Here is a 267,510-nt window from a genome sequence, read left to right as displayed (position 1 = left end):
CCAATGGTATTGAAGACAGGTATTCGAAGGTGAAGGGTCATAGTAGCATTATTCACAATGGCCCCCAAAGTGGAAACATCTTTGGGGGTACCACCCAGATGACCTCATCCCATGGGTCAGGGTCCCAACTAGGGCCCTTGACCATAGTCAAGCCTTGACCATAGCCTTGCTTAGGAGCTTAACTGCCTTTGAAGTTCGATCCCTCTCAGTCCTGGGCTTGGTCTGCCCTCCTGCCAGCTTCTTTGTCTGCAACCAAAGAGGTTTCTTGGCTTTCACTTCTAGAGCAAGGGTCTGTTACTTGTCCTTGGCTGATGAGTATCCTTCTGTAGAGCATCAAAGCCTTGTAGCAACAGCCATCCAACCTAGTTATGCTCAGGGGTACTGTATTCTCTGTTCATCGACTGCCTGATACATGGCCTCTCCTACAGCATTCCCTGCCCCCCAGTACATCCTCCCAGTTCAGTCCATCGAGTTACAACCACCTTGTGCCAGGGCCTGTCTGGGTTCTACCCACCACTACCAATTGCCAGCATAGAGGGAAGCCATCCTGCCCCTAAGCTCTGCCTTGTTGCCTGCTTCTTCAGACCACTCCCAGTATCAGTGGTTCTAGACTGGGTTTTCTGGTAGCAGTTGCTGAAACAGAGTTTGGCATAGAGGTCATTTATTAGGAACCAATACCTGTGAGAGGAAAGCAGAGGAACAAGTGGACCTGAGATGTGACCTGGTGAATTATCAGCCAGCCTGGCAGGGAGATCCAGGAGAAATATTGACATCGGAGCAGACCACATGGGGCTGAGATGGCCAGGCCATTCAGTCAGTGACACAGGTTTCCCCAGAAAGGATGTTACTTCTCCGGGGCTGATGCTGACCCTGAAGGAGCTAACAGCTAAGAGCTCTTTGCCCTCTTCCCCCGGAGGGGGATCTGAGTGGGGCAGCTCCATGTTACCACAACTGGAATCACAAAGACATAAGTTCAAAGCACCTGGGTGGCTCAGTCTGTTAAGCATCCAACTCTTGATTTCAGCTCAGGTCATGATATCAGGGTCATGGGATCGAGCCCTAAGTTGGGCTCTGTGCTGAGCGTGGAGCCTACTTAGGATTCTCTCTCTCTCTCTCTTCTCCCTTAGCCCCTCCTCCCTTCTTTCAAATAATAAATAAAATATATCTTTAAAAAAAAGACATAGATTCAAATCCCACCATTTCCACTTACCATGTGACCCCATTTAAGTGACTTAACCTCTCTGAGTGTCAGTTTTCTCCTTGGAAAAATGGAGATGCATTCCCCTCCAGCTCTGACTGTGATTTATCAGGAAGCTCTGGGTAACGAGGAGCTCTCCATAGGTGACTTTTCCTGAAAACTAAAACTCATTCCCCAAGCATCACAACTAACTCTTTTTTTTTCCTACTTTGAATAGGAATCTTCTAAACAGTGTTATACATTTCCCTGCTTCCCTAAACAGATGATATTCAACAAGATTAGTCTTTTCTTGATGATTCAGGGTCATGTGCGCTTCATCTACTTCAGGTATTTTTGTCGCCTGTCATCATATCTGGGTGTCAGTGTGCCAGTCTCTGACAGCCCACAGAATCTCCCATCTTTTCTAGACTGTTGCTGCTGAGATGCTGTGGGCAGGGAAGCCAGGCAACCAAGCCTGAGAATAACCCATGAGAGAGAAAGTGAGAGAGAGAGGGTGGGGGGAAAGCAGGGGAGATAGATAAGTGATGGATGCATGGATGGATGGATGGGCAGATGGGTGGGTGGATGGATGGATGGATAGATGGGCAGATGGATGAATGGATGGACGGGTGGATAGGTGGAAGGATGGGTGGATGCATGCATGAATGCATGCATGGATGGAATGGATGGGTAGATGGATGGGTGGATAGATGGGCAGATAGATGAATGGATGGATGGGTAGATGGGTGGATGCATGCATGAATGCATGGATGGATGGATGGATGGGTAGATGGATGGGTAGATAGACGGGCAGATAGATGGATGGATGCATGCATGCATGGAAGAAAGGGTGGAAACAATCAAGAGATATTTTTAGAGAGACCTAGACGTGGATAGATGGGGAGACAGACAGGGAGGCTGGCGCTCAAGATAATAAATATATATCACCCATAGGATCATCGTAAGTGAAGCATACAGTCCCAGCATGCGGACATATCAAAATGTATTTAACATTCCTTCTATTGTTAATCTTTTAGCTGCATCTAATTTTTCCCTATTACAGATAACACAGTGATAAGCATCTCTGTATATACATCCTCAATTATTTTCCTGGGGATATATTCCTAGAAGTGGAATTACCAGTTCAAAGTGTATGCACATTTAAGAAATAGGATTACTTTTTATTACAAAAATGTGCATGCAGACTGCAAAAACATATGCAGCGTGCCTCATGTGTATCTCCCATAATCCCACCAGCCAGAGTTAGCCACTATTGACCTTTTGATAGTGTTTTCTGGGCATATGTACTGTGAGCACCATGAGAATTCACCTTGAGGGCCTCCTACTCCCAGGGAAATAATTGACTGAGGGCCCTGGCTTTTGTGGCTGAAATCCATGTTTTGTTTTCCCCGAGGCTTTACTTCCTATAGGCTGCTCCCAGGCAATGACTGAGCAGCCCTGTTCCTGGGGAGGGAGGGGGCAGCATTCCTTTGTTGGTGGACTTTGGCTCAGGGACGCCAGATGGCCTTGCTGAACTTCCCTTAGACCACAGGCCAGTCTAGGACACCTCTACCCTCTGTCCTTCCCTGGGGGGCCAGACTTGCATCACAGGCTGACACCTCTCCCAGCCTTCCCTGGCTCTCTTCGTATTTTGTTTCACAAAGTCATTTCCTCCAATAAAATCCTTGCACAGTTAATCCATCCTGGTGCCTGCTTCTCAGAGGACCCAGATTAACACATACACCTCAAATACAATGAGACACCCCCCCCGCCAAAAGTCCGTTCTAATTTATATTCATACCTGCAGTGTATAGAGTCCCTCTTTACCTGCACTTTTGCCAACACATTGGCCCACCTTCAGACTGAGCCCCCAGTTAGCAGATGGATGCTCCTTTTGCTCCCTTGCCAGTCCTCAGAGGCAAGTGCATCACTGAGACTGTTTTGATTGTTGGTGACAGAAAACCCAACCCAAACGGCATTAAACACAAGAAGACTTTGATTTACTCATTAAGCTGAAAAGCCCAGAGTATCTAGCTTCAGTCGCAGCTCGATCCAGGGGCTTAAATGATATTGTCAAAGATATTTGTCTCCCTGTTCTGCCGCCATGGTGTTGGCTTGATCCTGAAGCTCCAGTCTCTCCACTTGGGAAAACAAAAATGGCCAGTTTAATTCTACAGCTCATATCCTTCAAGAGAAGGAGGGGTGTCTCTCAGAAGCCCTGGCAACCATCTCTTATCATATCATTGGCTGTACCTGGGTTGTTTGGCCAATTCAACCCATCATCATGGCCAGGAGGAGAAAAGATTGATTGCTTAAGTCAATCAGTCTTGCAGGATCCATGCAATCAAGCCTGAGAGTTGAAGACATGTGGCTTTCCAAAAGGAATTGGAGGTATGTTTTGTCAAAAAAGAGCTGATGGAAGCCATATTGAAAACAACAACAACAAAAATATCTCTAGTACCAGAAGGCAGTGAGGAACCAACTCTAAATTTCAAACTGGTGGGCAGCCCAGGTGGCTCAGTGGTTTAGCACTGCCTTCAGCCCAGGGCCTGATCCTGGAGACCCGGGATGGAGTCCCACATCCGGCTTCCTGTGTGGAGCCTGTTTCTCCCTCTGCCTGTGTCTCTGCCTCTCTCCCTCTGTGTCTCTCGTGAATAAATACATAAAATCTTTTAAAAAAATAAAAAAATAAAAAATATTTCAAATTGGGAAGGAAGATGAGAACACAGAAAGCTAACTGCAGCCTCAGGGCAGTCTTCCCAGAGAAGGACAAGACCACATCTCACACCCGTGAAAAGTCTTTGGAGGGAGTGTTTTTTCTTCCTATTCTCAGCTCGTAACAAGTAGCATATTCTCTGTAGGGCTGCAAAAGAGAATCAGGAGCTGTTATTAGCTGTCAAAATAAACACAAGGGGCATAGTTAAGTGGTTTACCCAATTCAAAGGATAACAATAATATATTAAAAAAAAAAACAAAACAACAACAACAGAGAAATCAAACCTGTTATTTTGAAGTGAATTTCAGAGCCAACAGCCAGGCATCCATCCTTTTAAGGAGGCTCGGACCAGCTGGGGAATTCTCTTGAGGAAGCCAGTCCTCACAAATATGCCATGTTAGAAGAATCCAGGGCTTTCTTTTCTATCCAGGTTAGGCTGCAACAGCACTTCTTCCCAAAATCTACTGACTGAAAAAACAAAAAACAAAAAAACAAAATCTACTGACTGTCAGGGACCTTAGCCATGGAAGCTGCTGCAGTCCTCTCAACAAGCCCACTACAGGGGCTCTGCTGAGCCTCAAGGTGAGGATCGTGAGCTTGGAGTCAGAGTCGTGGCTGAGATCCCAGCCGCTGCACTTGCAAGGTCTAACCCGGGGCAAGCTGCTTCACCTCGCCAGGCTTCCACTTGGAAATGCAAATGGGAATGAGGCTGTGAGGACAGAGTGAGATGCTCAATGAAAAGTGCTTACACAGTGGCTGGCACATAGTAGACACTCAGTAAACATCTCCTGTCATTATGCTGATTGGTACTCCCATGCCCACTTCATCAGCTAGGCCAAGGACAGGACACCGCCCATTTAGTATTGAACCAGGATGACTCGGCACCTGTTGCGTGTACTTAAGAATGTCCTCGTTGCCACAGATCCTTCTTTCTGTGACACTTCAATATCCCTGGGTGATGTTCATTCCAGTTTATCTCCTTAAAGGAAGAAACCTTTCAACCCACGTGGGCAGCACCCAGGTCCTGGTCCTCTTGGCTCGTGTACTGCCGCAACACAAGCAATCCTGAGTCATCCTCCTTCCCCACTGCCAGACCACCGGTGGGGACGCAGGTGCACACCTCTGCTGAAACCTGGCATCAGGATAGCAGTCTGCTCACCTGAGACAGAGCCCCCTGTGCAGGCACTTGGTGCAGTGAATGACACGGAGCACTTTGCCCACGTGGGGCCCACTCAGTCATGCCTGAGTTACTGCAGCTCTGCATTTCAACTTGGGACACGTGCCAAAGTGGTTGGATCCTAACAGGTTCATCAGTCTTGGCCACCTCCTGTGCCCAGATCACCCCTTCTCCTCTCCCTTGATGTACAGACATCAAAAGCAGAATTATGCCTCATTCCCTCCTCCTATGGCTTCCAGGAGCTAGGATGGGCCACTGGAAAAGCTGTTTTTTCCTCTATACTGAGAGAGCCTACAGTCTTACATTCGAATAACCAAGTGGCCTGTTATGTAAGGAAGCATTCAGTTTCATGGTGGGAGGAGAGGTTTTTCTCCCTTTCCAACTAACTGGGACTAAGGAAGCATATGGAGACCAGTTGTGAGGTGTCCCAAAGTATTTGATAGTCATAATAATTAAAAGGGAAGGTGTGACAGGGATTTACTCATTTTTTAAGACTGAGTTCAAGATTATACCCCAGTTCTAGCCACACTCACCCTTGGCTTTCATTCCAATATGCATTCTTCAAAATGGAAAGGAAGAGACAGAGTGAGGGCAGAGGTTCCCAGGCTATTACATATTACTGTGCATTTCTGGAACAATGTGTTATAAATGTGAACATTTTCCATTATCTATGGCATGGGAGATGGGGGATAAACAGGGTTGAGAATTATTGCCCTAAAAGAAATCATCAGTTAAATAAACTATGGCACATGTCAGTGGAACATTGTGCAGCCTCTGTGTACAGACACAAAATATGTGTAAGGCATATTGTTGGGTGCTAAAAGCAAGTTGTAGAAATATGGATGAAATATATAATTTAGGGGTTCCTGGGTGGCACAATAGGTTAAGCATCTGACTCTTGGTTTCTGCTCAGGTCGTGATTCCAGCCACACATCAGGTTCTGCGCTGGGTGTGGAGCCTGCTTAAGATTCTCTTTCTCCCTCTTCCTCTGCCCATCCCTGACACTCATTCTCTCTCCCTCAAATAAGTAAATCTTTTAAAAAATATATATAGCTACTTTAATTTTTTTTATTTTTGTAAGATTTTATTTATTTATTCATGAAAGGCAGAAAGAGAGAGAGAGAGAGAGAGATTGGCAGAGGGAGAAGCAGGCTCCATGCAGGGAGCCTGATGTGGGACTCGATCCAGGGACTCCAGGATCACACCCTGGGCTGAAGGTGGCGCTAAACCGCTGAGCCACCCAGGGATCCCTATATAGCTACTTTTAAAATATGATGAATTCAGCCCATTCTCTCTCATAACCCCTAAGGCTAGGTTCGACTTGGCCAAGCACCCAGGACCAACCGCAGTGACCAGGACAAAATGCTAATATGTTTAATATATTTATTGCCAAATCCTTTCAAGAAGGGAATACCAATTTCCACCCTAATCTATGCAAAGATGACAAAAATAACATTCATTGCTGGTACTGATTTTAAACAATAATTGGGCTTTTTAAAGATTTTATTTATCTGACAGAGAGAGAGAGCACAAGCAGGGGGAGCGGTAGGCAGAGGTAGAGGAAGAAACAGGCTCTGCACAGAGCAGGGAGCCTGATGTGGGGCTCGATCCCAGGACCCTGGGATCATGACCTGAGCTGAAAGCAGACACTTAACCAACTGAGCCACTCGGATGCCCCCAAACAATAATTCTTTGGTTACCACTGAGGATGAGCATTTATTTATAGTGGTCTTGGCCATCTTGAATTGGGAGGAGAACTGCCAGTTTCTAGAGTCTTCCTCAGCTGGGAGATGTCCCCTCCCAGCACCCAGGGACTATTTAATTAACACCTACCCCCCATGGAACCAAATAACAACCAAGCTTCCAGTGAACTTGCCCTCAGCAGGAGTCATGCTGCTCCCCACGCCCACTGGAGTCAATGCTATTTGTCTTACAATAGAAAGTCTCCAGTGGTAACACTGGGCTGTCAGAGCCAAGTCATCTAGGGAGCTCTGGTTCCTACTATAATGATACCACAGGAATGAGTCCCCAGCTGTGCCATAAGCATGGGTGCAAGGGGTAGATGGGGGAGATGCGGGCGAAGCCCTGAAGGAGCCCTCAGAGGCTCTACACGCCCTGCTGGCCTCCACGTGGGCCCTGGCAGCTTGACGTTCACTGGTCGCTCATTGCCAAGCCCCGCTGTGCATTTGCCACTATCAGTATCATTAACTCATTATCTCTCATCCATGCAGGCCAGCCCATTGCCAGCCCCAGCCATTGGCTCCTTGAAGGAGGGCGTGGTTGCAAAAAGGGCCTCATAGTAATAATAGAGGGATGGGGGAAAATTGTAGGCATCAGAATTTCTTGTAGGGACAGACTTGACTTTTTTTAGAAAAATATCTTGATAAAGTACTCGGAGAAGAGAGGAGCCCAGCTAACAAAAGAGATAACCCAACTATTCCACATTCGAAATGAATTGGAAATACATGGTGAACATGTGTCAAAGATGTATTTAAGGGCACCTGGGTGCCTCAGTGGTTGAGCGTCTGCCTTTGGCTTGGGTCATGATCCCGGGGTTCTGGGATCGAGTCTCTCATCAGGCTTCCTGTAGGGAACCTGCTTCTCCTTCTGCCTATGTCTCTGCCTCTCTCTGTGTGCCTCTCATGAATAAATAAATAAATACATCTTTAAAAACAAAAAACAAAAAACCAAAGATGTATTTAATTCATTAATGAAGGAACCAGCTAGATGGCAAAAATGGTTCAGAGGATAGAAGAAACTAATATATACGCACTGCCACCACATATACACCCACAATACAGTTTGTAGGAAAAAGGAATGCCAGGTGAAACGTGTGACTCTTGATCTCAGAGTTGTGAGTTTGAGCCCCACACTGGGTGTAGGGATTACTTAAAAAAATAAAATCTTAAAAAAAAAAAGAATGTTGAAATATATTTCTAAGTTAAATAGGAAACTAGTTAATGACCAGCAGCACAATAAAACCTTTAGGCCAAGAGTTAGCAAACTATGACCTGGTGAGCAAACCCACCACCTTTATTTGTATGTTTTTTTACATTTTTACACAGCTGGAAAAAGAAAGAACAATATTCCGTAACATGAAAATGACATACAATTCAAATTTCCAGGTTCATAAATAAAGTTTTATTGGAATGCAGCCGTGCTTGTTCACAGCAGTCCATGGAGGCTTTCACGCCCCAATGGCAGACTGGAATAGTTGCAACAGAGGATATATGGCCCGCAAAGCCTGAAATATTTCTCTCCTGACCCTTTACGGAAGAAGTTTGCTGACCCCTGCTATAAGATAATAACTTGTCAATAATCTTTGAGATTACCATCTCTACTGGGCAAAAATCAGTTGCATCTCCACGGGACAAAAATCATTTGCAACTTGTCAATTTTCTACCAGTTAACACCTTTATAGAATTGGAGCCCAATCAATAACAGAGTCAGTTACATCCCCTCAAAAATCAGATAACCTTTAAGAAGATGGTGTCAAATTTAATTTTTAAAAGTTATACAGCGGTCTTTTTACTTTTCTTCCAAATGTGTGGATAATTGTTCTTAACACTTGGAACCAAAAGATCATTAATAATAGGGACTCGGTGATTTATAATGATCAACAACTCACTTCCTTCTCAGGAGTTCTCAGAATTGAAGATCCGAAAGCCCTTTCACAAAGCCCAGGGAATGAGGAGGTCCCTCTGAGCAGAGAGCAGACAACCACCAGAAGATAGGAGGAACTGGGAGAAAGCTGGCCTGCTGGTCTACCTTGTAGGTTGCTGTATGTCAGCCTAGATGGAACAGGGTGTGGGAGGGGGCCGGGGGGGGTAGATAGGGGCAAAGCCCAAAGTAGCAGCCAAGATGGCTTGGGACTATGTTGGAAATTCGGTGGCATTTTGATTATTGTTGGTAAAAGTGACTTCCCTAGACTTAGGAGCCATTCTCCAATAGATTGAGGACACATTGTGCTCCTCATCATTTACTCCTGGCTGTGAACCCCACACACTCAAGGGTATGGGACCCACACTGCACACCAGCACTGCTGCCACCACTGGAGTGTGCCAGAAATAAATCTGGGTGGCTTTCTTCTTCAAAAAGCTTTCTGAGATACAATTCACATTCTGTCTTAGTTTCTGTTGCTGTAACAGAGTAGCATAGGCCAGGTAGTGTATAAACAAAAGCAGTTTCTTTCTCATACCCCTGGAGGTGAAATCTAAGATCAAGGCACCAGCAGACTTAGTGTCTGGTGAGAACCTGCTTCCCGGTCCACAGATGGCCAGCTTCCCATGATGTCTTTACATGATGGAAAGGGCGAGAAAACTCTCAGGGGTCTCTGTTATGTGTACTAATTCCATTCATGAGAGTTCCACCTCATGACCTAATCACCTCCCAAAGACCCCACCTCCAAATACCATTACACTGGAGATAAATTTCAACATATGAGTTGGGGGTGAGGGTGGAGACAAAACATTCAGTCTGTAGCACACACCATAAAATTCATTCATTTAAAGTGTGTAGCGGCTTTTAGAACATTCACAGATTTGTACACTCATCATCATAATCACTTTAAGAATATTTTAATTACTCCCAAAAGGAAACACATACTCCTTAGCCATCACCCCCAAGCCCCTATCCCTAGGCAAGTGGACTGTTGTTTTTTTTTTAACTGTGGGTAAGTCAGGGACTTAAACGTATCAATATACACAGACAGGGATCCCTGGGTGGCGCAGGGGTTTAGCGCCTGCCTTTGGCCCAGGGCGCGATCCTGGAGACCCAGGATCGAGTCCCACGTCGGGCTCCCGGTGCATGGAGCCTGCTTCTCCCTCTGCCTGTGTCTCTGCCTCTCTCTCTCTCTCTCTGTGTGACTATCATAAATAAATAAAAAATTAAAAAAAAATTAAGGGGATCCTGGGTGGCTCAGAAGTTTAGCACCTGCCTTTGGCCTAGGGCGCAATCCTGGAGTCCTGGGATCTAGTCCCACATCAGGCTCCCGGCATGGAGCCTGCTTCTCCCTCCTCCTGTGTCTCTGCCTCTCTCTATCATAAATAAATAATAAATAAATAAATAAATAAATAAATAAATAAATAAATAAATCTTAATAAAAACTTTTTTAAAAACCCCAAAAACTAAGGATACTCTTACCATACATTACCCAAAAGGTTTGAAAACTTATGTCCACACAAAAACCTCACATGGATGTTTGTAACAACTTTATTCATAGTTGGAAGCAACTGAGAGGTTAAGTAACTTGCCCAAGGTCACACAGTCAGTAAATAGGAAAACTGGGATTAGGATCCATCTTTGTCTGATTCCAGAACCTGCACACAGAATTGCTGAGGGTGGCCAGCTTGACCAAGTTAGACTGTGACTCTCAGGAAGAAATACCTTTGACATAGTGACCCAATACATACCCATGTGCCCACACATGCACATCTGAGAAAAAACAAGATCTCACAAAATAAAACTTACCCTTATTATATGGGATGCACTTTGATATTTTCTATTCTCTTCTATTTTAATTTTTTTTTAATTTATTTGTTAAGTAATCTCTATGCCCACCATGGGGCTCGAACTCACAAACCTGAGATCAAGACTTCCATGCTCTACTGACTGAGCCAACCAGGCACCCCCTAATTATTTTTCTAAATAGTTAAAACCCACTAAATTTATTTCCCCACCTACTAATGGATTGCAAACTGCACTTTGAAAACTCACCGTACTAAGCTGTGTTAAGTCTTTGGCACTTAAAAACTTACTGAGCATGACTACAAGCCAGGTGCTAGACTTGACTAGAGACCTCAAGAGAAATGAGACATGGCCCCTCTCTTCAAAGATTTTGCATTCTAGGGCAGAAGGGACAGAGAAAGAAATGACTCATGTTATTGAACATCTGTAATATATCAAGCTGTTTGCCAGGCACGTACACACCGGATATCACTGATTTTCAGGCCAAGTATATGAACTAGGCCAGTGCTTCTCAAATTCAAAGGTGCATATGAATCACCTGGGGGGCTTGTTCCCATGCATATCCTGTTTCAGTAGATCTGGAGCAGGGCCCCGAGATGCTGTATTTCTTTCTTTCTTTCTTTTTTTTTTTTTAAGATTTTATCCATTTATTCATAGACAGAGAGAGAGGCAGAGACACAGGCAGAGGGAGAAGCAGGCTCCATGCAGGGAGCCCGATGTGGGACTCCATCCCGGGTCTCCAGGATCACACCCCAGGCTGCAGGCAGCGCCAAACCACTGTGCCAACAGGGCTGCCCTTGAGATGCTGTATTTCTAAGAGGCTCCAAGGCAATGCCTTTGCCACGGATCCAGGGACCATATACTCTGAGGGGTAAGGAATCATTTATTTTTAAGCTAATGATTGAGTTCTTCTTACACCCCCGGCATCGTGCTCAGCACTCAGGATATGATGGTGAAACCAGTGCTTGAATGCAGAGGTCTCTGATTTCAAACTTTGTGCTCAGAGCCAAGGAATTGGAGACACTTGTGCTCAAGATGCAGGGAATGGAAACAACAGTAGATGGGACTGGATGGAGGAGAGGGTGGAAAGGAAGGAGGGACCAGACTCCAGGGCCCGTTTCCAGGGCCAGAGGGCCAGGCTCAGGGACAAGTGGGCAATCTTATGGGCTGTTTGGCTGTCGCGAAGGGCATGACGTGGAGGCTGGTGATCAGGGGAGGCTCATGTTGGTCCCTCTGGATTCCTTGCAGCCAAGAAGCCTCTGACTCACAGGGCAGGTCACATCCAACACACTCCCCCCCGGAGGCAGCGCTTCCTGCAGTAGCCTTGGACTATTCACTGTGTAGCTTCCAAATGAATCTTTGGGGACAGACTTGCCAAATAGCACAGCGGGTCTAGCCCACAAAGGGCTCCACAGCCTGTGATCTGTCAATCTCCATACCTGCCCCTCAGCAAGACTCTCAGCTTAACAATCAAAGCCACCATAGCTCTGAAATGCTCAAATATTTATTCCACTCACTCTCTACAATTTGTTCTTGTATGATTTCTTGAGCTGGAGGGTTTCTAACCCCAGGGAACAGCTTAGTTAGACCATTGCCGACTGCAAAAAGATTCAGTGCCCTTCAACAGTCACACATGAATGCCAGCCTTGTCCCATACCCTGTGGTAGGCTTTGGGAGCACAGAGATTTGAAAACATGGAAAAGGGGTCCCAGTGTGGTCATCCGAGCTACATGTCCCCCACTGCTGAAAGGTGTCTCATAGAAAACCACATGTCCAGTAACCGTATGAAATAATGCAGACTCCATCATAAAGAGAACCAAAACAGCAGCAAAATGCCACGTTTCATCCTTCAGATAGGCAAAAAGCTAAAAAACAGGAAAGATTCAATGTCGGGGATGTTATGGTGAAATGGACACCCTCACACACTGTTGGGTAGTTTAGACTGTAATGCTTTGGTGCAGGCAATTTGGCAGTTTCTGTCGAGAGTTGGGATGTTGTTCAATGGCTTTTGATCCAGTCATTTCCTTCCAAGAGCCCATCACTAAAGAAAGAGGCAAATGGAGGAAGGGGCATAAAAATCCAGAGGTCTGTGTTCTGAGCACACGCGCCTTGGGCCTCCCAGTACAAGTCATGAAGGAGTTGATAATCTGGATCTTCTATAGCACGAGATGGGACAGATCTTGAGAAATGTTGTTTGCTGTTTTATCACCCTCCTCTTGTCCCTGCCAGGTATGCCTCAGAAAACACTGGAATCTACCCAGCCTCCACCCTTGAGGGACTTATCAACCAGTATGAAAGACAAGTGCTTACCCAAAAATAAGGGACTCGCAGCAGAGTGGGACACATACTGTAATAGGGGGATGACACCAGGAGCCAGTGTTTATTGAGGTCGCACTGCGTGCCCAGCATTCCGTTTGCATGATCTCAGCTAAGCCTTCTAAGAATAACTCAGGGGGTTAAGTGATATTATTCCCATCCTACTGATATGAAAACTGAGCTATGAAGAACTTAAGTAGCTCGGTCAGAGTCTCATGACTCGTGTTTGGCCGAGTCAAGATTCTGGTCACACGTTGGCTGCCTCCCAAACCAGCCCCCTTCCCATGATAACATCGCTGTTCTCAGGGGCTTTCTCACCAAGGTGCGCAAATTCTGAGAACTTCCTGAGAGCAACCCCGAGAAGCCACCATCTGGAGGCAGAGCCCTCCCTATTTTATGTGTTTGTACATCACTCAAAATGCAAAGGCATCCTACGGAGAGCAAGCACACGAGGAATCCCTGTTTATTTATTCCTTCCTTCAGAATGATGGAAAGGGAGATGACGTGGTGGTTAAGCATATAGGCTCCAGGGCCAGCCTGCCAGGGTTTGAATCTCAGCTCCCATTTACTAGCTGGGAGACCTTGGGCATGTTACTTAACCTCTCTGTGCCTTAGTTACCAAGAAATAGCAAGTTTTGGCGAACTAAATGAGTTAATGTTTGTGAAGCACTTAGAATGGTGTCTGGCATGGTGGCGGGGGATGGGGCTCTTTGTTAAAGCCTCAGGAGCTGGTGGGAAATTTCATCTTTATTTTCCTGTATTTATATTGGAAAGAGATTCATTTTGATAAAATTTGACTATATTTAGGTAAAACACAGTGATGTTTTGGGAGGAGACCACACCACGCCCTTTCCTCAAAGGTCATGATCAAATAATGAGACAGGCCCCACTAAGGTACCTTTCAAAGCGAGGGGTCTTATCCACCAAGGAGCCTCTGTTTTGTTTTAAGATTTTATTTATTTATTCATGAGAGACACAGAGAGAGAGAGAGGCAGAGACACAGGGAGAGGGAGAAGCAGGCTCCATCCAGGGAGCCTGATGTGGGACTCGATCCCGGGTCTCCAGGATTACACCCTGGGCCAAAGGCTGGCGTACAACCACTGAGCCACACAGGGATCCCCTCTCTGTTCTGTTTAGTCATCATGGATATTTGATTCTACTGCCTTGACCTCTGCGCCCTCCCAACAAAGTGGCTACAGGATCCAGAGCTCCAGATACCCTTACCCATCCCCAAGGCCACAGGCATCCACACCCCTGAGAACTGCCCAGCTGAGCTCAAGTTGATGGGTCATGTGTACCCAGGAAGAGCTACACCTGGCCAAGAGTCCTCCCATGCAGTTAGCCTCTCCAGTAGCCAAGAGCCAAAAGGGCAGAGCCTCAGAGTGAGAAGTCAGCTTCTGCACTGACCTGTGTCTCCTCAACCTAGACCCAGGAGCCCCCGGGAATGGTACCTCCTCTCAGAATTTGACTCAGCAATGATTTCTCTCTCCTTTTTCTCTTTTTCTCTCACTCTTCCCTATCACCCTCTCCTTTGGCCACTCACAGATTCCCATCTTGGAAAGTGAGGCAGAAACTTCTAGCTGCCTACGCAACATCAATTCACCCCTTTTTCCTTCCAAAAGAACTCTGATAATGCCAGGAGAGCCACTATGCCTGGCTACAAAACTATATTTCCCAGATTCCCTTTCAGGGAGAATTCTGGCCAATGAGATGGAAGTAGAAGTAGAAGTTGCCAGATAAGGTTTCTGGTAAAGCTCTCTGAAAAGAGGCTGGCTCAGGTGAAAGTCTTGCTTCTGCTCCAATCTCTTCCTTCCTACCACTTGGCATGTGGGTGGGAGAGCAGTTGACCAGTCGTAACCATGAGATGACCTTGAGATTGAAAGGCATCTGCTGATGAGGGTGGGGCACAAAGCCAGAGGAACCTGGATCTCTGCTGAAAATGCCAAGTTGTCTTTCCAACTCGGGACACCTGCCTCCAGATTTTTTTCATGGGAGAGACCATGCTTTATCTTTATAAAGCACTATTAGTTGGATTCTCAAGCAGGGACAGTTTGGTCTCCAAGGGGACTTTGGGTAATGTCTGGACATATAATATTTGGGTCATCACAACGTGGAGGAGGAGGACTACTGGCATCTAGTGGGTAGAGCCCAGGAACATTGCTAACCACCCTATAACATAGAGGCTAGCCGCCCCAAGCCGCCCCACTTGGCCCAAGTGTCAATGGCCCAAGCATCAATGGCACCAAGGCTGGGGAACCAAGCTCTACAGGTACACTGTCCCAATTTTTAGCTGGACATAGGGCTGCCTGGAATAATGACCACGTGTGACCAAGTTCTGGCCAATGTACTATGAGGGACTTCTGCATCATGCCCTTAAAGGAAGAAGTATGCCCTCCTCTTCCTCTTCCCCCCACTCCCTGATGTCTGGAATTTGGACATGGTGGTGGCTATCTTGGAACTGAGAGATGGGATAGCATCTGGAGGAAGGCAGGCCAACGGGATGGGAGGCCCCTGCACCCCCTATGATGTCACAGACTGAGCCACCACACTAGCTGGGACTTTCACCTGAGAGGGAAAGACAAACCTTCATCTTGTTAGAGCCATGATTATTTTGACTTTGGGTTACAGCTGTCAAACCCTCGTACTAGCCAACACAACGTAATACCTCCCTCTCTCTTCCGCATTCAGAGAACTTCTGGTTCTGGTCGAGTATCAGCTTTGTTTTGGTAGCAGACTCCGAAGGTCGGGAAAGCGCTTTTGAACTGCAGTGTCATCACCACCCAATGGCATTTGCTCGGTTAGTTTATGCCCACAAGTCCTCTCTATCCGAGGACGTCAGTTCATCACATTCCCAGACTTTGACTCAGCTCCATTAAGTCTTTGCTTACAGGGCCTCAAGTGGTCTCTCTATGCACAAAAACAATCTCTGGAATACAGAACAGGTGCACATTTCTGGAATTTTGATCTGTCATCCTGGGGGGCCCTGAAATGCAGGGGTAGATGCCCAGCCTCTGCTGCTGGGTTTGCTGTCCTTGCTGAGCACATCTCCCGTCAAGCCGCGTTGCAAGGCTGTGGCCGATCACCCAGATGTCCTCATGATCTCCACGGAGTTAGGTCACCCACACTGTGTCTCACAGTCCAGGGGCCACATGGCATGTGTCTGGGACACATTGAACACATTCAGAGGTGCAGTGGAGAAAAAAAAGCCTGGCCTGGATATTGAGATGCTTGGTTTCTTAGTCCCTAACCTGCATTCAACTAGCTGTGTGATTCTGTTTGCAAGTGACAACACTTCAACTGGCTTCGGCAAAAGAATAGGGAATGTATTGGCTCTTGTGACAAAGTCCAAATCAAGACATGGCTGGAGCCAGGGACTAGATTCACTGTGTTTCTGTATCTCGTAAATTTGTTGCTTTACTGTCTGTCTGCACTGCATTGCTGGACACACCTTGTTCTAGACAATCGGATAATAGGCCTCAGCTCTGAGTCACCTTGCCTTGGCCTCCTGCCTCTTTGGTCACCCTCACTCCTCAGGAGAACTCCTCCAGATTGCCTTGCAGGTACAAACCACCCTAATACCTCCCTTATCAGGCTCTCACACCCGGGGGCCACCATAAACCTACTCTGATCACTCCATGGCCACGTAACAGAGAGAGGCCCAGTGGCCCAGCGTCCATTGCAGTTATTCGAACCTGCTTACCCTGCCTCACCTGTTCCTTCCTGCAGAAACCACAATAAGGCTTTTATCCACAGACCCTCTCCCAGCCCTGCCTGGTGACTGACCCTGGTGCTTCCCCATCCAGGGTGTCCCCCATCATGTGACATGTACTCTCAAGATCTGTGAGCATAACAAGTTATCTTTTTAATGGCACTCATCTCATCTGCGGACCTTGCCACATCCAAATAATACTAAAGTCTATAAAACAGGGATGCAGGGAATACCTGGGTGGCTCAGTGGTTTGGTGCCTGCCTTTGACAGGGTGTGGTCCTGGGGTCCTGGGATCGAGTCACGCGTCGGGCTCCCAGCATGGAGCCTGCTTCTCCCTCCTCCTGTGTCTCTGCCTCTCTCTCTCTCTCTCTATGTCTATCATGAATCAATCAATCAATCAATCAATCAATCTAAAAAAAAAGAACAGGGATGCAGTCAGTGTCATCAGAAAGTCTCTCTCTCTCCTCTCTCTCTTTCCTTGGTGCTGGCTTCATTCATAGACAAGAAAAGGTGACAGAGGTCTGCTGGCAGCCCCACTGCTCTCTTCGTAGAGTTCAATGACCCCCATGGAAGGAGGGCTTCTCTTGCCACCAGTAGTAGTCTTCTACTGATTTCTATTAGCCTAGCTTTGAGTGACACGCTAAGATTCTATCACCAGCCACAGTTCTGGTCAATTCTGACACCGTCTACCTGGAGACAGCATCACCTCTCACCGGTTAAGGGCTCAGTCATTCAAGACTGACCCTCCACCTCCTCACCTGACTGCAGATGCCAATTGCAAATCCAGGTTCTCACCTGTACTTCTAACCAATCAGCTCTAAATTGCAGGTTTCCGTGACTCCCTTTGCAGGTTTGATGAACTTGCTAGAGAGGCTCACTGAATTCAGGAAAACATGTGTTAGATCACTGGTTTATTATAAAAGCTCCTCCTTCCACCAGGAGCAACCAGATGGAAGAGATGCCTAGGGCAAGGCAGGTAGGAAGGGGAGTGGAGTTTCCATGCTTTCTGAGCACCCCACTCTCCCCAAATCGCCACATGTTCACCAACCTGGGAGCTCTCTGAACCCCATCCTTTGGGGTTTGTTCGGAGGCTTCATTACATAGGCACGATTGATGAAATCATTGGCCTTGGTCATTGAGCTCAGTCTCCAGCCTCGCTCTCCCCTCCCCAGAGACAGGGTGAGACTTCAATGGGGGAATCACTGAAAATTTAAACTCTCTATTCCCAAGGTGGCTCCACTGGCAGCCTGCCTCCATCCTTAGGTGCTTGCCAAAGTCCCTCATTAGCATAACAATCGATCCCATCACAGGAAAGTCCAAGGGTTTTAGCAGCTGTGAGCTGGGAACCTGTGGATGAAGAACACATTTATTTCTTATTATAAATCACAATATCAAATATGCCCAGCCTTGAACCAATCACTGTAGTCAGACAGACGGGGTATTCTGACTGTGTGATATATGAGGCTTCCAATCCTCAGAGCTGGGGAGTGGGATCTATCCCATCCAAGCCATGGAGTGGGAGCAGATGGCTGCTTCCTGGAACAGAAAGAAGGTATAGGATGAGAGAACCCCCTAAGTGGTCCCTACCTTATTTTGGGTTCTCTAGAAGCATATCCCAGAAACAAGAATTTGATGCAAGTAGTTTATGTGAGAGGTGACCCCAGGAAGCACCAGCAAGGCATGGGAAGTGAGACAGGGAAGGGGAAGAAGCCAGTACAGGGTGCATTCATGAGTGGGTTACTGCTTAGAACAATTGGGACCCAATCCAGCGGGGGACTTCTGAGCGACTGTGTAAAACTCACCGAAGGTGTGAGGGAGTTGGGGCATTTATCCACCAGCCTCTGTCACTGCCGGAAGCTGCTTGGCTGGAGTGATTAGAGAACAGATTCTTGAGGCCACAGAGTGGCCCAGACAGAAAGTCACTTCACAGTAAGAAGCTGTGAGTCTGTACAGGGTGCTGAGAGCCCAGGGCCACACCAGCATCTGTTATAATCGGAGGCAGGGTATTTCCTCATGCAGCACCTCCTAAGGTATTCTCATTTGTGAAATGAGATAATTAGACTATAGAGTCTCTCTCATTTCCCTCTTCATGGGGAATCCTAAAGCTTCCTCTCTGGGTTAAGGCAATGTCAGGTGGTGGCTGAGTGTTCAAGTTCTGAGGCTGGATTACCTGGTGTCTCAGCCAGAAAAGCATATGGCACATGCTACAGTGTTTACTTTAAAAAGAATTTAAAGACTCAGTGGTACAGCAGGCAGGACTAGCAGACACAGGGAGCTGTACCCACCTCCATCTGTACAAGAAGAGAGGATGTGTCACCAGAGCCAGAGGAGAGCCAGGATCGGGGAAGAAGAGCCACTTGACAGAGCCATGGCCGTGGTTGTACAGAACAGCAGCCAGGGTGGGGGGTGGGGGAGCAGGAAGGCGAGAAACAGCCAGATCTCTTCCTGTCCCCCAAACTTCCCACTGGCTCAGCCCAACTGGAAACCAGAGAACAGGGAAACCGGTCATGGAGGTCAGAGTCCGGGAGCACAGAGTAAAGCAAGGAAGGCAGCCATTGGATGGAAGGAGACAAATGGAGAAAAATCTGCCCTCCTGGATTCAACACCCAGCTCCTCTATTTACTAGCTGTGCAACTTTGGGTGTGTTGCTTAGCCTGTCTGTGCTTCAGTTTCCTCATCTATAATTTGATATCAGTATTAGCATCTACCTCCTAGGGTTGTTGTGAAGATTAACACCCTTTGGGGCACCTGGGTGGCTCAGTTGGTTACATCCTATTCTTGGTTTCGGCTCAGGTCACGATCTCAGGGTCCTGAGATTGAGCCCAGCGTCGGGCTCCACGCTCAGTGAGGAGTCTGTTTGGGGATTCTCTCCCTCTTCCCCTCCCTCCACTGGCACCCAAGCATCTGCTCTCTCTCTCTCTCATTTCTCTTTCAAATAAATAAATCTTTAAAAAAAAAAAAGCAATATTCATACCCATAAAAGCACTTAAAACAGTGCCAGGCATTTTGTAAATGATCAACAAATATTAGCCATTATTAATATTGTCACTTATATCACTTATCACAAATATTATCCAGCCAGCTATTAGCATGTCATAGCTCTGCGCTAAGTGCTAAATCGCTGTGAAGTTAAAATGGGGTAGGATGTGAAGAGATCTGAAAATTCGAGTGTTTTCCCAGATGCTAAAAGAGTATTATTATTTGGCCTAAGAAGACTTAAAGAAAGAAAGAGAGTACAGACAGAGAGAAAAGAGAAGAAGACAAAGTGATCGGGGATGGGGTGGGGAGAGCTCCGGATTTTCCTTTCTCTGGGGCATTCCTTCCCCCTCCTGCGAAAAACCATCTCCTGCCTGCACTCCGCCAAGGGCAGATGTTAAAGGAGCATAATTTGCTCTTCATTGTAGCTAAGTCTAGATAGATCTTTCCAGATGAATAGATAGTTATATCTGGGAAGTGGCTGAGAGGAGTCTGGCTCTCATGAAGTTCTGCCGAAAGCTTTTAAGACCGTGGGATCCCTTCCATGTTATTGTGGAGACAGCAAGGGGGCATGACAAGCACACCAGACTCGGCGGGCGGGGGTGGGGTGGGTGCGGATCGGAACCCCTTCCCTGATTGCTGGCGGAGGGGCTGGCACTGCTGCGCACATACAAGTATTAGCTCATTAATCCTTCCTGCAAAGTGTTACTAGATCCCCCATTTTACAGATGAGGAAACTGAGGCTCAGAGGGCTTATAGGAATTTCCCCAGATCATGTGCAGCTAGTGCATGGTTGGAACCTATGTCCTCCAAACTCCAAAGCTCATGCTCTTTCCAGGACACCTAGATCTCATGCCCGCTCAACCATGAACTTACGCTGTACGTGTATTCCTCTGTGATCTCAGGGAAGGCACCTCCCCACTCTGTGCAAACACGACAGGGGTGGAGCCGGTCTAGGTGCTAATCTCTCCTTCCAGCTCCATGTTCACGGCAGGGGCCACAGTGTAAGTTCAGCTGAAGCTCCTACCCAAGTAGAACCAAACCATAACATGAACACCGTGTGGCGGGCTATCTCAGGGCAGCCTCCTTTATGTCAGCAATAAATATAAAAAAACATTTATATATTTAAAAATATATATGTGGGACGTCTGGGTGGCTCAGTGGTTGAGCATCTGCCGTTGGCTCAGGTCGTGATCCCAAGATCCTGGGATCGAGTCCCACATCAGGGTCCCCACAGGGAGCCTGCTTCTCCCTCTGTCATGTCTCTGCGTCTCTCTCTGTCTCTCATAGATAAATAAATAAAATCTTTTTTAAAAAAAGAATCTCTTTAAAATATATATATATCTGCATATATATTTTAAAGTTTGCAAAGTAGATGTGTCAGCTGGAACTGAAAATGATGCAAATGTCTATCAACGGTAGAATGGGTAAATATCTTAATTCCATAACGGTTCAGGGTCTCACCTGGCCGAGGCCAAGGTGCCAACTGGGGCCGAGGTCTCCCCTGAGGCTGGGGTCCTCTTCCAGGCCTCACTGGCTGTTGACAGAGGTCAGAGCCTCCTAGCTTTGCGCCCAGCCCCGTGGTCCTCTCCACACACACACACTGCTGTTTGCTTCTTCGAGGCCACCTGGAGAGCATCGCCCAGGCTTTGCATTTCCTCATTTCTTCTGTCTCTGACCTCTAGACCCAGATTCCAAGAGTTCCTGTGATTAAATCAGGCTCACTCAGGATAATCTCTTTTGGTAAACTGAACTTATTAGAGACCTTAATTACATCTGCAACATCCTTTCACTTTGCCGAATAATGTAACCTAATCAGCAAGCAGAGTGATGCCTCACCGTCTGCCCAGGTCCAGGCCACACTCCAGGGAAGGGGAGGGGGGGTGCACACCGGGGTGCCACCTGGAGTCCTGCCCACAACTCACTGAGTGCTTCCTATGTACCAGGCTCTCTCCTAACTGCTTTCTATGGATGCATTTAATTTCCACACACCCAGGACACCTGGGTGGCTCAGTGGTTGAGAGGCTGCCTTCGGCCCAGGGCCCCGGGATCGAGTCCCACATCAGGCTCCCGCATGGAGCCTGCTTCTCCCTCTGCCTGTGACTGTGCCTCTCTCTCTCTCTCTCTCTCTCTGTCTCTGTCTCTCATGAATAAATAAAATCTTAAAAAAAAATTTTCCACACACTCCTACAAAGGAGGCGCCAGGGCTGTCCCTGTTGTACTGATGAGCAGGGTGAGGCACCAAGGTGTTGAGTGAATATGGTCACACAGCTAGTGAGTGGCAGAGCCAGACTTTGGTCCCCTCCCCCATTTCTCTTTCTTCGTGTGTGTGTGTGTGTGTGTGTGTGTGTATGTCCATGTGTGTGTGTCTAGCTCTCTCTTTTTCCTTTCCTCTCTCTCTTACACATATTCACACACATATGCACACTCACTCACAACACCTCCCCCAGCCCTTTCCTTCTCTATCCTTTTGGTGAATGTTTGCCTTCAGAGAGTCCATTTTGAAGGGTCCAAAGGGATGGGAATGTTTGAAGAAAAAAAGAGACAGGGAAGAGATCCCTGGGTGGCTCAGAGGTTTAGCACCTGCCTTCAGCCCAGGGCGTGATCCTGGAGGCCCGGGATCGAGTCCCACGTCGGGCTCCCTGCATGGAGCCTGCTTCTGCCTCTGCCTGTGTCTCTGCCTCTCTCTCTCTCTGTGTCTCTCGTCTCTCATGAATAAATAAAATCTTTTTAAAAAATAATAAAATAAAAAAAGAAACAGACAAGGAATATATAAAGCCCAACCTTAGTGATGGGTGTGATGACTGAGCATTTACCGTGTGCTGTGCTAAAGCTATGCTCTTTACATCCATGATCTCACTCATCCTCCCAGCAACCCCAGTTGCTATTATTATACCTGCCTGACTGACAAGGAGCTGGGGGCTCAGAAAGGTTAAGTCACTTACCAAGGTCACACAGTAAGGAACCAGGATGGGGGCCCACTCACATTAGTCCAACCAACTGCTAGCTTTCCTCTGTACCCCAATGCCTCTTCTCAGGGAGAGCAGGGCCCTGTGGTTTCTCTGCCATCGTAGTGAGCTGCCAAGACAGCCCTGCTGCCGGAAACCTCAGCTCACCTAGAAGGGGATCAAGAAGCAAACAGAAAGCCCTGGCTCTCCCTGCCTCCCAGCAACCTCACCCTGCTTTGCATTCACGACAACATCAATCTTGTTCAAACCCTAGAGCCCACGAGCCCCACCACGCTGGCAGCCTCTGAGTCACCGCACACCGGCAGACGGTACTAAACTAATTTCCCAGCATCTTTGGGAAGGATTTGGTTTCTGTCTCCCCAGCTAAGGGCCATGCAGACAGTGGCAGGAGGCCGGCAGGACCCAGGGGCTCCCTTCCTGGTCTGGGAGAGCCCAGACTGAGATGTGATAAGATCCTGATTAGCAAAGTGGCTGGGGCTTGGAGAGGGTCCAGAGGGTCCAAACTGAATTAAGGGATGGGACAGTAGGTGCCAAATCATGGTGCTAATACATCCCTGGAAATTTAACCAGAGAGAGAAAATTGTCATTATCTTTTAGAATGACTCACAGGGCTCTTACATGTATACAGATGACTTCATTACAACCCTACGAGGCAGGTGCAATTTATTGTTGCTGTCATACAGATGGGAAAACTGAGGCACAGAGCTCCAAAGTAACTTGCTCAAGGTCACAAACCTGGTAGGTGATGGGGCCAGATTTTTAAGCCTGACCACCTGACTCAACAGGACACCACATCATTTTCCCATTCAGGTGCTCACACGTCTTGGTCAGTCCAACCCTGGTGATAGCATCCACAGAAGGAAAAAAAAAAAAAAAAAAACAGTAAGTCAGTTTACATCTTTTCCTCTCTGGAATCAGATTTGAATTGGTCCCCAAGTAGGTAGTGATGCTGGGCTTCAAACCAGGTCCACCCATCTTCCTGGTTCCCTTAGAGGGCTCCAGGTGCTTCTTTCCACTTGCTAATTCCATCAACAGAGGCAGCATAGAGTAACAGAAAAAGCCAGAGCAGAGGAGCCAAGTTCAAATACTGACTTTGCCAATGCCTATGATCTTGGGCACTTCTCTCTCTCTCTCTCTTTTTTAAATTTTGTTTATTTATTCATGAGAGACACACAGAGAGAGGCAGAGACACAGGCAGAGGGAGAAGCAGGGTCCCTGTGGGGAGCCTGATGTGGGACTCGATCCCAGGACCCCAGGATCGCACCCTGAGCCGAAGGCAGATGCTTAACCACTGAGCCACCCAGGTGGGTGACCAACCCCCCTCTCTACACACACACACACACACACACACACACACACACACCATATATATTAAGGCACACAGTCAGGGGCACCTGGGTGGCTCAATCAGCTAAGCATCTGCCTCATGGGATGCCTGGGTGGCTCAGTGGTTAAGCGTCTGCCTTTGGCTCAGGGCATGATCCTAGAGCCCCGGGATGAAGTCCCACATCAGGCTCCTTGCGTGGAGCCTGCTTCTGTCTCTGCCTCTCTCTCTGTGTGTCTCTCATGAATAGATAAATAAAATCTTAAAAAAAAAAAATCTGCCTCTTGGTTTTGACTCAGATCATGATCTCAGGATCATGAGATCGAGCCCTGCTGCTCAGTGGGGAGTCTGCTGGAGATTCCCTCTCCCTCTGTCCCTCCTCACTTGCTCTAATTAATTAATTAATTAATTAAAAGGCACACAGTCAATCCTCAATCAATGACACTGCCAGAAGTGACACAGCAGTAATTGCTGCCAATTTTGCCTACGGGTTAAGCACCCAGACTCTAGAGCCTGTCTGGGTTTAAGGCTGTATAGTCCTTCAGATTTGTTAGTTAACCTCTGAGATCTCATCTCTGTAAAGGGGGATACTGATAATACCCACATTTTAATTTGTTAACATATATAAAGGTTTATATATGCACACTAAATACTCATAATATTTAAAATTGTAATAACAGAGAGGCTGCATGTCCATTTCGACCTTCACCTTGGCTTGGGTAGCTGGAAATTAAGATTCTGCTAAATGAATTACTTTTAACCAAATCCTATGCTACAGAGCAATTGGTAATACAGTGGATATTTTGAGTATAATCCAGTGGCATTGAGTATAAAATGGCAAATTCTATGTTGCATGATTTACCACAATAAAAAAAAAAGTATCCATTTGTTCATCCTAACAGTGGCACGAAGTCTGAACTATTTTGGACAGATGAGAAGTGATCTGTGAGTCCCGTATTATTATTTTATTCAAAGGCTATTGCTGTCCATAGAGAGGTTTTTGAACAAGCAAAGAAGAGAGCAGTTGTCTCAGGCCGCACTCTGGTGAAATTGCCCTATTAGCCTGACATGGGAGCCGTAAGGAAATACAGCCAGGGAGAGCTCAGCTCTGCTCAGAACCAGAGCAAACCAAAAACGGTGCGACTGTTCACAACCCCCACCCAAGCACCATCAACGACCTGTGTCAGCAGCCGTGGGAGTGGCCCTTTAGAAGCCGCCTGAATACATTTTTGAAATGATTTCTCCATGGTTCATGATGCATCATAAATTTATAAAGTTAGACACGCCTCCTCCAAAATGTCAGGCTGGAAAGAATATGACAGGCACCAGCATTTTAACACCCAGTTATCCAAAATGACCAAAATAAAGGCTTTGGAAGAATGCCACTTGTCCCATGTGCTTTCTCTCCAGGTTAAGAGCTGCCGTATGGCTTTTGGAACTGAAAACCTCAAGGCCTCTGGTATTAGAAAGGTGGCCGCTGCGACTAAAAGCCAAGTGCCCTCTGCTCATCTTACTTGGCATCATTATATTTTGGCAAGGCTTCTGCGTGACTGCTCGGAAAGGCACTGGCAGTCCATGGGTCTGGGCATTCAGGTGGTAGCAGGTGGGGACCAAACGTGCCCACTGGCACCACCTGACATTCCCAAAGCCCTTGCTGAAGCACATATGGCTTGCAGGTGCTTTGAATGTGATGCTGGGTTTCAGTATAAAAGCTAGAGTCAAGATCCACGCAGGAAAATCTTAACATTTATCTAAATTAAAAAAAAAAAAAAAAAAAAAGCTTACAGATAGCAAAGAACTGCATCTGTGATTGCCTGAGATTTTGTTTAGTTTTTATTTTCAGAACCAACCAAAGATTTTATTCCTTCCATGTGGAGAAGGCCAAATCCCAGCTGAGCCCTGTTGATCCCTATCTTGCTTTTGGATCACATCCTCTTTGGATAATTGGCATCAGTGAGCTCAAATTCCAGCCTTCCTCCTAGGAGAGTGGAATATGTAGCTGTAATAGTACTTTCTTGATTCTGTGGGGAATGCAGCCAGGCTTCTCCCTGAGACACAGATCTTGGCCTTACCAGGTCACCCCCTTTCAAATCCAGTTCTCAGCATCACTGGGAACAGCAGGGCTCCCCAGGAGCAAAGAAGCTATATTTTCAAATGGAACCCAACTGATCTGCAGTTTGAAGTAACTTGAGTTATTATTATTTTAACCATATCACTGGTACCTCCAATCTATAATACAACCAAGTCTTCTGGGCTCATTCTTTCCTTTATTTTTTTAAAGGATTTTTAGGGATCCCTGGGTGGCTCAGAGGTTGACCATCTGCCTTTGGCTCAGGGTGTGATCCCAGAGTCCTGGGATCGAGTCCCACATCAGGTTTCCTGCATGGGGCCTGCTTCTCCCCCTGCCTGTGTCTCTGCCTCTCTCTGTGTGTCTCTCATGAATAAATAAATAAAATCTTTAAAAAAAAATAAAGGATTTTAAAATTTATTCATTTGAGAGAGAGAAAGAGAGAACACAAGAAGGGAGAGAGGCAGAAGGAAAGGGAGAAGCAGACTCCCTACTAAGTTGGGAGGCCAACGTGGGGCTTGAGGCGGCCCTCAATATTTCCTTTAATAATAGTGTTAGCTACAGTGCTTTCAGCTGGAAGCATCAAAGCTTGCAGAAAACCCAATTTAACTAGGTTAAGCAATGATAAAGGTGTAATCTCATATAACAGGATGAAATCCTAAACAAGGCAAGAATGCTTATTCTCACTTCTTTTCAACATTGTACTAGCAGTTCTTGACACTGCAGTAAGACAAGAAAAATAAATAAAAGAATAAAGATCAAAAGGGAGGGGCACCTGCTTGGCTCAGTCGGTTAGGCATATGTTTTGGCTCAGGTCATGATCCTAGAGTCCTGGGATAGAGTCCCAAATCAGGCTCTCTGCTCAGCAGGGAGCCTGCATCTCCCTTTCCCTCTGCTCCTTCCCCTGTTCATGCTCTCTCTCTGTCTCTCTCTCTCCCTCAAATAAATAAAATCTTAAAAAGAGAGAGAGAGAGACCAGAAGAGAAGTAAAACAATCTCTCTTTGTAGATAACATAATTATTTACCCAGAAGAGCCTAAAGCATCCACACAACAACTACTAGAACAAATGAGTTTAACGAGGTTGCAGAATAGGATCAATATACAAAATAATCCAAAAATATATATATATACAAAATAATTCTGTAACAAGATGCCTGAAGAGGGGAGATGTCCCTAATTGTTCAACAATATCATCAAATACCTAAGTTCTTGAGAGCTTTCCACATTGCCAAATACAGCATTGTCTCTTATGGATGCACAATGACTGACACAGGTCCAGAAATCACATCTCCACAAGGCAACATCCGAAGGACAGAGAAAGAAAAGAGGACATACTTCCTCCTTGTGTCCACTGATAAGATGTGGAAACTTTCACAAAGTCCCACCCCCTCCCCAAGTCTTTCCTTCATTGGCCAGAATGGTGTCACATGTGCATTTATGAACCATCACTGGCCAAGGGAGAGAATTACTATGATTGCCTTGAAATATTCAGGATTTACTCTCCCCATTCAATGGGACTGGGGAGGTGACCAGCATTCCTTAAAGCTCATGACTGCAGAATATCTGAACAAAACCAGAATATGGTTTATAAGAAGGGAAATTGTCTCCCAGGTAAGTAGCTAAGAGTATCTACCATGATATCCTACACACAATTTCCAGTATCAGGCCATTGGGAGACTCCAAGCTGGTCATGAATAAGATCTTAGCTCCTGTCAACATGGATGTCTGCTGCCTCTGGGTGGCCCCCAGGACCCTGGCTTTCAACGTAACCAGCAAAATCCATTCAGCTCTTTATTTATATATTCTTGAATGATTTAAAATTTTAAAAAAAAAGATCTGTTTTTTAAGCACATTTTAATCTTTTTTTAAGATTTTATTGATTTATTTATTCATGAAATACACAGAGAGAGGGAGAGAAAGAGAGAGAGAGGCAGAGATACAGACAGAGGGAGAAGCAGGCTCCATGCAGGGAGCTGGACGCAGGACTCGATCCCGGGCCTCCAGGATCATGCCCTGGGCTGAAGGTGATGCTAAACCACTGAGCCACCCAGGGATACCAGTACTTTTTTAACGTTCAAGGCAATTTCCCATCCTTTGTTTTTTTTTTTTAATTTTTTTTTTTTAATTTATGATAGTCACACAGAGAGAGAGAGAGGCAGAGACACAGGCAGAGGGAGAAGCAGGCTCCATGCACCGGGAGGCTGACGTGGGATTCCATCCTGGGTCTCCAGGATCGCGCCCCAGGCCAAAGGCAGGCGCCAAACCGCTGCGCCACCCAGGGATCCCCAATTTCCCATCCTTTGTATCAATCTCTCCACACAACCAAATCCAGAAGCCCCAAGAGATTAAATAATGTCACTAGAGTCACCAGGAACAGACAAACCATGGTGTATTGATGACCTCCTATGCCCCAGAATCTGTACTAGGTGTTTTACATGCATCGTCTCATCTAATTCTCACTACATCTCAATAAGGTAGATTTTATTACTATTCCCATTTTAGTGAAGAAGTACTGAGGCCCAGAGAAGTTGAGTAACTTGCCACACAGCTAGTGAATAGAAGATCCAGGAGAGACCTCAGGTCTATCTGAACCCCTAGTGCTGTGCTTTTTAACCCCCAAATTAGATTTTTAAATCATCTTGCCCCAAATACCTATATTCAGCTTGACTTATTTAGAGATTAACTCATTTAATATTTCCCTTGAAGTGTCTATCCATGTCAGCACAAATAAGAATAGCCTTGAGGGGATCCCTGGGTGGCGCAGCGGTTTAGCGTCTGCCTTTGGCCCAGGGCGCGATCCTGGAGACCCGGGATCGAATCCCATATCGGGCTCCCAGTGCATGGAGCCTGCTCCTCCCTCTGCCTGTGTCTCTGCCTCTCTCTCTCTCTCTGTGTGACTATCATAAATCAATTAATTAAAAAAAAAAAAGAATAGTCTTGAAAGTCAAAAACAATGGAATGGGAAAAAGGGAGGCTATCTTTCATTTCTTTAATCTAGCAAGCCTCCTCCCAACCCCCCACCTCCACCCCGCCTCAAGCCCCACAGTCTGCAGTTCACTCACAGCCCTCCCATATCCACATATCCTACACAGTCTTTTGATCCTACACTCATTGTTCCAACTTGTCTACCAATCCCAAAGGATAAATTCTAGGCCTCCCTAAATTTTATTTTTTCCAGCCACACGTCACTCCTTGAACACCCGATTCTTCGTGCCCTTTTTCTGGTCCAGCACTCTGGGAACCTGGCTGTGTTGCCTTTCTTTCTGTGGGCAGAGATCCTGCCCAGGTCAGCCAAACCCCTAAGATCCCACTTCCAATAAGAATTCTCTCCCTGTCAGAGTGGAGAAACCAGCTGTATTATATCCTATTCTTTTTTTTTTTTTTTTTAAGATTGTACTTATTTCAGAGAAAGAGAGAAAGCCAGAGCACAAGCATGGGAAACAGCAGACAGAGGGAGAGAGAAGCAGGTTCCCTCCTGAGCAGGGAGCCCAATGCGGGGCTCAATCCTGGGACCCCAGGATCATGACCTGAGCCAAAGGCAGATGCTTAACTGACTGAGCCACCCAGGCGCCCCTATTATATCCCATTCCTTAACATTCCCTGCTTAAAGCGTTAGCCTGGGGCTCAGAGCCTCTGGTGCATCTATGAAAGACACAGAAGGGGGTGCAGTTTTCAGATAACAAAAGACTGCATGCAGTCCAAACATCCCTCCCTCTCCCCACGTGAACCCTCCTCCTTTCTTCACTCCTTTCTTCCCTCCTCTCCCAGCCCTGACTCTCCCTTTAGCCAGTCACACGTAACCATCCCCACACCCCTGGGCAGACCAGAGGCCAGGCCCCTGTAGCACCCGCTTTATACAGAACACTTCCTATCCTCAATTTCATTCTAAAAAGATAATATAAAAATATCATTCCACGTGTACTGTCTCCTATCTCTCCAAGCACAGTTTGAATTTAATTTTTCTAGGAGACGAGGAAGAACTCTCAATATCCCTCTTTTATTCTCTGATTTCATTATAAATTGTGAGAATTAAAGCAACATAATTGTATCACTTAGGGAAGGTTTTCAGGAAATTGACATTACGAGGAAATTGAAGAAAAAGAAAAACCTGTTCATTTTTTATCTATTCAGTAAAAATTTGGAAAGAATACTACTCTGTACCTACACCTGCCTGTTCTCTCCAGTTGATGCTTTCCAACAGTGTTTAGAAAGTAAATGACACCTGAGGCGCCTGGGTGGCTCCAGATCGAGTCCCACGCTGGGCTCCTTGCATGGAGCCTGCTTCTCCCTCTGCCTGTGTCTCTGCCTCTTTCTCTGCATCTCTCATGAATTAATTAATTAATTAATTAATTGTAAATGACATCAATATCAAAAGTGGGAATGTATAAATATAAATATCCCCACTATTTTAATCAAAAGAAATGTAGTTTAGTAAGAAGTTTACTTTTTTTAAAATTCTTATTGATTTATGATAGTCACACAGAGAGAGAGAGAGGCAGAGGGAGAAGCAGGCTCCATGCACTGGGAGCCCGACATGGGATTTGATCCTGGGTCTCCAGTATCGTGCCCTGGGCCAAAGACAGGCGCCAAACCGCTGCGCCACCCAGGGATCCCTAGCAAGAAGTTTAAAGCAGTAAAGGCAAATTGGTGGCTCTCAGGCTGGATGTGGTCCATAGACACTCTGTGTGGTGGGATTTAAAAAAAAATAATTGCTTTATAGTTTTCTACCCCAATAACTATTTCCAACTCCTTTCTCACCAGTCATTGACTCTAGAGATTGAAAAAAGCCAGATACTTGTATTAATGTGTCATTTCCTGAATTTGATTATTCTACTGTGGTTATGTGTAAGAAGAAACTTGTACTTGGGAAATACACTCTGGAATGTGTAGAGATGAAGGGCATTCTTTTTGCAACTTTTTTTTTTAACTTTTTTATTTTTTAAGTGAGCTCTAGGCTCAATGTGGGGCTTGAGCTCATGACCCTGAGATCAAGAGTCACATGCTCTACCAACTGAGCCAGCCAGGTGCCCCTGCATCTTATTTTTAAATAATTCAGAAAAAAAATTCGATATGAAAAAATACAGAATTATAAAGCAAAGGTGGCAAAAAGTTAAATGTTGGGGGATGTGGGTGAAAGATATTTGGAAGCTCTTTATATTATTCTTGCAAATTTACTATTTGAAATTATTTCAAAATAAGGTTACCAAAATTAATAAAAATAGTGGAAAATTTTTTAAAAGAAAAGAAAAGGGCAGCCCAGGTGGCTCAGCAGTTTAGCACCGGCTTCAGCCCAGGGTGTGATCCTGGAGACCCGAGATCGAGTCCCTCGTCAGGCTCCCTGCATGGAGCCTGCTTCTCCCTCTGCCTGTGTCTCTGCTTCTCTCTCTGTGTCTCTCATGAATGAATAAATAAAACCTTAAAAAAGAAAGAAAAAGAAAAGAAAAAAGTCAGATACTGTGTTACCCTATCTTGAAGCCAAAGGTGATCATGTGACCAAACTCTGATAAAAGGCACAGCCTGAGTGAGGAGCACTCAGGAATGCCATCCCATCCTCTTATTCCCAGCTGGAATGGAGATGTGATGCTGGAGCTATCGTGGCAATTTTATTGTCAGGAGACAAGACAAAGGGGGGGAAAAAAGCCAGTATGGGAAGGATGACTACAGAGAGAAAAAACCTGGTCCTTGCTGGACACTGGAATTACTGGGTCAGCTCCGTGACTGCCAGTCATTGGTTTCTTGTGTTTTTATGTTTTAAGTTATTCATAGAAACTTGCAGCACAAAGCATTCCTAATATAGTTACTGTGCTCAATCTTTGTTTAACCTCCCAGCATTTAAACTCTCAAAAATAGGACTCTCCAATAGGTCCTTCTTCCATTTCAAGGAAGTCAGAGTGAAAGATACTTCCTCCTTCAGTTCCTGGGACATGTGACCCAGGTGCACCACTTGAAGCGCACACTTAGTATTATGAATGGGGGAAGCAGTTGGAAGATGTCAAAAGTAATGTGTGTGTTGGGGGGCGCCTGGGTGGGTCAGTTGGTTAAGTGTCTGCCTTTGGCTCAGATCATGATCCCAGGACCCTGGGATCAAGCTCTGTGTCAGGCTCCCTGCTCCCTCTCCCTCGGTTCCTCTCTGCTGCTTGTACTCTTTCTCTCTATCTCAACTAAATTAATAAATAAAATCTAAAAAAAAAAAAAAAAAGCCAGTGGGACTGATGGGCTGGGGCAGCGGGGGCATTGCCCAATGTCTCACAGCAGTGGTACCAATGTTAGCTTTTTACCAGCCACCTCTGTTGGCACAAACTGGCTATGTCCCCAGCTACTGGGCCTCTCATGGTTCTTGCCCATTTCCATTTTCCATTGCTCCCCACCTTCAGGTCAATTTTCTGAGCTAACTGGTATACCTTTCCCATGAAGTCTCCTTTAGCTTAAGCCAACCAGAGAGAATTCTATTCACAGTTGATAAACCCTACTGCTATAATTACACACATCTAAAAATCAGAAAATTCACATCAAATCCCACATTTCCGACTTGTTTTGAAAAGTCAGAAGATTATTCAGTAGTGGGGCTTACTTCCCATGCAGGAACAATAGACTGGTGCTGATAGCAGCTGCTTCCCACCTTTAAATGATATATTTTGAACCAAAAATAAATAAGTAAGTAAGTAAATAAATAAATAAATAAATAAATAAATAAATAAATGATATATTTTGGTTTTTGGGCTTGTGTCTTCCAGTCATGGCTATCCATATTAAATGTTTTCTTTCCTTCATTTAAATCTTATCAAAAATACTCAAAACTTCGACGCCTGGGTGGCTCAGTGGTTGAGCATCTGCCTTCGACTCAGGTCATGATCCTGGGGTCCTGGGATCAAGTCCTGCATCAGGCTCCCCGCAGGGAGCCTGCTTCTTCCTCTGCCTGTGTCTCTGCCTCTCTCTGTGTCTCTCATGAATAAATAAATAAAACCTTTTTAAAAGGGAGAGAGATACTCAAAACTATAACACCCAGCTAACCCATTTAAACTCCATGTCAAAATTTACCAGAGATAGGTCAAGTTCAGTGACTGGATGTAGTAAGCACCACTAAAAATACACTAAACGTGGGTGAATAAATGAATATAAAGAATGATTGTAGCATCTGGAGGTATCCAGCCTGAAGAAAAGGACACTAAGTCTGTAAATAACCAAAGAGATAATAGGTGAAAGAAGAATATGTGTGTTTTGGATTGACCCAAAAGTCAGAGCTAGAATCATAGTGTGGAATTTATACAAAAGCGAATTTCCATTTAGACTAAGAAAAACTGCAAATAATTTGAACTGCTCATCATGGAAGCATCTGGCTCCTGAAGTACAGAATAAGACCCGAGGCTGGAGGCATTCATGCAAAAACTGAATCAGTATTGGGTAAGGATGTAGGAATCTCTGAGCTCCGTGGAGGACAAAGTAGGATTGCACAAAGTTGAATGTGCTGAGAAACCTCCCGGGAATCTTGTTAATGTGTAGACGGTGGTTTAATAGGTTTGGAATGCAGCTGGAGGATTTGCATTTTTTTAAATTGAAGAATAGTTGACGCACAACATTACGTTAGTTTCAGGTGGAAGAGGTTCTGCATTCTTAAAATATTTATTTGTTTGAGAGAAGAGCAGCATAAGAGGGAGAGGGAGAGGGAATCTGAAGCCGACTCCACTCGGCACAGAAACCTTACAACCCTGAGATCCTGACCTGAGCCAAAACCAAGAGTAGGATGCTTGACTGTCTACACCACCCAGGCATCCCAAGAGGTTCTGCATTTTTAACAAGTTCTCAGGGAATGCTGATGTCCCTGGATCCAAGAGCACACTTGGAGTAGCTAAGAGGTTCTCTCCGGACCCCCTGAGGCCCCTAATGTTCTATGAACCTACTGAGAATGTCCGTAAGCTCCAAACCAAAAAAAACCACACCTGTCTTGTATTTTGTTATATCCCAATACCTAGCATGGAGCATGGCACATAGTAGGTGCTCAAAAAAAATCTGGGGATCCTTGGGTGGCTCAGCAGTTTGGCACCTGCCTTCGGCCCAGGGCATATTCCTGAGGTCCCAGGATCGAGTACCGTATCGGGCTCCCTGCGTGGAGCCTGCTTCTCCCTTTGCCTCTCTCTCTCTCCCTTTGTGTCTCTCATGGATAAATAAATAAAATCTTTAAATAAAAAAAAACACACAACAATGTCATTGAGGAATACTACTCAGCAAAAACAAAACAAAAAAAATAAAAACAACAAAAACCCATAATTGAATGACAAGAATCAGTCTCAGAATATTATCTAATGTTGTGTACTCACATCTATATGACATTCTTGAGAAGATAAAGCTGATAGCTTATCAGCATCTGCCAGGAGTTAGGGATGTGGGGTTAGAATGTAATTATAAAGGGAAAACACAGCAGAGTTTGTGATGGGACTGTTTTGCACTCTGATGGTGGTGGCAGCTATAGAGATCTACACTTATGTTAAATTTCATTGATCTGCACATCAATCAAGGCCATATATACGGTATGATGATTTTAAAATAGATATTTTTCAAAAATGACTTTTATTATTGAACACAACATGTTCGGAATCACATTAATTGGATACTTACCCTGGGCCAAGCCAGAGCCAGGTACTGAGGATTCAAAGACAAAGAAGACAAAAACCCCTGCCCCCAACCTGGTTCCTGGTTGTTACTAAAACAACTCTAGGACAACAATGATCCAAGAGCCGTGTGACCCGTGGAGGTGGAGAAACCATCGATGCTTCCATCAAGTCGTAATCATCATTGGAGACGCTGGGAATTAGGACAAGTGCTGATGACATTCTGCATGTTTGATGGGCTTGGAAAAAAAAAATCCAGGAATGCTGTTCAAATTGCCTTATTTATTAGCCTGGTCCCACTTGACAAGTACACATGCTTGCCTCCGGACTCCACCTCGTAGATTGTCAAATCCATCCAAGGGGGGAAGCCAATTCGCATAATCCAGTCTAGCTGCCAACTGACAGATGAAACAGATCCAGCCCAGAGCAGAGGAGATCTTGACTCAGAACTTGTAAAAATTCAAATATAGAAATCTAAAATGTAGAGACAGCCACTGCTGACAGTTTGGTATATATTCCTCCAGAGATTTTGTTTGTGTGTTTTTTTTTCCTATGCACATACTAGCATCGGTACAGAAATTATTTGTTCTACATCATGTGATCACACTGAGAGCACTGTTTCACAACTTGCTTATTTTTTGCACCTACAACAATATGAACAGTTTTCCATCTCAGTTTTAGAGATGGATTTTTGTTTGTTTTGGCAAGAGCTGCACTAAAAGACTGTTCTGGAAATATACCATCATTTATTGACTCAGTCCCCTAATGACAGATACTCGAATCTCTTCCAGTTTTCACTGTTACAAACTCTGTTGGTCGGGATGGGCCGGGTTAGGCTGCTGTAATTAGTACCTCAAACTGTAGTAACTGAAGACAAGGAAGGTTTATTTCTCGTTCGTGATGTATTCCCAATATTTCCACAGCTCTGCCCTATGTCGTGCCTGCTCCAGGATCCAGCCTGATGGAGGAGCCATTATCTGAAATGTGCAGCCACAGTGTAGCATGGAGAAAAGAGAAGGTGACAAGACACACACTGGCTTAAAGCTTCTGACAGGAAGTGACACGTGTGACTTGCTCACTTTGGGGGGGGAAGGGGGTGTGCAAACAAGTCACATGACCAAGCCATTGGTCATTCTTTGCAAATGGCAAAGAAGTATAATTCTCCTACAGGGAAGGGAGCCAGTTGGGGTAAAAAGTCAATCTACCAGTGGACATCCTCCCACATGTATCTATATGTTCCTGGGTAGCTTTTCAGTAAGACAGATTCCTACACGTTGAATTGTTAGTCAAAACAAAGGCACACACTATATGTGTTTACTTGAACCATTGAGTAATAGATAGCAAAGGTGGAAACCAAGGTTTTCATTGTTGGAGTGGGAGATTATAAATAAGCAAGCAGAGGGGTGCCTGAGTGGCACAGTCGGCTGAGCAATGGATTCTTGGTTTTGGCTCAGGCCATGATCCCAGGGTCTTGAGATCGAGCCCCACATCAGGCTCCTCAGTCAGCACAGAGTCTGCTTGTGTTTCTCTTCCCCTCTCTCTCTCTGTCCTTTCCCCTGTCCATTCTCTCTCTCTCTCTCTTTCTAAAATAAATAAAATAAATACTAATAAGTAAAAAAAAATAAACAACCAGAGAAGGCTAGAATGACCTGTGCAGTAATGGTCTACAGTTGGAAAGATCAGTGGAACTCACGTGGAGTTTAATATAATTCAGATGGTTCCATATAGAAATATTTACTATTATATAGTATATAGACAGGTTAGAGTACAGATACTTTGCTTTACACTATTCTCTGAGAGGACCAAGAGGCAGGGACACCTCAGTAGCAACAAGCACATTTAACTCTCAGATCCAGGTTTGGTTGCTTTTTTAAAAGATTTTATTTATTTATTTGAGAGACAGAGAGAGCGTAAGCAGAGGGAGAGGGAGCAGCAGGCCCTTTGCTGAGCGGGGAGCCCAACATGGGGCTCGATCCCAGGATCCAGAGATCATGACCTGAGCTGAAAGCAGACGCTTTGTATGAAGAAGAGCAGTGGGAGGCACCTGGGTGGCTCAGTGATTGAGCATCTGCCTTCAGCTCAGGTTGTGACCCCGATGTCCCGGGATGGGGTCCCACATCAGGCCCCCCCGTAGGGAGCCTGTTTCATCTTCTGCCTATGTCTCTGTCTCTCTCTGTGTCTCTCATGAATAAGTAAATAAAATCTTTAAAAAAAAAAAAAGAAAAGAAAAGAAAATGGAACCAACTGAAAGAGTCCCAGTAGCCAAAGCTGAAATAACTTGAGATTCAAAATAAATAAAATAACATTGGATTATAGCCTAAAGTTTAAAAAGAAGAAGAAAAGAAAAAAGACTCAAGAGCACATACTGATGTAAATAAATAAATAAATAGGGAGATTTGACAAGAGATTCTCAAGGTGAGAGAATTCTAAATAATTTAGATAAATAAATAAATAAATAAATAAATAAATAAATAAATAAATAATTTCGATAGATACTTTGCCCGGAAGGAGGCAGAGCAAAATGCTGTACTCGTCAAATGGGAATTGCACATCCTGACTTCCTCCCAGAGAGCACAGTATGAAAAGGGGAGCAGGCTCGTGTAAGCCACTCTGATTATCATCTTTTACTAAATGAACCCCTTCCTGCACTCAGAACAGGGGAGGCAGCCTCCTTGGAGGGGCAGGGACGTACAGATCAGACATTTCCTAGCTGTGTGACCCTGAGCACTTTGTTTCTCTGAGCCTAAAAATGCTTATACAGTGCTGGGAGCCAAGTAGACGTTCCATAAGTGCTCCATTCTAGTATACGTGAGTAGGGCAGCCTAGAGCACCCCAAGGGTGGGTATCTGTGGTTTAAGCCATCAGTTCCACTCTGGTCTTGAGACAAACTATAACCGATGGGGAAAAATAAAGACCAAAACTAGGGATCCCTGGGTGGCGCAGCGGTTTAGCGCCTGCCTTTGGCCCAGGGCGCGATCCTGGAGACCCGGGATCGAATCCCACATCGGGCTCCCTGTATGGAGCCTGCTTCTCCCTCTGCCTGTGTCTCTGCCTCTCTCTCTCTGTGTGACTATCATAAATAAAAAAAAAAAAAAAAAAAAAAAAAAAGACCAAAACTAGTATGTGTGAATCAGTTGGGGGGCCGTCCATCAGCAAGTGAGAGGAAACCCAACTGCCTGTGCCTTAAATCTAAGCATTCCAGGGGCATCCCAGTCAGTTAAGCATCTGCCTTTGGCTCAGGTCATGATCCCAGGGTCCTGGAATCAAGTCCCATATGGGGCTCCTCTCCATCTGCCACTCCCCCTGCTTGAACTCTCTCTGTCAAATAAATAAATAAAATCTTAAAAAACAAACAAACATAAGAATTTGAGCAGCAGAGAGCATCCAGGGCCAGTCAGTTCCGTGGCTCAACAAAATCATCCAGTCCTTCTGTCTTCCTGCTCTGCCACCTGCGTCTCCTCCTCTGATTGACCTGTGTTGTCACAAGACGGGTGCTTCAGTTCCAAGCATCGTGGGCAGGCAGGAGCATGTTCGGGGGGTGGGGAGTGTGGGGAGGAACAGGAGACTTTTTCTTCTTTGTGTAGATCTTTGGAAAGCAAAGACCCTTTCCCAGAAGCCCCCAGCAGACGCCCCTCATGTGCCATTGGGCCGAAAGCACATAAGGAAGGCTGGGCAGTGGGTGAAATTCAGGACTTAGACAGAAGAGCAAACGTGGTCTTCTCCAGCATAGCCTTGTGCATACAAGCAAGAATGAAGAGGATGCTTCCTTGTGTAATTAGAAAACCGAGTGAAGGGGTCCCTGGGTGGCTTAATCAGCTAAGCCCTGGACTCTTGGTCTCAGCTCAGGTCTTGATCTGAGGGTCCTGAGTTCAAGCCCTGAGTTAAGCCTACATTAAAACAGGGGATCCCTGGGTGGCGCAGCGGTTTGGCACCTGCCTTTGGCCCAGGGCGCGATCCTGGAGACCCGGGATCGAATCCCACATCGGGCTCCCGGTGCATGGAGCCTGCTTCTCCCTCTGCCTATGTCTCTGCCTCTCTCTCTCTCTCTCTCACTGTGTGCTTATCATGAATAAATAAAATTTAAAAAAAAAATAAGTAAATAAAACAACAAAACAAAACAAAACAAAAAACCCAAGTTAATAACCATGTTCCCATGACCACCACATACACCTCCAAAGCTAGATTTTCTCTAGAAGTCAGGCTACCTATGGTCCTACCCAAATGCAGAGAGATGAAAAAGATTATCATTTGAAGAAGACCTTTCTAATCTAAAGAGGCTAAGATTCTAAAACCTCATCTGTCTCTTTGACCTTGGACAAGTACCTGCCTTCCCTCTGAACTCCAATGTCTTTGATTATACGATAAAGGTGATACTATGTCTAATTCCTCACTTTTTTTTTAAGATTTTTAAAAATTCATTTATTCATGAGAGACAGAGAAGGGAAAGAATAGGCAGAGGGAGAAGCAGTCTCAGGGAGCCCGATGCGGGACTCGATCCCAGGACCCCAGGATCACGACCTGAGCCAAAGGCAGACGCTCAGCCACTGAGCCACCCAGATGCCCCTAATTCCTCACTTCTTTTTTTTTTTTAATTCCTCACTTCTTGAACTCAATCCTCACAGAGATTCCTTTTAAATGGCCAAGTGTAGTCTTCTAATTAATATTTTGTCATCAACATTATTACATTTTTTTTTATTTTTTTATTTTTGTCTAAATGTTTTTATTTGAAACAAATAGTTGCACCGAGCAAGAGCTTACTTCCCCACTCCAAATTAAAACAGAGTGTAATAGGGGCAAACGTCAGGATAGTTCCAGTACGTGAACATCCTTCTACTCACTGGGCCATTATTACATTTATTAAATAGGCACACAGCCAATTGATTAAGCATGCAGACTGTAGGACGATAAATCCGCAATTTACAGCAAATCCATTATCAGTGGCAGCGTGACATTAACTAGGTTAATCACTCACTTTGAACTTCTATTTCCTTGGCTGTAAAATATTACCATTTGCCTCCTAGAAGAATCATATGAGATGAGGCCTATGAGGTGCCTGAGATGTGTCTGGCACATAAACACTCGATAAACGGGACTCCTTGTATTCACGTTGAATCCATACTGGTGTCCATGCTCCCATTTGTATCTTCTCTTCTGCCATCATGTGGACACAAATTAGAATGATCAGGTGAGGGGTGCAGGGTGCATGTGACAGTGAGAATGATGGCCGCCCCAAATATGCCCACATCCTAATTCCCTGGAACTTGTGACTATGTTACCTTACGTGAGGGAAGGGCCTTTGCTGAGTAGCCTGGATCATCCAGGTGGGCCCAATCTAATCCCTCAAAGATGGTGGAGGAGGGAAGAGAGTCAGCCAGAGGAGTTAGATGTGAGAGATTCAACTCCACGACAACACTGGCTTTCTGGACAGAGAAAGGGAACCAAGGAAGGCACCGGCTTCTAGAAGCTGAGAACAGCCCTCTGCTGACAACCAACAAGAAAACAGGGGCTTTGGCCCCATAATCACAAGGAACTTAATTTTGCCAAGTCAAACAGCAGGGAAGGGAATCTCCCTCAGAACCTTGGCAGAGAGGCAGCCCTGCTGAGCCTTGATGTGAGCCCAGTGAGACCTATTTTGGGACTTCGGACCTACAGACTGGTAAGATAATAAATTTGTGGGGTCTTCTTAAAATTACCGTGTGGTAAACAAATAAACAAACAGGCAAAAACTCATAACAAAATTTACCATCTTAACCACTTTTAAGTGTACTGTAATGTTAACTACATACACGTTGTGCATCAGATCTCTTGAGCTTTCTCATTTCACAAAACTGAAACTCTGCCCTTGGAACAAACAAGGCCTCATTTCCCCTCCTTCCTCCCCCAGGCTCTGGCAACCACTGTTCTACTTTCTTTCTCTCTCTCTCTCATTTTTAAAATTTTATTTATTTATTTATTCATGAGAGACAGAGAGAGAGGCAGAGACACAGGCAGAGGGAGAAGCAGGCTCCATGCAGGAAGCCCGATGTGGGACTCGATCCTGGGACCCTGGGAACATGGACATGAGCAGAAGGCAGACACTCAACCACTGAGCCACCCAGATGCCCCTTACTTGGTTTCTAAAAGGGCGACTACTTAAGGGGCACCTGTCGAGAGCATGCGATTCTTGATCTTGGGGTCGTGAGTTGAAGTTCCACGTTAGGTGTGGAATTTACTTAAAAATAAAATCTTTAAATATAAAAAATAAGGGGTGTCTGGGTGGAACAGTTGGTTAAATGTCCGACTCTTGATTTCGGCTCTGGGCATGATCTCAGGGTGGTGGAATCGAGGTCCAAGTGGGGCTCTGCACACAGTGGGGGTGTCTTCTTGAGGATTTTGTCTTTCTCCTTCTGCCCCTCCCCCTGCTCATACCCTCTCTCTCTCTCAAATAAATACATTTATTTTTAAGGATTTTATTTATTTATTAATGAGACACACACACACACACACACACACACACACACACAGAGAGAGGCAGAGACACAGGCAGAGGGAGAAGTAGGCTCCATGCTGGGAGCCCAAGGTAGGACTCGATCCCAGGGCCCCAGGATCACACCCTGAGCCGAAGGCAGACAATCAACCGCCGAGCCACCCAGGCGTCCCACAAATAAATACATTTCTTAAAAATAAATAAATAAAAAGCTGACTACTTTAGATACCTCATATAAGCAGAATCACACAGTATTTGTCCTTTTGTGACTGCCTTATTTCACCTAGCATAATGTCCCCAAGGCTCATCCCTGGTGCAGCGTATGACAGGATCGCCTTCCTTTTTAAGACTGAATAATATTCCATTGCATGTGTACAGCACATTTTGCTTATCCATTCATCAGTTCATGGACATTTAGGTTGCTTCCACTCTTCAGCTATTGTGACTAATGCTGCAGTGAACATGGGTATACAAATACCTCTTCAAGATCCTGTTTTTAATAATAATAATAATAAAAAAAGATCCTGTTTTTAACTATTTTGAACACATACCCACAATTGGGATTGCTGGATCATATGGTAATACTATTTATAATTTTTTTTAAGGAAACTACATAGTGTTTTCCATAGCAACTGTACCATAAATTCGTGTTATTTTAAGCCACTAAATTTGTGATAATCTGTTATGGCAGTGATTGGAAACTAATATGGAGACTTTATTGATTTTCCTTTTTTTTTTTTAACCTCTTGATGTATAACACACACACAGAAAAGTACACCTACTGCAAGCACACAGCTTTATAAATTTTCACAATCTGAGCACACCTGTATAACCAGTATCCTGATCTAGAAACGGAATTTTTCAACCTTCCACCCCCACCCAGGACTTCCTTCTTGCCTAGAGGGAGTCCGGAAACCATCTCTTCTGACTCCATTCTACAGAAGGAAAAACCAAGGCCCGAGAAGGTTGCAGGCAGTACCACCATATATTTATTTTTACACTTGATCTTAGTCAAAAGGCTGAGAAGTAACATTTATTTCTTAATTATGCAAGTTTCATGGGGCACCTGGCCGGCTTATCAGTGGAGCATGTGACTCTTGATCTCGAGGCTGGGAGTTCAAGCTCCACGCTGGGTGTAAAGATTACTTAAAGAAAAAATCTTTTTTAAAAATTAAAATATCCACATTTCAAATACAGAGTGTTCTTCAAAAATATTTAATACATGAGATTGTTGGGGGCACCTGGGTGGCTCAGTCAGTTAAGCATCCACCTCTTGGCTTCCCGTTCAGGTTGTGATCAAGCCCCAGTCAGGCCCCATACTCAGCATGGAGACTGCTTAAGATTCTCTCTCCCTCTCCTTCTGCCCATCCCTTTTCCCTTTTTCTTTCTCTCTTTCAAATAAATAAATAAGTCTTTAAAAGAAAATAGATGAAATTGTTGGAGGAAAGAAAATCTTTCCTCCTCTAGGGAAATTCATTTAAGATACCCATCTTTAAATGAGTTTTAAAAGATCCCCGAGAGGACTTTTAATGTGCCATGAACAGAAATCGTTCCACAAATTTGTGGAAAATTTGTATAAACCATTTCTATAAATGCAAACCCACACATGATCTAAATGAATGTGAACACAGGTGTTTTTTGTGTTTTGTTTTTTGTTTTTTTACTTTTCAACTATGGCCTAGCCTCTTGCGCCACCTGCTGGTGTGTTGTGGGAACCTCGTCACCGCATCCTGCTGTAGGCAGCGGTTTATTTTTTCAATAAATGCGTCTTGAGCACACAATATCTTGCAGAGGAGACAGACGCTCATATACATGTAATCAATGTAAAACTACGAGTTTAGTAAATTCAATGATAGCAAGTGATTCTCTAATCTGGCTGTTCATCATATTCCCTGTAAAAATGTTAGAATAAACTTTCACCAAAAAACCCACTCCCAGAGATTTGTGTCCACTGGTCTGGAGTAGAGTCCAGGAAATTGGTGTTTTCTACCAACACCCAGTAAGACTTTTGATGCACAGACACATGTGGACAAAGTAGATGTGTCCCACATCGGGCGCCCACAGGGAGCCTGCTTCTCCCTCTGCCTATGTCTCTGCCTCTCTCTCTGTGTCTCTCATGAATAAATTAATAAAATCAATAAGAAAGAAGAAAGAAAGAAAGAAGAAAGAAAGAAAGAAAGAAAGAAAGAAAGAAAGAAAGAAAGAAAGAAAGAGAAAGAAAGAAGAAAGAAAAAGAAAGAAAGGGGATCCCTGGGTGGCTCAACGGTTTAGCGCCTGCCTTTGGCCCAGGGCGCGATCCTGGAGACCCGGGATCGAGTCCCACATCGGGCTCCTGGCATGGAGCCTGCTTCTCCCTCTGCCTGTGTCTCTGCCCTCTCTCTCTCTCTATCATAAATAAATAAGTCTTTAAAAAAAAAGAAAAAGAAAAGAAAAAGAAAGAAAGAAGAAAGAAAGAAAGAAAGAAAGAAAGAAAAAAAAAAGAAAGAAGAGAGAGAAAGAAATCCTTAAAAAAAAAAAAAAAAGAAAAGAAAAGGGGATCCCTGGATGGCGCAGCGGTTTAGCGCCTGCCTTTGGCCCAGGGCGTGATCCTGGAGACCCGGAATCGAATCCCACGTCGGGCTCCGGGTGCATGGAGCCTGCTTCTCTCTCTGCCTGTGTCTCTGCCTGCCTCTCTCTCTCTCTCTCTCTCTCTGTGTGTGTGTCTATCATAAATAAATAAAAATTAAAAATAAAAATAAATAAATATAAAGAAAGAAAGAAAAAAAGAAAGGAAGGAAAGAAGGAAAAGAAAAGAAAAGAAACCCATTGAATGGCTGTAGAGCATACAATAATGTGCTCTGAGGTCAGGTTGCACGGTCATCCCTTGTCACAGGGACAAACACCTGAGCACAATGGAACCAAACTGCTGTACTTCAACTTTCTGACACATTGATTGATCCAAGATGTGGTCATGTGACCCCAAATGGGCCAATCAGCATCCTTCCTTAGTCTTTTGGACACTAAGTTCCTCCTAAGAGGAACTTACCCTTGAAGCTTTCCTTCCAGCTTCACCAGTCTGTAAAACTAAAAACAAGTCCATTTTGACCTGCCTTTGGCCTGGGACGTGATCCTGGAGTCCCGGGATCGAGTCCCACGTTGGGCTCCCCGCGTAGAGCCTGCTTCTCCCTCTGTCTATGTCTCTGCCTCTCTCTCTCTCTCTCTGTCTCTCATGAATACGTAAAATCTTTAAAATTTTTTTTTTTATTTTTATTCAGAGACAGGCAGAGACATAGGCAGGAGAAGAAGGCTCCCCACGGGAAGCCTGATGAAGAACTCAATCCCAGGACCCGGGGATCACCACCTGAGCCAAAGGCGGGTGCTCAACCACTGAGCCACCCGGGTAACCCAAGAACAAGCATTTGTTAAGCACTTTTTAAAAAGATTTATTTATTTATTTATTTATTTATTTATTTATTTATTTATTTATGAGACAGAGAGTTTGAGAGAGAGCATAAGCAGGGGGAGGGGCACAGGAAGAGAGAGAATCCCAAGCAACTCCCTGCTGAGTGTGGAGCCTGAGACAGGACTCGATTCCAGGACCCTGAGATCATGACCTGAGCCAAAATCAAGAGTGGGCCACCTAACTGACTGAGCCACTCAGACACCCCTAAGCACTTTTTGTATGCCAAGGAATATGCTGTATGTAGTATTATGTCTCAACAATCTTAGAAGATAGGTAATTTCTTGTCTCCAATTTTCAAATGAAAAAAACTAAGGTTTATCAAAAATGAAGCAATTTGCCCAAGGTCAAACTGCCAGGAAGTGCCCAAGTTTGGAATCAAGCTTAGATTTCTTTGACTCCAGAGTTTAAGCTGGTACTTAATGGCTGAACTAACCTCATCTACATGATTTTCTCTAAACACATCCCTAGTTCATTATGATTTCTTTGAAAACGCCATTTCTAATGACTACATTATTTTCACATTATGGATGTAGTATAATTTAATTCCCAAGTGTTGAATATTTCAGATATTCTCAATATATGCCATTATGAATGACATTTTGTTCTAAATCTAAATCAGCAAACTATAGCTTTGCAAGCCAAATCTGGCCCACCATCTATTTTTGTAAATAAAGTTTTATTGGAACACGGCCACATGCATTCATTTACATATTGCCTAAGGCTACTCTCTGCAGAGTTGAGTAGTTGTGACAGAGACTGTATGTCCTACAGAGCCACAAATATGTACAATCTGGTTCTTTACAGAAAACGTTGAGGGCACTTGGGTGGCTCAGTTGGTTAAGCGTCTGCCTTCAGCTGAGCACAGGATCCCAGGGTACTGGGGTTGAGCCCCACCTCGGGCTCCCTGCTCAGCAGAAAGCCAGCTTCTCCCCCTACTTGCTTATGCCTTCTCTCTTTCTCTGTCTCTGTGTCAAATAAACAAAATCTTTTAAAAAAGAGAAGGTTTGACAACCCATATTCTAAATATTTGTGTCACTGATTATATTTTAAGATAAACATATAGAATAAGAGTCGGGCTAAATTGCTTTCCAGAAAATTGGTCCTGAACAACTTTGCCACTAGCAGTTTATCTGAAGGGTCCATTTCCCATACCTTCCACCTTTGCCAGCACTGGCCTTTATGCAAAGAGATGCAAGGTATTCCACTGTTCTAGGCACCAGAGAGAGCAGTGACCAGAACGTGCAAGTCGGTGCCCTCATGGAGCTTGCAATATTCTAAAGGGGTGAGGACATATAAAAAAAAAAAACACCTGCCAAGTAAACCTATTATTTGTCAGACTGTAAATAAGGTGCTGCGCTGAAGACAAAAGTGGTAAAGAGAACAGTGACTCTGAGGAGGTTGACGTGGGGGGGCGGGGGGGGGGGCTCAAGGGGAGATCAACCACTTGTCACTGATAAGATGATATTGAGGCAGGGAATCCCTGGGTGGCTCAGCGGTTTAGCGCCTGCCTTTGGCCCAGGGCGTGATCCTGGAGTCCTGGGATTGAGTCCCTGCGTGGAGTCTGCTTCTCCCTCTGCCTGTGCCTCTGCCTCTCTCTGTTTCATGAATAAATAGATAAATAAAATATATTAAAAAAAAAAAAAAAGATGATATTGAGGCAGAGTGGAAGGAAGGGTATCCCGGATAGAGAAGAAAAATATACTGAACGTGGTGTTTTCAGAATTTACAGAGGAAGCTTTTCTTTTTCCTCCCCTCTACTCCCCTTCCCTCTTTCCTTTCCTTTCCTTTTTTCTCTTTTCTTTTTTCTTTTCTTTCTTTCCTCTTTCCTTTCCTTTCTTTTCTTTCTTTTTTTTTTTCTTTTTGGAAGTATATATATATTTTTTGGAAGTATTTTTAACTCCACAGTAGCATTGTGCAGTGGCATAACTTCATGGAGCCCGTAAGTCAGAAGTCATTTCTATTTCACTCTGAAGTCCCTCATTCTTGGGCAGCAGCAGCTGATTTGCTTCGAGATTAGGTTATGCTAAAGCTAAAACCGAAATTAGTTTTCATCTCCTAAGTAAACAGCAGCTGGCAGTACATTTGGGGGTGGAGAGCAGCCCGAATGAGCTGGGTAAAAGAAAAGAACCACCAGGGATTTTGTATTTTCTGGGGGAAGGACAGGCAGGGATCGGTGGCTGCAGGAGATACTGCACAAAACACGCTGGGGTGGGGTGTTTCCCTAAAGCACAAGAAACCCTGCTGTCATCTAAGCTACTTCCCCTTTTCTCATCCCTCTCATTCATTCAATCACCAAATCCTGTTACGTCCGCCTCAAGGAGAGCTCTTGATTTTGGAGCCTCATCTCGCTCCCCCTTATCGCTGCTGATCCGGGAGGGCTACTCGCCCCTTATAACTCCTCTCCAGCCTTCTTCCTTCCTGACCACATGGTCATCCAAAAGAAAGACTACATTTCCCGGCCTCCTTTGCCGCCGGCGTGGTCACGTGACCACGTCCCGACCTATCATATGTGACCAGATGATTGCGCGCAGTTTCCAGGTTGGGATCGTAAAGTGGCCGCTGTGGTGGAGAATTCGAAATAGGAAGGTCGAAGAGCACTGGGTTCTCAAACCTCTCGCGCACGATTCTAACCCCAGACTTCCAAAAAAAAAAAAAAAAAGATAGAAATGAACATCTTATTCTAGCACCGTCCTCAATGGCCACTTTATCATTTACATAGCAATGTGCCCAGATGGGGGCCTGCAAAAACATGTAAATATACAAGGATATTTGCTGCTGCACTATTGTAATTAAAAAGAAATAGCAGGGGCACCGGTCTGGCTCTTGATCTCCATATCCTTAGTGCAAGCCCCAACTTGGGCAAAGAGCTTCCGTTAAAAAAAATAGCAGGGGCACCTGGGTGGCTCAGTGCTTGAGCATCTGCCTTTGGCTCAGGTCATGATCCCAGGGTCCTGGGATCGAGGCCTGCATCGGGCTCCCTGCATGGAGCCTGCTCCTTCCTCTGCCTATGTCTCTGCCTCTCTCTGTGTGTCTCTCATGAATAAATAAATAAAATCTTTTAAAAAGGGGGAGGGGGGCTTGAGGAAGAAGCAAAGTGCCAAGCCGCACATAAAATTGTGATCCCAATTGGGGGAGGGGGAGATGGTGACATGCTTGTATATGCATATAGGAAAATGGAAAATTCTGGAATTTTATGAAATACCCAAGCGATCCCACCTAGGATGTGCGAAAGCACGTGGGGGGAAACTGACTTTTCCTACTCAGATAATTCAGAACTACTTGAGAGTGTAACCATAATCATAATTAATTTATTTTTTTTTCATAATTAATTTATAATGACCATGTTTAACGTGGGATGACCTAGACAGCCCTCCCTGCACCCCAAGTGGCACATGCTGAGATAGACTTTCCGGTTTGAGTGTGAATGAATTTGCACACCTACCTTGTGCAACTGAAATGGACCGTTCCTGCTTGTGATAGGGAACAGGAGGGCAATTGTCCGTCCTTCCGCACGTGGCCAGGAGAGGGCGCGCCAGAGTAGCCCAACCCGCCGAGGACCCGGGAGGCCCCCAGGGAACTATTCCTGAGCAAAAAAACCATTTGTTTTCAAAAGGCTGATAGGGGTCCCCACAGGGTGTTCACACTCGGTCTCCTCATAAGTAAACGACGTAATTGCAATTTAATTTCTTCCAAATTGCATGAACAATTAAAGAGAAATTACTCCCTTCGCTCTTTCTTTCTTTTTTTTTTTGCAATAGGCTCCTGGTAATTTCAGCAATTTAATGAAGTCCTCTGTGGGGGAAACAATTGGATTCCAATGACTTTCTCCCTGGAGCTCGACCCCTGGGTAGGATCTGCCTTCTCCATCTATTTTTGATTTACTGTGAATCTCCCAACATCTTAATGCATCGTTTTGCCTTTGTTGTCAGTTAATAAATAACCTCCTTCCTGACAATTAGGCATATAAATGTCTCTCTGTGGCCATCATGATTCATTTCTTCAAGTTCAAAAGGCAGAAAATAGAAAGCTTTTCTCTGGTTCCTCCCTTCCTCCCTTACAGTGCCTTCTACCATAATTGCTTCTCTGGTCATTCATTCTTTTGATCTCAGATCTACAAGTCTTTTAGCAATGCCTATTAGTATCAGGGAGGATGGAAATTAGTAACACCTGGCCCACCTTTCCTTCCTCCATTCTAGGCCCTGGGAAAAAAGGGGGGGGAGGGGTAGACAAAAACAAAAAACAAAAACCCTGCCCTATTTCCCAGACACCAAAAGATAGGAACACCCAAATGTCCGCAAATGAATGGATAAATAAAATGTGGCTAATCCATACCATGGAATATTATTCACCCATAAAAAGAACTGAAGTACTGATCCATACAACAGAGTGGTTAATCTCAAAAACATGTTAAGAGGCCAGACACATGTGGGAGGACTTCGTTTGTATGAAGTGTTCAGAATAGCCAAACCCACGAGACAGAACATAGATGAGTGATTGCCAGGTGTGAGCTAGAGGGGATAATGGGAAGGATTGCTTCCCCGGTACCCGAGTCTCCTTTTGGTGATGAAAATGTCTTAGAACTAGAGAGGGATGATGCTTGGAAAACATGAATGGCCCTAATGCCGCTGAGTTGTACGCTTTACAGTGGTTCACTAATGTGAATTTCACATCAGTTAGAAAAAAGCCTTGCCCTCAAAAGACTTTGCATCCTATTGGGAGTCGCTGAAAATAAAGAATATGTCACATGAGTTGAAGTCATGTAGGAGAGACAGACAAGTCAAGAAGTCATTTTATTCTAGTATAGGCAGTGTCCTGGCAGACACATGCTAAGCGAAGGAAGACATTCCAGATAACAATACTGTGCTGCAGAAGTTTCCAGCAGGCTCAGCTGGCATCCTAGTGTTGAGCCCCAGACCTAGCTAATGGCTACATGGCCTTGGGCAAGTCATGTATCTATGTATCTTTATTCATTTATTTTCATGAAATACATCGAATCTGCAGGGATGCTGGATGCTTCTGAGTCATTCTGTTCTATCTGCAGGTGTCCGTCTTCTCTGTCCATTTTCAAAGTCTTACATGCTATTTTAACCAGTCACAATTGGACAACTGTGTTGAGTGATGTTCCTCTGGGGACTCGGAGTGCACTCGGGTTTCTAAGTAGTAGGGCCTTCTTACCTGCAGGATATAAAGAGAGAAAATAGGAGGGAGATTTACTTGAGATTCTCACCTTCCTGATTTCTGCTGCTTTATGGGAGTCGGGGGCATTGGTTTGAGTGACCTGACCAGGAATCTCGAGCCACAGAGTAGACACTCAGAAGCCAATAAATAATCTTGGTCAGGATCCTCTGGAATGCCAACTCCCAATATTTAGTGACTCTGATGATATGGAAGCCTGTCCCCTACCCACCCTGGTGTTTATTCCTGGTTTATTCCAGGGGATCAAGGTGACACAATAAACAGTGGCTGCTTCTGGGGAAATTTTGTGGCTATTGGGGACACAGAGGTAGTTTATATTTACATACAAACAATATAAATTATATATAAATTTAATAAGGGCCCACCCTTTTTTAAAAAAGATTTTATTTAGGATCCCTGGGTGGCTCAGCGGTTTGGCGCCTGCCTTTGGCCCAGGGTGCGATCCTGTAGTCCCGGGATCGACTCCCACATCACGCTCCCGGCATGGAGCCTGCTTCTCCCTCCTCCTGTGTCTCTGCCTCTCTCTATATATAGATATAGATATAGAGATATAGATATCTATATCTATATATAGATCTATATATAGAGAGAGATATAGATCTATATATAGAGAGAGATCTATATATAGAGAGAGAGATATCATAAATAAAATAATAAATAAATAAATAAATCTTTTTTTAAAAAGATTTTATTTATTTATTTTACAGAGAGAAAGAGAGAGCAAGAGAGCGAAAGCATAGGGAGAGCTCCACCCCAGGATGCTGAGATCATGACCTGAGTTCAGTTAACTGACTGAGCCACACAGATGCCCCTAATTAGGGCCTATCCTAATGATTTCATTTTACTTAATTACCTCTTAAAAGGCCCTCTCTCCAAATACCATCACATTCTAAGGCACTAGGGGTTAGGGCTTCAACATATGAATTTTGAAGGGACATAATTCAGCCCACAGTACTCTTTAACATACATAAGCATCTGGTATTATAGAGTCCTCCGCCAACTCAAAAAGATTTCTGACTCACCCTCCTCACCTCTTTCTGGTCCTGAGTCAGTCAGACAGTCTGGTCCCTGAATACAGCTGTCCCCAGAAAGTGACCATCAACTCTTGGCTGCTTCCTGAGTAACAATCAGAATGAAAGGGGGAGTGGCTTGACTTATTTTGAAAATTCAGAATTCCATCTTGACCATTTCTGTGCTATTGGTAGCCCAGACTATCCCTTCCTAGAGTGTAGTCTGAGTTCTCTGGAGAAACAGAAACAATAGGAAATAGAAATCCTATATGTATAATTATGAAAGCTAAGAATTCTAAGATGTTGTAGGCAAGCTGGAGACCCAGAAGACCTGATGGTATAAGTTCCATTCCAAGTCCAAAGGGAGGAGAAGACTGGTGTCCCAGCTTGAAGACAGTCAAGCAGAGAGAAAGAATTCTTACTTGCTTAGTCATTTATTCTATTAAGATCTTCAGTGGGTTGGATGAGGCCCACCCACACTGGGGCAAGCCATCAGCTTCACTCATTCTACTGCTTCAGATGTTCAAATCATCTGGAAACACCTGAGACACACACGGAATAATGTTTGACCAAATGTCTGGGCCCTTTGGGGCCCAGTCAGTTGACACATAAAATCAACCATCATAGGGTAGAAACCTGGCCAAAGAGAGCCAAAAAGAATCCAACTTCATTCTACCTCAGCCACCCGGACTCTCTTTTTGGATTAACATGGTCCTAGATCACAAAGAGAATGAACATTTCACTGGGTCCCCTGCTCGCTGAGTCCCCCTTGAGTAGCACCCTAAAGTGGGGCCTGTGGTGGTTCTCTAATAAGTTTTATAAAAATGCCCTAGTCCCCGCGCCAGCCTTTCAGACAAGAGGGCTTTGTGTGAGCAGGAGATGATTTGAAAAGGTGAAGTCACTGGAATGGACACACTGATTTTGTGGCCGTTGAGGAAGAGCAAAGGGAAATGCCCTCATTTCCAAGCTGCCGCAAATGCCTTAGATCTGTCTACTGGGTTAACCACCCCTCCCCCGCCTCCCCCTCCAGGAGAAGCCTTTGATAATGATTTCATGAGCACTGTTCTCTTTAACCTTACTGAGAAATCTGTTGGGAACACCAGGCTTGGCCCCAGCTCCTGTGCCTCCCACACAAAACACCTGTCAACCTCTTTCCAATTCCATTCCCACAGTCACTGCTCAGTCATTTGTGGGGGGGCGGGGGGAGGGGTGTGAGGATGGTGCAGGGAGAAATGCCCCAGCTGGTGGCCTGACAGACAGCACAGGACTCACTGCTCTCTGGTTATTCCTCAACAATTCAAACTGTATTGGTGCCTTTGGGTCTACTCACTGGCCAGGAGATGTCTGAGACAGTGTCATCCTCTACCCTCTGACTGGTGTAGGTTCCATGTGGGACAATTGTGGGAGGCCCCAACAATTGTAAGCAATGCTCTCTTTCCACAAGGGTCATGTGCACTTCTTGTGTGGAAGCCAGGCATTAATTTGTCTCTCTCCTGAAAACACCATGACTTACACCATAGGGGTGGTCATAAGATATCTTCAGGTGTTAAGGAAGTATCACAAGTAGATCCTGTAGCCTCCATAGATCAGCAGAGATCTCTCCCAAATGAGGTACCCTACCACTCCCAGAGCCATAGCTGGCTCCTTCTTTTTCACACCCTGTGGGCAGTTATCCCTGCAATGGAAGTCATCCAATTAGAACAGGTGGTATAAAACTTGTCCCTGACTTTAGCTGGTGATCAAATGATACCACCTCATCCTTGGAAGACTTTCAGGTCAGCCTCAACTCACTGGCCAGAGTTGTTATGGATGATGTAAGTGCCCTAGGCTTCCTTTCTGCAGGCCACAGGGGGATCTGCGCAATTGCTAGTACATCCTGCTATATCTGGATCAATGCCTTGGGCCAAGAGGAAAGGTCAGTACAAAAATTTAAGGAGAAAGCCACCTGGCTTTCCAAGGTAGATCCAGATGGTTTATGGGATTTGTTCAGCTAGCTGAGTCCAGGACCAGGGGTGGGAGGATTGCCAAGGCCAATACTTTTGCTTAGAGTCCTGTGAACAGTAACCTTAATTAAATGTTGTTGAGGCAAAGTAAATAGATTTGGTTCTACCTTCTGTGGGTCAGATGAATCAAAATGGCCAATGGAATGGCATACTCATGGGAGAATTTGCCAAAAGCCATGACAGTGTAGAAATAACAGGCGTTGTTAGGAGACAATTCTCTATGCGTCTCAGGTGTTTCTGCTTGCTTTATGAACGGAGCTTTTCCACATTGTAAGATGGTATAGCAAACAGCCCTGGAAGATAGAGATAGTATCTCCTTCCAAAACAAAGGGCAAATTTGTTTACTGTCCAATGTAGAATCCTAATGTCTCCCTCTGGGCAAAAGCCAGGCAGTTTTATTTGGGGCCTAAACTTAAGCTTCTTTTTCTGTAATGCATCCCATTACATGCAGGCATCCCTTGTTCCTTTTGCCCTGCCCTTTGGATATGGGGCTCGGGAAACTGGCACAAATGCTGGTACACCAGTCATTGCTCTTGCAGTGAATACTTGTCTTTTGGTCTCTGATGTAGGAGACTTGTGCTATCTGCTAGCATTCATGAAGATGTGGCAGGCTATCTTATTCTTTATTTTTATTTTTAAGATTTTGTTATTTCAGAAAGAGCGAAAGTGAGAGTGGATAGAGAAGCAGATGAGGAGGGAGAGAGAGAGGGGGAAAGAATTTCAAGCAGACTCTGTGCTGAGCACAGAGCCCAAATGGGGGTTCAGTCTCATGACCCTGACATCATAACCTAAGCTGAAACCAAGAGTTGGACACTCAACCGACTGAGCCACCCAGGTGCCCCCCTTTTTTAAAGATTTAATTTTTATTGAGAGAGAGAGAGAAAGAGAGAGCACATGAGTAGGGGGTGGGGCAGAGGGAAAGAATCCCTGACTGCGGAGCCTCCTGTGGGTGAGGCTCAATCTCCACCTCAGGACCCTGAGATCATGACCTGAGCCAAAATCAAGAGTCTGCTGCTTAAGCAAATGAGCCACCCAGGCGCCCCTGGCGGGCCATCTTATTAACTTGCACGTAGAAGAAGATCTCAGACCCTCCAAAGTTCTTGACAAACCCACCTAGAATGTTTTTATTGAGAATCTATTTCCTAAGTACTTCTGTAAATGTTGTGTCTACAGAAATGAACACAGCAAAGTCTCTATCTTCATGAAGCTTATATTCCAATGGGACAGAATGTGGGAGGGTAAATTAGGGCATCCTTTATGCAGAGCAGTTTGGCAAAGCATACTTAAAACCTTAAACACGGGGTGCCTTGGTAGCTCAGTGGGTTAAGTGTCTGCCTTTGGCTCAGGTCATGATCTCAGGGTCCTGGGATCAAGCCTCATATTGGGCTCCCTGCTCAGCAGCAAGTCTGCTTCTTCCTCTCCCTTTGCCCCTCCCCCCTGCTCATTCTCTCTCTCTCTCTCTCTCTTTCAAAGAAATAAATAAAATCTTAAAAAAAAATAAAACCTTAAAAATGTGCCTACTTCTTGAGACTTTTTTTTTTAAAGATTTTATTTATTTATTCATAGAGACAGAGAGGGAGAGAGGCAGAGACACAGGCAGAGGGAGAAGCAGGCATCATACAGAGAGCCGGACGTGGGACTTGATCCAGGGTCTCCAGGATCAAGCCCTGGGCTGCAGGCGGCGCTAAACCGCTGCGCCACCAGGGCTGCCCACTTCTTGAGATTTTATAAGGTTTCATCTCAAATGAATTCTTATAAGAATTCATCATGGCAAAAAAATAAAATAAAAAAGAATTCATCATGGCTCAGGCAGTGGGGCATGTGACTCTTAATCTTGGGGTTGTGAGTTTGAGATTACCTGAAAGTAAAATCTTCAAAAAATATTCATCCCAGGACGCCTGGGTGGCTCAGTGGTTGAGCGTCTGCCTTTGGCTCAGGTTGTGATCCTGGGGTCCTGGGATCGAGTCCCACATCTGGCTCCATGTAAGGAGCTTGCATCTCCCTCTGCCTGTGTCTCTGCCTCTCCCTGTGTCCCTCATGAATAAAATAATAAAATCTTTAAAAAACAAAACAAAAACAAAACAAAGATTAATAAGCTGAAGAAAGCTTCTGGGAAAACTTTTGCCTTGTGAAATCAGGCCCTGTCCCTTTCTGCTTCCTATTAGTTCCTACTGGCAATACAGATATAGGGCTGCAAGTGGAGCAGCCATGTCACAATCATGGAAATTTATTCATGAAGGCAAATCCAGCATGCTGAAGATGGCAGAAAGGAAAGAGGAAAGGCCTGGGTTAGCATTATTATTGAATACTTCCCCAGGCATGGGCCACCTGCCTGCTTTCAGACTCCCTGTTTGAAAAGAAACAAACCAAAAAAAAAAAAAAAAAGAAAAGAAACAAACCAACCAGAAATGGCTATTTGACTAAGCCACACAGGTATATCGGAAGATCAGTTCCAATTATTTCCTGCCCTGTATTAGAATTATCCATCTATATTAGCCTCATGGAGGGTGTCCCTCCCCATGTCTTGACTTTGGTCTTCGTCATGTGATTTGCATTGTATAATGGGATATTGACTGATGAAATGTAAGCAGGGCCTTAAAATATATATGCTTGTGAAGCTTGTGTTGCCCTTTTGCTTTCGCCATCTCCATGAAAAGAACATGCCTTGAGAAACCTATGGGTCTCAGAAGGAGATGTGGGAAACAGGACTTAAATTCATGGCCTGGCACTAACCCAACCTACAATAGTCACCTTCAGCCAATCCACACATGTATGAGTCAGAAAAAAATGTTGGCTATCATATGCCACAGAGATTTGGGTATTGTTTGTTTTCCAGCAATAGCTAATGAATACATCCATTATAGTCACATATCGTTACTTGTACTCAAAAGCATTCTTAACAAATATAAACAAGTTAACACACGAAGAGTGCCTGGTACCTATTAGATATTTAATAAACATCAATCACTTTCTTTTTACCCTCCCACACAGGATCATTTCTGGAAAAGGAGGATATTTCTTTGAGTGTTAGTTGGCCTTTGGTTTTAGTGTATGGCTCTTTCAATGGATTTTCACCTGGGATTCAATCATTCCCATTGGGTCTATCTTTCCACTATAACATTATTCCAGACTTCAAGGAAGAAATTAAAACCAGCCCTCAGAAGCATGGGCTATGGACATAAAATTGAAAGAACTGAGGTTTCTTGGCATGGGATTAATAATTATAACCAAAAGATCTATGGAAAGTATCAGCATACTGACTTTGTGCTCAGTCATAAGAAATAGTAACTTAAATCACTCTGTGAACTTTCCCTTTATTTTATTTTATTTGTACATTTTATGTGTGTGCTGAGGCTATAATACAAGGCGACTGCTGTGTAATGGTCTCTTGCTGCTAGTAAATGCTCAGGCCAAGCCACAGAGATTGTTTGCATAGCAGGAGACATTGATCTCATGACACTGTCCAATTACAGTGACTGTGTGTATTATTCTGAGCCACTGAGGGGCTCAAGTGCATTTGACTTCAGAGTTCTGTTCTTGGGCAGCTGCCCTTTCAGGAGCTCAGGGGACAGAGCTGTTGGCTGTGTAAAGTGAACTGCTAAATCAAGAGCAGGCTACCGCCTGGACTTGCCACTTAGTATGCTCCAAGACCATCAACGTCCGCATAACCCAGGAATAGGTTAGAAATGCAGAATCTGAGGTCCAGCCCCAGACCTAATGACTCAGAATCTGCATTTTTAACAAGATCTCCAGATGAGTCTTTTTTCAGTTTAAAAAAAAATTTGAGAGGGATCCCTGGGTGGCTCAGCGGTCAGGGGGCGCCTGCCTTCGGCCCAGGGCATGATCCTGGAGTCCCAGGATCAAGTCCCACGTCAGGCTCCCTGCATGGAGCCTGCTTCTCCCTCTGCCTATGTCTCTGCCTCTCCCTCTGTGTGTTTCTCATGAATAAATAAATTAAAAATCTTTTAAAAAATTGAGATATAATTTGCATACTGTACATTCACCTTTTTAAAATGTACAGTTCTGTGGTTTTTAGCTTATTCACAAAGACGTGCATCCATCACTGTCTAATTCCAGAACATTTTCATTAGCCCAAAACAAACACATCCTCATTAGTAATCATTCCCCATTGCCCCCTCGCCCAGCCCCTGGCAACTACTAGTCTACTTCCCATTTCTATAGAGTTGCCTTTTTTTGGACACATCACATACGTAGAATTTAGCAGCCTAGGGCCTTTTGTGTCCAGCTTCTCTTCCTTTTTTTTTTTTTTTTTTAAGATTTTATTTATTCATGAGAGACACACAGAGAGTCAGAGACACAGGCAGAGGGAGAAGCAGGATCCCCGCAAGGAGCCCCATGCGGTACTTGATCCCGGATTCCGGGATCACGACCTGAGCCAAAGGCAGATGCTCAAGGGCGTCCCTGGTTTTTCTTCCTTAACAAAATGTTTCAAGTTTCATTCATACTATAGCATGTGTCAGTACTTCATTCTTTTTTATGGATGAATATTATTTTGTTGTATGGATATATCACATTTCATTTGCCTATTAATCAGTTGATGAACATTGGACTTGTTCCATATTTGGCTATTATTAATAATGCTGCAATGAACAGGTAAGTACAAGTTTTTATGTGGGCATATATACCCATTTCTCTTGGGTATATACATGTAGGAATTTGCTGGGTCAAATGGTAACTCTATGTTCACCCTTTAGCGGCACTGTTCCTAAACTGGTGACACCATTTTGCAATCTCATCAGCAGTGTTTGAGGGTTTCAATTTCTCCATATCTTCATCAACACGTGTTATTGTCCTACTTTGTTGTTGTTAATTATGGTAAGATATATATTAACTAACCATTTGAGGGGTGTCTGGGTGGCTCAATTGGTTAAGTGTCTGCTTTTGGCTCAGGTCATCATCCCAGGATCCTGGGATGGAGCCCTGCATTGGGCTCCCCGCTTGACAGGGAGCCTGCTTCTCCCTCTCCTTCTGCCTGCTGCTCCCCCTGCTTGTGTTCTCTCTCTGTAAAATAAATGAATAAAATCATTTTTAAAACATTGACCATTTGAACCATTTTTAAGTGGATAGTTCAGTGGCATTAATATTCATATTGTTGTGCGACCCTCACTACCATCCATCTCTAGATGTCTTTTTTGTTGTTGTTGTTGTTGTTGTTGAAGATTTTATTTATTTATTCATGAGAGACACAGAAAGAGAAAGGCAGAGACAGGCAGAAGGAGAAGCAGGCCCCATGCAGGGAGCCCGACGTGGGATTCGATCCCAGGTCTCCAGGATCACACCCTGGGCCGAAGGCAGGCGCCAAACTGCTGAGCCACCCAGGGATCCCCTACATTTAGATCTTTAATTCACTTTATTTTAATTTGCATATGGTGCTAAATTAAGACCAACTTGATTCTTTTGCATGGGAATATTCAGTTTTCAGAACCAGTGTAGTTTCAAGTACTTTGTTCTTTTTTTTTTTTCAAGTACTCTATTCTTATCTTTTACCTTTGCCCCTCACCCTTCACAGCTTTTCCTCCATGCATCCCACTCTTTTACTATCTTCATACTCTCTCTCTTGTTTTTTTTTCTTAAGATTGTATTTGTTTATTCGTGTCTCTCACAGAGAGACACACAGAGACACAGGCAGAGGGAGAAGCAGGCCCCAGGCAGGGAGCCTGATGTGGGACTGGATCCCAGAGCCCCGGGATGGCACCCTGAGCAAAAGGCAGATGCTCAACCACTGAGCCACGCAAGCGTCCCCCTTTTTTTATTTTTAAGAAAGCTCAAGCCCAGTGTGGGGCTTGAACTCACAACCCCAAGATCAAGATTACATGTCTACCAACTGAACCACCAGGCACCCATCTTCTTCATACTCTTAAAAAACAAAAGTCAATCAAGTAAACATGAAAGAGCAAACTGGTATCATTCAATGATTCATGAATCCAGCAGCATCCCCACAAACAAATAGGAAGAAGGTCCAATGAGTCATACAAAATGGGAGGTTCTTATAGGCGAAGAGGGCAGAAAAGCTAAGTTTTCTAACAAAGAATGAATTGGCAGGCAAGGTCATCTTCTTTAGGGGAAAGGGGGCTTCCACCAAGCAAATTACCTCACTAGCACTAACCAGTTGATTTCATGTTGATGGTTGAAGGTTACATTCCTGGGTGAGGCTGAAGTTGCAATTAAGTTAGATATTAAATCTTGGTTTGCTGACATGGGGCTTTGCACAAATGAGTCCATTTCGGGCCTATTGTCTCTCTCTTTTTTTTTTCCTTCTTTAACAATACCACTGATTAAAATGAATTGTAATTGCCTATTTACTTATCTGTCTCCTCCACTAAACTACAATCTCAGTGAAGGGAAGAACCATGTATTTCTTGTCCTCCCCTGCAACCCTCCATTCTATCTCCAGCACTTGTCATAGAGTAGATAATCAGAAAATATGTACCAGTGTGTGATATAATAAAAAATATATATTTTTTTAAGATTATATTTATTTATTCATGAGAAACACACAAGAGAGAGAAAGAGAGGCAGAGACAGAGGCAGAGGGAAAAGGAGGCTCCACGCAGGGAGCCCGATGTGGGACTCAATCCCAGGACCCCGGGATCACTCCCTGAGCCAAAGGCAGACACTCAACCGCTGAGCCACCCAGGCATCCCAATAAAAATTATATTTGATCTTTGTCTCTGGTTCCTGGCACAGAGCTCCAAATTCTCTTGTAGTCTCCAGAGTGATGGGAGCATCCTTTGTTATTCCTAACAAGCCCCTTTCATCAAGTCTGAGTTTATGCTAATAAAGTGATTATGGGTGGGACCCTTCAATAGCCTCAGGATGGGGCAGGTTGCCACAAAGACCAAGCTTGTGCTTAAAGGTGGAAATTTTCAGCCCCCCTGCTGACCTACAGGGAGGGAAGAGGAGCAGGGAGCTAGAGATCAAGCTGTGTAAAAACACTGGAACATGCAGTGGTGGTGCGATAGGTGAACTTTTGAGTTGGTGAACATATCAAGATGCTGGGAGGGTGGCACACCTGAGGAGAGCATGGACACTCCATGCACTTCTCCTTCCATACTTTGCCTGTGCATCTCTTCTACCGGTCTGTTCCTGACTTTTATCCTTTGTAATAAATTAATATAAATAAGTGACACATATTCCTGAATTCTCTAAAACATCTAGCAAATTATTAAACTTGAGGAGGAAGTTGTAAGAACCCCTGAATTTATAGCCAGTTGGTCAGAAGTTGTGGGTGAACCGGGACTTGTGCCTGGTGTCTAAAGTGGGGGCAGGGGCGCCCGGGTGGTGCAGTTGGTTTCAGTGTCTGACTCTAGATTTCCACTCAGGTCATGATTTTATGCTCATAATTTCAGGGTCATGAGATAGAGCCCCATGTCAGGCTCCGTGCTGAGTGGGGAGTCTGCTTCTCTCCCTCTCTCTTTGCCCCTCCCCCCGCTTTCTCTCTTGCTAAAATAAATAAATAAATCTTTTAAAAATAAATAAATAGAGGCAGCTGGGTGGCTCAGTCAGTTAAGCCTCTGCCTTCAGCTCAGGTACATGATCCCAGGGTCTTGGGATCGAGTGCTCAGTGGGGAGCCTGCTTCTCCATCTTCCTCTACCTCTTCCGCAGTTTGTGTTCTCTCTCTCTCTTGCTCACCCTCTTAAATAAATAAATAAAATCTTTAAAAATAAATAAATAGAGTGGGGGCAGTCCTGAGGCACTTGGCTGGCTTAGTTAGTGGAGTGTGTGACTCTTGATCCCAGGGTTGTAGGCTTGAGTCCCATCTTGGGTGTAGAGATTATTTAAAAATAACATCTTTAAAAAAAGTGGGAAAAAAAAAAGTGGGGGCAATCTTATGGGGACATAGCTTTTTAACTTGTGGGATCTGACACTAACTCCAGGTAGCATTAGAACTGAATTGTTGGACAGCCAATTGGTGTTGGAGAATCAGAGAACTGCTGGAAAAAACTTCATGCAGCCAGATATATGGCAGGTGTCCAGTGAATAGCAGCTATTTTTATAATCATTATTACCAGCCCCCTACTCCAGCCTTTTCCAACTCACACAGAGATACGAGTATTTTCCATTTGTGTTTCCTTCTGTATAGAATGTAAGCTAATTTAGACATCTATGTTTCTGATTAATGAGCTAGAGATAATGCTTAAATCTGGTGCTAGATCTCAAGATGGCTCTTTGAACTTTTCTGAAATTGTCTACTTTAACACCTTTGGAAGGAAAATGCATCCAGAATGATAACATCAAAGTAAAGAACTTCATATCCATTTAGTGATCAAAAAAAAAATAAAGGATAAAAACACATCTTGAGATTAAAGCAGTCTTCTGAATATGAGAGAGAGAGGCAGGGGATGGTAAGGGGGCATTTGCAGTTAATTGAATTGAATATTTCCTTTTCATCCTTGGCTGCTAAGATTAATGTTGGTTTTGAAGGCAGGATACAGTGGCTGGGAGAAAATTCGGCATGAAGTTTGCTGGAAACAATTACAGAAACTGTAGAGATATCAACTTGGAGACCTTTGGTGTGTGGGACTAGCAGGGCAGAGATTTCATTCAACTCAAGACTGGATTAAGTCCTTTGGGAACCTTAAATCCTTTATTTTATTTTTTTTCTTAAACCCTTAAAATATTGCAGCCTATAATGCCTTCTTACCTTTCTGATAAGGGACGAATCATCTAAGAAGTGTTCTTACCCCCAGACAGCCTGAATCCTATTAAGCCTATAGAACTAACTCCCAAAAAAAAAAAAAAAAAAAAAAAGAACTAACTCCCAGTTTGTCCAAAGGACAGGCAAGAGAGTTAACACCTGATTCTTTGAAAAGTTAATATTATTCATTTCAGAAAGCTCCTTGTTAGTGTAAAGAAACACTGCTGATGCCTGGGTGGCTCAGCGGTTTAGCTTCGCCTTCGGCCCAGGGCCTGATCCTGGAGCCCTGGGATTGAGTCCCACATCAAGTTCCCTGCATGGAGCCTGCTTCTCCTGCTGCCTGTGTCTCTGCCTCTTTCTCTCTCTCTGTCTCTCATGAATAAATAAATAAAATCTTTAAGAAAAGAAACACTGCTGAATTTTCCTATGTTGGTTTTCTATCCTCCAACTTTAATGAATTTGTTAGTTCTAATCTGTGTGTGTATATGTATGTATGTGCAGGGTTTTCTTCCTATAGCATCAGGTCATCTGAAAACAGAGATAATTTTACTTCTTCCTTTCCATTTAGATGTCTTTTATTTCTTTTTCATGTCTATGCTCTGGCTAGAACTTGCAGTACTGTTTGAATAGGAATGGTGAGAGTAGGTATTCTTATTTTATTCCTGCTCTTAGAAGAAAAGTTTTAGTTTTTTACCAATGAGTAAGATGTTACCTGTGGGCTGTTCCTATGTGGTCTTTATTGTGTCAGAGTAAATTCCTTAAATATCTAATTTGTTCAGATTTTTTTTTAAAGATTTTATTTATTTATTCATGAGAGACACACAGATAGAGAGGCAGAGACACAGAGGAGAAGCTGGCTCCATGCAGGAAGCCCAATGTGGGACTCGATCCCGGGACTTCAGGATCACTCCTTGGGCCGAAGGCAGGAACCAAACCACTGAGCCACCCAGGGATCCCCAGATATGTTTTATCATGAAAAGATATATTGAATTTTATCAGATGCTTTTTCTGCATCAATTGAGATGATCATGTGATTTTTATCCTTCATTCTATAATTGTGGTGTTATCTCACTGATTGGTTTGGGTGTGTTAAACTATCCTTATATCCCAGGGATAAATCCATCTTGTCAAGGTGTATGATTCTTATAATGTGGGTTTTTTTAAGATTTTGTTTACTGGGGCACCTGGGTGGCTCAGGGGTTGAGCGTTTGCCTTCGGCTCAGGGCATGATCCCAGGGTTCTGGGGTCGAGTCCCACATCAGGCTCCCCACAGGGAGCCTGCTTCTCCCTCTGCCTATGTCTCTGCCTCTCTCTCTCAAAATTTTATTTTAATAAAAAAATATTAAAATAAGATTTTGTTTATTCATGAGAGATACAGAGAGAGTGGCAGAGACACAGGAAAAGGGAAAAGCAGGCTCCCCTAGGGAAGCCCGATGCAGGACTTGATCCCAGGCCCCTGGGATCACAACCTGAGCCAAAGACAGATACTCAACTACTGAGCTACCCAAGTGCCCCTCTTATAATGTGTTGTTGAATTCAATTTGCTAATACCATGATGAGGAGTTTAGCACCTAAATTCATCAGGGAATATTGGCCTATAGTTTTCTTATCATAGCTTTGTCCAAAAAAAAAAAAAAAAATCTTTGTCCGGCTTTGATATCACAGTGATGCTGGCCTCATAAAATGAGTTTGGGAGTGTTCCCTCTTCTATTTTTTGGAAGGGTTTAAAAAGGATTGATATCAATTCTATAACATAGATGAACTTGAAGGACATTATGCTAAGTGAAATAAGCCAGATACAGAAGAACAAATACTAAAGGTTTCCACTCATATCGGGAATCTAAAAGAGTCAAACTCAGAAGCAGGGTGGAATGGTGGTTTCCAGGGGCTAGAAAGAAGGGGAATCCAGGAGGTTGTTGATCTAAGGGAACAGAGTTTCAGGCATGCAAGACAGAAAAGTCCTAGAAATCTACTGTACAGCATGTAGTGCTCATACATATAGTTAATGATACCGTATTCTTAAAAATTTGTTAAGAGGGTTGATCTTATGTTAAATATTTTTATCACTAAGTCGGGTCACCTGGGTGGCATAGTCAGTCAGTTAAGCATGGGATTCTTGGTTTTGGCTCTGGTTGTGATCTCAGGGTCATGAGATCAAGCCCCAAATTGGGCTCTGCACTCAGCAAGGAATCTGCTTAAGATTCTCTCTCCCTCTGCCCCTCTGGCTTATGTGCTCTCTCTGTGTCTGTCTGTCTCTGTCTCTGTCTCTGTCTCTTTAAAATAAATAAATCTTGGGACACCCAGGTGGTTCAGTGGTTGAGCAACTGCCGTTGGCCCAGAGTGTGATCCTGGAGTCCCAGGATCAGGTCCCACATCAGGCTCCCTGCATGGAGCCTGCTTCTTTTTCTGTCTGTCTGTCTGTCTCTCTCTCTCTGTCTTTCATGAATGAATAAATAAATAAATAACATCTTTTAAAAAATAAAATAACATTAAATAAAATTAAAAATCTTTAAAAAATATTATTTTCACCGAATAAAAGGAGAGAGAAAACTTTTAGAAGCAATGGTCATGGTTACGTCACTGTTAACTGTGACAGTTTCACAGATGTAAACTTAACTTCAAACTCAAGATACATACATTAAATATGTACAGCCTTTTTTGTATCAAAAAAAAGTCCATGTCATTGAGAAAGTAAGTAGATCAGTGGTTGCCAGGGGCTGGGAGGAGGAAAACAGGAAGTTAATGTGTAACAGATGCCAAGTTTCAGTTCTGTGAGATGAAAAGTTCTGGAGATGGAGGGTGGTGATAGCTGCACAATAATGTGAAGAACTTAACGCTGTTCAACTGTACACTTAAAAATGGTTAAAATGGCAAATCTTATGTGTGCTTTTTACATTTTTTTACATTAATATGAAAAAGGGAAAGATGGAAAGAGATGAGAGGAGTGTTCTGGATAAAAAGAAATTCAAGAGACCATAATACCTGGCACACTTGAGTTTTAACGGCATCCTGGTTTGAGAAAATGAAGTAGTCTCAAAGGTATTCTAAAGACAACTGGGGAGATTCGGATGTGGACTGCATAGGAGACACAGTCCAGAATTATCATTAATTCCCTTGTGCTGGATAGTGCCCAGAGATCGTGTAGGAGAATGTCTTTATTCCTATAACACACATGCTGACGTATTTACGGATCAAGTGTCCACAATGCCTGCAATTTCCTTTCAGTTGGGTCTCAAAAATGAAGAATTAAGTCCAATAAAAACAAAAATAAATAAATAACAGAGAGCAAAAAATGACGAATGTTAACAATTGTTCAATCCAGGTGGAAGGTACATGGCTACTCATTGTATCCTCTTCCTGAATTTTAGAGGTCTCTGAAAGTTTTCATAAGAGGATGATAGGATAAGATGATTATGATTCCTCTTCGTCCTTAGGCAGTTCAAGATAGAAACAAAAGCAACAGCAAGATGGTGGGAGGAGGGATGAATAGTTGAAGCATGGGGGATTTTTTGGGGGCGGTGAAACTATTCTGTGCAATACTGAAAGGGTGTGTACATGACATTTTTTGCATTTGTTAAAACCCATAGAACTGCACACCACAAGGAGTGAAACATAATATAAATAACTAACTTTAGTTAACAATAACATGCCAATTTTGGCTCCTCAACTTTAACAAAGGTACCACACCAATATAAGTTGTTAGTAACAGAGGACATTTAAGGGAAGAGAGAATTATTGAGCAGAATGTACAGAGCAGAGAGTACAATTTTTCTCTAAACCTGCTCTTTAGTGTAAAGCTGCTCTGAAAAATAAAGTCTAGGGACACCCAGGTGGCTCAGCAGTTGGGTGCCTGCCTTCGGCTGGGGTCGTGATCCAGGGATGGGGTCCTACATTGGGCTCCTCATGAGGAGCCTGCTTCTCCCTCTGCCTATGTCTCTGCTTCTCTCTCTCAGTCTGTGTCTCTCATGAATAAATAAATAAATATTAAAGAAAAAAAAGTCTAGGGATACCTGGCTGGCTCAGTCAGAAGAGCACATGACTCTGTTTTTAATTTTAATTTAATATTTTTTATTTTTAAAGATTTTTTAAAATTTATTTATTCATGAGAGACACAGAGAGAGAGGCAGAGACACAGCAGAGGAAGAAGCAGGCTCCCCACGAGGAGCCCGATGTGGGTCTCTATCCCAGGATCATGACCTAAGGCAGATGCTCAATGGCTGAGCCATTCAGGCATCCTGAGTACACAACTCTTGATCTCGGGGCTGTGAGTTTGAGCCCCATATTGGGTATAGAGATTACTTTAATAAACTTAAAAAGGAAGACAAGACAAGAAAAGAAAGACTATCAATTAAAACAACAACCATAATACAGTTAATCTTGAAAAATAAAGATAAAGAAATCAAGAAGAAAAACAAAGGTGTAATAATAATCCTAAAAGGTAGTAGTCAGAAATGCATGTGCTAGGGTACTATACAATAATAAAATACGGACCACAAGTGTGGCTCTGACCTTCACAGAAACCAGGCAAAGAGGGAAACACATGAAAAACATTTACTTAATAGAGGGTAAGAGGTTTTTTTGGAAGGAAGGGAAGAAATAGGAAAGAAGTCTCTCCCATGGGTCCAAAAAAATCTAATAAAAGGTTCTATTATTGTTCATCCTTGATATTCCTAAAATGTACTCAAAACCAAGCTTCGTATGTCAATTATTACAAATAATATTGGGAACATAATAATGGAGAGGAAACCCTCTGGATAGCAAAAGGAGTGTAAGGAAGTGCACAAAATTTTCCTTTCTTCTATTTTCTCAGAATAACAACTTCACATTGCTTTGATCCAACTATCAAATATCAAATTCTTTGGGGGGGGTTCCCCTCTTTGGCTCTTGGTCCTAAACTCAGTTGGGTAATCCAGCCCCAATACAGCTCTTTCCTTTAGCAAACATTCACTCAGCAAATATTGACATTTTGATATTTGTCAAGTCCCAGGCATTAGATTTGGTTCCGAGAGCACAAAGGTGAAAAACAAAAATTCCTGCCTTCAAGGAATTGATATACCGCAGGGAAAGAAGGGGACTAACCAGCAAATCTCACTGTATTGTAATAAGCCCAGAATGATCTGGTGTCAGGATGACTGTGGCAGCAGCAAGGCAGCTCACTATTGAGAAAGTGAGTCATCAGAGCTTGAAAAAGAGGAGCCACCTGCCAAGGCAAGGGGAGGGAGAGGCACCGGTGCAGCGGTCAGGGCAGGCAGTGCTGCGGACTATACCGGAGTTGAAGCTGGAACAGTGGGCAGGGACCAGGTCTGGGGGCTCCAGAAAGCCTCTTTCTAGAGTTCAGACTTTCACATGATGGTGACTGGGAGGCTGCTATGCAGAGAAGTCTCCTAGGCAGAAGTAGGTTGTTTGGGAAAATGTCCCCTGGCTATTTTGGAGGAGCCCAAACTGAAGGTAGCTAGACCAGTTCTGAGCTATTGCTGCACTGAAGAAATCACCCAGGAATGGAGCCAGAGGAAGGGGCGGATTCACTGGGCATTCTGGAATAGAACCAATAGGACTTATAGATGGATTATATGCTGGGGAGAGTGAGAGGGAGGAGAGGTAGGCTGACTCCTACACTCCAGGCAGGGCCCTGCGGTGATACTGGGTGTGGAAACCAGGTGAAGAGCTGCAAAAGGAACAGAGGAGGTAACCTGTAGGTCTGGGACACCTTGAGTCCCAGGGGACTTGTGGGTTCCAGGTAGACATGGTGAGCTGGCCACTGTGGGCAGGTGTGATGTTCTAGAGAGACCGTGGCTGGGCTAAGAGCAGAGAGTGTGCTGTGGGCCCAAGTGTCCCAGCAGGGGTCTGTGGAAGGACCACACAGGCCCCCCCTCAGCAATAAGTGTTCACACCGTCAATGGTCTGTGTGCCCGCCCGGACCTGCCCAGAGGATGGAGGTTGTGAAAATAAACAAAGACTATCCAAAGGAGAACAAACCAATGCTATTTACTCAGAGCTGGCTATGGCAAGGGAATTGGCCTCCATTATTTGTGTTTTGGCAGAGTCTCAAAGGCAGACAGAGGAGTGGGAAAGCTTTATTGTTAAAAAAAAAAAAAAAAAGTAGGGGGAGGGGGCACTTGGCTGGTTCAGTTGGTAGAGCAATCGACTCTTGATCTCAGGGTTGTGAGTTTAAATCCCACATTGGGGGCAGCCTGAGTGGCTCAGCGGTTTAGCGCTGCTTTCAGCCCAGGGGGTGATCCTGGAGACCCAGGATCGAGCCCCATGTCAGACTCTCTTCGTGGAGCCTGCTTCTCCTCTGCCTGTGTCTGTGCTTCTCTCTCTCTCTCTCTCTCTCTCTCTCTCTGTGTCTCTCATGAATAAATAAATAAAATCTTTAAAAAAAAAAAATCCCACTTTGGGTGTGAAACCTATTCAAAAGATGAAAGTGAAAAAATTATTAAAACTTTATTAAAAATAAATAAATAATGGGACTCCTGGGTGGCTCAGCGGTTGAGCATCTGCCTTTAGCTCAGGGCCTGATCCTCAGGCCTGGGGATCAAGTTACACATCGGGCTCCCTGCATGGAGCTGCCTCTCCCTCTGCCTGTGTCTCTGCCTCTCTCTCTGTGTCTCTCATAAATAAATAAATAAAATCTTAATAAATAAATAAATAAATAAATAAATAAATAAATAAATAAATAAGGGATCCAGGTGTGTTCCCATTGGAGGCTGTTGGCATGATGACTTCAGAAGTGGGCTAACTTAAAAAAAAAAAAAAAGTGGGCTAACTAGAAGCAGAGCATCTTATGGGATTGGTGAGTCTTTCTCAACATTTGGCTTTCTCTGGTTGGTTCTGAGATAGAAGCAGGGACAAAACTCAAGGAAGCCGTCAGTTACTAATCAAATCCTGGCCTTTTGGGGCCAATTGTTACAGGAACTGTTGTTTGGTTCCCAAGCTGGTTACTATAGAAAATGGGTTGGTTTCCAGAGCTGCAGACTGAGGGTCAGAGTTCTATTTTTATATAAGGTCTGGCCATTGTCTGCTCATCTATTCAGTCTAACAAGTTTTAACAGAATCTACTATCTCCAGCTCTGGCCCTCAAGGAGGGTCCAAGAAGGTGAGACAAGCATGAAGCAGGCACATGAATCCATTATCAAGACCCTTCCATCCAGGTCTCAGTCCTTTCACTGTCCTTTTCAACTGGTTCGTTTTTTTTTCTTTTCTTTTCTTTTTTTAAGATTATTTATTTATTTATTTATTCATTCATTCATGAGAGACACAGAGAGAGTGTCAGAGACACAGGCAGAGGGAGAAGCAGGCTCCATGCAGCCCGACGCGGGACTCGATCCCAGGTCTCCAGGATCAGGCCCTGGGCTGAAGGCAGCGCTAAACTGCTGAGCCACCCAGGGTGCCCTGGTTCATTTTGTTCAAAGAAACACAGCAAGATCTCAAAGGATCTTCATACTAGAACTCTGGCAGGTTTTCAAAGAAAAATGTGTACATAAATGTTCATCACTGAGCTGTTTGTAAGAGCTCCAAAGTGGAAGCAACCCAGATGTCCATGAGTAGATGAATGAATAAGCAAAATGTGGTATATCCATACAATTAAATATTATTCAGCCTCTGCAAAGGAGTGAAGTGCTGATCAAGAAGACAACCTTGAAAAAAAAAAAAAAAAAAAAAGAAGACAACCTTGAAAACATTATGCTTAGTGAAAGAAGCCAGACACAAAATACCATATACTCCACTTAAATGAACCTTCCAGAACAGGCAAATTCCTAGATACAGAAAGCAGATTAGCTATTGCCAGGGGCTGGAGTGAAGTGGAAGCATGGAAATTGACTGCTTAATGGGTACCAGGTTTCTTTTGGGGATAATAAAAAAGTTCTGGAACGAGGTAGTGGTAATGACTGTACTACATTGTGAAAGTCCTTCATGCCACACAATCATACATTGTAGGGGCGCCTGGTGGCTCAGTGGTTGAGCATCTGCATCTGGCTCAGGTCATGATCCCTGGGTCCTGGGATCAAGTCCTGCATCAGGCTCCCCAGCAGGGAGCCTGCTTCTCCTTCTGCCTATGTCTCTGCCTCTATCTCCCTGTCTCTCTCATGAATGAATGAATAAATAAATAAATAACATTTTTTATTATTTTTTATTTTATTTATTTTTTTTAAATTTTATTTATTTATGATAGTCACAGAGAGAGAGAGAGAGAGACAGACAGACAGACAGACAGGCAGAGGGAGAAGCAGGCTCCATGCACCGGGAGCCTGACGTGGGATTCGATCCCGGGTCTCCAGGATCGTGCCCTGGGCCAAAGGCAGGCGCCAAACCGCTGCACCACCCAGGGATCCCAACATTTTTTTTTTTAAATCATACTCTTTAAAATGGTTAAAATGGCAAGTGCAGTTCTGTGTATTTTATTTTATTTATTTATTTTTTTTTTAATTTTTATTTATTTATGATAGTTACAGAGAGAGAGAGAGGCAGAGACACAGGCAGAGGGAGAAGCAGGCTCCATGCACCGGGAGCCCGATGTGGGATTCGATCCTGGGTCTCCAGGATCGCGCCCTGGGCCAAAGGCAGGCGCCAAACCGCTGCGCCACCCAGGGATCCCAGTTCTGTGTATTTTATATGCAGGGTCAGTTCTGGAGATTTAATTAGATTAAAAATATTTACAGCCAAATATTTTATTTGGTCAACTTTGATCAAGCAGAAGAAAGTTAAATTTTTTAATGAAATATCAGTTCCTGGATAATTAATGAATTTCAAATATAAAAATCACAGTGATATCGTAGAAAAGACAGCTTTCGCTCAGTATGGACAGTTCACTTTCTCAACAAACTCAATTATTATTTATGCCGAATGGGTTATGATTTCTAAGGCTTTTATGTGATAACAAAGCCAATAGTTAATAATGATGAGTAAAAAGGTGATTGTGTATTTGATAAATATCACAGTGTTCACATTTAACAGATATCTTATGTAGAACAATAACTCAGTTTGAATAACTGCAAAATGACTTTAATGACATAATAATGTAACCACTTTAAGGCAATAGCAATGAACATTTTTTCTTTTGAGTCAAATGATTCTACTTCTTTGTCGTTTTTTTTGAGAGAGAGAGAGAACGCATGTGTAAGCAGGGAGCCGGGGGTGAGGGGCAGAGGAAAGGAGAGAGAGAATCTTTAGCAGACTCCACACTGAGAGTGGAGCCTAAGGCAAGGCTTGATCTCATGACCCCGAGATTATGACCTGCGCTGAAACCCAGAGGTAGATGCTTAACTGACTGAGTCACCCAGGCACCCCTGGGTTTTTTGTTGTTGTTGTTGTTGTTGTTATTCATGGAAAAACCCTATCAATCTCACAAAGTGATTCCCAGTCTCACTTTCCTATTGGTACAATTTATCCTTCACTTTCTGGGCACTCAGTTGTGGGCTGTACATAGCCACGTAGTTTACATTATCACAGTTCCCTTGACAGGTAGGATTTCTTTTCTGGATTTTACAGAGAGGTGATGTCCTTTGCCCAAATTCTCTCTGATAGTTAGCTTTCTTTAATCCTAATCCTATTCTTTCTCTCTCTTTTTTAGAGATTTATTTATTTTAGAGAGAGCATGCATGAGCAGGGGGAGGGGCAGAGGGAGAGGGAGAGAGGGAATCCTCAAGCAGACTCCCCCCTGAGCATGGAACCTGCTGCAGGGACCCTGCGATCATAATCTGAGCAAAAATCAAGAGTCATCTGCTTAACCGATGGATCCATCCAGGTGCCCCAATCCTAGTCTCTTAATCAACAAATTTACTCCGGAAAGGGATAGATAGTAAATATTTTAAGGCTTTGCAGCCCATGTGGTCTCTGTTGCAGCTACTTAACTGCCTGGTAGCACAAAACTAGCTGCAGACAACACACAAAGAAGCATCATATTCCGAGCTGTGATAAGAGCACCAAAATTCTATTAATTTTCTATGTATTATGCAATATCATTCTTTCACCTTTTTTTCCAAGCAATTTCAAAATGTAAAAACCATTCTTGGCTTGCAGACCACACAAAAATAGACAGCAAACCAGATATGGACCAACAGCTATGGTTTGCTGACCCCTGCTCCTGATCTCTGCAAGGTCCCCAAATCCAGCATGTACAGTGGACAGCGAGATGATTAAGGTGAATGCAACGGGCCAGGCGGTACATTCGTGGTTAGTGGAAACTGTGACTAACAGAGGAGCCCAGGACTTCCTAAGGGAAGCTCTCCATCAGCTCTTAACTCTCATGCCCTGTGTGCATACAATGCATTATTGCCCATCCTCACAGGTTCTCAAAGGACAGAAACTAGAAATTCATGTTTGTATTTACAATCTCTCACTTGTAATATTTTTTAAATATTTTATTTATTTATTTTTAAAAGATTTTATTTATTTATTCATGAGAGACACACTCACAGAGGGGGGGGGGTGCAGAGACACAGGCAGAGGGAGAAGCAGGCTCCATGCAGGGAGCCCGATGTGGGACTTGATCCCAGGACTCCAGGATCAGGCCCTGGGCTGAAGGCAGCACTAAACTGCTGAGCCACCCGGGCTGCCCAAGATTTTATTTGAGGGAGAGACAGCACGAGCAGTGGGGAGGAGGAGAGGGGGAGGAAGGAATAGGCCCCTGTTGAGCAGGGAGCCTGACATGGGACTCGATCCCAGGACCCTGAGATCATGTACTGAGCCCCAGGCAGATGTTTAACCCACTGAGCATTTAGGCGCCCTCTCTGTTGCAATATTAGCAGTGTTCAAATTACTGAACGAGGGGTTCCCAGGCTCAGTTGGTCGGGTGGTGGGCTCTTGGTTTCTGCTCTGGTCATGGTCTCAGAGGCCTGGGATCAGGCCCTGCATGGGGCTCTGTGCTCAGCCCAGGGTCTGTTTGAGATACTCCCCTTCTCTCTCTCTCTCTCCATCAGCCCCTCCCACCCCAAAACAAGTGAATACCTTTAAATTTTTTCCTTAAATTTCTGAAAGAAAATACTGCCTATCAAAAATAAAATCTATGATATTCCAAGCACATCTTGAATCAGACATGGCCCACAGGTCCCCTTGTCTGCAACCTCCTTACACTGGTTGCATGGGTTCTCGACTCTGGCTATTCTTGGGAATCACTTTGGACTAAAAAAAGCCTCGGAGAAATCACTTTGGACTAAAAAAAGCCCTACCCCCAGAGATCAGATTTACATGGTCTGCAGTGGAGCATCTGTATATTTTTAAAGTGCCCCAGTTGATTCTGAAGTGTAGCCACTACTCCCGGCTTCAGCCAATTACACATACTAATCCCCGGAGCCCCGTACAATACACACCGAAGGAGGGCAGACTTCAGTGGCTCTTGGTCCAAAAGTCAATTCATTTAACCTGTTCTGTGCTCGCCTCAAAGGTGTTGCCTATAAATACTGTCATAAAGGACTGGAGTCTCTGGCTCATTAATCCTTCTACCTGTGAGAGAAAAGCACCTCTTCTTGTCAGGACCACTTGCCAGTGAAGTCAGAAGGCAGAGGGAACTAGCTTGGGGCAGATTTGGGAAATAGTCTGACAGCAGCTCTCTCTGCATGGTGCCCTAGTCCATTTAGGATCCTGGGGTACTTGAATCCTGGCCATAATCCAAAGAGCCCCACCCACAGATGGAGACCAGTTGCCTGGTTCAGGGGCCTTTGACAGCTTCCCTTCCTCTACCTTGGCTTCCATGGTCTGGTCCATTGTATCAGTCAGGGTTCAACTCAGAAACACTGTAGGTTATGGGATGAGAGATTTATTCTAGGAATTAGACTTTACAGAGCTGAAGGAGGAGCTGAGAAAGGGACCATCCAGGAAGGAAGCTAGAGGATCAAAGGAAGTCCTGACCAGTGCATCTGAGCAGCCAAGCACGTTTGACTGCCAAAATAGAACAGCCGAGGGAAAGCCCTGTGGCAGGCGGTGCTTCCATGCAGCTACTGCCGCCGAGCATCTGGTGGTGGGACAGGGACTGCTCTTGGTCAGCAGGGTCAGCAGTCAGAAGAGCCGGATGCAGAGCAGAGGAGAGAAGAGACAAGTAGAACCTGCGGGCATCTCTGCTTCTCGTCATCCCTCACTGGGTCTGACCACAGTGACTTTCAGGCATGGCTGCTGCCTCACCTGCGCTTGCCTCTCTCGGCCACATTGAACAGGGAAACAGATTTCCAACTTAATCAAGTTGACCCGGTACAAACCACACATGCCTGCATTCCTCTGTTGCCTCTTCTGGCCATTACTCTCTGTGATGGCTAATTTATGTGGTATCTGGAGCTGGGCCATGGGATGTCCAGACAGACACCTCATTAAACATTGCTCTGGGTGACTCTGTGGGGGTGTTTTGGGAGGAGATTAGTATTTGAATCAGTAGACCCAGTAAAGCAGATTGCAGTCCCCAGTGTGGGTGGGCTTCAGCCCAATTGCTGAAGACCTGAAGGAAGAGAGAATTCTCTAGCCCGGCCTGAATGTAGAGCTGTCACATTTGTTTCCTCCTGCCTTCAGATGGGCACTCATGCCACCAGCGCTCCTGGTTCATGAGCCTTCAGACTTGGAATTTACACACCACTGGATCCATTGGTTCTCAGAACTTTGGGGTTATTACTTATTTTTTTAAAATTTTTATTTATTCATTCATGAGAGACACAGAGAGAGAGAGAGGCAGAGACACAGGCAGAGGGAGAAGCAGGCTCCCTGGTGGGGAACCCGACATGGGACTTGATCTCAGGACCCTGGGATCACGACCTGAGCCAAGGCAGACACTCAACCACTGAGCCACAGGCGTCCCAAACATTCGGGTTTATTTTTTTTTTATTTTTTATTTTTTTTATTTTTATTTTTTTAAATTTATTTATGATAGTCACAGAGAGAGAGAGAGAGAGGCAGAGACACAGGCAGAGGGAGAAGCAGGCTCCATGCACCAGGAGCCCGACGTGGGATTCGATCCCGAGTCTCCAGGATCGCGCCCTGGGCCAAAGGCAGGCGCCAAACCGCTGCGCCACCCAGGGATCCCTTAGTAAACATTCGGGTTTAGACTGCAACTACGCCACTGGCTCTCCTGGGCTCCCAGCAGATTGTGGGATTTAGCCTCCAGAATCCTGTGAGCCAATTCCTTTCTCTCTCTCTTTCTCTTTCCAATGGGTTTTCTTTCCCTGGAGAATCCTGAAGAAGACACTCTCTCTCCTACACACTCTTTAATTTCTCAGAAGTTCCCAAATTCTTTCCCACCTGAAAGACCTTTCTCTTGAAGCTGAAATGTATTTCCTCCCCACCAACCCCTCACCGGGCTCTTCTTTTCTCATCCTCTCTGGCATAGTTGAAGTCACTTTCCCTGGACTTCCAATATAAGTTATCTGCCTGTTATTCTTGTTTCCTATGTACAACTTGGGGTTGTATATATACAACAAAGAGGGGGGCACCTGGGTAACTCAGTCAGTTGGGTGTCCAGTTACTGGTTTTGGCTTAGGTCACGATGTCAAGGTCCTGGGATCGAACCCTGCATGGGGCTTCTCACTCAGTGTGGGGTCTGCCTGTGGATTCTATCCCTCCTTCAGCCCCTCCCTCCACTCACGCTCACTCTCTCTCTCTAAAATAAATAAATCTTAAAAAACAAACCAACAAATAAAGAGAAAAGGATCAATACAGAGCTTGGGGTTGTATATTTACTTATAGCATCTCTTTCTTCTACTAGCTCTGGAGTTCTTTGAGGTCAGGGATTGTGTATATTTTGTTCACCATTATAAACCTAGTGCCTGGCACACAGTAGGTTCAAAACAGACCTACTAAATGAACAAACATAGTCATTTTCTCTCTCTCTCTCTCTCTTTTTTAAGTAATCTCCATACCCAGCATGGGGCTTGGACTCACCATCCTGAGATTAAGGGTCCCATGCTCCACCGCCTGAGCCAGCCAGGTACTCCCAAACAGTCATTTTCAAGGCCAATGTTTGATACAGTGTTTTAGAGGAAAAAAAGATGGTCCCTTGTGTAATATGTGGCTTTATTTTGCTTTATAATTTATGATGTACATATGTCAAAACAAACCAAAGCAAAAATACTTAGTCTCTGTCAGCAGGCAAAAATTAACCTTACTACCCACTAACCCTGCTGGGATCCCCCACTGGCCTGGTAAAACCATTAGAAGCAATAGCTAAAACTTTGTTTGTGATGTAATTTAATAACTAGCTCTCAGCAGGAGTTTTAATAGTCACCATGCAAGGTCTAGAAAGTTTTTATGGCTTAATGGCCCACATACATTCACAGCTCTACATATTTCAGCATCTACATTATTTTCTCTGTGAGAATGCTTTATCCAAATAGACTACTTTGCTTAAGAACATGTTTTTCCAAAAAAAATTCCAGACAATTATAATCCCAGTGCAAATAATCCCACCACAATACATGAACTAATGAACAGTACATGAGCAAAGAAGTTTATGGCATCCCTGAGACATCCCTTAATAAATATTAAGTTTCCCACATCTCCAGGGTTATTTTTCTGTAAGGATTCAACAAATTGGCAACAGGTAGTAAATTAGTCCTAGAGATGTAATGCATAGTAATAGTGAATACTATTATCTAATGCATAGTAATAGTGAATATAGACCATAGTATTGTATCACAATCATCAAACTTGTGAAGACAAGATTCTCTTTTTTTTTAAGATTTTATTCTTTTTAAGATTTTATTTATTCATGAGAGACACAGAGGAGAGAGAGAGAGACAGAGAGAGACACAGGCAGAGGGAGAAGCAGGCTCCATGCAGAGAGCCTGACGTGGGATTTGATCCTCGGTCTCCAGGATCACACCCTGGGCTGAAGGCAGTGCTAAACCGCTGAGCCACCAGGGCTGCCCTTAGGATTTTATTCTTAAGTAATCTCCACACCCAACATGGGTCTCAAATTTATAAGCCCGAGTTCAAAAGTCACTTGCTTCACTGACTGAGACAACCAGGTGCCCCAACAAAGAGGCTAGATCTTAATTATTTCAACTACTAAAAGGAAATAATTATGTGATGTAATAGAGGTGCTAATTATCAGTACAGCAGCAATCATATGACAATACATAAACATATCAAATCAACATGTTGTACACCTGAAAATTTTATTTTATTTTTTTATTTATTTATGATAGTCACAGAGAGAGAGAGAGGGGCAGAGACACAGGCAGAGGGAGAAGCAGGCTCCATGCACTGGGAGCCCGACGTGGGATTCGATCCCGGGTCTCCAGGATCGCGCCCTGGGCCAAAGGCAGGCGCTAAACCGCTGCGCCACCCAGGGATCCCTACACCTGAAATTTATACAGTGTTATTTATCAAATTTATTTCAGTTTTAAAAATGCTACTGAGGGCAGTCTGGGTGGCTCAGCAGTTTAGTGCCGCCTTCAGCCCAGGGCCTGATCCTGGAGACCTGGGATCGAGTCCCACATTGGGCTCCCTGCATGGAGCCTGCTTCTCCCTCTGCCTGTGTCTCTGCCTCTCTCTCTCTCTCATGAATAAATAAATAAAATCTGTAAAAAAAAAGAAATGCTACTGAACTCAATAACTGATTATGCAAATGTCCATGAAAGAAAATGAGTAAGTAAGTAAAGGACTTTTCTTTAGGGAAGGTAAAAATGAATATTTAAAAAGAACTGCTGGGCCTTACCTCTGCTTTGTCTTGATGCTTAGCTGTCAATCTGTAGCATGCTTTTTTCTTTTTTTGTAATGTAAAAATAAAGAATTAAAAGCTGGCAGAAACATTGCATAGACTTGGAAAATAACTCTTTGGAGTAAAGAGTTCAGTATTTTCAGGAACTTAGGTTGAAAATTCTTCCATCTGGTTTCCATAAGAGAATTCTTACTCCTTCCACCACTTCTCAGTGTCCCTGTGGTTACAGCTGAGCTCTTCTCTGCTTTGCTTAAGAAGCAAGGATGCGAAAGTACCTCTGGAGTGGAATCAGAGGCTTCACTGAAGCAAGCGTGGATGTTCTGCTACCAAACAGACTTGGTGGGAAATCTCCAGCTTGCCCAGGGCCAGGCATTCACTCTCACCATCAGCACCACCTCTCTGGGGACGAGGAGGCCACCAGCTTCTATTCTAGAAGGGCTACAACTGTCCTGAACCATCACAAAGCGGGTTGTCCACAAGGAATGGACAGGCTGGAGAATGACAAGGCTTGTGGCATAAAGCAGGTTCATGCACTGCCTGTAGATGGTGGACGGTCCTCTCCGGGTGGCAAGGCAAGGACAGCCAGCATAGCTTCCAAGCACTGGAAACTTATGCTTATATAAGTGCTAAAGTGAAGATCAATGTCTCCTCAGGACACACCTCTGTGTTCTCTCTTTCCTAGCCCACAGGCAATGGTTCTGCAAGCGTGTTCCCCAGACCAGCAGAATCAGCAGCAGCACTTTGTGGGAAATGCAAATTCTCAGGCCTCACCCAGACCAACAAAAACCCTGCAAGGTGGGGCCCATTGGTGTGTGTGTCTTCACAAACCCTTCTGATGATGCTGAGATACACTAAAGCTTGCAAATGGCTGCTTTCGTCTGGGGCAGTGTTTCTCAAACTGCATTGTAGTAGAATCTCCTGGGAAGCTTTGGAAAATCCTAATGCCTGGGCTTCACCCACGTAAATTAGGTCAAAATCTGGCGAGGAGAAGATCAGTAGTTCTTCTAGATTTCCCACATGACTCAAATGGACAGTTTGAGAACAAGTGGTCTATTCTAGGGCCTTGAGGCCCAAGAGTCTCTGGACCTGCAGCTTCTGCGTGGTTAGAAATGCAGAGTCTCAGGCCCCAGCCCAGACTTGCTAAAGCAGTCTGCACTTTCATAGGATCCCCAGTGATTGGTAAAGCACATGAAAACTTGACGAGCACTGCGGTGACTGGGTGGCTCAGTCTATTAAACATCTGCCTTTGGCTCAGGTCATGATCTCCAGGTTCTGGGGTCCAGTTCCCTGCTCTATGGGGAGTCTGCTTCTCCTTTTTCCTTCCTCTCTCTCTCTCTCTGCTCCTCCTCCCCCCACCCCCACTCATGCTCTCTCTCTGTCTCTCTCTTTCTCTCAAATAAATAAAATCTTTTTTTTTTTTTTTTCAAATAAATAAAATCTTAAAAAAAAAATGTGATGAGGCACCTGGGTGGCTCAGTGGTTGAGCAGCTGCCTTTGGCTCAGGGCGTGATCCCGGGGTCCTGGGATGGAGTCCCACATCAGGCTTCCTACATGCTGCATGGAGCCTGATTCTCCCTCTGCCTGTGTCTCTGCTTCTCTTTCTCTCTGTCTGTGCCTCTCATGAAAAAATAAATAAAATCTTTAAAAAAAAAAACCTTTTATATTTATGGTGAATATAATGAATAAATAAAACCAGAGGCAGAGGGAGAAACAGGCTCCATGCAGGGAGCCTGATGTGGGACTCGATGCTGGGACTCCAAGATAATGTCCTGGGCTGAAGGCAGGTGCTAAACCACTGAGCCACCCAGGGATCCCCTAAAAGGTTTTATATTTATTCATAAATATATTCATATATATATTTATTCATATATATATTCATATACGTATATATAAATGTGACAATCACTGACCTTTGGGGCACAAAAAACACATCTGAAGTTTCTTACTTACAGATCAATGATTTACTGAGTTGAGTCCAGAGGTTGTTTCTTTTGTTTTTGCTGATTCTCTGGTGACACTCCTGGCCCATCAAAGGATGCTCTGGTTGGGGGAGGGTAGAACAACAGAAAAAGAGGAATTAAATTCAGTGAGCACCTCAAGGGGGCCCTACAGAATGAGGAAGGAAGGAAGAAACATTTTAATTAACATTTGGACACATTCTGGAGGTACCTGTTCACCAGATTATTAAGCACTACATTATATATTAACTATTCTCGGGAGGCCTCCCCATAAACCAACTGGTTCTTGCTCTCCCACCTCCAATTTCCAATTTCATTTCTCACCATCTCACCAGATCACTACTGAGTGATTTAGAAAGTGAAACCAAGGCTGGCTCAGAATTGGAGTAAATATTAACCAGGATTTATTATTTCTTTAAAGAATATGAAGAGTTCCAGATTAGAATAGACCAACTGTGGGGCGCCTGGCCGTCTCAGTAGAGAATGTGACTCTTGATCTCTGGGTCATGAGTTTGAGCCCCATGTTGGGTGTAGAGATTACTTAAAAAACAAAAACAAAAAAGGCTGACTTTGTGACCAAGGGCGATAGAAATTTTATTTTGATTTATTTTCAATTACAAGGTTTTTGAAAATTATCTCAGTCTACATTTTTAGTTTTTCCCTCATCTTGAAAATGAGATGTGGCTATACACTCATCTCTGTATGTGTGTATTTATGCAGTCATGACAGACATGGATTTTTACCATGTCGCATATCCTGGGCAGCAGAGTGTGGGGAAAGGCTGGAAGTGAACTTCTCTGGATCCCTTATAGCAAGTCACTATACTACACAGGGCCTCCATATTCTCACTTCTATAACAAGGGAGTTTGACAGTTGAGGTTGCAAATTTAAATGTCTTCAGGAGCTTAGATGGAAATCTCTTTTTTTTTTTAAGAGTTTATTTATTTATTCATGAGAGACACACAGAGAGAGGCAGAGACATAGGCAGAGGGAGAAGCAGACTCCCTGAAGGGAGCCAAATGCGGGACTCGATCCCAGGATCCCGGGATCACAACCTGAGCCAAAGGCAGATGTTTAATTGACTGAGCCACTCAGATGTCCTTTTGTATTTTGGTGTTTTGTTTTGTTTTGTTTTGTTTTGTTTTGTTTTACAGAATTTGAAAACCGCTCACAACACTCCTGAGGCCTAGCACTACCTGGGGCCAGCCAGGTAATGATCTCTACACTAAGTGATATCCCAGGATTCCTAGAATTCCATGCTGTTCCTTAAATGAAACTTTTTTCTGTGGTCATATCTGCGTCTCTCACTTATTCTTTCAATAAATATTTGAGCACCTACTATAAGCTAGATCAGTCTATTTAAAAAAACAAAAGAAAAAAAATGACATAGGGTTTCTCCTTTGGTGAGCAAATGAAAGAGCCAAGTGAAATGCAGTGATATAGAATAAGGCTTCCCAAATAATTAGGCTTGTTGAAAAGGCCTACAGAAAGGCAGACTTGGTTCTTTAGCCAGACACACAATTTTTCTGAGGCTTGATATTTTTATCTATAAAATGGGGGAGAATAATAGCTCTCCATCAAGACTGTGTGAATGTTAGAATTCTGTCTATAAAGTGCCTGGCATGTGGTAGATGCTTAATAAATAATGCTAATCAGCACTACTACTGTTATTATTACATTCTAAACTCCTTGGAGGGGCACCTAGGTGGCTCAGTGATTGAGCATCTGCCTTTGGCTCAGGTTGTGATCCGAGAGTCCTGGGATGGAGAACTGCATCAGGCTCCCCACAAGGAGCCTGCTTCTCCCTCTGCCTATGTCTCTGCCTCTCTCTGTGTGTCTCTCATTAATAAATAAAAAAATTTTAAATGAAAAATAAATAAATAAACTCCTTGGAGTTAGAGGTTGGGTCTGGTTAAAATCATGCAGTGGCATTTCTTAACCTGCAAGCAGCAGGTTGCTTTCACAAAGGACATACTTTGTTTCCCCTTGGAGACGGCATCAACTGGTATTTCCTAAGACAAATCTGGAAATGCCTATCTAAACTATAGGGTAGCCTAAATATTGCACAATTGTTATTTTTCTAAAAACCAGAAAGCAAGTCTGATGTGATGCAAATGCATTAGAGAAGATTTTTTCGGTCTTTTTCACCAACAATGAGAAGAGGCTTTTTCCTTCTTGTGAGTGGTGCTTGAGATTCTAAGGCAGGTTTAATTAGAATACCAAGAGCAAGAGTTGCATACTTGGTGATTTTGAAGGGGGCTTCTAGAGATGTGTAAGGGCCATTAGGTTGGATGATTCATTGTTGTTTTTTTAATTTTTCTAATTGCTCTTGAAAATGTATAACTTTCCTTTTTCTTGAGACACTTATTTCTAACATTGATTTCACACTTACCCTTAAAGCACCATCTCTAAGCTGATGACTCTTGAATTTGCTCCTTCAGGCCATGTTCTCATACATCCAGCTCCCAGCTTGCGTCTCTCCTTGAAGATCTCATACACATCTTGGATTTGGTCAAAACAGAACTTTTTGCCCAAATTTGCCTCCTCTCAAGCCTTTCCTATGCCAATAAATGGTATCATCATACACTGGTTGCTCAGGTCAAATGTTGGGAAATATCTTAATTTTTTTATATTACACTCCACATCCTATCCCACACATAAGCCTTTGTGCTTTGACTCCAATATCCCATAGTGTTATATGGAAAGTGTGATCACTTCCTACCACGTGTATTTGATAGGTCATTTCAAAGCTACTATTATCTCTACTCCAAAAGCCTGCTAACCAGAGTCTCTACCTCTTCTACTTCCACGCTTACACAGCAGCCTGAGTGATCTGAAAGCATAGATGGCGTTTGTCCCTTCCTCACAATCCTCCAAAGGCTTTCCCTTGCAGGTGGAATAACACCCAGACCTGTTATGATGCCCCACAAAGCTCTGTGTGATTTTGCCTCTGCCTCTTTTCCCCTAGACTGGCCCTACTTGTGTATGTCAAATGTGCCAGGCTTTTAGCAACACAGGGCCCTTACCAGAAAGTTCTTCTCATGGCCTCTCTCTCTTCTCATCTTTATCTCTTCCTCAGAAAGATCTTCCTTGACCCTCTTGGCAGAGACTTCTGGTTGTCCACCCTGTCCATAGAAATGGAACCTCTTATTTTTAGTTGGACCCATAATTGCCCTGCTTCCCTTAACTAGTTATGACCACATGACTAAGTTCCAGCCAATGCAACATAAGCAGAAATATAATGTGGCCATTTCTTTTTAAAAGATTTTATTTATTATTTATCTGAGAGAGAGAAGGAGAGAGAGAGAGAGAGAGAGAGAGAACATGAGTAGGCAGAGGGAAAGGGAGGAACAGGCCCAATGGAGGGCTCAATCCAAGGACCCTGAGATTATGACCCGAGCAAAAGGCAGACCTCCAACTGACTCAGCCACCCAGACGCCCCAGGAACCATCCTTAAAAAAATCATTGGCACATACCCTTCTTTACCTTTCTTTCGAAATCTTCTATTCATTCTGCTGCCTGGAATATGACATGATGGAGGCCTTTATGGAGCAAGACCACCATAACAGACCTGGATGACTTGTTCCTACTTGAGAGAGAAACAAACATTTATTTCATTTAACCCACTGTTATTTTGGATCCTACTACCAACCTAATTCTAATTGATAGATTAGAATCTTTGGCTAAGGCAGCCTTATTTCATGTTCATCTGTACTCTCTTCTTTAAAGCACTTAGGACCTGAAGTTACCCCATATATTTATTTATGCTTCTATTATATTTTTATTGTCTGTCTTCCTCCCTTCTGGATTGTAAACTCCTTAAGGCCTGCTATATCCCCTCCCCTTGGAAGAGTGCCATAATAGGTGCTTAGTAAATATTTGTGGAATGAATCACTGAATGAAGATCTACTACGTGCCAAGGAATGGGGATACAGAAATGATTCACAAGTGTTTCCTGAGTCCCTTACCTGCGAAGCTCACCACGTAACAGGAACTCTCTAGTTTGAAGTGGCAGTCATTCTCTTAAGAAGCATCTGAAACAGTGGTTCTTGTCCAGGGGCACTTTTGCCCCCAAGGGACATTTGTCAATATCTGGAAATATTTGGATTACAAGTTGGGGACTGCTACCAGCATCCAGTAAGTAGAGTCAAAGAATGCTGCTACCCACCCTATGAGGTGCAGGACAACCCCCACAACAGATAATTTTCTTGCCTCAACTGCCAGGAGTGCTGAGATTGATAAACCATGACCTGGCAAAGGTCAATGCCAGTTAGATTTTTCAGGGAGAAAGTTGTGTGGGCTGCATGAGAGTAGAAGCTATGGAGTGTAGGAAACACATGCCATGTGGCCTCTTTGGTGTCATTAGTAAGCATGTGGGATTAAGCCCCAAGTAGAAGTTGGCTGAGTTGTCAAATTCTGCAAAGCTCTCCATTGAGAGGCCAGCCCCAACTGTCAACATTCTTGACTTGTCACAGGGCCCACATTGTGAGGACAATGTCAACTCAGAACAGGTGAAATTATGTCCAGAACTCTAGAAACCATGCCAGAGAAGCTCTTGGAACATAACATCATTATGATGATAACAGTATCTTCATAAGAAGTCCAACATGAATTTTCACTTTGCCCGGTTTTCTCAGGAAGGCTGAGAGACCTCTGAGGATCTATTGTTCTTTGTCGTCGTACATCTCTTCTCTAACAGGTGATAGAAGTGTATCCACATTCATGGCCCTCCTGCAAAATGTAATTATCTGTTGCAGGTAGATAAACAAATGATAGATGAGAGTAGACTAAAGGCCAGGAGACTATTGAAGTGATAGTTTATGTTTTAATTTTTTTTTTTAAGCTTTCCAATTTGTTAGTCACCGATGTACTTGGTGACCTTGGGCAGTGTACATAATCTTCCTGAGCTCCAGTGCCCTCATCAGCAGACTCAGGTTGGGATCAAACCATGGCTTAGTTGTCTTCCATTCTAAGGAATCATAATCATATCTACCACCTGTTACTATCAGATAATCAAAGGCAACAAATTTTGTCTGGGTTTGAAGAAATAAATTTTTTTACTTCTATTTTTTTAAAGATTTTATTTATTAATGGGAGACACACAGAGAGAGGCAGGGACATAGGTAGAGGGAGAAGCAGGCTCCCTGAGGGGAACCCGATGCAGAACTTGATCCCAGGACCCTGGGATCACGACCTGAGACAAAGGCAGATGCTCAACCATTGAGCCACCCAGGTGCCCCAAGGAAATACATTTTGAAGTAAAGAAAAGACTGTAGTGATTACTAGCATCAGTGTTCACCACCACCGTCACCACTAACACTTTCAAAAATAAAAAATCAGCATTAATCTTTGGAACAGTATTTCCTAAAATATGTTTATTAGAACATAGATACTTAAGATATGAAAATGGGACTCTATGTCAGAAAAACTGGGAAGGGTACAGTGAGTCATTTTAAGTTTTGTAAACCCAGTCTTTTCACTTATTTGACTAGAGAATTCACTTTTCCTTGAATAATGATTAGCATCCTACAGAACTGGTGTTTCTTGAAAGACTTTTGGAGACTCTGCCTTGGTATGTAATGACATTATCTTTTGCTCTGTACCTACTGGGGGAGGGAATGATAATACTAGAAGAGAATGCCAAGGAAAATAAGCAACATGCTTCCAGACATCCCTGGCCTGCAACGAAAACTTGAGAATTCCCATATACCTGATATCAGGCAACAATAACATACTTGGACACAGTATTAATAAAATCATTTATTGACCTAATTCTGTTAAATAGCCTGTGATGCAAAGAGAGAGAGAAATTTGATCTTGTGCATGCATGAGTGGAATGAGGGAGCAGAGGGAGAGGGACAAGCAGACTACAATGAGCGCTGGAGCCTGACATGGGGCTCAGTCTCACAATGCTGAGGTCACCACCAGAGCTGAAATCAAGAGTCTGACATTTAATCAGTTGAGACACCCAGGCATCCTATTTTATTTTATTTTATTATTTTTATTTATTTTTATTTTTTTAATTAAAGATTTTAAGTAATCTCTACACCCAACATGGGGCTTGAACTCACAATCCCAAGATTAAGAGTTACACACCCTGTTGACTGAGCCAGCCAGGTACCCCAAAGATTTTTTATTTTTAAGTAATCTCTACACCAACACGGGCTTGAACTTAACAACCCTGAGATCAAGAGTCATGTGCTCTGACTAGCTCAGTCAGGTGCCCCCCAAATCAGAAACTTCTTATAAACTACTCACTTTGGTTTAATTGGAGAATTAAGACTTAATGTATTAACACGTCAAACTGAGTGGTTAAGATAATTCTATAGGGTCCGAAAAGGGAGATTTCCTTTAGGTCTTAGGATAAAGATAGATTTTAAGTAAGAGGTGATTTCCAGAGGTGGAGGCCGCCTGGAGGCTCAGTCAGTTTAGTTTCAGACTCTTGATTTCGGCTGAGGTCATGATCCAAAGGTCATGACATCTAGCCCAAGTCAGGCTCCATGCTGGGTGTGAGCCTGCTTAAGATTCTTTCTCTCTTGGGATCCCTAAGTAGCTCAGTGGTTTAGCACCTGCCTTCTGCCCAGGGCACAATCCTGGAGTCCCAGGATTGAGTCCCAGGATCGAGTCCCAGGATCGTGTCCCATATCGAGCTCCCTGCATGGAGCCTGCTTCTCCCTCTGCCTCTCTCTCTACGTGTCTCTCGTAAATAAATAAAATATTTAAAAAAAAAAAAAAAGATTCTTTCTCTCCCTCTCACTCTGCTCCTCCTGTCGCCTCTCTCTTAAAAATAAAAAAATAAAAAAATAAATTAAAGAATTGATTTGGGCCTTGAAGGGTAGAAAGATAAGGTCTTGTGAGGAGACCTGGGGAGATGATTCTTGGCAGAGACTATGATGAACTAACCAATGCCCCTGGGATAGATTGTATCTCTAGAGCCATCCAGATACAGTATCAGCATCCTTTAGACAGTGCTCAATAAAGGATACATTCTTATCCTTTATCTACCCCAGCGTTGTCCAACAGAAACATAGTTTGAGCCACATATACAATTTTAAACTTGCTACTGGCCACCTTTAAAAAACGAAAGTGAAATAAGTGACATTAATTTTATTTTATTTTTACTTTTATTTTTTTTAGTGACATTAATTTTAATAGAATACTTGACCTAACCCAATGTAGGTACAATATTATCGGTTCATATAATCAATATAAGAATTATTAATAGGGGGATCCCTGGATGGCGCAGCGGTTTGGCGCCTGCCTTTGGCCCAGGGCGCGATCCTGGAGACCCAGGATCGAATCCCACATCGGGCTTCCTGCATGGAGCCTGCTTCTCCCTCTGCCTGTGTCTCTGCCTCTCTCTCTCTCTGTGACTATCATAAATAAATAAATAAATACCTTAAAAAAATAAAAAAAAAAAAAGAATTATTAATAGGATATTTTATACTCTATTTTTACATAATAAGTCTTTGAAAGCTGGTGTGTATTTTACTTACGGCATGTCTCAGTGAAAACCAGCCACATTCCAAGTGCTCAATAGCTACAAGTGGCCAGTGGCTTCCATATTGAATAATACCAATCTAAACTACCACTTTTTTTTTAAAAATAAGTTCTAGGCCCAATGTGGGGCCTACAGAGATTGCTTAAAAATAAAATTAAAAAATTTTTTTATCTGTATTGTAGCCTATGTCAGAATTTCCTTCCTTGTTCTCATTTTTCTTTCTTTCCTTCCTTTTTAAGTCTGGTTAATATTCCACTCTATGTATATACTATTTGGCTTATCCATTCATCCATCAAAGGACACTTGGGTTGCTTCTAGCTTTTGCCTATTGTGAGCAATGCTGCTCTGCACGTGGGTATATATATAATCTGTGTGAGTCCCTGCTTTCCATTCTTTTGGGTACATATGCAGTTGAATTGCTAAATCATATGATACTTCTATTTCTTAATTTGTTGAGGAGCTTCTGTACTGTTTTCCATAGCGGCTGCACCATTTTATACACTCACCAACAAAGTGCAAGGGTTCTGTCCTCACCAACACTTGTTATTTTCTGCTTGTTTGTTATTTACTTATAATAGCCATTCTAATGGGTATAAAGTGCTATCTTACTGTGTTTTGTTTTGTTTTTTAAGTGGGCTCCACACCCAACATGGGACTAGAATTCATGACCCTGGGATCGAAGTCACATGTTCTACTTCCTGAGCCAGCCAGGTGCTCCTGTGGTTTTCTTTTGAATTTCTCTAATGATTAGTGATGATGAACATCTTTCCGTGTGCTTTTTAGCCATTTCTATATATTCTTTAGAGAAATGTCTAATCGAATCCTTTGCTCATTTTTTCAACTGAGTTGTTTGTTCTTTTGTCATTGTTAAGATGTAGGAGTCCTTCATATATTCTGGATATTGACTCCTTTTCAGATATATGATTAGCAAATATTTTCTCCCATTCTATGGGTTTCCCTTTCACTCTGTTAACAGTGTCCTTAGATGCAGAAAAGTTTCTAAATTTTGTGGTAGTCCAACTTAATCTACTTTTGTTTTTTTTTTGTTTGTTTGTTTGGTTTTTTTTGTTTTTTTTTACTTTTGTTTTAATTGCCTCTACTTCTGGTGTCATATTAAATTGGTATCTTTTTTTAACTTTTTATTTTTTTATTATTTTGTAAAAGATTTTATTTATTCATGATAGAGAGAGAGAGAGGCAGAGACACAGGCAGAGGGAGAAGCAGGCTCCATGCAGGGAGCCCAATGTGGGACTTGATCCCTGGTCTCCAGGATCACATCCTGGGCCAAAGGCAGGTGCTAAACCGCTGCGCCACCCAGGGATTCCCTTTTAACTTTTTAAAAAAGATTTTATTTATTCATGAGAGACACACAGAGAGAGGCAGAGACATAGAGGGAGAAGCAGAACCCCTGTGGGGACCCCAATGCGGGACTTGATCCCAGGATCCCGGGATCACAACCTGAACCAAAGGCAGATGCTTAATTGACTGAGTCACTCAGGTGCCCTTTTGTATTTTGGGTTGTTGTTGTTGTTTTAAGATTTTATTTATTTATTCATGAGAGACACAGAGCAAGAGAGAGAGAGGCAGAGACACAGGCAGAGGGAGAAGCAGGCTTCACGCAGGGAGCCCGACATGGGACTCGATCCTGGGACTCCAGGATCACGCCCTGGGCTGAAGGCGGTGCTAAACCACTGAGCCACCCAGGTGTCCCAAACTGGTATATTTAGATACAGAAATCAATGTCTTCCTAGTCAATGAACTCTGCCACATAGTCTAAAAGTTAAACAGAGAGACCCTTAACATTTTAATCTATTGGGACACCTGGGTGGTTCAGCAGTTGAGTATCTGCTTTCAGCTCAGGGCATGATCCTCAAGTCCCAGAATCGAATCTCATATCAGGCTCCCTGCACGGAGCCTGCTTCTCCCTCTGCCTGTGTCTCTGCCTCTCTCTCTGTGTGTCTCTCATGAATAAATAAAATCTTTAAAAAATATATTTTAATCTACTGACCCTTTTCATGAATTCTGTTTGTTTTTTTTTTTTTTCCTTCTGGAAAACATTGTGAAATCTTTTGAATGCATGTACTCAATACTACTTCCAAATAGGCTTTCAGAAGTTGGCTTATTTATGGGTACAACCTCTCCTTCCTGTGCGGAGCCTGGGCCTGTTTGTCCCCAGAGCCATTGCCCACCTGCCCTGCTCTGTCACATAGACATTGATCTTTGAAGGCTGCAATTTCCAGGCTCTCGTGTGAGCTGACTCCTAGCTGGGTTCAACCAGTAACAATCACTGGCATGAGACTGGAGGCCAAGAGGATGGCATAAGCCAGGGCATTTATCTTCTTCTCTGCCTCTGCCTCTGCCTCTGAATTACCTTTATGGCTCCATCGCGAAATGGAAAGACCTGGCCCACATCTATCAGGTGAGATCCGGCCTGCGTTCTCTGGCAGCATCACCTTTTGTCTTTCCAGCTCCAGGAGCGGTAGTGGCTCCTGCTGATGTGACTCCTGGATTGCCTCACTCTATCAGTCAGGGGCTTTCAAGAAACAGAGGGTATAACCGACCAAGGAAATAATAACAAAATTTACAGAACTATTTACAGAGGGATGGGCAAAGTTCCGATACACTAACAAAGGAGACACCTTAACCCAGCAAGGGGCCTCTACCACCCTTAGACCCTGGGACAAGTAGCTGGATGAAGACAGCTGTAGGGCAGGATGTGTGGCCTTCGGTGGTAGGATGCAGACACTTCCCGGTGAGCTGCAGGGATGAGGCCGGAGGAATAAGCATCCAGACATCGCTCTCCTCTCACTCTTCCATCCAGGGAAGCCTCCGATTGGCAGAACTCAAGCAGAGGATGGGGACAAGGACCCTGCCAATGCAGTCTGTACAGGTCAACCTCTGGGGCCCCCAGCAGAGTGGAGAAGCCAAACAGCAGATCTGGACGGACAAATGGAATGTAGCAGGGACACCCACCTACACGTTGTGCCTGTTTGGCTTCTCAGCAGCCAAGGAACACATTACCATGGCCCATGTGTGGAAAATGGACAGCGTTATGATTATCATCCTTATTACTTTGCAATGACAGGCCTTTGTGAAAGATTGTGCTCTACCAGGGATGGGCCAGCTATAGCCTGTAGGCCAAATATAGCCAGCTGCCTGTTTTTGTGATTTGATTTTTTTTAAACATTTTATTTTTTTGTTTATTTATTTATTTATTTATTTATTTATTTTTAAGATTTTATTTATTCATGAGAGACACACACAGAGAGAGAGAGAGATAGGCAGAGACACAGGCAGAGGGAGAAGCAGGCTCCATGCAGGGAGCCCGATGTGGGATTCGATCCCAGGACTCCAGGATTGGGCCCTGGGCCAAAGGCAGGTTCCAAACCGCTGAGCCACCCAGGGATCCCCTGTGATTCAATTTTTTTACTGAATCACCACCATTCGTTGACATGGGCTGTGGCTGCTTTTCCACAACTGTGCCAGAGTTGAGTAGTTTCAACGGATATCACACAGCCCGCACGGCCTAAAATATTTACTCCCTGGCCTTTTACAGAAAAAGTTTGCTGACGCCTGTGCTATAGCCGTTATACCAGGTAGAACAGTTACATAATTCATAGGTCTTATTGAAAAATGAAAATGCAGGGCCCCTTCTTCAAAATCCATTAGATATTTCAAGATGGTAGCAGCAGAGCATGAAGGAGAATTTAAGGCTTTTCTAAGTGTGGGATTATATGGAGCTGCACAGATTATACCCCTATGCGTGGACACGTATAGAATGCTTTCTAGCCAAATGCCACGGCTGCCTGGCAATGCAGTTATTCCGCTATTTTTTTTTTAAGATTTAATTTATTTATTCATGACAGACACACAGAGAGAGAGAGGGAGAGAGAGAGAGAGAAAGGCAGAGACACAGGCAGAGGGAGAAGCAGGCTCCATGCAGGGCACCCGACGTCCCGATATGGGACTCGATGCCAGGTCTTCAGGATCACACCCTGGGCTGAAGGCGGTGCTATACCGCTGAGCCACCCGGGCTGCCCCACTACGTTTTATTCTTTTTTTTTTTTTTTTAAAGATTTTATTTATTCATTCATGAGAGACACAGAGAGAAGGTAGAGACATAGGCAGGCTCCTTGCAGAGATCCTGATGTGGGACTCGACCCCAGAACTCTGGAATCACACCCTGGGTCAAAGGCAGACGCTCAACCACTGAGCCACCCAGGCAGACCCGTTTTATTAAGATTGTATTAATTTATTCATGAGAGACACCAAGACATAGGCAGAGACACAGACTCCCTGCAGGGACCCTGATGCTGGACTCAATCCCAGGACGCCACCGGGATCATGACCTGAGCCAAAGGCAGACACTCAACCACTGAGCCACCCAGGTGCCCCAGTTATTCCATTATTGATGGGAGTTTGAGGAACAGGAGATACAGAATTTGCTATAATAGGCAGCCAGGAGGGATCCCCGGGTGGCTCAGTGGTTGAGCGCCTGCCTTCGGCCCAGGGCATGACCCTGGAGACCCGGGATCATTCCCGCATCAGGCTTCCTGTGTGAAGCCTGCTTCTCCCTCTGCATATGTCTCTGTCTCTGTCTCTGTGTGTGTGTGTCTCTCATGAATAAATAAATGAAATCTTAAAAAAAAAAATAGGCAGCCAGGAGGCATCATGTGTTCTAGGGGTGCAGAGATCTACCAATTCAGGAGGATTGTTTGAAGGAGAATTTTCACAATGTAACATTTTTTCAATTAGAGAAAACTTAGAGACTAGAACAAAGAGACCAAGAGACATTAACAGTCCCAATATTTTAATATATAACCGCTACTATCCTTCTGGGGTACCTCCCACCACTTTCTCTAGATGAACATTTATCGAGAAAAAAAATTAAAGCTGGTGGGATGCCTGAGTGGCTCAGCAGTGGAGCATCTGCCTTCAGCTCAGGGTGTGATCCCAGGATCCAGGATCGAATCCCACATCGGGCTCCCTGCATGGAGCCTGCTTCTACTCCCTCTGCCTGTGTCTCTGCCTCTCTCTCGGTTTCTCTCATGAATAAATAAATCTTAAAAAAAAGCAAACCTGGTTCTCCAAAACCTATCTCACTGGTAAGAATGACTAGGTGTTTAGAATTCTACGCATCATTTTGGTACATTATAAGATGGTCAGAAAAATGGTCCTCCTTATATGCCCCTCAGGTGGTTTTCAGGTAGGGAGTGACTTTGGCATTAGGTACCCAGTTTCTGTCACTTATCTAGCTGTGTGGCCTGGGGCAGTTAACTCACCACATTTTCTGAGTGCAGTTTCTTCTGATGGAGGAGGAAAAAGGATTTGATAATATTTACCTCCTTGAGTTTGAGAAATAGTGATGGTTATAAACAAATATAATTAAGATGAATGGTCATTATTATTTTAACAAAATGGTGGAAAAGGTGGGTTCTGCTTTTAAATTGGGGGGCACAGGGCCAGGCTTTGTCATTAATTAGCTCTCTACTATCTCTGGGATTCGCTGATAATATAATAAACACTTCCCAAACACTCACTGATGATTTGGAGATTAGACTATTATTTTTCTACATCCTTTTATTTTTGTACTTGTTTCCTTTACCCGAGGTGATGTAATGCTTGGCCATCTGCTTCCCCTTCATCCAAAAGCCACCTGAAATCATGCTTTTTCTGAGAAGCTTCTTCCAGGGCCCAGCAGGAAGGATCCCCTAAGAGGTGGCATGCTTGGGGGACAGTTCAGATTCCATGCCAAGCAGTGTGACCTTCAAATCATGTTAGCACAAAAGACCTTCCCGAATAAGCCTTCATTTGCTCCCTTGGCATACGACGAAGGGATTGTTTCACTTATGATACATACAGCAGTCCACCAAGAGGCCGAAAAATTCTATTTCAGCAAGATGCTCTGGAGGGAAATATTTATCTCGGTCTTACTTGGTAGGCAATTTAACTCTTTAGCTGAAATGAATTAAACTACTGACACCTGAGGTCCCTGGCTAGCTCAGTTGGTAGAGCATGCAACTCTTGATATCAGGGTTAGAAGTTCGAGCCCCATGTTGGGTATAGAGATGACTTAAAAAAATCATTAAAATTTTTTTAAAATTCTATATACTAGCAGCATCAGCTTGGGCAAGTTGTGTCTTTAATAACCTCTGCTATATCATCTATAAAATGAGAATAAAAAGAGTAACCAACTTTATGTGGTAGTCTTAAAGATTCAGTGAGCAATGAGCTAGTTATGTAAAGTCCTTAGCATGGGACTGGCAAGTTACAACCAATAAATGTTACTTAGTGTTATTATGAATTGTGTGTCATCAACATCATCCTCAGATTTGGGTGACTTCTAAGCAGTGATGACCAAAACTGAAGGCACTATTCTCCTTTACCCTGACTTTAACTTCCATCTGTATTCTCCTCCTGTCCCTATCACAAGGGACAACTCAGTTGTGGGGGTCCCTGACTTCAGGCAAAAAAATTTTTTTAAAGATTTTATTTATTTATTCAAGAGAGACACACAGAGAGAGGCAGAGACATAGGTAGAGGGAGAAGCAGGCTCCCTGTGGGAGCCCGAAGTGGGACTGGATCACAGGACCCCAGGATCATGACCTGAGCCAAAGGCAGAGATGTTCAACTACTAAGCCACCCAGGCATCCCTAGGTAAGATGTTTAAGAAGGCTTTTACTGGTGAGGAACTCAGGGAAAGATTCTAGAAGTGAGGGATTAAAACACAAGGAAGAATCTTAGGGCCAGACTGCTAGGAGCTCCTTCAGAAAGCCAGCGACAAAGGAAGATGTGATACTTCTGGCCCAATAGACCTTGACGATTGGCATTCAAAGTAAAAAGCTCTTCAGAAAGAGATTGACCAGGTAAAGGAAAGAGATATACACAGGATATCTTTTTAAAATGTTAAATGATAGGGATGCCTGGGTGGCTCAGTGGTTGAAGGACTGCCTTTGGCCCAGGGCATGATCCTGGAGTCCCGGGATCGAGTCCCACATTGGGCTCCTGCATGGAGTCTGCTTCTCCCTCTACCTGTGTCTCTGCCCCCCCCCCAAAAAAAATGAATAAATAAAATCTTTAAAAAAAATAAATGTTAACTGTGCCAACAAGAGATGGGAATTTTATTTACAAGTGATTTTATTTACAAAATCTACATTTTATTTACATATGTCTCAGATATTGCTTTAATCTTGAGAGGCAAAGGAGCTGGTTTCTTTAGTCGCAGCCAGGCAAATCCCTGGGTGCCTACAGGGTCAACCATTGGAGAAGCTCACCCTGTGTTTTCTCTACGTGGTAAGTCACAAATAGCTTTGGCTGGGCATCATCGTCCTTCCATTTTATTGTTTGGAGAATGCATGAGCCACTGGGCAGCACGTCTTGTGCCCTGATTCATAGAAGCTTGGCCCTTGCCTCAAGCTGAGGCAGCCCGAATGGAGATTTCAAATGTGTCATGAGTTTCCTGGCCAAATTCCTTCAAGCACCAACTCGAAAACTCAAAAATAGCCCTTACCAAGGGAACTTGACCTGTGACAAAGATTTCCTAGCTGGGAGCATGTATAAGAGGGCAGCTGTTTTTCTTTTTAAAAATCTGCTTTAATGTCTCTATGATGTGAATTGGCTTTTAAGATTGTGTTTGAAAAATCACTCTTATACTTGAGTCTCCTGTTTGAGAATGGAGTTCCTCAATTCTTGGTGCCAAATTGGGGTTAATCCTGTGCCAGATCTAAGGATTAAAGGAAATAAAAGAGAAAGCCTTATCTCTTGTTTACTGAGGGTATCAATTTAAGTTTCTATCTAGGAAATTTGGAAGATCTATCTAGAAAAATCCTGGTGGTTAAGGACTCCGAGGTTGCCTATGTTCAAGTTCTGATGCCAGAGTCTTTTAGAAGTTAAAGGCTTAGGTCGGGTCAGAGATTTTGAGGTTCTGATATAAAAAATATAAGAATGTATAAGAAATTAAAAATGGGACAAAATTTATGGTACATTTTAGGATTTCTCTTTTTACAACTGAGTGTTTTTAACACAGAGGGGGAAAAATACAATAATGTAAGAGAGTTACTTATTCACCAGGTAATTATCATTATTAGGAAATATTCATGCATTACCCCTACAGGTAAGTGACTGGTAAGTGTGCACTATTTTATTTTTTATTTTTTTAAAATATTTTATTTATTTATTCATGAGAGACAGAGAGAGGTTAGAGACACAGGCAGAGGGAGAAGGAGGCTCCCTGTGGGGAGCCCAATATAGGACTCCATCCCACGACCCCAGTATCATGACCTGAGTCAAAGGCAGATACTCAACCACTGAGCCACCCGGGTACCCTGAGAGAAAATTTTCAAGCAGACTCCCTGCCAAGTGCGGAACCCAACACGGTGCTCGATCTCACAACCTTGAGATTATGACCTGAGCTGAAATCAAGAGCCCATTGCTTAACTGACTGAGACACCCAGGTGCCCACTCCTCCTTTTTTTTAAAACTGAGTTGAGGAAACAGTAGATGTTCACTTTTGAATCTCATGATTTTTTTCAGCACGTTATTATTTTTTTAATATTTTATTTATTCATGAGAGACACAGATTGGGAGGCAGAGACATAGGCAGAGGGAGAAACAGACTCCATGCAGGAAGCCCGATGGGGGACTTGATCCCCGGACAGGGATCATGCCCTAAGCCAAAGGCAGACGCTCAAACGCTGAGCCACCCAAGTGTCCCTTTTTCAACACATTAACATAATATATTCCTAATTTCATTAAGAGTTCTTCATAAATATAAGTTTTAATGGCTGCAGAAAATTCCAACTATGAATAGACTATCCCCTAATTAATTTTCTATTGTTGAGCATTGAGATAATGATCCTTTTTTTTTGCTAAATAAGTAAAAATGAGATTAATACTTTTGTATCAATCTTGGTCCATATTTTAGATCATTTCCACTTCATTTATCCATTAACAACTATTTTTTTAGTGTTTACTCTGGGTCAGGTGCTATGCTGTGTGCTGAGGATCCGAGGGTAGAGATGGACAGGTGTGGACTTTGCTTTCATGGGTAGAGCTCCTATTCTATTTAAAAAAATTTTTTTTTAAAGATTTTATTTATTTATTCATGAGAGACACACAGAGAGAGGCAGAGACATAAGCAGAGGGAGGCTCCCCAGGGAGCTGGGGATCATGACCTTAGCCAAAGGCAGATGCTCATCCACCGAGTCACCCAGGTGCCCCTAGAGCTCCTATTCTAAGGGTGAGACATAACAAATGTGCAAAGAAATGCAATACTTCAGATGGTGATCGGTGCTACCTAGACAAGAAATAGGCTATGTGACAGAGTGTCCAAGCATTGACTAGCTTTTCTGGGCAGGGAGGTCAGGGAAACCTCACAGAAGAACTGGGATGGACTATGGAAAACAGTGCAAGGACTAAGGTGAGGCAGATGAGATGCCTAGACCCCCAGCTATTAGAGGGAGGCACTCACTGGCAGGTCTGTGTCTGTGCAGGGTTGGCACTTGCGTGACCTTGAGAGTGAGTGCCTCCTTAAATTTGGCACCCTAGGCACTTCACTCACCTCACCCAAGTCCCAACCCCGATGGCAACAAATGTAGGAAAGTCATTCTAGGCAGGAGTAGCAAGTGCAAAAGCTCAGAGTCTGGACAGGCCTGGTGTGCTTTAGGAACAGAAAATCAATCCCTATGACTAGAGTGGAGGGGAGAAGTGCTAATGGAACCTTGAAACAGAACCACCAAAAGAAACAAGATAATGTTTTTTGAAGGTTTTGAGAGTTGATCACATTTGATGTATTTTTTTTCTTAGAGTATCCAAGTAGTTGCCATGGGGAAAAACTGGGCTTTCACTTTTTTTTTCCCCAGTGGTTTAGAATTGTTTTTAAAACTCACATATATTGGGAGGCAAGGTTGGAGATACAGGGACACCAATAACTTTTACAGGGCTTAATGGCTTGAAAGTGGTGTTTTTCAGTCATGGTTGTACTTTAGAATCTTCTGTGGTGGGGTGCCTGGGTGGCTCAGCAGTTGAGCGTCCACCTTTATGCTCAGGAAGTGATCCCAGAGTCCTGATATTGAATCCCACATTGGGCTTCCTGCGTGGAGCCTGCTTCTCCCTCTGTCTATGTTTCTGCCTCTCTCTCTCTGTGTCTCTCACGAATAAATAAGTAAAATCTTAAAAAAAAAAAAAAAAGAATCCCCTGTGGAAGCCTTAAAAATATACTTCTACTCAAGGGCACTTGGTTGGCTCAGTCTGTAGAGCATGCAACTCTTGATCTGAGGGTCATGAGTTTGAGCCCCACATTGGGCATAGAGATTACTTTACAAAAAATACTGACACCTGAGATTCAGATTTAATTAGTCCAGGGTGCAGCCTAGATGTGGGGATTTTACTATGCAGACAAAATTGATAACCTCTATGAGAATCTTGTTCTGGGTATGAGCTATTTCGGTAGGATGTTTGCAGTGTAGAAAAAACTAGCTTTTATAGACTCTTGCAGGCTTTTAGTTTTATCTTAAGAAGAATGGGAAGCCATTAATGGGTTTTAAGTAGGATGATGACACGATCTGATTTTTATTTAAAAAAGAAAATCATGGGCAGCCCGGGTGGCTCAGCGGTTTAGCGTCGCCTTCAGCCCAGGGCCTGATCCTAGAGATCTGGGATCGAGTCCCACATCGAGCTCCCTACATGGAGTCTGCTTCTCCCTCTGCCTGTGTCTCTGCATCTCTCTCTCTCTCTCTCTGTCTCTCATGAATAAATTAAAAAAAAAAAATCTTAAAAAAAAGAAAAGAAAAGAAAAGAAAAGAAAATCACTGGAGCACCTGGCTGGAACAGTTGGTAGAGCATCAGACTCTTGATCTTGGGGTTGTAAGTTTGAGCCCCACATTGGATGTAGAGATTACTTAAAAATGAAATCATAAAAAAAGATTAAAATCACTTTGGCTTCAGTGTGGCAAAATTCCTTAGGATAGGTTCCTGGAAGCGGAATTCCTAGGGGAAAGGTATTAACAATTTTAAGTCTTTGGATACACACTCTTAAATTGCTTTCCAGTAAGTTGCTGCCAAATGACACTCACCTACCTTCTGTGTCCTCACACTACCACGTTGCCAACACTGATTGCTTTTGAGGGTTAATTATTTCTATGGGAGAAGTATAAGAAAACAGCAAACAAGAAGCAGTTATTGGAGCAACTGAGCACAAACCTGGCCAGCTACTTTTTTCCCCCTCCTTCTTCATTGGTCAAATATTATCCAAATAGCATGTGCTTCAGAGTCGTCGATCTGATTTCTAGCTAACATTTATTGATTGTTTACTGTGTTGCAGATATTGTGCAAAGCACTTTACATGCAAGATCTGTGTTAAATCTCTCAACATTTTTTTAAAGATTGTATTTATTTATTTGACAGAGAGAGAGAGAGAGTGCACAAGCAGAGGGAGCAGCACAGGGAAGGCAAATGCGGGTTTCCAGCTTAGCAGGGAGCCCATGGTGGGACTCCATCCCAGGACCCTGGGCTCATGACCTGAGCCAAAGGCAAATGCCTAACCTACTGGGCCACCCAGGCACCACAATTCTCTCAACATTCTTAAGAGGTCAGTACTATTATCTCCATTTTACAGATGAGACAATGAAGCACTGTGATAGTCAGGACCCTGTTGACACTCCCTCAGTTTTAAGTGGAGGAGTTGGAATTTGAATACAGAGCCCATCCTTGAATTACTCCGCTGTTGTTCTGTAATTTGAAAAAGTTAAAGGACTCTGGACATTTTTTTCTTTGAGGTCTAACGTTCTGATTATTGTGCTGGTTCCAAATGATTCCAAATCATTTTGGAATCTGACATAATTCAGTCAATGCACCATTGTTACAATAAACTATGAAGGAAGTCAAAACAATTAATTGGCCACATCAGCTATTTGCTTATAGGTCTGACGGGAGGAGAGAAGCATTAACTCACCTGGAACATAGAAAGGTCAAGATCTGAGGAAAGCAGGTCCAAGGAAGCTCAGAACTTACAATTAAGGAAAGGCTTTGGGAGGGGAGCCTTTCAAGTCAGATTGCAAGACAGGCATGCATGGTGGTGGAAAGAAGGGAAATTTAGCAAAAATAAATATTTCAGTCATTTCTAATAACCGAGGCGGGGTTCATTTCCAGGACCCCAAGATCATGACCTGAGTGGAAGGGAGACGTTTAACTAACTGAGCCATCCAGGTGCCCTTAATGTAGGTCTCGTTATTATTAATTATTATTATTAAGATTTTATTTATTTATTCATAGAAACACAGAGAGAGAATGAGAGGCAGAGACACAGGCAGAGGGAAAAGCAGGCTCCATGCAGGGAGCCCGACGTGGGACTCAATCCAGGGTCTCCAGGATCACGCCCTGGGCTGCAGGCGGCGCTAAACCGCTGCGCCACCCGGGCTGCCCTATTATTATTTTTTTAAACACACGTAGATGACCATGCTTGGGTCTGATCTAGGTGGGATTTCTGTGTTGAGTCAAGTATCAGTCTCAGTTCAGACATTTCTTTTTCTCTAAATGGAGGGGAAGCCAAGTGAGGGGAGAAAAGTTCATTTGAAAATCTTAACTTGAGCAGCCCGGGTGGCTCAGCGGTTTAGCTCCACCTTTGGCCCAGGGTGTGATCCTGGAGACCCGGAATCGAGTCCCACCTCAGGCTCCCTGCATGGAGCCTGCTTCTCCCTCTGTCTGTGTCTTTGCCTCTCTCTCACTCTGTGTGTCTCTCATGAATACATAAATAAAATCTTAAAAAAAAAAAATCTTAACTTTCCATCTTTTAGAACTGGCAGGATCCTACCTGAGTGTGGCTTCATGGGCATCATCAGCAAGGAGCCCAGGGAGGAAGGGGTATGCCTGTGGAAATATCAAAGACTTACGATCTTCAGATCTTCAAGTACTCTAGGTAACAATTTTTTAATTACGCAAGTGATATATAGTCTGTCTTCTTGCAACATAAAGTAGGTTAAAACCCTCTGGGTTGATGTGAAGCCTCTTGATGATCTTCCCGTTGTTAGATGTACATCTTGGGCAGCTTTCCTCTGTGCATCTGCATCCACATTATGTATCCAATGGTTTCGTGACATCTTCCTCGGGGGACTGTCGGGGTGGGGGCAAGTGCTCAGGTGGGAGGCCCTGCCCACTCACCAGGCGGACTCCTTCCAGTGGAGAAGGTGGTTAACTGTTCAGGTGAGAGTATTTCAAAGCACACTTCACATTGCAGGGGGCAGGGATTGCGGGGCACAGGGGAATACCCCTTTTCTCCTTGTATTCAGCTTAGTTTTTGACAACGTTGAGGATATGGCCGAGGTGTCAGGACTCCATGGGCACATTTCAGGTGGGGGCTGGGTGGGTGGATATCTATGTACCCTCTCTCTCTTTTTTACTTTTTCCGTATAGGGTGGAGAAAACGGGCACACGTGAGCCTTCAGGGCACGCCTGCGCGTGTGCGCGTGTGTGAGAGCGCGCGCGCACCCGCGCAAGGGCACCCTAGGTCCTCGATTGGATGCCTGTTTACACCTGACCGCCCAGCCCTCCCGGGTCTGGTGTTTTCTGGAGAATGTTTAGGAGGGTGTGCGCGTGGGGGGTGGTGGCGGAGATCCCCCTCTCCCAAGAGCCCCCGCGGCGGGGCGGGGCGGGGCGGGGCGGGGCGGGGACCTTGGCGCGGTCCGCGGGGACCGAAGGCGAGCGGGAGGCGCGGGAGGGCGATCCGCGAGGGCCTCGCCCGCCCGACTCCGCCCCCCGCGGCAGCCGGCCCCGCCCCCCGCAGTGGCCCCGCCCCTCTCCCCTGGCCGGGCGGGCGTCGGCCCCGCCCCCCGCAGGCGGCCCCGCCCCCTCCGCTGGCCGGGCGGGCGCCGGCCCCGCCCCCCGCAGGCGGCCCCGCCCCTCTCCCCGGCCCGGCGGGCGCCGGCCCCGCCCCTCGCTCCCAGCATGCCGTGCGGCAGCGGCGGCGCGGCGGGCGGAGCCGGGAGGCGGGGAAGCCGTGGCTGTGTGAGCGTGGGGAGCCGCCGCCACCGCCTCCTCGCCGTCCTCTTCCTTCTGGTTCCCGGCGTCGCGGGCCGCGCTCGGCCCTGGAAGAGACGTCGCCTCCCCTTCCCCCGCCTCCGCCTCGCGGCGCCGCTCCCGCCTCCTCGTCCTGCGCTGCGGGCTCAGGCGGAACCCGGAACGGCCGTCCGCCTCCCCCGCCCTCCGCCGCCGCCTCCTCCTCCTCCTCCTCCTCCTCCTCCTGCTCCTGCTCGGCTTCCTCCTCTGCCCCGGGCGGGAGCGGAGCGTCGGCGGCGGTCGGTTCGGGCGGCGACTCGCGCTTCTCTGGGCGGCGGCGCTTGGCCATGTCGTGTCGGGGAAGGTAATGAGCCGCAGAGCCCCGGGGTCTCGGCTGAGCAGCGGCGGCGGCGGCGGCACCAAGTACCCGCGGAGCTGGAATGACTGGCAACCCAGGTGGGTGAGCCGGCCCCAGCCCGCCGCCCCGGCCCCGGCCCCGGCCCCGGGCCCCGCCTCGGGCCCCGCCTCGGGCGGGCCGCGGCCTAGGGCCCTCGGGCCGGGAGCCGGGGGCCGGAGCCGGGAGGCGCGGCCTAGGCCCTCCCCCCCCCCCCGCCCCGGGGAACCGAGCGCGGCTTCCTGGGTCCCCTCCCGCCCCGGCTGGGGGAGGAAGGCCGGGGGAGGCGAGGCCTACACGGCTGCCCGCCCCGCGTTTCGCTCCCGGGGCCGGAGCCGAGACCCGGGGCGCCCGGCGGCCTAGGAGTCGGGTCACGGAGGGTGGAGAAAGGGGGCCCTCCTGGTGGCGGCGGCGGACTTTCTGGTTACTACCCGCCAAGTTGGAATTGGACTTGTGTGTGTGTGTGTGTACGGGGGGGGGCGGGGATCCCGGGAGTCCAGGGCCCTCTCGGGGTCACACCTTCGCTTCTTGGCCCCCACGCAAAAAAAAAAAAAAAAAAAAAAAAAGAAAAAAAAAAAGCTCCTTAACTGATTCCTTCTCTGAGCTCCCCCCCACTACCCCCGCCCCGCCCGCACGTGTTAATATTTCGAAAAACACCCCCCCCCCCCCCCCAGCCTCAGCGCTCCCAAGGCTTTGCTCCGACTTTAGACAGGGCACTTGTGGGGCGTGGAATGAGGCCGACCCACTCGCCCTCCCCAAGTGCAGGGGCAGTTACCCTGGTGGAGAGCAATCCAGACTTGGGGCTTTTGAGACTCTAAGGAGGAGTAGAGGATTACCTTTTGCATGGAGGGGATTTGATCTCAGACCTCTTTGGAGCCTCCCTGAAATGGAATATATTTGAAGCATCAACTTTTATTTGTATATATACGTATACATACATATATATGTATAGATGTGTACATATATGCAAAGATAGGTTTGTTCTATATATATACACACTATACATATATACACACTGTATACACACACACACACACACACATATATATACATACACACAGTTTTTGTGTCTTTCTGATTGATCATGGGTCACTTGTGCCTAATTTAGGACTCAAAGCCTTCGAAGGACTTCCTAAACGTTTTAGGGTATCGTCGTTCGCGGAGTTTTCGTCCTTTGAAGCACGCTTGAATTATCAATTGGCCTGCAACTGGCCCGATAAGTGCTTAAGACAGATTGTTGGGATTGACTTGCTTCCTAATGGTTACATGTAACTTGAGCAGTACTGGAAATGATTGAAGATGTTAGAATGTAACATTTTTAAGACTTGATAGAAAAGTCTTTGGGTAATGGGCGGTAACACCTCTTACTTGTTTTAATATGCCTTCCTAAATCCCGTGTCTGTTGAGAACATTTGTATATAATTAGGTGACTTTAAAAGTTAATGTCTGACTCTAGAATTGAGCTGTTAAGTAGCTTTTAAAAAAGATTGAAAAGCCTAGCTTTACTAGTCTTTTATCACTTAGGGTTTGTTAGTGCTTTAACTACAACCAGTTGACTAGTTTAAATAATTGTAGTCTGTAATTGACATTCTTAGTTGTTTTGTACTTATATTGAAATGTGTGAAATAGGTTTTTTTTCTCCCCCTTGCTTGTAATGAAATTAGATGATAAATGAGCTTCAATTTGACAGTTCTTTGACATTGGATTTTCCACTATTTTTCAGTATTGTGGTTATTTTATATGAAATAATTTAATATCCCTGTAGAAGACTAAAGTGCTCCTCACAAATAATCCTAGAGCTTTTAGAAAAGAATAAATTGTAGCTTGTCATTCTAAGTAAACGTAGTAGCAAAGTTGCAGCCGCCTGCTGGGGTCACTTGACTTCATTTGACAGATAGGAAGCAGAATGGCTTATATATTTATGGACTCTGTACATAGATTATTAGTATTATCCATGTTTTCTTCCTTTACGTGTTCTAGTTCTTGGCTGTGTGTGGTGTTTTTGTTGGGGGGGGGGGGTTGTAAGCTTTCTTTGAAGCTGTTCTCTGTAACAAAGTCTCAGAACTTACAGGTAGATAGATACTGTGAGATGTGTAGTTCCATACATGGAGAAACATAACAGTTGGTTAGGATGTTGGCAATATTTGACTTTTTTTGTAGAATCAGGAGCAAAAAGGTAAGAATGGTACCTTGTTTGCCAAGACGTAATTTTTCCTAAGTTAAATATGAGGTTGTTACTCTGTTCACTCTTTAAAAAGGTGACAGACTCCAGTTAACTGACAGAGCCTCATCTTCCTCTTTGTTTAAATGGAGATCTATTTATTTTTCTAAACATCTTCAGATGCAGGCAGATTCCTTATGGTGCATGTGAATCATTTAGTTTTTAGGAAAATTATTTGGCTTGGTGTACCATTACTTCTCGGATTTTATTTTTCTTAGATTCAGACTTCTAAACAAGTGCGATTTTAAAAAAGCAATTCTTGTCTGTTTCTTTTAGTCTGTCAGTTAGTCTGGAAACCGACTGTTGAGTCAGTCGTGGTCACACGTGATACTTCACACATATTGACAGGAAGTGTTCCAGGTGGCTGAATAGACCAGTGTCAAATGGCAATAGAACAAGCCTATCTTTGCTAGAAGCATACTTTTGCAGAAAGCATTTATATAGGACTGGTTGATAGTCTTCACTATACTCTCAGTTAAGATTTAAGAATTAGGCAAATGAATGGTTTTATCATTGCCACTAGCCAAAGCATGTCCTTTTCTTGACTTTGCTTTGGAATATAATCTAATTGTACCAATCCAGATAGAGATCAGAAGGACTTGTTTTAAAATTAAATCTATAATTATTATATATTCTAATATTCCAAAATGACATGACTAATTTGACATTGGAGTCAAATGTAGATTAGTTCAGAAGCATTCAGGTCAACAGAAAACAGGATTTTACTTCTATACTTTGGAGTCTTAGGACTTTAACAGATTTATACTGGGTGTTTTACAGTGCCCAAACTTATCTGTTTACAACTCTATAATGATGAAACTGTATATTAAAAATAGCTTCCATTTTTGGTAAAATGTAGACAGATTAAAGTTCTCAAAAGTACAAGTAACTTTATTTATTCTCCATTGTCTGAGACCAAAAAACAGGAAGAGTACTGTGAAGATAGAAAAGATAGAAACTAGTGTCTGGCATTGTGAGAAGCTGGGGTTTTGAAACCAGAGTTGTCTATTTAGCTGTTAATGACTCTGTAGACTATTTAATGTCTGTAGATACATAATATAGTAAAATACGTAAAGTAAAAAAAAGGAGTTATAGATTTGATGACCATAAATAGAGCTTTAGTTTAGTACAATTTATGGTAATCAATTCTCTACCACAGATTTTCACGTATACTATGGTGGTTTATCAGATAACTCTGTATGGGTGTTTAATTTGCGGGGAAAGTTTGTTTTTTCCATTATAAAATATAAGCCTTATGAAACATCGGCAATTGTATCTTTAAGTTGAATCTTTTCCCCCTTTTGTTTTGGTTCCTTTTTAAGTTGGGAGTATAACCAGAGGGTATTAATAACAGATTATGTAACATTCTAATGCAATGAAAATATTTGACTTTAGGTTCTATTGATCTTTTAGAGATTTTTATGACTAATAGAGCCACTATCTTTAAGGAGGTTATAGGTTAGGGCAACCTGGATGGCTCAGCGGTTTATTGCCGCCTTCAGCCCAGGGTGTGATCCTGGAGATCCCGGGATCGATTCTCACGTCAGGCTCCCTGCATGGAGCCTGCTTCTCCCAAGCGGTTATAGGTTAATATGGGAGAAAAGTCTTGGAAAAAGTAAAGGATATTGTGATATAATCTTTGATATTTTTTTTATACATAATTAACAGAGTTTAAAACCTGGAGAGTCAGAGAATGGAAAGCTGTACAGTTGAGAAGAGGGCAGAGGGGCCATGAAATTGATCTGTACTATTTTGATAGTGTGTGTGTGTGTGGGGGGGGTCTTCCCCTTCCCTCCCTACATGAGTAAGGAGGTGGCAAATGCAAATTGTCCTTGGTAAAAAAAATTCCAGTTTGGTTAGAAGGATGGGATAGTTTTGAGGAGTTACACAAGTAAGAGAGCTCAAGAACTATATTGAAGCTGTATTGTAGGCCTTGAATCATAGCTTTAAGAGACTGCTAAGGACCTGAATATTCTGTTTATAATTAATTATTTAAATTCAGATGAAAGTATTCAGCCCAATATGTGGGAATTTCCTTTTTTTTTTTAATATTTTATTTATTATTTATTTATTTAAGTCACAGAGAGAGAGAGGCAGAGACACAGGCAGAGAGAGAAGCAGGCTCCATGCACCAGGAGCCCGACGTGGGACTCGATCCCGGGTCTCCAGGATCGCGCCCTGGGCCAAAGGCAGGCGCCAAACCGCTGCGCCACCCAAGGATCCCTATGTGGGAATTTCCATAAGCAAAAGCCCCTCATGTGTTTATATGGTGTTGCTTGAGGTTGGTCACTACTGTGATACTTTTTATCTATTTATAGTTCAGTTTAGGTTGAGGACACTTAAATGGAATGATCATACAGAGAAAACAGAGTGTGGTCCATGGTGTCTTGTGAACACTGAATTCTCACCACCCTTTTTTTTTTTTCCGTCCCTATATTCCTTATGCTGTACTTTTATTCTTCTGACTTATTCCAGAACTGGAAGCCTGTATCTCCCAAACCACTTCACCCATTTTGCCTTCTCCCCTCCCTGCTCCCCTCTGGCAATCATCAATTTGTTCTGTGTATTTATGGGTCTATTTCTGCTTTTTGTTTATTGGTTTATTTGAATTCTCACGACTTTTAATTAAGATTTCCTGCCTTCACTGCTTGGCATATAGTAGAAACTTGTTTACTTTCTTCCTTACTATCATCACCTAAAATAAATCCCTGGGGTTCTTTTCAGTGGACCTTTCTTTATGGATTCACACAAGTAGTCATTTGTTTGGTGTCTCTTCATATTGTTATTTTGGTTTACCTACCTTTGGCTTTCCTAAAGTTTTCCCAGTTTTGTTTTGGGGACCATAGAATAAAACATATTCCCTTTTGTATAGACAGGCCTAAGAAAAAGTTGCAGGCATTCTGTGGTTTAATTTCTATATGAAATATTCAAGCTTATTGCACTAATTTGTTTTAAATGTGGAGTGTAACCTGTTAAATTCCTGCTGTGACATTTATGTTTCTATCGTATTAGTTTTTCTCCATTTATGTTAGTGATTGAGCGTATATTTCTTCTGAAATTTTTTTAGTCCACTGTTACTTTTTTTTAGATGAAATTGACATATGTATAGATCTTACATGAATTTTTACAAATTATACACCTGTGTAAGTATGACCACTCAAGATACAGATACACATTTTCAGTTGGATTATACTCCTTTTCCATCCCTGCCCACATTCCCCCCTGCAAAAAAACCCCAAAACCAAACAACAAACTAACAGAGTGTACAGGTAAATCTTATCTTAAAATTTACTGTAGAAAGGAAATCTTTGAATATTCTTATAATTTATTACCAACTTACGGTTTCTGCAGTTTGATAATTTTGTCATCTTCAACATATTTGTTTTCTTTTGCCATAAACATGCATTCTTGGGATATCTAAGGATCCTGTGAAGAGTTATAGTTGGTGGTTCCCTTCTTAACTGTTTTTAGACATTTTAGTCCTGGGATACACAAGAGCTCCTTTTCTTGGCTAAATTTATTCCCATCAGCTACAGATTCACGGACCTTTCTTTACCCTGTCAATACCTACTGTTGCTTAGTTGTTTTTCGTGCTCTCCCCAGTCTAAACTTTGTACTTCCCGTATCCCTACCCTGTTACCTCTATCCTCTGTAATACAGTGAAAGCTAACTTGAGCTTATCACTTCAATGATTGATCTCTTAAGTCTCTTGAGGGCTGAGCCTGTCATTTTCTCCCCTGCTTCTGTGTCTTACTTGCCCTAAAGCACTCCTGAAGTTCATTTCTGCCTTAGGGCCTTTGCATGCACTCTTCTTGGCTGTATAGCTACTGTACAGATTGCTTTTCTTAGGGAACAATGACCTGGATGCCCTCATGCTGTCTCATCCTAAATATCACCCCTCACTGGGAAGAAGCATCCTCTAACATTTCTTCATTGCACTTAACACTGTATGAAATTTTCATGTGTGTCTCCCACAATAAAATATAATCTTCGCATGTGCATGCATCTTAATGGTTTTACCTTTCTCTTCTTACCTGCTGGTGTAGTTGGTAGAGCATGTGACTCTTGATCTCCGGGTCGTGAGTTCAAGCCCCAAGTTGAGCATAGAGCTTGCTTGCTTTCTTTCTTCTTTCTTCAAGATTTTATTTATTTATTCATAAGAGACACAGAGAGAGAGAGGCAGAGACTTAGGCAGACGGAGAAGCAGGCTCCCTCTGGGGAGCCCGATGCGGGACTTGACCCAGGACCCTGGGATCACACCCTGAGCTGAAAGGCAGAGGCCCAACTGCTGAGCCACCCAGGCATCCCAGCATAGAGCTTTCTTGAAAAATAGTATACACTCTGTATTTGAGTGTCCTTCCTCAAGTAAATACATGAAAATGGAATTCTGCAAGTTTGTTTCTGTATTTAGAGTTAACTCTATAACACTGTTACTGTGGGAGGCTTTTGAAGGGAACTGTTCCTTGTATAGCAGCCTGGTTAGCCTGAGGCAGCAATTTAAATAAGCTGATTGAACAGGTTTAAAGAGACAATGTTCTAGTGTGGCCTGCTCTTTTACAGAAGAAAGAATATGTTTATTTAAGATTCATAGTTTTTATCCTTCATGAAAAAATACCCTGCTTACATATATAAAGTTCTTTTACACATCTTACCCCATATCTGTTGTACCTATTTGTACATTATTTAAACAACCTAATCACTAAAAGTGAAGCACTTCTGACATTCCACTAGAATGCCTGAGTCCCTTGTATATCTCCTGATTGGGAAATGAATGACCTCAAAATTTTCCAGAACCAAGGGCACCTGGCTGGCTTGGTCAGTAGAGAGCATGCGACTCTTGATCTTGGGGTCCTGAATTGAACTCCCATAGGGGTATGGAGCTTCCAAAAAAAAAAAAAATTTTTTTTCCAGAGTCAACAGATTTCTCAACATGGTGAATTACTTCTTTCATACTAATGTTCATACCTTTTTTAAAAAGGGAATTATATTCTTGCCGGAAGTTATTTTTTGGGAGCTTAATGTTATTATTCATATTAACATAGTATGCCTAGGCTCTCATGTTTATTATTCTATTTTTAAATATTTTATTTATTCATGAGAGACACAGAGAGAGAGAGGCAGAGACAGAGGCAGAGGGAGAAGCAGGCTCCCTGGAGGGAGCCTGATGTGGGACTTGATCCTGGGACCATGCCCTGAGCCCAAAGCAGGCGATCCAACCACTGAGCCACCCAGTTGCCCCATCATATTTATTATTTTAAAAGCTTTCATTTATTTTTTATTTGTTAGAGGAGGAGGGGGAGAGGGAGAAAGAGAATCTTAAGCAGGCTCCATACCCAGTGAAGAGCCTGATGCTGAGCTTGATCTCAAAACCTTGAGATCATGACCTGAGCTGAAATCAAGAGTTAGACACTTAACCTGAGCCACCTAAGCACTCCTATTTAAAAACTTTTAGGGATCCCTGGGTGGCGCAGTGGTTTGGCGCCTGCCTTTGGCCCAGGGCGCGATCCTGGGGACCCGGGATCGAATCCCACGTCGGGCTCCGGGTGCATGGAGCCTGCTTCTCCCTCTGCCTGTGTCTCTGCCTCTCTCTCTCTCTGTGTGACTATCATAAATAAATAAAAAAATTTAAAAAAATTTAAAAAAATAAAAACTTTTAAAAAGCTTTTTGTGTTTATTAGAAATGTGTGCTTGAGCAGGGGGAGGGGCAGAATCCTGAAATAGGCTCCCCTCTGAGTGTGGAGCCCAATGGGGACTTGATCCCAGGACCCCTATATCATGACCTGAGCCAAAATCAAGAGCTGGCTGCTCAACCGACTGAGCCACCCAGGTACCCCTAAAGCCTTTTTGTGTTTATTTTTTAAAATCTTTTTTTTAGATGGGCTTCTGATATCAGGATAAATTTTGTTTTGTTTTTTAATGTGGAGTTCCTAAGTTATGTTATTTGTTTATAAGAAGAGGCACTACTTTTTTCTTCTTTTTAGCATCTTTTAAGGTTTTATTCATTTATTTAGAGAGAATGTGCACACACACAGTGGGAAGGAGCAGAGGGAGAGGGAGAGAATCTCAAGTGGACTCCACTTAGTGCAGAGCCCTCATGACCCTGAGATCATGACCCAAGCTGAAATCAAGAGTCCCATGCTTAACCAGCTGAGGTTAAGCACTTAGGTGCCCCTCTTTTTAGCATCTTAGAGAATCTCAGCAGTGTTCTTATTGTCCACAAAAAAAAATTTTAATGGTCTAAGATAATTGAATACTCATGTATTTGTCTGCAGGTTTTTATTTTTATTTTTTTGTCTGCAGTTTTTTTTTTTTTTTGTCTGCGGGTTTTTAAAAGATGTTGTTTAACTTAGTTTTTATTAGATCTTTATTTTTGGTGTCTTCCAAAATACTTAATACCTTTTCTGGTGAATAGGGAGAAGGCTCCACTAATAAGTCTGTCATGGGCTATATACTGATAGATACTTGTTTTTCCCTCATATATGACAGCATTGACAACATTGTTTTTTTTTTTTTTTTTTTTAAACTAAACTAAAGCTCTTTGAATTTAATTTTTCCCTTTTATTTGAATTTGTTCATTGAAATTTGTTTTTACTATCTCCTCTTTAGCATTTTAATCTTCTGATTTTATTTTTTATGTATTTTTAATTAGGTAGGCCCTATGCCCAATGTGGGGCTTTGACCTTATGACCTCTAGATCAGGATTTGCGTGCTCTGTGGACTAAATCAGCCAGGTGCCCTTAATCTGATTTTAAAAGATAGGTGTGTGTGTATGTGTGTTTGAAATTTTAACTTTCATCTTGGAATATTTAGTTCCTTGAAGCAGCCCATGACAACTCTTGGTGTTCAGACTTTTTTTTTTTTTTTAATTTTTATTTATTTATGATAGTCACACACAGAGAGAGAGAGAGAGAGGCAGAGACACAAGCAGAGGGAGAAGCAGGCTCCATGCACCAGGAGCCCGACGTGGGATTCGATCCCAGGTCTCCAGGATCGCGCGCTAGGCCAAAGGCAGGCGCCAAACCGCTGCGCCACCCAGGGATCCCGGTGTTCAGACTCTTGAGGGTGTCCCGTGTTTTATATTCCTGATAATATGAACTCTGGAATTCCTTGTCTGAAGTGTAGTGCTGCATTTTCAGACTTCGTTTTGATTCTAACACTGGACATTCAGATTCATTGCCCTATTGCCAGATATTATGTTGGATTCTTGAGATTTGCCAGAATTCAGACAGAAAAACCTATTAATAGGAAATGTGTCAAATTTTTGTCATCTGTAGAATATGACTCTGATTAGGTTAGATTCTGGTTTAAAAAATCCCAAAGGTGATCGATCACCAGTATCACATAGTGTAGTTCAGATGAATTAATATATATTTACTTGAAAACACATCCTGGATTTTCTTTCCAAAAAAGATTTTTCTTGGCCTATCCTTATATTCTTTGGGTAAATGTGAAGAAAAATGAAAATGTGGCAGGTTTCCCAACAGCAGGACTATGAAACTTGAGATTTAGTGTTTGTTCTTTAGTCAGGTTTAAGGAATCTACCTTGGGTCACCTGGCTAGCTCAGTTTTAGAGCATGTGACTCTTGATCTCATGGTTGAGTTTGAGCCACATGTTGGGGGTAGAGTTTAAAAAAAAAAAAAAAGGAATTTACCTTAAGACACTGTATTGTTTTTGAAGGACTTGAATTAGAATGCTGACCGTTAAAAATGATTAATTCTGTCACAATTTTAAATATTGATAGTATTTTAGTGTGTAGTATCTTATTCCTTTTTTTGAAAACACTGAAATGAAGGGGCATTTGGGTGACTCTTATTTCCATTCAGGTTGTGATATCAGGGTCGTGGGATCCAGCCTCGAGTCATACTCTACTCAAGACAGAGTCTGCTTGGGATTCATTCTCTCTCTCTCTCTCTCTCTCTCTCTCTGTCACTTTCTGTCCCTCCCCCTGCATGTGTGCATGTTCTCTCTTACTCTCTCAAAAAAAATAAAAATCTTTAAAAATACTGAAATTAAAATTGAAGTTGCATTTCATAAAGGTTGTATGTGTTGGGAGTAATCAAATGGCTGACTATAAAAGTTTTGTAAAAGAAACCTTTCTTTAAGTGGCCTATCTTGTATAGTTACTGTAATACTAGTATTCCCTATGTTTTTACTTTTATTAGGATATAATACTTTAGTAGTGCTGTTCTCCCCACACTTAGTTCATTTAAAAATCCACTTGCAAAAAAAAAATAAAAATAAAAATCCACTTGCTGTCTTAATATAATTGCATTGGAGAAGTTAGGAATAGAACCAGTGTGTTTTATGTTCCTCTCTCAGGTGTGTTTATTTTTAAGAATATGTGCATTTTTAGTATTGATCCTTGACAGATATTTATCTTAGGAGAGGCTAGTGTCGTGAAAATAACAGTGGACTAAAAAATGGGAAGACAAAGGTCCTTTGTATTGGCACTACCCAGCCGTTCCTCTGAGGTGGTAATTCTTGCCTTCCCTAAGATGTAGGGTTATGAGGGTTTAAGTTTGGAAAATTACTTTGAAAATTATTTAAGTGCTACACAAATGCTATTTATATGCTGCCATGTCTGAATCAAATTTGAAATTTTAAAGATCCTGCCCCTTTTATCTCTTCCTCAAAAAGTTTTAAAGTTTACTACATTCATGCTCACAGACTAGTTCACATTCCATTTTTTAAACTTACTGTATATTTTTTAAAAATTTAATTTACTTCTATTTACATTCAATTAATTAACATATAGTGAATTATTAGTTTCAGAGGTAGAGTTTAGTGATTCATCAGTTCATTTTTTTCTTGTAGTACTTGTGTGGTCATATATGTGTGTAGTAATTCCAAAAATTTTATAAAGACTGTGTCTCATGGGGTGCCTGGGTGCCTCACTTGGTTAAGCGCCTGCCCTCAGTTCAGGTCATGATCCCAGAGTCCTGGGATTGAGCCCTGCATTGGGCTCCCTGCTCAGCAAGGAATCTGCTTCTATCCCTACCCGTTCCTTCTGCTTGTGAGCTCTCTTCTCTGTGGTCTCTCTCAAATAAATAAATAAAATCTTTAAAAAAAAAAAAAGTATATCTGAGGGTATATTGATTGGAGCATATACAATTGTTAAATTTCTATTAGGTGTGGCAGGTTATTTAAAAATATTATTTATATGAAGTATTGTGATAAATAAATGATACTATTTATTGGGATGCTTGGGTGGCTCAGTGGTTTGGCGCCTGCCTTTGGCCCAGGGTGTGATCCTAGAGTCCTGGGATCAAGTTCCGCATCGGACTGCCTGCATGGAGCCTACTTCTCCCTCTGCCTGTGTCTCTGCCTCTCTCTCTCTCTCTCTCTGTCTCTCATGAATAAGTAAATAAAATCTTTAAAAAATAAAGCAAAATATACTATTTATTTTTAAAAAATTTGTGGATATGCCATTAATTGATCTCAGTATAGCAGTGGTTCTCTTTCTACATTTTTTAGTGTGCTTCCATTATGTAAGCCTGCTTCAGGTTGGGTAATGAGGAATTTGACTGTAAATCTGCATGATTTTTTTCTATCTTACTATTCACACTTAAAGACGACTTCATACCACTTGAAATTGTGAGCCAGGAAAAAAAAATCTAATCTTTGGGACTACTAACTATTGGAGGGCAGGTGCCAGAATTAAATGGAGAAGATATGGATAAAAAAGAAGTTTGTACCTTTGTTAACTTTTATTATACAGTTGGAATTTAAAGAACTGATTCTTTAGGAACATTGGTTGGATGCTGCATTGCTCCCTTTCTTCCCACCATCTGGTATTAATGTTTTAAAGCGAGTAGGGAGGATGAATCATAGAATCGTGGAAAGGATATGCTCTGCCGGTGTAATAGTTTGAAGTACTTTAAAAAAAATGTATCTTCAAAACAAGGATAGGAATCATTGAAATTTTATCATTGTGTGCATGTGTACAGTATTGAGCTATCATGAGAATTTGGTTCTATTTTAAATTATTGCACTATAAATTTACTCAAAATGAGTAAATACTGTCTCTTAAGGAACTTATCTAGAAATGTTGATCTTTTTTGTTGTAAAAGGGAATTAGGAAAGTTTCTGTTTTTAAACCACTTAAGTCAATCTGATTAAAGTGTGTTTAGTATAAACTCTGAGAAGAAAAAGATACAGTTTGCATAGACCTTGTGGGTGTAAAGTGGCTTAAGTGATGATTTTGTACTGTTTCATAACTTTCTTAAACTTAAGACTAAATACCTTTTTTCCTCTTATTTTTTTTTTTTTTTTAAGTAATTCCCTACACCCAGTGTGGGGCTTGAACTCATAACCCAGAGATCAAGAATTGCATACTCCACCAGCTAAGCAAGCCAGGTGCCCCAAGGCTAAGTACTTTTAAATACCTCAACATATTTCTTGCTGCCTTTGAGCACAGTGGGAGCAGTGTTTCCCAGTTGATTTCCATTCGCTACTATGTTTCAGTAACTACCAAAACTGTCTTCCTTAATGAATTTTCCTATGGTTAGAAGAAGAGTGTGGTTATTTTGAAAAGTAGCTTCCTTTCCCAGCTAACTGAATTAGGAGACCATATCTTTTCAGATTTTTCTATGAGACCTTTCTATTTATTTATATTTTAAGTAATAGGAAGTGGTTATTTCAAGATCACCCCTAAAGCAGAGGTCCCAGTGATTAAGTAGTAGGGTTTACCATAAATATTTACGTCTGATTACAGGTAGGATGTTTCATTACCATTATACCCCAGGAGACATAAGGAACTAGGTCTTATAGGTGTTATGGGGGATTAGAGTCCATTTAACAGTCCACCTGTTGGGACATCTGGGTGGTTCAGCAGTTGAGCATCTGCCTTTGGCTCAGGGCGTGATCCCGGATATGGGATCAACTCCCACATTGAGCTCCTCACATGGAGCCTGCTTCTCCCTCTGCCTATGTCTCTGCCCCTCTCTCTGTCTCTCATGAATAAATCAATAAAATCTTAAAAAAAAAAAAAAAAAAAGTCCACCTGGTGTCTTAGTATAATGTTATAAAGTTAGAACCAAGATTTTTTTTAGATTATTCTCTAAGGTTTATTTATTTATTTAGTAAAGATTTTATTTTATTTATTTATTTTTTAAAGATTTTTTTATTCATGAGACACACACACACAGAGAGAGAGAGAGAGAGAGAGAGAGAGAGGCAGAGACACAGGCAGAGGGAGAAGCAGGCTGCAGGGAGCCTGATGTGGGACTCTATCCCTGGTCTCCAGGATCAGGCCCTGGGCTGAAGGTGGCGCTAAACCACTGCACCACTGGGGCTGCCCAGGTTTATTTATTTTTTAAGAGGGTTGGGTAGGGGTCACGTGTATAATTTGAGAATGCACTAAAGATATTTGTTAGTTTTTTCCTCCTTTTAAGAATCACTAGCGTGGAATACGTAATCCAGAAAGAGTCTTCCGTATTTGTCATCATATTTAAGGCTGTTACGTGTTAAGGAGTGCAGGGTAGAATATTGCTCTTTTGATACCCTAAAATCATGACTGCCCAAGATTCGTAGGGTGTATCATACCATTGTGGCAATAGTGCCTAACTTGATAATAGTTTTCTTTAAAAGTACTTATTTCTAAATTGCGTAATATTTGTTTTTTTCTTAATGTGTTACAAGTGATTTTTGGCAACCACATCGTTTTTCTTTACCAGTGTCAACCTATAAAAAAAAGTTGTAATGATATTTCCCTGTGACACAGTACATTTATTTTTGAAAGCAACTATAGTGTGTTTTAGGATTATTTTTATTTATTTGACGATTTTACTTATTCATTCATGAGAGACAGAGAGAGACATAGGCAGAGGGAGAAGCAGGCTCCCTGTGGGGACCCCAATGGGAACTTGATCCCAGGACCCTGGGGTCATGCCCTGGGCTGAAGGCGGTGCTAAACCACTGAGCCACCTGGGCTGCCCCCTGTTTTAGGATTATTTTTAAAGGGAAGATTTAAGGGGCTCCTGGGTGGCTCAGACGGTTAAACATCTGCCTTTGGCCCAGGTCATGATCTCAGGGTGCTGGGATTGAGCCCCACGTCTGGGACTTCTCATTTTCCCTCTCTTCCCTGTTAATGAGTATGCATGCTCTCTCTCTCTTGCTCTCTTTCTCTCTCTCTGCCTGAAATAAATTAAATGTTTAAAAAAATAGAAGATCTAAAATATGTAATTGTTGGAGAATTTCAACAAGCCTGTCAGTCCTTTGGGGATATGCTTGGGTCTACTAGAGGAACTTTATCTGAATAACTCTACAGTCAGTATTTGCCTGTTTTCAGGACTTTTAAAAGATGGTTACATACATTTTTATACTGATAAAACACTCTGCCTTTTCCTCGATGATAAAGTCCCAGTCTGGTTTCAAGACTACTCCTTTTGGGATTTCTTTAGTTTTTAGGTGTTAGTGATTCTTCGCTAACTAACCTTCTCTGTCTTAACAGGCCATGTTTGGCATTTAACTGGAGAGCCTTCAGGGTTGTGGGTGAAGGAGTGGGCAGGTTTCTCTGTAGATTTTCAGTCTTTGTCCTTCCTCTGCTGAGGAGGTCATGGAGTAAGAGATTTCCTTCCAGTCTTGGCAGTTTCCCAGGCTGAATGGGATGTTTCTAAAGTACTTCCAGGACTTGCTGACAAAAGAGGAAGATAAGCAATACAAATGGGAGCTGAAGCAGGGTTTCTTTTTAAGGCAGTCAGCTAGCTTGGGTTAAAAATAAAGGCCAGGAGAAAGTGAGTCAAATTAACATGGTGCCTTAGATTCATGAGCCTTTAGTGAACTGTTTAGCATAACCCAATTATTTCTGTTAAATACTGAACCTGAATTCACATTTGTGTTGGAGATTAAAAGTATACCAGGTTTTATAACTGCAAATATTCTTAGCACCAGGTAAGATAAGAATTTATGCTAGATAATGTACAGAACCTTGGAATACTTTAATTAGCAGTGGATTTTCTCATGTCTCTGTCTCAGCCAGTGATTTTCTGATTTTATCAGAGTTAGTGGTTTTGAATTTTTCTAAAAATTTTTTGTACTGTCTCAGTGGTCAGTTATTAAGAATTTAGCCACAATTTTGAAAGGTATTGGGGATCCCTGGGTGGTGCAGCAGTTTGGCGCCTGCCTTTGGCCCAGGGCGCGATCCTGGAGACCCGGGATCGAGTCCCACGTCGGGCTCCCGGGGCATGGAGCCTGCTTCTCCCTCTGCCTGTGTCTCTGCCTCTCTCTCTCTCTCTCTCTCTCTCTCTCTCTCTCTCACTGTGTGCCTATCATAAATAAATAAAAAAAAAAATTAGAAAGGTATCAAAATGGGTAGGCGATAAAATATTAAGAATTTATAGTTTTTTTCTTTCTTAGTAAAGTGTTATAGGGACTATTTTAGATGTTTCTCAGGCATTGATAGAGTGAATTGCTATTTTGCTAGATATTTAGAATTTGTTACTGTTAATGTCAGTAATAGTTATCTTTTACTGATATGAGAGCTGTTTTGTTTCTGTATCTTGGCTAGGTAAATCCTTTCTGAGCTTTAAGTTCCAGTTCTTAGGTGTGATTTTTTTTTTTTTTTTTCTTAGGTGTGATTAATCAATTCAGACACTAACGGGTCTTTGGTTTCATTGTGCACAGTGAACTTAAAGCTGGTGCCACATGTTGCCTTTCTATTTAGAATAGTTAAATATGGGATCCCTGGGTGGCGCAGCAGTTTAGCGCCTGCCTTTGGCGCAGGGCGCGATTCTGGAGACCCGGGATCGAATCCCACGTCAGGCTCCCGGTGCATGGAGCCTGCTTCTCCCTCTGCCTGTGTCTCTGCCCCTCTCTCTCTCTCTCTCTCTCTCTCTCTCTCTGTGTGACTATCATAAAAAAATTAAAAAAAAAAAGAATAGTTAAATATAGTAAACAATATAAGACCTAAAATACTGAAGTATTAATTAGTAAAAACAAATCAAGTCTTTTATCTATTATACCTTTACTGTAAAGATGTTTCTTTATTTTTATTTTTTTATTTTTATTTATTTTTTTTATTTATGATAGTCACACAGAGAGAGAGGCAGAGACACAGGCAGAGGGAGAAGCAGGCTCCATGCCCCGGGAGCCCGACGTGGGACTCGATCCCGGGTCTCCAGGATCGCGCCCTGGGCCAAAGGCAGGCGCCAAACCGCTGCGCCACCCAGGGATCCCAAGATGTTTCTTTAAAGTCAGATTTATTGAGGTTTCATTTACATGGTATATAGTTCTTTGAGTTTTGACAAATGCATGTAATGTTGTAAACATGACCACTTCAGCAAGCTGTAGAATAGTTCAATCATCCCAAAACGTTTCCTTGTGCCCCTTTATAGTCATCTTCTACTCTCAGCCTTTGATAACCTCTGGTCTTTTTTTCCTTATAATTTGATCTTTTCAAGAATGCCATAGATTTTTTTTCTTTAAATATATATATTTTAAGTATTCTCTACACCCAACATGGGGTTCAAATTCACAACCCCAAGATCAGGAGTTGCACATTCCATAATTGAGCCACCCAGGTGCCTCAAGAATGTCCTAAATTAAAAAAAAATTGTGGTAAAATGCACATAAAGTTTATCATTTTACAATTCAGTGTACCAAGTACAGTTGACCCTTAAACAGTGTAGAGGTTGAGATGCTGACACCCCCCCTTCTCCCCCCCCCGTTGATAACTTTTGACTTCCCTGAAACTTAACTACTAACAGCCAGCTGTTAAACGGAAGCCTTACGATAGTTAACACGTATTTGTGTGTTATATGCGTTATTTACTATATTCTTACAATAAGCTAGAGAAGAGAAAAATGTTAAAATTATAAGGAAGAGAAAGTATGTTTACATTACTGTACTGTGTGTCCTCATATAAATGGACTAGTGCAGTTCAAATCTGTGTTGTTCAAGAGTCAACTGTAAATTCATGATGTTGCACAACCATCACCACTATCTAGTTCCAGAACTTTTCATCACCCCAAACAGAAACCAAGTACCCTTTAAGTAGTCCCTTACTGTTCTCCCCTCCTCTCACCCCCTGGCAACCGTAAATCTACTTTCTCTATGGATTTGCCTATTCTGTATATTTTATATAAATGGAATCATATAATATGTAGCCTTTTGTTTCTAGCCTCTTTCACTTAGCATAAAGTTTCAAGCTTCATCCATGTATGGCAGGTATCAGTACTCATTCCTTTTTATGGAATCTTAATTTGGAATTCATAATCTTTCATTGTATGGATATATACCACATTTGGTTTATCCATTCATTCTTTGGACATTTGGGTTTCCACCCTTACTTTATTGTGAATAGTGTCGTGAACATTCACAAATTTTTGTGAGCAGACCTGCTGTCAGCTCTTTTGGGCATATACCTAGTGGATTTGCTGGGTCAAATGGTAATTTTTGTTTGTTTGACTTGAATTGCCAAATTTTTCTTTTCTTTTTAAATATTTTATTTATTTATTTGAGAGAGAGAGCACGAGCACGAGTGGGGGGGGCGGGGGACAGGCTCCCTAGCCAGCAGTGAGCCCAATGTGGGACTCTATCCCAGGACTCTGGGATCATGACCTGAGCTGAAGGTGGACGCTTAACTGACTGAAGCACTCAGGTGCTTCTTGCCAAATTCTCAAGTGTTTGTACCATTTTACATTCCCATCAGTTATTGAGGGTTCCATTTTTTCAGTATATTTGCAACACTTTTTTTTTTTTTTTAAATTATGGCTATCCTAAGTGGGTGTGATTTCTCATTGTGGTTTTGATTTACATTTTCTTGGTCATAATTATGTTGAGCAGTTTTTTATGTGCTCATCGGCCATTTGTAGATCTTTGGAGAAATATTGCTGTTCAAATATTTAAGCTCTTTTAAAAATTGGATTGTGTATCTTTTTGTTGAATTATAGGAGTTTTTATTTTGGGTACTAGACTCTTGTAAGGTACATGATTTGCAAATATTTTTGCTGATTTTGTGAGTTGTCTTTTCACTCTCTTGATAGTACCCTTTGAAATGCAACAAAAGGGGCGGCCCGGGTGGTTCAGTGGTTTAGCGGTTTAGCCCTGCCTTCAGCCCAGGGCCTGATCCTGGAGATCCCGGATCTAGTCCCATGTCAGGCTCCCTGCATGGAGCCTGCTACTCCTTCTGCCTGTGTCTCTGCCTCTTTCTCTCCATCTCTCTCTCTCTCTCTCTCTCTGTCTCTCATGAATAAATAAAATCTTTTTTTTTTAAACATTTTTTTAAAAAATTTATTTATTTACGATAGTCACACTCAGAGAGAGAGAGAGAGGCAGAGACACAGGCAGAGAGAGAAGCAGGCTCCATGCACCGGGAGCCTGACGTGGGATTCGATCCCGGGTCTCCAGGATCACGCCCTGAGCCAAAGGCAGGCGCCAAACCGCTGCGCCACCCAGGGATCCCTAAAATCTTTAAAAAATAAAAAAAATGAAATGCAACAAAAATATATGACTTTAAAATGCATTATTTTTATAAAATAAAAATTCAGAATTTAAGTGTATTGTTGAGGCAGCCCTTTCTAATTTTGGTGGCTTTTCTGTGTTCATAAAAGTTACTTTTTAAAAAAAGATCTTATTTATTTGTTTGAGAAAGAGAGTAAGAGACAGACTTCCTGCTGAGCAGGGAGCCTGATAGCCTGGCTTCATTCCAGGACCCCAAGGTCATGACTGGAACCAAAGGCAGATGCTTAACCAATTGAGCTACCCAGGTGCCCCATAAAAGTTACTCCTAAGATCATATGCATAGGTCAAATTTTAGTTATTGAAGTTTAACTTAGAAGACTAATTTTTACTTATTTTAAGTAATTGTAATAGAGTTTGAACGAAGATCATCATCTAATCTGTATCCCTCCGCTCTCTATGCTGGAACCACTATGCTGTTCTTTTCCCTATGAAAGTTGTGTGGTATAAGATCGTATCCTCTGCTAACATCTCAAACAAGTGGGGAAATTGAAGCTAGTATATAACTACTAAGTGCAAACTAGTTTGGTACACATTTTGAGAGTTTGAGGAAGGAGCTGAATAATGGGAGGTTTTTTTTTTTTTTCCCTGAAATCAGAGAGCATTTTACACTCCTAGTTGAAACTTCTGACTTTACACTTCTGTTCTTTTAGATTATAAATTCTTAACAAGATTGGAACCATCTTAGTTCACCTTTTGGAGACATTAGTTCTTAGTTAATGCTTTTGTAGTAAATGATCAATAAAATATTGATTTGAATAGAATGCTTAGGAAGTGTGTGTTGAAGAAAAGTTAGTGTTGATTTTGGTGAGGAAACTGTATTCCACAGTTGAGAGAAAGGCCTCAGTTAGGAGAATGGGTGATCAGTTAGTCAACAGGTAACTTATATGCCATCTAGGCAATGGGAGTGTGTGATAGGCAACATTGGTAGTCCCCTGCCCTTTTGGTATTTACGGTCTCGTGGCAGAAAACAGTTAAATAAGCTTTTCAAATGGTAAGAGCTGGGATGCCTGCGTGGCTTAGTGGTTGAGCATCTGCCTTTTGCTCAGAGCATGATCCTGGAGTTCTGGAATCGAGTCCCACATCAGGCTTCCTGCACGGAGCCTGCTTCTCCCTCTGCCTGTGTCTCTGCCTCTCTATCTCTCTGTGTCTCTCATGAATAAATATATAAAATCTTTTTAAAAAATGATGTAAGAGCTAAAGAAACTATTATGTTCTCTGGTAGCACATATATAGCAGGGACTATTGGCCTGACTCAGGGGAGTCAGAAAATTTTCAAAGGAAAGCTGAAGCTTGGAGGATAAAGAGAAATTAGCTAGGTTCAGCAAGGTTTGAGGACAAAGCCATTCCAGGCAGGCTGGCTGAGCAAGATGATTCTTCCTGTGGCAATGAAAGATTAGGATGGATGGTGCATAGAGTGTAAAAGGAGTGATTGGTAGAGATTTAGCTATAAAGGGAAGGAAGGTACATAGGATGATAAGGGCAGTGAGAGGATATCAGATTTGTGTTTTATGACACTAATGTTGCATGTGGAGGAGAGATGGGATAGAGATGAGGATTAGAAGTGGAAACATACTGCCTGACTGTTCAAATAGTGCTGTTTATTAGAAAGTAGTGGTTAGATGATGACATCATTTATTAAAATGGGAATTCCAGGAGGAAAGGAGCCAATTGTTATGTTTGAGGCATTAGAATATTGAGATTGTTTAATTTTATACAGCTGGGTACATAGGTATAGACCTCAGAGTAGATATCAATGATGGAGGGCTAGACTTAGGAGTTGATGCCATGCAGGTGGCAAATATTGCCATTGGCATGGATTGAGTGGGAGAGTACAAAGTGAGATGTATAGAGGGCCTAGGGTCAGGCTTTGGGAAACTTCAAGATTTTGGGGTTTGGTAGAGGAGGCTGAGCAAGCCCTCAAAGGTTCCTAAGAAAGTAGAACCAGGTAGGAAGAAATACAGAGTTTAACATCCCATAAGCCAAAGGAAGAGAAGAATCTGGTTACTTTGACTTCTCAGGATCTCAGCACAGAGGATTATTGTGAGAATTTTATTTCTTTTTTCTTTTTTCTTTTTTAAAAGATTTTATTTATCTATTCATGAGAGAGGCAGAGAGACAGGCAGAGACATAGGCAGAGGGAGAAGCAGGCTCCCGGCAAGGAGCCCGATGAGGAATTTGATCCTCAATCTCGGGATCACACCCTGAGCCAAAGGCAGACACCCGGTTGCTGAGCCACCCAGGCGTCCCTGTGAGAATTTTAAAAGGAGGTTTTCATTCAGCCTACCTCATTCCTCTGCAAGGTACCTTTGTACAAGGCACAATGTGCTTAACTCTACGTAGCCCTGTGAAAGCTGCTGAGAAGATGAGTAAGATAAAGCCTAAAATATGTCTTGAATTTAGCAACCTGGAGCTACATAGTTGGTTTTGCAGAAAGTAATGGGGCAGAAGTTGTATCAGTGTGGATTGAGGAGCTAGTAGAGGTGAAGAAACAGGGTGGGGAGTAGGGGACAACTCTTTTGTTTGCAGAGAGCGAAGGCAGATTGTTTGGTGGAGGGTCATGCGGGATTGATGGAGTTTTTCTCTTTGTTTTCTAATATTTTTTAAAATAATGTTTTTGTATTTTTATTTTTTTAAGATTTTATTTATTTATTCGTGATGAGAGACAGAGAGAGAGAGGCAGAGACATAGGCAGAGGGAGAAGCAGGCTCCATGCAGGGAGCCCGATGTAGGACTTGATCCCAGGACTCCAGGATCATGCCTGAGCCACCCAGGCATCCCTGTTTTTGTATTTTTAAATGAGAGACATCAACATTTTACATGTGTAAAGAGAAGATTCAGTTCAATGGGAAAGTAGAAAAGGATATTTGCAAAGTTAAGAGAAGGTGGAAGTAGATGGAATCCCAATCAAGGCCTAGAATTGGTTGCAGACGTGTGATGGTATTTTTTTTTTCTTGGTGAAGTAGAATGTGAAAAGGTCTGTGTGTGTGTAGGGGGTTTAAGAGAATATTTTGGAATCTGAAGAGAATGGGGCAGGTTTGGATAATGCTTGTAAGAGAATGGGAGATGAACATTGGAGGATTGGGGGATGTGGTGCTTACTTATGAATGATGGGTAATTGATAATAGGGTTTGTCCAAGGTTGGAGTTCTAACAGATTTGTGTGAGGAAAATACTAAAAGGGCTTAAGGGGATTGGCAAGAGTGTTATTGAAAAGATAGACCATGAACTCTAAGCTGAAAGAAGGAAGTGAAGAAGGACTTCATTTGGACTGGGAAAAAGTAGACAGTTACTGGAATTAAAGTTGCTTAAAAAAAAAAACAACTTTAGAGTGGTATTAAGAGAGAAAGTGTCAAAAGTAAGTTATTAGTGAACATTGAGCAAGATGAACTGAAAATTATGGAATTTTAGGGACAAGTAGGCCACAAGTGGCAGCTCCAACTTCAGCAGGAACAGTTTCATTGGAGTGCTGATGGTGGAATCCAGGTTAGTGAATTGAAAGTGAGCTAAGATGAGGAAGGTAAATTTTTTCCAAGCGTTTTGGCTGTGAAGAGTCTAGACAATGAAAATTAGAAGGAAAAAGGCCGTTAAAATTTTGCTTTTTTTTTTTTTTTTTGAGTATGCCTTAATGTGGGGCTTGAACTCATGACCTCAAGATCTAGAGTTGCATTCTTTAGTGACTGAGTCCCCAAGATTTTGACTTTTGTTGTTGTTTTCCTTTAACAACAACAAAAGACTCAAGGGTTGCTAAGTGATGAGCAGTAGGAAAGCGGGAAATCCACAGCATACCTCAGAAAATAGGGGGAATGTATAGATTCAGAGGGCTGCTGTAGCTGGGACATTTACTTGTTCCATTATGTGAGGGTGATGGGAAGAAAGGCTGTGTGTGAACATGTAGATGAATCTGTGGATTTACTGGAAGGAAGTTGGCAGGCACTAGTGGAGTGCTGAAGAACTTGAAAGTTAAACAGAACTGAATGAGTTCTTGCTCTGCCTTTTACTAGATGTATAGCACTCGGTCATCATTATGGAAACTTAACACATCTGTGAGATGGTCATTTATTATCTTTAATGATCATAATAGGATTATGTTGAAGATGAGATGAAATACTAAATATATGTAAACAGCTTGGCTAAGTTGCTTACCAGATGTGGTTAGAGCTCAAAACTGTTAGCCTTTTTTTTTTTTTTTTTTTTAAGATTTTATTTATTTATTCACGAGAGGCAGAGAGAGAGGCAGAGACATGGCAGAGGGAGAAGCAGGCTTCATACAAGGAGCCTGATGTGGGACTCCATCCCGGGACTCCAGGATCACGCCCTGAACCAAAGGCAAGCACTTAACCGGGCTTAACCGCTGAGCTACCCAGGCGTCCCTAAAACTGTTAGCCTTTATTATTGAGAGTGCTGTTAGAAGAATGGCTTGCATTTCTCATGAAGTAGGAATGTGTAAGCTCGTGTACGAAGAGCTGGGGAAAGGAGGAAGGCGCAGAAAGTTTGCAAACTGTTTTGGTAAGGAGAGAACCCTATCTAGGGCAACACAGGCAGTATTGAAGACCCCGTTGTAGTCTGAGAAGTTCCTGGAGTGGTATGTTGACTAGTCTTTACCACTGAGGACAATTGTGCACATGAAGCAAAGCTTAAAATCTGATGTAGTACCCTCCTAGAGTTGCTTTGTGTGTCCTTTCTGATTAATTTGGTTAGAGGGTCAATAAATATTGTTTGAGATTCCTTGGAAGGAAAATTATACTGAAGTCACATTTTTACTGTGTTTCCTAAAGATGTTATTAAAAAACAAAATTCATAATCTTTAAAATCTTGGGTTAGAGCATATTCAGTGATTTTAAATGCAGATGCAGGGTTACAGGGAGCATGATCCATAAGACCAACCTTACTTGATACCACTTGCAAGTACAGGGGTCCCCAAGGCTACTCTTAGGTTGCATAAGTCACCAGAAGGACTTACTGACCTCAATGAAAGCTGTTCTACTTGTGGTTACAGTTTATTACAGCTAAAAGATGCAGATTAAAATCAGCTACTGATAAAGGCCCATCCAGCAGAGTCCAGGAAAATTTTGAATGTGGAGCTTCCAATTGTAGTTTCCTATTGAAGTCATGAACACAGTATTACTCTTGTAGTGTTGATGTGTGACAGACAGTATGCATGGAATATTACCAACCGTGGAAGCTCATCCTAGCATTGGTGTCTAGAGTTTTTTATTGGGACTCCATGATCGACTGCCCACATGCATAAACTTAATTTCCAGCCCTTCTGGAGGTTGAGCTGGTTCTTGTGACTTAAAGCCCCCTCACCCTCATAAATCACATTGTTTTACTTTCTGGCGTGGCTCAAAGCCCCCAGGTGAACAAGGACACTTTTATTAGGCATGACATTCCAAGACTTTAGAGATTACTTGCCAGAAGCTGAGGGTAAAGGCCAGACCTCCTTTGGTCATGGCAAAATTATTTACAATTTTGCAAAAGTAGTTAAATGTATTTTCATATTTTGAGTCTACATTGCTATATAGTTGAGTTTGATTAGTGATTGAAAATCAGTAACAAAGAACCCATAAATAATTAAGATTTGGTATTATATACACTTCATACTTGTAGCTAAGGAAGTTTCATCAAGAAATTGTATTAACTTAAAAAAATTATATTAACTTAATATTTCAGTGTTGCAAAACTGATGTAAGCTCATAATTTTGGCATGATGGTTCAGTTCTGTTTTACTAAATTTGAACTCATTGTTTTCTCTTGTGGGAAGAGTTTCAAATAATGAAGTCCGTGAACCTCCCAAATGAATTTTTTAGCCATAGACTCATATTTTAGTGCAGAGATTCACCTTTTCTTCTATTCCTCATGAAAGCGCTATCAGAATCCAGGTGAGTAACAGGCATCATAGGGATAACGTTGAACTTATTTCTAAGATAAATCATTTTCAAGTGGTATTAACTGTCAGTAATGAAAAACTCACAGCATATTCTACAACTACTTTATGACAGTGACACTATTTTTGCGCACCATTGCTTTAGAGAATAAATGCATTCCCACCTCATTGGCTTTAGTGCAAATCTCATCTCCTGGTTGATATCCATTACAAATTAGATTTCACTGTGAGAGCAAAATCCCTTAATAAGCCTAGTTAAAAACAACTTGAAGCAATATGATGCTTATTTCAGTGGCACCACTAGGTGTGGTGTTTGCATCAAGTCATTTTGGGGTGCTTTATGGAAATGCTTCCTTATAGGGAATTCCCTGACTTCATACTTCCAGAGTGGTGCTTTTATTTTTATTTTTTTTTTTTTTTGGTTGCTTTTTAGTGCTTACAAGAACTGGATGAAACCACATGTAGCCAGGAGGTACTATCCCCTAGCACATGGTGGATTGTTGATGAGAGGTCTGAGGATTTGGGTCATTCAAATAAATGACTTCTCAGATTTATTATGTTTTCTGTATACTGAGAATAGGTAACTAAATGAGCGGTAACTATATTTGCATGTGATTTGTATGTTATAGTTAACATTTAAATTCTCTTAGGTACTAAAAAGTTTTTTGGTTGCCACCTTAAGCCTCTCTATCTTCAAAGGCACAGAGTGGCTTTCCATCTCAATTTTTGCTTCAACATATGAACCCTAGAGGGCCATAGTACAACTAAAAGCACCTAACCCATGAATGATATTTGCTTCATGTTTGAACAACAAATGTTTTAACCCACTGTCTTCACTAATATTGTAACTACTGTCTTACAGATTGACTTGATGCAAAACATCACAAAGGCTCCATATTATACAGTATGCGATTTTTGAGGTATGAGCTTTAGAAACTTACCTCTCATGTGGCATGTACATCAGGCTTTAACTTCACTTTAATCATTTGGGGGAAATTTATGCATTTCTTATTTTTCTCTCTCTCTCCATAATATTTTTAGAGTATTAAAGGGGTTGTGGAGGTATTTTTGATCCTTGCTAGTGTGTGTGATTCTTAGTTTTAACAGATACATTTTCTCTTATCACTAAACTGAGACACTAATTCTGGCAGATGAGAGAGTTTTTTCAGCCCTTATAACTGGCTTAACATTTATACCTGCCTTTTTGAGTTCAAATCTATTTTGTGCCTTTGCCTCATTTTAAGTGCTAATTTCCGTTCGTTAAGTTTTCTGTTTATTGGACTGGGCGGTGGTGTTGGTGCTAACAACCTGATACTGACTTTTTTTTTTTTTTGAGACCTAAGCAGTCTTGATATTAAAAAAAGCAAGATTTCATTTAAATGTTGAACCATTTTGTGCTTTTGATTATAGTCTGTACTTCAGACTACCTATAACCTGAATTCTGGTTGGAAATGATCAGTTTGTTTTTAAAGAACTTGGTAACTAGTGAGTTTTTAGACAGCTCTGAGACAGTAGTTCTAACCCCAGTGATTTTTTTGTGATATTTCTGAAAACCCAAACTCAGGGGGAAAAAAAACCTTGGTGTTCATAACTCATGGTATTTTAAAACCTGTATTTTTTTTTTTTTTAAGATTTTATTTACTCACTCATGAGAGACACAGACACACACACACACACACACACACACACACACACAGGCAGAGGGAGAAGCCGGCTCCATGTAGGGAGCCTGCCGTGGGACTCGATTCCGGGTCTCCAGGATCAGGCCCTGGGCTGAAGGCGGTGCTAAACTGCTGAGTCACCCGGGCTGCCCCAAAACCTGTATTTCTAATAAACTGGGAACTTGTTCCCATTCTTTTTTTCCAGTTTAGTTTGAAATGAAATGCTTCATAGGTAGAAATGGATTTGTTGGTAGGAGATGCTTAATTTCTTCATTGAAGAACTTAAAATCAGCTGCTGTATATTGGGTATGAAAGCTTGTTTTGATTGTATTCCTATGCTCTTGAACTGCTTATATATTTGTTAGACTGGAAATCTTGAGTTTAGTATTATGGTCTTATTAACTTTTTAAAAAAGATTTATTTATATGAGTGCACTGAGAGGAAGGGTAGAGGGAGAGGGAATCTTAAGCAGACTCTGCCCTGAATGCAGAGCTGAAAATGAGGCTCAATCTCATGTCCTGAGATCAGGACTTGAGCTGAAACCAAGAGTCGGATGCTTAACCGAGTGTGCCATCCAGGCGCCCCAGAGTCTTAGTAACTTTGAGCATACCCTGTAAGCTAAGTATTTCTTAAGAATTTATTATCTTATTAAGTCTCACTACAACTGTACATGTGAGATAGGTATTATCCCCATTTTATGCAGAAAACAACTGAGGCTTGGAGATTTAAGTATCTTGTGCAAAGTACCACTTAATCTTTTTGGTGGTAGAGCTGGGATTTGAGCCCAGATATATTTTTTTTTAACCCATATTCTCTGCTGCCTTATGTTTACTGCCTTGTCACCAGAAAAATGATACAAATACTTAATTCTTAGTAGTAAAGGTAGCATATTGATATATATAAACATAATTTAAACAGGAAATTCAAGATGTTTAAATGTTGGTAGATTTTCATTAATCTTGTATCCATTCATTTGCTAGTGGTTTACTTATCTAGGTTGTGTTAGGTGTCCTACATAAACACAAGTTCAAAATCTCTCAGAAAAGCTCTTATTAAGCTCTCTTTTATTTTTTAGTTCCCTTTCAGAAGGTATGGTATATTATGGTTTATTGTAGGTGCGCATTTAATGTGCTATTTTTAGAAATATGAGAGATGTCCTTACATTCATTTTAAAAAGCTCTCATGTTCTATTTAGTGTTAATGATATTTAAATGCTTATAGATTTAGTATGCTTAGAAAAAAATTCCCGTACATTTTTTTCTTAAAATTCCATAAATTATATTTTTTCATCTATTGGAAATACTGAGTTTTATTGACAAGTGAACCTTATATGTTTGAAGGAGATATTTTATTATAGAGCCTTAGTTATTTTTGTATGCTAGGGTCATGGAATTTTACTAAGTTTCCATTTGAGAGCCTTTAGGAATAATTTAGACTTGTACCACTTAACCAAGTTTAATTGGACCTATTGTTTGCATTTTATATTAATAGTAGTTTCAGTAAGTATAGATTGGGTTGTCTGAGTTTATGCCAGATTTCATCTTTAATATTTTTGTGGGTAGGGCAAAGAAAAATGATAAATTGAAATATATACACAAACATTGAAGGTATATTTATTTATTTATGATTTTATTTATTCATGAGACACAGAGAGAGAGAGGCAGAGACATAGGCAGAGGGAGAAGCAGGCTCCATGCAGAGAGCCTGATATGGGACTTGATCCCAGAACCCCGGGATCACACCCTGAGCTGAAGGCTGATGCTTTTTTTTTTTTTTTTTAATTTATTCATGATAGACATAGGGGGAGAAAGAGGCAGAGACACAGGCAGAGGGAGAAACAGGCTCCATGCAGGGAGCCTGATGTGGGACTTGATCCCGGGACTCCAGGATCACACCCTGGGCCAAAGGCAGGTGCTAAACCACTGAGCCACGCAGGGATCCTGAAGGCTGATGCTTAACCACTGAGCCACACAGGCATCCCTGAAGCCATTTTTATATAAGAGGGAGGAGCCATAAGGGTCAAGGAACAGGCTAGTTTCTGCTCTTGCCAGTGTGTTCCAGTTTCCCAAATGGTTGTGGGTTCAGAAGATGTTTTTAGTACATACCATAAAAGTGCTTTTTTTCAGAAGGTTGTTCCTTTCAGAATAGTATCAATAGGACAGGAGCTTTTTCCTTGGTATTTTTCATATGCTGCTGGAGTGTTGTCTTATTTCTTCATGCTTTATGTTTGATGGTTGGAAGACTAAGACTTGTGGGAAATTATGAAACTCAGCTCCTTGTTGTACTGATGAGGACACTGAATCGTAGAGCTGATCCTTAGATGAGAATAAGGACTAATTTTGCCCTGGTGCTGCACCACTTGTTTATTAGTGGCCAAGTATCAGGGATTATTCTCCACAGTACTTGACTTTTAAAAAGATGATGGAAAAAAAATTAAAAAAAAAAAAAAGATGATGGACTGCAACCTTCAATCAGCATTATTGGATTCTTGATATTTTATTTTTCTCAATTTTTATAATTTTAATTGATAGTCTCTACAGTTAAGGAATCTTCAATGAAGTCTCCAGTACATTAAAATAATCTTACTTTCCAGCTAAGTGTTTTTATAACCTATCAAGCTTGCTTTCAAATATCATTCTGTAATTTACTTTCCCACCAAATAATCAAGTTAGGAATTCAGATGAGAGAGAGAGAGAATGCCACATTGCCCCTGCCTCATATGTTACCAGTGCTTTTCATTTTTATGACTGGGAAAACTGTAATTTTCCACTGACTAACCACTCCTTTGAGGACAACTGAGGAAGAGTGATTTCATTTTATCAAATCATGTGAAGAGAATCCTGGACCAGGGTAACCAACTGTCTTAGTTTGCCTTGGACTGAAGGGGGTTCCATGGACATGGGATTTTCATTGCTAAAATTTGTTAACTCTTGAACACAGCAGGATGAGTTGGTCACTCTGATCCTGGTAGCTATCTATATTTCTGAATGAGTCTAATGAATAGAAGGGGGTGAAAGGCTGGCATTTCATTCATTGACAGTCCCTTCCCTGTTGACTTATTAGTAATTGCAGTGCTTATTTGTAGTAGTAATGATTTAAAAATTAGAGTGGTACGAGAGGCTTGAATAAAAGATTGATGATTTGGGTTTTGCAAATATTTGTTTAAAGTTTAATTTTATACTTTTCTCTCTTTACAGAACTGATAGTGCATCAGCCGACCCAGATACTTTAAAATATTCTTCATCCAGAGATAGGGGTGGGTCATCTTCTTATGGACTGCAACCTTCAAATTCAGCTGTGGTGTCTCGGCAAAGGCACGATGATACCAGAGTCCACACTGACATACAGAATGACGAAAAGGGTATATATGCTTCCTTTGTTGTTAGAGGCATGTTTTTTTGTTTGTTTTTTTAACTACCAATCTTTCCCTTGCTTCCTCTTTCCCTTTCTTTCTCCCCTACTTCTCTCTTTCTATATGTTTAATAATATATTACATACAGTGCTGTTTTTGAAACTTCATAATAATTTTACACCCTTCATTAAAAAAAATTGTAAGTGTTCTTTTCATACATTATAATATAATAGGCAGTTTCCATGCCGCCTAAAATATCACAAAGGCTGAGGTCTCCCGATACGGTCTCTCCTCTAGACTTCTAAAGGTTTTAAAGTGCAAAATCTGACTTAAGTTTACATTTCTCTTATTTTCCATGGATGAACAAAATTAACAAAGTGATTTCAAAACAGGCAGCACAAGGGAAGAGTAGGAAAAGCAAAGGCTGGTTGATCTGCAGATAGGTAGTAAGATCCTAAACTATCAGGAATTGACTGAGTAAAGCAAAGAGCCCTATTAAAATAATATAAATATTGCTGTTTTTAGGTGGCTACAGTGTCAATGGAGGATCTGGGGAAAATACTTATGGTCGGAAGTCGTTGGGGCAAGAGCTGAGGGTTAACAATGTGACCAGCCCTGAGTTCACCAGTATTCAGCATGGCAGTCGTGCGTTAGCCATCAAAGACATGAGGAAATCACAGGGTAAGATTGGGCAAACTGGGAACTAGTCACAGATGCCTCCACAAATACCCATATCCTCTCTTTTCCTGGACACCGCATTTCTTACTGATACTTGGCACACACAAGAGTTCGTTCGTTTACTTCGAGTTGAAAAACATGCACATGTGATAATTGTTTGCACTCTTCCTCTCATGAACTGTTTCTTAGACTAAATTCTCACAGGAAAGCTTTTAATACTTCTTTAGGCTATACTTGCTAGGGAAGTCTCTTAAAATAAGATTAGAAGACTAGATAAGATTTAAAGAAATGATTTTCCTGATCATAGTGGATAATGAACATCTAGTGTATGGTGGGCTCCTCTGTGGCAAGTCCTTGAACTCTAGGATCTATAGGGGATATGGGTATAAATGGAGTGGATGCTTTTCTAAAGTTAAATATGATGATAACCACCTTCTGTCTTATAACAGCCTCACTGTATAGGTAAAGTGCCTTGAATATCAGGTGATTAAAGATAATGATCATTGTTTTTCTAAAAGAGAAATTTATTTTGTTGGTGAAGCTAAGTATGAAATCAGGATTTCTCATTTACATACTTTGTTGGTTATACTCAGTCTTTGGACATCTAGTTTTTGATCATTTGCTTCCACAGGGGCGTGTGTATATGTTTGTGTTTTGTGTATCTTGGTGAATATCCTTATGTACATAGCTGCTTTTCTTTGCATAAAAAAAAATATTTCCTTTGAATAAATTTTTCAGAAGTGGACCCACTAGTTAAAGGGTATGCTGTTTCTTAAAAGTGTTTGAAGTCCTTGGCTTTGGTATGATATAAGTTAGAAAGTGACTCCAAAGCTGATTTCGTTCAGTTCTTTCTTCTCTGAGGCTCAGAGTTCAGTAGTTTGCTAGTGGCAGAATTGTAAACAGAGCCTCGATTTCCTGGCTTGTAACCTAATGATGGTTTTTGTGTCCGTCTTTACTAAAATACTCAATGGGCTAAGGATTTGAAAAAGAATCTTTTTCCTTCTCTCAGATGTTGTAATTTCTTTTATTATTAAATCTTTTCTATGCCTTAGAGAGAAATTAAACTATCAAATCCTTTAATAGCGTTTGTTTTTCTTGCACATTGGTTAATCATTAAATAGCGCAGCTAAAAATTAAAAAAAAAAATTTGGTACTTAAATGTATTTTTATTGGCAATGTCCAGCATTGTTTGAGCATTCTTGCTTGTTCTTGTCATGAAAAAATAGAGGGAAGAATAGTTCTGGTTTGCCACTTCCCTGGCGGCATCATGCCTTGCACATGGTAGGTGGTAATTAGACATTTGCTGAACTGAATGTGTGATTGCAGTTCACAAAAGCTTTGTCTTAGGAAAATAATGATAATGTGAACAAGAGACTTCCCTCCACTGAATACCAAGTGAGAAACAGAAGCATATAGCCTCTTTCTGCCTGGTTTGGACTTATCCCTAACCTGTAGAAGTCTTTTACCTGTATTCATATTCTTTACCTGAATATTGAAAAGAGTTTGGAACAAATCTGAAGAAAGTAATTTCTAAGCCTTTCTTTTTTCTCTCTCAGCTGGTCCTCTGGAATGAAGTGTTTGCTTAGGTTTCTCTGTTTTGAGGCTCTGCTTTGTGCCTTGCAGTCTGCTGGAATTTGGCTTATCGTGACAAAATGTGCGATGGGACCTGCATTCAGTTGAAGTTTTATTGTTTAGTGGACTGTGATTTTTGATGTACTTTAAAATATTTGGGCTCTAACGTTTCTGTTTATACTCAATGGGTAACGTGTTTATTTTCACAGAGCGATCGATGTCTTATTCTGAGGAGTCTCGACTGTCAAATCTTCTTCGGAGGATCACCCGGGAAGACGACAGAGACCGAAGACTGGCTACTGTAAAGCAGTTGAAAGAATTTATTCAACAACCAGAAAATAAGCTGGTGAGTAGTCTGGACATTGTGATAACTTTTGTGTTTCCATAATAAAGTAGATAATGCTATCTAGAGTAGTTTAAAAAGGGAAAAGCTTTGCTTTGCTTCTTAAGAAAAATTACAAGGGTTCCTTATTCTAGGTTATTAATTTGGCTTATATTTATAATGATTGATAATTTGATGACCCTGATACGTAATTTATCTGCCATTGGTGGATCCACACTGCTGTCTTCTATAATAAAGTGCTTTTAACCTTTAAAACATTTTTTATTCCGTTGTCCTCAGAAGTTTATTTTCTGTATGCCAGGGCAGACTAGGTCTTTTTTTTTTTTTAAGTTTTTATTTATTTATTTGAGAGAAAGAGTATGATTGGTGGGAGGAGCAGAGGGAGAGGGAGAAGCACACTCCCCACTGAGCAGGGAGTCCATTGGAAGGAACTCTATGGGAGGGATCTCCATCCTGGGACTCTGGGATCATGACCTGACCCGAAGGCAGACATTTAACCGACTGAGCCACTCAGACACCTGTATGTTTTTGTTTTTTGTATGTGGAATTGGAATTGGAGAGTATGTATTTTATTCATGGGTAGATATGATCAAGGCTAAATAAATGGAAAAACTCTTGAAAGAAAAAAAGTTCAAGAGCAGTTAAAGATTTCTTTCCACTCTGAGTAATTCTAATGTGAAATTAAGAACTTGATATGATGTAGAAAAAAATTCATGAGAATGGTATGGTGAGCCAAATAATGCTTGATTCAATGCAGGTTTTCTGCCTCCCCCCAGCCCCCTCCCTTGCGCTATTTTATTATGAAAAAAAAATTTTTTTAGAGATTGTATTTATTTATTTTAAGAGAGAGAGAGGTAGAGAGAGGATGATCAGGGAGGAGAGGGAGAAGCAGGCTTCCTGCTGAGCTGAAGGCAGATGCCTAATCCAACTGAGCCACCCAGGCACCCTGAAAATTTTCAAGTTTTTTTTTTTTTTTTTTTTTTTTAATTTTCAAATCTGTAGCAAGTTGAAATTGAGTATCATATGTCTGACATCTAAATTCTGTCACTAACGTTTTATTGTGTTGCTTTGTCATGAATCTGTTCACCTCTTCATCTATCAGTCTATCTCTTTTTAATGCATTTTGGAGTAAATAAAACAAGCTTTTTGAGTTTATTTTTTTCTTTGATGATCATGGCATTACATAGGAATGGATAAATTTCTTTTGGAATCTGGAAAGAAATTTGTAATACTCCTGTGCTATTTGGGGACTGGGAATAATAAGAAAAGGAAGATGTGCTGTTTGATTAGAATTTGGAAGGGAACACAAGTAAAAAGTACACAATGTTATTGAAAGTATAGGAATTTGAAGTTTTTATACATTTTTTTTTTAAGGTACTAGTTAAACAATTGGATAATATCTTGGCTGCTGTACATGATGTGCTTAATGAAAGGTAAGTAATGGATAATTTTTAAGACAAATATATTTTTAGAAATTATTTAGAAATATATAAGATAAACCCATTGGTGGCTGCATTTATGAATATCTGCTTAATGTTTCACTGGGTTCTCCTGCTGTCTTTATCTGTGTTAAAGTATTTATATGTTAATTATTCAATACAAATGGAATCCACTTGAAAGGAAATGCCTTTTTTTTCCTTTTTTTCTATTTGTCAACCTGACGGAGTAATTGAGCATTGACTTGTGGAATGCCGTAAACTCTTAATACAGGCATGAATGAATGAGTGCAATTAACTTTGTAAACTAGAGAATTTTGAAACTGCTTAGAGAATAGAGGTGAAAGGGAGCTTCCTTCTTTGGGCAACAGTGCATTCAGACCACCTGCACTACGAGGCTACTGGGGTTCTCCACAAAGGTGTGCAGTCTGTTCTTCGTGTGGGGATTCTCAAAGAATTGCAGTGTTGGAAAGCACCAAAAACTCATCTCAGCAGGTCACAAACCTTACTGCTTTTTGATGGTTTCATTTTATAAAGTTAGTTATTAATATACTTAAATCAGTGCTGTTATCCTGTTAAGTTTGTTGTGCTTTAACTAGTACCATTTCCTGTTTTATAGTCCTTACCTACTGAATACTACATTATATGTAGTTATTTGTACTGTGTTTTATCTGGTCCTTTGTTGCTGCCCTTTTCTGTGGATTATTTAATGTAGCTTGAGATGGATTTTGAAGCCTAAATTTTAGTATTTCTGGGCCTTTCCTTACTGTTTGTGAATAATTGATTCTGTAAAAGAAAATCTAATGTCTAACAAAGGTACTCTTGGGCACTGCGGGATAGAGAGAGTAGAGAGCATATTTAAAGATAAAATTTCAATCTTTTATGTAGTTTGAATAGAAAATTTAAAAAATCGTTGAAGACATTCTTTTGTAAAATGTGTCATTCTTGTCATCTTTGAAAGCTTAAGCCTTTTGTGTGTTTTGTTTTGTTTGCATTGAAATAAACACAGTAGCAAATTGCTTCAGGAGTTGAGACAGGAGGGAGCTTGCTGTCTTGGCCTTCTTTGTGCTTCTCTGAGCTATGAGGCTGAGAAGATCTTCAAATGGATTTTTAGCAAATTTAGCTCATCTGCAAAAGATGAAGTTAAACTACTCTACTTATGTGCCACCTACAAAGCATTAGAGACTGTGGGAGAAAAGAAAGCCTTTTCATCTGTAATGCAGGTAAGACTGAGGGGGAAAATTGATGTATTTGGGAAGAAAATTGTCCTTAACAATTTTCCAGCAATGTTTTTGGAAGGGAACTTGGAGCAGGTAAACTTAGAATAGGGGTTATCTCCTGATAGTAAATATGATAGACATAACAATTCTCTTTCTGAGTTTGAGTTAAAGGGTACAAATTAAAAGTAGACTTAAAATAAGATTTTTCTCTTTTTGCTTTTTGAACCTTTCCTTTGAACTTGCTTCGTACTAGAATCACTTGTACATTTTAAAATAGAGACTTGGTGAGGACAGCTGGATAGGAGGGGACTTGACTTTTTTGAGGGAGATAAAAACTGAACAACACAACTCATTCTAGGCCTTTTTAGATTTGATAAAATGTCAGAAATTCTTATTCCAAATGATATAAAATAATTTTGTATAAATGAAAACTGGCCCTACTTAGTTTTATTTCACTTTTGTGTAACTGTATATATTAAAAGATCATTTTCAGTTAAAGCAATTAAATTTTTTATTAAGCAATGTTCTTAAAAATTAGGGTTTGATATGTTTTTAGAGTGTCAAATATCTTTCATTTATATGTGCTCTTTACAATTCATGAGATGCTTTAAGTCGCTTTAAAAAACAGTTATATTCTGTTTTTGAATATAACTATTTTTTATTGATTATAGAGGTTATATGAAAAATTTTGGGAACTAGTCAGAAAATTATAACTATCATAACACCAAATTGGACTTATTCTGCACATAGTTTTTTATTTTGAACATTTTCAAATCCACAGGAAAACAGGTAGACCAGTACAATAAATACCCATATATCCTTTATCTAGATTTGTCACGTACTAACATTTTGCTACACTTGTTTTATTTCTACACACAAAGGCATGCATATTTTTTTTGAACCATTTGAAAATAAATTACACATGAAGTTCACCCTATAATACTTTAACATGCAACTCCTAAGAATAAGGCTATTCTCTTTTATTTATTTATTCATGAGAGACACAGAGAGGGAGAGAGAGAAAGAGAAAGAGGCAGAGACACAGGCAGAGGGAGAAGTAGGCTCCGTGCAGGGAGCCTGACCTGGGACTTGATCCCAGGTCTCCAGGATCACACCCTGAGCTGCAGGCGGCGCTAAACCGGGGCTGCCAGGCTATTCTCTTATATAACAAAAAAATTGTCATACCTAAGAAAATTAATTTTATTACATAATGCAGTCCATATTCAAACTTCAGCTCTTAAGATATCTTTTATAGCTTTTGTCTCACCTGACCCAGGATTCCGTCAAGACTTGCGTATTGTTTGGTGCTGTGCCTATTTGATCTCTATTAATTAGAACGGTTCACACCTTTTTTGTCCCTCTTATTTGTTCTACTTTCTGGGTTTGTCTGATTGCTCTTTCCTGATTTTAAACCTTTTGGTCACGAATACTTCCTGAGTTCATCCTTACTGTTGCATCACACCAGCCAGATACAAAACTTCAGATTGTCTTCTTGTCAGAGATAAAAGGGTTTGATCACCTGGTTAAGGTGATGACCACTAGAGTGGACTTTCCATTGTGGAGGCTTCTTTTTCTCCTTTTGTAATTAGTAATCTGGGCATGATACCTTGAGACCTTCTGAATATCCTGTTTTTTAGTTATATTTCACTCAGTGATTTTGGCACCCATTCATATTCTGTATCTATATAGATTATAACATTGTGCGAAATGTTAGATGCCTTTCCAGTTCTAGCATTTTTTCTGTAGTGAAAACCTCATTCTTTTATAAAGAAGAGCTTTCCTTTTTTAGGAAAAAATGGTTTCTAATAGTTGTAAAATATTCTATCCGTGACATGCTATATATTTGTTTAAAAAAATATATCTATATATAAAGATAACATGAACTGCATGTCTGTCATTCATGTGTTGAAGTCATACTTATTTTCTCCAAATCATTCAAATTTGAAGCAAGTACTAATATCCTAAAGCATAAATTATATAAAATTTGCTATAAATTTTGAATTGAAAAGTAATTGTACTTTAAGGAAAAGTTTTCCAAGCACATCTTAATTTTTGTTCTTGAAAGTTAATCAAGTCTATGATATTAAAGAGAGCACTTAGGAATAATGTGAACAAGCATTACTTAGGAATAATACTAAGAGACGTTTAATAAGAGGAAACTATTTTCAGCCTAATCTTGGTGGAATGAAATGTTTTTAACTTTTGAGTTAAAACTATAGACTTTATTTTCTTTGGTATCATAATCAATTTTATTTTATTTATTTTAAACATTTACTTATTCATGGGGAAGAGAAGAGAGAGGCAGAAGGAGAAGCAGGCTCCATGCAGGGAGCCCAACGTGGGACTTGATTCCAGGACTCCAGGATCATTCCCTGGCCTGAAGGTGGCGCTAAACCGCTGAGCCACCCGGGAATCCCCTCATAATCGGTTCTAAATAGTCACATTTATTTATTTATTTATTTATTTATTTATTTATTTATTTATTTATTTATTTATTTATAATTTATTTATGAGAGACAGAGAGAGAGAGAGAGAGGCAGAGACACAGGCAGAGAGAGAAGCAGGCTCCATGCAGGGAACCCGACGTGGGACTCGATCCTGGGTCTCCAGGATCAGGCCCTGGGCTGAAGGCGGCGTTAAAACACTGAACCACCCGGGCTGCCCAGATAGTCACTTTTAAATAATGAACCCAACATACTTGTTTTCTTCCTGTTTTGTTGAATATTCATGGTTTTAACTTTTATTTTTTAGCTTGTAATGACCAGCCTACAGTCCATTCTTGAAAATGTGGATACACCAGAATTACTTTGCAAATGTGTTAAGTGCATTCTTTTGGTGGCTCGATGTTACCCTCACATTTTCAGCACTAATTTTAGGGTGAGTTCCCTGATTCTCCCTGTTCATTTGATGCTGTGAAGGATTGGTTGTGTGTCTAAGGACCTTGGGGATCAGAGAGAAAACAAAGCTTCTGCTTCTTGGATTGTAATCAGTGATGCTTGAGGGTCTAGGATAGAATGGAACAATAATATTGTTTTTGTATATACCATGTGTACTTTCTGACATTAATACCTTAAGATATGTAAAAAAAAAATATTTCCTCAAGGTCATAAACAAAGATCCATTATTCTCTTCCTCTGCCCTCCCCCTTTCTAAATTTGTATAATATCAAATAGGTATAACACAGGTGCTTTTTCTAGGATTTCTTAATCTGAAATGGTCCACAGGAGGAATAGCAGTTAGACCTTAAAATGATTAGCTCTTTTCTCTTGTCTCCACCCAGGATACAGTTGATATATTAGTTGGATGGCATATAGATCATACTCAGAAACCTTCGCTCACACAGCAGGTGTCTGGTAAGTTACTCAGTATATGCCAGTCATTTAAATATTGTCGGAAGGAGCTCTCGTTCCTCAAAGTCCAGCTATTAATACTATTTCTTTCATAATGTGAGAGAAATAATTGCTTCACAGAAATATTTTGGTTATTATAAATGAACATTACTTGTTAGCAGAATTTGCCCTTTCAAAGAAAGATTGTATACTTTGTAATAGGCAGGGGAGAGTAAATACAGATTGTAATGTTGCATCTGTGAGAAATTAAAAGGACTTACCTCGAGTCATTTGTAGTGTGGCTGGTGGCAGGAGATACTACATGTAGTGGCAGTGTACTTAAATGTGGAATGAAAGATTCTGGGTATTTGTGACTCATTTTTCTGGTCATTAAAAAAAAACAAACAAATGGATCAGTTTGAGGAAACATCTAAATAATTTTATTTTATTATTTTTGAGTTAAGTGAGTGACTAGCATGACTGATTTGGACATTTCAGCTTGTTTCAGGTGCTAGAGTTTCTCTTAGTTTAATTGGTGCAATGGACTTCTGAAAATAGGAAGGTGAGGGAGATTCTGACCCATTTCCACTGGGGAGATTAGTGGACACCTTTCGTAGGTAGTTGGGGTTCTGTAGTAGACAGCCAGTCTGGTGGTAGATTGTGGCATTTTAGTCTAAGCCATGTGTATATTGACAATATAGATATTAAATCTGCTGAAAAATAAGGACTAAGGTAACACGTTTTAATTTTTGGAGACTGTTTATTTTTGCAGCGTTAAAAGAGACCTTGGTTAATCATGGTCAGCATGTTTAACAGTTAATAGTCCTAATTTTATGAAAGAGGGCATGTCTTTAAGGGTATGCAACTTGAAAACCAGACAGCTTTAAAAACAGGGCTTATAGATACACTTTTAATTTGGATTTTTTGTTTTTTTCTACTTTCAAATTTTTTTATGATTCCTAGGGTGGTTGCAGAGTTTGGAGCCGTTTTGGGTAGCTGATCTTGCATTTTCTACCACTCTTCTTGGTCAGTTTCTGGAGGACATGGAAGCATATGCTGAGGTGAGTATGTAAAAAGCTAAGTTATTTCTTAACATTTCAGTTAAGAACAAAACAAAAGTCTTAAACAGTGCTAGATTTATTTTTTTTATTTAATTTTATCATTTTGAAAGATTTTATTTATTTTGAGAGTGTGTGTGCGCAAGGTGGGGGTGGGGCAGAAGGAGAGCAGCTCCCTGCGAAGAGATGAGGGGCTTCATTCCAGGACCCTGGGATCATGACCTGAGTGGAAGGAAGACGGAAGGCAGATGCTTAACTGACTGAGCCACCCAAATGCCCCTCACATTACTGCTAGATTTGTTTTAAAAGAATCAGACCACTTGACATTTAATAGAAATTACAAGACCGTTGCAATATTTAAATTTTTTAAAGATTTTTTTTTTAAGTTACTAGCTGAATTACCAGAAAGATTGAAAGAAAATAGGCCTCATTTTGCAAAGCTTGAAATAATCCTGCTAGCTAGTAGTTTTATGAAGACATGTTCTATAGTTCATTTTTATTTTTTAATACCACAAGAATATTAAAAGGTGAATTGAAGTTATATAAAAGCCCTTGAAGACTTTTCTCTTACATATATTGGGGATCTTGGATCGTGCTTTGGAGGATAAGACTTAGCTTCAGCAAATTTTTGCGGCTATAGAAGCACAGTATGGCAACTTCAAGGGTGCTGCTGATGCCTCTGGTATTGGGTCTTGGCTTTTCTAGCCCACTGGTGGTCATGATTTAAATCAGCCATGTTCTGTGAGAACTTCTTTGTGGTTTTTCCCTACTCAGATCTACCATGATTCTTGATTGGTGTGCGAGGCTCCTATAATGATTGGTTGATTGATTTTTAAAGATTTTATTTATTTGAGAGAAAGAGCCCGAGAAGAGGGGGTTGCGGGTAGGGAGAGGGGCAGAGGTAGGAGGAGAAGGAGATTCCTGGCTGAGCAGGGAGCCTGACCTGGGGCTTGATCCCTGGACTCTGGGATCATGACCTGATCTGAAGGTAAATGCTTAACTCACTGAGCCACCCAGATGCCCCTCTTAAGATGATTTAGCTTCCTCTATGGTATTTCTCGCCTTTCAGAGAAGAGTTTTTACCTTCCAGGAAGGAACACATTGCTTCTGCATGTTTTTTTGCCTCCACACCTCTAGTGCACTTTTAAAGCTGATCTACCTTCCTGGAGCTGCCCATTCTAGTTTGTAGAAACTTTCAAAAAAAAAAAAAAAAAGAAACTTTCCCCCTTGGTTTCCATTAGATGTAATTCTCTTCAGTTATTTTGGTGCTTAATTATATGTAGATGTATGTTGGTTCTAGTATCCCATTTTTTGCTAATCTTTTCCTTTGAGTATGTTTCCTTAACTAGATTTATAGGTGAGATTTTCTAATTTTTTTTTTAACACTTTTCCATTTGCCCTTCTTGTGCATAATATTGGTGTGGGAATCTTACTGAATTGAGTGGCTCAAAGAATACCTGGGATAAAATTTTAGCAGAAACTGATTCAGGAATGGCAAAAGTTTCTGGCTCTTTTATACCTATACATAACAACATATGTATTAGAATTTCTTTTTCTTTCTTTTTTTTTTTTTTTTTTTTAAGATTTATTTTTTTATTCATGAGGGACACAGAGAGAGACAGGAAGAGACACAGGAAGAGGGAGAAGCAGGCTCCATGCAGGGAGCCTGACGTGGGACTTGATCCTGGAGACCTAGGATTATGCCCTGGGCTGAAAGTGGCGCTAAACCGCTGAGCCACCCAGGCTGCCCTATGTACTAGAGTTTATTTTTCCCTAATACTTTCTGAGTTGGTATAAGAAATTATTTTCTTAATCTACTGAGGTTACTTTTGCCTTATTTAAGTATTGGCTTGTTAATTAGTGAAGTAAAACTTACTTTTATATTTAGATTATGTTTCCTTTTTTAATTTAATTTGATTTTATTTTTTGGTGGTAGGGGCAGAGGGGTGGGGAGAGAGAGACTCTTAAGCAGGCTCCATGCTCAGCACAGAGCCCGATGTGGGGCTTAGCCTCACAATCCTGAGGTCATGACTTGAACCAAAATTGAGAGTTGGGTGCTTAATCCACCAAACCACCCAGGTATCCTTCATGTTTCTTTTTTTCTGATAGGCTAAGTTAGTTGACTTAAAAATTGGGAGTTTTTTGTTTATTTTGAACAATGTCCTACTTAGAGTGCTGTGATTTCACATCTAGGACCTCAGCCATGTGGCCTCTGGGGAGTCAGTGGATGAAGATGTTCCTCCTCCATCAGTGTCGTTACCAAAGCTGGCTGCACTTCTTCGGGTGTTCAGTACTGTAGTGAGGAGCATTGGGGAACGCTTCAGCCCAATTCGGGGTCCTCCAATTACTGAGGCATATGTAACAGATGTAAGTGTCTTTAGGAGTTTTAAGTATCATTCAAAAATAAAATTGTTGTGTATTATAAATGGTTCTCTTCACCTAATGAACATGTTATTAACCCTTCATTTGTTCAGTATGTATGTACGTAATGTAGCTGCTTTCTTAAATTGCCAGTAAAGTAAGGAATCCTATTATATCCTGTCCTCTTCTATCCACCCCTCTATATGAGAGAATGGCTACACTGCATTTTAAAATGGGCATAAATTTTTTTCTAATGAGATCCTTTATAGATTCATTATTTTTTTAATATCCTTTTAATATCTTTTGTTTTTAAAGATTTATTTATTTATTCACGAGGGACACAGAGGCAGAGACATAGGTAGAGGGAGACGTCTCCACAGGCAACCCCGGAATCATGCCCTGAGCTGGAGGCAGACGCTCAACTGCTAGCCACCCAGGCGTCCCTCCTTTTAAAATCTTTAAAAATAATGTTTTAATTTTTGCTTTTTAGTTATTGAGTTTAGTTTTTCAGTATGTTAAGAATCAACATGCTACAGATCAAAAATAATTTTTTCTGAGTATGACAGGATGAAACAACTTTGATAGCCTGACATCCAAGATTATAAAGATATAGGAACTTATAAATATGTAGTCATCTGAGATCAATTATAAAAAGCAGCATGATTACTACACTTCAGCAGCCTCAAACATTAGGTGCGTTATAGAACAGACCTAGTGAGTGGCTCAGTGTATTAGACATGAGAAATGAAACTGTCACTGTACTGTGTTTAAATGAGAAAGGTGAAATACACATGGTACAGTCATAAAATACTAAATGATTAAAATTTTACTGTTAGAAGTCTAACTTTTATTTACTTCTGTTGCACATGTTGCCAAATAAAGTAGGATATTAATGATATATGTAATTTTTGGTAAGTTAATTGTGTATTTCAGCAGAAATGTCAGATCCTACACATAATTAAAACCACATCTTGATATTTTAAACCTGAAAAACATGATTTAATATCCTCATTTTATTTATTCCTTTCAAAAAGTTGGTGGTTTGATGACCTTGTCAGTGTTGAAATAAAGGCAGTAAACTCAGATGTAAAACGAACAAAAACAGTTATTTCCCAGGATAGTTGTATAAATGTATTCTTTCATGAAGGTCTTTTAGGCCTTTTTAACCTATAGGTTTAAAGCCAAATGTTGTGACTGTTGAATATTATGGAAAAATACATACTGTATCACTTTTGTTTTTTCTTAACTTTATTAGAAATTTAGTATGTTAATACTATTATAGTTTTGTGGGGTTTTGGGTTGGAAATTACACGATTTTCATAATCCTCAAATAGGTATATGTTATGAATGAGACTTAACTTTCCAAAGAGACCATCAATACATGAACTTTTATAAGCTAAGGTGACTTGGATGTTTAATTTTAAAAGAGTAATTACCAAAAGCCCAAGTGCTTTATTGCAGAAAGATTATTCTCATGGCAGGTTATTCCCGTGTTAATACCGTTAATGTTCTAAGTACTGGTGTATTTCATGAATATAAAAATTCTGAGCTTCAATCATTTGGTCACTTTGATGAGGGGAGGGAGGATGATAGACATTGGGTATAAGAGAAACAGAGAATGGCAAATTCCATTTTCTGTCACTGTAGTACTTTAGAATTTTTTAGGCAAGATCATTTTTGTGTATTTTACTAAAGATACCCTTATTCAGCCACTGAGAGCTAGAATATTAAGAGACTGCTGACAAAGCAGGCAGTTAATTTTCAGTTGAAACTGCATTAAATAGAAACTATTTTCTTGCTCTGTGGAAGCATGTGAATTTTTTTAAAAAGCTGCTTGTTCTCCCCATTTGCAGGTTCTGTACAGAGTAATGAGATGTGTGACGGCTGCAAACCAAGTGTTTTTTTCTGAGGCTGTGTTGACAGCTGCTAATGAGTGTGTTGGTGTTTTGCTCGGCAGCTTGGATCCTAGCATGACTATACATTGTGACATGGTCATTACATATGGATTAGATCAACTGGAGAACTGCCAGACTTGCGGTACAGATTATATCATCTCAGTCTTGAATTTACTCACATTGGTATGTGAATTCTTTTATGTTGCTTTTTAATATGTTGTTTATTTAGGCCCTTAAATTTAAAATTAATGTGGAAGAAATGAAGGCTTTTTTTTTTTATGAGAGCATTAATTAGTCTTATTTATATAATCTAGTTTGCTTTTGCTGTTACCTGTTTACTTTTAGTGTTTGAATTCAGTGTAGCTTTTATTCCTTTTTCTCTTTTTTTTCTTTTTTGATGAAACATTATCTTTCATATAAGACTACCTAGTATTCCTGATAAACATTATATGGGTATTTGATAGCTATTTTGAAAGACCTTGTTATGTTTTGTTTCCCATATGAAACTTGTTTTATAGTTTTTATTCCTAGCCATAAATATTCCCCTTCCTCTCCACCTTTTATTATGGACATTTTGAAGAATATTTTTTAAAAAAACAGAATAGTATAATGAATCTCTGTAATACTTAATACTGTTTCTATAAGGAGAAACACATGGTCCATCTGGTTTCATCTAGGCCTCTCTGATTCTCTGCCTCTTCTGGATTGTTTTAAAGCAAATTATAGGTGATAGTCTGCCGAACATTTCTGCCAAAGTTATGGCAGAATGTAACTTTCTTTACCAACGTTAAAAAAAAAAAAAAAAAAAAGCCATATTTAAGTGTAGATACGTGTATCCTATTTAGGTATCTAGACCTTTTACTATCACAATGTTAAGGCCTTAAAATATAATTTAGATCTATTACTTTTTTAATTAATAGTTTTCAGAGCAGCTTTTAGGTTCACAGGAAAATTTGAGCCTTAAGTACACAGTTCCTATACCCTCTTCCACAATAGTTTCCCTCATTATTAACATCTTCCTTTAGTGTGGTACATTTATTACAGTTGATGAGCCACATTGGCCTGTTACTAAACTGAGGTCCATAGTTTACCTTAGAGTTCATGTTCTGGATTGTACGTTCTGTGGGTTTCGGCAAATGAATAATGCCACATATTCATTATTCTAGTATCCTACAGAACAGTTTCACTGCTCTAAAAATCCCTTATGCTCTGCCTATTCATCCCTCCCGAATCCCGGGTAACTGCATATTTTTAATGTCTTCCTAGTTTTGCCTTTTCCAGAATGTCACATATTTGGGATCATATGGCTTGAAGCTGTGTCACATGGGCTTCTTTCAGTTAGTGTTACACATTTAATACACATTTAAGGCTCTTCCATGTCCTATTGTGTTTTGATAGCTCACTTCTTTTTATTCTTTTAGATTGTTGAACAGATAAATACAAAACTGCCATCATCATTTGTAGAAAAACTGTTCATACCATCATCGAAACTACTATTTTTGCGTTATCATAAAGAAAAGGAGGTAAGTAATGCACTGAGACTTAGTAACTCCAGTCATTGAAGAGTTGACTCAAGTTGCTTTTACTAGGCTACATAAATGAAATGAAATGAGATGATAAATACTGGTTTTAAAACCATAGTGATTATAATGATTCACTTAACTTAGTCTTTATTGATTGTCAGATTGATGTGCCAGACATTCTTTTCAGATTTCCATAATTTGTTTTTATTAAGTTTGCTTTATTAAAATTTCATAAAACAAGCAACTATTTATAAAGTTACAAATTGAGAAATACTGTATATGTTACAAATTTCATTATTAGCTTCTCAGTCAGCTCTCAGATAAAACTACTACAGGCTTTCCAAGTAGATGGAGGAAAATTAATTTTAATAAATTGCCCTATTTATGTGTGTTTAATACTGGCTGTTTTTAAAAAATGGCCTTTTAAGAACTTTTAATTTAGAGGATCCTTTCTTTGTAATAAAGTCTTGAAGGTTTTTATTAACTTACTGACACGTGTAGGTTCCCTAATGTTGGTTTTTTTTTTTTTTTAAATTGGGTCTTTAGTGTTCTAGACAGTAAATTTATCAATCTTAAAGTTGATTTGTGGGATCCCTGGGTGGCGTGGTGGTTTGGCACCTGCCTTTGGCCCAGGGCGAGATCCTGGAGACCCGGGATCGAATCCCACGTCGGGCTCCCGGTGCATGGAGCCTGCTTCTCCCTCTGCCTATGTCTCTGCCTCTCTCTCTCTCTCTGTGACTATCATAAATAAATAAATAAAAAAATTAAAAAAAATTAAAAAAAAAGTTGATTTGTACCACATCATATAGTTAGTAATTTTATTTACCATGTAATTATCTCTTTTCTGAATTCTCTCTTTAAAGGTTGTTGCCGTAGCCCATGCTGTTTATCAAGCAGTGCTCAGCCTGAAGAATATTCCTGTTTTGGAGACTGCCTATAAATTAATTTTGGGGGAAATGACTTGTGCCCTAAACAACCTGCTACATAGTCTACAACTTCCTGATGCCTGCTCCGAAATAAAACATGAGGCTTTTAAAAATCATGTATTCAATGTAGACAATGCAAAATTTGTAGTTATATTTGACCTCAGTGCCCTAACTACAATTGGAAATGCCAAAAACTCCCTAATAGGGGTGAGTCTATACTTGGAGTGCTTTGTTTTATTCTCACTTAAGCCTCTCTTCATTGCATGTGTATCTGTGTTATTTACTACTGTTATCATGTCAGTGTTTCCAGAGTCACTGTAGAACACACGGCTATAAGTAGGACATGCCTGGATCATTAAAACTAACAGGAATATTTACTTGCCATTGTATTTCGTTTTCTCCTTCCTTTCCTTGACTACCCTTATAAGACATTTTAGGTTTGTTTTATTTTTAAGAAAATGTCTTTTATGAATTTGTATGTATTCTAGCATGCTTATAAAAAATTCGTCAACATTTTCCACAGCTCAGATTTGTATAGTTCTTTTAATATGCAGCTCCTTCTTCCCTGCTTTTCTCTTCACTAACGTTAGTGCTTACATATGGTCTTCCTTTTTGACTGCCTACTTTTCTCTAGGAATATTCATACATTCTTTCTTTATGGAAAAGAATAAAAATTTCTTTCCTTTAAGAAATTTGAAGTGATCTTGCTTTTGATTCGTAATTATTGCTTTGATTTATTTTCCTTTTTTGTTAGACTTTGCAGGATTGGAAGACATTACTTTTTTTTTTTTTTTTTTTAATTTTTATTTATTCATGATAGGCACACAGTGAGAGAGAGAGAGGCAGAGACACAGGCAGAGGGAGAAGCAGGCTCCATGCATCGGGAGCCCGACGTGGGATTCGATCCTGGATCTCCAGGATCCTGCCCTGGGCCAAAGGCAGGCGCCAAACCGCTGCGCCACCCAGGGATCCCGGAAGACATTACTTCTAATAAAAAATAATAGGATATAATTTAGGGACAAAGTTTTCTAAGAAAGAAGAGAGGGAAAAGTCAAGTCTTGATGTTTAGATTTGCATGCCCTCCTGATCAGATTGCCTTGTGTCACTTTACATGGAGCAGTTCCTCCCCTCACTGCTAGTCATGGCTGATGTTGGAAGGCTACAGTAAAGTGAACTCAGACCTTAAGATTTTGTTGTTAATGAATTCACATTGTATATAGATTTGAGGAAGTTTTTGTCTTGCAGTCTGGAAGCAGGGAGAGGAGATTAGGAAGCAGCAGTTAGGTGGAATGGAGTACATTAGTAGCAGAAGGAAAAGAGAAGGATGGGAAAGGCTTAAGAGTGGCAAGATGATGGGACTCCTGGGTAGATCAGCAGTTGAGCATCTGCCTTTGGCTCAGGGTGTGATCTTGGAGTCCCAGATCTAGTCCCGCATGGGGCTCCCTGCATGGAGCCTGCTTCTCCCTCTGCCTGTGTCTCTGCCTCTCTCTCTCTATGTCTCTCTCATGAATAAATAAATAAAATCTTAAAAAAAAAAAAAAGTGGCAAGATGTGTCTTTTTTCTCGTTGGACAGGGCACCTTGCCATGGTAGTCTATGGAAAATTGAGGAGATACAATCTAATACACTGGAGGGTACAGAGGATTTTGTTTAGGTCAGGAATCAGTAGACTATAATCTGTGGGTCAAATACAGCTCAATATTTATTTTTTCTCTTTTTAAGAAAATATCTTTATGATTTTTAATTCACTTATACAATTCACATTTAATGTGTACAGTTCAGGGACACCTTGATCAGTTGATGAAGTGTCAGACTCTCGATTTCAGTTCAGGTCATAATCTGAGCCACCCTGGCATCTTTGTCGTTTTAACTTTTAAAAATGTATACACATATTTTGAAGTGTATCTTGGAGGAGTCACACATTTGTGTTTTTTTTGTACATCATCAGATGTGGGCACTGTCTCCAACCGTCTTTGCCCTGCTGAGTAAGAATCTAATGATTGTGCACGGTGACCTGGCTGTTCACTTCCCTGCCATTCAGTATGCTGTGCTCTACACATTGTATTCTCATTGTACCAGGTACTGTACTGTACAGATACTTGTAAACAGTTTTTTTTTTCATTTTTATAGGGGAGGATGGTATAGATTTTTAAAAATATGTGTTGATTTTGGAGTTGCCTTTTTTTTTTTTTAATTAGAGATGAAAACATGATTTTTCTTTTGTTTTCCAGGCACGATCACTTTATATCTAGTAGTCTTAGTTCTTCATCCCCATCTCTGTTTGATGGAGCTGTAATCAGTACTGTAACTACAGCTACAAAAAAACATTTCTCAATTATACTGAATCTCCTGGGAATATTGCTTAAGAAAGATAATCTTAACCAGGACACAAGGTAACTAAATAATATTTCCTAATATTAAGTATTCTTAACTTTTATTAACTTAGCTACATAATTTGAGGATAAAAATCAAGATTTATGGAGGTGGTAGGGTAGAGCAGCTTCTTCGTTATGAAACACGTCAAAATATGGCTTTATTTAATCTGGGATTTCTTGTTCTTTCCCAAAAGAATGAAAAGAAACCTCCATACCCTACAATGTTTTGTAGAAGAATGTATCTATAGGGTTTTTTTTGTATTCTTTGCTACAACTTATGCTAGTTTGGGGAAGTTTTCTTAAAAGGCATACAACTTTTTGACAAAGGAATTTCTGTAGTTTCAGTTTTTGTTTCTTGTTAGTTGAGATATTTAAAGACATCAAAAGCAATGTAAGAAGAGATTTTTTAAAAATTTTTCTTTCTTTTTTAATGTAAAATCAACTGGATATTTTGTATTTCAGGAAACTGTTAATGACTTGGGCTTTGGAAGTGGCTGTTTTAATGAAGAAGTCTGAAACATATGCACCTTTATTCTCTCTTCCATCTTTCCATAAATTTTGCAAAGGACTTTTAGCCAACAGTAAGATTCTGTGATTTTTAAAAATTTTGTTAATCTGCACATAAAAGAGGTCTTTGGTAATGAAATAGTCACTTGAACATTTTTATAACATGAATAATTCTCACCTCAATGGCAGGTGCATAATCTGTCTTCACTTTTTCTTATTCTTAATATGGAAGTTGTTTTTAAATGATTGTCACATTTTTTTTAAGCTCATATGAATGTTTGTACATTCCGTATACTTTTAAAATTTCTTTCAGAAAAAGGTTGGGGTGAAGAATAGTGACTTTAAGTGATTTGTTGAATGTGTCATTTTCTCGAATATTACTGCCAGTGAGGGTTCTAGGTGGTGCAGGGCCTAGTCCACAGGAGGCATTTACTGTTTGTTGAATAAGTGAATGGGTTCGGGATGTTCAGACATACTGGCATATGATTTCTTTTGGCGAGCTGAAAGTGTCTTTTAATTTTCAATAGCTCTTGTTGAAGATGTGAATATCTGTCTGCAAGCATGCAGCAGTCTACATGCTTTGTCCTCTTCTTTGCCGGACGATCTTTTACAGAGGTATGAACTAAAGATCTTATCTTCTGATTCTGGTCTTAATAACTTGGAACTGTTGCCACAATTATATTATCTGTTTCATTTTTTCATAGGTGTGTTGATGTTTGCCGTGTTCAACTTGTCCATAGTGGAACTCGTATTCGACAAGCATTTGGAAAGCTGTTGAAGTCGATTCCTTTAGATGTTGTCTTGAGGTATAACAATTGTGTTGGAACAAATACATCCCACTATTTTAACTGCCCAGTAGTCCTTTAGTTTGAAGGTACAAATTGCCTATTAGTGAATTAATATCACATCTTCTATGGCACTTCTCAGTGATTGAAGAGCTGTCACAGGATCAAATTGTGAGTCTAGAAGAAAGTAACAAAGTTTTTTATGTTTTATAAACTTAGAAGTTTATGATAAGCACTGAAAAATTTATATATATGGTGCTGAAATGTGTCTCATTAGTTATTTGAAAAACGCAACTGTAATCTTTATTTTTACGTTAATTTCCAATTTGTAACAACATCTCTATTTTATGTTTATTTTTTATTTTTTATTTCTATATTTAGTTAGCAAGGAAATAGCCTATTTGTAGTATGAAGTAATCTTTTAACTAAAACATTTTGTGTAACAGTGACTTTATTTTCTATCTACAGCAATAACAATCACACAGAAATTCAAGAAATTTCTTTAGCGTTAAGAAGTCACATGAGCAAAGCACCAAGTAACACATTCCATCCACAAGATTTCTCTGATGTTATTAGTTTTATTTTGTATGGGAATTCTCACAGAACAGGGTAAGGTTTTCTTTGACTCCTTCATGTGGGAAAGTAACTTAAAAATACTTGAATATTTTGACCTTACACCCATTTTGAGGAGAAAATATGTCAGGAGTGGCAGAGTAGAAAGAGATATCTTTTCAAATGGGTTAATTTTATTTTCAGCAGTAGGAAGAATTGCTTTGAAGATAGTATCTGAAGAAGCAGAAATGGGCTTTGAGAATGGAGTGATGAAATGTGTTTGACAGTTAACTGCTCTGACCTAGTCATGAATGCTTTGGGGAGAGGCCTGGGAACCTAGACATTCTGCAGATGCTTAGTTGCAGTGAATGTTTTATCCCAATAGCCATTTACCCCTAATAACCTATCCACACTATACCTCATCCTGTTTTAACTGTAAAAGACTTCCTCACAATGAAAGGTATGGATATAATTCTTCTCAGTATTAAAGGTTTTGCCTTTTTAAAGTAGGAAAAATTGTAGTCCCTTTCTCCTATTCCCTTGGAAAAAAACTTATTATTATTATTTTTTTAATGAAGTTGTCATTGTTAAATATGAAACTGCTTTTCCCAGGAAGGACAATTGGTTAGAAAGATTGTTCTATAGCTGCCAGAGACTGGATAAGCGTGACCAATCAACAATTCCCCGAAATCTTCTAAAGACAGATGCCGTCCTTTGGCAGTGGGCTATTTGGGAGGCAGCACAGTTCACTGTCCTCTCTAAGTTGAGAACCCCATTGGGCAGAGCTCAGGATACCTTCCAGACCATTGAAGGTAATCAGCTCTTTGTGCTTTTTCAACCTTTGTAATACAAATACTTTCAAAACCTTATTATAGTAAGAAATAATTATCTTTGTTAACACAAAAATTTGAGAGTATATGCTTTGTTTTTCTTTAGTACTCTGTCAGCCTTTCAGGTACTATTTGTTAGAATAAACTTTCATTGAACAATTATGTTGACGACAACATGGTTGTCTACTTTTGTTCAAGAACTCGGGGATTTGTATAGGGAAAACATCTTTTCCCCTAAAATAAAAGATCTTTCCTGTTGGGAGTTTTGTTTTTAAATGATGGAAATACAACACTTGATAATTGTGAATTTGTGAAATTATCTCAATTTCTAGAATCTTTAAAGATTTCTTTTAAATTTGGAATGCTGTCTTTGCTTTAAGGTATCATTAGAAGTCTCGCAGCTCACACGTTAAACCCTGATCAAGATGTTAGTCAGTGGACAACTGCAGACAATGATGAAGGCCACAGTAGCAACCAGCTTAGACTTGTTCTTCTTCTGCAGTACCTGGAAAATCTGGAGAAGTTAATGTATAATGCATATGAGGGGTGCGCTAATGCATTAACATCACCTCCCAAGGTTAGTTTCAGTGGGCTGAGCATTGCTTCGTAGCAGTTTCATGGGCAAGCCTGGCAGTGCGTGCAGAGCTGAAATTACAATACTCTTGTATATTTGAGACATCTAGCTAGAATCTTAACCAATCCTGAGCTGTTCTTTTTCTTTATTCTAAAGGTCATTAGGACTTTTTTTTATACTAATCGCCAAACTTGCCAAGACTGGCTGACACGGATCCGACTCTCCATTATGAGAGTTGGATTGTTGGCAGGCCAGCCTGCTGTGACAGTGAGACATGGCTTTGACTTGCTTACTGAAATGAAGACAAATCTATCTCAGGTAAAGTCTATTAGGAATTAATTTTAAATCTGTTGATTAGAAAATTTTGAGCTTAATTCCTTTATGTGATTTAATCTATAGATGAAATATTAAAATTTCTATTCATTCAAAATTTCTATTTCAAAGATTTTGATTCAGTATTTTGTAAAAGCAGTAACTTCCAAAATCACCTATTCATATTTTCTACTTAGAACACTGTCAAAATATATATTACTTATGTTTAAGAAGCTGGAACTTTATAGGTAATTCTTAGAAATTTGTAGAAGAAATCTCATCATAATTATTTTTAAAGATTTTATTTATTTATTTGAGAGATTGAGGGAATGAGTAGGGGGTGGGGCAGAGGGAGAAGCCTGGGATCACGACCTGTGCCAAAGGCAGATGCTTAACTGACTGAGCCAGGTACCCGCATCATAAATTTTAATAACTGTATAACGTATAGGAAAGTGTATATAATTTATAATGTATGCAAAATATATGTAATAATGTTATAATATGTGGGGAAAGTGCTGGCTTATAAATGGATTCAATAAGTGGAATCCAAAAATAGCAAATGTTTATTAATTAGACATAGTATTGGGCAGCCTGGGTGGCTCAGCAGTTTAGCACTGCCTTCAGCCCAAGGCGAGATCCTAGAGACCCAGGATCAAGTCCCACATCAAGCTTCCTGCATGCAGCCTGCTTCTCTCTCTCTCTCTCTCTCTCTCTCTTTCTCTCTGTCTCTCATGAATAAATAAATAAAATCTTTAAAAAATAGACACAGTATCAATAAGCAGTATTCAGACAAATTAATCCTCTTTTAATCCATGGTTATTTATATTTAATTTTTGCTTTATATTTATTTCATAGGTTACTCCTACAGATACCACAGTTTAAATGTTTGGGTGACTTTTTTAAGTTCAAGTCTTTGTAAAGACTGACACCCGTGCTGTTAAGGGTGTGTCAGTTACCTTGTAGACACATTATAGGTAAAATTTCAAGAATTCTAAGCTAATAACGTAATATCGTTGTTGTAAAAATAATTATTAAGTATATTTGCCTTTAAGTGGGCTTAGATTGTGATCAGTAGTTGTCAATTTTTAATAGATATTTGAATTTTAATGCTATTCAGGTCTATGATTAACTTTTCTGAATGAACTTTCAGGGGAGTGAATTGGAAGTAACCATCATGATGGTGGTAGAAGCACTGTGCGAGCTTCATTGTCCTGAAGCTATACAGGGAATTGCTGTGTGGTCCTCTTCCGTTGTTGGAAAGAATCTTCTCTGGATAAATTCAGTGGCCCAACAGGCAGAAGGGAGGTAAGTAGAATGGAAGGAAATAGATGATAGGATGTCTTTATATTTAAATCTTTTGTATTCCTGGCTAACATTGTTGTTAAGTGTTAGAACAGCTTTCTTCAGTTTCAGCAATTGAAACTTGTTTAAGTGACTTTCCAAGGAGTCATCTTCCGTCTGTTCTTTAATTACCAGGCAAACTTAGATGCCTCTCATTTATGGATTAGTAAGAAATCTTCCTTAAAATAAGATCTGCCAATTACTTGTTTTATAAATATTTTTTTCTTTTTTAGAGAGGGAGCAGGGAAGAGGGACAGAGGGAAGAGGAGAGAGAGAATCCCAAGCAGGCTCCATGCCTAGCACAGAGCCGATGAGGGGCTCGAGCTCATAACCATGAGATCATGGCTTGAGCCTAAATCAAGAGTCAGCCTCTTAACTGACTGAACCACGAAGCACTCCCTAGTCATTTTATAAATATTTTTGAACTTGATCCTTAATCAATAACCTTTCGTGTCAGAGTCTGGTACAAACTACCCTTTATGGCTAGAGTACTTGCTCATTAGCCCTGTGCACTCAGCATTTAAACCCATTTGAGGGATCCCTGGGTGGCGCAGCGGTTTGGCGCCTGCCTTTGGCCCAGGGCGCGATCCTGGAGACCCGGGATCGAATCCCACATCAGGCTCCCGGTGCATGGAGCCTGCTTCTCCCTCTGCCTGTGTCTCTGCCTCTCTCTCTCTCTGTGACTATCATAAATAAATAAAAACTTAAAAAAATTAAAAAAAAAAAAACCCATTTGATTTCTCTAGGTAAATGAACATGACCATAATAGTCTTTATATATTTATTTTTTAATTTTTTTTTTTTTTTTAATGATAGTCACACACACAGAGAGAGAGAGAGAGAGAGGCAGAGACATAGGCAGAGGGAGAAGCAGACTCCATGCACCAGGAGCCCAACGTGGGATTCGATCCCAGGTCTCCAGGATCGCACCCTGGGCCAAAGGCAGGCGCTAAACCGGTGCGCCACCCTGCGCCACCCAGGCAGGCGCTAAACCGCTGCGCCACCCAGTCTTTATATATTTATGTCAGTTTTACCAAATCTAGAAAATGTAGGAAAAATAAAGAACTGCTCATAATTCCATCTGCCATTGATAACTGTTAGTTTTGGTGTACATGCCTTTTTAGTTTTTTTTTTCCTTTCACATACAGTCTCTCCCCACTTTTCCCAGAAATAGCTGTGTTTCTGTTGGTTACCTCATTTTGCTTTTGTCACTCAGCAATATTTTAAAAAATATTTTGCTATGTTAAACATTCTATAGTGTTATTTTTAATGACACAGTTGTATTTTTTGTGAGTGTGCCATAACTTAACATTCCTTATTCTTGGACAGTAAGGTTAGTTTTGATATTTTTTACTAATCTTAATGCACTATGGCACTTAACTCTTTATAGTTTACAGTCGTGTTTATTTTCTTTGAATTGACTCCTACAAGTTGGTTTACTAGAAGAAAGGCTACAGACCATAAGGCTTATGATACATTCCATTGCTAAGTTACTGTACAGAAAAGTGTTTCCAATTTATATCCTTAACAATAGAATACTAGGGGCACCTGGATGGCTCAGTGGTTGAGCATCTGCCTTCGGAGCACGAGAATCACACCCTGAGCTGAAGGCAGACCCTCAACCTCTGAGCCACCCAGGTACCCCTATGAACTCTTTTTTTTTTTTTTTTTTTAATTTATTCTCCTACTTAGCCTTTGTGTACCCTGCGAGCAGGTACTTCATATTTTCTGTTATACTGCCTCTTTAAAAAAAGATTTTATTTATTTAAATAAAGACTTTGAATTTTCATTACAGGTTTGAAAAGGCCTCTGTGGAGTACCAGGAGCACTTGTGTGCCATGACGGGTGTCGATTGCTGCATCTCCAGCTTCGACAAATCTGTTCTCACGTTAGCCAACACCGGGCGTAATAGCGCCAGCCCCAAACATTCTCTGAATGGTGAGGATCCAGAATTTAAACAGTTACAGCCAGATAGTTTGTACTGATGATCTTACTTTTATATTTTTAGATTTCTTTGCTCTTCAAAACATTTTAAACTGCCCTGGATATCTCTCTCTGTTTTATAAAATATATTCACTCAGGTGAATCCAGAAAAACGGTGCTGTCCAAGCCAACTGACTCTTCCCCTGAGGTCATAAATTATTTGGGAAATAAAGCCTGTGAGTGCTACATCTCGATTGCCGACTGGGCGGCCGTACAGGAGTGGCAGAATGCCGTCCACGACCTGAAGAAGACAACCAGCAGCACTTCTCTCAATCTGAAAGCTGATTTCAACTACATCAAGTAAGGACTTTTTTCAGTTAAATGAATTTTCAGTGGCTTTAAAGTCTTCCTCTGTGGCAGAAAAATATTTAAAATTGCTCATAGCTACTATTTTGTGAGATATTTGAAGTTCTAAAAATACTGCTGAGAATGACCACAATGAGAAACCAACATTAGAGGTGAGGAAGGTATTTGTGCAGCTGGAAAACGGTCTTCTCCCTGCTGAAACAGTCATTTGATATTGATTCTTAAAGCTTACAAAATATAAAGAGAAATTTGTTACTGTTTTAGAAAGGGTCACGTTTGGTGACTGGTTTATTTGTTCTAAAGAGGGCAGAATGTATGAGCATTTGTAAATTAAATTCCCTTTCTTGTCTTTTTCTTCTCCTTGTTCCTCTGCTCATCTACTAATCCCTTAATTAGAAAAAAGTGTACTGGGGATGCCTGGCTGGCTCAGTTGGTAGAGTATGCGACTCTTGATCTTGGGGTCAAGAGTTCAAGTCCCACATTGGATATAGAGATTACTGAAATATTAAAATTAAAGAAAACTCCAAAAAGTATGTAGTGAATTTAATCCCTTAATTCAAAATTTGTGTACCCCTAAGGGGCTGGGATACAGGGGTCATTAATAGTCCTTCCCATTGAGAAGCTGACCTTCTAGAGAGCAAATATGTTAATGGGTAATTTCTCCTCTGAGTATGTACTGTGTGCCAGTCAGCGGGGTGCAGCATTTCATGAAACAAATTCTGACCCTTGAGGAGCTCCTTTCTTGAAAAACACACCGACAAGGTTGGGAACGCCATCAGCATGACATTTGAGCAAAGACTTGAAAAAACAGATCTGATAAAAGCATAATGGAAATGCCCTAGAGGCCACTGTTAACTGAAGCAGAGTGAATAATAAGAGGTAAGGGTAGAAGGTAGATGAGAACTATGAGAAGGACTTTTGACTCCTAATAAGATAGAAAGTTGTAGATGAGATTTGAACAAGAAGCATGTCATGATCTGACTTCCTGGTTCACTCTGCTGTGTTGTGAAGAGGTGGATGGCAGGGGTGTTCCCATGTAGACCATTAATCTGTGGGACAAAGGTAGAGGGGGAAAATAGACACTATTGAAGTAGGAGCACAGAGAACAAGGAGGTGTGTTTAAGGTGCATATGAAACATGCAGAGGAGATTGTTTCATAAGGAGTTAAGAATTGGATTTTGAACAAAGGAGAAAAGTCTAAGCTAGAGAACGATTTGGGGGAATCACTAGCATGTAGGTGACAGTAAAAAGCCCTCTTTTCCCTCTCTACTCCAGAGCCTATGTAAGCCACAAAATTATACATAAAGCTCTGGGTGTGGGTAAATGCAAAGTAAAGAGGGCCAGGGTCAGAATCTTTACCAGCATCTTTGTTTTAGGAGGGGAGAGGAAACCATGGATAAAAACAAAGACAGTGAGGAAGGAAGAGATGTAAGAGAACCAGACTCGGGTAAGAGAACTAGACTCCGGTAGTCAGTCTTGTCAGAAGCTCCAGAGACTGCACACAAGAAAAGCTTTGTAGAGCGAGGAGAAGCAGTCACGTTGATACTATGGAGTGAAGAAACTTGTCCTAACTTAGTTAGATACGAAAGCTTTTGATTTTCTACTTGAGTAGAAGTAGATTTTCTACCTGGATTAGACTACTTGGATAGTGAGTTTTTCATGAAGCCAGTGAGAGGAAACTGTGGCTGGAGGAGAATGTTGTATATTTACTTGAAGTATTGGAGAGATTAAGTGTTCTTTTAAGCTCAGGGGAAGGAGTGACTAGAAAGCAGAGTTGAAGAAACATGATACTGTTGATTGAAGGATTAACTGGGCTCCACCTCTTCGCACCCAAGGAAAGCAGTTTGATATACACAGAGTTTTGGAAGTGGGTAGATGATGGATTAAGGGTAAGAAGAGAGGAAATGAAAGCCTGTGGGGCTCTGTGGGTGTTTGTGTGTATTTTGAGGAGTCAGTCATTAGCTGAGTGTGTGAAGACATTGTAGAGCCTAGTGGAGATACAGGGAACCTGCCACTAGAGAAGACTCAGACCCCATACTGGCAGGAATGATAAGGATATTTCATCAAACCTGGCAGTTCATCAGTTGGGCTCACAATGAGAGGCATATGGTTATCTTGGTCCAGGCTTGGAGCTTATAAGGGGGAGGCAGATGCAGTCATTGATGTCCTGTTCCAGTGCTGGATTCAGGCTGCATTATAAGAGAGGGGACAGGAAAAGAGAGATTGAGAAACTGGAAAGGGACAGGAACTGTGAAAGCGACAGGAAAAGAGAGATTGAGAAACTGAGTTATCTTCTTGGTTGGAAAGCTGCTGTAATAGGAATGGGAACAGAGTGAGTGATCTGAAAGTAGCAATAGTAGAGAGCTAGGAAAAGACCTCGTGTCTTAGCATTGATGCTACAGGACTAAAGGCGTTTCAGAGGTACCACAACTTTCAGATGACATAAGGAAATGGAAAGGAAGAGTTATTTGAAAGAAGAGAAACAGCCTTCATGAAACATGTAGGAGAAGGGAAAGAAGGAGGGAGGCCAGCAGTGACAGGAGGCAAGATGAGGATGGAAGGCTGAGATAGGACAGGATAGGACAGGAGCCCTCCAGGGGCCTGGGCTTTAAGTGGGGGATGGGACCACATAGTGAATTTAGAGCTAGCTTGGGGCGAATCAGATGTTGGCATTGCCCTGCCAGAGGTCTTTCAGTTTGTCGGATGGGACCCAGGGATAATAGGCTACAAAAACAGGAAGGAAACATGGAAGGTAAGTATGCTAAACTGGATGAATGACTATTGCTGTGGCTTTCTGGTTTGCCACTCCAATTTTAGTGCTAATTATTATTTTTTTAAGATTTTAATTATTTATTCATGAGAGACCAGAGAGAGAGAGAGAGCATGCCAGAGACACAGGCAGAGGGAGAAGCAGGCTCCATGCAGGGAGCCCAATGCCCAGGTCTCCAGGATCACACCCCAGGCTGAAGGCAGGGCCAAACCCTGGAGCCACTGGGCTGCCCATTTTAGTGCTTATTAAACTGGTAGTCGCCTCTTCAAAATAGAAATAAGGGGATCCCTGGGTGGCTCAGAGGTTTAGCGCACCGCACGCCTTTGGCCCAGGGCGCGATCCTGGACTCCCGGGATCGACTCCCGGGATCGAGTGCCGTGTCAGGCTCCTGACATGGAGCCTGCTTCTCCCTCTGCCTGTGTCTCTGCGTCTCTCTCTTTCTCTCTATCATGAATAAATAATTAAATAAAATCTTAAAAAACAAACAAACAAAAAAAACAAAATAGAAATGATGGCCCACGTGGAAAGAACTTCAAGAGAATGCTGTGTAACTGTGCTTTTTCTAAAATTCTTTTTTTTAATGATGCCACAGACTGCATAGGTGTGATACAAACTAACTGGTATTCTAATTACAGATCACTAAGCAGTTTTGAATCTGGAGAATTTGTTGAATGTACTGAGCAATTAGAATTGTTACCAGGAGAAAATATCAATCTACTTGCTGGAGGATCAAAAGAGAAAATAGGTATTTGAAATAATAATCTTAGGGTTATGTGTTTTATAGACAAGTTGTTCAAAATGTTTAGTATTTTACTGAAAAAAACTGGAAGTTTTTGTACATTTAATTTGGGGCAGAATCCCGCGTGAAGGAACACACTTAGGGCTGTTTTACTTATATTTGATTTGGCAAATGAAAACAGTTTCAAGTAAAATTAAACTGAAAAAAGCTATTGTAAAACTTTGGGATTTATCTAGCCACGTTTGAAAAAGTTTAGTGTTTAAGTGAAGTATTTTTCTTGACCTCTTAATGTGGTTTGTTAACTTCCACACCACAACTAGAACATTCTGTAAAATATTACACTAAATTTAGTACTGTGAGTAGTTTGTGTGTTAGCATTGAGTTGCTAGATTCAGTAAGATTTGCCCCTTTAAATGTAGGTTGGTTTACTGATTTTTTGAACTTTGGAAATCAGCTGTTGTGAGGCAGGTCTGAAATACAATTTCAGTTGTGGACTCTTAATTTTTATGTAGCTATCAGAAATGCTTAATCATAGTTTTCAGCTGCCTGAACTTAAATATGAAAGAATGTATTCATTGGCTGTAACTTTTTTTTTTTTTTTTTTTGGCTATAACTTTTTAATACTGGCAAAATGTCTTATCAGTCTTACGCATTAAAAGCAAATTGACTTAATGGAATTTATTTAACTTCTGTAGATATGAAGAAACTGCTTCCTAACATGTTAAGTCCAGATCCAAGGGAACTTCAGAAATCCATTGAAGTTCAGTTGTTGAGAAGTTCTGTTTGTTTGGCAACTGCTTTAAACCACATAGAACAAGATCAGAAGTGGCAGTCCATAACTGAGTAAGTTTAATCCTAAAGAAGATAATTTGCACTCTATATACCATATGATAAATGTATGTACTGTGGATGAGTCATTTACCAGATTGCTACAGTGTTAGTCATGATAGCTTCATTTTAGTTGTAGAGGTCATATGATAAGCTAATGTCAGTTGGCAACATATATAGAGTTGAAACTAAATAAACTGTAGAAATCCCCAGAAGTGTGTCTTGACTTGCTTATGTCACTTTACTAAAGGATGGGCAGCTCCTTTTTCTTTCTCCTGCTTGGATGCCACTATGGTAGCATCTTGCCAAACTACCTCATCCCTTCAGTGATTACACATGATGGAAAATCTCATTTATTAATTGACAGTAAATATTTTGTTTCAGAAACATGGTGAAGTACTTGAAGCAAACCTCCCGCATAGCTATCGGACCACTGAGACTTTCTACTTTAACAGTTTCACAGTCTCTGCCAGTTCTCAGTACCTTACAGCTGTATTGCTCTTCTGCTTTGGAGAACACAGTTTCTAACAGACTTTCAACAGAGGTGTGTATTTGTGTATTCTTATCAGGCTATTCTGAACATTAATAGGCATTCGTGTAGAATTTTTGTTTTTTAAAGATTTTATTTATTTATTTATTTATTTATTTATTTATTTATTTATGATTTTATTTATTCATGAAAGACACACAGAGGGGCAGAGACACAGGCAGAGAGAGAAGCAGGCTCCATGCAGGGAGCCCAGTGTGGGACTCGATCCCAGGACTCTAGGATCACACCCTGGGCCAAATGGAGGCAGTCGACCTCTGAGCCACCCAGGCGTCCCATTTTATTTATTTATTTGAGAGAGCACACACACATGGAGAAGGATCAGAGGGAGAGAATCTCAGGCAGAGTCCCCACTGATCTTGAAGCCCAGTGTGGGGCTCGAGCCCAAGACCTGTGAGATCATGACCTGAGCCCAAACCAAGAGTCAGACACCTAACTGACTGAGCCACCCAGGCGCCTGCCTTAAGACCTTATTGAATTTTTAAAGTAGCATTTGTAGCATTTAATGGACAAGGTAGTAAATTCCGAAATCTAAAATGCCGTTTTCAGGCACAATTTTATTTGAGAAATGTGTGAGGCAGATGAAGGAACCTAGGTTACATCATTTCAAGGATGGCTAATTGCTTAATTTTTTTTCTTTTCTTTTCAGAAGTGTTGGCGTATATAGATATATTTCCATTGACAGGTGTTGTAAATTTTAGATTTGATTAAAACAGAGACACTCTCAGGGGCATGTGGCTGGCTCAGTTGGTAGAGCATTGACTCTTGATCTCAGGGTCATGAGTTCAAGCCCCACATTGGGCAAAGATCTTACTTAGAAAAGTTAATAATGAGGACACCTCATTCTCCTCCCATACAGGCTAAAGTTTAACCAAAGATGAGCCCTTCCCTGGAGAATTATAATCTTTGAGAAACTGTTTATAAAACAGTTTTGTGTTTTTCTGTAATTCAATTTCTGCTTTGTAGCGAATAGACTATTTTTTATAAAAATGTTCTTTATTGATAAATTGGACTTGATAATCCTTTTTTTTCTTTTGCATAGCAAAGATTTTGCTCTTAGTGTGTCTTAGAGTGTGTTCCCTCTTGTGTTAGAAGATACAGTGAAGGGGCGCCTGGGTGGCTCAGTGGTTGAGTGCCTTTGGCTCTGGTCAAGATCCCAGGGTCCTGGGATCGAGTTTCAGGTGAGGCTCACTGCAGGGAGCCTGCTTCTTTGTCGCCTATGCCTCTGCCTCTCTCTTTCTCTGTGTCTCTCATGAATAAAAAATCTAAAAAAAAAAAATACTTAAGAAAATATAGTGAATAAAGAAGAGAGTTTGATAAATAAGCCTGGAATAGCTGGCTTATGGGGGATGCAGCTTACCTTAACCTACAGTCATGTAAGGAGCTATTTACATTAAGCAGTTTTGTTTTTTCTCTGGCAGGATTGTCTTATTCCACTCTTCAGTGAAGCCCTGCGTTCATGTAAACAGCATGATGTGAGGCCATGGATGCAGGCATTAAGATATACCATGTACCAGAGTCAGTTGTTGGAGAAGATAAAAGGTAATTAGGTTTTTTTTAATAGTTTTGATTGAGATAAAATTTATACATTTTAATTGTACAGTTCCATGAGTTTTGTTACATCTTCCTTCACCAGTGCAACCACCAATCAAATCAAGTTACAGAAAATTTATCTTACCCCAAAAGGTTTCCTTATGCCTCTTCCCAGTCACCTCTCCCATCTTTCCTGTCCTGGACAATCACTGATTTGTTTTCTATCACTGTAGATTAGACATGTCTTTACTAAAGTTTTATATAAATATAGTCATATAGCTCTCTGTGTCAGGCTTGTTTTGCTCAGCATTTTATTTTTAAGATTCCTCATTGTTGTGTGTAGTAGTACTATGATCCTGCTTGTTGTTGAGTACTGCCCATTCTATGGATATACCATAATTTATTTCTGGGTCTTTTGGTAGATATTGGAGTTATTTTAAAATTAGGACTATAATGTATAAAACTGCTATGAAATTCATATACAGGTCTCTGGGTGAACGGTTATTTGTGTTTCTCTTGACTAAATGCCTACAAGTGCAGTTAGTGGGTCACAGAGTTTAACATTAAAAATGTTTGACATTTTCTTAGAAAGTATTTGTACATTTCTTCTGACATCTACATCCTTGGTAGTGTTGGTCTTTAATTTTAGTCACTGGCACCAGTGTATAATATTATCTCATTGTGGTTTTATTTGCATTTTCCTGGTGATTAATGAGATTGAGCATCTTTTCATTTGCATAGTGGCCATTGTATATCTTGCTTTGTTAAGTGTTCAAATCATGCCCATTTTTAATCAAGTTGTAGACTTGTTTGTTTATTCTGGATACAAGTTCTTTGTCAGAAACAACGTACTTTAAATGTTAAGTTTTAAATGCTCCAAATGAATAGTTAGGGAAATAGTATTTTTTTAATTGGGAAATAGTATTTGTATAAATATCAGTTAAGTCTTTTTTAACTAGGTCTCATTTTTAAGAAAGAAATGTCTTTCATGTTAAAGGGAATTAGCAATTTATTGCTTAAAAATAGAAAAGTTGCCAGAATTCTGTAGAATTTTCATTGAAAACTTGGTAGCTAAGGTTACTGAATACATTGGTGTATTAAATTTCAAGTAAGGAGGATGCCTGGGTAGTTCAGTGGTTGAGCGTCTGCTTTCATTCACTTGGGTGGTTCAGTGGTTGAGCATCTATCTGCCTTTGGTTCAGGGCGTGATCTCAGAGTCCCGATATCAAATCCCACATCGGGTTTCCTGTGTGGAGTCTGCTTCTCCCTCTGCCTGTGTCTCTGCCTCTCTCTCTGTGTGTCTCATGAATAAATAAATAAAATCTTTAAAAAATAAATTTCAAGTAAGATTTTGCTAGGGTATGGACTTGCATTGCTGAGTGATTACTGGAAACTGGGACTCACCTGGATCCTCATTGCCATATACACTTGGGTTGGATCGTTAGTCCAGCATTTGCAAATGGAAGGACCTTAGGGCAAGTCATTAAACTTCTGTGTCACTTTTCCTTTTTGGTTATGAGTATTGCCTTGCTCAGGAGATTTTTTTTTTTTTGGTAAGGATTGTAGGAAATGAGACAAGGCATATAAAAGCCGTAGCACAGAGCATACCATATAATAGGACTACAAATATCATTTTCTTTCTCATCCTTCTCTTATTGAACAAGTTTTAAAATTTGGAATAAAAGGTCAGTAACCCAGGGGTTATAGTTGGAGACAGAACTCTACTTCTCAATTTTTTTTTCTTTCTTTAGCAAGTGCTTATGAAGTGTGTGCTTTGTGCCAGGTATTGTGCTCGAAGTTGGGATGTAACAGTGAATGAACAAGGCAAGCCTGTTTCTGGATTCTAAAGTCTAGTAGGGAAAACTGACATCAAACAAGGGCCAGCAATAAGATGTGCTGAATGGAAATACATGTGTATGATGCTAAAAGAACCGACAGCAAGGGCACCAATTTAATCCTAGGAATCAGAAAAGGATTTGGGGAGGAAGTAATATTTAAGCTGATACCTGAGGAAGTTGGGGATGAGAAGGAAGGCAGTTGGGGAAAACAAGTGAAGACCACTTGCAATAATGAAAGATTCATAGGTGACTCAGTTTGCCTAAAGGAGAGTGGGAAGAGAGGAAGCGGAAGGAGATGGAGATTGGGATGAAATGCAAGCCATCGGTGCCTTTCAAGGCAAGTTCAGGAGTTGAGGTTTTGTCGGAGGGGCAGTGGGAAGCCATTAAAGGGAAGTTAAACTGTAAGATGATTTCAGGTGCAGGTTAGTGAATGGACTAGAAGAGGATGGCAGGGCAGATAGATCAGTTAGGCTGAAGTTGCTGCTAAAGGTAGCCAAGGTAGTGGCAGTAGAGATTGAAAAAAAATTAGAAAAGATAGGAGGGCTGCAAGTAAAGTCTTAAGATACTGGCAGGCACCTGCTTAGGTAGCCAGTGCCTTTCCTTGAGAAAAGATAAACAGGGGAAGGAAATAGGTTTGCAGGGTGGTAGAAAATGGATTCCACTTGACACAGGTTAAAAGTGCCTGTGTCAAGGCACTTTTGTGTCATGTTAAAATACCTGAGTGTAGGTGACTGGTAGGCAGGTGGGACTCGGATGTCAGGTCTGCCTGGAGATAAAGATTCAAGAGTCACCAGCATTTGTATTAGTTGAAGCTATTGGAGCAGATGATATTGTCCAGGGAGAATATGCAGAGTGAGAAGATAAGAGAGCCTAGGACTGACCTTGAGGGCAACAATTTTAATAGATGGGTAGTGGACGAGGAGACTGAGGATTCTTCAGAAAGGTAAGAGTGTACCAGGAGAGAATGGCATGATAGAAGGGCAGAGGGTACTTACACAAGAAGAAAGGGATCCTCATTCTCCACCCTTTGGCCTAGGTCTCTTTCTCTCTGTCTCTCTCTCTCTCAAGATTTATTTATTTATTCATGAGAGGCACACAGGGAGAGGCAGAGGGAGAAGCAGGCTCTCTGCAGGGAGCCTGATGTGGAACTCTATCCCGGAACCCCAGGATCATGTCCTGAACCAAGGGCAGACACTCAACCACTGAGCCACACACGCATCACGGCCTAGGCTCTTTACTAGTAAAAAAGATCCAGAAACTAAAATTAAAAGACTAATTTTTTTTTGTCTAGCAGATGATTTTTACTTTTTGTCTGCTTCATCATTTGCTTACATTTATTTCAGCTAACATGTATTGTTTATTGTATTCCAAGTACTATGTTAGGGATTTAAAGATAATGAAAAATGAGGGGATCCCTGGGTGGTGCATCGGTTTAGCTCCTGCCTTTGGCCCAGGGTGCGATCCTGGAGACCCGGGATTGAATCCCACATCAGGCTCCCGGGGCGTGGAGACTGCTTCTCCCTCTGCCTGTGTCTCTGCCTCTCTCTCTCTCTCTCTCTCTCTGTGACTATCATAAATAAATAAATAAATAAATAAATAAATAAATAAATAAATTTAAAAAATAAAATAAAGATAATGAAAAATGAGATTTTTATTTAAAGAGTTAGTAGGTAAAGGTAAATGGTTGAGGAAGAATTTTTTGGCCGTGTTTCTGTGCGGTCTGGGTTAGACCAATCATGGACTAATGAAATGTTTTCTTTTCTCCAGAACAAACGGTTCCAATTAGAAGCCATCTCATGGAATTAGGTCTGACAGCAGCAAAATTTGCTAGAAAACGAGGGAATGTGTCACTTGCAACAAGACTGTTGGCACAGTGTAGTGAGGTTCAGCTGGGAAAGACTACTACTGCACAGGATTTAGTCCAGCATTTTAAAAAACTATCAACTCAAGGTCAAGTGGATGAGAAATGGGGGCCTGAACTTGACATTGAAAAAACCAAATTGCTATATACAGCAGGTTAGTAAAATGAACTGTGATTAGTGTATAACTAAAATGAAAATCATGTGTATTAATGCTAATGTGTATGATGTAAGGCAGTAATAGAAAAGCTGATTTTTTTCAGCCATGACAGAACATTTGCATCTTGAATAATAAATTACCTGTAATTGATGTATCTCTATAATTTGGTGCTTTAACAAGAGGTAATTTTGTTATAGTTTATGAAAGTAAATATTTCTAGAGATCGTTGATTACCACTGAATTTACATTTTTATTTTACCCTGAAATACTGTTAACATTTGCATATAAGGCTTTTAAGGGCTAGTTTTTGGTTTTCTGTAGGCCAGTCAACACACGCAATGGAAATGTTGAGTTCTTGTGCCATATCTTTCTGCAAGTCTGCCAAAGCTGAATATGCAGTTGCCAAGTCAATTCTGACATTGGCTAAATGGATCCAGGCAGAATGGAAAGAAATTTCAGGGCAGCTGAAACAGGTTTACAGAGCTCAGCAACAGCAGAACTTCACAGGTCTTTCTACTCTGTCTAAAAACATACTCGCTTTAATAGAACTGCCATCTGTTAATACAATGGAAGAAGAGTATCCTCGGATTGAGAGTGAATCAACAGGTAGGATTTCTTTATTTTATTAGCTTTAAAATAGCAGTCTTAGAAGTTATTTGTCCACTATTTTTAATGTTTACAATGTTATACTGGCTGTAATTTCCCACAAAAATTATTTGCATGAACTTTAGTATACAGTCTAGAAGAAATTAAGACCCATATCTTTAGTATCTAATGCCACTGTGGATGCCACTTTAACTCTACTCCTCAGGCCTTCCCAAGCCACAGTGCTTTTATGGACTTAGATGTTTTTGCTGGCAAGAAGGTCCAGTTCCAGACACCTAAATTCCACCTCACACTGGAAGGAACAAGATAGATACACAAGAGTAGTCTATGGTCTCCTTGGCTGGTAGAGCCCAGAAACTACAGAAAGATGAACGTTTCACATTCTGACACTAGTGCTAGTAATAGAAAGGTACTTAACAAATAGGGTGGTTGATTCAGTGTTGGAGTGCGTGTTCTGTCCAGATTTTACAGAGCGGGAGATATTTAACCTCCTTGCTGATTGAGAATATACTTCTATTTTGTTGTTATGAAGCCTAGGATTTCAATTGCTTAGGTTGGTCTTATAAAATAATTATAATCTACATGTTTTATAGTCTTGATATTCATAAGGGATGTGTCTTGTGATTATTATAAATCTTATATTGGCAAATTGCATTATAGCAGGTGATTTCTTCACTTCTAAACTGTGAGTAAAGATATTTTACCTCATGAATTTCTGACTGAGATTGTATACTGATCACCTATAAATTATTTTTGCTAGAATGTCCAAGCTTAACCTAATTATGAGGAAAGAGCCAGTCATATCTAGAATTCAAGGCATTGTAAACACATCTAATTCCTGAAATGTTTTACATAAAGTTCAGTGTCATGAAAGATATTTATGTGGTTTGAAGGGTGCTAATTTAAGCTAATTTGTGAAGCTGAGTGATTGATTTCAATATATTAGCCTTTTAGAAAAGCATAGTAAAAATGTGTTCTTCAGTTTTCGTACTGTAATATTCTAGAACTTAGTGATAGTTTACAGATAATAAAACCCTTAAAATGTTGATAGGAATGTCATTTGAAATTTATGAACGTGGGTAGCCCAGGTGGCTCAGCGGTTTAGCGCTGCCTTCAGCCGGGGGCGTGATCCTGGAGATCCGGGATCGAGTCCCACGTCGGGCTCCCTGCATGGAGCCTGCTTCTCCCTCTGCCTGTGTGTGTGTCTCTCTCTCTCTTTTTCTCTTCCTCTATCTCTCATGAATAAAATAAAATCTTTAAAAAAAAAAAAGATTTGAAATTTATGAATGTAACATTGCTGAGTCCTTTCGTTATTATTATTTATTTTATTTTATTTTATTTTTGTCCCTCATGGCAGTACATATTGGAGTTGGAGAACCTGACTTCATTTTGGGACAGTTGTATCACCTGTCTTCAGTACAGGCACCTGAAGTAGCCAAATCTTGGGCAGCATTGGCTAGTTGGGCTTATAGGTGGGGCAGAAAGGTGGTTGACAATGCCAGGTATGTATATTGAAATGTGTAATTTATTTAATGCATAGCAAAGCAGAGATTTAAAATGTCTGCTGACATGTTTTGGTAGCCAAAACTAATGACTTATTTATTTTTATAGTCAGGGAGAAGGTGTTCGTCTGCTGCCTAGAGAAAAATCTGAAGTTCAGAATCTGCTTCCAGACACTATAACTGAAGAAGAAAAAGAGAGAATATATGGTATTCTTGGACAGGCTGTGTGTCGACCAGCGGGGATTCAGGCAAGGAAAACATACAGTGTTTAGGACAAAGGGTGTCAAGATCACTGTTTTAATTCATTGATTTTGAGGAGATTGATTACATACTTGATTAAATGTTGAATGCGGTTTAGGCAGTTATTGTTACAAATCACAACTTTGAGTTTTAAGATGAAAGTGCATTATGATACTTTTTTGAGAAGAATGTAATACCTTGAGAAATTATTTCCTTAAGGTCCTGTTACAGTAGGTGAAGTTGGTTTTATGTGAATTAAATTTCTCTTTTAATTGTTTTGATTAGAAATTAGGTTCTTAACACTAGCTTGGGACCTTTTAAAGTACACCAGTGCCTGAATACCACTCCAGATATTCTGAGTGGGACATGGGTGTATATATATTTAAGCTTACTAGGTGATTCCAATTCATAGCTAGAGTTGAAAGCTAATAGGCTAAATGAGCTGTAGAATTTATAGCTATAGGATTTCACCTCAGAATTCTCTTAATTCTAGAATGTTACTGCTATTGAGTACTTAAGAGACTTTAAAAGTTTGGATTTTATTTCATAGGCTAAGCTGTACTGACTCATCTTGCTCTACACTTCAACATGTATCATGTCTGCCAAAGCTGGTATTATGTATGTGCCCTTTACTATAAAGAGAGTTAAATCTGTTGTGAGTGAATTCTGTATATATTCAAGCCTCAAATTTTTGAACAGATTAATGTTCTCCAGGCATAATATTATGTTGTAACTTAGAAGCATTTAAAGTAGCAAAAAACAGTCTTTTACCCTTTGTTAGTAAATCAGTAAATACATCATACAGAGGAGCATATTGACTTTAGCATGTGTAAGGCTAAATGTGAAGTAACTTAATTTTTCATAAATGAGAAAAATGCTTTCATAGGATAGGAAAATCATGTATCTCCCCTCCCTCCCCCCACTTTTCTGTTTGTATTAAAAAAATAGCACTTTATGCCCACATTTTCTTCAGGATGAAGATATAACGCTTCAGATAACAGAAAATGAAGATAACGAGGAAGATGACATGGTTGAGGTTATCTGGCGTCAGCTAATCTCAAGCTGCCCATGGCTTTCAGAACTTGATGACAGTGCAACAGAAGGAGTTATTAAAGTGTGGAGGAAGGTTGTAGATAGAATCTTCAGCCTGTACAAGCTGTCTTGTAGTGCATATTTTACTTTCCTCAAACTCAATGCTGGTCAGGTTAGTAGCACAATGTTCAGTTCTAAGAATATGTATTTGACATTTTTTTCCTAGTAAATGAAAACAGTATTCTTATTTCTGCCTTTCATCTTTCACCCTTAGGTTCCTTTAGATGAAGATGACCCGAGGCTACATTTAAGTCACAGAGCCGAGCAGAGTACTGATGATGTGATTGTGATGGCCACACTGCGCTTACTCAGATTGCTCGTTAAACATGCTGGCGAACTTAGGCAGTATCTGGAACATGGCTTGGAAACAACACCTACTGCTCCATGGAGAGGTAACAGTCTAAATAAAACGTTTCAAGAAAAATTATTTCTAGGTAGGACATGTAGAACAACAACAAAAAAAGTGGTAGTTCCTTTGTTATTTTAATGTGTTATAGAATAGCTACATTAGTTGATAGGACACCACAAACTGTGTGTTACATACTCTTCTTTCCCACCTTTTAGAGAACTGGAATGCTGAGAGGCTGCACCTTTATGTTTATAACATGAATTTTGGAGACAGTGATGAAAATAAGTTTCAAATTTTTTTTGTATGTCCTTTGTTAAACATTTTCTTTTACAGGCATTCATAGAAAATACATTTTGTCAGAACATTGTTGAATTGCTCTGCATTTTGATTATGGCTCTGTACCCTAACCAAACTTAAAATCAAGAACTATTGTTAAGCTTCTTTGTTACCACAGGGAGAAGTGTGAGGCCCTTAGAACCAATCCTAAAGTAACAAAACAAAAAAACTGATCTCAACAAACATCAGGTTTTTGCTTTTGTGTCTGCTGTGTTGACAGTTTTTAATAACTTTAAAGTATCCTCCTTTCTTCTTATCCTGAAGGAATTATTCCACAGCTTTTCTCACGCTTAAACCACCCTGAAGTATATGTGCGCCAAAGTATCTGTAATCTCCTTTGCCGAGTGGCTCAAGATTCCCCGCATCTCATATTGTACCCTGCAATCGTGGGGACCATATCACTCAGTACTGAATCACAGGCTTCAGGTATGAAGTATTAAAATACTGCTACTTTAAGTGTAATTATTTTGCAGATAATGTCTGTCAGGTAACTGTTATTGAGCTTTCTGTTACAGAGTTGATGGAGTTTGTGGTTTTTTTCAATAATAACTATGTTTTTTAAAAAAACAATTTTATTTATTTATTCATAGAGACACAGAGAGAGAGAGATGCAAAGACACAGGCAGAGGGAGAAGCAGGCTCCATGCAGGGAGCCTGATGTGGGACTTGATCCGGGTCTCCAGGATCACGCCCTGGGCTGAAGGTGGCGCTAAACCCACTGAGCCACCAGGGCTACCCAGTAATAACTATTGTTTACTGAGGTAGTAACTTCTGTGTCTGGCACTAGGGGATGGTCTCACAGTAACCCATTTAGGCTTAGGGAAATTGAGTCAGTGCTCTTGGGTTCACTGATAAGCTGAGTAAAGGTGGATGAGAATGAAACTAAGCTCTAGCTCTAGACTGGCTGCAGGAGAACTCTATTTGATGAAACTCAATTTTTTTTTCCATTTATGTTCTAGTTGCTTATAATATTAATAAATAGAAAAGTTTACCTTGTGAAAAGGCAAAATATCCATGATCTTTGGTTAATTTAATGCATGGAAGGCAAATTAGTTGAATCAAATAATTACCAGTGTTTTCCTTAATTCAACATACGCACATAGGAGAAACATCCAAAGTGTACCTTATTCTTCCATTTTCTTATAGGAAATAAGTTTTCCTCTGCAATTCCAACTTTGCTTGGCAATATTCAAGGAGAAGAATTGCTGGTTTCTGAATGTGAGGGAGGAAGCCCTCCTGCTTCTCAGGATAGCAATAAGGATGAACCTAAAAGTGGATTAAATGAAGACCAAGCCATGATGCAGGATTGCTACAGCAAAATTGTAGATAAGCTGTCCTCTGCAAACCCAACTATGGTGTTACAGGTACAAAACACAATTCGTATGTTGTTAAATAGTTTTTATTATACTTCTCCCTCTCCCCCAAAGCCCCTAAAAACAAAACCCATAAAAAAATTGTTATGGGAAATGATATCTGAAGAACAGAAAAGCTTTTAGAGTAATTGAAATTGGCTTTACAATTCAGTTTTGGTTTTATAAATCTGTATTGATAGAATACTATACAGTGAATCAAGGATCTCTGAACGTATAATGAACAAAAGATGCCCACATGGAACTTGTAATTTCAAGTGTTAACTGTGCTGTGTGTAAACTTGTAGATGAGCATATTTGAATGTACCATGTGCAGGTTCAGATGCTTGTGGCTGAGCTGCGCAGGGTCACTGTTCTCTGGGATGAGCTGTGGTTGGGAGTTCTGTTACAGCAACACATGTATGTCCTGAGACGGATTCAGCAGCTGGAAGATGAGGTGAAGAGAGTCCAGAACAACAACACCTTACGCAAGTATGTTTTCATTCACTTTTACTCAGAAAATGAAGCTCATCCATCCCATTTCAGTGTAAAATACACAAAACATAAAATTTGTTATTTTAGCCAATTTTAAGTGTATGATTCAGTCACATTAAGAATATGTATAGTGTTATGCATCCATCACTACTGTACATTTCAGACACTTATTCATCCCAAACATAAGTTCTGTACCCACTGAACACTAACCTTCCATTGCCCCTTAACACTAGTTCCTCTTTATCACTGTTCTATTTCTTGTCTCTGAATTTGACTACTCTTGAGTACCTCATGTAAGTGTAATCCAAGGTGTTTGTCCCTTTTTGTCTGGCTTCCTTTTTTTTTTTTTTTTTAATTTTTATTTATTTATGATTGTCACAGAGAGAGAGAGAGAGAGAGAGAGGCAGAGACACAGGCAGAGGGAGAAGCAGGCTCCATGCACCGGGAGCCCGATGTAGGATTCGATCCCGGGTCTCCAGGATCGCGCCCTGGGCCAAAGGCAGGCGCTAAACCGTTGCACCACCCAGGGATCCCTGTCTGGCTTCTTAGTGTGTTTTTTTTTTTTTTTTTTTTTTTAAAGATTTTATTTATTTATTCACGAGAGACAGAGAGGCAGAGGCATAGGCAGAGAGAGAAGCAGGCTGCATGTAGGGAGCCCGATGTGGGACTCGATCCTGGGACTCCAGGATCACTCCCTGGGCAGAAGGCAGGCGTTCAACTGCTGAGCCACCCAGGCGTCCCTACTTAGTGAGTTTTGAAGGTTCATCCATGTTGTGGCATTATGAGAATTTTCTTCCTTTTGTTACTGAGTAGTATTCCATTGTATGAATATACCACATTTTGTTTTGCAGTCATCTGTCATGGACATTTGGATTGCTCCTACCTTTTGGCTATCAAGAATAATATTTTTATGAACATTAGTGTACAAGTATCCATTTGACTCCCTGTTTTCAGTTATTTGTGTATGATCCAGTAGATTTGCCTAGGTTATATTGTTGCTCTTTAACTTACAGAGGAACCATGAAACTGTTTTCCTGCACCAGTTTACATTCCCACAAAAAGTGCATGAGTGTTCCAGTTTCTCTATATACTTGCCCGTATTTATTTCTTGTTTAATATAGTAGCCATCTTTTTTTTTTTTTTTTTAAAGATTTTATTTATTCATGAGAGACGTAGGGAGAGAGGTGGGGGGGGGGCGGCAGGCAGAGACACAGGCCGAGGGAGGTGCAAGCTCCATGCAGGGAGCCCGACTTGGGACTCGATCCAGGTCTCCAGGATCACGCCCTGGACCGAAAGTGATGCTAAACCGCTGAGCCACTGGGGCTGCCCTATAGTAGCCATCCTAATGAGTGTGAAGTGGTATCTCATGGTTTTGACTTGCATTTCCCTAATGACTAATAATGTTGAGCATCTTTTTAAGAAAATATTTTATTTGAGAGAGAGCACCGCATGCGCACACACTTGTGCACACAGGCGAACGCGGGGAGCATGGCGGGCAGAGGCAGAGAGGAAGCAGACTCTGCTGGGCAGGGAGCCTGATGTAAGGCTCAATCACAGAACCTCAGGATCATGACCTGAGCCAAAGCCCGATGCTTAATGTACTGAGCCACCCAGGTGCCACTTTGTGTGCCTTTTGATCATTTGAAGATCTTTGGAGAAATGTCTATTCGATCTTTTGCCCATTTTCAAATTGGGTTTGGAGGTTTTGTTGTTATTGAGTTTTGTTGTTATTCTCTGTATTCTGGATATTAACCACTTTTCAGATACATGATTTACAAAGAAAATGTGCATTCTTTTCACTCTCTTAATAGTGTCTTTTGATGCACATAAGTAGAGTTTCATATAGTAGTCCAGTTTTTCTGTTTTATTCTTTTGTTGTGTATGCTTTGCGCCATATCCAGGAAATCATTGCCAAATCCAGTGTCCAGAAGCCTTTCCCCTACATTTTTTTCTAAGAGTTTTAGGGCTTAAGTTAAGGTCTCTGATCCATTTTGAGGTGGTTTTTTTTTTTTTTTCCTCATAGTAGTATAAGGAAGGTAAGTAGGTCCACTTCATTCTTTTGCAAATGGATATCCAGTTTTCCCAGCACCAATTGTTGACAAGCTGCTTCTTTCATGTGCTGGATGTTTTACAATGCTTTGTTAGTAAGTTATTGTGCTACTATCTTGTTTATTTTAGCTTATTCTTTGATATTGTTTACTTAGACCAGATGCATTTAAACTGTTTCATGTTTGTAAAACTCTTTATGTCTTCCTGATCAGAGAAGAGAAGATTGCAATCATGCGGGAAAAGCACACGGCTTTGATGAAGCCCATTGTGTTTGCTTTGGAGCATGTAAGGAGCATCACCGCAGCCCCTGCAGAAACACCTCATGAAAAGTGGTTTCAGGATAACTATGGTGATGCAATTGAAAATGCTCTTGAAAAGCTAAAGACACCATCAAATCCTGCAAAGCCTGGAAGCAGCTGGATTCCATTTAAAGAGGTACAGAAAAATCTCAAGAATGCTACTAAAATGGGAAATTCAGTATGAGATAAAAATTTTAAAATGAGGACTCTCCTTACTTGGAATGTGAGAGAAGATTTTGTAAGCGCATGACCAGTTGCTTATACGGAATGTAGAGAGAGGTGTTTTTGTTCATTTTGAGAATTTGAGAGCAAATGGGCCTCAGACAGCAAACTTTTATCTATAGAGGATTCACATTAGGGAAGAATATACTGTAAGAAATTAGTCAAGGGAAGGGGTCTGGCATTGAAGTAAATATTGACGGCTTGCTTTATTCATAAAATCTTAAAAAATTTAGTTTTGTGCCTCTGTAGTTTTTCTTAGGCATGGGTATTAAATATTTTTAACAGACAAAATATTTACATTGACAACATCAATTTTTTAAAAAATTTTTAAAGATTTTATTTATTTATTCATGAGAGACACAGAGAGAGCGAGAGGCAGAGACACAGGCAGAGGGAGAAGCAGGCTCCATGCAGGGAGCCAGATGTGTGGGACTCGATCCCGGGGCTCCAGGATCATGCCCTAGGCCAAAGGCAGGCACTAAACCACTGAGCCACCCAGGGATCCCCGACAACATCAATTTTTATAAGTAACTGAAAATTCTCCGTAGGCTATTTGGGGATGATTAGCATATTTAAATATTTGAGACTCCCTTTATGTTTTGGTCCCCTTAATTCCTTATTTTCTTTGGTTTTTATTTGGTATAGCAACAACACCATTATTTGGGGAGCCTATTTATTACCTTGTAGCTTTTTCTTTTTTTTTTAATCCTTTTGCTGTCCCTTACCTTTATTGCTTCTGATTTCCTAACTTTAGAAATGAGAAAAGTATTACAAGGTAACGGTGTAGAAACAAAGAGTACACCTGACTTTAACTAGTAACTGCAATCTGGAGGAAACTAGAGTAAATGCTAAATTCATAGGAAATAGCTAGAAGCACAAGACTAGAACACTAACATGAAGGATGAAATTTATTAGGCGTGGCCTAGCCAAAACTTGTTTGCTTGTGTTCCAGCAGCAGTTTCTTGCTTGTTTGTCTCCTTTTCAATAAATCAACTAAGAAAACCAGAGGAAGACATAGGAATACTTTTTTTTAAAAAAAAATTTTATTTATTGATGCATTTCTAAAGGATATATTGTTTAGTATCTGTTTTAAGGGCAGCCCCGGTGGTGCAGCGGTTTAGCACCACCTGCAGCCCAGGGCATGATCCTGGAGTCACAGGATCGAGTCCCACGTCAGGCTCTCTGCATGGAGCCTGCTTCTCCCTCTGCCTGTGCCTCTGCCTCTCTCTCTCTCTGCATCTCTATGAATAAATAAATAAAGTCTTAAAAAGTATATATATATAAAAAATGAAATGTTTTAAAAAAAAATAAAATAAAATAAAACTTCACTTAGGGGGATCCCTGGGTGGCGCAGCGGTTTGGCGCCTGCCTTTGGCCCAGGGTGCGATCTTGGAGACCCGGGATCGAATCCCACGTCGGGCTCCCTGCATGGAGCCTGCTTCTCTCTCTGTGCCTATCATAAATAAATAAAATCTTTAAAACAAAACAAAACAAAACTTCATTTAGGGCAGCCCCAGTGGTGCAGCAGTTTAGCGCCGCCTGCAGCCCAGGGCGTGATCCTGGAGACCCTGGATCAAGTCCCACGTCGGGCTCTCTGTATGATACCTGCTTCTCCCTCTGCCTGTGTCTCTGCCCTTCTCTGTCTCTATGAATAAATAAATAAAATCCTTTAAAAATAAAATAAAATAAAACTTCATTTATATGTATATATGCAAGTATGTGTTTATTCCATAATTGATGGGTCAGCATTAGGGTTTTTTTCTTTACGATTTATCCATGTTTTTCTTTTTTCTTTTTATTTATTATTTATTAAGAGACCGAGGGACGCCTGGGTGGCTCAGTGGTTGAGCATCTGCCTTTGGCTCAGGGTGTGATCCCAGAGTCCACAAGTTCCACATCGGATTCCCATGGGGAGCCTGCTTCTCCCTCTGCCTATGTCTCTGCCTCTCTCTCTCTCTCTGTGTCTCATGAGTAAATAAAAAAGAATCTTTAAAAAAGAGCAGAAATGGGGAGGGCCAGGGGGAGAGAGAGAAGCAGAAACCCCACTAAACAGGGAGCCTGACGCAGGCTGGATTCAGGACCCTGGGATCATGACCTGAGCCAAAGGTAGAAGCTTAACTGACTGACCCTCCCAGGTGCCACAGTTCACCCGTATTTTGTATGCAGCTGAACATTGATCTAATAATGGGAAAATGTTATAGCTTATCCATTGTCCTATCTGTGGATACTTGGGGTGTTTCCAGTTGTCTTTTTCCTTTTATGGAACAAAACTCGCTGAGGATTGATAAAAACTTCTCATGTGAAAGCAGAACTCAGAATTCATTAGTTCAGGTGCACATTATTAAGTTAGCTTATAAGTAGGAATACAACTTTACATGTGATCCACTCCCTGTGAGTTATTAGAGGGGGTTGTGGTGTTATTCTGTATATTTTGAAGTCAGAGTTCTAAATTGTTACCAACTTTTCAGGTGGTTTCTAAGGGTACATATACTTGATAGCCAATAAGTGTCAAGGTTATATGAATTAGGACATAATTGATTGGTTTTCACATTGATCAAATATAGCTTAGCAGTGGGGAGTTAATTTCCTACCAGCCCTGAATTTAGTGCTTTCCTTCCATCTGCTCTGATTGCATTGGTTGTTTGGACAGAGAAGCAGAGATGGGTCTGAACAAGGTAGAAATCACCTAGGTCATATCAGCACACCAGTAGTTCCTCTCTTGGAATGGCCCAAATATGTAACATGAAATTAAATTTAGGAATTACAATGTGAAGTTATCTGTATTTTTTTTTCATTGGTATTTTAAGTTTACTTTTATGCCAAAGTGAATGTGGAATAAGTACTGCAGTGATAACATAAACTCCTCCCACCCCCATCTTATGAATATAGATAATGCTGAGTTTGCAACAGAGAGCACAGAAACGTGCAAGTTATATCTTGCGTCTTGAAGAAATCAGCCCGTGGCTGGCTGCCATGACTAACACTGAAATTGCTCTTCCTGGAGAAGTGTCAGCTAGAGACACTGTCACAATCCACAGTGTGGGCGGAACCATCACCATCTTACCTACCAAAACCAAGCCAAAGAAACTGCTCTTTCTAGGGTCAGATGGCAAGAGCTATCCGTATCTCTTCAAAGGTGGGATTTAAAAGAAAAGCCTTAATTTGATTATGAATGCTTTGTGTGTGTTTGTGCTGGGAGAGGATTGTTCCAGGTGTATAGCCGTGGTGTCTTATATCCTCTGTGATTTTGAATGGAAATGGTTGGAGACTGGGTAGTTAAGATTTTCCATTTCCTACTATCTCTTTGCTTAAGAACTTATATAAGTAGAACTGAGGAACAGCTAATAATGCTAGTGTCTAATACCTTGCAACTGAATGGAATGTTCTCTAATGCTCGCATTGTGCTTCCTTGGCTCTCAGTTCTTGACTGCTACTGCTAATTGAGAGGAGATGCAAAAGTGATATGTTTGTAATCCCATCCCCACCATTGCACTTAGCCCCATTTGGTCACCACTATAGCTACTTTAAATTTTATTTCCATAGGATTGGAAGATTTACATCTGGATGAGAGAATAATGCAGTTCCTGTCTATTGTGAATACCATGTTTGCTACAATCAATCGCCAGGAAACACCCCGTTTCCATGCCCGACACTATTCTGTAACACCACTAGGAACCCGATCAGGACTAATCCAGTGGGTGGATGGAGCCACACCCTTATTTGGTCTTTACAAACGATGGCAACAACGGGAAGCTGCCTTACAAGCACAGAAGGTTGATAAATTTCAAATACACATGTACCTTTATTTGAATTTCCATAAAAACATATATTAGTCTCTTGTTCTCTGTGAAATACTCATAGGCTTACTGTTTTTGAGCATTTTGGTAAGTTTGTAAATGTAATAGAATAGTCTTGAGATATATAGGAAAGTGTTTCTGAAGCAAATTTTATAAAAATACAGTTTTGGGGATCCCTGGGTGGCTCAGCGGTTTAGCGCCTGCTTTTGGCCCCAGCCGTGATCCTGGAGTCCCGAATCAGTCCCACATCCAGCTCCCGGCATGGAGCCTGCTTCTCCCTCTGCCTGTGTCTCTGCCTCTCTCTCCCTGTGTTTCTCATGAATAAAAAAAATCTTAAAAAAGAAAAAATAAATAAATAAATAAATAAATAATTTTATTGGACAGAGAGAGAGGGAACTGCAGGCAGAGGGAAAGAGAAACAGGCTCCCCATGGAGCACAGAGCCTGATGCAGGACTCGATTCCAGAACCCTGAGATTGTGACCTGAGCTGAAGGCAGACACTTAACTGACTGAGCCACCCAAGTGCACTTAAAATTGTATTTTTTTATTTATTATTTTTTAAAGATTTATTTATTTATTTATTTATTTATTTACTTACTTATGATGGGGGGGCGGGGGGGGGCAGAGACACAGGAGGAGGGAGAAGCAGGCTCCATGCTGGGAGCCTGACGTGGGACTGATTCGGGACTCCGGGATCATGCCCCAGGCTAAAGGTGGAGCTAAACCGCGTAGGCACCTGGGCTGCCCAAATAAAATCTTCTAAAAAAAGATAGTTTTAAGAGGCAGCAATGGTGACATTTGGTTAATCTTATTCTAGACAAAGACAGAAAGCAGGTAAGGTGATAGTGTGGTTGTTAATCATTCAGTAAGTTGATATTTCATATCTTAATGCTTTTTTTTATTGGGCTTACTTACTAGAGTCTTTAATTTTTTAAAGATTTTATTTATGTGAGAGACAGTTGAGAGAGAACAAGTGGCAGGTGTTGGGGGGGCAGAGGGAGAGAGAGAAGCAGAGTTCCTGTTGAATCAGGAGCTTGACGTGTGACTTGATCCCAGGACTCCAGGGTCATGATCAGAGCCAAAGGCAGACAACCAGCTGAGCCACCCAGGTGCCCCTAGGGTCTTTTAAATTAAATTTATAGGGGGATCCCTGGGTGGCTCAGCGGTTTAATGCCTGCCTTCGGCCCGGGGCATGATCCTAGAGTCCTGGGATTGAGTCCCACGTCGGGCTCCCTGTGTGGAGCCTGCTTCTTCCTCTGCCTGTGTCTCTGCCTCTCTCTCTCTCTGTGTCTCTCATGAATAAATAAATAGAATCTTAAAAAAAAATTTATAAATAAGAGAGTTTTGAAAACCAGTTGCTTTTAAATTAAATATGTAAATAAGAAACTACATATAAAGTTAATTACTGTGATGTCATATTTTGTTCCTGGAAAATTTATGATTTTGATTTAGACTACGGATTTAATTTAGAATTCATTTTAGCTAAGTCTCTGAGTGCTTAGTATATGCCAGGAACAGTACTAAGTGCTACAGGAATAAAGATAAGTTATATACAGTTTCAACCTCAGGATTCCATATCTAGCCAAAATAATTATTCTAATTAGGGTAGGTATGGAAAGGAGCAAGAGTTGGGAAGGAGTCAATCTTAAAAAATAAGCATAGGAGATTGTAGAACAATTACTGAGAGTTAAATTAGAATTGGGAATTAGGGGTTATCTAAATTTTTGTCTTAGTACTGTTAATTTTATATTGATGAAGTCATATTAGTGAAGAATGAAATTTGTGCATAAATTAATGATAAATTTCAGTAGAATTCTCTGTTACAAAGAATGTAAATTAGATGTTGAGTTTGAATGAAACCTTAAGAAAATAAAAGAGTTGGGGCACCTGGGTGGCTCAGTGGATTAAACATCTTGTCTTCGGTTCAGGTCATGATCCTGGAGAGCTGGAATTGAGCCCCACATCAGGCTCCCTCCTCAGCAGGGAGTCTGCTTCTCCCTCGCTCCCTCATCCTGCTCACATGCGCGCGCGTGCTCTCTTTCTCTCTTTCAAATAAATAAATAATATCTTAAAAAAAAAAAAAACAGTAGACCAAGTTTTTAGTAAAGTGGTATTACTTATGAGAAAGAAATGTAGATGCACAGTCCAGAAGAATTATCTGTTTGGTCTGTGGAATTAGGTAGGTGGAGAATGCCACTCAAAAATCAGTTTTTAAAATACTATATATTCAAAATAATCTTTATTTAAATAAAGTTGACTCTTCTCTTCAAATTTTTTTGTTTTTAAGGCCCAAGATTCCTACCAAACTCCTCAGAATCCTGGAATTGTACCTCGTCCTAGTGAACTTTATTATAGTAAAATTGGTCCTGCTTTAAAAGCAGTTGGACTTAGCCTGGATGTGTCCCGACGGGATTGGCCTCTTCATGTAATGAAGGCAGTATTAGAAGAGTTAATGGAGGCTACCCCCCCAAATCTCCTTGCTAAAGAGCTCTGGTCATCTTGTACCACACCTGATGAATGGTGGAGAGTCACACAGGTGCGTGCTCTGTTTTGGGCTATAATCAATGTCACTGTTTCTTTTGCCTGCTTCCTGTCTAGTCTGTGTTGTTCACTCTCTTCTTCTTCCCCCTTGTCTCCCTCCAGACTTGGTAGTTTGAGACCTGTATTCAAATCTTACATTGCAGTTATTTTCATAAGGCATGGACATGACTATGTGAGGGTAGAACAGAGGGTATTATGAAATGAAAAGAAGAATAAAAGCTTGAGAAAGGGAAAAACTAGGGAGTTTGAAAATAGTTTTGTTTTTAAATCCAGCATTCAAATACTAAGTAGGTCCAACAAAGACCACAGGGTTGTGTACAGCTACTCAGTGCAGAGCCTCTGTGACCACTTGGCAGCAGCCCTGAGGAGTGCTATGTAGAAATGAGGTAGTGGGATTATGGTATTTTGTGCATTTTGGAGCATCAAATCCATGTTGGAAGGAAGTTTGCTAATGGTATTACAACTTGCTCTCCCCTCCCCATCTCCTCTCTTGTTTAGTCTTATGCCAGGTCTACTGCAGTTATGTCTATGGTCGGATACATAATTGGCCTTGGAGATAGACACCTGGATAATGTTCTCATAGATATGACGACTGGAGAAGTGGTTCACATAGATTACAATGTTTGCTTTGAAAAAGGTAAAATTAAATTGGACTTTTACATTTATGTGAGGGTCAAATGTTTTTGATGAAAGGCCAAAAATATAACACTTTGTCTTTTTAAGGTAAAAGCCTTAGAGTTCCTGAGAAAGTACCTTTTCGAATGACACAGAATATTGAAACAGCACTGGGTGTAACTGGAGTAGAAGGTGTTTTTAGGCTTTCATGTGAGCAGGTATGCTGTTTCTCTTACACCTTTTAATGTACCTGTTAACAAATCTTGTGGAATGAAAAACTACATTTTAGTGAGGAAACTTGTGGCAAAACCTGATTAAAACACCTCTGAATACAGGTTCTACACATCATGCGGCGTGGCAGGGAGACTCTGCTGACATTGCTGGAGGCTTTTGTGTATGACCCCCTGGTGGACTGGACGGCTGGGGGTGAGGCAGGCTTTGCTGGCGCTGTCTATGGTGGAGGTGGCCAGCAGGCTGAGAGCAAGCAGAGCAAGAGAGAGATGGAGCGAGAGATCACCCGCAGCCTCTTTTCTTCCAGAGTAGCTGAAATTAAGGTGAAGGCAACAATAATAAATCATCACCGTCTTTTGCTGGGTAAAACTGTTTAAAAAAGGTTTTTTGGAAGATTGTCCTCTATAACATTGAAATGTCAGTGAAATAGGGCAATTTGATGTCTTGTTAGTAGGAAATGCTTCCATACACAGACACACAATCACACTCTTACTCACTGGAGGTGGATTGATGACTTGAAAAAAAAAAAGTTACACCTTTTTTATTTTTTAATACATTGAAATGCATTTACCAGTGACTATTTTAGGTGTTCCTTTCTTGGTTAGCCTCTCCTCAGTCTGAATTTTAATATCATGGCCGCCAGTGATGCTAATGCTGTGTTGTGTGGCGTGGTGGTGACTACACGGTATTGTGAGATTTGTTTCTCAGTTTATGGCTGTGTGAACTTAAATGCCCTGGTTATCATTTTCGGTAAAGTATCCGTGATGCCATCACCCCTTCAGGGTTTTAAATAAGAGATTTAAATAGAATAATACATATGAGATGTCCATCTAACAAATCTCTGTGGCACACGTCCTCGTATCTCACAATTGTCCCTGTAAAAATTTCCCTGATGATAATTATCTTTTTATAGGTGAACTGGTTTAAGAATAGGGATGAGATGCTGGTTGTGCTTCCCAAGCTGGACAGCAGCTTAGATGAATACCTAAGCTTGCAAGAGCAGCTGACAGATGTGGAAAAACTTCAAGGCAAACTACTGGAAGAAATAGAGTTTCTAGAAGGAGCTGAAGGAGTGGACCATCCTTCTCACACTCTGCAACACAGGTTTAAAAGTGTTGAACTCTTATTTCTAAATACATGACATTAAGGAGAATTTTCATATTTGTATAAACATTGTCAACTTCAATTAGAATTATAGCGATTTACATAAATGATAAAAAGCTCTCCCAAGGACTGCAATTTCAAATTAAGATATAGAAATTTACTTAAATTTTCTGCTTTATTTTTAATTGAAATGTTTGAGTAATTATGGGAGATAAGTGGGTACAATAGAACATGAACTTGGATTCAGAAAACCTGGGGTTTGGTTTTCTTTTTTTTTTTTTTTGATCTTTATTTATTTATTCATGAGAGACACCGAGAGAGAGAGAGAGAGAGAGAGAGGCAGAGACACAGGCAGAGGGAGAAGCGGGCTCCATGCGGGGAGCCCAACGTTGGACTCGATCCCGGGTTTCCAGCATCACAGCCCGGGCTGGAGGTGGCGCTAAACCGCTGTACCACAAGGGCTGCCCCCCCCCCTTTTTTGAGGGGTTTGGGTTTCTCTGTACCGTTTGTGTCTGGATCCTTATTCATTAGTACAGTGGCAATTATTTTATCCACTTTGCTGAATTAAGCATTAAACAGAATGATCCAAGTTGAATGAACCTTGTACAGAGCCAGGTGGTCAGTAAAGGGTAAATATGCAAATGCCACACACTGTGTGAGTCTCTGGGATTAAAAGGTCTGTCATTTACACTCAAAACCTGGTAGGTGTGCTGGTTGTTTTTTTGTCTGTGTGGTGGATTTTGAACATGTTTTATTTAAAATGTTGTGAGTAGAGTTGAGAGAATTATGGGCAAAAACAGAGAAGTAAGGGACATTTGAATTATGCCCTTAAGATTGAAAAGGAGCTTACCAGGCAACCTCAAGTATGAGCAAAATCAAGGTTATGAAATTAAGTAGAAGGAAGAGGCAATTAAAAAATATTTCCTCTTATTAGGTATTCTGAACACACTCAACTACAGACTCAGCAAAGGGCTGTACAGGAAGCAATCCAGGTGAAGCTGAATGAATTTGAACAGTGGATAACGCATTATCAGGCTGCGTTCAATAATTTAGAAGCAACACAACTTGCAAGTTTGCTTCAGGAGATAAGCTCACAAATGGACCTTGGTATGGGTTGATTTATCTTAGATACACATGTTGAGCATGTGAGTTAGATACACATGTTGAGCATGTGTATTTGTGTGTTTATGTGTGGGGTTCTGGTTTGTGCTCCTTTCAATGACTGCTGGTTTGGAATAGTTTCACTGTGATTAATAATCTTTTTTACCAAAAGGTCCTCCAAGCTATGTGCCCGCAACAGCCTTTCTACAGAATGCTGGCCAGGCGCACTTGATTAGCCAGTGTGAGCAGCTAGAGGGAGAAGTGGGCGCTCTTCTCCAGCAGAGGCGTTCAGTGCTCCGAGGTTGTCTGGAACAGCTGCATCACTATGCAACTGTAGCTCTGCAGTATCCAAAAGCCATATTTCAAAAACATCGAATTGAGCAGTGGAAGACCTGGATGGAAGAGCTCATCTGTAATACCACAGTTGAGCGCTGTCAAGAACTGTACAGGAAGTACGTTGATCACATTTAATTTTCTTTACTTCTCAGGGGATTGGAAGCAGAGTTGTGTTCAAATTATTATTTTATGTATATAGTATTTTATTTTTCTGAAAGAAATGGTTGATGGATGGAATCTGAATGGGGGTCTCTTTTTTTCTTGGTTTTAAGAGGATTTGAACTCCTGTTTTCCCTTATAAGATGGTGTGTTTTTTCTAATTAAAATGTGTCCTAGTGTCAGAGTGATGGGATCAGGGTAAAGACAGCTAAACTGCAACATTGAGCTGTTGCTCACAAAAAAGTTGTCTTAGAAAATTTACTTGAAAAAATAGTTTACTTGAGCTCTTGAGACTTTTTCTTATCTGTAAAAATGGAAATCATGGTTTCTACTATTTAAGGTTTGAGAATCACAGACAGTATTCCATATTCCCCAGTGTAAAATGCGAACTTTCTTTACAAGCAAGAAGTGCTTATGTTGTATACAAGCACCTCTCTCTGTTTGCATAGATACGAGATGCAGTATGCTCCCCAGCCTCCACCAACAGTGTGTCAATTCATCACGGCCACAGAGATGACTCTGCAGCGGTACGCAGCTGACATCAACAGTAGGCTTATTAGACAAGTGGAACGCTTGAAACAGGAAGCTGTTACTGTGCCTGTTTGTGAAGATCAGTTGAAAGAAATTGAACGTTGCATTAAGGTTTTCCTTCACGAGAATGGGGAAGAAGGATCTTTGAGTCTAGCAAGTGTTATTATTTCCGCCCTTTGTACTCTTACAAGGTGAGTTAACCAACTTTGTATTGAGACCATTTTGTTGTCTTGAAAACTTTCATGCTTATTGAGATTGCTTGTGCCTTTTGTTTAATACCAAACTTAATGTATTTTTTTTACTTTCATTAGTCTCACTCACTGTTATAGCTGCTTTACTTCCCTTCAGAGTTTGAGGTATCCACTTTTGTGTGTGAGTATAGCTGAGTAGTTTTCATTGTACAAACACTTGTTGCATTTAGGCGTAACCTGATGATGGAAGGTGCAGCTTCAAGTGCTGGGGAGCAGCTGGTGGATCTGACCTCTCGGGATGGAGCCTGGTTCTTGGAAGAGCTCTGCAGTATGAGTGGGAACGTCACTTGCCTGGTGCAGTTACTGAAGCAGTGCCACCTGGTGCCACAGGACTTAGACATTCCGAACCCAATGGAAGCTTCTGAGGCAGTTCACTTAGCTAATGGAGTTTATACCTCACTTCAGGTGAACACTTTTAAATTAGTGTAACATTGATAAGTTTGTTTTAGATATTGAACATTTATACTTATTATCTCTGGTTCAGAAAAGCAATTTGACTTTTCCCCTTTTAATGTTGCTTAATCAGTCACTTAAAGGTCAGTGTGAGGTTTGTAGCCAGAAGTTGGTTACAGTTGCATAAGTTTGTTCTTAGTACATGGCATTAAACCTCTAAATGTATAACTTACCTTAACTCAGAAAACATTAAAATATATTTCTCACATATTTATAGGAATTAAATTCAAATTTCCGGCAAATCATATTTCCAGAAGCACTGAGATGTTTAATGAAAGGAGAATACACGTTAGAAAGTATGCTTCATGAGCTGGACAGTCTTATTGAGCAGACAACTGATGGCGTTCCCCTGCAGACTCTAGTTGAATCTCTTCAGGCCTATTTAAGAAATGCAGCTATGGGACTCGAGGAAGAAACACATGCTCATTACATCGATGTTGCCAGGCAAGTGAATGGTAGCTGTGCTGTTTTCTTGCGAAGGAGATAGGAAAGCCAAATAACAGTTTCTGAGCTCTTACTATACGTAAGTTTAGTTGTAATTTTACAGCAGATATAGTTACTTAAAAATATTTACCTATATTTTTAAAAAGTTTGTTTTTGGAAAAAATTACAGATTCATAGGAAGTTGTAAAACACATATGTGCAGGGATGTCTTATGAGGCTCCATCTTTCCTGCAGTGTTAGCACTTTGCATACCAGTAGTACTATGGTCACACTGTGGAGTTATGTCGGTACAGTCAGCAGAGATTCCTGAGATTGCACCAGTTATACACATGCACTCATCTGGGTGTGTAGCTCCATGAATGTTTAGCACATACACACATGTATACTTGTAATGTGGTTGCTTCATGATACGTGTGCTACACACACACAAAGTGGAGTGTAGGAGTTTTAAACCAGCCCTCAGAACTTCATGGGAGCATCTGAGCCAGTTTAGTTAATGGAGTACACACCTCACTTGAGGCGAATGCTTCTAAGTTTGCTTAAACTTTTTAAGTTTGTTTTAGATACTGAATATTGTGGTTTTTCATCTCTGAAATCCAGAGAAACCATTTGACTTTGGAACCTGTAAAGGTTGGGCTGTTCCTCCAGCTATGCACTCTACCCATAGCTAAGCTGTAAGCCCCTTTATCTCTGGTGACTCAAGACCTCTTTCTTTGGTATTCTGGTGTCAGATTTGCCCCAGAAAGTATAATTGAGAGAGTGGAAATGGATTGACCTACCGTTCTTCCTCCTATGACAAAATACAAAGAAAAGAAAATAGAATAGTATAATGAACTTTCTTTTTCCCACCTTTGGCAATTATCTGCACTTGTTTAAATTGTTTAAACTATTTGTCTTGTTTAGATTGTACTGTCCTGATTATTTTGAAGCAACTATCTTCATTTTTGAACATACAGGAAGTATATATATCTAAAATACAAATTTAGTTTTCTTAATTGCAGTGCCGTTACTTCACCCAAAAAGTTAACAATAATTCATTAATGTTTTCCATTATCCGCATTCAAAACTTTCCTATGTTTCTTTATAATTATTTCACCATACAGTTTAAAAGAATGAGTGCAATTATTATAGCATAAACTAAACATCAATAGATGATTTAGATTATTTGCATAATAGCTTTATCATTTAAATTTCTAGCATTATTTAAACATTTAGATGCTAAATCTATATACCTTTCTTTCTCACAAATTTCAGCCCTCATTTATCTCCCCATGATAACCTAATTCAGATTTTCCTTACCCGCAAATGGATGATTACTCTTCATGTGTGATTTAGGTAACAAACTTCATGCCTGGTTCTGTTACAGCTTGTTTGTACCTTGTTTTGGAGAACCTTTGATCATCTCAAGGAAAATTGTATACCATCTTGTAGCTCTTTTTTCCATTAGAAATTGCCCTGGTTAGCCTTTTTAAATTCTCTTAGTAGTCGTATAGTTATTTCTGTATGTGTGTGTGATAAAGTTGAAAATCCGGTTAACAGGGTCACCTTGGTGGCTCAGTGGTTGAGCGTCTGCCTTCAGCTTAGGGCATGATCACAGGGTCCTGAGATGGAGTCCCACATGGGGCTTCCTGCAGGGAGCCTGCTTCTCCCTCTGCCTGTGTCTCTGCCCTCTCTTTCTCTCATGAATAAATTTTAAAAATCTTAAAAAAAAAAAAAAAAACAGATTTGGTTAACATTAGTAACAATAATACTAGTTGTAGGTACTAGGAATGCTATTTTTGATTTTTTTTATATAAAATGTTCAGAATAGTGTCTGGATACATAAGCCACTGTGTAAGTCTTAAGTTGATGATATGCTTGGTGAATTTCTGGAGACTTAAACTCAAACTATGCATTATTCAAAACAAGTGTGCCACAAATAGCAGGTTTTTGAGTTTGGGGTCTGTATGTAGTTGGCTGTTTCATGTATGTGACAGTGGTGTGAACATACTTGACAATTTTTGTGAAGTCCTCTAGCTTTAGAATTGTGTGATTCTTGACATTTATTGGGGTTTGTATTATTTTACATTCTTTGTGTTGAGACTATAATATATAGTTCTTTAAAAATTGTCATAATCCAGGTTTGCATAAAATTTGATCACATGAACAATTACTAATACTGAATTGGAACCATTAACTTCATATTATGATGGCACTACATATCATTTTATCCTAACAGTCTTTCCTGCATGCAAAAAGACTTCTTTTCTAGGGGTGCTTGGGTCAATCAGTTGGTTAAGTGTCTGACTCTTGATTTCGGCTCAGGTTGTGATCTTGAGGACCTGAGATTGAGCCCTGTGTGGGGCTTCACGCTCAGCAGGGAGTCTGCTTGAGAATTCTGTCCCTCCTCCCACTCTGGGTTCGTTCTCTCTCTCTCTCAAATAAATAAAATTAATTAAATAAAATCTTAAAAAAGATTTATTTTTTTAGATTGCATGCTAGCTGTGACTCTTACTGACCTTTTGTGTTCTCCCCCAAATTTATTACTCTTCACTTAGGATTTTAATTCCCTTTTCTTTTTCTCTAGAATACTACATGCTCAATATGGTGAATTAATCCAACCAAGAAATGGTTCAGTTGATGAAACACCAAAAATGTCAGCTGGCCAGATGCTTTTGGTAGCATTTGATGGGATGTTTGCCCAAGTTGAAACTGCTTTTGGCTTATTAGTTGAAAAGGTAAATATTAGGGGTACCTTGGGTGGCCCAGTCAGTTGAGTGTCTGCCTTTGGCTAGGGTCATGGTCCTTTGATCCTGGGGCTCCCTGCATAGTGAAGAGCCTGCTGTTCCCTCTCCATCTGCCATTCCTCCTGCTTGTGCTCTCTTGCTCTCTGTCAAATGAATAAATAAAATCTTTTTAAAAAGTAAAGAAGGCAACCCAGGTGGCTCAGCGGTTTAGCTCCACCTTCAGCCCAGGGTGTGATCCTGGAGACCTGGAATCGAGTCCCACGTCGGGCTTCCTCCATGGAGCCTGCTTCTCCCTCAGCCTGTGTCTGTGCGTGTCTCTCTCTCTCTCTCTCTCTCTTTCTCTCATGAATAAATAAAATATTAAAAAAAACTAAAGAAGAGGTAAATATTGATTTTATGAGTACTGATTTAATGCACATGTGGTAAAGTAGTTCACTGTGTGAAAAGTAGAGAAAGGAACTTTCTTTTCTTTTTTTTTTTTACATAGTTAAACAAGATGGAAATTCCCATTGCTTGGCGAAAGATTGACATTATAAGGGAAGCCAGGAGTACCCAAGTCAATTTTTTTGATGATGATAATCACCGGCAGGTGCTAGAAGAGATTTTCTTTCTAAAAAGATTACAGACAATTAAGGAATTTTTCAGGCTCTGTGGTACCTTTTCTAAAACTTTATCAGGTAATCTTTCACATTTAAACATATTGGATTTGTGTAGAACTTTAGAAGGGGGTAGGGATGGAGCAGGCTTAATTGTATGCTCATACAGTCTAGTTTTTTTTTTTTTTTTTTTTTTTTACAGTCTAGTTTTTAAATAAGCATTATTATTACCTTATTTTACTTTGCATGAAATACTTGAAAATTTTCCTGTTTTAGGTTCGAGTTCGCTTGAGGATCAGAATACTGTAAATGGACCTGTACAGATTGTCAATGTGAAAACTCTTTTTAGAAACTCCTGTTTCAGTGAAGACCAGATGGCCAAACCTATAAAGGCATTCACAGCTGACTTTGTGAGGCAGCTCTTGATTGGACTACCGAACCAAGCCCTAGGACTCACCCTCTGCAGTTTTATCAGTGCCCTGGGTGTAGACATTATTGCTCAAGTAGAGGCAAAGGACTTTGGTGCTGAAAGCAAAGTCTCTGTTGATGATCTTTGTAAGAAAGCAGTGGAGCACAACATCCAGATTGGGAAGTTCTCTCAGTTGGTAATGAACAGGGCAACTGTGTTAGCAAGCTCCTATGATACTGCCTGGAAGAAACATGACTTGGTACGCAGGCTAGAAACCAGTATTTCTTCTTGTAAGACAAGCCTGCAGCGTGTTCAGCTGCATATTGCCATGTTTCAAGTAAGTATTTCTCTAATGTGTTTTTCTCTACTCTAGGAATTTGAAAACCTGGGGGAATTAATATAAAATAATACAAATAAAAAAAATTTAAACATCCTGAATTGTGCCAGCCCACAGCAAACCCAGCTTTTTAGCATTTTGGTATCTTTGTCCAGTTTTTCCTTGTTTCTGTTTCCTGTAGTTGAGAGTATTTTGTGTTTACACTTTGCGACTTCTAACTTTGTTTCCATCCATGTGGTATGGTTGGTATTATCTGTATTGTTAAGTTTTATCATGAACTGATTTCTTTAGCTCATAAATTAAGAAAACTAATTTATTCACATTTTGAAATTATTTTATGTTAACAGTCTGTCTAGCACATTGGAATCTTTTTGTTATTTTTTCTTCAAAAAAAGTTGACATTTTTATTGTCTTATACATTTTAGAGTTTATTCCCTTAAAATATTGACAACTGAATGGAAAACATTATATCCTTACAGTTTTGTTGATCTGAACAAATGTTCGTCATTTTAAGCCCTAAGTACAATATATTACTTTTAATTGTAGCCCAAATATCCCTTAAGCCTTCTGGGGCCTTCCTTAAAACATACAAGATGACTTGCTCCTCTTTGAGCAGTTGCCTGCCCCTTTCTACAACTTCTAGGCTCTCTGGAGAATTCTTTGTTCTGTACTGCTGCCAGCATTTCTCTTAATCACTTGCTTAGCCTCACGCTGGATAGACTGTGCCTCTCCACCCACCATCCACCCATGCCTTTTCCAACCTCTTAACTGGAGATAGATATCTTTTGGGGAGATTGTATACTAGACTTTTATATACACTTGGAAACATCTTCAGAATTACTACTTAGTTGTTGCATATCACTGATCAAAGAAATTTATCAGCCATTCTCTAAATTAGGAAATTTTTCACCTGGTTGTGATTCTTTGTAATGTTTCTGCTGTTAGACTTCTCTGCTTACCTCGCTTTGCTGTGGCTGGGTTTTTTCTCTTCGCCTCAGTCCTAATTCCCACCTCCCCTCCTTTTATCTAAAGATTATTTTTCCTGCTGATTTTATTAAATTGTTTTTTCTTTGAACAGTGGCAGCATGAAGACCTTCTTATCAATAGACCACAAGCCATGTCAGTTACACCTCCTCCTCGGTCAGCCATCCTAACCAGCATGAAAAAGAAACTCCATACTCTGAGTCAAATTGAAACTTCAATTGCAACAGTTCAGGTGTGTTTTGTCGGACCTTAACTTGCAGCACATTTACTTTCAGAAATGACCTATGCTGTGAGGAGGTGTTCAGTCTATGTACACGTCTGTCCTTGGCTTACTTCTTGTTCACTTTTATTTTTAATTTGTATCTTTTTTTCTTCAAGTAACCAAAACTAACAGTAGCAGCGTATTTTTTTTTTTTTTTTAGCAGTGTATTTTGAACCAGGAATAGAGACATACTACACATTTCAGGGTTTTTTGTTTTGTTTTGTTTTGTTTTTCTTTAAGATTTTAAGATTAAAAAAAAAAAGATTTTAAGATTTTATTTATTCATGATGGGGGCGGGGGCAGGCAGAGAGACAGGCTGAGGAAGAAGCAGGCTCCTCACAGGGAGCCCGATGCGGGACTTATCCCAGATCCCAGGATCATGACCTGAGCCAAAGGCAGGCGCCCAAACTGCTGAGCCACCCAGGCATCCTAACACTTAGTTTTTCTGAAAGGCTTACTATTCATATCTAAAAAGCTTAGGCATTTCTTTTATTTCATTTTGAAAAGAGCAAGGGTGGGGCAGAGGGTGAGAATCTTTAAAAAATATTTTTATATAAATTCAATTAATTAACATATAATGTATTATTAGTTTCACGTAGAGGTCAGTGATTCATCAGTCTTCTGTGATACAGTGCTCATTACATCAGTCATAAGCAGGCTCAGCATGGAGCCAGACGCAGGACTCAGTCTCATGACCCTGAGATTATGACCTGAGCTGAAATCAAGAGTTGGGCATTTAACTGACTGAGCCACCCAGGCACCCTAGCTTAGGCACTTTTTATCTCTGTTATATAGTTAGTGATATTTTATGATGTCAAAGGCAATAGGATATTTTTCTATTACAATTTTTTTGTCATTTCTGCCTAATATTTAATCTCCCCTCCCCCTTTCAAAATAAGAAACAGGTCTTGATAATGGTTATATATGTCTTTGTATTGTTTCTCTTTTTATCTCATGTACCCCTTATATCTCATGTAACTGACATTTTTCTGTTCATTTTACAAATTAATGTTAGTATAAAATCAAGTATAATCACTTCTGTAATTTTTACATTTTTAATGAAACTTTTCTGGAGCTCACTTTGAAGATTGAAATATATTTTCTCTACAATATATTAGGGCTAGGTTTCAATATTGGAGAGTGAATACCTGCCCTTTCTGATTTTAGGGGTGTGTTTCTGTCAAAGAAAGAGGGAGAGGGGATCCCTGGGTGGCGCAGTGGTTTGGCGCCTGCCTTTGGCCCAGGGCACGATCCTGGAGACCCGGGATCGAATCCCACATCTGGCTCCTGGTGCATGGAGACTGCTTCTCCCTCTGCCTATGTCTCTGCCTCTCTCTTTCTCTCTGTGTGACTATCATAAAAAATAAAAAAAAAAAGAAAAAAAAAAGAAAGAGGGAGAGAAGTGCAGGAAAGACAGGATGTGAATTCCTCCACCTAAAGTGGTGAATAAATAATGAAATAACTTTGTTATGTAAAACCTTCCTTGTCATGAGTTTATAAACTTTTGAATCTGGGAAAATTTGATTTTTGTCTTTTGTAATCAAAAGTGTAGATGGATTTTTTAAATTAAGTTTTTTATTTTAATTCTAGTTAACATACAGAGTTCTATTAGTTTTAGGTGTACAATATAGTGATTCAACAGTGCTATTCATGATTTGGTGCTCATTGTGAAAAGTGTACTCTTTAATCCCCATCATCTCTTTCACCCCTCTTCCCAACCACCTCCCTTCTGGTAACCACCAGTTTGTTCTCTAAAGTTAAGAGTCTGTTTCTTTGTGTGTTTCACCTTTTTTCCTCTTTGTTCATTTGTTTTGTTTCTCATATTCCACTATGAGCGAAATCATTTATTTCATTCTCTGAGTGACATTTCACTTAGCATTATATCCTCTTAACTCTCTTTTGTTGCAAATGGTACATGGATATTCTTATAGATAAGATAGTAGCACTTAAGTGCATTAGGAATTTGATGTAGCACTGTTTTTCTTTTTCTTTTTTTTTTTTAAAGATTTTGTTTATTTACTCATGAGCAACACAGCGAGAGAGAGAGAGGCAGAGACACAGGCAGAGAGAGAAACAGGCTCCATGCAGGGAGCCTGCTGGGGGACTTGATCTCAGGTCTCCAGGATCACACCCTGGGTTGCAGGCAGCGCTAAACCGCTGTGCCACTGGGGCTGCCCTGTTTTCATTTTATTAAAGGCTACTTTATTTAGGGATGCCTGGAGGGCTCAGTGGTTGAGCGCGTCTCTCTTCAGCTCAGGGCATGATTCCAGTCTGGGGACCAAGTCCCACATTGGGCTCCCTGTCGGGGGCCTGCTTCTCCCTCTGCCTATGTCTCTGTCTCCCTCTGTGTTTCTCATGAATGAATAAATAAAATATGTATATTTTTTAAATGAAGGCTTCTTTAAACATGAAAATCTTGGGATGCCTGTGTGGCTCATTCTGTTGAGCATCCACCGCTTTGTTTGTTTGTTTGTTTTTTAAAGATTTTATTTACTTGACAGCACAGGCAGAGGGAGAGGGAGAAGCAGGGAGCCTGATGTGCTGCTTGATCCCAGGACCTTGGGATCATGATGAGCTAAAGGGAGCCGCTTAACCGACTGAGCCACCCAGGCGCCCCTCTAACTCTTGGTTTTGGTTCAGGTTGTGATCTCATAGGTTGGCAGATTGAGCCCTACATTGGGCTATACCCTCAGTGAGGAGTTTGCTTGCAAGATTGTCTCCCTCTGCCTCTTCCTCCTCTATCTCTTGCTCTGTCTCCTCTTTTTCTCTGAAGTAAATAGATGGACTTTAAAAAAAATAATTAAAATCTGCAGATTTTAAGACCAACTGAAAGCCAGTTCTTACCTCCCCAGACATATTTAGCCTTAAATATTCAAATGAAATCAAGATTAATTCTAAAAGATGTATGTTAAAAATGTTTTCTAAATTATGTATGTCTCATCCTGTTTCTTTTGAATCTGTCTTGTATTTATATAAAATCCTCACCAGGAATTGGAGAGTGTGAAATATTCACTGATGTTCTTCTGGCTTTTATAGGAGAAACTAGCAGCACTTGAAGCAAGTATTGAACAGCGACTTAAGTGGGCAGGTGGTGCCAACCCTGCACTGGCACCTGTACTACAGGATTTTGAAGCAACAATAGCCGAAAGAAGAAATCTTGTCCTTAAAGAGAGCCAAAGAGCAAGCCAGGTATTGTGACCCATGTGTGCCATCTTTGTTTTCAGTTATGGGATTCTACAATTGATGGGAGTTACATGTGGGATAACTAGAGGTAGCTTGAGAGTCCACTCTCTAGTTCACAGTACTGGAAATAGAGTCTGATAGGCCTTGGTTGGAAGGGCATCCCTTAGGCTGAGCTCACAGCCAGTTATTTCCATATATCTTTACTGTCACCTAGCTAGATATAAAATGGGTTCAGCCTTTGTTGGAACATAAGGAGTTTAATTCCATATTTGTCTAAGGTTCTCTTTATGCAACTAAGGTGACCCAGTGGCAATAAAATGTCTTTATGAGCTTGTGTTCTGTCAGAAGTTGTGGATTAACTTCGTTACGACTGGGGGAAGGGGACAAAAGCAAAAAAAGAAAAAAAACTATTAGATAGTTTTCCATCAGGTACAAAATTAGACTAATACAGTGATTCCCATATTCTCATAACCAATTAAAATTTAGTGATCAACTTATGTCCTATTTTATTTCCTCATACTTCCAGTTTTTCCTTTCCCTCCCATTTTTAATGAAATTCCAAACGTATGATTTTTATCTGTAAATATTTCAGTATGTATTTATAAAAGTAGAAATTATTTACATAATCACAGTAGTATTATAATATTTTTTTAAATGTGCATAATATCGTCATACATTGAAGGTCATATTTTGTGGTCTTACTGTAAGGCTAGGCAAGAGTAGAAGCAGAAGGGCAGTGTTCCAAATTGAAATTTGGACATAGCACTAATAAATTGCAATTGAATATAACAGTTTTATTGTGAAGTAAATTTTCTACCAAAAAGCAAACATGTAGAAGATACTTTTATATGAATGTACTTAGGTGATTTTAACCATCTCAGATCTAATAACATTAGCCAAAACAAGGTGCATTTATTCATAGCCTTTATTAGGATTAGATCTGTTTCCTAAAAGAGTCATTCATAACATTTTTTAAGGACCAGTTGTGGTCCTGAATTCTGGAAATGAATTCTGGTAGTATTTTTTCATGTCAGATTAAAATTGCATTTCTTCCCTGACTGTGATGGGTCCATTCCTTTTTACCTCTTTATAGGTCACTTTCCTCTGCAGCAATATCATCCATTTTGAAAGTTTACGAACTAGAACTGCAGAAGCCTTAAACCTGGATGCCGCATTATTTGAACTAATCAAACGATGTCAGCAAATGTGTTCATTTGCATCACAGTTTAACAGTTCAGTCTCTGAGTTAGAGCTTCGTTTATTACAAAGAGTGGTGAGTCTTTTTTTTTTTTTTTTTTTTTTTTTGAGTGGTGAGTCTTGAATCTTGATATGAGAGTAGAGACTTGTGGATAAAAATGTTAAGGCCAGTGTCATGCCCTCAAAGCCAATGTAATATAGTCAGTTTACATTTATATATAGTGTGTGTACTGTATATAAGATACTGTTTGAGGGACATAATGATTATATCCAGGGACACCTGGCTGGCTTGGTCTGTGAAGCATGCAACTGTTGATTTTGGGGTTGTGAGTTTGAGCCCCACGTTGGATGTAGAGAGTACTTTAAAATCTTAAAAATTAATAATGATGATTAAATTTTGCTCTTAGTCCCCAAGGAACCTATTGATAATAAATAATACAATGAATTAAAAAGTTAAAAGGATTCTCAGAGCTACAATTGGCAGTACTGTGGAGTTTCAGAGGGGAGGAGGAATTCAGTGTATAGCAAATGACTTAGACGCACTGATAATAGGGTAGCAGACAAGGGCTAGTGGAAGGACAGGAGGGTTGAGTCCAGAAATAGAAAGTCAATAAATTTAGTGTTTATATTTTATGGGAAAGTTTTAGACTATGTATTAATTAGGAAGTGTCTTTTTTAAAGAGTGATTTACACGGGTTTAGGGTCCTCGATACAGATCATTTTTATTATTCTAGATATATATTTTATGTCTTTGAGGATTTATTCCTGTATGATTATGCAGAAAAATTAAAAATCTTTATATTTCAGAAATTAAGTTATTGTTAAGTACTATTACGTACATAATTAGTTCATGATGCAGCAAATGAGGTTCTTTGTGTGAGCTTGAGTTACTAAAACCTTTTGATCGTGGTGATGAAGGATAGAATCTTATTCCATCTGATACTTACACAAATGCTTATTTTGTTTAGGACACCAGTCTTGAGCATCCTATTGGCAGCTCTGAGTGGCTTTTGTCAGCACACAAACAATTGACCCAGGATATGTCTACTCAGAGGGCAATTCAGACAGAGAAAGAGCAACAGATAGAAACAGTCTGTGAAACAATTCAGAATCTGGTTGATAATATAAAGACTGTGCTCACTGGTCATAACCGGCAACTTGGAGATGTCAAACATCTCCTGAAAGCAATGGCTAAGGTAAGACTAATAATACTGGCACACAATTAACTCCTTCCTTTCATAAAATTACAAGTAGTTGTATTTGGGAAAATAATGATATAAACAAAACAACTTCTGTCAGGTCTTATCTTCCAATTTGTAACTGAGTTTGTGTGTGTGTGTGTGTGTAAGATTTTATTTATTAGAGACAGAGAGAGGCAGAGACACAGGCAGAGGGAGAAGCAGGCTCCATGCAAGGATCCTGAGGTGGGATCCTGGGTCTCCAAGATGAGGCCTTGGGCTAAAGGCAGCACTAAACCACTGAGCCACCCGGGCTGCCCTTAATTTGTGTTTTTAACTATTTTTGTTTTGTTTTTTAAATATTTTATTTCTTTGTTCATGAGAAACAGAGAGGCAGAGACACAGCAGAGGGAGAAGTGGGCTCCCTGCAGGGAGCCCGATGCGGGACTCGATCCCAGGACCTTGAACCGATCCCAGGACCTTGAACTGAAGGCAGGCGCTCAACCACTGAGCCACCCAGGCATCCCTGTTTTGTTTTGTTTTTAAAGCAGGTTGTAGTATTCTGATTTTGTACCTTAGAGAAACTGAATGTTAGACTGATTCATCCAAAGTCCTGTAACTTAACAATAGACCCAAAACTTGAACATAGCCTCAGAGTGTTTTGATCTCCAACATCTCTTTTCCCTTTCAACCCTTATTCTGAAGCTCATAAGAGTTTGCCTCCAAAATGAATGAAATATTGTCTCTTCCCTCCAGTATCCTACATAATCTACATAGTAAGGCAACTGAACCCCCAGAAAAGACTAAATAACTTCATCAGTATAAAACAGTAAATCATTTAACTTGAGGATTTGTTTTCACTTGAGTTTTTATCTTGCACTGAAAATAAGATTCCTGTAGAAAAGGAGTTAAAATGTAATAAATGGATTATTAAACACATATTTGAAAAACACTTACTGGTTGTTACTCAAAATTGACTGTGTTAGGAGTTACTATTGAAACAAATACCGTTTCTCTTAATCATTAATATATCAATTCTAGGATGAAGAAGCTGCCCTGGCAGATGGTGAAGATGTTCCCTATGAGAACAGTGTTAGGCAGTTCTTAGGTGAATATAAATCATGGCAAGACAACATTCAGACGGTGCTGTTTACATTAGTCCAAGCTATGGGTCAGGTTCGAAGTCAAGAACACGTTGAAATGCTCCAGGAAATAACTCCCACCTTGAAAGAACTGAAAACACAAAGTCAGAGGTAAGAATGTGTTCTGGCTTAAATTTAAAATGTAAGCAAGATATCTGGTATAATAATAAATTTTGTTTATTTAATTCATCTAATTTTTTCAGTTTTCATATTTGTAAGTAGTTATCTGGTGAGATTTCATAAATAAGCCATTTTATTTTGTATTTCAGTATCTATAATAATTTAGTGGGTTTTGCATCACCCTTAGTCACCGATGCAACAAATGAATGTTCAAGTCCAACGTCATCTGCTACTTACCAGCCATCCTTTGCTGCAGGTATGACTTTTCTACTTTAAAAAAGACCCGAATCTTGATCTGTTAATAATCTACACATAGATGCTAAGCTAAGATGCTTATTTATACTTTGAGTCTAATATGTTCATAGTCAACGCTTTTTAAAAGGGTTTTCTTAAACTGTTAAAACTCAAACTGAATGAACACATTTTGGCTTAATTTTAAAAGTACTTGTGTGAGGAAGTAGAAATACATTATGTTTAAATTCTTTTTAAATAATTTATGACTATAAAATATATGCTTGTCAGGGAAATTTTTTTAAAAATAGGAAAATTTATGATTTCATTCCAGTTAGAGTAGAACCATTACACATTTTTGTTAGACTTGTGTGTATGACTGTGCGTGCACACACACACACAAATTGGGATCATTCTGTGAATGCAGTTTTTGTTGCCTTTTCCCATTTAATATTAAATTGGTAATTTCCTTGTCATAAAATACTCTTTTAAAATATGACTTAATATCCAAATTTAATATGCCATTCTGTGTCTTTACCATATTAATCCTACATTAATTGGACAGTCAACATATATACAGTTTTTTGATAGTACAACAAGCAGTGAGCATCATTGTACAAATTTTTGAATAGCTCTTTAAGCTATATTTAAGAGGACAGTATCTATTTCAAGGGATAAAGACTAAGGTTGTAAAATCCTATTTATTTTCCCGGCTATGTATTTGTAGTTGATTGAGAGTGCTCTCCTCTTTGTCTCCCTCGTCTTCGTTTTTACATGTGAATTGAGCTACTTACTCTTTCTGGTCTTCTTTTTTACATGTGAATTGAGCTATCTACTCTTTCTCTATAGCAGTCCGGAGCAACACTGGCCAGAAGACTCAGCCTGATGTCATGTCGCAGAATGCTAGAAAGTTGATTCAGAAAAATCTTGCCACCTCAGCAGATACTCCACCAAGCACCATTCCAGGAACTGGCAAGAGTGTTGCTTGTAGTCCTAAAAAGGCTGTCAGAGACCCTAAAACAGGGAAAGGTAATCAGTTAGAATAAGGACACATTAAATATTTATACAAAGTGGTGGTTTGACTTATGTATGTTTCCATTGCTTCACAGCTGTGCAAGAGAGAAACTCCTATGCAGTGAGTGTGTGGAAGAGGGTGAAAGCCAAGCTCGAGGGCCGAGATGTTGATCCGAATAGGAGGATGTCAGTTGCTGAACAGGTCAGTGACCATTTTTTAAACTTGATCCACACATTTTAATGCTGCTGAAAACAGTATAGGTTTAAAGGTACCTCATCCATATCCTTGGTGATTCATCCACAAAATGAAGAACTGAAATTTATTTTTAGAATTCAGAAGATTTTTAGCAATGGTAGCTCTGGAGTGGACAATAAATATTCACCGTTTTAAGCTGACTCTACCCATTTAGCACATTTCTTTTTCCCCAGCCCTCTTCTAACAGAAACTTAAGGTGTGCCGTGTGTGTGTGTGTGTGTGTGTGTGTGTGTGTGTGTGTGTGTGTGTCTCTTCTCCACCAGAGAGCAGTTAATTTGCATTTTAAGTAGGAGTATCTGAAGGTTTCCAGTGAAACCAGGTTGAAGTTTTGGATGCAGGAATAGTATCTATAATGTGTTTGGGGGTGTCAGTTTTTCTGAAGTTATTACTCTGAAATTTTCTCATTAGTGTTATTAAAAATATATAAATTTGAGAATGAATCCCCTTTTATTTTGAAATGTTAAGACCTATAGAACTGTTGTAGAATGCTCATATGCTCTACCTAGACCTAGTAAACCATTTGTTTCCCTACATTTGCTTCATCTTTCTGTGTATGTGTGATGCATACATCTTTTTTCAGAACCATTTGGGAGTTGCAGATACAACACTTGATGCCTAAATACTTCAACATATGTCTTAAACAAAAATAATAATAATAATTATTATTATTATTATTATTATATATTTTACTTATTTGAGCGAGCATGAGCAGAGGGAGAGGGAGAAGCAGAATCCCCACTGAGCAGGGAGCCTGATAGGGGCTCCATCCTAGCACCCTGGGATCATGACCTGAGCCAAAGGCAGACACTTAACCAAGTGAGCCACTCAGGTGCCCCATAAAACATTATTATTATTAACTGAGGAAACTCAACATTGATGTTATTGTTGACTGTTACCTAACATGGAGTCCATATTCAGATTTCTCTAGTTATCCCCAAAGTTCAGGATAACTTTATGGCTTAGTCCTTGTTTTTTTTTAACCCCTTTGGCCCTGTCTCCTCCCCTCCCCCAGCCCAGCAAGATCTAGTCAAGGCTTGTCTTGCATTTCATAAATACTTGTCTATGTTTAGTTGCTTTGAATGTCTAGAACAGTTACTGAGGATTTCCTTTTTTTTCCCCCACTTTTATGACATTGACCTTTTTGATGTGTCCAGACCATTTTGTAGAACATACCTCACTTTGTATTTGTCTGATATTTTCCTCATGATGAGATTCAGAATCAGCAATTTTGGCAGGAATACTATATCAATGATGTATCTTTGTGTGTGCTATCTTTCTCTTATTAAGTTAGGTCATTTGGTCGAGGGTAGTGTTCTCCTGAATTCTTTACAAATGCACTACCTTTTCTTCTGTGGGGTTAAAATTTGAGACTGTGAATATCCTGTTTTCTAATGTTTTTTAACATCTACAATTCAATTTTAACATAAAAAAAAGGTGTTTTTTTTTTGTTTTTTTTTTAAACAGTGACAGCAAAACACCATTACATTGCTCTGTAGAACCCGAAATACTATTTTCTTAGAAAGTGCCAGGTTTGGGAAAACACACACACACACACACACACACACACACACCCCAAAATAAAACACATAGGTAATAATGAGTCAGGGATATTTTCTTTTTTTGTTTGTTTTTTTTTTAGTCAGGGATATTTTCACTTCAGAAGCATTCTTATGACTTTCATGACTGTCTTTTTTTTTAAGATTTCATTCATTCATTCATTCATCTATTTATTTAAAGATTTTATTTATTTGAGAGTGCATGCAGTGGGAGGGGGCAGGAAGCCGACTCCCCTATGCTGGGCTCTTGACTTGAGCCAAAAACAGACACTTAACTGACTGAGCCACCCAGGCACCCTATAACTGTCTATCTTTAGCTCTCTGTCCATTTGTTTGAAGGAAGCTTGGCTTTTGTGCTTTTTATTGTGATAGTAAATTTTATATGAAAGAGAGTTAACAGGCCTTCTAGGAGTGGGTTAAGTATAGAGATCATGGTGTACAACTTTTGACATAAGTCATGACTTCATTCAGCAGCGATATATTGAGCATTTAACATATAATTAGGCCCCTTGGATTCTCTGGATATAGAGATGATTATATTTTTTTACTATAAAAGAAAATTTAGCTGAGTCAGAATCAATAGGTATTCGTTGAGCACCCAGCTAGATTTCAGAATCAGCTATGCACTTTTTTTTTTTTTTTTTTTTACACTGCTTAAGCATTTACTTAGTGACTTCATGTGTTTAACCCCAAGAGCACCTTGGGGGCTCTGTCTTCACCTAAGGATTTACAAGGTTTAGAGGGATTGTGACTTTGCCAAGACACACATTTTGTAAGCTATGGAATTATGAGGGAAGCTCAGGTTACTTCACCTTTCCACCATAGCAACTATAGCATCCTTTGGGTATTTGAGTGGTTAGAAACTCTTAACTCCCAGAATTCATATATGTCCTTTAAAGGTCCACATGTTTAAAAATATTCTTCTGCCTACTTTTACAGGTTGACTATGTCATTAAGGAAGCAACTAATCTAGATAACTTGGCTCAGCTGTATGAAGGTTGGACAGCCTGGGTATGAATGGTGAGACAGTAGATGAGTCTGGTTAAGCGAGGTCAGACATCCACCAGAATCAACTCAGCCTCAGGCATCCAAAGCCACACCACAGTCGGTGGTGATGCAACTGGGGGCTTACTCTGAGGAACCCTAGGAAATCTCGGTGCGCTAGGAAGTGAATCCTGCAGGACAGCTGCACTCAGGGAAACGCCCAACACCATGGCCTGCAACCCCAGGGTCAAGGGTGAAAGAAAGAAAGCTCACCGCCTGAACATGGAGATTGTCTTTCTGCCACAGAACAGCTGCAAACGTGTCAGGAGGTTAGCTGCAGAAAGAAATCGGGATGCCGCGGAGCACAGAGTGATTTGGAACTCCATTCCACCTGACCCTGTGTGTACAATCCAGGAAAAAACAAACCCCGCTCAGAAACAGAGAAAACTGGGGCCGCGAAGAAATCACAGCCAAGGAAGATTTGATGCATTCAGATTCTCATGTAACACTTGTTGCTTGGCAACAGTACTGGTTGGGTTGACCAGTAGGTACAAAAAGGCTATGCGCTAAGAATTTCAGAAATGGACTGGAAATGGAGAGCTATGTAACAGATACACTACATTGGAAGAACTTACTTCTGAAATGAAGGGAAAAAATAACCTACCCATCATCCTCCTCCCCAATCCCACACCATCTACCCATTCCCCTTTTACCTGATCCAGTAGATTAGCCATCTTTCAAATTTACTTTTATTTCAATCCTTATATTGCTTTCATATACTTCCATCTCGATGTTGTTAACAACTTATATTTGGAGTGATAAACAGAAATTTCTCCAAAACCACTGATAATATGGAAAATTCAAGGATTGTTTAAAGGTCTGATGATCACATACAAAATGTAATTCTGGTTATTTAAGTCGTTTCTGTGATTCTATCATGTACAGTTTCCAGAATTGTCACTGTGCATTCAAAAGTAATGAATCTAACAGACATTTGATTTAATGTACACTCCCCTTTGCTTATAGTGTGCATTTTTGGGAGGTCATTCAAATTTTCCCTCTTCTGCAATTGCTGCAATTGCTGTAGTTTCTTTCATAAAAAGTAGCTAATCCAATGTAATCTTTTACCTTTTTAAAAACCAGAATAGAATACCTATTAGAGTTTTACATTGTTGATGACAGATTAACAATAAAGTGATGTTCTGGTGGAGGTAGAGTGAAATGCTTTTTAATTCAGTTTTCTCATTTAGTTTACCTGGCATTTTAGGACATGTACATGAAACATCAGCAAAATGAAAACCACCACCATCTTTTATTAAGTTCAATTATTAGTCTGTGAAGTACTTTACTTTTTGCACAATTTTAATAGTTTGCTGTGAATTCATGATCAAGGTTTCCTTAAATTCAGTATTGCATCTCAGTACTGTAAGCTGAATTGTTGATCCAAAATCAAAATCCAGACTAGAATAGGATTCATAAAATCACGTATCGACACAGAATAGAACAAAATCTTGATTGAGTACGTTTTTCCTGCATTTTAGGGATTAGGACTGTGATCATTTCTGGTTGCCAATCTTCACAAACTTAAGGGTATTAAGGAAAAAATTCCACATAGCTCTGGCCTTTTCTGTATTCTGATTGTCACATTAATCTATGATCTTTACATGCCCATGGGAGAATGCATCTCAGTATCAGTGCTTTTCTAATACTTAGGCAAGTATTGCAAGAAAGGTGGTATTTTCAAATACCCATGTGTCTAATAGCAAGTTAAGGAACCTAGTGCATCAAATTTTATTTTCTTCACTCATTTGAACCTTATTTTCACAATCAAAACAACCTATCTGGAATAATAATGCCATATTGTGTCATGCACGCTGCTTTATTTCCTAGAGGCTGTGTGGGAGCTACTACATTCATCACTTGATTACCTCTGCTCTCTCAAAGTAAAAGTCTTTTCAGCCACATTCTTTATTGTCGCAAGGAAAAACTTTTATCACGGTGATAAAACAAGTTCACACTAGTTTGTCCCTACTGGTAGTATTCAGAAATTGCTTTTTCTTTGGTAAAGAAGATAAATGAAATAGGTGAATTTTATTGCCTGTGAATTTCAGGCTTCAGAGGTACCTGGCACCTTATCCAAGCAAATACAAAACAGCTTTATATCAGAAACATGTGCCTCTGGTAAATTATCCATCACTTTTATTTTAAAATGGTCCCTCAGAGAACAGTGTGGCATATACATGTTTGGTTGTGGGGCAGAATGTGAATAATTGAGGACTTCAAAGCTTGCTCTTTACTGCACTCTGGATAGTAAGACCCCAGTCTGTACAATTTGGCTTCCTCTAGGAAGTCATTCTGCCAAGTAGCCTTGGCTTTTTGAGCTGTCGTAGGCAAACTCCACAGATTTAATCACCGGTGAGAGGCCCAGGTGATAGAGCAGCTTGAGAAGACAGGGCTATATTTGGGGGATTATCTTGTAAAATAAAGTTTAGAGTGCTGTCCTTACGAAGTCATACATTTTTGAGGATACAAAATACCTGTGGAAAACCAGGGATCTGCTCCTCTCTTCTTCTCTTTCTCAGATTCAGGGGGTATAGAATAACCTACAACCTCTTCTTCAATTTAGAGTACCCTTGGAAATTGAAGTTTATTTTAAGTGTTTTGTTGTCTTTTTCTAAAATTGCCTGAATTTTAGTTGATATCTCTACAAAGCTCTGAAGGCTTAGTTTATGGAGCTGTGTGTATTTCTCTTTTAGTTTTTCTTTGGTGTGTCTTGCAGGATCTCCTTCTTTCCAGTCATGAGTTAACATAGTTTGCTAGATGATTATTAACATTCTTTTGTGTCTGGCATTTGGAGTGAGTTCTTTTTTGAACTATGTGAGATTTCTGTGTGTGAACTGATAATCAAGCTCTTGATCTGCTTCCCTAAATTGTTTTTTTAGAGCCCAAACCCCAGGTTCAGGGTGAGGGTTTGTAATACAAAGAAAAACTTCCATCACTTCTGCCCTTAACACTTGCCACTATTACCTACGCTTAGTATGTAGTTTTCTTAATATTGTTCATGTTTGGTGTTATCTGCATTGTTTTTTTTTTTTTTTTTTGTTTGTTTGTTTGTTTGTTTTTTTAATTGTGGTTGTTCTGATGTGTGAAACTTAAGGAAAGAGCCATTAAACAATGCCGAGCAGGGCAATGCAAGTACAGCCAAATATTAGAGTTGATGTGCAATCTTAGGTCCTTTTAAATCTGGGGTATTATAGGCAGTACTTTAAATTGAAAAGTCTTCCTGGCCTATTATCCTCCACATATTTGTAATTAATCTGGGGGCTTACTTGTTTTGGCAGTACTAATATCAAAGGAGCTGGTTCTTCTTTTTTCCTAATTCTTTTCATATTAAATGAAGCGCCTACAATTAGCCTGTTAGTCCTATTCATAAACATCAAAAATCAGTGAATGTTTTACTGTTAGCACATGTACTTTTTAGACAAAATCAGATGAATGTGAAAACCAGTGACCTTCCATTCTCTATTCTTGGGCTTGTCAAATGTCAGTAATTTAGAGCTAGGGCTTTCCCCCTGAAATCGAGGTAGACTATGTAATGTAAGGGTCACTTAAAGAAGGCAGATTTTATTTTTGGTATATGGGTTGTAATAGAAACATTCCTCCTATGGGGAAAACTAGCTTAGCATTACAAATTTTTGCAAACATTCACTGCAGAAGGGGAATTCCATTGTGTTATAAACCCTAAGGATTTGTTGCTCTTTTCCTGCTTTTTAGGCCTGGGTAACAATCTTACCATCCCTTATTTACAAAAGAGCAAATGGACTCTGAGAAGCTTTATAGGTTCACGGGTTAGTTGTACAACAGGAACACTGTAGAGTCCCCTGCTTTCTATGGGAATTTGGGCTAACTAGGGAAAAGCTGTTTGTTGTGCTAATGTAAAATTGTCACATAATTAGTTTTTTGAAGATGGTAAACTTAAGGAATTGCATGTTATTCTGAAATGCAGGCTTTTAGAATGTTTTTCTTTCAAAACAGGCTGATTTTTCTTTTCCTGAAGTCCAAGTTTCCGCTCCTCTTTAAAATTCCCGTTGTCAGTTATTTTTCTGGTTTAAATTTCTCTTATATTTCCACCTGTAATGTCAGTGGCAACATCATACTTGTTAATTTACTTTACCCTTATTATACAAGCAAATTGAGTTGAACTGAATCTTCCTTGTCCTAGTAACATTGTATAAAGTGGCTTCTCTGTACAAAAGGTTGTAATGCCTCCTGATGGATATAATTTTGTGATTGTATTTAAGATTAAAAGTTGAATAAATCACACCAGCTTCCTGAAAATGTTCATAATGCATCTTTTGGAAAACAAAAATACATGCCTACTTTGTGCATATTTGCATTAACACAGCAAAGATTGTATGAACTACGTTTTTCAGAAAATAAAGTCTTAAAAGACATAGCATTTAAGCTCTGAATTTATTGAAGATAGGTTCTAGAAAACTTACTTTTGGAATATGGGTAGAGTTCTTTTTTATTTAATAACTCCAAAAAATTTTTTAAAGCTTAGTTCACAATGTAATTTTTTAAAGAAAGATTTTATTTTTAAGTAATCTCTACACCCAATGTGAAGCTTAAATTGAAAACCCTGAGACTGAGTCTCATGATCTACTGAGCCAGCCAGGCATCTCCCCTAAAAATAATTGTATTTAAATCCTCAAAGTACTATAGTGGTTTTGAGCAGCAGTGAAAATTTTATTTCTATGGGTAAGTTCTATTAAGGTGTAATTTATTAAGCTTAAGTTTGTCGGTATTTAAAAACAAAACTGGGACGCCTGGGTGGCTCAGCAGGTGAGCATCTGCCTTCGGCTCAGGGCATGACCCAGGGAGCCTGCTTCTCTGCCTGTGTCTCTGCCTTCTCTCTGTCTCTCATGAATAAATAAAATCTTTTAAAAAACCAAACCACAGAACGTTATTGACACGTGTATTCAATGAAAGCTCTGAAGGAAGATAGAATTAAAATGTTTGACTTGTTTTAAGTATCTGGGAATCAGATTGCATTTTGTGGTTGCTAGATCATTATAAGATGATTTAATGTTAACTGTGTTTTCATCAGGCATCTTTCCAAAAGATCCTGTCCTGTTTCTGTAGTACAAAAAGCTCAAAGCACTAAGGGTAGGTGTTTTTTTTAATAATTGGACCAATTGGAAGTTTACAGAAAGAACTTGTAACAGTTCTTCTGGGCCGTGAAGTTGCAAATGGGTCTGGGAATGCGTTCCTTGAGTAACAAAAGTACTGGGGAAAGGGGAACCTGTGCTGCTACTAGAGTTGCTTCAGTTTTTTCCACCTTACCTCAGTTTCACAAGCTGGTGTTGCAGTCTTAAGTTGTACATGGGGAGCCTGGTTGAACCAGAAGCATTTTGTAGCAGAGGCTGATTTCCCAAGGTAGTAATGTCACTTTTAAAGCTTAAGAATTCTGTGGCTTCTTTGGAAGGAGAGGTTATGCGTCTATACACCAAGATTTTGCAGTCAGTGCTTAGTATGTTCACTACGTGGCTGCTGATTAAGACCTTTTCATTTTCTTTTGAAGAGGGAGGGGGAGGGCCTGTTCTACAAACTTCACAGCTTTAAAGGCTCCCCAGACGCGATCTCTGTATCTATCCACGGCCTGCATCTTACCTACAAAAGCCTAGTTTCTCCCCAAAGTGGCACTTTATTGAAGAGTCCCCTTCCTTCGCAAAGGCCTTCTTCCCCGTCTCCCCGCCCCTACCCTCCGACATCGTGGTAAAAAGTCACACCCTTCCCTGAAATTCACCGAGCTCTGGAGCCGTGTCCTCTCAAACTCTTAGGAACCTGGGTAGTCTCTTAAAGTCACGTTTGTGGCATACTACAGGTCATCATAAAGAGGACTTAAAAGGCCGGAACGTAAAAAGCCACGGTGAGGTCTTCCGGAAACCTCTCTGATCGGGTCCACAGGTCAATGTCCCATTTATAACCACTGGCATGGTTTCGTTCCTATTACGGAAAACCAAAAAAACGCTTAATGCATTTTGAAATCCTGCAGAGAAAAGACGTGGGAGTCATTCGTCTGGTGCTAAACTGCTTACGAATCCACCCCACCCCCACCCCCACCCCCGAGGAGGGCGGTTTACCTCCTTGCTTAGCAAGACCTCTCATCTCAGGAAGGAAGGAGGTTCGGTCAACACCTGACCCTTCACGCGGAGGGGCGTCGTCGTCTCCTAAGCAACCCAAACGCCCCGCCCCGCCCCACCCCACCAAGGAGTTCCCTTGGAGACGCCCACGAAGAAGCCGACTTTGGAGAAATTGGTGCTTTTCCCCTCCCCACCCCCACCCCCCACCCCCCGTGTTGGAGAACTAAGCCCAGATTGCGCTCCTCCTCCCCCGCCCCTTCCTCCATCCAGCTAAGGCCTTACTCCTGATTGCTTGCACGCGGCGGACTGCCCTTTCCTCCCGGGGTGGGCACGAGCGTCCGAGCCGCGGGGCCGGGGGAGGGGGAGGGGGAGGGGGACGGGGGCCCGGCCGGGGCGGCCCGAGCGGCGAAGCCACCGAGTGGCCGCGCGGGGGCGCAGCGAGGGCCACCGATCGCAGCGAGGTCGGCGTCACCGCGCCGTCCTCCTGATAACGCGGGGCGTGTTTTGTTTCCCCCAGGACTAAATCCCGAGAGCTAGCGCGGCGGGGCGGCCACCGCGGGTCACGCAGCCCGGGACCGGGGCGCGGGGGGGCGGGGCCTGCCGCGGCAGTTCAACCGCTCCCGAAAGGCCTGGGCGGGGCGTCCCACAGCTCCTGGGCGCTGATTGGCCGCTCCTTGTCCCCGCCCCCTCGGCCTGCGCGGCCTCGGTCTCCTTTGACCCCGATTTCAAGCCATGCGCCGGGCCGCGGTTGGTCGGGCCGCCCCGGAGCTTGAGTTCAATCCACCCAATGAGGAGCGGGCTTCGCGGGGCCTGTCGGGAAGGCTGGCTGGTGTATATAAGCGGCCTGCGGGGCGTCCCCTCGCGCCTGGGTCGCCGTGCGGGTCTCGGCGCGGAGCTCGCTGTGTGCGGGAGGGGCCGGCTTGCGCTCGCTCGGGCGGCACTTCAGGGACGATGGCGGAGGGAGATAATCGCAGCACCAACCTCCTGGTGAGTCGCGAGGGGAGCAGGCAGGGGCTTCCGGGCTTGGGCGGGGGCTCAGCCTGGCAGCGCTCTTGCGGCCTCGTTCCTCCCACCGTGGTGGGCCCGGCCCTCCTCCCCCTCGGCCCCGGGTGGGTGCAGCGGGGCGGTCCCGGACCGGGCGGCCCTTAACACCCCGTGGGGCAGCTACGGGGCGAGGTGAGGACGGCGCGTGACCAGCCCCCGCGGATCGGGGAGGAAGTGGGAGAAGGGGGGGCTGCGATGAGCCTGGGGCGCAGGCCTCCAGGGGCCTGTCTGTCGAGCGCTTTGAACCCCAGGCCCCCAGGCTCTTCTACGGGGTTCCCCTCCTCTTCCCTTCGTTCTTTAGCCCCAATACTTGGGCAGGGGTGGGGAGAGGGGGGAGGACGGGAGAGGGGCGGGGAGGGTCAAAGGGCCACTGGCGAGAATTTGCTGGAGCTGGCGCAGCTTAAACCCGCAGGGAGGCTGTGAACTCACCGCGGGGAACTGGGATTAGAGGTCCAGCTGGAAGGACAGTGGGGAAGGACCTTGGGTTTGCCTGGAGTTTGCAAGGGAGGGGTGTGTGTGTGTGAGAGAGAGAGAGAGACAGGTGGACTTTAGAATAAGCAGGGGTCTGAAGGAACTGCAGTGGTGTCTCACGGGCGGATAAATCTAACCTAACTACTTGTTTTCACGGCGCGATCTAGGCAAAAAACGAGAGAAATCCTTGCCTTTTTCTTTTCTTTTTTTTTTTGTTCGTTGCCACAACGAAACAGCATTTCATCCTTGACGTTGGATATTCCAAGAGCCCGGGTGCTAACGAGTTTGGTGACCTTGCAGGGCAGCCGTGATGGTGCCAGATTTTCGTTTTGCATTGGTGTTTAGAAATGCACGGCCTGTTCCTGTAACGCACATGCCAGCACACTTGTCTGTGGCTAGCCGAGTTAGCTCCGGCCAAGTTCCAGTTAAGGGGAATTGATCGAAGCACAAAGAAATTGTCCAGCAAATTCACACAGTTTGTTGAGGTGACCGAGCCTGGCCCGAAGCTCAGCTGCTCTTTCCAGCAGAAAGCAGTGTAACTTTAAGCAGAACAAGGCCCTTGGCTTTGGATTTCCTGGGTTCAGATCTCTTAACCTCCATGTATCTGTTACTTCATCTGTAAAATGAGGCGAGTAACAATACCATCCTTTGAATTCATTGGGAGGATTAATTAAAGTATAAGCATATAAAATACTTAGAGCTTCTGGCACATAGTAATCTTCTGTTTAACTATATTAAGCGTGGTGTATATAAAGTCAGGAATGTTGAAGTCCCCCAAGTAATCAGTGTGGCACAGATAGATAGCATCTCTAGTAAGATTAGGCTGTCCTGTCCTCTCTCTTTTGTATATTTCCCCATGATAACATTTATAAGGGCATGTGGGTTTCTTTCTAGTTTTTTTCCTGTACCAAAATCAGTATAGGGTTTTTGTTTTTTTGTGTTTTTTTTTGCCACATTAGCTCATTCCAGAAGTCTACTTTCAGCTAGGTTGTCAGTCTTGCAGAGAAATTTGAAGTCTAACCAAATGTTCTGGTAAGTGTAAGAAGCACTCATTGTATGGAGATACACTGAGCTTGAGATGCCTCATGTAATTTGGTGAAAGTAAGTTTTACTTAATTGTGCAAATGATGCCAGCATCTAAAGGATTCCATTACACAGCGCTATTTTAAAAATTGAATGCTGTTCAGAGAGAGGCTTTCTTAATGGATTTAGAAGTAGGAGTATAAATCAATGAGATGACAAAACAACAGATCAATCAATTCTAACCACCTGAAAAATGAGCACATTTGAAGTGATCTAATTTTATATTTTGGGTGCTGCCACTTAGTAGTGCATGACTTTGAGAAAGCTGGTTACCCATCTAAGGTCACTTAGATGGACCTTATCCATAAGGTCTTATAAGGATAAGGTCTCTTATCCCTACTTTGAGGGCCTCTACTAGGATTGTTAACATTATGTATGAAGAGTAGCCCAGTGCTTGGACTTGGTGACTTGGTGACTGTTAAATGGTAGGTTGCCACCTCCCCCCCCTTAATTGATTTCTGTCTTGCTACCAAAATTGCAGAATTATTTAGAAACTAAGATAGTGATTTGATTGAGGGCTCTTTTACATTCTTGGTGTCTTAAAAAAAATTAACTGAGAAGCACAGAAATGTTGGGAGTGGTAAAATGATCACTTTACATGTTGGTCTTGTGTAGGCTGCAGAGACTGCAAGTCTGGAAGAGCAGCTGCAGGGATGGGGAGAAGTGATGCTGATGGCTGATAAAGTCCTCAGATGGGAAAGAGCCTGGTTTCCACCTGCCATCATGGGTGTGGTTTCTTTGCTGTTTCTGTAAGTGAGCTATTAAATTATTGTGGATTGTGCTTGTTATTAATAAGGGCTCAGGTAACACACAGCCTCTTTTGTAACCTATAATCTGTAAAGAATGCCTTTTCTTGGAGCAGTTCTCCTAGTTTTCAGTAACCTAAACCAGTTGAATAAATGAGTGGCTCTCACACTTTTTGGCCTAAAGAACCTTTATATTCCTAAAAAGTATTGAGGACCCCAAGGGGCTTTTGTCTCTTGATGTTTACATTAACCATTGCAGCTATGATGTCATCATATTCTGAAGCTTCCCAGAAAACCACTTGTGAGAAATTTAGAATGAAAAGGGCAGATAACTTCTGTGAGACCCAAAAGACTAAGTAGATAAATATCTTCAGCTAGGAATAATAATGACTATGTTTCTCTAACCTTCTTTTTTTTTTTTTTTTTTTTTTTTTTAAACAGGACTATCTACTATCTAGATCCATCTGTTCTGTCCGGTGTTTCCTGTTTTGTTATGTTTTTGTGCTTGGCTGACTACCTTGTTCCCATTCTAGCTCCTAGAATTTTTGGCTCCAATAAATGGTAGGTGGTGTAACAATTTGGCTGTCTAATTTCTGTGAAGTTACTGAACCTCGTGGCTGTGATTAGTGTGCTGTAATTAAGCACAGAGAATTGTCTAACTATTGGATACCTAAGGGTTAGGATTATTGCTTTTATACGAAGGATTTCTTAGCTGATTCACTTACACATCATGAATTTCTAGTACTACTTATATCTCCATAGTTCTTTTATAGTCTAGCATTTATTTTGCCTTTTCTTTTCTAGACCTTTTTATTGAAGTGAGGTTTTTTGAGGTAGTCTTATCATATATTGCAGAACTCACAATGAGCTTTCCATAGAAGTAGTATGTTTACATTTTACATTTATTTTCTTTGAAATTTAAGATATTTTGCAGGCTATTTTTGAATGCATATGAAAGCAGTAACGTAGATTATTGTTCATTTATTTAGGAACTATTGATTGAATGCGTACTTTCACATTAGGCACTGTTCTGAGTGCTGTGAGATATTTTGACTTTTAAGGTTGATTGTATGTTCAAGGTTGATGTTACAAGCTAACTGCAGTGTAGTGGCAGCTCAATGCATAGCAAGTGCTTCAGGATATATTAACGTATTTTAACTGTTCTCTGGAATTGTATCATTTCTCACTTCTAAGTAATGAACAAAACTAGATGTTGGAGTAGATGTTTTTGTTTTTTTTGGTCCTAGTTGCTTTTCTCCTTTCATTGTTTATTTTAATTTGATTAGTAATCTATATGTGCCTTTAATTTCTTGTTCCCCTGATAATAGCAAATTATAAAATAATTATGTAAAATTAATAATTTTAGGTACATGCCTTATGGATCTTTAAGAACAAATTTGGACATTTTAGGGAAATTTGCTTAAATCGTGGGATAATAAAGGATATTTATTTAAAAAGGTTTCCCCTCTAGCAGAATGGATTAGTGTTAGGAAGTGCCCTTTGAATTGTTTTTCACATATAGTAATGGGTTATGTTGCTGTTTTTTGGGCAAGTTTGTAACCATGTAATGTAACAACAAAGGAAATCCATCTCTGACCTTGGCTTTATTAGATGACATTCTAATTGGCTAATTCATAACTCCTGGAGAAAAGTTTCAGAAATAAAAACTGGTAGTTTCATGGTAATCAGTATGTGAGTCAGTCCAGAGCAGTTTTATTTTTTGATCTTCACGAAGAAGGAAGAACACTGTTGCGTAGCCACAGTTCAGCCTTGACCATGGGCAGCATGTAAGGTCTAGTTGTTTACAAGAAGTTCCCTGGGCTCATCTGCAACCTTTCTGCTGTATCTATCACTGTAATTTTACAAGGACAAGAACTAGAGAAGCAAAAAGAACCTGCTCCCCAGTGTGGGTTCTGTTTCATGATAGCAGCCAATATATCTGTATAGCAAAGACAGTATAAGAATCCAAAAAACAGGGCAGCCCAGGTGGCTCAGCGGTTTAGTGCCGCCTTCAGCCCAGGGCGTGATCCTGGAGACCTGGGATTGAGTCCCATGTCGGGCTTCCTGCATGGAGCTGCTTCTCCCTCTGCCTTTGTGTCTCTGCCTCTCTCTGTTTCTTTCATGAATAAATAAATAAAATCTTGAAAAAAAAATCTAAAAAACAAAAATTTTTTTAAAAAATTAGAAAAAAAGGCTTTTAGAGGATCTTTTTGAATTTTTACTGCTGTTTATATTATCCCTCACTGGGACTAAATTTGTAAAGATTTTGGATTTTAGCTGTTTGTTGCTGCCTTGGTATCAAGTATATGAAGCCCAGCTGAGGGTATTATGCTTTGGATGCAGTATTCTCTACTGAAGAGTGCTTAAATACAGCTGTGGAATAGAAACTTCAAGTCTTCCTCAAACTAGTGAGACACTGATGGGCTACGCCTCAGAATTTATTTGGATCTGAAAAATAATACAGGAATAGAGAAATTAATTTAAACTGATTGCATGGCCCATAGTAGCCTTGAGTCTTTTGTTACTATAATTAACCAAATATGGCTTTAGAACCACGGATTACTATTGCTTTGTACATACACATGTCTTTATGCAAAAACTTATTTCTTTGCTATACAAGGTGTCTTAATGGTACAGGAACTTTTTCACAGTTATAAGATAATGTGAATTGTTTTTTATTTAAACTTTCTTTAGGAGACAGTTTTTTAAATTTGAGAGGATGATATATATCTGTTTACTACAAAGACTTGCTTATAGTAAAGGGGAAAATTTTTTGTAGGACCACTGAGCAACAGCAAAGATTCCATGAAATTTGTAGCAATCTAGTGAAAACTCGACGCAGAGCTGTGGGCTGGTGGAAACGCCTCTTTACACTAAAGGAAGAAAAGCCTAAAATGGTACTTTTTTTGTTTTGACTTATTTTAGTAAAGCAGAATTTTAAGATTGAGTCTATTTATACTTCATTGTAGTATAATGATGGCTTTTTTAATAGTTTGATATTTATATTAAATAATCTGATATTTATCATTATCCATTGGTTTAATTCCTCTGAGTACCTTCTAAATGTATGTATGAATTAGACTGAATTATTGGAAGTTAAAATTACATTTTGCATTTAATTTTGTACTCTAGTACAGGGAAGTTTTTGTTTATTTTAACTTGCTGAAATAAAAGACAAATACTTAAGCATTTCTTCTTTCTTAGCTTCACCTGAGGTTACAATGTGAATTATTAATGGTAAAAGTAGTATAATGTATTGTGAACTCATTTATACAGAGAATTACAGTAATTCTAAGAGGGAATGGATAGAAATTCTATAAAGTAGATCTAATGGAGTTTTCAATGGATTTTATGTAACGTATAAATACCAAGTCATCTTAAAGAAAGGTGGTAACAAATACTGGATTATTTTCCAGCCTTTGAAACAACATCCTACAGTTTTGCTTCCAGTTTTGCTTCTTTTTCTAGGAGTTGATAAATTCTTGTTGTTTTCATTATTAGTACTTCATGACAATGATCGTTTCTCTCGCTGCGGTTGCTTGGGTGGGACAGCAAGTCCACAACCTGCTGCTCACCTATCTGATAGGTAAGTCTTTGAGGAAGAACTAGAGGCATAATTCTGGCCACTGAAGTCTGATTGGAACTTAGTAAACACATAGGTGTGTGTTAATCAAGTTTAAGGCACAGATGTAGGAACTGGGAGTATAGAAAAAATGACTAAAGCCCATTTCCTTGTTTTCTGGGAGTCTGTGGTCATACACTAAGTGAAGATAGAACATAATAACCAAGGTGGAAAGTGACATGTAGGAGGTAAAAATAAGCAGTGTGTGTTATCTGAGGTTGGGGCCTCTGATAGAAGTTTCTGGGGATAAAAACCAATGAAAGTGGGACGCCTGGGTGGCTTAGTGGTTAAGTGCTGCTTTTGGCCCAGGGTGTGATCCTGGAGTCCCGGGATTGAGTTCTGCATCCGGCTTCCTGCAGGGAGAGCCTGCTTCTCCCTCTGCCTGTGTCTCTGCCTCTCTGTCTCTCGTGAATAAGTAAAATCTTTAAAAAAAAGAAACTAAAAACCAATGAAAGTAATGAGTTTTAAATTGGTTCCTCCTGTTAGAGTGCCTTAATAGTCTGGGAAACTACTTTCTATAAGATGTTATAATCTATAGGAAGTTAATTACCCTAATTTTGTTTGTTTGTTTTTAAGTGACTTTCTTACTGTTGCTTCCTGGATTAAACCAGCATGGAATCATTTTGAAGTACATTGGAATGGCCAAAAGGGAGATAAATAAGCTGCTCAAACAAAAAGAGAAGAAAAATGAATAATGTGTCTGCTTTATTCAATGTAATGAATGGCATATACATTGTCCTTGGGAACAGTTTCTATTATGCTGTCTGGATACTAAAATGTTACAGAAGTAGTTCTTTGCTCTCCCTTTTTCTGCCCTTAGTTAGTAGAAGTTCAGACTTACCAAGTAAGGCATTATGCATAGTGTCTTCATGTGAAGTGTAGCTGGATGCATTCTCATCAGTTGGCCTTATATGGACAACTCATTCGTGAGTATGACTTTTGATTTTTCTCACCCAGGTTAATTGAATTCTTACTTTTAGGCAACTTCTTTAAAATAATATAGTGGTGAACTTCATCTTTTAGTACAGTTAACTGTGACTTTGGATAATTGTTCCAGTTGATCTTTGCTTTAGCTAGATACAAGGTAGTGGTCTGTGGCTACAGGAAGCTGGTTCTACTGTCTGCTTCCACAGTCTGCTTTAACTGTCTGGCTTCATGAATATAGAGACCAAGTTTACCACTTCTGATGAAGAGACCAATTAAGATTCATTCCTCATGCTGTTTCTATACTGTGGGAGAAGAATCCTTCTGGAATAAAATGAAACCATTTCCATGCCATAGTATGTGTTGGTTTCTGCCTTATGCAAAATTAGTAATTTGTAAGAAACATTGATCTTTCCTCCCAAACGGAGAATATAACAGCCTTCGAGCTTTTCTCTCTTTGCTCTTAGACTTCAAGTTAGTAGATCCTTAAAGGCTATTTAACAGCAGGCTTCTAAAAGTTTGTGTTTAGGATTTTTAGCATATTTTTATTTCAGATTTTTAGCTGAAACTAAAGTACATAATAGGTTAAGACTCAGGTCTATGACCTTTACTCCATCACCAGCCAATAAAGGACAGAAGTCTTCCTATACTTAGTCAAGCGTCATTTCAGTAGAAAATAATCTTGTCCTACTAATTTTCCAGACCAGATTAAGCCTTTAAAGGTAAGCCTCAAGAGTCTCATTTGAAAGTAATTGCTGGCTGCTTTGGTCCCCATAGATTTGGCACAGGAGGTGGTGGCTATGCAGGCTTCTGACTTTTTTCCTAGATACTTCTTTGGAGGTTGCAAGGGCAGTTGGGGAGAGCAGACTTTGGCCATGATAGGTGGCCTCTGGTCTACAGAGATTTTGTAACTCCTTGGAAAGTATCTTAGAATCATTCTTCCTCTCAATAGCTAAAAATTTAGAATAGCTGAAATCTGTAGGAATGAACCTCTGAGGGCCGAAAATGTGACATTTGGGAACAGTTCTTAAACTCTGATTAACTAGCTGTAATATAGTTTTGTGAATTTATTGCACTGATGCTGGACCTTGTGGTATATCTGTCCCTAAATAAGTGTTGTTTCCCCCTTCAATATTACTGTAAACAATGGCACCCATTGTAGCATTTTTTTTTAATGTTTAATATGAAAACTACAAACTACCTTAATTTTTACATGTGTTTCCTTATTGTAGATAAGCTTGTCTTGCTATCTGGATTTTTTTTGTGTATATATGTTCTACCAATTAACTACTTTTGCAGTTTTAATCTTGTATTCTTCTACTTTGTTTTGTGTAAAATGGGAAAAATAAAAAAAGCTGGAATCCCTCCTTGTGTCTCACTTTCTTTATACCTTAGCCGTTAAGTTTACATGATTGGATTTGTGAATCTGGTTAATGAACTACCCTGGCTGATAATAACATGCCGACACAGTTCTCTTTCAGAACAAAATGAAGTAAAAGGTGTAAAGTAAATTCTTCAGCAAACATTCAGGCACCATGCTAGATGGAAAAGGAAATACAATGAGTGAGTGATGACCAAAGATGAGTGTGAGACGGTCACGCTGGAAGAACAGGCAGGCTTGAGAGAGTACCTGTCACGATTACCTCTACTTCAGGGCCCAGCTCCGAGTTCAGTGCATCAGGTACTTGCTTATTGGTGGTTAACTTCTGTCTGCACTTTGAACTCTAATTTAAAAATATTTTTTAAAAAAATTTAAATTGAGGGGCACCTGGCTGGCTCAGTCAGTAGAGCGAGCATGCAACTCTAGATCTCAGGGTTGTGAACTGGAGCCCCACACTGGGCATAGAGTTTACTTAAAAAATTGAGGACAGCCCGGGTGGCTCAGCGGTTTAGCGCCGCCTTCAGCCCAGGGCGTGATCCTAGAGACCTGGGATCAAGTCCCCCATCAGGCTCCCTGCCTGCCTGCCTGCCTATGGAGCCTGCTTCTCCCTCTTCCCGTGTCTCTGCCTCTCTCTCTGTCTCATGAATAAATAAATAAAATCTTTTTAAAAATTAAGCTAAATGTTTTATCAATGGGCTTCACTGTCTATACTTAATAGATCTTGGGAAAAGATTCAGTATCCAATTAGAAGCCCTCTAACCCTAGTTCCTCTGCCCAAAAATTTGGGTTTAGAGCCTCCTGGAGTTTTGGTGATACCCAGAAAAGGGAATTTTTAACCCAGTCACTGTAGTCTCCCCATGGTCACCTGATACTTGAAGTGCTGGTCTTTGTGCAGCTGTGATTCATTCTTAGGCCAGTCTCATTTGGCTGCCTTCCCAGCCAGCTTGGCTACTCCTGTGCCAACTCTGCCCATAGCAAATGTCCCTTTTTGACACTTGCTTGGCCCCATCTCCAGTGATGGTCCCACCATCCCAAGAGTTCACAGGATGCTGAGAAGAAGCCATTTGGGGTTGTGTGAAGAAGAGTGAATGGGGGTCCCTGGCTGGCTCAATAAAACATGTGACTCTTCACCTCAGGGTTATGAGTTCAACCCCCACATTGGTCATGGAGTTGACTTAAAAGCAGGGGGTAGATTTTTGAGTTTTTACCAGAGTTGGTTTTTTACCAGCAGTTTATCTTCCACATTTTAACAACTCCGGTCACCATCAATCCTATTTGAAGACCTCTCAACCAGCAGGTTCCAGTTTGCCTGCAGCATAAATCACAAACTTGTGAGGCAATTTACACATGGCCCTCTTCCAGTGCCATTCCTTCACCTTATTTTCCAATTTCAGCCCAGCCATTCTGGGATTTCTATAATTCCCATGCCCTCCTAACTCTTGGAGCTGTTAAAAGTCTAGAATATCTACTGTCACACACAGCCTTCCTAATGATTCGGGATCAGGTAAGATGGACACCCTATTAAGTAGATAGAGTATATACTAGATAGTAGCTTAGAAGAAATCATTTTTTTTTTTTTAAGATTTATTTATTCATTTGAGAGAGTGAGTGAGAGTAGGGGCAGGAGCAGAGGGAAAGGAAGAGAGAATCTCCCTGCAGAGCTCAGAGCCCAATATGGGGCTTGATCTCATGACCCTATACGACCATAATCCAAGCTGAAATCAAGTCCTATGCCCAACCGACTGAGCCACCCAGGCATCTCTGCTTTGGCTTTTAAAATTAAGATTAAGCCAATTTCAGATTGAATTTCATTTTCTCACTTGCAAAAAGAGGGTAAAAGTACAGATCTCATATGGGGGTTATACAATTATATTTATTTTGAGGATTCTAGGAGTTAATCTAGGGGAAGCACATAGTGGCAGTAATGAATTGGCAGTGTTAGTACCATTCGTGATAGATCAAATGGCACTTCTGCGAAGTCTTTAGCAACTTCCCAGGCCAACTCTGCATCCTCCCAACACTTCATGTAGGCATCCCATATAGCACACTCCCTGGTATTTTTTTGTTTTTTAAAATATTTATTTGACAGAGCACAAGCAGTGGGGAGTGGCAGGCAGAGGGAGAGGAAGAAGCAGGCTCCTCGCTGAGCAAGGAGCCCAATGTGGGGCTCAATCCCAGGCACCACTTCTGGTATTTTATTACTACGGGGTCTGTTTTCCCTCCTGGGATCTGAACCTCTTAAGGTTCAGATACCTATTTTTGGCCTCTCACGGTCTGGTACAACAGGGGGCACATGGAAGACACTCGTTACAAGTTTGTTGAATGAATGAATGAAGTGTAATAAAGAGAGTGGGAGGGTGCTACTTTTCTATTTACATATGGGAAGGCTCTTGAAGGAAAGTGGGTTTCTTAACTCCCCACTCTTCCTAATGCCCTTAATTAAGGTGAACTCCACATTTTTAGTAAACAAAACATGTAAATGTGCAATCAGTTCATCAAAATGATTTTCATTAAAAAAGCAAATGGGGAAAAAAAACCAGGGCACCTGGGTGGCTCAGCTGGTTAAGAATCCAGCTCTTGATTTTGACTCAGGTCATGATCTCAGGGTTGTGAGATCCAGCCCTACATCTGACTCCATGCTGGACAAGGAGCCTGCTTAAGATTCTCTCTCACTAAAAATAAAATAAAATAAAAAATAAATTTAAAAAAAGATTCTCACTGGGGCAACTGGGTGATGAACATTTTGGAAGGCATGTGATGTAATGAGCACTGAATATTATAGAAGACTGATGAACTCTCCCTCTGAAACTAATAATACACTATAGGTTAATTGAATTTAAATAAAAATGTTAATAAAGATTTCTCTCTAAACAAAAAATAATTTGAAAAAGCAAATGGTCCTTTTGTAATGTAAATTATAACCAGAGAATTCTATATCCTAGAGATGTGCAAACTGAGAGTTTTGCTTTTCTCAAGGTTCATTTAGGTAATCTATAGTCCTGGTGTGGGGCTTGAACTCATAACTCCCCAGATTAAGAGACACATGCTCTACCAGCTGAGCCAGCCAGGCACCCCTCAAGGTTAATTTAGGATTTGGGATGGTGGGGGTGTGGTGGCCTGAGAGACTATAACAATAACTAATGTTGATTGAACCCTCACTCTGCCAGGTTGTGTGTTAGTTTCTCTATTATCTTTTATTGAAGTATAGTTGATATACAATGTTATATTTGAGGTGTACAACATAGTGAATTGACAATTCTGTACATTATGCAATGCTTTTCTTCAAACATCCCAAATATACTCCACCTCAGTCCCTTTGCATTTACTTTTCCCTCTAACTTGAACATTTCTCCAATTTGTCGGGAAGCTTGCTTCTGGCTTTCCACTGTAAGTGTAGTTACCATCTGTCACCATACAACATTATTATAATGTGTTAATCCCTTTTATATGGATTATTTCATCTATTGTCACAGCAACTTCAAGTGATTGCAAGCATCACTCCCATTTTATAAATGGAGAAACTGATTCTCCTATTCATTTATTCATTAAATATGCAAGAAAGGTCTACTGTATACCAGATAATTTTTCTAGAAGCTTTGAGTACAGCTGTGAACAATGCTGACCAAATCTGTTCTTGCTTGGAACTTAGTGGAGACAGGTAAATTCATTTCCAATATTTCAGGTGGTAAGTGCTATGGAGAAAAATTAAGCAGGGCAATGGAGTTAGGGGGGAACGGAGAAAGCTCTGTGAGTGTGTGTGATTGAATAGAGAGCTGAGGAAAGCTGGAAGCTAGCTTCCTGACAAAGTGGAGAAATGTTCAAGTTAGAGGGGAAAGTAAATTCAAAGGCCCTGAGGTGGAGTGTATTTGGGGTATTTGAAGAAAAGCTAGCTAGGGAAGAATGGTGGGGAATGGTCTGGTGTGTCAGTGGGAGGAGACAAGTGTGCACATCGCAGAGGACCCTGAAAGCTTTCATAAGGATTTGGATTTTGTTGAGGGTGATGGGAGCCCTCGGAGACTGGGTGATCTGATTTGGGTTTCAAAAAGGTCATTCTGGCTACCATGTGAGAAAAACAGGGGTGAGAGGGGAGGTCAAGGGGGAAAGCAGTCAGGTAACGAGGCTATTGCAAATATTTCCGATATTAGGTAACTAGCCTTAGGTCACTCAGCTCCAGAGAGGCCTGAGTCAGAATTCACTCACTTCCAGGGTATCAGACCCTGGCTTCAAGCAATAGCTAAAACTCCCTGTTGTTTCCCCCTCCCCCCCCCCCCCACTTTTTAAAATTTTATTTATTCATGAGAGAGAGGCAGAGACACAGGCAGAGGGAGAATCAGGCTACTGGAGGGAGGCCTGATCAGGATTCAAACCCAAGACCCCAGGATCACGACCTGAACGAAAGGCAGCCGCTCAACCACTGAGCCACCCAGGCGTCCCCTCCCTGTTGTTTCCATTGTTAAAATTCATAAAGTATTTGGTACATGTCAGACATTGTGCAAATCCTGTGCCCCATTAGCTCATCTGATCCTAAAATAACTTTTTTTTTTTTTTTTTTTTCCTGTGCAGGCTCCATGTCCTGCGTGGATCCCAATGCTGGCCTTAAACTCATCACCCTGAGATCAAGAGCCTCACGCTCCAGCCCCCCTTGATAACTATTAGGAGGTAAAGTATTATTATTATTATTATTATTATTATTATTAACCCCACCTCCCCCGTTTACAGGTAGGGGAAGGTTCAGAGAAGAGACATCAAAATTCGTTCTTGCCCCCGTGCAGAATTACAGATAAAAAGCTACCAGCTCAGAATCCTGAGTGTTAAAAAAAAAAAGAAAAAAAAAAAAAGAATCCTGAGTGTTATCGATTTGCATGGGTCCTTTCAGGCTCGCAATGATAAATACGCAAATGTAAACATCTAAGTGGCGAAGGCTTATCATAAAAATTAGCAAACATCTGGGCCCTTTTCCTTTTCAGTTTCTCAGTCTGATAGATGAAGCGCTGGAAGGGAGCGCCCTCGGTCCTTCCCCAGGGCCTCACCTGGAGCGGCCGATTCTATCGGCTCTCTACGCCTCACCCCTGAAGAGGCTCCGCCCCCTTCCTCCGCGGTCTTTCGCCAGGCGACGTAGTTTTGGGGGCCCTCCTGAGAAAGTCTCGCGATAGGCCACCCGCTTCCCATAACTCCGTGCGCTCGCCCCTCCCGTCCTCTTTCCGCCATCTCTCCGAGCCGGTGAGTATTTCTCTCCGAGCGACCCAACGCCATCCGTCGGCCATCGGCGCCATCCTGCAGTCTGAGCCTCGACTTCGGTGCTCTCTGATGATGCCAGAGCCTTCTTGGCCGGAGGATGTTGCCCTTGCGGGGGGCTTAAGCCGACGTGGGGGAGAGTCCGTCATGCCGGTCCGCCGCACGCTCTGCACTTTGGGGGAGTCCGGCCTGTGGAGCGCAGGCCGCAGGACTGGCGGGAACCGGAGCTGCCACCGCCCGGAGAGGCCGTAGCCCCGACTTGCGGCCTTGCGGCCCCAGGACCTCCGCTTGGTGGTTGGGCAGCGCCTTGGCGCCGGGCGGCGGGAAGCCTCGGGGACGGCGGCCGCGGTGGGCTGTGCCGCCTCCCGTTCCCGCCCGCGCCGTGCGAGCTTAGGCGACTGGGAGGCCGCTGAGCGGGGAAGACTGCTTCCGCCCGGGGGCGCTCTGTGGGAGCTAACCTGGGTCTTCGTGGCTCCACAGTTTTCACTGGTGCTTTCTGCAGCTTGGAGAAGCAGGTTGGGTCCTTAGGGTGGGAGCTTGAGGGAGGGCCTCCCGCCTTCGTGGAGGCAGGTGCGCGGACAGCGTTGCTCCCTGTTGGCCGCTGTGGTACGAGCGCTGTCGGGACGCAGCTGTGGGCGGACACACAACGGACGTCTCCTTCGTTACGGAGTGTTCGTGGAAGTGGCATCCTTTGGGTGTTCGGACGAGGCTGACCTCGCATGAGCGGATTTAAAGGACAGTGTTGATAGTACAGGGGCTGCGAGACTTGACAGTTTTGGGGGGAAAAAACGTGCCCTGTGATGGTCACTCCCCTTTCTGAGTGAGTGAGTGAGTGACCGACCGACCGCCCGGCCGCTTGATACGGTGGTTGTGGTGGCTGACCCTGCGCCGGGGATCCTGGGGAACCTGCCTGCTTGGGAGCTGGGACAGCCTCGCCGTATAGGGGCGGAAAGAAGAGGAGGTGTTGGCAGTGGAGTGATGGGGTGCCTTTTGGTGTTGGGGATGCCGGTAAAACCTCTTGTGTTTCCTTCCCTGAACAGCCACAATGGTGCGCATGAATGTCCTGGCAGATGCTCTCAAGAGCATCAACAACGCTGAAAAGAGAGGCAAGCGCCAGGTTCTTATCAGGCCATGCTCCAAAGTCATCGTCCGATTTCTCACTGTGATGATGAAGCATGGTAAGTGTGTCGTGTGTCGCTGCCGTGTTCTCTGTGCTTCCACGTGAGACTATTAGAGTCTGTTCAGTAGACGTGAAGCTGCAGGAGAGGACTGGGAAGTTGGAGCAAAGGGGCAGTCCCTGCTGGGGGGACCAAGGCAGTTGAGTTGGGGTGTGGACAGCATAGTTTGGACTGAGGCTATTCAGGAAGCACTGAGTAGGGGCGGTTGAAAAGAAGAGAAAGTTTGTGACGGTTGCTCTGCTAGTCGTTTGGGAGCTAAGGTGGCCTTTCTTTATGAAATACGGCAGCTGCAACATGTCCTTGAACATGCCCCGAGCTCTTCTCTAAGGGCCTCGGGATGGGAAGGAGGATTCTTACGTGTCTTGGGAGGGGCAAGGGGAAAATAATCCTGCTGTTAGAATTGCAGGGTGGGTTATTTTTGGGTGATGGCTCCTAAATTTGAAATACTAGGCTATGAAAGTTTTGATTCATAACAACCATCTATCTAAACTGATTAGAGAAACAATCGGATGATGTGAGAGGAAAGAATCTAGGAGGCAAACAGTGGGAGTACGGGAGCATACATATTTAGGTTTGTCTAAATCGTTACCTTCCATTTAATACAGCCAGTTATGTTCTGTAGGTTACATTGGCGAATTTGAAATCATCGATGATCACAGAGCTGGGAAAATTGTTGTGAACCTCACAGGCAGGTTAAACAAGGTAAGGATTGATTTCATTTCCTACATAGAAGATTCTTCCTAAGGATTATCAAACATGATGTCAAACATGTTGTAATTGCCTTTGTAAAACCAAATTAGTGTGCTTGCTCTATCCAGTTGGGTTAAAAAAAAAAAAAAGGAATTGATTAAAATCTATTAACTTTTATATCACTCTTTGGTTGATTTGTTCTCCGAAGGTGTATTTGCTCTAGAATTGTTAGTTGAGCTGATGTTTGGGGAGTATGGGCTAGCTGAAGGGAGATGCTGGTGGGTGGGGTGAAAGGAGCACCTGATGCAGTAGTACTGGTGTTTGCATATTGGTTGGTATGCCGCCCGCCCACCAGCTTGAATTTGTGCTGCCCAAGGAGGACCTTTATTCCTATCTGTAAATAACTTTGTTCTCTCTCTTGGTGATTATGTTGTGGGTTTTGAACAGAATGCAGTTCTCTGACAATATTAATATTTTATTTTTGCTGGTGTGGGCTCTACTGGTCTCTGAGTTTTTTACTCCTCTTCAGTTTGATTTGTCAGCATAACCTAGTGGATCTATGTGATCTGTTTGACTGTGGCTTACCTTATTGCATGTATTTTGGGGATAGGTATCTATAACAACTTAGGGTCCCTGAATTGCATTTTGTGTTCCGGTTTCTAGCTTTCAGATTTGCAGGGAGCCTGATCTCCTTTGGTCCAAGACAGATGAGGGGAAAACTGGCCCAGAAATGAGTTGTGGATAGTGGCGGGGCCAGATTTAATTGGTGAGGATATTCCCTGGTCCAGTAACTCGTTTTATAAAGTTTGCTTCCCTGTATAGTAAATTTGCTTCGTGTGTGTGGGGAGATAACCTAATGTTAGATGAAAACTACTGGATGTGAAGTTTTCACGAGCGATTAGGAGAGTTTGCAAGTTACTTTTGAGACTGTTTTGTTTTAGTTGTTAGACTCGAACCTCAAAGTAGAATTTGGATTCACTGTTGCTGGCTCTCACAGGTGTGTTCTTGAAGTAGACTTTCCCTAATTTTAGGAGTTGGGAAGCTGAGATAGGAGTTACACTTGAGGTCCCCCAAATAGTTGGTAATGAGTGGGGGAGCTGGTTCCAATAGTTTATAGAACATCTTTAAGCTGTCCTGTGGAAGACTGACTTGATGTTTAAAAGCAACAACAATAAAATCGTAAGTTGGATAAGTGCTGTGCACCAAATTTCTCTTGAATATTGACCATACATAAAACTTGAGAAATAAGCATGAGCAATAAGTTTGAACAGGGTATTTCCCAAGTGGAACTCCCTTGTGGCGTTCTTGTTCGGTGGAAAAGTAGTTTGAAAAATTCTCGCCTAAGAGGTATTTGAAATCCAGGACCTGCTCCTTAGCTGTCTGACACTTTTTTTTTTTTTTTTTTTTTTAAGATTTTATTTATTTGAGGGGGAGAGAGAACGAGCAGGGAAAGGGGTTTAGATGCTGAGGGAAAAGCAGACTCCACTGAGCAGGGAGCCCAAAGGGGGACTCTACTGAGCAGGGAGCCCAAAGGGGGTCTCCATCCCAGGACTCTGAGATCCTTACTTGAGTGGGAGACCGTTCTTTAACTGACAGGCACCTAACTTGGATTCTAACTGTCTAACTTTGGTTGAGCAAAACAAACTTGAATTAATCAGTTGCTCTGAAGTTGAGTTTTCCTTCTTCCTAGGACACTGTCGCCTCAGTTTCCTTTATGAAAGATGGATGTACCCCATACTGTGGAAATTTAATGGGGCAGAGAAGTAAGGTAGTTTTAGAAATTAGATTAAAATTCTGGTTTGGTCACATCCTAAGATCTCTTTGGGAGAGGTTTATTTTTTATTTTATTTTTTGGGAGAGGTTTAAATCTATTAGCTGAATGAGGGATTTTGCTGCTGGAATACACAGAAGCCTGGGTGTGTAGAGTGGAGGCCTCAAAGGTTACCATCATAGCTTGCTTAGAGGAAGGATTGTTTTTCCCTATTCCTGTGGTGTGGGATTGCCCTTGACAATTAAGTGACACTGTACTGTTAAGATCCTGTTATGTAAAGGGGGATCTAAGTGGGCCTCCTGCCCTAGGGCATTTGGTGGGCCTGATAGGCCCATTTTCAGTGCTTTGGGTTCAGATCTGCCTGCGGAAGTGTAACTATTCTAAAGATTTGAATACGTTCTAACCTCATAGGGGTCTTTAGTATCCTTTTAGGCATTTTTGAACTTGGGTGAATGTGGGCACACAAGTGTCTTCCTGCTGCCTTAGTCCTCTGGAGTTTATACTTCAATGGTGCTAATCCTGAGTGTTCTCACATGATCATTTCCGGTGTATAAAGAGCAGGAACCTTTCTGCACTGATGGATTTAAGTGTATCAGTGATTTGTAGAGTAGGGATGTGTGTGTGTGGGGGGGAGGGGTCACATGTTTAGGTCTGATGGAGTTCTTTGATCTCAGCTTTTACTTTTAAACTCACTTAATCTAATCAGAGACATTGAATAAGCCTACAGTAGGTGCAAATAACCTGCTAGTGAACGTGTCAACACTTACTGTGTTTTAGGGTTTGCAGATAATTGAATGATTACAATTTAGTACTTGGCTCTTGGGGAGCTCACACTGAAAGATAGTTCTTGCTTTGTCCCAGTAGCAAACAGGTGGGATAACTGACTGTAGGAACTCTGTTTGCTTTCCACTCATTTTGCTAGATTAGTTTGGAAAATTTTGTCTGGGGTTGTAAATGTATCCTGGTAGTTCACTGATGTGGAATACCAGTTCTTAGGTTTTAATTTTGTGTCTGTGGTTCCACAAATTCTAATATTTTACGTTTTTAGTTTATAGGTGAATGATTTGAGACTCCACATTTATTTCAGCCTCACTATGTAAAAAAAAGTTTGACTACAACTTTTGTCTAAGGCTTGGTCTCTTACCTCCTCAAAATCTGGCGGCTTGTTCCGGGACAACTCCCTACTAAATAGAGATGTACACCGTGAACCTGATCTTGCCATGTATTGTCTTGTGTTCTGTCTCTTCTATTGACTTTTTAAATACTTTTCTCTTGCCCTAGGTAGGCATAGTCTTAATGCAGTATAAAAGGTGATTTTTTTCAAATGACATTTATATCACAGTTGCACAGAATAGTTACCCATTAAATTTTGATTTGGTCAGTTTATAGAACTATTCAGATGTAAATGCTGTTGGTGTTAACTAAGTTTTCCTGTTATTGGTGAGATGTGAACAGTGTTTTCTGTTACACTTTTACAGTGTGGAGTGATCAGCCCCAGATTTGATGTACAACTGAAAGATCTAGAAAAATGGCAGAATAACCTGCTCCCATCCCGCCAGTTTGGGTGAGTTAATTTTCCTCATTAAAAAGAAATTCATGCTAAGGATTGCTGTGGTGCAGTTTGCCTTGAGCTGAGGTTTTATTGTTTTTTGTTGTTACAGTAGTAATTGTCTCCATCCCCAACCATCTTGACTCCAGGATTAGCTCTTAGGTGCTGCCACATTTTCATTTGCTAGGCTTCAGGGTCTGAGGCCTGTGAGAGTCCAGGGTGAGAGACAGATTTGTGTCCCCTTTAATGTCTGCTCTTTTGGCTCAGTGCATATAGTTCATACTATGTGTTCGTGTGATCCCATTCTGTGGCTGGAATCACTTCTGAAGCCTAGGCTCCTGGGGCAACTGAGTTCATTCTTGGTAAAATGCTTGCTTTCCTACTTTAAAGCTGTGAGGCCTTGGGTAGCTCATGTCCTTTGGTTTCTTCATCTGTTAAAATAGTAATTATTCTCTTAAATTATATTATCACCTGATTTAATTCTGGTAAAGAACTTTAGGATCTGACACAGCGACATAGGGATCCCTGGGTGGCACAGCGGTTTAGCGCCTGCCTTTGGCCCAGGGTGCGATCCTGGGGACCCGGGATTGAATCCCACGTCGGGCTCCTGGTGCGTGGAGCCTGCTTCTCCCTCTGCCTATGTCTCTGCCTCTCTCTCTGTGTGTGTGACTATCATAAATTAAAAAAAAAAAAAAAAAAAAAGATTTGACACAGCAACATAGTAAGTGCTTATCTGTGGTTAAGAACTTTTTAAGTTGCACCCCTCCATCATGTTTGTTTGGTGATGTGGTTGGATTTCCTCCCACTTCATGGTTACTGAATTACAGGTGTATATATATTATTATGAGTGAGTCATCTTTTTTTTTTTTTTAAGATTTTATTTATTCATGAGAGACACAGAGAGAGGCAGAGACACAGGCAGAGGGAGGAGCAGGTTCCATGCAGGGAGCCTGACGTGGGACTTGATCCCGGGCCCTGGGCTGAAGGCAGGCGCTAAACTGCTGAGCCACCCGGGCTGCCCAGGATTGAGTCATTTCTGATTGTAATTATGATCCTAATTTTCATACCTCACAATTGGGATACCACCTTATGTGTCTTACTTTGATCCCCATAGTAACTCATGAGATAGCCAGGCCAGATGGGATTTCCATTGTCCACATGACTGTCTCTTTATAGTAGCTTGCCTGTGATCACATAGTAAGTGGAAGAAACCATTCATTCAAGTTTATATCAACACTTTATTGCTTTAAACCCTGTCTCCTTACTTGAGAACAGAAAGTGACATTTTTGAAGTTAAAGTTGTTCAGTTTTTGTTTTCAGTTAAGCTGAATAGCATTGTTTCTCAGTGTTAGCCGAGGGCAGGGCTATATGAGTGTGTTGTGTGGCTGAGATTGTTGGAATTGGGTCTTTGGGTTCCAGGATCCATGCCTACAGTGCCAGCGCTAGGAGGCAGCATTAGTCTCTGCGTCCTATTATGGGAAGGTGTCTTAAGCACTTAGGAATGTTGGTCTTTTTCTGTACCAGAAAGCCACTCTATGTTGAACTATTTTTAGGAAAAACTCACCAGCATTTTTTTTCTTAACTCTCCATAGTTTCATTGTACTGACAACCTCAGCTGGCATCATGGACCACGAAGAAGCAAGACGAAAACACACAGGAGGGAAAATCCTGGGATTCTTTTTCTAGGGATGTAATTCATACGTGCAAATAAAATGCCTCAATGGACTCTGGTGCTTCACTCGGTCGTTTTGAACTTTACAGCAGAGTAGCAAGAGCATCTGCAGCTGTGTACAGCCTTTATGTTCATTGGGGGATGCTGTTTCCCGAAGTGAACAAGGAAGTCTTGACTTGTGATAACTCACCATCATGCTCATGGTTCACCAGAGGAAGTTGTATCTATCCCTGAATGGCTGAATCTGGGTTGAGGTCCAGGTGGTGATTCTTTCCCTTCCGGGGTCTTACATTAACCCTGGAAGGAGTGATGCTGTTCCTGTTTTTAGCTTGACAATACACATTTCATCCACTGTTATTAACTGCCCTAAAAAATATGACCTGGCTACCTGTGGAAGTGTTCATAAGGAAGCAGGCAGGAAGCAGACTAGAGCTCACAGCTCACTAAGATGGATCAAAGTAAATTTGGATGGCCTGTCAGTAACATTTTAGCAGTTTGTGTTTGTAAGCTGTCATTTAGAAAAATGAAACTTCTTTTAAAAACTAGTTTCACTGTAAACCTGTCACAAATGTATTCCTGGAATTGGGAATTCCTTTGCTGGGCCACTTTACCTGGAGGAATGCTTGTAAGGAACTCAGCCACCAAAGAGGGTAGGGTGGCTTCTGTGAAGTACACCAAGGCTCCCTACTCCTTTGTAAGCAGTGCTGTCCAGTAATGTAACAAGAGCCACATGTGTTAAGTAACTTTCTAGGAGTTAACATTAAACAAGTAAAGTTTGGATTGGTTTTTAAATAACATTTGTGTTGAAAATGATGACTTTTCAACATGTAGTTAATAGTGAATGAATGGAATTTTACTCTTGTAATAAGTCTTGAGATTATGTGTATTGTACATTTATTTACACTTAAAGCACATTTTAATTGGACTAGCCACTTTCCATAGTCACATGTGGCTGGTGTTCATGTTGGACAGCACAAGCTAGACTTGATTCTTGAAAGGTCTGGGTCTGGCCAAGTAGAAAGGAACCTGGATGAGAGCCCAGATCGGGCATTTTGTACCTGGCCCACTATATTTGCCAGGTAAGGGAATAGGATGAACAAGGCAGCTCACAGCCTTATTAAAAAGGACAGCAGCTACTCTTAATTGTTTTTTAGTGATGTGAGCCAAAGTGAAATGACTGCCAGATTGCAGCCCTGATTTCAAGAAGTCTAACTTCCAATAGGATGTGAGGTGCTAAGAGCTGTTGGATATAGAGATTTGATTTCTTTTCAGAAGAATATACTTTTTTTTTTTTTTTTTGATAATTCATTAAGAGTACTTTGATACTGGTAGGTCAGGTAGTTTTCAGCAGTCAGATATTTCAATCTGGGTAGGGATGTTGAATTATCACTGCTCTGGTTGTACGGTGATCTCTGGCAAGTGACAGCTTACATGGGTCTCCCTATTAGGTAAAAAGAAATTACTTCATGAGGATGCTGAATGAGAGAGCACACTTGAAACAGCGCAGGGCCAGGGCATGGCTCACATTTGAAAGAGGTTACTGTAAGATGGAGCTAGCTAGGAATGCCAAGACTGGCCCTAGAGATGTGGCAAGTGATGGCCCCACTTGGTAAAATGTTAGAAGAAAGCTAGTTGACAGGTTTTTTCTGGGTTTGGGGCCTCTAATGTTTGGAAGATCGTGTGTAATTAACATGAGCTTTAGGGGTTTAACAGGCTGGAAATGAAATTTGTATTTCTGTTAAGTAGTCTCAATTTCCTCATCTGCGAAGTGGAAATAATGGAAAACTGTTAAAGGTGTTAGGAGAAAGATGAGATTATGTAAAATAGTTAATTTGCACTTGGGCAGCCATATATGCAGTTGAATTTGTCAGAGGTGAAGTAATGATGAGATTGTAAGCTCTTAGGAGATAGGTCATGTGTTTTTACTGTTTTATCTCACCCCTAGCCACATGACATGGCGGATGCCCCAGTAAGTACATCTTGATTGAATGAATCCTCATCCTGAGTACTGATATCCACTACTAAAATAGGACAGTCCCCATTTGTCCCTACCATTTACTGTGGGAATCTTATGCCTTTTGGAAGTGGTCAGGGATAGAAAAAGATATGTGCTGAGGTAGGGAAAATTGGGTGGCCAGTTGATGGATTTAATGGTGTAGGTCCCTTGTGTTTATATGAAGTGGGTGGCTTTAGCCATATTTTTGAGACCCAGTAAATAGAGTAATAAAATGACCTGTGGTCTGGTTGGCCCAGGCCAGACTCTAAGGTTTGAGGGTCTGGAGACCAATTAGGTACCTCCTGGCAGGATAACTTGCCTCAGATGGGTTGTACCTTTCTGTGGTGTGAACCCAGCATTCCCTCCCAGCTTTGCTTCTGCCACAGGCTGGCAGAGTCCAGGGTGTTAGAGTGGAAGGGAATTGACAGCCTGATCATCTGGGCCTACCAGATACACTTTGAGGCGGTGTTGGGGTGGGGGAAGAGGCCCAGTACCTATCCAGACCCTGGATTCTTAACCTAAAGTCTGTAGACAGATGGCAGATGAACTTTCTGAAAAGAACATGCAAAATTGATACCCATATGTTTATCTGGAGCAATTCCATAGAGCATAGAGCCTTTGATCAGGGACTGAAAAATTCAGAAAGGTCAAAACTACCAAAGGCAGCCTCCTGGGAGGACAGCTGTGTCTGGTGAGTGTGTCCTGTGTTCTCATTTAGAGGCTGCTTTGTCTTAATCTCTGGGTAATGTGGGTTAACTCTGGTAATGGTGCTAGATAGGAGAACAGTCAGTTCTCTGGGCAAGGGAGAAGGTCTGCCTTGGTCCAGTCAACCTCTGAGAGATGATGTTTCACTGTAGGCTAGGAAGTTTGGTTTCCACTCCTGACCCCAAAGGAAGCAAGCTCTGGGAGACCCCAAGTCTGATTCCATTGGCTTTCTAATCCACTATTCTAACACCCACCAATCCTGATTCCTGAATTGAACCACTATGTGCCCCACCTCTGAGCTTTTGCTTAAGGCCCCCTCTATACCTTTTTTCCTGTTCCTGGGAGATGTCCCTAAAAGCCGTTTAAAAAGTCACTTCTGCCATAAATCTTCCCATGTACTGTTCTACTTTATCTTTTCACCTAAAAATATGAATGCCTTAGTGAGATTAGTAGTTTTAATTTTTTTTTATTTTTTAAAAATATTTTATTTATTCATGAGAGAGAGAGAGGCAGACACAGGCAGAGGGAGAAGCAGGCTCCATGAAGGGAGCCCAATATGGGACTCCATCCCAGGACTCCAGGATCACGCCCTGGGCCGAAGGCAGGTGCTAAACCTCTCAGCCACCCAGGGATCCCAGATTAGTAGTTTTGAGTGTTTACTGAATGTTTATATACCTGGAATGGAACTAAGGCTTTACATATACAGTCTCATTTAATTTTTATAATTCTATATCATGGCTACTGTTACTGGCTCTAGTTTTTCTGGTGAAAAAAGTGAAGCACAAGAATTGTGAATCCATTTGTTTGTTGAAGATGCTACGAAGTGGCAAAGTCAGGCTTTAAATGCACAGACTATCTCCTAGCCCTTAAATTCTGTCCTGCCTTGTGGTCTTTAACCTAACTGGTGTATGAGATATTTGCCATGTCTAGTGTTTGGACTACAGGATGTACAAACATCTAGTCCTTCCCCTCCATGGAGTTTGTTGACCTGTAATAGACTGAGCTTTGCACTGGGGAATCCCTGTTCCCCCATCTCTGTATGACCATTATGTAGTGTATCACAAGGGATGTAGGCATGTTAAAAAAGTCATCTCTGACCCTCATGGCTGTTGGAGGGTGCCTCTTTTTAATTAAAAAAATTAAGACCTGTTTAAAGTGGAATTATCTAGCGCCTGTGCTATACACTATGTTGAGTCCACAGAATTCCTGGACCCAAGAATCCGGAATAGAGTGAGATATGGGTGGGATTCAGTTTGCAAGTTCATTGTCCTGGCACCCAGGTCCCCCCTTTTTATGTTCAAGTGATCTAATAAGCAGTGAAATTGATAACACACAGACGATAAGCCAAGGGAGACAATAAGAAAATGTGTATTTGTGACGATTTGGGAATCAAATGCTGGCCTCAGTGACTAGCCATGTAACCTTGGCCAGTTGCTTTGCCTGTGTGTTTTGTTTACTCATGTTTAATAGAGGGATAATAGTACTACTTAGGTGATGGTTGTGAAGATTACATACAATGCTTGTGAAGTGTTGGAGTAGTAAATTTAGAGCCGTTTGCAAAATACTCAGGCTCTCCCCTACTCCTTCCCCTCCCCGCTCCCCGCGCGGCACATGCAGTTAGCATATGACCAGTTCTGGCCAGTGAATTTGTTGTGAGCCGAAGAGATGTCTTCTTCCAAGCTGGAACGTTTAGTGGCTAGTGGGAGACCTTTGCCTGTTTTCTTTCTGTGCCAGGGAGTAGCTGCTCCATTACTCCAGGCCTCACTGGGAGTGACTGCAGAGATCCAGTCCTCCAGCAGTGGGAGTGTCGGAAGAGCAAGAGATCACCCTGATGATTTGGGTTTGTTAACTAACCTGATGAGTGTTTAGAGCAATCTCAGATTAAATAAGGGTTTGCTGAATTACAAAAAGAAATTAGGATGGGATACAGAATAACAAAAGGGATTCTTGGGCTGGATCTGAGGAGACTAGCACTCTGTTCTGAATGTGGCTTTTTTTCCTTCCATTAACCACCTCTGTCCTCCCATGAGTCCACAGGGGTCTTAAATACCCCCAAACCCTCAGTCCTCTGACAGATACTCAGTCCCTGAATGGGGCACCTACCTCAAACCAGGTTGAAGGGTGCCTTAGAATATTTTGAATTTGGGAGATGTGAAATTTTCTAAAATGATGGAAATTCTAAGATAAATTTCTGCCATGTGGAAAAAGTTACTTGAGGTGATAGTGATTGTCTATGAGTAGCACAGATAAGCTAGATCAGATCTTCATGTGTCTGAGTCTGGGCTCTTCCTGAGATGCTGCAGTACCCCTACCCATTTTTTTTTTTTTTTTAAAGATTTTATTCATGAGACACAGGCAGAGACTTAGGCAGAGGGAGAAGCAGGCTCCATGCAGGGAGCCCAGTGCACGACTCGATCTCAGAACTCTGGGATCATGCCCTGAGCCAAAGGCAGACGCTCAATTGCTGAGCCATCCCCCCATGTTTGTATTTTGTGAACAAGAAATAACATTCTCCCTTTCTACTTAAAAAGAAGTACTTGTTTGAGCTAAAAGTTACTGGTTTGAGCTAAATTCTAGACATTCATTTTTAAACAAACATACAGCTGTATTTCCAACTCTTAATACTGTGCTCTGGGACTTACGGGGCTTTATCTTGCCATGTCTAAAATGGGGTCTGGGATATTGGTCCTACCTGCTTTATCAGTCAGTGTTGTCAGTTGGCAAAAAAACAAACCCCTCAAGCTGATTCAACTTATTGAGGGATGTAAGGTAACTCATGGAAACTCTGGAAGGGTCAGAGAATTAGTTTGGAGGCTTTGCAGCTTAGGCAGGGCTTTTTCCATCATACTTCTGGCCCATTCTTTGGAGAACTGCAGTTTCTTTCAACCAGTCGCCACTGCTCCTTCTGTGATTCTATGTCCCTAACATGTTCTTGAGTTATTTGCCCCTGCCATTTCCAGAAGCTTGAGGTTTCTCTGTCACCTTTACTAGAATAACCTTGGTACTGTGGACATTTTGGGTTGGTTAATTCTTTTGGGGGACAAGGTGGAGAGGGACCGGTCTTGGGCATTGTAGGATGTTTAGGAACACTCTTGGCCTCCACCCTGGATGCCGCTAGAGACAGCCAAAAATGGCTCCAGGCATGGTCACATTCCCTTGCCAGACTCACCGCAGATTGAGAAGCAGTGCTCTATGGATCAAAAGTTATGCCCTAACTGCGGTCAGACAGTGCCAGGGCAAAAGTTAAAAAATAGGCCTATGTGCCGTATATCTATATATTTAAAAGTTATAATTCAAGCTAACAAGCTGTGTAGTAAAATATGTTCTATCTTGACAACTTCATAACAAACCCCAGTCATCTTTTTATGTGATGAAGTTGGCAGACCATCCTAGAGAACAACTTAATTGTTGTATATATCTGAGTAAGTTGATGGGCCAGCAATATTTGCCTGAGAAATAAAATGAAGACGTTTGTGAGTTATAAACTATTAACTATTCCTTAAAATTTCTGTTTCCTTCATTTTCATAAAATCACTAAGTATGTTGTTATAATAAAAGTTGTGTAATTTATGTTCTGGCAGTACTGATGTAAAGGGTAAAGAAAAAATTTTTTTAACATTTACAATTTCAGAATATAAAAAATTGAATGTTCATTTTATGGGAAATGTAAATGAAAGTTAATGTAAAAATTTTAAAAAATGTTCAGAAAACTCAGTAAAGTTTTCTAAAATATTCAAAAGTATTAAAATAACAGGGCAAAATACAAAGTATAAGTAATAGGTATCAAAGTTTTATTTATTTATTTTTATTTTTTTATTTTTTGGTGTTGCATAAGGAGCCACATTTATTTCTTAACTGGACAGGATCTTAGTGCACACACAGTACAGGAGCCTAGAGCCTAACACTCAGGTTTAGGACGTCAGGGAACTAGAGTCGTTACGTTGGGATGGCGGTTAAGGTATCAAAGTTTTAAATCAAGATTATTTAAAGTTGAAAATTTTAACTAATGTTTTGAAAACAGCTTTATTAATCTTATGTAATATTTTTGTTACATGACTTTTTGCCTTTCTAGTATTCAATGCCATTTGAGTTGCTAACGTAAGGAATTGGTGTCACATTACATCTTGTGTGTAGATTTCATATATACAGATTAGTGGTATAAATTGTTTACATTGTAGAATGTTCCTCAGCTACAATTCAGCTATTGTAGCTGAGGAACATGAGGAGAAGCTGAAAAATGGATGTTCACCATTGCTGTTATGCTAGAATCCTTTGCATGCATGCCACTTGAAAAGGATTAATTTGTTAGTTGAGTGTTGTAAACACTTCCTTCTTATTCTCTAAAACTGTCTAAACCTTGGCAGATGCAGTAGTCCACAAACCTTTGTGACCTTCAGATACAATTACCTTTTGTTGAGAGATTTTAGGGCAAGAGATAAGGAGAACATTCCTTGGGGCCTGAACAATGTTAGTTATGAAATGGGATGTTTGGGATTACAGATCATGCGGAGCCAGTGCTGAGCATATGATCCTGAATGACAAGAGCACCCTGTGTTCCTTAATACATTTATGTTTTTGATGTATTCTGAGATGCAGGGCCAATCTTGCTAGGATCTAAGTGGAATACCAGCTGGAGGGCAAACAAATCCCTGGCCTCCACAAGTCCCTAGGGTCATTAGATTCACATATAGGGGATTTTCTCCAGACACAAAAAGTGCCAGGCAACCAAAAATGGTAGAAGAGAGAAAATCTAGGGCTCTGTCCTTCTCCCAGTACAACTAACGAACTGGCAAGAACTGTCAGAATCAGCTTCTGAACTCTGGACTCTAATGAAAAACTTAAAACAGGGAAAACTTGGTGAAGAGAGAAGCTGCAGCTTTATGTTGCAAGAGTGCTGTGGCATTTTAAATGCTATGAGGATGGGTATCCAAATGTCTGGTGCTGGTTGCTGGTGATAGAAGGAGCAACATAGAACTTACTTTCAAGGAATGTAATTGTGGGTATCTACCTGTCTGGTGTCTCTCAAGGACAGGTGGAAAGGCTTTCTGTTTATTCACTCACAGTGTTCCTGGGGGTGATGGCTTGCCAGGTGGCTTTTGCTGAAAACATTTAAAGGCACAAGTACTGGCCTCAGCAGCCTGACACTTGGGACAAATAATAGACCAAGAACCCTGGGAAGAAGAGACTGGGACAGGGATGTGTGGGAATAGGGCTTTTCAAAGCTGCTGCATATAGCTGGGAATGGAGAAAAGCCACGTGCAAACTAAGAGTGAGACATATACTCAGCAAAGGCCTGAGAAGACTAAGTTTTCATCTCTTGCTGATTTTCAGCCTTTGTGAGAGTAGGAAGTGAAACTAAGGTAGAGTTCTAAGCAGCCAGGCTAAGTGTTCAAAGAGTTAGCTCTGACAGGGTTCCATTTTGCAAAGATGTAGGAGAGTATTTTTTCTTTCCTTAGAAGTTTTTTTGTTGTTGTTGGCTTCAGACCTTTATGGTAACTGTCAAGATAGCAGCTGTTCAATAAGCTAAAGGAACACAGAACTCACATAAATAGGGAAAGTCTGTAAGCAAGCAAACACCAGCAACCTACAACAGGCAGCAATAAACCCTGAGAGAAGGGAAACTCTGACTTCCAGAGTTGCCATATATTCAAAATAGCCAGTATTCAACAACAAAAGTCACTAGCTGTTCAAAGAAACGATTTAAAGCCTTACACAGAGGAAAAAGAAAATATAGAAACGGTCCAGGAGGCAGCCCAGGTATTGGACTTACTAGACAAAGACCTTCAACTAACTGTATTAAATATGCTCAAAGACCTAAGGAAATCAGGAGAGCAATGTCTCAGTATATAGAGAATGTCAGTAAAGAGATAGGAATTTAGAAAAGGCACCAAATAGAAATTTTGGAGCTGAAGAGTATAAAAGCTGAGGTGAAAAATTTATTCACTAGAAGGGCTTAGAATCGGATTTATGCAGGCAGGAGAAGGAACCCATGAACTTAAAGACCGGTCAGTTGAGGTGATTTAATCCAAGAAGCAGAAGGAGAAAAGAATGAAGAAAAATTGTCAGAGCCTGAGAACTGTGGTACACCATCAAGAATATAACCTGCATGAATGGGAGTCCCAGGAGGAATAAAGACAAACATAGATCAATAAAATAGAATGAGAGTCTAGAAATACTATACATCTATGACCAATTTTTGACAAGGGTACTAAGATTTAATGGAGAAAGAATAGTCTCTTCAACACATTGTGCCAGGACAAGTGGGTATTCACATGCAAAAGAAAGTTGGACCTTGAACTGACATATAAAAATTAATATTCAGAATAGATCAAAGACCTAAATATAAGAGCTAAAACTAAATAAACTTTTGGAAGAAAATATGGTAAGTTTTCATGGCCTTGAATCTGACAGTGGATTCTTAGATATGACACCAAAAACACAGTCAACAGCAATAAAATAGATAAATTGGGCTATATCACAATCTAAAACTTTTATACATTAGAAGATACTATCAAAATGAAAAGACAACTTACCGAATGGGGAAAGATGGTGCAAATCATGTATCTCATTAGCATCTAGTATCCAGAATATATAATGGACTGTCATAACAACAAAAAGACAACGTAATTAAAAGATGGGCAGAGGATTTGAAAAGACATTTTTCCAAAGGAGGCATAATACAAATGGACAATAAGCGCATGAAAAGATGCTCGACATCATTCATTGTGAAAGAAATGTCAAAACCACAGAAAGATAACACTTCACAGTAGGATGGCTATCATAAAAAAATGGAAAACAAAAACAAGTGTTGGTGAGAATGTGGGGCAATTGGAACCCTCAGACATTACTGCTGGGAATGTGAAATGGTGAAGCCACTATGGAAAACAGTGTGGTTAAACATAGAATAACTGTATGACCCAGCAATCTACTCTGAGGTACATAGTCTGAGGTACATTCTTTGTATCTATACAAAGAGTTGAAAACATGTATTCAAATACTTGTGTACAAATGTACATAGCACTATTTGCAATACAGCCAAAATGTGGGACCCACCCAAACATTCGTCATGTGATAACTGAATAATCCAGATGTGGTCTGTCCATACAGTGTCCTGTCACTTCAGTCCTGAAAAGGAAAGCAGCACTGATGCGTGCTATACTGTGGATGCACCTCAAAAACATGCCAAGTGGAAGAAGCCAGACGCAAAAAGTTGTACATTTTATTATTCCATTTATATGCGCCATCAAGGATAGGTAAATCTGTACAGACAGCAGACTCGTGCTTATGGAAAGCTGGAAAGAGGGAGGGATGGGGATGCCTGCTTAACGGGTATGGGTTTCCTGTTGGGGGTTACGAATACGTTTTGGAACATAGAAATGATGGTTTTACAACATTATGAATGTGCTAAACACCACTGAATTGTACATTTTAAAATATTTAATTTTATGTTATGTGAATTATACCTGAATAAAAAAGAAAAAGTGGTGCTGCACAGCCCGAAAATGTGGATGTCTCTTACCCTGCCCAAAGAGGGGTGAGGTCTGGTGATGTTCAAGGAAGTGAAGTCTTACAGGTGTTTTGAGGTCCCCTCTGGGTGGGATTTACACATGTTTGGTATGTCTGACAAATGGGGGGCGGGGATGGGACCATCAAGGGGCCTAAGAAGGAACCAGGCAGCCCTCTTGTTCCAAGAAAAGGGGTGTTTCTGAGTTTGGCCTTCTCATTGGTGCATACCTTGCTGGAGACCTTCCCAGTTATGTACCTGGACAGAGGGGTTAGATGTAAACTTTGAAAAGTCTGTGTCCCTTGGGACACCTGGGTGGCTCAGCAGTTGAGTGTCTGCCTTCAGCTCAGGGTGTGACCCTGGGGTCCTGGTATCGAGTCTCACATTGGGCTCCCTGTGGGGAGCCTGCTTCTTTCTCTGCCTATGTTTCTGCTTCTCTTTGTCTGTCTCTCATGAATAAATAAAAAAATCTTAAAAATCTATGTCCCTAAAATTTTTAAGCTCCATTAGGAAGTCCTCTGACAGGGTGGAATCATTCTCTTCTGCTCTTCCAGATTGCTGTGGGAACTGATACCAGAGGGTCATCAGGGCCTTGGAGGCAGCCCCCCATGGAGCAGATGCTTCCTGGTGGGACAGGACTCCTTTGAAACCATAGGTAAGGCACCACTTGGGTACTCCTAGAAATTCTTGAGGGTTGTAAATTTTTTTTATTTTTTATTTTTTTATTTTTATTTTTTTTTAACGGATTTTATTTGACCACACAAGCAAGGGGGAGTGGCGGGCAGAGGGAAAGCGAGAAACAGGCTCCCTATGTAGCAGAGAGCCCGACATGGGGCTCAGTTCCAGGACCATGGGATCATGATCTGAGCCAAAGGCAGATACTTAACTGACTGAGCCACCCTGGCACCTTGACTCCCAGAAATTTTTTTTTTTAAATTTTTATTTATGATAGTCACACACAGAGAGAGAGAGGGGCAGAGACATAGGCAGAGGGAGAAGCAGGCTCCATGCACCGGGAGCCCAACATGGGATTCGATCCTGGGTCTCCAGGATCATGCCCTAGGCCAAAGGCAGGCGCTAAACCGCTGTGCCACCCAGGGATCTCAACTCCCAGAAATTCTTAAGAGCACTTGTAGAAAGTGGAGACCCCTGGGAGTCAGTAGGGCAGTGGGCCATTGAGATGATGAGTCACTATTAACATGTTAATTCAAATTACATGGGTAGCAGCAAATCCTCAGATAACAAGAAGTGTTTGTTGTAAGTATTACAAAGAGTCTTTTAAACAGACCAGACACTGCTTCCATTAGCAGGGGTGGAGTCCCGAACTTGGGACATAGAAGATCCTCAAGAAGTATATATATATATATATATTTTTTTTTTTTTTTTTTAAGATTTTATTTATTTATTCATGAGAGACAGAGACAGGGAGAGAGGCAGGCTCCATTCAGGGAGCCCGATGTGGGATTTGATCCTGGGTCTCCAGGATCAAGTCCTGGGCTGAGGCAGGCACTAAACCGCTGAGCCACCCAGGGATCCCAAGAAATATATTTGAATAAATGAATACTATAATGTTGTGTAAGTTCTTTATAGCAGCCAACATTTCTTTTTTTCTTTTTTCTTTTTCTTTTTTTTCTCATCTGTGCAGGGGAATAGGAATGGCATAGAGGAAAAGTGAATCCAAATAGTCTTGAATTACCAGCTCTCTTTCTCTTGTTTCCTTTCTGTACTAAAGATAAAGGAGTCTTTTGGGGCTGTGAGGATGGGTCGTGTTTAGAATAAGTGTATACATGTGGTGACACAAGCACTGTGCCTGATGTGTTTTGCCTTGCTGTTATTTTATTATTTTTAAAGATTTATTTATTTATGAGAGACATAGAGAGGCAGAGACAGGCAGAGGGAGAAGCAGGCTCCCTGCGCTGAGCCCGATGTGGGGCCTGATCCCGGGACTCCAGGATCACGACTGGAGCCGAAGAAGGCAGATGCTCAACCACTGAGCCACCCAGTACTTTAACACCCTGCCATGCTGTTAAAGTACTAACACAGGTACCCTAATGTTTGAATGGGGTTGCATATCTGTATCCTCTTTGCCAAGAGTGCAGCAGCCTGGCATAGGAAAGCCACCGAGACCCCCCCGCCCCTGCCCCTGCTTCCCCCCAGGGAGTCCACCGCTTCAGCTGAGGAGGTGATGTGGGCAGATGGGGAGGTGCCCAGGGAGAGGAAGCCCATGCCCAGCTATGCTCCCAGAGCAGAGAGAAGATGCAGTGTCCCCACTTCCTGAGGCGTCCAAAGGACAAGCATGTAGAAGGTGACTTAGCTGCTGTGGGAGCAGGCGGCAGTGTGCAGGAGGGCAGGACTTGACACCTTGACAGTAGGACAGTAGTAGCCTTCTTACCTTGGAGCTTCAGTTTGTCTTGTCTGAGAGAAGGGATGGCAATGATGATAGCCATGCTAACACTCTGCGTACTATGTTCCAGACGCTGCTTGTACAACTCCTCTAACTTTCCATAGCAGCATTATGAGGTAGGTACTATTGTCTGTCACACACATTTTCCAGATGAGAAAGTGGAGGCACAGAGAAGGGTCTTGGTCATACAGCCAGTATTTGGAAGACACAGATTCAGACGTTGGCCTCTGTCTTAACCACATGCACTGGCTTCATGGGCTCATCATGAGGATTACATGAGTGAACATATTAAGTGCTTAGTCCAGTATCTGGGCCCAGGATGAGTGTTCAGAAAAATACTAACAGCTGTTATTATCAATGTCAGGACCCAAGCATACAGGTGAGGCTTTCACCAGCTCTCCCGACACCCAGTTCTATTTATTTTATTTTATTATTTTTTAAAGATTTTATTTATTTATTCATGACAGAGAGAGAAAGAGAGAGAGGCAGAGGGAGAAGCAGGCTCCGTGCAGGGAGCCTGACATGGGACTTGATCCCAGGTCTCCAGGATCACACCCCAGGCTGAAGGCAGCGCTAAACCGCTGGGCCACTGGGGTTGCCCCGACACCCAGTGCTAAAGGGGAGCGAGGAGCACACCACATGTTGCAAACTGTTGAACTGGTTGGTGGATCTTAGAACGAACACAAACATCCCTGTGCTATGTGGAAGGGAAGATTTGCTCAAGCCTTCCCTCATTCCGCCCCAGCCCTGGTTGGGCGAGTTGACTCTCTTCTCTGTGCCTCAGTCCCTGTGTTTCCCCTCACTGGGGCATTGACCACACATCTAAGTGCCTGATCAAGAGCCGGTCTCTCCTGTTGGCCCTTGAAAGATCTGAGAGGTTCACAGGAGAACACACAGGATGTGGCTGGTCCCCTGCATGTGATTCTGAGGGGCTCCCCGATAGAGACTGAGAGACATGGGCAGCCCCCTCCTCAATCCATTCTGGTAGTCTGCTTGTTAGAGATGTCAGAGATGTTGATTTTCTTAGTTTCTTTCCCAAAGAATAGAATGTGGGTCTGGTGTGGAGGGAAGACTCTGGTGATTCACATTTTCTGCTTATTTGGCTCCTGGCTGAATGGGAATTTGCATTGCTTAATGTCTGGCTTTTCCCCTGGGAATCAAAATAAGTTTCCTGTTCAATTACTAAGCAAATTTCACAGCCGAATAATCCTCTTATTTTTACAAGTGGGATTTCTCTTGGTGGAAGGTGTCTGGATCCTCACTCTAGTTGAGCCTTCTCAAGTCTTCTGTTTCCGCTGTCCTCAGCTGGCTATGCAGGAAGTTAAGCTCTCGTTCATAGAAATAGGAGTTTCTCCATGGCAGGTGGGAGACTTTGACCTTGCAAGCCAAGGATGAGTTCTTGTTCTTTTCACCAGCTTGAGGGTGAGAGTTTTTGCCCCCACCCTGTTCTTCCATCAGCTTTGGACATGGTCACACAAGCCACATCTTTAGCAAGCTGGGGCCCAGGGTCAGTAGACACAAAATAGAAAGGGAACAGAGCAGTGTGTATGATCCACTGTGCTCCGCCCAGGCTGATTAGGAAAAAAGAGAAAACAACAACAACAAAAAACAATCCTGCTGCCCTTGAGATGGAGTTTATTTATTCATTATTATTAAAAAAATTATTTACTTGAGAGAGTGCATGTGCATGAGTGGGGGTGGGGAAGAGCGGGAGGGCAGAGGGACAAGCAGACACCCCGCTAAGTGTGAAGCATGATGTGGGGCTTGATCCCTAGACCTTGAGATCATGATCTGAGCCCAAGTCAGATACTTAACCAACTAAGCCACTCAGGCACCCCCTTGAGATGGAGTTTATTTTTTTTATTTTTTTAAAATTTTTATTTATTTATGATAGTCACACACACAGAGAGAGAGAGAGAGAGAGAGAGGTGCAGAGACATAGGCAGAGGGAGAAGCAGGCTCCATGCACTGGGAGCCTGACGTGGGATTCAATCCTGGGTCTCCAGGATCATGCCTTGGGCCAAAGGCAGGCGCTAAACCACTGCGCCACCCAGGGATCCCCTTGAGATGGAGTTTAAACCAGACTTGCTGAAGGACCATGTCTGGGATGCCCACAGATTAGGCTCAATTAATCTTTCCATTTGGTCCCATTGGTCCTGACAGATTGTTGCTTACTGGTGGCAACTCAGTCAGCTTTCTTTTCCTTCCTCTTATGCCATCATGTATTCAAAATGGCGATTTTTAAAAAGATATTATTTATTCATGAGAGACACAGAGAGAGAGAGGCAGAGACATAGGCAGAGGGAGAAGCAGGCTCCCTGCTGGGGAGCCCGGTACAGGACTTGATCCCATGACCCTTGGATCATGACCTGAGCCAAAGGCAGACGCTCAAAAACTGAGCCACCCAGGTGTCCCCAAAATGATGATTTGATATATGCTCCTGGGGCCCTGACAATCACTGTTCTTCTCTCTGTTTCTTTGAGTTTGAGTTTTTTGTTTTGTTTTGTTTCACATAGTAGTGATAGCACACAGAGTTTATCTTTGGCTTATTCACTTACCATAATGCTCTCCAGGTTCATGCATATTATTGCAAGTAGCAATATTGTCTTCTTTTTAATGGCTGAATAATATTCCATTATATATACAAATACACCGCATTTTTTTGGAGTTGGGGTCCATTCATCCACTGATGGACACTTAGGTTGTTTCCATATCTTGGCTATTGTGAATAATGCTTCACTGGACATGGGAGTATAGATTTTTTTTTTTTTCAGATAATGATTTCCTTTCCTTTGGCTATATACTCAGAAGTGAGATTGCTGGATTATGTGGTGGTTCTACTTTTAATTTTTTGAGAAACCTCCCTGCTGTTTTCTCTAATGGTTTATATTCTTGTCAACAGTGGCAATGGTTCCCTTTCCTCCACATCCTCACCAACATTTGTTCTCTTTTCTCTTTTTTAATAACAGCCATTCTGACCAGTGTGAGATGATATCTCAGTGTTGTTTTGATTTGCACTTTCCTGAGGATGAGTGAAGGTGAACACATTTTCATGTACCTGTTGGCCATCTGTATGTCTTCTTTGAAAAATGTCTATATAGATCCATATATATAGCCCATTTTAAAATTGGAGTGCCTTTTTGCTGTTGAGTTTATGAATTCCTTATATAGGTGGATATTAACCCCTTATCAGATAGTTTGAAATATTTTATTCCATTGTTTAGATTGCCTTTGCATTTTATTGATTGTTTCCTTTGCTATGCGGAAACTGTTTAGTTTCTTTGGCTCTGGGCGTGATCCCGGGGTTCCGGGATCGAGTCCCACTTTGGGCTCCTTGCATGGAGCCTGCTTCTCCCTCTGCCTATGTCTCTGTCTCTCTCTCTGTCTCTCATGAATAAATAAATAAAATCTTAAAAAAAGGAGAAACTGTTTGGTTTGATGTAGTATCATTTGTTTTCTTTTTTAAAAAAATGAATTTATTTATTTGAGAGAGAAAGAGAATAGGAGTGAGAGAGCACAAACAGGGGGTAACTGCAGAGGGAGAAGCAGGATCTCCACTTAGCAGGGAGCTGGATATTGGGCTCAGTCCCAGGACCCTGGGATCATGACCTGAGCTGAAGGCAGATGCCCAACCAGCTGAGCCACCCAGGAACCCCAATCCTACTCATTTCTTTTTGCTTTTGTTGTCTGTGACTTTGGTGCCATATCCAAAAAATCACTGCCAAGACTAATGTCAAGGAGCTTTTTTCCATATGTTTTCATTGAGGAGTCTTACAGTTTTAGGTCTTACATTTAAGTCTTTAATCTATTTAAGTTACTTTTTGTGAGTGGTTGAGTCCAATTTTATTCTTTTGCATATAGCCATCCAATTATCCTGAAACTGTTGTTTCCCAAAACCTTTTCCCAATGTGTGTTCTTGGCACCATTGTCAAAAATAAGGTGACTGTATATGTGGGCTCTTTATTCTGCTCCATTGATCTTTTTTTTTTTTTTTTTAAGATTTTATTTATTTATTCATGAGAGACAGAGAGAGAGAGGCAGAGACACAGGCAGAGGGAGGAGCAGGCTCCATGCAGGGAGCCCGAAGTGGGACTCGATCCTGGGTCTTCAGGATCATGCCCTGGGCCGAAGTCAGGCACTAAACCACCGAGCCACCTAGGGATCCCCTCCCCTAAGTTTTTATTTAAGTAATCTCTACACCCAACATGAGGATCGAACTCATGACCCCAAGATCAAGAGTTGGATGTTCCTCTGACTGAGCCAGCCAGGCACCCTGAGTTACACAGTTAAATGGATGAATTGTATGGTATATAAATTACATACCAACAAAAACAGTTAAAAGAGAGAAAAAAAAGGAGCACTTGGCTGGCTCAGCTGGAGGAGTGTGTGACTCTTGATCTTGGGGTCAGGAGTTCGAGCCCAACATGGACTGTAGAGATTACTTAAATAAAAAAAGAAACTTAAAAAAAATAAAAAGAAAAAAAAGAAACAAGTCAACTTTACTAATATATTTAAACTCAGGATGTCCAAAATAGCATTTAAAGATGTAATCAGTGTACACCATTATTAATGAGAGATTTCACATTCATTTTTTTGATAACAAATCTTTGAAATCTGGTGTGTGTTTTACCCCACTTTGGACTAGCCACATATCAAGGGCTCAGTAGCCACATTTAGTCAGTACATTCCATACTGGAAGGTGGAAATCCTGACAGTTCTTAGCTTTCTACCAGTGAGAGTCTATCTTCTTGCCCCACCTCCTTTAGAGACCCAAACAGGCCTGGGTTCAAATCGCCTTTTGCCACTAACTAGGGGTATACTCTGAGCCTGTTATTTAATCTTTCTAAATGAGTTTTCCTTTCCTTGAAATGGGCACAGTTAAAGAGGGATTGTGATCAGGGGTTAATTGAGATAATCAGTATAAAGTTATAGGATGGTGCTTGGCATACAGGGTTCAGTCAGTGTGAGCTATTATTTTTTTCTTGACCTCACAAGGCAGGACAGCCTGGGTACTTAGGCGGGAAAGACTTAGGAGCAGCTGGCTTGAGGAGGAGCCTGTCACATCTGCAGACCGGCCATACCCACAGCCCCTTCGCAGAGTTCTTTCCTTGGAGTGACTCTACTTTACATCTTAGGATCCAGGATGCAACTGACTGGACAATAGTGGACACCCACTCTTAAGGGCAGACAACATCCAGGCTGGTCAGAGGACCGTGAGGCAGCCCGGTGTGAGAAATCCAACCCACGGGGAGACTGGACACCAGCTCAATAGTTCAGATCCTTACTTTGGCAGAATTTGGTGGGGTTTTTTTTGGTGGTGGTTCTATTTTTTTTTTTTAATTTAAATTTTGTTAGTTAACATACAGTGCAATATTGGTTTCTGGAGTAGAATTCAGGCATGTGTTACTTCCATACAATACCCAGTGCTCATCACACCAAGTGCCTTCCGGAATGCCCATCACCCATCTAGCTCATTCCCCACCCACTTTCCTCTATCAATCCTCAGTTTTTCTCTATCATGAAGAATCTCATGGTTTGTTTCCTTCTCTTCTTTTTCTTATTTTCCTCCTTCCCAAAAGTTCATCTGTTTTCTTTCTTAAATTCCACATATGAGTGCGATCATATGTTATTTGTCTTTCTCTGAGTTATTTCACTTAGCATAATACACTCTAGCTCCATCCATGTCATTGCAAATGGCAAGACTTCATTCTTTTTGAGGGCTGAGTGATATTCCATTGAATATATATACCATATCTTTTTTTTTAAATTATTTATTTGCGAGAGAGTGGGGGAAGAGGGAGAGAAAAATCCTCAAGCAGACTCCCTGCTGAGTGCAGAGCCTGATGTGGGGTTCAATCCCCAGACCCTGAGATTGTGACCTGAGCCAAAATCAAGAGTTGGACACTGAACCAACTCAGCCACTCAGGCAACCCTATACCACATCTTCTTTATCCATTCATAAGTCAATGGACATTTGGGCTCTCTCCATAGTTTGGCTCTGTTGATAATGCTGCTATAAACATCAGGGTGCATGTACCCCTTCAAATCTGAATTTCTGTATCCTTTGAGTAGATACCTAGTAGTGCAATTGCTGGATCGTAGGGTAGTTCTTTTTAGGAACCTCCATACTATTGTCCAGAGTGGCTGCACCAGTTTGCATTCCCACCAACAGTTTGTTTTTTTTTTTTTTTTAAGATTTCATTTATTTGAGAGAGCACGACCAGGGGAGGGGGGAGTGGCAGAGGGAGAGGGTGAAGCATGAAGCAGGCTTCCGGCTGAGCAGGACACAGGGCTTGCTCCCAGAACTCTGGGATCATGACGCTAAAGACAGAGGTTTAACAGACTGAGCCACCCAGGTGCCCCATACTAACAGTTTTTTGCTGCATTTGAATATGAAAGATCAGTGTCATTGTTGGAGGCAGAAACAGCAAGACCCGGAGAAGAAAAGTTCTAAATAGAAGTCTTAAGTCAACATAAACCATGGGTGAAGAGGAGCCATGAATTAGCAGGAATTCTGAGTCAGCAGAAATTGAGACAGAGAGCAGAGTGGGGACAGCTGAGGACCAGGCCTAGACCTGAGGTGCTCAGTCACCAAGATAGTGGAGCCTCACGTACCGGCTGGGGGTGTCCCTGATGAGGGGCGTCCAAGAGTGTTGCCACTGAGTTACAGAGCTGCCGTCAGGTGACTAGAGCTACTGCTGTAACCCAAAGTTGTTCCAGCCTCTAGGAGGTTGGGTGGCTAAGACTGGTCTTCCTAGCCTCCTAATGAAACCCGAGAATGTTTCTCTTCCTTGCAACCTACAAGGACCTGACTGACGACACCAGCCACATCAAAAGGCCTCCGAGACTGTTTCCTCACCTGCAGAATGGTGACAGCTAGGGCCTTTGGGTTCAGCATCCCTTCCTTGGAGGCGGTGACTTTTGTCTGACATTTTGCAGATCTGGGCTTGCCAGCCATGGGCCTCCACCTTCAGGCTGGCCACGTAATCCAGGCTGGCCTGGGCAGTGTCCGTTGCAGGGATGTGTTTCTTAGGTGGAGACACCTCCAGGCTATCTTGAGAGAGCTCCTGAGTGCCTCTGGCTGGGATCTTCCTGTTTTCCAAGGCCTGTTTATTTAGCTCTTATGTTCTGGGAATTTCCAAATGGCCTTCACAAATCTTCTTTTCTTTTTAAAGTAATACTGCTAACTGGACACACACCTTTGCAGGGTTGGTTTGAAGTAAAATAAGTGGCTCCCAGACAGATGCACCTTCCTGCTCCTGGTCTTTTCCCTCTACTGCCCTTGCCTTTTCTACCTGACCGGCTGCACTGTCTACCTAATATCTCTGGGCCCAGTGTACCTGATATAACCCAGTGTTTTTGTCCTTTGAAGGAGGATTCTAAGCCTAAAGCAGCCCCCAGTTTACCGTAGGCTTTACCAAGTCCTTGCCAAGTGCCTTTTCAGGCTTCAGTTTCTCTTCACAGTGTAAGCCTATGTGAGGACTCCTTGGGATGTAAATCGAACGGGACTCCTCTCTGCAGTACCGCAGTGCTGCCGGCAGGTGACAGCATGTCACCGCAAATGTCCCGAAATTTTGGCTCCAGTGTGTGAGATGCTGGAGGTAGAGCACTTGCTAGCCATAGGGGAGAGGACGAAGCTGGAGGTAGAAGGAAGGAAAGTGGACTCCCCCTGGCCTTGAGGCAAAAGAGAGTTGAGGTCTGGAGGGCAGGAGTCGTTGGTGCACCAAATTCATCCACCTGTCTGTCCATCCACCCATCCGACAAATTTTTTAAAAAAGATTTTATTTATTTATTCATGAGAGACAGAGAAAGAGGCAGAGACACAGGCAGAGGGAGAAGCAGGACCCAGAAGTGGGACTCGATCCCGGACCCCAGGATCACTCCCTGAGTCAAAGGCAGACACTCAACCGCTGAGCCACCCAGGGGTCTCCCAACACATATTTTTTTTTATAAATTTATTTTTTATTGGTGTTCAACTTGCCAACATATAGAACACCCAGTGCTCATCCCGTCAAGTGCCCACCCCAGTGCCCGCCACCCAGTCACCCCCAACCCCCGCCCACCTCCCCCTCCACCACCCCCAGTTCGCCTCCCAGAGCCAGGAGTCTCCCATGTTCCCTGACACATATTTTTGAGTGCCTGTGCCAGACTCTGGAGATGCTGCAATGAACAAGGCAGACATACACACTCCCTCTCCTCACTAAGCTGGCCCTGCAGTGGAAATACCCCTGCCTCCCCAGCTACCTTTATGCAGCACACCTCTTTGCCTTCTGGGCTTGTTTCTTAACTGCAAAATGGGATAATAAAGCATGCACCTCACAGGTCCGTGGAGAGGCTTACGTGCTGGCTCTCAGACTATGTTTCCACCCTGGCCCTCAGGCCCACCTCTCCCTTCACAGGGACTAAAAACTTATGAGCTTTGCAGTCACTGGAGTGAGGGCTCAGTGTCCTCTCTGCATCCAAGGGAAGCACTGGCCAGTCCACCCTGTCTGCAAAGTCTAGTTAAGCCTTGAACTTGAAGGAATCTCCCAGGCCTGTGGGAAACCCCAGAAACATCAGAGGTTTGAATATGATAGTTTGTATCTATTTTAGGTTTCAGCGAAGAAATATTTCTAAGGAAAGAAGTTGGAGACATTATTCTACTGGTATTTATCATACCTGCTGATATATGTATACACACCCATATACATGCACACTGATACAGACATATAATATACACACATACTGATATTTATCATACACGCTTATATACATGGACACGTATCCATATATGCATACACTGATGTACACATACACACTAATGTATATCACATATGCTAAGATACATGTATACACATACATGTGCACACATATACTCTGATATATACACACTACTATGCTGATATTCATATAGATAAATATGTGTGTATGCACATTAATACATATAATATGCACTCTATATACATATATGTGCTGATATTTATATATACATATATGCTGATATATACACACATGTACAATACATTGGTATATATCATGCAGACATACATACTGGTATGTATCATAAGCACATGTTGATATGTATCATATCTGTAATATCCATGTACATACATATACACGTATACACATGGATACATATATATCCTGACAGACATGCACACACATATTCACACTGATGTATATCATATATATACACCCACATACATATGAGAATAATTGATAAGGCCTTTTACTGAGTGTCAAGTTTGCTTTTATCCTTCTAGATCATTGTAAAGACTTTGGACCTGTCTATCGTGCCCCTATTATTAGCATTTCTAATGTTATTACCTTATTTCTATCGTTATTATATCCTGCTCCTTCACTTCACTTCACTTCACTTCACTTCTTTTCTTTTTTTTTTTTTAAAGATTTTATTCGTTCATGAAAGACACACAGAGAGAGGCAGAGACACAGGCAGAGGGAGAACAGGCTCCATGCAGGGAGCCCGATGTGGGACTTGATCCCAGAAGCCTGGGATCAGAACCTGAGCCAAAGGCAGACACCCAACCACTGAGCCACCCAGGCACCCCCTGCTCCTTCCAACCAGATGTTGTCTGGAGCCCTTCTTGTGCCTTGTGGTCTCAGTAAGATTTCCCTGAAGGTCCCTTCTTCTGCCCCTACCTCTGTCCCATTTCTGAGAATGTCTCCAGGGCCCCTCTAGGATTTCTGCTAACTCCAGGCTTTTCTTGCCCCTGGGGCTCTGATTCCTAGTGGGCTGCCTCTGACTTGCAGCATATCACATTCTTAAAAAAAAAATTAACAGCAACAACAACTACAAAAAATTTATTAACACAATTCACACTAGGCCTCTGTGAGTTTAGTGGACTCTAAGGAGGCTTGCAGAAGGCATCCGGGGAGGGATCACATGTCAGACACCTGACACCCTCATACTTCTGTCGTTCAAAGCTTTGCCCACCATCTCTCACATTCTCCTGTTTGCTGATTCACCCCAGGCACACGGTGCCCATCCTTCTCCATCCGTTATGCCAGTCCTATCCCTGGAGCACTGGGGATCCTTTGAAGCTGGGGTGCCAGCTGGCAGTAAGCCCCCTGGAAACTCATGTGGGGTGATTAAATGCACATGCTCTGTAGTCAGATGTTTAATTTGAGAAAGAACATCAGGAGTTGACTTTGATCACTTTGAGTTTATGACCAAGTCAAACCTCCACAGGCCTATGTCCAGCATTTAGGGGAGAGGACAGGTGTGTGGTGGGTGTAGATTCCGGAGTCTGTCATCATGATTAGCAGGTATCTGCAGCCTTGTGAATAGATTCTTCGTCTCTTAGAAAGCTAGTGCCCTCTGACCTCCAGACCCTGTCCCGTGTCTTGTCTGCAAGCCCCTTCCTCTCACTGCTTGACCAGCTCCAAGCCTCCTATGGAAGGCTTTCTGCATTCACCTGGGCTGGATTCGGTGTCTTTGTTGGCACTCAAGAGGTTCAAGACCTCAAGCAAATGTGCTCTCTATTCTTAGATGCCTCTGAGGCAGGGTGGCTTGAAGACCAAGCATCTCAATGACAACATCACTTTGCTTCTCTTCTTCTCAGTTAACTTAGATCTTGTGCTAAGGAATTCCTCCAGCAGGTGCTGGAACCTGTTAGGAGCAAGGCAGTATGGGGCAGGTGAAGACTATTTCTCTTCACCTGGCATGTGAAATCTCGGAAATCTAAGAATTGTGTGGTCTGACCTGGGGCCTGCTGGAGTATTGAGACCCAGCTGTGAATCCAGAACAGTGGTTTGAAAGGGCAAGGCTCAGAGAGGTGACGTGACTTGCCTGAAGCCACACAGAGCTGGGCTCAGAGCTGAGGTTTGAACCCTGGGCCTGTCTGACTTGGTCCTGAGTTCTTTTCAGTGTGGGATTCATTCAGCCCCACACGCCTATTCTAGAAGAAGGGAGGTGGTGAGGTGGGTGTGTGCTACAGGGAAAGGAACTTGTTGGCTAGGACTGCAAGCTGGTGCTGAATCCCACAGAACCTTGGGGTGAGGAAGTGGCAGGAGACATCCTGGACTTGAGAGGCAGGCCCAAGACTTGAGGAGAGAGGAGCTCACACTGAGAAGGCCCTGGTCAGGGTCACTCATCTGCGGGCCTGTATAAAGGGGCCCAAGGGTAGGAGAAGGGAAGTTCCAGATTTTGATTTGAACTTGGAAAGTACCAGTAGTTCCTATTGCAACTGAAAACAAGAATGAGATAAAGGTTTTTCTTTATAAAATAGAGATGAGGGACGCCTGAGTGGCTCAGTGGTTGAGCATCTGCCTTCAGCCCAGGGCGTGATCCTGGAGTCCTGGGATCGAGTCCCACATTGGGCTCCCTGCATGGATCCTGCTTCTCCCTCTGCCTGTGTCTCTGCCTCTCTCTCTGTGTCTCTCATGAGTGAATAAATAAATAAAAATCTTTTAAAAATAGAGATGGACGCAATATTTGCACAGGAAGCAGCAATCTGCTGAGTGGGGCCAGAAGTCATCAAGTAAATGTAGTCATCTCCAGAAGAATATCTTATAATTCATTTGGAGTAGATCAGAGCCCAAAGCTATTTAAAATGGGGACCTCCCAGAGGAGCCACCAGGGTATAAGAGGAAGAGTTAGATGCTGGACAAAACATTAAGAAAAGAAGGGGCACCTGGGTGGCTTAGTTGGTTAATTGACTCGTGGTTTTGGCTGGAGCCCGTGTCAGACTCCACACTCAGCAGGGGGTTTGCCTGAAGATTCTCTCCCTCTGCCCATCCCCCCCATTTATGTGCTCTTTCTGTTTCTTTAAAATAAATAAATCTAAAAAAAAAAAAAAAGGAAAGAAAACCCAAACTCCAATATGAAAACAAGAAAGCCCATCACAACCATCACTATCAACAGCAGCAGCAGCCGCCGCCACGAGTGATAGTCTAAGCATCTGATGACTTCCCATCCCCTTCAGGGTCAAAGCCATATCTTCTCACTGGCCTAAGAGGCCCCATGCTCTCTGGCTCTGCATTGCTTCTCTGGCCCTCTCACTGCCCTATTACTCTCCTCTCTTCTCCTCCTGGCTGCACCGCACTGGCCCCTGGCGTGGCTCCAACACACCAGGCTCCCTCCTGCCTCTGGGCATTTACCTGGGCTCTTTCTCCTGTGCCTGGAACGCTCTTCCCAGTTATCCTTATGATAACCTCCCTTACTTCCTACAGCTTTCTCAGAGGTCCCCTTCTCACAAGACTATCCCCGATGACATGTCTAAATTTGCAACGCTTCTAAACCCTCCACTCCTGGGAATCCTTTCCACTTCGGCCTCTAGAAGTTTCCCCCACAGGACTTCTTGCCATATTCATACCATATATTTCTGTTTCTTATGTATCTGTCTCCACAGGAATGTGGACTCCTCGAGGGCATGGGATTCTGGAACAGTGTGTGGCAGTGGAGCAGGCACTCAGTGTTTGTTCCTGAATGAGAGAGAGTCAAGGAATCGCGTTCATGCTTCAGAGCTGTGGGCTGAAGCAACGTGTCTAGTAGGCTGACACTTGGGAGTTCTGTTCTGAGGGGGTCTGGCTTTGAGGGTCCCCAGGACCCAGGGTGTGACACTCCACTCCATGGGCAGTATCTGGGACCAGTATCTGGGACCAGTATCTGATGGGTGGGGGCGAAGGATGGTGGTTGGGACTCAGTCTCAACCTAATAATCCCATCCCTCTGGAAATCACTGCTCACTCATCGCTAATGGGGTGAGCAGAACAGCTTCTTTCATCACTAATGAGACTATATTAGTCCCTGTAAACAAACAGCGCACCGTTTATTCATTGGGAAGAAAGAAAGATGTGTGGAAAAAAGGAGGTGCCATCATTGAGAGGAGTGTCAAGATGTTAAAGTTGAGTTCCTTAGGGTAATTGATTTACGATGCTCCATGTCAAGGGAATTATGTCCAATCAGGAGCTGTCTATACAATTTCCCACTAATTGTCACCAGGTGCCATGGTAGGGCAATGAGTTTTGGGGCACAGGGGACTCGGATGTGGTGAGTCAAGAGGATCATTTTGGCTTTTGATCTGAGCTAGGCTGAACTTCAGGATTCTTCTTCTTGCTAGAAGGCTTCTTCTCTAGCTAGGGTTGTATTGATCCAGAGGGTGATGGGCCAGGGAAAATGTGGAAGGATGCAGACCTGGGATTGGGCCACCAAGCCTGGACCCCAGGGGGCCAGAAGCTTCCAGGTTGAGGGACATATTCTTGGACTCCTTACTCCTCACATAGACTCTGTCACCAAATCTGTCAATTTTGCCTCCAAAGCATCTCTCGCCTCTGTCCACTTCTCTCCACCTCCACTGCCACTGTCACCTCTCGCCTGGTGATCACAGTGGCTGCCTAGCTGGCCTCTCTCCTTCTTCCCTTCTCCTTCTTCATCCTCCAACTCTGAGAGGTTATACTGTAGAGGTGACAGTTTGCTGCTCTACACACGTTAGTGGCTCCCAGTATTTTAAGGATAAAGACCAAAATTCTTAGCATCGTCCCACACTGTCTGGCCCTCAACCACTTCTCAGCTTGGTCTTTCACCACTTCCTCCAGCCCAATCAATGACCCAGCTTCTGAGCAGTTCATGCAGTTCTCATTTTTCAGTCTAGGACTTTGACCTTGTTTCCTTTGCACAGAATGACTTTTCTTGTCCTTTGCCAGTTTAGCTCCTTGTCCCTTAGGTCTCAGCTCATGTGTCTCATTTCCAGGAAGCCCTGTCTGACAGACGTCACCCTCCTTTCTGCCCCAAGGAGAGGTTAGTGTGGCAGATTGCATTTTCCAAAGATGGTGGCAACACGTCTCTCATCTCACGTGCTCTTCGTACAAGGTGACCCTTGACATTCCTCCCACTGAGGGAGGGGGTGGGACTTATGTACTGTCCTCTTGAATTTGGGCATGCCTTTGGGACTGCTTCCATCCAGAGAGTACACCAGAAGTGATGCTTTGTGATCTCTGAGGCTGGAGCGTAATATGGCCACACACTTCTGTCTTCTCTTGGGGCCCAATCTTAGGGTGTGAGGAAGCCCAGATTAACCCACAAGGGGAGAATTCCTGGAGAGGTTCCTGTAGGTGTTCTGGACAATAGGCCAGTGGAGGGTCTAGCCAACAACTTGTATCAACCAGCAGATGTGCCTGAGGATGTGTCCAGATGATTCCATGTGGTTGCCCAGCACCCCCAACCCTTTTGACTTCTCAGCTGAAGCTCCAGACATAGTGGAATATCTTCACGGTGACTATGGCTGGGTTCCTGACCCAAAGTGTCCATGAGCATAACATGGCTATTTTATGCCACTAGAGTTGGGATGACTTACAATGCAGCAGTCACTAACCAGGACACTTAGGATTTCCTCCTCACATCTTCTACAGATCTTCCCTGATCACAGGATGAAAACATGGTGTTCTAGTTGCTTTATCTTTTGTTCTGGGGGGATCCCTGTATGGCTTAGTGGTTTAGCGTCTGCCCTCGGCCCAGGGTGTGATCCTGGAGTCCCGGGATCGAGTCCCACATCAGGCTCCCTGAATGGAGCCTGCTTCTCTCTCTGCCAGTGTCTCTGCCTCTCTCTGTGTGTCTCTCAAGAATAAATAAATAAAATATTTTTAAAAAATTTTCTTCTGGACTGCATCTTCTGTGAAGTGGCCTATTCGGGGTCATTTCAACTGCATCCAGATCAAACAGAGAAGGCAGTGGAATATTTTACTTAAAATTTTTAAAAAAGATTTTTGTTAAGGATTATTTATTTGAGCAAGGGTGGGGAGGAGAGAGAACGAGGGAGAAGGAAAGAGAGAGAGAGCAAATGGGGGGAGGAGCAGAGGGAGAGGGACAAGCAATCTCCATGTTCAGCATGGAGCCCAATGTGGGGCTTGATCTCAGGATCCTGACTCGAGCCAAAGATAGATGTGTAACCGACTGAGTCATTCAGGCACCCCACCCTCAAAGATTCTTTTTTTTTTTTTAAGATGTTTTATTTATTCATGAGAGACACAGAGAGACAGGCAGAGACATAGGCAGAGGGAGAAGCAGGCTCCCTACAGGGAGCCTGATGCAGGACTAGATCCCAGGACCCCGGGATCATAACCTGAACCAAAAGCAGACACTCAACCACTGTGCCACCCACGCGTCCCCACCCTCAAAGATTCTGAATTAATTTTTTAAGATTTTAAGATTTCCTGAAATCTTGAAAGATTTCAATAGATCGATCTAGAGGTGAGCACCAGTGGTTTTAGAAGGTTCCAAGTGGTTTGAATCAGTGTCGAGGGTTGTGACCCACTACTCTCCAGGGCTGTACCGTGGAGGTGAAGGTGGTAGAGTCACTCCACCAAATGGGATGCACAACCAACCCCATCTTTGCTAGGCACTGTCCCACTGCTTCTCCGGGTGGCCGGCCTGATTTGCATCCTCGCTGACTGTGTGTGAGCAAGCAGTGATTGTTTTTACACAAACAGGCACATACAGGTCACTGCAGCCCAGTGAGCCAGAGCCCACTATCACTGTACAAACGGCCTCCCATCCCTTGGCTGCAGCAGGTTAGAAATGCGTCGCGTCCTTAGGTGGCAGTGTGGTACAGCTGCAAAGGCTCTGTCTGGCCTGGGACAGAAGCCTAGATTCTAGTTCAGACATGGACTCTGAGACCCTGTGTGTGCTTGCCCGTCCTTCCCGCTGCTAGGCCTCAGCCTTCTCACCCTGGGAGGAAGAAAAGCTGTGACACTACTAGGTGCAGGGGTGCTTTAATGCTCCCCCGTGGCCTGGGCTGAGCGCTATCTCCAGCCCGGTGGCCAGAGCATGGGGCTCCGGAGTCTGGTTATTAATCTTCCCCGTACCTGCGCCCCTTCTCAGAGTCATGATTTTAATACAGAATCCAGAGGATTACAAAGGCAATCAGGTGTGTGTGTGTGTGTATGCATATAAATATACACACACATTTTTAAGGTTTATTGAGGTTTAATTGCCAAAAATTAACTGACAAAAGGTTTATTGAGGCTTAATTGATTAAATTAAAGCATACAGCGTGATGATCTAATATTTGTATACACTGTGAAAGGATTTCCACCATCTAGTTAGTTAAGACATCCATCACCTCACATATTTACCAAGCCTTGTTTTTGTGAGAGCATTTAAATTCTACTCTCTAAGCAAATGTCAGTGTTTAATACCATGTGTTACCACGTTATACGTTAGATCCTCAGAACTTACTCATCTTACGACTGGAAGGCTGTAGCCTCTTCCTCTTCCTTCCACCCTCCAGCCCCTGGCAACCACTTTTCTACTCTATGTTTCTATGATTTTGACTTATTATTTTTTTGGGGGGGGTTCCACATGTAAGTGGACCATACAGTATTTGCTTTGTCTAGCTTATTTCAGGCAGCCAATTATGGTGAAATACACTTATCAAAATATTACAAAGCCAAACTGTGATATAGCAATACGTGTGCTTTTTTATTAACAGGTCTTATAATAAGACCTGGTGGTGGGTTGGCTATGTTATTATGATTGTAATTGCAAGGCAGTGATGAGTGTAAATAATAGTCTAAGATATCGGCAACAAATGTAACGGGACATGAAAATATCTTTGGTTCCAATTGGTGACAAAGTCACAGGGACTGGGGACACTACTGCAGTTTGCTGCTGACATAATGGAAGGAAATGCAACTTTTCAGTTAGGTGTTAAAATTAGGTGGTAATACCTTTTTTTTCATCCAGTTTCATGGGCCCCAAGTTAAGAGCTCCTGCTGGAGTCAGGTAGGGTGTCAACCCGTGCCCTACAGCTTCCCCTGTGGGTCATTTGTATGAATTATTCTTCCGCCCTGCGCCTCGGTCTTCTCATCTGTAAAATGGGTGTAAGACCAGTAAGCTCATGGAGCTGCCGGGAAGAGTACACACGATCAGCCAAATTCAGCACACACTTCTTTCTTTAAAATTCTATTTTATTGTAGTAAGGACATTTTTAAAAAGATTTTATTTATTTATTCATGAGAGACATAGAGAGAGAGACAGAGAGAGAGAGGTAGAGACACAGGCAGAAGGAGAAGCAGGCTCCATGCAGGGAGCCCGACGCGGGACTCGATCCCAGGTCTCCAGGATCACATCCTGGACTGAAGGCGGCGCTAAACCGCTGTGTCACCAGGGCTGGCCTGTGGCAAGGACATTTAACATGACATCGACCCTCTTGACAAACAAGTAGATGACAGGTCTTGACAAGGACGTGGAGAGATTGGAGCCCTTGCACATTGTCGGTGAGAATGTGCAAAATGCTGCAGCTGCTGTGGAGTTCCTTGAGCAATTAAGAACAGCTGCTATATGGACAAGCGATCCCATGTTGGTGTATTTGTTCAAAAAAAATCAAAATTGGGATCTCGAGGGGATACCAGCACTCCTGTGTTCACTGCAGCACCATCCACACTAGCCAAGATACAGAAACAACCCAGGTGTCTATTGACAGATGAGTCGGTAAAGAGAATGTGCTGTACACACACCATGCAGTGATGTTCAGCATTAAAAAAGAAGGGAGGGACACCTGGGTGGCTCAGTGGTTGAGTATCTGCCTTTGGCTCAGGTCATGATCCCAGGGTGCTGGGATCGAGTCCCACATCGGGTTCCCTGCAGGCAGCCTGCTTCTCCCTCTGCCTGTGTCTCTGCCTCTCTCTGTGTGCCTTTCATGAATACGTAAATAAAATCTTAAAAAAAAAAAAAGGGAAATTGGCACTCTGTGATGACAGGGATGAGCACGTTGACCATGTATTGAGAAGGGCTATGTGCTTGGGCTGTTTTTAGGGGCTGGGGCTCTGTGCTGGAGAGGCAAAATCCCTGCCCTCACGGGATTTACATTCTAGAGGCAGAAGCAGTGAACAAGCAGGCAAAATATATATGGTTTCGGGTAATGATGAGGGCTGCGAAGAAAACAGAACAGGTGATACGCCGGACAGCAAATGCCGGGTGCGGGCGGCTTTGGATCGGGTCATCGGGGAGCCCTAACACACATTAGGGGTAGTGACGCATCAGAGCAGAGACGGGACTGGCGCCTGGCACGCGGCGTGGGCCCGATGCGTGTTGCCCACGGTGCTGCCCTTCCCTGGGCCGCAGCTCCCCGGGGGCCGCGCTGGGCGCTGGCGGTGCCCCCTGTGCCTTGGGTGACGTGGGCGGGGAGAAGGCCACATCCCGGCAGAACCAGATCCAAGGGAAGCAGGTCTGATTAAAGGAAGATAAAGTCTTCTCTCTGCTGTGTCTTGTGGGGAGAGCCAAGCAATCAATAGGTCTCGCAGATCAGCGGAGGGTGCTTGGAATCTGGCAGCACGGGGCTTTTTAATTAAAGCCATAACTGCGAGGAAAGGTAGTAACTGCCTTATTTCTGCAGCTTGTGTTTCTGTCTGCCTGCCAGAAACTGAACAAGTCAATGCACTTCCAGAGGCTCCGAGGATCTTGACGAGGTGGCCTTGGGTTTTGGGGAGGGCCAGGTCCTGCCAGGATGAACATCTGGATGGCCAGGGGGACAGGTGCCAATTCTGCAGGCTGAGGTGTGGTCTTTGGCATTTAGACCCGCACAGAAGCTGTGATTAATCAGTTGCACTTCCTGGGAAGGGGAGGGCCCTTCCCAACAGTGATTTGTCTCTCAAATCACTGGGTCTGTCCAAAGATGTCGACATTACTTAAAAAAAAAAAAAAAAAAAAAAAAAAAAAAAATATATATATATATATATATATATATATATATATATATATATATATTATGAAATAGAACGTTGCTGCTTAAGATGCAGTCCACAGGCCAGCAAACTGGCATCAGCTGCTGGGACAGCATCAAAAGTGGAGAATTTCAATCCCTGCCCCAAACCTACTGTCCGAATCTGCATTTTAACAAGATCCTTAGGAAATTCATGGGCACAGTAAAGTCGAGAGAAGCACCAAGATAGGAAACCTGAAGGTAAATCAGCCCATTGCCAAAGTGTAAACCTTATTTAAATCCTGAAAAGAAAGTTTTTTTTTTTTTTTTTTTAAATTTATTTTATTTATTTATGATAGGCACACAGTGAGAGAGAGAGAGAGAGGCAGAGACATAGGCAGAGGGAGAAGCAGGCTCCATGCACCAGGAGCCCGATGTGGGATTCAATCCCGGGTCTCCAGGATCACGCCCTGGGCCAAAGGCAGGCGCCAAACCACTGCGCCACCCAGGGATCCCCTGAAAAGAAAGTTAAAAAAAAAAAAAAAAAAAGCGTGAGATTCATGAGACAGTTTGAACACTTATTAGATATCTGAGGACAATAAGGAATGATTACTTTGGCAGCTGTGATAATGGTAGTGTGGTTGTATTAAAAAACAGTTCTTATCTTTTAGAGTTATACTTGGAAATACTTGAAGTGATTTTTTTTTTGGGGGGAGGGGGTCTGGCATTTGTTGCAAAATGCTGGTGGAGGCAGGGATTGGGGTGTGTGGATGGGGTAGGACAGGCTATGGACTGATGGTTCAGAGTCCTGGAGGGGGCATATGAAGATGCATTATACTGATTTGCTTATTTAGTGTATATTTAAAACTCTTCATAAGAAAAAAGTTAAGAGGAGAGATGCCTGGGTGGCTCACTAGTTGAGCATCTGCCTTCGGCTCAGGGCATGATTGTGGGATTGGGATTGAGTCCTGTATTGGGCTCCCTGCAGGAAACCTGCTTCTCCCTCTGCCTGTGTCTCTGCCTCTTTCTCTGTGTCTCTCATGAATAAATAAATAAAATCTTAAAAAAAAAGTTAGGATGAAATATAACATTATGGTCCAAAGGGCATGAACCGTAATGGTATTGTGCAAGTGAACATTCATGCATCTACGACCAGGTCATTGTTGGCCATGCCCCCCTCCCACAAGGACCCCTTCCCCAAAGAAATACACCCCACCCCCATGGAGTCACTTACAAAAAGACCTTACAAAATACCAGTGCTGAGATCCTCCAGACCAGTGAAAAATGAATCCTTGGGGGGCAGTGAGGAGGGGGTGATAGAGTGCAGGTGATTCTAAGATGCATCCCAGTTGAGAATTAATGAGTTTGTTTAACTTTTCATATAAATCATGATGCCTCTTTGTGCTTGAGGTTTTCAGTGAACTTACACCTGTATTGTGGCAAACAGGCCATTTCACAGATTGTTTCTCATGGAGGACTTAGGCATTGGATAGTTTTTGTCAACATGGGTTGCCTTTGGCAGTGGACGTTGCACCCCGTTTTTGAAAATCATGACGGTGGTTCACCACTTACTGAGTGCATTCTCCATGCCCAGCCCTGTGCTGGGTACTTTATATATTTTATTACATTTAATGTGGACTCAGCATCACCACCCCCATTTCATTGATGAAGGAACTGAGTCTTAGGGAGACTTGTGTGGTTTGCCCAAGGTGATCCGGTTTGGAAATTACAGTGTCTGACTCACCGTACTTTACCATCATTGCATGCTGCTCATGATGGATCTTTTTTCGTTTTTTAATTTATTTTTCAGTTTTTACATAGGCCTTTTTGGAAAAAGTAATGCATTATCATAATAAATTCCATCCAGTATAGAATGGTATACAGTGAGATATACCTGAGGCAGGCACAGTATGGCCACCATTAATGGTCTCTTGTCTATCCTTCCAAAATATTTTGTGTGTAGAATACAAGAAACCACACACACACAATACACACACACATATAATATAAAAAAATGTATACATATGTATTACACAAATGGAAGCATCTGTACCTTGACTTTTTTCACTTAATGACATAGTTTAGAGACCATTACTTTTTAAAAGCCTTTATTTATTTGAGAGACAGAGCAGGAGCAGGGCGAGGTGCAGAAGGAGAGGGAGAAGCAGAGCAGGGAGCATGATGCAGGGCTCGATCCAAGGACCCTGAGATCATGACCTGAGCCGAAGGCAGATGCTTAACCGACTGAGCCACCCTAGAGACAATTACTTTTCATCGTAAACCTATGCATCTCCTGTTGGTTTGATTTTTACCAGCATCATGATGGATCTTGATGGAAGAGTTTAGGGTCATTTGATAACCCACGAAGAACTGAAACTCAACACGGAGTGGCCTTTACTACTTAAGTTATGTGCCTTTGGGACGCCCGGGTGGCTCAGTTGTTTAGACATCGACTCTTGATTTCAGCTCAGATCATGATCTCAGAGTTGTGGGATCGAGCCTTGTGTTGAGCCCCATGCTTGGTGGGGACTCTTCTTGGGTTTCTGTTTCTCCCTCTCCCTCCCCACCACCCCATGCTCCCTTTGTCTCTCAGATAAATAAATCTTTAAAAAAAATGTTATGTGCCTTTGGTTAAAATCACTTTGAGCTGAGTTGTGTATGTCAAATGGGGACATTGCTGCTTTGTGTTCTCCAGCTGACAACCTCTTACTCATCTGTCAAAGGTGCATCAATTGTCACAGGACCAGGAGGCAGGAAATGCCTCTGTGTTTCAAGTGACCTCTTGGCTAAAACCGAGTGAGTCACGCCCTCCTCCAGCCTCATGGAGTGCTCGTCCAGGCCTCCAAGAGCGGATGGCATGAGCGCTGCCCTCTGCCCTTGTAAGGAAGGACAGGCACTGTTCTGTGGTTATTTTGGTTTCTGAAGAACCCAGCTCCGGGGCAGTGCATGTCTGTGACTGGCATGACGGGACAAGGGTTCTGCTCAGACACCAAAGCTTTGGCCAGGGCATATGATCTAATGATATACTACCCCATGGGCTGAGCTGTGTCAGACAGGCACAGGACAATAGTTACAGACTGGGTCTCTCAATTCAGACTGCCTGGGTTCAAATCCCAGCTCTTCCACTTTTTTTTTTTTAAGATTTTATTTATTTATTCCTGAGAGACACAGAGAGAGAAGCAGAGCCACAGGCAGAGGGAGAAGCAGGCCCCATGCAGGGAGCCCGATGCGGGACTCGATCCTGGGACCACGGGATCACACCCTGAGCCAAAGGCAGATGCTCAACCACTGAGCCACCAGGTGCCCCTCAGATCTGCCACTTCTGAGCCAAAGGACCTGGATGGGTTAGTTTACTAATCTGGTTTTCCTTTTCCTCCTCTGAAAATTGAGTATTGCCTCTCAGGGTTATCCTAAGGATGGAATGGGTTAGTACTTGAAAAGTGCTTAGGCCATGCCAGGTAGTGCCATGTGGAGCTGGGGACAAAAGGAAAAATTGGTTAATATGGCTCTGTCTTTATTGAAAATTTGATTTTTTTTTTGTTCATCGTGGATATTCTTGCATTCATTTTGATTTTTTTTGGAATATTGCACCAAAATATTACTTATCTGGATGACTGGGCTTTTTAGTGATCTCTTTTTTTTTTTTTTTAAGATTTTATTTATTTATTCATGAGAGACACAGAGAGAGAGAGAGAGAGAGAGAGAGAGAGAGAGGGGCACAGACACAGGCAGAGGGAGAAGCAGGCTCCATGCAGGGAGCCCGATGTGGGACTCAATCCTGGGTCTTCAGGATGACACCCTGAGCCAAAGGCAGACACTCAACCACTGAGCCACCCAGTTGTCCCTTTAGTGATCTCTTAAATTTTGCACCCAAAGGCGAATATTCGCCTTATTTGCCTCATCCTCATCCTGGCCCTGCCCTCAGGAAGCAAAATGCAAGTTTTCATATGTCTGGAGGGGGCTCAGTATCGTTATGTTAAAAAAAATTGTTATCTATACACTACTTGTGCAGCACCCCTCACGCTGCTCTGGTGTTGAGGTTGGAACTGTGAATAGATATTCACAGCCATGGCTCTTGCCCTCAAGGAGTTGACAGCTGAATGATGATAATCACCACTAATTGAGCACTTACTGTATGCCAGTCACGGTGCAAGTGATGCTTTCATTAATCCTTACAGTGACTTCTTAAGAGGGGATCATTCTATTCATTTTGCAGATGAAGGAACTGGACTCAGAGCAATTAAACAGCTTGTCCTAGGCCACAGAGTTAAGAGAGGGAGACCCCAGTCTTTCAGACTCCAGCACCCAAGCTCTTTTTGCCATGATCATTGAGTGAGGCGGGAGCTTTGTTCCCATCTTCTGTAAGAATATCTTGGATGCTGAAATCAGTTGGATTTTCTTGGAATTCCATTGCTGAGTTTCTCTAAATATGCATTTCTCAAGAAGCTCTGAGTCTAAACTGGCGGTGGGGCGGGGAGGCGGGGAGACTCCCCCTTTAAGAGCTTGGTTTGAGCAGCCACCTGCCATTGACTGGTTCCTTGCAGGGAGAACACCGTGTTGAAAAATCTCTGAGACAAGGCTTTGGTGCAGTCCAAAGGGACCAGAGAAGCAACCTCGGAGTCTTCTGGCCCAGGGTGAGAGGGAGGAAGGGAGATAGTAGGATGAAGAGAGGTGGGGAGGGGCAGAGGAAACGGAGCAGGAAAGCCAGCAGACAGCCTCCCAGGCAGAGGGCTTTGAAGGTAACTGAAATGCAGAGCTGCATTTCTCCAAAGGGTTTCTATTAGACAGCCGTCCTCCTGTCCTTTTGCCCCCAGAGGGAGCCTGGCTTCTTCCATCAGCCTGGGAGAGGCAGTTCAGGGGCCTGGGCCTGCTAGAGGCGGCCACACCCTCATCGAAGCTTATTGTGATGGTGGAGATGAACGTCTGAAGTTCAAGGGCTGGCACCCAGTAGGTCAGCCTCCTTGTCTCTAACCAGGGGCTCCTCCCTTGGAAAGATAAGAGATTGCTCCAGAGTGACAATAGCTATAATTTATAAAGCGTTTACTGTGTCTCAAGTGCTTTCCACCCATAACTTCATTTAACCTACAAAAATAGGGACGCCTGGGTGGCTCAGTGGTGAGCGTCTGTGTTTGGCTCAGGTCATGATCCTTGGGTCCTGGGATCGAGTCCCACATCCAGCTCCCAGCAGGGAGCCGGCTTCTCCCTCTGCTTGTATCTCTGCCTCTACGTGTCTCTCATGAATAAATAAATAAAATCTTAACTCCCCCCCCCCCAAAATAGCTACTGTTATCATCACCTGTTTTGCAGGGGTTGAAAGGAGATTCAGGGAGCACCTAAATAACGTGTGCAAGGTCACGTCACCTGCCAATGTTGTCCTGTGGGGACCGTGCTGTCCAATATGGTGGCCACTGAGCATGGCAAATGTGCCCAGTCTGAAGAAGCAAGTGAATTTAAAATTTTACTTAACTTTAATTTACATTTAATTTAAAAACTGAAGCAGTATGAAATATTTTTCTGTGCAAATGACTTGATTGTTTTAGTGGGATTCCATTTCATTTTTAATGGCTGAAAATTTAATGTCCAAATTGAGAGTGTTATAAAAAAATACTCATGAACATTAGAAAACTTAGTGTATATAAAAAAGAATGTAAAATATCTCATTAATAATTTTTAACATTTGTTTGTTTGTTTATTTATTTATTTATTTATTTATTTATTTATTTATTTATGTAATCTCTATACTCGAATGTGGGGCTTGAACTCACAACTCCAAGATCAAGAGTCATAGGCTCATCTGACTGAGCTAGCCAGGTGCTCCTCATTCAGTAATTTATGTAAAAAAAGATTTTATTTATTTATTCATGAGAGACACAGAGAGAGGCAGAGACATAGGTAGAGGGAGAAGCAGGCTCCGTGCAGGGAGCTCGATGTGGGATTCGATCCTGGGACTCTGAGAC

At 41.6% G+C, this 267,510-nt stretch overlaps 3 protein-coding genes and 2 long non-coding RNA genes across 20 annotated transcripts; 3 read left to right on the top strand and 2 right to left on the bottom strand.

Annotated features, from left to right (window-relative positions):
- Window positions 1-49,190: 49,190 nt before the first annotated feature.
- On the bottom strand, window positions 49,191-85,775 carry LOC140638503 (uncharacterized). 3 transcript variants are annotated; one of them, XR_012035533.1, is made up of 7 exons: window positions 82,846-85,775; window positions 82,354-82,466; window positions 81,904-82,002; window positions 81,270-81,435; window positions 78,870-78,959; window positions 50,632-50,725; window positions 49,191-49,588 (listed from the first exon to the last, which is right to left on the bottom strand). It is a non-coding gene; the product is annotated as an uncharacterized lncRNA (long non-coding RNA). The 3 variants fall into 3 exon arrangements; XR_012035532.1 differs by having other exon boundaries at window positions 50,641-50,725; XR_012035534.1 differs by lacking the exon at window positions 50,632-50,725.
- Window positions 85,776-100,347: 14,572 nt separating this feature from the next.
- SMG1 (SMG1 nonsense mediated mRNA decay associated PI3K related kinase) lies at window positions 100,348-207,254 on the top strand. Of its 4 annotated transcripts, XM_072835914.1 has the most exons (64): window positions 100,357-100,823; window positions 126,190-126,247; window positions 130,186-130,349; window positions 130,866-131,021; window positions 132,800-132,936; window positions 134,308-134,366; window positions 135,379-135,592; window positions 138,341-138,466; window positions 138,870-138,942; window positions 139,882-139,979; window positions 142,170-142,343; window positions 144,191-144,415; window positions 145,654-145,755; window positions 146,619-146,888; window positions 148,629-148,759; window positions 148,912-149,073; window positions 149,518-149,636; window positions 150,090-150,177; window positions 150,267-150,368; window positions 150,816-150,956; window positions 151,512-151,711; window positions 152,110-152,306; window positions 152,460-152,621; window positions 153,766-153,920; window positions 155,751-155,893; window positions 156,037-156,238; window positions 159,650-159,759; window positions 160,449-160,596; window positions 160,966-161,125; window positions 162,550-162,670; window positions 166,267-166,515; window positions 166,840-167,124; window positions 168,482-168,626; window positions 168,736-168,874; window positions 169,840-170,070; window positions 170,173-170,350; window positions 170,908-171,069; window positions 171,790-172,007; window positions 172,330-172,484; window positions 174,749-174,971; window positions 177,947-178,193; window positions 178,601-178,830; window positions 181,142-181,390; window positions 181,894-182,032; window positions 182,119-182,228; window positions 182,346-182,564; window positions 183,155-183,345; window positions 184,280-184,452; window positions 184,619-184,898; window positions 185,391-185,663; window positions 185,894-186,128; window positions 186,394-186,620; window positions 189,187-189,337; window positions 189,834-190,023; window positions 190,219-190,688; window positions 191,767-191,904; window positions 194,971-195,123; window positions 196,211-196,390; window positions 197,283-197,510; window positions 198,534-198,745; window positions 198,904-199,010; window positions 199,835-200,014; window positions 200,095-200,201; window positions 202,751-207,254. In XM_072835914.1, the coding sequence occupies exons 2-64, from the start codon at window positions 126,234-126,236 to the stop codon at window positions 202,826-202,828; spliced, it is 10,905 nt and encodes a 3,634-aa protein (XP_072692015.1). In that variant the 5' UTR covers window positions 100,357-100,823; window positions 126,190-126,233; the 3' UTR covers window positions 202,829-207,254. The 4 variants fall into 4 exon arrangements, with proteins under 4 accessions (XP_072692014.1, XP_072692012.1, XP_072692015.1 ...); XM_072835913.1 differs by lacking the exon at window positions 126,190-126,247 and having other exon boundaries at window positions 100,348-100,823; window positions 199,838-200,014; XM_072835911.1 differs by lacking the exon at window positions 126,190-126,247 and having other exon boundaries at window positions 100,348-100,823.
- On the bottom strand, window positions 186,410-209,535 carry LOC140638500 (uncharacterized). Of its 8 annotated transcripts, none has more exons than XR_012035521.1 (6): window positions 208,142-208,591; window positions 203,069-203,192; window positions 199,780-199,999; window positions 198,450-198,725; window positions 189,355-189,489; window positions 186,410-186,647 (listed from the first exon to the last, which is right to left on the bottom strand). It is a non-coding gene; the product is annotated as an uncharacterized lncRNA (long non-coding RNA). The 8 variants fall into 8 exon arrangements; XR_012035525.1 differs by lacking the exons at window positions 186,410-186,647; window positions 189,355-189,489 and adding exons at window positions 208,605-208,804; window positions 209,224-209,535 and having other exon boundaries at window positions 196,395-198,725; window positions 208,142-208,297; XR_012035526.1 differs by lacking the exons at window positions 186,410-186,647; window positions 189,355-189,489 and adding exons at window positions 208,605-208,804; window positions 208,942-209,083 and having other exon boundaries at window positions 196,395-198,725; window positions 208,142-208,297.
- Window positions 209,536-209,767: 232 nt separating this feature from the next.
- Window positions 209,768-218,198, top strand: ARL6IP1 (ARL6 interacting reticulophagy regulator 1). The gene is made up of 6 exons (XM_072835917.1): window positions 209,768-209,928; window positions 212,155-212,288; window positions 212,727-212,846; window positions 215,065-215,182; window positions 215,787-215,871; window positions 216,484-218,198. Exons 1-6 carry the CDS (start codon window positions 209,893-209,895, stop codon window positions 216,600-216,602), a joined length of 612 nt encoding a protein of 203 aa, XP_072692018.1. The 5' UTR covers window positions 209,768-209,892; the 3' UTR covers window positions 216,603-218,198.
- A 5,077-nt stretch (window positions 218,199-223,275) lies between these two features.
- Window positions 223,276-234,163, top strand: RPS15A (ribosomal protein S15a). Of its 4 annotated transcripts, XM_072835918.1 has the most exons (6): window positions 223,276-223,432; window positions 224,488-224,625; window positions 225,248-225,327; window positions 227,006-227,083; window positions 228,565-228,650; window positions 230,228-234,163. In XM_072835918.1, the coding sequence occupies exons 2-6, from the start codon at window positions 224,493-224,495 to the stop codon at window positions 230,319-230,321; spliced, it is 471 nt and encodes a 156-aa protein (XP_072692019.1). In that variant the 5' UTR covers window positions 223,276-223,432; window positions 224,488-224,492; the 3' UTR covers window positions 230,322-234,163. The 4 variants fall into 4 exon arrangements, with proteins under 4 accessions (XP_072692019.1, XP_072692020.1, XP_072692022.1 ...); XM_072835919.1 differs by lacking the exon at window positions 227,006-227,083 and having other exon boundaries at window positions 223,277-223,432; XM_072835920.1 differs by lacking the exons at window positions 223,276-223,432; window positions 227,006-227,083 and adding an exon at window positions 223,442-223,962.
- The last annotated feature ends 33,347 nt before the right edge of the window (window positions 234,164-267,510 follow it).

The sequence above is a fragment of the Canis lupus genome, chromosome 8 (genome assembly GCF_048164855.1).
Source record: "Canis lupus baileyi chromosome 8, mCanLup2.hap1, whole genome shotgun sequence".
Taxonomy (NCBI): Eukaryota; Metazoa; Chordata; class Mammalia; order Carnivora; family Canidae; genus Canis; species Canis lupus.
This window is presented reverse-complemented; position numbering and strand designations above follow the sequence as displayed.

Coding starts and splice junctions, on each gene's coding strand:
- SMG1 (XM_072835911.1), top strand. CDS start 100,735: ATGAGCCGCAGAGCCCCGGGGTCTCGGCTGAGCAGCGGCGGCGGCGGC. Junction 153,921..155,750: donor GCCCAACAGGCAGAAGGGAG/GTAAGTAGAATG, acceptor TTTTCATTACAG/GTTTGAAAAGGCCTCTGTGG. Junction 174,972..177,946: donor GCTGGATTCCATTTAAAGAG/GTACAGAAAAAT, acceptor TTATGAATATAG/ATAATGCTGAGTTTGCAACA.
- ARL6IP1 (XM_072835917.1), top strand. CDS start 209,893: ATGGCGGAGGGAGATAATCGCAGCACCAACCTCCTG. Junction 212,847..215,064: donor ATTTTTGGCTCCAATAAATG/GTAGGTGGTGTA, acceptor AATTTTTTGTAG/GACCACTGAGCAACAGCAAA. Junction 215,872..216,483: donor GCTGCTCACCTATCTGATAG/GTAAGTCTTTGA, acceptor TTTGTTTTTAAG/TGACTTTCTTACTGTTGCTT.
- RPS15A (XM_072835918.1), top strand. CDS start 224,493: ATGGTGCGCATGAATGTCCTGGCAGATGCTCTCAAGAGCATCAACAAC. Junction 224,626..225,247: donor CACTGTGATGATGAAGCATG/GTAAGTGTGTCG, acceptor TATGTTCTGTAG/GTTACATTGGCGAATTTGAA. Junction 227,084..228,564: donor TAATGGGGCAGAGAAGTAAG/GTAGTTTTAGAA, acceptor ACACTTTTACAG/TGTGGAGTGATCAGCCCCAG.